General features: G+C 40.3%; 2 protein-coding genes, 1 long non-coding RNA gene, 1 other non-coding gene and 2 pseudogenes across 11 annotated transcripts; 3 read left to right on the top strand and 3 right to left on the bottom strand.

The window, feature by feature from the left end:
- Window positions 1-50,132: 50,132 nt before the first annotated feature.
- LOC103113430 (histone deacetylase complex subunit SAP18-like) lies at window positions 50,133-50,665 on the bottom strand (annotated as a pseudogene).
- A 44,187-nt stretch (window positions 50,666-94,852) lies between these two features.
- Window positions 94,853-213,057, bottom strand: SERPINI1 (serpin family I member 1). 4 transcript variants are annotated; one of them, XM_060171909.1, is made up of 11 exons: window positions 212,827-213,057; window positions 211,241-211,401; window positions 208,676-208,713; window positions 137,301-137,567; window positions 135,487-135,717; window positions 128,724-128,918; window positions 125,015-125,219; window positions 119,454-119,551; window positions 98,750-98,836; window positions 96,497-96,586; window positions 94,853-95,187 (listed from the first exon to the last, which is right to left on the bottom strand). In XM_060171909.1, the coding sequence occupies exons 4-11, from the start codon at window positions 137,548-137,550 to the stop codon at window positions 95,111-95,113; spliced, it is 1,233 nt and encodes a 410-aa protein (XP_060027892.1). In that variant the 5' UTR covers window positions 137,551-137,567; window positions 208,676-208,713; window positions 211,241-211,401; window positions 212,827-213,057; the 3' UTR covers window positions 94,853-95,110. The 4 variants fall into 4 exon arrangements, with proteins under 4 accessions (XP_060027892.1, XP_007523016.1, XP_060027891.1 ...); XM_007522954.3 differs by lacking the exons at window positions 208,676-208,713; window positions 211,241-211,401 and adding an exon at window positions 158,797-159,003; XM_060171908.1 differs by lacking the exons at window positions 208,676-208,713; window positions 211,241-211,401.
- Window positions 213,058-213,207: 150 nt separating this feature from the next.
- Window positions 213,208-266,875, top strand: PDCD10 (programmed cell death 10). 5 transcript variants are annotated; one of them, XM_060171913.1, is made up of 9 exons: window positions 213,564-213,689; window positions 221,144-221,220; window positions 236,128-236,234; window positions 250,884-250,937; window positions 253,444-253,561; window positions 254,771-254,897; window positions 261,780-261,858; window positions 262,083-262,165; window positions 266,393-266,875. In XM_060171913.1, the coding sequence occupies exons 3-9, from the start codon at window positions 236,139-236,141 to the stop codon at window positions 266,472-266,474; spliced, it is 639 nt and encodes a 212-aa protein (XP_060027896.1). In that variant the 5' UTR covers window positions 213,564-213,689; window positions 221,144-221,220; window positions 236,128-236,138; the 3' UTR covers window positions 266,475-266,875. The 5 variants fall into 5 exon arrangements, with proteins under 5 accessions (XP_060027894.1, XP_016043570.1, XP_007523017.1 ...); XM_060171910.1 differs by having other exon boundaries at window positions 213,566-213,689; window positions 236,025-236,234; XM_060171911.1 differs by lacking the exons at window positions 213,564-213,689; window positions 221,144-221,220 and adding an exon at window positions 213,208-213,337 and having other exon boundaries at window positions 236,025-236,234.
- Window positions 221,423-222,468, top strand: LOC132532666 (uncharacterized). Its single transcript, XR_009544570.1, has 2 exons — window positions 221,423-221,506; window positions 221,555-222,468. It is a non-coding gene; the product is annotated as an uncharacterized LOC132532666 (long non-coding RNA).
- LOC132532896 (U6 spliceosomal RNA) lies at window positions 260,249-260,353 on the top strand. Its single transcript, XR_009544817.1, has one exon. It is a non-coding gene; the product is annotated as a U6 spliceosomal RNA (small nuclear RNA).
- A 2,255-nt stretch (window positions 266,876-269,130) lies between the features above and the next one.
- LOC132532898 (U6 spliceosomal RNA) lies at window positions 269,131-269,227 on the bottom strand (annotated as a pseudogene).
- Window positions 269,228-270,707: the final 1,480 nt, after the last annotated feature.

Below are 270,707 nucleotides of genomic sequence, written 5' to 3'. Positions count from 1 at the left end.
GAAAAGTCCTTTTGTTAGGGTTTGCTGTACAGTACCCAGTATCTTGTATATAGCTGTGCTATTGGTTGCTTCTGATCTACTTGGTCTAGGCTTTTGAGAGAGTCCGCATATCAAATACACAGCCTATATATTAAAAAGACTCAGTCTGTGTTTTAAAAATTTCGAGACATACAATTAATTTTCCCCTTCTCATATTAATTAACTAGTGATTTATATGACTACACTTTACTAGGATTGTATATAAACACCATTCCCATCACCAAAGACTATGACCCATCCCTCCCACCCACTCCCACCTCCTACTGGCCCAGGAAGCTGCATGTCTACCTCTCACCACAGGGTCTTTGGTGCCCTACTTACAATTTACTCAGGTCCTGCTTTTAGTTTCCCTTTCAGATTTTCTTACTCAACTTCTGTTGATGAGTAGGATCATCCAATACTCATCTTTATCTTTCTGACTTAGTTCACTTAACATAATTCCTTCTAGCTCTAACCAAGATGGGTCAGAGAAGGTGGGTTCATTGTTCTTAATAGCTGCATAGTATTCCATTGTATATATATATACCACAGCTTTCTCATCCACTCCTCTGTTGTTGGGCACCTGGGTTGCTTCCAGGTTTTAACTATTATGAATTGTGCTGCTATGAACATAGGAGTACACACTTCTTTTTGGTTGGGTGTTATGGAGTCCTTGGGGTATAATCCCAGGAGAGGAATTACTGGGTTATATGGAAGGTCCATGTCTAGCCTCGTGAGAGTTCTCCAGACTGCTCTCCACAGAGGCTGTACCAATTTACATTCCCACCAGCAATGCAAAAGGGTTCATCTGTCCCCACATCCTCTCCAGCATTTGTTGCTGCTGTCCTTTTTGATGTATGCCATTCTTACAGGAGTGAGGTGGTATCTTAGTGTTGTCTTAATTTGCATTTCTCTGACAATCAGTGACCTAGAGAAGTTTTTCATATGTTTGTTAGCCTTTTGGATCTCCTCTGTAGTGAATGTTTTGTTCATATCCTCTGCCCATTTTTGCATGGGGTCATTTGCTTTTTTGGTGCTTAATTTGCTGAGCTCTTTATATATTTTGGTGATTAGTTTCTTGTCTGATGTATGGCATGTGAAGATCTTCTCCCATTCTGTGAGGAGTCTCTTTGTTTTTTTAATAGTTTCTTTGGATGTGCAGAAGCTTTTCAATTTGATGTAGTCCCATTGGTTTGTTTCTGCTTTAGTCTTCCTTGCAATTGGGTTTGATTCATCAAATATGTCCTAAAGGTGTAGGTGGGAAAGTGTTTTACCAATGTTTTCCTCTAAGTATTTGATTGTTTCTGGTCTCACATCCAGGTCTTTGATCCATTTGGAGTTTATGTTTGTTTCTGGTGAGATAAAGTGATTAAATTTCATTCTTCTGCATGTTACAATCCAGTTTTCCCAGCTCCATTAATTGAAGAGAGCCTCCTTCTTCCATTTAATACTTCGGGCCCCTTATCAAAGATTAGATGTCCATAGGTGTGGGGATTTATTTCTGGGCTTTCAATTCTGTTCCACTGGTCTGTGTGCCTATTTTTGTTCCAGTACCACGCTGTTTTGATGATGATGGCTTTATAATATAGTTTAATTTCTGGGAGTGTGATGCCTCCATTTCTGTTTCTTTTCCTCAAGATGGTTTTGGCAATTCTAGGTGTTTTCAGGTTCCAGATAAATGATTGCACTGTTTGTTCTATTCTCTTAAACAAGCTTGGTGGAACTTTGATGGGTATTGCATTAAATTTGAATATATTGGTGGGGTCTTCAGTCCAGGGAAGCCTGGCCGGCATCCTGATGACATCTGGAACCTGGTGACTGAAAAGAGAGTTAACATACAAAGCTAAACAAATTGTTGAGCAATCATGGATCCAAAGCTTGGAATAGTGGAGAGGAAGTGTTAGGGGGGTACTCACTGCAAACTCTAGTGTACTTCTCCTTTCAGGTATATATTTTGCAGTAGTTTATGGATATGTGTGAACATATGCTCTCTCTCACAGAACCTGGTCTATATCTAAGTTTTGGGACTTTGTTAGAAAGTGAACCACCTGAGATGGAATTAAAGTATACTATGAAAGGAAAGGTCTCACCCAAGTAATGAAGCTAAAGGGTTATCATTCCACACGTGAAGTCTCTGGACACAGTCTGAAGTGAAGCATGTTGAGGTGGCAATCATTGTGTTTATTAGGTTGCAATCGGCAGGTTCAATATTATTTGATATGGATTGGGAGAGGCATACGGGAAAGTGGGCCCTATCCTAAGGTTCCAGGACTGGGGGAAGTAGAGGCTCTATAGTGGAGATGTGAGGTTCCTGCTGTCTTAGGGTTCAAAAAAAAGACAATCGATAGTTAATGTTATCATCACATTATTTGGTAATTGGGTTAACTTTGAAAAGTCCTTTTGTTAGGGTTTGCTGTACAGTACCCGGTATCTTATATATAGCTGTGCTATTGGTTGCTTCTGATCTACTTGGTCTAGGCTTTTGAGAGAGTCTGCATATCAAATACACAGCCTATATATTAAAAAGACTCAGTCTGTGTTTTAAAAATTTCGAGACATACAATTAATTTTCCCCCTCTCATATTAATTAACTAGTGATTTATATGACTACATTTTACTAGGAGTGTACATAAATACCATTCCCACCACCTATTTGGGAGGCAGGAATTGTGTGGAGTTGTACCCCACCATCCTATGATTTTGTTAATGTCTCCTTTCTTTAATAAAAAAAAAACTTTGATATTTTGAATTTTAAAAAAATAAATAAAGGTAGGGATTTAAAAAAAAGAAGTTTTCCTATTCCTTATCCCTCTGGGAGTATGGACCAAAGATCTTTATGGAGAGTAGAAAGTGAAAGTTCTGGCTTCTATAATTACTTATACACTGGACATGGGAATTGGCAGGTGGATCATACCCTCATCCTATCTCTATCTTTCCCTAGTAGGGTAGGGCTCCAGGGAGGTGGGGATCCATGACACACTGGTGAGTGTGAACTAAATATTATTCCTTTGTCTCTATTCAGAGCCATTGATCTGGAACATCTTCAGCATCATCGATCTCTATTGAAAGCCCACCACAAAGACATAAACAAGTTATAATTTCTTCCACTTTAACACAAATCAAAGCACTATGCAGCCCAGTTCTCCCTCATTAGACTTTTCATTGTTTTATACCCACTACAGTATGTGTGTTCAACATTGTCTATGCTTGCTGCTTCTAATTTTCTCCCCAGAATCTCTGGAACTCACTTGAATAATGTTTTTGTGCTACTGAAACTACATATTGCAAGGTCACTAATGCCTTTCAAGTGAATAAATCCAACAGTCAATCTCTGGCCCTTGTGTCTTTGATACATTGTGTTTGGAGCATAGAGTTACTCTACCCACTGCCCACTGTGCTCTCTCTTCATTTGGCTTCTAAGACTTAATGCCTCATCAGTTTTCTCTTTATCTTATCATCTTGTTTGCAGTCCCTACTCATTTCTCCACTCTAGTCTTTTAATATCAGTATCCTAAGACTGCAATCTTTAGATTTCTTTCTTTCTAACTCACTCCATTAATGATCTTGTTTCGTGGCTTAGAAGACCATCTATATGCTAATAACTCTGAGATTCATAACTCTATCCTAGACCTCACTTCCCTCTGAATCTCAGACTCATATATATGCCTGCCTACTTGAAAGTCTCTTGAGATGATTTTGGTTCTCTCAACATTAACATTCTAAAATTAAATTTTGAAATCTCCTCCAAATCAATACCTTTCATACTCTTCATGTAGTCAAGCTGAAAATCATGGAATCATCCTTTACTACTTTTTTCTCTCAATCATTACATGAACTTTGTCTTCAAAATCTAGCCACTTCTCACCTAATCCATGGTTATTATTTCTTTTCTTGGATAAAATCTTACTTATTTATATTTTTTAACTATCTCAGCATATTCTTCAAGCGAACTGAAATATCTGTCTTCACAGTTTGGCCAGAGCAAGCACATAAGTGCACAAAATATATGGTTTACAATTTAAGTGCATAGCAGAACACACTGGATGTCTAGGCCTCATGCCCAAACATCAAAGAGTTGAATAATTTCTAATTTTGAGGTTACCTTGGTTTCCAAGAATACAAATGCTTTAGAATATGTATGTTCACACCTCTCTGAAACACGTGCTTATCCCACATTTACCACATAAGCATCAATGTCCCTCTAAAAAAGCTCAATGGAACCCCCTCCACCCTGGCAAGCCAATTCTACTCTCCCATTTATTCTCTTTGGTTAACTAGCTTATCTGGTAGAATCCAAAGACTGTTCTCTTTTTGACTTTGCTTGTATCCCTTGCTTTGTTTCTTTATTTTCCTTATATAGTGGTTTCATTCTATATTTCCATCTTATATATTCTTTTAATATTTCTTGTAGGGTTCATTTAGTAATGAATTCCCTAAACTGCTATTTATGTGGAAAGTTCTTTGTCACACCCTCAAGCCTGAGTGATCACCTAGGTAGAGAGAGTTTTCTGTCTTTTCTGACCTTTAGAATTTTTGTTGAGAAATCAACTTCATGTCTTACGTGGATTCCTTTATACTTGACTCCACTTTTTTTCTTGATATTTTTTAAAGTTTCTCTATCTCTTCTATCTTTGCCACTTTATTATGTACTTTGTTAGGTATAACGTTAATTTTATTTTGTTTGAAACTCTTGGAGTTTCCTGGATTTAGAGGATCTATCTCCTTTTCCACTGTGAGAGAATATCAGTTGATGTTATTCAAATAATGCTTCTGCTTCTGCGCTCTCTCTTCTCTTTGTGGCATTTCTATGCTGTGAGTATTATTCCTTGTGATGTTGTCTAGTACCCATAGTTCTTTTTTTCATTTTTTATTGATTTAATAATGATTGACAAGATTGTAGGATAGGATGGGTACAACTCCAAACAATTCCCACTACCAGAGTTCCACATCCCATCTTCTCCATGGGAAGTTTCCCTATTCTTTATCCTGAGAGTATCATCCCAACAGACACTATATTGATTTCCTGCTACTGGGCATTTTTCAAATAGAGAACCTAGACTGGATCTCATTAGAATACAGGTGACTTTTCTTGTCAAAACATATAAATGATAACTTGTCTCACACAGGAAAAATTAGCATCCTTATGTCTTTACAGTGTATTATAAAACACCAATGAATCTCATATAACTTTCTTAATTTAAAAAGCAATAAATCAACATCAAATGTATTTTAATTGTCCTCTACCTTTCCCTCCTTTCTTGATTTTTCTCTGTCCTATCCAACAACAACAGTAAGAACAAGGGCAACAAAATGGGAAAACCGGCCTCTAGAAGAGGTGAATTCATGGTGTGGGCACAAAGCCAAAGAAATAACACTGGAGGCAAAGAGAGAGAGAAAGAGAGAGAGAGAGACTTGCAGCATGAAACTTTCCTCCTGAAGATGTAGAGCAGGGGATAGGATCCTATCCAGGGTATTATTATTTTTAAGGGGAGAAGGTAATTTAAAATAGAAATATGGGCACACCAAAAGGAAAAAAGTTGCTCAATATTTTTTCCATCTTTAAACTTGCTCAATAATTTGTGACCTAGAGGGAATATGAAATCATAATGCTAGAATGACTCCCATACCCACGTCAAAGGCAGCACACAGTACTAATGAGGTGCCATGGAACCAGAGAAAGTTCTGATATTACATTGTTTCTTCTATTTCTATTTATCTATTTGAATTAAAAAGCAGTTCAAGAGTGGCAAAATCTTATGGTAATATAAAACATAGTGGTTGCAGTTTATTAGGAAGGGTTGGGGCAAGAAAGAAGTGGGTATGGGCATAAAGGGACAACAAGGAGTGTCTTTATGATAACAAGAATATTCTAGACTTGACTACATCAGTATCAATATCCTAATTATGACATTATAATTTTTCAAGATGGCACCATTTGGGGAAACATAGAAGTTTACACAGAATCTCACCATTCCATGCAACTCTATAATTATCTCAAAATAAGAATCTTAATGTTAAATCAACTCTACATGCACATATTTGTCTGCAATTTACTTTATCAGCAGATTTATACATGCTATATCCCCACACAGATGGAGATAAAGTACTACAAAATGTTAACAAGTGATGACTACAAATGTAGTAGTCTAAATTTTTCTGTAAGTTTAAAAGTTTTCAAAATAAAATGGTGAGAGAAAAAGGGAGGAAAAACTCCCTATTGGGTAGGAAGTACAAAATTGCTATTGTAGAGAAATTCAAGGAAGTTGAAAAAAGTTCAGAAAAGCAAGTCAAAGTTATTTGATAGAATCCAGGAGTGTTAAGGAGATACAACTTGACTAAGGCACACAAATGATTGAATACAGATGAAAAATAAGCAAAAGCCATAAACTGAAACTAAGAAAACAACAGAGACTCAAGATGTAAAGAACTCAGGAAATAGATCAAATCATAGGAAATATGGCCAGGGACTGTGGAGACAGTATAATGTGTTGGGCATTATGCCAGCTCCCCTCTGCTCCATGCTGCATTGCTTGATGCTGTGGTCTATTTACATAATCATTGTTTTGCCTGAGACCTGCCCTGCCTACAGGGCATTGGTTTAATCCCCACTGGTTAGATGGAAGCTTGCTACCTTCATGCTCTTTTTTTCTCTCCCCACCACCTATCCTAGCCATTTCCTTTTCTGAGCTTCCACTTCCATTTCAGAAGATATAGAGACAGCTTTCTTTGATCAATAAAGGCAGTATTGCATTGCGTTCCCACTCAGTCACAAGTTCCTGGTTCCTATCCCACATTTCTGAGTAAGCAGCAGCCCAGGTTGGCTCCGGTCGAGTTCTCTCCAACTCAGAGAACAAGTACCCAGGAAGAAACATCCTCACTCTAGCCCAGCAATAATGGGCCTGCCTGAGACTCTGAAGTCCCAGGTTCAACCTCTAGTACCACCTTCAGCTTGAGCTGAGCAGTTCTTTCCTTCTCTCTCTCTCTCTCTCCCTCTAATAAAATAAATAAAATATTACAAAAAGAAAACTATGGAACAAAATAGAATAAATGGAGTGACTCAGTGAATTTTTTATAGTAACTCAGGTGAGAAAGAAGAGACAAACAAGAGATTACAAAATAAAGAAACATCATAAGAACTATAAACTATATTGTGAAAGGCAACATAATATAATGGTACCCAAATGGGGAGAGAGAAAGAAAAGGAAAAAAGAGTTTATTTAAAGAGATAAAGGTGGAAAACTTCCCTAAACCAGGAAATAACTTAATATACGAGTCCATAAAGCTAACAGAAAACCTAGTTATCTAAATGCATTGTGAAGTCCACCAAGATCTGTAGTTGTGAAACTAGAAAGATTTCAATGTAAATAAATGACACTCAAGACAATGAGAGAGAAATAAAACAAACAACTTATAAAGGTGCTTCAAAGATCTCAAAAAGAGTGAAAGGTAAAACAGGAAGACCAAATGAAAAAAAGAACAGCTTATATTGCAAAATCTTTCATATACATAACAAAGAACAATCTTGTGCCTTTAAAATTTTTATTGATTTGTGAAAAAGAAACAAGAATGCAAAATATTGCAGACAGTCCAGCTATATGGAATATATATTTTCATATATACATGTATGTATATCAGTAATCACTTTGCAAGAGAAAATGTTTATTATTTTTAAATCAATGAGAGACATAACATTAGATATGAGATATATTGAGAGCTGTTGAGTTGTACCTAATGGGGACTTTATAACATGGAATATATGTATTAGAAAAGAGCAAAGTGATCTAAATATGCAAATTATAAGACAAAGATTATTAATGGATCAAACAAATCACAAGGTTCACTTACAAGAAACATAGTTTAGAGGTAAGCTGATAGAGAAAAAATTACATGCTTGCACTAATTGAAACAAAGTGGGAGTTGGGGATGGATGGTGGTTCACCTGGTTAAGCACGTGTGTGTGTGTGTGTGTGTGTGTGTGTGTGTGTGTGTGTGTGTAAAACAACTTTATTGAAGGGTCATAGTGAAATTGAGGGGGCTTGACAGAATAAAATGGCAGCAGTGCCTCTGCCTCTAGCCCTCAGCCTTTGCCTTCCTGCTGGAGGGTCTGGGAGCTGAGAACTTGGGGGGGCCTCCCTACCTCCTCAGAAGCACACATATTAACATGCTTTAGGGACCCAGGTTTGAGCCCCCACTCCCTATCTGCAGGAGGAAGCTTTAAGAGTAGTGAAACAGGTCTATAGGTGCCTATCATTCCCCCCTTTCCGTCTCCCCTCTTCTTTCAATTTCTCTCTGTCCTGTCAAATGAAAATAGAAACCAAAAAGAAGAGAAAGGAAAAGAGAAGAAAAAAGAAAAAGAAAAGGGAAGGGGAAGGGAGGGGAGGGGAGGGGAGGGGAGGGGAGGGGAGGGGAGGGGAGGAGAGGGGAGGGGAGGGGAGGGGAGGGGAGGGGAGGGGAGAGGAGAGGAGAGGAGAGGAGAGGAGAGGAGAGGAGAGGAGAGGAGAGGAGAGGAGAGGAGAGGAGAGGAGAGGAGGGGAGAGGAGGGGAGGGGAGAGGAAAGAAAAAATGGCCACTGAGTGGTGGATTCATAGTGCAGGCACTGAGCTCCAGTGATAACCCTGGTGGAAAAAAAAAATCATGGCTGCAGGTATCTCTCTTTCTCTCTCCCCGTCTGTCTTTTCTTCCACCCTAACCCTCTCATTATTCTATCAAATAATAACAACAATAATAGTAATAAGTATAAAAGAGGAATTTGTTGTGCAGGCAATGAGCCCTAGCAATAAACTGGTGGTGAAATGAAAAAGAAATAAATCAATAACAGAAAGATAACAGTAATATCTTAACATACTAAGAGATTAAACAACACACTTCAAATCAATACATGAAAGGAGAAATTGCAAGAAAAAATTATTAATATTTTTAAATCAATAAGAGATACAACCTTAGATGTGTGAGAAACATTGAGATCTGTTGAGCTGTGTCTAATGGGGGAATTTATAATATGGAATGCATGTATTAGAAAAGAACACAGGGGAGTTGGTCTGTAGCGCAGTGGGTTAAGCGCAGGTGGCACAAAGCACAAGGACTGGCATAAGGATCCTGGTTCAAACCCCGGCTCCCCACCTGCAGGGGAGTCGCTTCACAGGCGGTGAAGCAGGTCTGCAGGTGTCTTTCTCTCCTCCTCTCTGTCTTCCCCTCCTCTCTCCATTTCTCTCTGTCCTATCCAACAACAACAACAATAATAACTACAACAATAAAAAAACAAGGGCAACAAAAGGGAATAAATAAATAAAATAAATATTTTAAAAAATTAAAAAAAAAAAGAAAAGAACACAGACCTAAAATTAAATACCTGAGTTTTCACTTATGGAAAGTATAAGAAGAAACACAAAGTCTTTTATAGCAAGTATAAAATTATTTTTAAAAAATGCAGAAATCGATGAAATTTAAAACAGGAAATCAACAAAGTCATAAACTGGTTCTTTGAAAAGATAAATAAAAATAATAAATTTCTTCTCAGGATAGCTAAGAAAAAATAGAGGGGAAGCAAGGTACTAAGCTCAGAAACAAAAGAAGAGACATCGCTGTAGATCTTTTTTTTTTTTCTTTTTAACTTTAACACATAATATTTATTAAGCACAAACTTCTCTAGACAATTAAATCTCAAATTTTATATCACCTAACTCAAAAAGACTAAACATATTATTCCTCTTTACCCTGAAAAACAGTTGTTCTTATAGAAGTTTACTTGAATGGCTATTTTCAAGATTACATTGGTAGACAATATTCCTTCTGAAATACCTTAATTAGTACACAAAGAATGCTCTTCTATTTCAGAGTGCTTCTTAAGATAGCCCATCTCAAATAAGATACAGAACTTCAGAACTCAGTGTGGAAGAGTAAAGCCTTATTTCAAGGGCCTGGTGATTTAATGACACAAACCAACATGTGCCCCAAAAGCTCTTCTGAGATTAAGAAACCTTGAGAATTCCCAACTGTCATAGTCAATGCAAGAGGCTGATAAGAAAACAGGATTTTTTTTTTCCTAAGTCTGACAACTAATATGCAGGTGGATCCAATTTATTGTCTGGGGAGATGGTATCATGGCTAGAAAAAGGACCAGAAACCTGGATCAGGGAAGAGAGTAGCTCTGAAATATGGGAAAGATGTATATATATTGTTGACTGTAAACCTCATCGATTTGATCTTAAAAAATTAGTATAGTCATGGGCCTTTTGGAATATAACCAAAATAGGCCCACTAACTATCTACAAAACTGAGACCCCCAAATCTTCATCTGCAATATTCTAACCTTTAGGTTCATTAGTCAACAATTTGTTTGGTTTTATATGTTAACTCTTTTTTAGCCACCAGGTTCCAGATGCTAGCATGATGCCAACCAGACTGCCCTGAACAGAAAACACCACCAATGTGTCCTGGAGCCCCACTTCCCCAGAACCCCACCTTATTAGGGAAAGAGAGAGACAGGCTGGGAGTATGGATCAACCTGTCAATGTCCATGTTCAGCAGGGAAGCAATTGCAGAAGCCAGACCTTCCACCTTCTGCACCCCAGAATGTCTCTTGGTTCATACTCCCAAAGGGATAAAGAATAGGAAAGCTATCAGGGGAGGGGATGGGATACAGAGTTCTGGTGGTGGGAATTATGTGGAGTTGTACCCCTCTTATCCTATGTTTTTTGTCAGTGTTTCCTTTTTAGAAATAAAAATTTAAAAAAAGAAAACAAAACAGGATGAAGAAGTTTGTGCTCACAAATTCTATGACCTAGATGAAATAGACCAACTCCTTGAAAGACACACGACCAAAACTCATACAAGAAGAAAGAACATCTCAGTAGACCTAAACCTATTAAAGAAATTAACTAAATAGTTAATAACCTAGGACAGTAAATACCTGACCCACAGATTTACCAGTGGCTTTTTAGCAAATACTTACAGAAAAATTATACTAATTCTCCATCATGTTTTTTCATAATGTAAAAGCAGAGGATATATTGAATTGTGGGAAAAATCATGATGTGTTAGTCTATGCTTTTCTACATAAAAATGCATATCATGACCTTTCTGACAACTCAATATTTTCTGAGTAATTCCTTAGACTCACCAATGCCTCCCCAAACTAGACATGTTTAAAATTTTTACATAATTCTTGTCAGATATGAGCTATTTAATAAGTGTTCCTCAAAGTTAATAAATACTCATCAAAAGGAAATGGTAATTCTGAAGTTATACGCTTCAATGTAGAGTGATGTTTTATAATTACCCAGATAAACAAGTAAGGAAAACATATTTTCTTACATCTATTCTCATATATCTACGAATTTTCTACCTACCTTGTGTTTAAAAATCTACTTCCCAGATCTCTGAATTCATTTGTAATGAGAAAACTTTTTCATTAAATATGGGCACTTTGAATTACACACTGGATATACAAATTTACTCACCATATATCTACTGAGCACCTATTAAAACAGGGCTAGTTTTTTTGAAATGTAATGATTGCATTTGTCATACAGAGGGATTGTCTAAGTATTTGCCTCTAAAAAAATTATAATAATTGGATTCTGACAATTTCCATGCATGATTTGTGGGAGCAAGATGTCAAATATCAACAAAAGCATTGAACTGATATTTACATATTTATAAGCTATCAGTTATCTGTCAACAAAACATAATTTAAATTACATTTTCTGCCACCTGTGAGAGTATTACAATCACATGGAGTATTTTATATTTTATCTATGTACATTTTTGGTTGGGAAGAACAAATTTCCAGGTATGATGATAATAATGTCATTATGACTTAATTGTTAGAATCCAAAAACAAAGAGGAAGGAGGGTGTGGGTGTGACTAACAACAGACAGCATTGTAGATTGGCATATGATCTGAGGTGGGACAAAAAGAGGACTATAATTACCCAAGATTTGAAAAAAAAAATGTTTAAGCTGGTGTTTTGTGGAAACAGCTCTCTCTTCTTGGGATCTGGTTACTCGGGATGTGGGTGCTTGGAAGCTCATAGCTGGAGAATGACTTAGGAGAAAAACTAACTCATATCATTCATATTATTGTTAGGTCCTTTCCTCTCCCATCTATTCTCAGTGGCACTTAACTTTATTGATCAGCCTAAGACATGAAAGTCAAGCTGCTACACAGGCTTCCAGGAACATAATATGAGCCTAATAAATCCATAGTTTTTTTTACCTATCTCAACATGGTTGCTCATGTGTTTTCAATAAAAGTTCAGTGGTTACATGCTATTACCTAAGGAAGGAATAGGTGAGAGAAGATGAGGTGTTTACACTATCCAGAGTTAGTTGAGAAGAAGGCGCAGCCCGTGATACAGGTGTAAACCTTGGAGCAGACCAGGCTTCATGAGCAAAGCTGCCATGCCATAATGCTTGGGAATTCAGGTAAGCAAGTTACCCCAATATTGAAGCTGCTTCAGAGCTACAAGGTCACCATTTCTTCTTTTTCTTTTAATTTATTTATTATTCATAATAGGTTACAAGATTGTAAGATTATAGTGCATAGATCTATAACACACACACCACCAGAATTCTATGTCCCCACCCTCCCACCTCCCAAAGATAACCACTATAGTTCTCACAGCTTGCTTGCTTCTGTTTCCCCCCCCCAAGTTTATATGTTTCAATTTTCTAGATTCCACATATAAGTGAAAACATATGGTAGTTGTCTTTCATCTCTTTACTTGTTTTTCTAGGCATAATCATCTCCAGTTCCATCCATTTTGCCCCAAAGAGCACAGTATCATCTTTTTTTTATTGCATATTATTACTCCATAGAATATATATCCCATACTTCTTTGGTCATCTAGCTGCTTCCACTCCTTGTCTATTGTGACTGATGCAGTTATGAACATAGGGGTACATATGTCCCTTCTAATTAGTGTTTCAGTGTCCACTGGATCAATGCCCAAGGGTGGTATTGTTTGCTAATAAGGTCACTTAATTTTCATTTGTTTAAGGACTCCTCATACAGTCTTCCAGAATGGTTTCACCAGTTTTCATTCTGGCAGTGTGGAAGAGTTCCTTTTTCTCCACAACCTCACAAACATCTGTCATTTCCTGATCTATTGATGGAAGGAGATGTACCTGATGCTCTATCACTCTTCAGCAAGTGTCACACTGACTCAAACATTAGACAAAAGTATCATGTGTCCCATCCCACCCACCCATCCCCACCCTCCACTGGCCCAGGAAAATGCATGTCTAACCCTCACCACAGGGTTTTTACTTTGGTGCCCTACTTTCAATTTAGTCAGAGTCTTTTGGTGGTGGGAATGGTGTTTATGTACACTCCTAGTAAAGTGTAGTCATATAAATCACTAGATAATTAATATGAGACAGGGAAAATTAATTGTTGTCTCGAAGTTTTTAAAACACAGACTGAGGACTGCAGGAAGATGGCGGACTGAGAAGCCGCTAGCGGCTGAGCTCCGACCACATCTCCTGGAAACTGTAGGATTTTCTGCCTTTAGCAGGCCAGCCAATAAGGGGTCCTAGCGGTGACACCAAGGAGGTGACTATAACTTAATTTGGGTTAAGAATTAGAGTAAAGGTGGCACGGACTAGCGGGCGGCTGCTCCAGACTTCCCAGGCGGCGGGCAAGGCGGGTGCGCCAGCACTGTCCTCCGCTCCAGAAGGCGGCTCCTCCGCCGGTTGCAGAGCACTGCTGGGCAGCCAGCAGAGGACCGGGAGGGAGCACTGTAGCTTGGGGGCTTCCTCTTGGGAGTCTCCGGGGACCACCGCGATGCTGAGGGCGGATCCGAAGACTTCTTATAGCTCTCATTGGATCAAAGGACTTGGAGCTAGTATTCATTTTCGAAAATCCTTTAAAAAAAAGTCTGGAGGGGGGGGGGGGGCTTCCCGGAAGATGGCAGACTGAGAAGCTGCTAGCAGCTGAGCTCCGACCACATCTCCTGGAAACGGTAGGATTTTCTGCCTTTAGCAGGCCAGCCAATAAGGGGTCCTAGCAGTGACGCCAAGGAGGTGACTATAACTTAATTTGGGTTAAGAATTAGAGTAGGGAAAAAAGGAGAAAAAAAAAACTTTTCTTTCTTCCTTTTAATTTTCAAGCATACCTCCTTCCCGCTCCCCCCCCCAAGCAGTCCCTGGGGAACAGCTCCTAGCAGGATCCCCCACACCACCAAACAGGGTGCTTTTTTGAATTCACTGATACACATTTGGGAATTTCCTTTCACTGCTCTTTAATTACAACTCTTTTTCTTATCTTCTACCTTTTCTCTGTCTTGTCTCTCTCTCTCTCTTTTTTTTTTTAATCTTGTCATACACTTCTTCCTTCTTCTTTGCCTTTCTGAATTTGTGAATTATTTTGGGGAAGAAATCTGACTCAGAGTGGACTCTCTATGTGTGTATCTCTGCTCTAGCTCCCTTTTCACTCTTGTTACCCCTAGAATATACAGTGGATAGTAGATTTGCATAACTGTCTATTCTTGCTATCCTTTCTTTCTTTTCTCTTTCCTCACTGGGATTTGGTTACTATTTTTTCACAGATTGGAGAAATTGTTTGGCTAACTGGTAAGGATTAAACTACTTCAATACTTACTTCAGTTGCTACTGTAATTACTGAAGTTGGTGAGTGCAATTGTCATAAAGGTATTTAGTACAGTGTTATTTGTACTTAAGACACAACAACTGAGGAACAACAGAGCATAAAAAAAGAAACACATAAATAAAAAAATGGGTAGATCAAAAACAAATAAAACTGCTACTCCAATGAATGAAGACAAGAGCCCAGAAGAAACTACAAATCAGCCAGAGGTAACCATAGATAAGAAAAGTATGCAAGCAATAATAAACTTATTAATCACAGAAATGAAAACAACATTGGAGGAAAGGAATGGCAGTATTAGGGAAATAATAGTTGAGACCCCCAAGTAAAATACTGATTATCTTGAGGCAATTAGAGAACTGAAAGCTGAAATAGCTGTAATGAAGAAAGAAGCTGAGGCAAGGGAAAGCAGACTAACAGAAGCAGAAAACAGAATTAGTCAGACAGAGGATGAGTTAGAGAAAACAAAGAAAGAGGTGAAAGAGCTTAAAAAGAGATTGAGAGACACTGAAAACAACAACAGAGACATATGGGATGATCTCAAAAGAAGTAACATTCATATAATTGGCCTTCCAGAGGAAGAAAGAGAGGAAGGGGAAGCAAACATTCTAGAGGAAATAATAGAAGAAAACTTCCCAGACATGAATAACAGAAAGGATATCAAGATTCAAGAGGCCCAGAGAGTACCAAACAGAATCAACCCAGACCTGAAAACACCAAGATACATCATAGTCACAATGAGAAGAAGTAAGGATAAAGAAAGGATCCTAAAGGCTGCAAGAGAGAAACAAAAAGTCACATACAAGGGAAAACCCATAAGATTATCTGCAGACTTCTCCACTCAAACTCTAAAAGCCAGAAGGGAGTGGCAAGATATCTATCAAGCCTTGAATGAAAAAGGGTTTCAACCAAGAATAATATATCCTGCTAGACTTTCATTCAAACTAGATGGAGGGATCAAAACCTTCTTAGATAAACAACAGTTAAAGGAGGCAACCATCACCAAGCCGGCCCTGAAAGAGGTACTAAAAGACCTCTTATAAACAAGAACATCACTATAATACTTCCAATATATCAGAGCAAACAAATTTTTTTTTAGAACAATGGCACTACTGCTAGGAAATTGTGCCAATGCAGTCACATCTGCCATATTGTCCCCTCAGGCTACTGCTAGTTCCCTGGAGAGTTGGGACATTCTCGGAGTGCCTGTTCAGCCATGTTGTGCCCTCAGTACATTGTCTATATCCCCGCGATATCTGGAGTGCTCTGGTTATTCCTCCCCCCTCACATTCTCACGAGAGTTATCATCCTATCCTGGAGTGCTATGGTTACTCCTCCCCCTTCCCATTCTCGCGAAAGCTACTCCTATAAAAACCCTTCGTTTTCCGCACCTCGCTCTCTTGCCGGCGCTCCACTCTGGTGTTCAGATGCAGGAAAGGTTACTACATGAGGTGGCCATTTTCTCTACCTCCACGTAGCCCAATCTGCTTCTCTAACACCCAACTCTGAGGTGCCAGAATGAATAAAGATTTGTGTTTCCTCTTTGCTCCGGACCCTCTCTCTCTCTTCTCTGCGGCCCACGCACTACAACATCTGGCTCTACAACACACTACAATACATTAAATCCATAATATCAATAAATGGCAATGGCTTAAACTCACCCATCAAAAGGCACAGGGTGGGGGGATGGATCAGAAAACATAACCCAACCATATGCTGCTTGCAAGAATCCCATCTGTCACAACAAGATAAACACAGACTTAAAGTGAAAGGATGGAAAACTATCATACAGGCTAACGGATCACAAAAAAGGGCAGGAACAGCCATTCTCATCTCAGACATGATAGATATTAATTTAAATAAAGTAATAAAATATAGGCAAGGACATTACATAATGATTAGACGACCAATCAGTCAAGAAGACTTAACAATTATTAACATCTATGCACGCAATGAGGGACCATCTAAATACATTAAGCATCTACTGAAAGAATTTCAAAAATACATCAATAGTAATACAATAATAGTGGGAGACTTCAATACCCCATTCTCACACTTAGACAGATCAACAAAGCAGAGAACCAATAAAGATACAAGAGAATTGAATGAAGAGATCAACAGACTAGATCTCTTGGACATTTTCAGCACCTCCACCCCAAAAAACTGGAATACACCTTCTTTTCAAATCCACATAACACATACTCAAGGATAGACCACATGTTAGGCCACAAAGACAGCATCAATAAATTCAAGAGCATTAAAATCATCCCAAGTATCTTCTCAGACCACAGTGGAGTAAAACTAACATTTAACAACAAACAGAAAATTATTAAAAGACACAGAATTTGGAAACTAAACAACATGCTCCTTAAGAACCACTGGGTCAGAGACTCACTCAAGCAGGAAATTCAAATGTTCTTGGAAACTAATGAAAATGAAGACACAACCTATCAAAATATTTGGGATACAGCTAAAGCAGTACTGAGAGGGAAACTTATAGCCATACAATCACATATTAAACACCAAGAAGAAGCTCAAATGAATGACCTTACTGCACACCTCAAGGACTTAGAGGAAGAGGAACAAAGGATCCCTAAAACAACCAGAAGGACAGAAGTCACTAAAGTTCAAGCAGAAATAAACAACATCGAAAATAAAAGAATATACAAAAGATTAATGAATCCAAATGTTGGTTCTTTGAAAGATTAAACAAAATTGACAAACCCCTAGCCAGACTCACCAAACAAAAAAGAGAGAAGACTCAAATTAATAGAATTGTAAACGATGCAGGAGATATCACAACTGACACCACAGAAATCCAGAAGATCCTGCGAAACTTCTATAAAGAACTACATGCCACAAAGCTAGAGAATCTGGAAGAAATGGAACAATTCCTAGAAACCTATGCACTTCCAAAACTAACCAAGAAGAACTACGAAATCTAAATGCACCAATCATAGACAAAGATATTGAAACTGTTATTAAGAATCTCCCCAACAACAAAAGTCCTGGACCAGATGGCTTCACAAACGAATTCTACAAAACTTTCAGGAAACAGTTAATACCCATACTTCTTAAGCTATTCCATAAGATTGAAGAAACAGGAATACTCCCTTCCACCTTCTATGAAGCCAACATCACCCTGATACCAAAAGTTGATAGGGACAGAACAAAAAAGGAAAACTACAGACCAATATCTCTGATGAACATAGATGCCAAAATATTAAGCAAGATCTTGGCCAACCGGATACAGCAACATATCAAAAAGATTGTTCATCACGACCAAGTGGGATTCATCCCAGGAATGCAAGGCTGGTTCAACATCCATAAGTCAATCAATGTCATTCACCACATCAATAAAAGCAAAGCCAAAAACCACATGATTATCTCAATAGATGCAGAGAAAGCCTTTGACAAAACCCAACACCCATTCATGCTCAAAACTCTACAAAAAATGTGAATAGATGGGAAATTCCTCAAGATAGTGGAGTCTATATCTAGCAAACCTACAGCCAACATCATACTCAATGGACAGAAGCTGAAAGCATTCCCCCTCAGATCGGGGACTAGACAGGGTTGTCCACTGTCACAGTTACTCTTCAACATAGTATGGGAAGTTCTTGCCATAGCAATCAGGCAAGAGAAAGGAATCAAAGGAATACAGATTGGAAGGGAAGAAGTCAAGCTCTCACTATTTGCAGATGATATGATAGTATACATAGAAAGACCTAAAGAATCCAGTAGAAAATTACTGGAAGTTATTAGGCAATATAGCAAGGTATCAGGCTACAAAATCAATGTACAAAAATCAGTGGCATTTCTTTATGCAAACACTAAATCTGAAGAAGAAGACATCCAGAAATCACTCCCATTTACTGTTTCAGCAAAATCAGTCAAATACCTAGGAATAAAGTTGACCAAAGAAGTGAAAGGCTTGTATCCTGAAAACTATGAGTCACTACTCAAGGAAATAGAAACTGATACCAAGAAATGGAAAGATATCCCATGCTTATGAATTGTAAGAATAAATATCATCAAAATGAATATTCTCCCCAGAGCCATATACAAATTTAATGCAATACCCATCAAAGTTCCACCAAGCTTCTTTAAGAGAATAGAACAAAATATATACCTGAAAGCAGAAGTACACTAGAGTTTGCAGTGAGTACCTCCCTAACACTTCCTCTCCACTATTCCAAGCTTGGGATCCATGATTGCTCAACAATTTGTTTGGCTTCATATGTTGGCTCTCTTTTCAATCACCAGGTTCCAGATGCCACCAGGATGCTGGCCAGGCTTCCCTGGATTGAAGACCCCACCAATGTGTCCTGGCTCTCAGCTTCCCCAGAGACACACCTTACTGGGGAGAGAGAGAGGCAGACTGGGAGTGTTGACCCGCCAGTCGACGCCCATGTTCAGCGGGGAGGAAATTGCAGAGGCCAGATCTTCTACCTTCTGCAACCCTCAATGACCCTGGGTCCATGCTCCCAGAGGGCTAGAGAATGGGAAGGCTATCATGGAAGAGAGTGGGTTAGGGAGATTGGGTGGTGGGAATTGTGTGGAGTTGTACCCCTCCTAGCTTATGGTTTTGTTAATTAATCCTTTCTTAAATAAAAAAATTTTAAAAAAGATAATAGAACAAACACTACAATCATTTATCTGGAACCTGAAAACACCTAGAATTGCAAAAACCATCTTGAGGAAAAGAAACAGAAATGGAAGCATCACAGTCCCAGACCTTAAACTATATTATAAAGCCATCATCATCAAAACAGCATGGTACTGGAACAAAAATAGGCACACAGACCAGTGGAACAGAATTGAAAGCCCAGAAGTAAATCCCAGCACCTATGGGCATCTAATCTTTGATAAGGGGGCCCAAAGGATTAAATGGAAAAAGGAGGCTCTCTTCAATAAATGGTGCTGGGAAAACTGGGTTGAAACATGCAGAAGAATGAAATTGAACCACTTTATCGCACCAGAAACAAAAATCAACTCCAAATGGATCAAAGACCTAGATGTCAGACCAGAAACAATCAAATACTAAGAGGTAAACATTGGTAAAACACTTTCCCACCTACACCTCAAGGACATCTTTGATGAATCAAACCCAATTGCAAGGAAGACTAAAGCAGAAACAAACCAATGGGACTACATCAAATTGAAAAGCTTCTGCACATCCAAAGAAACTATTAAACAAACAGAGAGACCCCTCACAGAATGGGAGAAGATCTTCACATGCCATAGATCAGACAAGAAACTAATCACCAAAATATATAAAGAGCTCTGCAAACTTAGCACCAAAAAAGCAAATGACCCCATTCAAAAATGGGCAGAGGATATGAACAAAACATTCACCTAAGAGGAGATCCAAAAGGCTAACAAACATATGAAAAACTGCTCTAGGTCACTAATTGTCAGAGAAATGCAAATTAAGACAACACTAAGATACCACATCACTCCTGTAAGAATGGCATACATCAAAAAGGACAGCAGCAACAAATGCTGGAGAGGATGTGGGGACAGATGAACCCTTTTACATTGCTGGTGGGAATGTAAATTGGTAAAGCCTCTGTGGAGAGCAGTCTGGAAAACTCTCAGAAGGCTAGACATGGACCTTCCATATGATCCAGTAATTCCTCTCCTGGGGTTATACCCCAAAGACTCCATAACACCCAACCAAAAAGAGGTGTGTACTCCTATGTTCATAGCAGCACAATTCATAATAGTTAAAACCTGGAAGCAACCCAGATGCCCAACAACAGATGAGTGGCTGAGAAAGCTGTGGTATATATACACAATGGAATACTATGCAGCTATCAAGAACAATGAACCCACCTTCTCTGACCCATCTTGGACAGAGCTAGAAGGAATTATGTTAAGTGAACTAAGTCAGAAAGATAAAGATGAGTATGGGATGATCCCACTCATCAACAGAAGTTGACTAAGAAGATCTGAAAGGGAAACTAAAAGCAGGACCTGACCAAATTGTAAGTAGGGCACCAAAGTAAAAACCCTGTGGTGAGGGGTGGATATGCAGCTTCTTGGGACAGTAGGGGGTGGGAGTGGGTGGGAGGGATGGGTCACAGTCTTTTGGTGGTGGGAATGGTGTTTATGTACACTCCTAGAAAAATGTAGACATGTAAATCAGTAGTTAATTAATATGAGAGGGGGAAAATCAGTTGTATGTCTCAAAGTTTCTCAAAACACAAACTGAATCTTTTTAATATATAGGCTGTGTATTTGATATGCGGACTCTCTCAAAAGCCTAGACAAAGTAGATTAGAAGCATCCAATAGCACAGCTATATCCCATATACAAGATACTGGATACTGTACAGCAAACCATAACAAAAGGACTTTTCAAAGTTAACCCAATTACCAGATAATGTGATGATAACATTAACTACTGATTGTCTTTTTGAACCCTAAGACAGCAGGAACCTCACATCTCCACTATACAGCCTCTACTTCCCCCAGTCCTGGAACCCTTGGATAGGGCCCACTTTCCCGTATGCATCTCCCAATCCATACAAATAATATTGCATATTGTGATGATAACATTAACTACTGATTGTCTTTTTGAACCCTAAGACAGCAGGAACCTCACATCTCTACTATAGAGCCTCTACTTCCCCCAGTCCTGGAACCCTTGGATAGGGCCCACTTTCCCGTATGCGTCTCCCAATCCATACCAAATAATATTGCATCCACCGATCACAACCTAACCAACACAACGATTGCCACCTCAACATGCTTCACCTCAGACTGTGTCCAGAGACTTCAGGTGTGGAATGACAACCCTTCAGCTTCATTACTCGGGTGAGACCTTTCCTTTTATAGTACACTCTAATTCCATCTCAGGTGGTTCACTTTCTAACAAAGTCCCATAACCTAGATATACACCATTTTCTGTGAGAGAGAGCTTATGTTCACACGTATCCATAAACTACTGCAAAATATATACCTGAAAGCAAAAGTACACTAGAGTTTGCAGTGAGTACACCCCCCCCCAACACTTCCTCTCCACTATTCCAACCTTTGAGTCCATGATTGCTCAACAATTTGTTTGGCTTTGTATGTTAACTCTCTTTTCAGCCACCAGGTTCCAGATGCCATCAGGATGCCGGCCAGGCTTCCCTGGACTGAAGACCCCAACCAACAATGTGTCCTGGAGCTTGCTTCCCCAGAGACCCACCCTACTAGGGAAAAAGAGAGGCAGACTGGGAGTATGGATCGACCAGTCAATACCCATGTTCAGCAGGGAAGCAATTACAGAAACCAGACCTTCCACCTTCTGCAACCCACAACAACCCTGGGTCCATGCTCCTAGAGGGATAGGGAATGGGAAAGCTATCAGGGGAGGGGGTGGGTTATGGAGATTGGGTGGTGGGAATTGTGTGGAGTTGTACCCCTCCTACCCTATGGTTTTGTTAATTTATCCTTTCTTAAATAAAAAATAAAAACAAACAAAAAAAAGTATGTGAAAATAACAAAGTTATTATATATATATTACTCAGTTGTTAAAAATAAGGATGTCATCTCTTTTGCCTCATCATGGGTGGAACCTGAATTCATCTTGTTAAGTGAGATAAGCCAAAAAGAGATGGGCAAATACTAGATGACTTCATTTATAGGTGGAATTTAAAAAATGAGGACAGAAAAGAAAAAACACCAAGTGAAACTTTGCTGAGTGCAGTGTATTACACCAAAGAAAAGGACTCTGGGGAAGGAATGGAGTGAAATTAGTAGAGAGGAATTGGGGAGGAGAGGTAGATGATGGCACATCTGGTTAAGTACACGAATCACCATGTACAAGAACCTAGGTTCAAGCCACTGTTCCCCACCTTCATGGGTAAATCCTCACAAGCATTGAAACATCGCAGCATGTGTCTCTCTTTCTCTCTCACCCCTCCCTCTCAATTTCTCTCTGTCTCTACTCAATGAAATACAAATAAAAATAAATTCAAAAAGAGGGAGTGGAGGTCTTGATATTTAGTGACTGAATAAATTCTAAGTTGGAGATGAGAGTATTCTACAGATTCTATGCAGGGGAGATAAGAAACTGTACATGTGTGTCAAAAACTATACTAGACACTACTAGCCACATTCCTCCAAATCATATAAAATAAATACAATGGCAAACAGGACTGGGTGGTGGTGCACCCAGCAGAACACACACATTGCCATGCCTGAAAGCCAGATTTCAAGTCCCCAAGAGTGGAGCAGTTTCTGTGCCACCACCACATCCAGATAACCTCTAGAGTGCTCACAAAGTCTTAGAAATAGTTTAGCTGCTTTTCCTTTGGGGTGGTACAGGTGTGTGCGTGTGTGTGTGTGTGTGTGTGTGTGTGTGTGTGTGTACTTAAGTACAACTTTATGTGATTCAATTCTCTGTATCCCACATAGGAGTGAAAGCACCTGGTGGTTGCCTTTCACCTTCTTACTTCCTTCACTAAGCATTCTCAACTCTAGTTCCCATCCATTTTGTCCTGATGAACACAATATCACCTTTTTAAATTGCAGAATAGTATTCCTAGAGGATGTATCTCATAACTTCTACACTCAGTCATCTATTGATGGACATTTAGGCTGTTTACACTCTTTGCCTGTTCTGAATAATGTAGCTATGAACATATGGGATGCATATATCCTACAGGAGCCCCTTCTTGTCTTGTTGAAGTCTGAATTACATAGCTGGTCCTAACAGAATATGATGACTCAGAAGCTAAGTGAAGAAAGTGCTTCTAGAGAAAGCACAGGACCTGTTAGCTGTGCCTATGGAGCACTGCTGAGTTCTGAACTGATGACAGGAGATAGCTCACTGCCTAGGTCATGGACACTACTTAGTTCACATTAATTCTTCTGGGATGGATAATTAAATACATGTATAACAGTTTAACTCTAGTGAAAATAAGAAGGAAGTTACATAATTATTCTTTATCTATGATGTTTCCACTTAAATACATTAGTTTTATTTATTCTAAATGTGTTTGAAGTTAGAATAAATCCTCACTAGCTCAATGACAAAATATAATTAACCTCAGGCTGAAATAATTTGTCTGTGTCTTTTATTGTGACAAGTACACATTCTCTTTTCTTTTAATTTTCTGCCTCTGAAGATGCCCACAATAAAGGAGTTGGGTTATTTTTAGATAAAAGTCAGCACAAAAAATTTTTTACTAGATGAAAGTTTATGTCTCCTGCTTTCTAGGCAACACACATAAAAAGGTGGAAAAATTACAGTGACACGGCCAGATCATGGTACAACCGGTTAAGCACATGTAAACTAAGTGCGAGAACCTGCACAAGGATCCAGGTTCCAGTTCTCGTTCCCCACCTACAGGAGGGCACTCTTCACAAGCATCAAAGCAGGTCTGCTGGTGTTCATCTTTCTCTTTCCCTCTCTATCTCCTCCTCCTCTTAATTTCTCTCTGTCCTATACAATAAAATGGAAAACAAGGCCACCAGAAGCAGTGTATTTATAGTTGCCTGCACTAATAATCCTGGAGGAATGAATGAATGAATGGATGAATGAATGAATGAATTGTGATCCAGGAGGTGGCGCAGTGGATAAAGCATTGGATTCTCAAGCATGAGGTCTTGAGTTCAATCCCCAGCAGCACAGAGTGTATCTGCTTCTTTCTTCCTCTCCTTCTATCTTTCTCATTTATAAATAAAATCTCTTTAAAAGGGGGGAGGGAATGAATGAATGAATAAATAGAATTACAATGACTGAAACTTTGCCCTCCTCCATATTACTACTTACAAAAAAAAAATATGTTCTAGCTCTTCATATAATAGCCTAAGTCTGCCACTAGAGGGTAGATCTTACCTTAGTCAAGAATCCTTTCATGGAAGGAAACTGGTGATAAGATCATTTAGAATTATGAGCTGTGGAAACATAAAAATTTGATCAGTTTATCCTCTCCACCCTTCCTGCTTTTGAAGAATCCATCTGGTTGGGTTTGATTTCTCTGACAGTCCGTCTTGCATAGATGTGGAGGAGGAATTAAAGCATCTTCGTGAGAGATGGAAGATTCTGAAAGCAATTCTGGAATCTCATCAACTTAATAAAATACAAAATGGAATCACAGAACAAAGTCACAAATCACTCTAAATGACGATGGAGATGAATAAGCTGTGTTGCACCGAAATACTTCAGAGTCAAGGCCAGACTGGTAACCTCATTGTATCTGCTATCACACATGAAGCAAATGACAGAAACATCGCAAAGCCAAACTCACATATTTACTACTATTTCACAGTAGTTATTTCACATTTAATTGTTGGCTCTGACATTTGTTTATTTGATCACTCTTGGTGATTTATTACTGATACAGCACCTGTAATTGAGGAGTACACTGAAGAGAAACAGGAGCTGGGGGGGGCAGGTGGTGGCACACCTGGTTAAGTGCTCACACTACAGTGTGCAAGGACCCATGTTCAAGCCTCTGGTCCCCACCTGCAGGGGGGACACTTCACAAGGGGTGAAGCAGGGCTGCAGATGTCTCTTTGTCTCTGTCCCTTTCTATCTCCCCATTCCCTCTCAATTTCTCCCTGTCTTTAACCAATAATTTATGGAAAAGTGTTGAGGCCAAGTGATGAAAAATATTTTTCATATATATGAGAAAAAGGAGCTGGTAGAAAAGATTATACAACATTTACAAACCTTGTTCCCTAATTATTTTAAAACATTGAATTTCAGGGGCCAGGTAATAATAAATTTAGTAGATGTGCATGTTGCTATGCATACCCAGGTTCAAGTCTCCAGTCCCCACCTATAGGAAAGAAGTTTCAAAAGTGGTAGAGCAGAGCTGTGATTGTCTCTCCTTTTCTTTGTCTCCCTCTCCTTCTCTCTCTTATCCTCTATTTTAAAAAAAAAAGGCTTCCAGTAATGATGCAACTATGCAGACACCAAACTCCAGAAATCACCCTGATGAAAAAAAAGAAAGAAAGAAAGAAAGAAAGAAAGAAATAAAGAAATTTCAGATTTCAGAATCTGCTCAGAACTGTGATTCTAATTATTTTCTTTGGACTGAGTTGAGTTGCATATTGCTTCTACCTTCACCAATGAATTGAAATCTATTGAAACAGCAGAAGTTTATAGAGTGTTGACTATTGTAAGTGTACAACTGCCCTAAATGAACATGAATTTGTCCCTTTCACAGAGAAAAAAATTTTCACCTTTATAAGTCTATAAATACTTAATTTCATTACAATAGTTGTGGTTATCCTGTAGTACTTCATACCAGATATGTTCCTTGGGGAACAAAGGTTAGAGCAGAATTTGATTGATGTGTGAAACTTTGGAACTTTAAGATAAAATAAATCAGAGTCAGGAAACAAACTAACTCTGACACTCCTGAAATTTTCATTTCTTTGGCTCCATAACATACACTCTCCCTGTTCTTCTGCAGTCATAGCTCTGCCTGCCTTTTCTCAGTGTCTTCCCTGAAAATGATGTTTTGCCCACTTTTTAATTCTCTGGCTCTTGAGCCAGCAAAATAGCTCACTTAGATAGTGTCCTGCTTTGCCATGTGTGCAACCCAGGTTCAAGACTGGCTCCCACCTCACTGAAGGAAACTTCTGTGCTCTAGTTTCTTTCACTCTTTCTTCTCCTTGCTCTCAACCTTTCCCTAATCGCTCTTCATGATTCCTCTAGATATGCTGGAATGATTCAGTCATGACTCCACTATTTCAAATACAATAAAGTCATTGGCTTCTCTCCAAATCCCACGAGTTAGCATCCTATAAGGATTATACACAGGAGCTGGCATTAAGGCTGCCTATGTTCGAAGGCTGGTATCACCACTTCATGATTAGTTGAGCTGAGATGATAATTTTCCCAAATTCTTATTAGGTCAGAATAAAACAGTTCTGACTGTGTAGGTAAGCACAATATCTGGCAAAAAAAAAAACTAATAATAATCTACTTAAGCAACCCAGGTGTCCAACAACAGATGAATGGCTGTGGTATATATACCCAATGGAATACTACTCAGCTATTAAAAATGGCAAATTCACCTTCTTCACCCCACTTGGATGGAGCTTGAAGAAATCATGTGAAGTGAGATAAGTCAGAAACAAAAGAATGAATATGGGATGATCTCACTCATAGACAGAATTTGAAAAACAAGATCAGAAGGGAAAACTCTATGCAGAACTTGGAAATACACCACTTGCAGCTGGTGTATTTCACCAAAGTAAAAGATTCTGGGGTGGGGGAAGGGTTCAGGTCCTGGAACATTATGACAGAGGAGGACCTAAAGAGGGTTGAGTTGTTATATGGAAAACTGGGAAATGTTATGCATGCACAAACTATTGTATTTTACTGTCAACTGTAAACCATTAATCCCCCCAATAAAGAAATATACATTTTAATATGCTTAAGGCTTTATCTTAGAAACAGCCACTCATGTCTTACAGAAACCTTAATATTATATAGATAGGATTTACACATCATCCTTGCCTATTTCAAATCACTTCTCCTTCTTATATTCTCAAAGTAAATGGCAATAGGCAGTATCACTCACTTTGGTTCTTCCAATTTCTTAAATTTTTTCAAATCCCCCTTTCCTGTTAATTATAATTAGTAACAAAAGTCCCTCTGTTTAACACTGTTTTTTTAATTTATTTTTTATTTAAGAAAGGATAAATTAACAAAACCATAGGGTAGGAGGGGTACAACTCCACACAATTCCCACCACCCAATCTCCATATCCCACCCCTTCCCCTGATAGCTTTCCCATTCTCTATCCCTCTAGGAGCATGGACCCAGGGTCGTTGTAGGTTGCAGAAGGTGGAAGGTCTGGCTTCTGTAATTGCTTCCCTGCTGAACATGGGCATTGACTGGTCGATCCATACTCCCAGTCTGCCTCTCTCTTTCCCTAGTAGGGTGGGTCTCTGGGGAAGCAAGCTCCAGGACATATTGTTGGTTGGGGTCTTCAGTCCAGGGAAGCCTGGCCGGCATCCTGATGGCATCTGGGACCTGGTGGCTGAAAACAGAGTTAATACACAAAACCAAACAAATTGTTGAGCAATCATGGACCCAAAGGTTGGAATAGTGGAGAGGAAGTGTTGGGGGGGGGGTGTACTCACTGCAAACTCTAGTGTACTTTTGCTTTCAGGTATATATTTTGCAGTAGTTTATGGATACGTGTGAACATATGCTCTCTCTCACAGAACCTGGTCTATAGCTAGGTTTTGGGACTTTGTTAGAAAGTGATCCACCTGGGATGGAATTAGAGAATGCTATGAAGGGAAAGGTCTCACCCGAGTAATGAAGCTAAAGGGTTGTCATTCCACACCTGAAGTCTCTGGACACTGTCTGAGCTGAAGCATGTTGAGGTGGCAATCGTTGCGTTGATTAGGTTGCGATCGGCTGATGCAATATTATTTGATATGGATTGGGAGAGGCATGTAGGAAAGTGGGCCCTATCCTAAGGTTCCAGGACTGGGAGAAATATAGGCTCTATGGTGGAGATGTGAGGTTCCTGCTGTCTTAGGGTTCAAAAAGACAATGGATAGTTAATGTTATCATCACATTATTTGGTAATTGGGTTAAATTTGAAAAGTCCTTTTGTTAGGGTTTGCTGTATAGTACCTAGTATCTTATATAGCTATGCCACTGGTTGCTTCTGATCTACTTGGTCTAGGCTTTTGAGAGAGTCCCCATATCAAATATATTAAAAAGACTCAGTCTGTGTTTTAAAAACTTCGAGACATACAATTAATTTTCCCCCTCTCATATTAATTAACTAGTGATTTATATGACTACACTTTACTAGGAGTGTACATAAACACCATTCCCACCACCAAAAGACTATGTCCCATCCCACCCACCCACCCCCCACCAGTCCAGGAAGCCACATGTCCACCCTCCCCCTCACCACAGGGTTTTTACTTTGGTGCCCTACTTGTTTAACACTGTTTTTTAAAAAAATTACTTATCTTATTTACTATTGGACATAGAGAAATTGAGAGGGGAGGGAAAGAGATAGAGAGAAAGACAGAGAGATAGCTGCAGCCCTGCTTCAACATTCATGAAACTTCTCCCCATCCCCGCAAGTAGGGAACAAGGACTTGAACCTGGGTCCTAGAGCACTGCAATGTGTGCACTTAACCAGGTGTGCCACTGCCTGACCCTAACACTTTTTTCACTCATGTTTGAAATTATTTTATTCATTGAGAAGAAATGTTATCAGTTTAGGTGGAAGCTGGAGACATGACAATGGACATGACTATGTAAATGACTGGGGAAAATGGACATAAATCAGAGAAACTGCAAATAACTCCCATCTTAGTTTGTCTAATTGGTATTTCCCCACCTAGATAGTTGCCATGATTTTCCAGGACTGGTAAAAATAGCTCACCTGGAGAACATGCCTGTTTTGCTATGCACTTGACCCAGGCCCTGCTGTCTCCTCCATATTAGAGGAGGTTTCAGTGAAAGTATCTCTCTCTCTCTCTCCCTCTCTCTCTCTCAAAATGTCAGCCTGAAGTGATGAAACTCTGATGATGGTAAAATGCAACCAAGTGTGGAATTCTGTTCCCCAAATATAGAGGACACACACAAATGATCAATTCTAGTTATTAATATGAAAGAAAATCTCACTTGAGGACAAGATAAACTTAGGTATCAGTGGTATCTAACTTGTTTTATTCTTTTCAATGACTTTCTCAAGTTTGACTTTTCCAGTTGTTCCCACTTTATACTGGACACTTTTGGAAACCTCTCTAGGTTTCACTGCTATAGGAACTCCAGGGTTTGGAGTTTCTATTGCTTCGTGTTTTATCTTAAGCAGCAGGAATGGTACAAAAGCTGGGCTCATTTTCTAACTAAGCAATTTTTGCCACTGTACAAGAGCAACTTTGGCATTATTGCAGTTAGTATTCTCCATGTTTTCCTCTCACTGAATCTCAAGGTGGTGCGGGTAGCGGGGATGATGACATTTTTCTCTGTCCTTGTTCCTACAACTTCATGTTTCAAGAAGTGTTGAAACTTGTGTTGAAAGTGGTGGAAGTCCTTAGGGGTGAATGGTGACCCCTTTTATCTGTGTGCCCTCCAGCCTCCCCTGCCCTCCCCAATTCTGTTTTGCCTCTTAGAGTTCCTGTGCAAAATTTGGAAGTTGGTTGATGATCCTGCTTCTAATAAGTTCCCAAAGTTTGCTGACTACCTACTTGAAATTTCTTTTGAGAAAAACCTGCTCTTTTTTTTTTCTTAACCAAATTTTATTCTTAAAGTGGCTTTAGGGGATGGTGATGTAGTATACCAGGTAGAGTGCACATGTCACCATGCACAAGTACGTGGTTGAGCCCTCACCCTCGTCCCCACCTGTACAGGGTAAGCTTCACAAGCAGTGAAGCAGAACCTCAGATGTCTCTCTCTTTCTCTCTCTATTCTCCTTTTCTCTCTCAATGTCTCTGTATCTATTAAAAAAAAAGATTTAAAAATTATTTAGTTTTGACACTAGGTGGTAGTGTATCCAGCATAGCATATGTGCCATAGTGTGCAAATACCTGGGTTTAAGTCCCCATCCCCATGGGCAGGGGGAAGCTTCTCTAGCTGTGAAGCAGGTCAGCAGGTGCCTCATGTTCTCTCTTCCTTTTTATATTTCCCTTTCCTCTCAATTTCTCTGTCTCTATTTTAAATAAATAAATAAATATGTATTTCATGTTATACACCCTTTAAATTCTCATTTTGTTTCAGACACACTCTGAAATTTAAATTCACATTTTATTTATTTATTTGTTTATTTATTATTGGATATGGACAGAGAAATTGAGAAGGTAGGGTGATAGAGAGGAAAAGAGACAGATAAACACCTGCAGTCCTGCTTCACCATTCATGAAGCTTCCCCCTGCAGATGGGGATCAGGGACTTGAACCTGGGTCCATATGCACTGTAATGTTTGTGCTTAACCAGGTACACCACCATCTGGCCCCCAGTTTAGAGATAGAAATATGGTTCTCTATATAGAGGCAACTAAACAACAGCAGGCATACAATTCTCACTGAATTCTTGAAAAACACTGTTGATGCCTACCTAGTATATCAATCGCTACCATGGCACTAATGAGTATTTGATGAACATGTACTAGTTAATAGAAGGGATGCAGACAGCCTCTACTTACTGTATGTATGTATGTATGTATGTATGTATGTATGTATGTATGTATGTATGTATTTACTAGAGGGTTATCGCTGGTGCTTAGTTCCGGAACTAAGAATCCTGGCTGTATGTCTTGGCATGCAATAAGGAAAGGAAATAGATCACCCTTCATGTAGTTCGTGTCAAGGATGTATAAACATACACACTATGATTATATTAGATAAATGAATATGACAAGTAAGTGCTAATTAGACAACAAACATATTTTTGAGGAAAGATTGAACTCACAATATAACTCAGAAATTATTTTTTTCAAGGCATTTCATTGGATGATTGTGGTTTACTGTACAGGTGTTGATACATAGGCAATGTACCTCATTTGCCCTGTGACACATGTCTGAGGAACACTCTCATCCCCAACTTAGGTCCTTTCCCTCCATCATCACTGAGGGTGCAAAGTCCTTTCCATCACTTCCCATCCCTTCTTCCCCTATGAGTATTTTATTTTTCTGATACAAGTAATGGACAGCTGGTTTTTGGGGATGACCCTTCCCTAAAGAATATTGAAATATTTTGCTCAATGGATCTTATTGCTATGCTGGCCTCTGTTCAATACAGGCTGGTCTCCCTTTGTTCTAATCCTCTACAGGTTCCATTACCTCCCCTTCTGTGAATACTCCATTAACTCCTAGTACTCATACTAGGAGTAGCTGCAGACTTACTGGTGAGAAGGCCATAGAGTATTGCTTAGTATGCTTGACTTCACCTTCAATCTGCTTGGTTAAAAAATGCCTGGGACTAATATTTTCTACTAAAAGGGCCTGCCTTTGCTATGTTTTTTATGACACTACCATTCTTGCAGCCTCTCACTCCCGGTAATTCTTTGGATTTTTGTCCATTGGCTTTCTGTGCTGTCATCATGGATTACCTAGCTTAGTTTGCCTAAAATAGTAGTTCTCTTAATACAGGTTGAATTGAAAGCAGATGTTCCTTACTGAAGAAGAGTGAAGGCACCGTGACACTGCTGATGTAGCATTATTATCCTCTCCTCAGCTGACAAGCTTCAGGAAATTTGCAGCTCAACTGTTTCACACCCAGTATTATAACAGTAACATCAGTCTATGTAATAGCTAGTGCAAAGTGGGGTCAACAGGGCAGACCATAGAATCTATTATTGAAAACCTGATTCTTTGTTATACCAGCTGTTCTCAATTTGGAGGTGGATGATAATTTGTTTATGAAGTAATAGCCTATGATATTGGAATACTATCAAGCATGTGTCAATTAAAATGATAACCATCCACTAAAAACTGTATAAGTATTCTATAATCAAATATAGCTTCATAGTGAATTTTTTTATTTTATGTATAAAAAGGAAACACTGACAAAACCATAGGAGAAGAGGGGTATAACTCACAATTCCCACCTCCAGAACTCTGAATCCCATCCCCTCCCTTGATAGAATTCTTTAACACTCTGGGAGTATGGACCCAAGGTCACTTTGGGATGCAGAAAGTGGAAGGTCTGGCTTCTGTAATTGCTTCCCATCTGAACATGGGCATTTATAGGTGGATCCATACTCCCAGCCTGCCTCTCTCTTTCCCTAGTGGGGTGGGGTTTTGGGGAATTGGAACTCCAAGACACATTGGTGAGGTTTTCTGTCCAGGGAAGTCTGGTTGGCACCTTGGTAGCATCTAGAACCTGGTGGCTGAAAAGAGAGTTAACATATAAAGCCAAACAAATTGTTAACTAATCATGAACCTAAAGGCTGGAATAGTGCAGATGAAGAGTGGAGGGGGGGTATAGTGTATTTTTAACTGTACTGAAATGGAGAGAAATTGAGAGAAGAGGAGAGGTAGGGAAAGAGAAAGAGACACACCTGTAGCATTGCTATCCTACTTCTGAATCTTACCCCCCTGCCAGTGGGGATCAGGGGCTTGTACCCAGATACTTGAACAATGTGATATGTGTGCTTAAATAGGGATACCACCACTTGGCCACAATAAATGATAGTTTTTAAAATCTGAATTAGTAAAATTAGAAATAAACTAATACTTTCCCAATAAATAAATACTTAAATAAAATACTTAAATACTTAAATAAATAAATAATACTTTCCCAATTTATATGTCATCTGTATGGAAACATCTGGAAAGCAAAGGCAGCATTCAGTAATTTGCTATTTGGTCCATCCCTCTCAAGTGGAAATATTTTTAGAGTTTTCCCTTCAGTGCTGTTTTCAAAAGTAGAATTCTTATAGATGGTTTTTGTGGGTAAATTTTTTTTTCTTCTACCAAGGTTTTAGCAGGTGCTCAGTGCCTGTACAGCTGCACTGTTCTCGTTGATATGTTTTTTTTTCTTTTTTTCCTTCCTTCCTTCTTACCTTCCTTCCTTCCTTCCTTTCCCTCTCTCTCTTTCTTCCTTTCTCTTTCTTTCTCACTCTTTTTTCTTGATAAATAGTAAAAGGGACAGAGAAGAGAATTGGAAACACCTTCAGCATTGTTTCACCACTCATGAAGATTCCCTCTGAAGGTGAGAAGCAAGGATTTTAACTCAAGTCCTTGTTAACATATACTACATATGTGTTTTTGACTATCACATTTTTATAAAGACCACTACCTGTAATATTATGTGTCCTCGAGTCTCTGTCACCCGCCCGTGAAGCTAGCCCGGCCAGCTGGAGCCTCCGAATTTTTAACAACAAATGGCACCCACGTGGACCTGACCTGCGCATCTCTCAGATAAGTGAAGACAATTTGGCTACCTATGTACAATGGCCTTCTCTTCTGCTTGTGAAGAGATCTCCAAAGGCCTCTGCTCTTTCTTCACGAGACTGTTTTGCTGTTTCTGGAACATTTATCTCTGGACCACTCTGTGGTTTCCACTCGCTCGGGCACACTCAGAACAGCCAGCGGAGTCGGGAAGAGCCAGCGGGCAAGAGGCGAGGCGTGGAGTTGCCTTTTCCACCTGGTGGAGCAGCCAGCCAGCCGGCTGCGCCCAGACAACCCCATGCACCGCGCCCACAGCCCCTCAGCCCCGCAGCCCACAGGAGGCCGACGCCAGCACACAGGAGCCTGATGCCAACACGCTGGAGCCCAATGCCAACACGCAAGAGCCCGAGGCCAGCCCACAAGAGCTGGCTCTCCACCTCTTGGCGCAGGGCACTGGACGCATGATCCCTCCATGCTGCTCAGCCACTGCGAGCAAGGCAGCAGACATGACAGGACCATGGGGCAGGGCTGCGGCAGCCTATCATGGCCGCCACCCCTGGGCACCTCAGCCCGCGCCTTCTACAAGGCTGGCCTGCCCGCCCTCATACTATGAATTCTGGACAGATCCCGAACCTTCCGGGCTCCCTGCTGAAACTGGACACCCTGGCTGAGATCTCCAGCTGCCGGTCCAGTCTGAAGGCAGACAAGCTGAAGTACGCAGAGATTTGTACAGAGATCGCAACCTGCAATTCCTAGAAGTGGAGCTGTGCGGGAGGCCACCTCCGGATGGTGACCCCCCCCAACAACTAAGACAGTACATATCTAAATTCATGTTTAAAATGACATGTCTTCGTAACAAAGGTTTCTCTCCTTGTGTATTAATGACCATGTTTATGTGTGTGTTTAAAGTTTGGTAAACAGTAACTTTAAGGCTAAATTCTTACTAGACAAAGTTAAATGAAAAAGGTTTTCAACGTAATTCTCATAAAGATAAAATTAACTTACATTTAAAGTCTGAGATAAAAATTAGTTAACAATCAATATATTTTAACTATGTTGGTCTAAACAAAAGGTTAAATAGACTTGTTGATATGTAAAACTCTCCATTACCTTCTCTATTAGAAATGGTAGATCGCACAATGGCTATGCTAATTATTCTCATGCCTGAGGTTTTCTTTCCTGCGCACACCTAGGGTGTGTCTCCATCTTGACTGGGTGTAACAAAAGGTTAAAAAGACATTGTTGATATGTAAAAGTCTCAAATTCCTTCTCTATTAGAAACGTTAGATTGCTCTATGATTAGGCTAATGACAAGTTTTGTTTCATAGTAAGTAAATTGCAGCCAGCTGCCTTTGGGACTCTAGGCTATTCCCCGCCCCCATACAAATGCCTGTCGAGGCAAGTACACCCCCCAGAGGCAAGAAATGTTTTTTTCAAGCTGATAAACTTTTGCCCACAGAGGCAAAAAATGGCCCCCTCAGGCCTTCCCTTGGCAGCACACTGGTTCTTGTTACTTGCTTACATGTTTCTCCATGTTTGTGCCAGTTTCTTTTTTTAAAAAAAATGCCTGTACGATATAAGTTTCTGTTCACCCCACACCTTTGATACTGTGGTCATTTAGTTAAAAAGAAAAGGGGGAATTGTTGTATGCTTTACATTGGGCTGTTCTAGATCTCCCCCTGCCAAGAAAATTGGTTCAGTCCTGCTAGTTTCGTGGGCCCGCTTGTCCCCGCACCAAGGAACCCTGAGAGAGTTCCAGAGTTGCAGAGTTCCAGAGTTCGAGAGTGCTTGGCACCGCCGCGGGGGAAAGAGGCAAGAGAGTTCTGTTTGGTGATTAGTTTGGGTTAGTTTATGAATCGTTGTTCCTGAATAAAGAAATACAGCTTCCCTGCCCAGCCGTATGTCTCTGGTCGTCTCTGTTACCCGCCAGTGAAGCTAGCCCGGCCAGCTGGAGCCTCCGAATTTTAACAACAGACTATCACATTTTTATAAAGACCACTACCTGTAATATTACAGTACAGTAATCAAATGCTCAGTCATGGTTTTAAAGCAGGTAAAAGCATTTTTCAATTATTTTTCATAAGGTAATACAAATTGTGGCTCTAAATATAATTTAAAAATTTGTTAACATGTTTTGCTACACTCTGCTGTGTGTTAGCTTTATTTGATTCTTGACAAAGTAAAATGAATAAGGTAATATAATTTGTTAAGGCTTGAAGAGATTTCACCCATAAAATTATTTTTTTGTCCCTTCCAGAGCAGTACTGTGGTGGTATTAGGGATGAGAGCTTGGAGCCTCATATCTGAAAGTCTTTTGTATAACCACTAACCACTAATATAATTCTTAACCACTATGGATGGCTACCACTAGTATCCTGTATTTTTAAAAAGTTATTATTATTATTATTATATTTTTTGCCTCCAGGGTTATTTCTGGAGCTCAGTGCCTGTACCACAAATACCCCTTTTTGTTGACTTTGTTGTTTTATCGCAGTTGTGGCTATTATTATTGTTGTTATTGATATTGTTGTTGTTGGATAGGACAGAGAGAAATGGAGAGAGGAGGGAAAGACAGAGAGGGAAAGAGAAAGATAGGCACCTGAAGACCTCCTTCACCGCCTGTGAAGCGACCCCCCTGCAGGTGGGGAGCCAGGGGCTTGAACCTGGATCCTTATGCCGGTCCTTGCGCTTTGCACCATGTGCACTTAACCCACTGCACTACCACCCAAACCCCCATAGTTTGTAATTTTATATGGATAAAATTCAGGGTAAAAATATAATATGCAAATAAGAGCTTCTGTTATTATTATAAATATGCTCAATGACAAATAATTTAGTCCCAACTAGAGCCATTGAACTTTGTAAAGCCATAGTTTAATTCGTAAGACACCTGTCACTTGAATGAGAGAATGTTGTCATTGTTTGGTGTGTTAAGAATCAGCAATTGTAATGAAAATATCTTCATTGACAACCTCCATAGTCTGCTATAATGTATTCCTTTTCATTTTGGATGAGTTGTGCGAGTATAAGATATTTGTTCCACTTCAAGGCAGATGATGTATTATATAGTGCCTTGCCAGTATTGACAGGAAAGGAGTGTTTTGGCTCTGACTGACAAGTGAGAAACTATTGCCTGGCAGGAACAACAATAAGATGGAGATATCACAACACAGTTGGAACTTTTAAAATTATTTGTTTTGAACCAAATCTTAGTGATATCTTTATTTTGCATTAGGCATTCAATTCTTATGTTAGAATTATTGTTCTTTCCCTCTGTGACTCAAGTTACTTGTCCTAGCTGAAATAACAACAAAGAGATACTGAAATGCATGTCAGAAAGGCAAGGAAGCTTGGGAAGTTATGCACAGACATGTTTTTCAAAGAAAATAGTAACAGAATGTGGAAGAAAGATACTATAAATTTTATAATTAGTGTGTTTTTAACCCTGAATAAGTAATTGATAATTGATATTGATTTTTGTACTTTTTATTGACAATACTGCTTTATATCATCTATGTTTAAAGAATAAAGCATGTTAAACCAACCGTACATACTACAATGTGTTCTTCACAAAGTCTACACCATATTCGTCACTACAGTGGACCCCTCTTACCAAGTTTTTCATCTTCTGCCTCTATGGGTCTCAGATAAGCTACCACAACAAAGGGCAAAGGCTCAGCATCCAAGTGGCAAGGATATAGATAAACTTCCTCAACAAAGGTAAAGAGCCACTCCATGCTGCTTTATAATAATTAAAAAGGAACTTGAGGGAATCATGTTAAGTGAGATAAGTCATTAAGAGAATGAATATGGGATGATTACACTCATAGACAGAAGTTGAAAAACAAGAACAGAAGAGAAAATGCATAGCAGAACTTGGACTGGGTTTGGTGTACTGCACCAAAGTAAAAGATTCTGGGGCGGTGGGAGGCAGGGTTCAGGTCCTGGAACATGATGGCAGAGGAGTACCTAAAGGGGGTTGAGTTGTTATATTTAAAAAAAAAAACTGAGAAATAGCACACATGTACCAAGTACTATATTTTACTATCTACTGGAAACCATTAAACCCCCTCCAATAAAGAAAAAAAAAGAGAGAGCGAAAGAGAGAGAGAGAGAACAAGACCCATAACACACAGAGCTTCGTATGAGCAGTCAGGCTAAATTAAAATCCCAGCACCTCACGCTATGACAATTTTGGACCTATGAATTTACAATAACAGGAAATGAGAATTCAAACTATAGATATCACAGAGATTATAGCAGCAACCTTAACTATATCTGTTGCTGTTTGTCTAAAAGCAGCTTAGTTGATGTAGTTATTTTGGAATTTATTCTCCATAATAACAGTCCCTGATGGTAAATGCTAAGGAGGCCTCCACTGACAGTACACAGCTTACCAGGTTATCCACTTCCCCCACACCAATCTACAAATCACTTGCAATTTCAGATGCCTTATTCAGCACAAAACTTGGTGTAAGCTAGGCATTTCTAGGCATTTCTGACTGCACTTAGCTAGGCATTTCTGACTGCACTTGGTCACCACCCAGACTCAATCAAAACAGACCAGGGCCCTGGTCCTCACAGAATATCAAACTTTATAAAAAGACAGAGGCAACTTCCTCCTCTGGTGGACCAAGACAGTAGTCTGAATAAAACTCTACCCTTAACAATGTTGTATAAATTTCCTAAGAAGACGTCAAAACTATTTTATCATAAAATTGTCAACAAAAATGAAATCTTCAACAAGGCAGAGGAAGCATGAAAGACTCATAACAGGAATCTTAGAGATAAAGAATACAGTAAAAATAGCTCAGTTGGTTATTGTACTGCTTTGCTATGTATATGACCCAGGTTCAAGCCCAACTCCAACTACACTGAGTAAGCTTCAGTGATATGGGTTCTCTCTCTCTCTCTCTCTCTCTCTCTCTCTCTCTGTCTGTCTTTCAGTCTCTATATAGAAAAGAAAAAAAACAGCAACAAAGCTAAAAATACAGTAAAGGGGAACATAGACAAAAAGCAAAATCAACGGAAACAAAGATATTGTAAGAGTGTTATGAGATACCATCAAAAGAAATAACATTGCACCCAATGAAGACCCATTTAAATACATCAAACACTTACTGAAAGAGCTACAAAAATACATCAATAGTAATACAGTAATAGTAGAAGTCTTCAATACCCCACTCTCACACTTAGAAAGATCAACCAAGCAGAAAATCAACAAAGAAACAAGAGGTTTAATTGAAGAGATGGATAAACTAGACCTCCTGGACATTTTCAGAGTTCTTCACCCTAAGAAACTGAATACACTTTTTTTTTTTCAAATCCACACGGCACATCCACATGTTAGGCCACAAAGACAGTATCAACAAATTCCAGAGCATTGAAATCATCCCAAGCATCTTCTCAGACCACAGCGGAGTAAAACTAACACTCAACAACAAACAAAAAATTAGTAAAATTCACAAAATTTAGAAACTCAACAACATACTGCTTGATAACCACTGGATCAAAGAAGAACTCAAGCATGAAATTCAAGTGTTCCTAGAAACAAATGAAAATGAAAACATGAGCTATCAAAATATTTGGGAAACAGCTAAAGCACTACTGAGAGGGAAACTCATAGCCATACAAGCACACATTAGAGGGCAAGAAAAAACTCAAGTAGATGACATGACTGAATGCCTTATAAGAAGAGAAAAAAGGAACCCTAAAGCAACCAGAAGGACTGAAATCACTAAAATTAGAGTGGAAAAAAATAACATCAAGAATAAGAGAAACATACAAAGATCAATGAAGCCAAATGTTGGTTCTTTTAAAAATTGAACAAAATTGACAAACCCTTAGCCAGACTCACAAAAAAAAAAAAATTAAAAAGGGAGAAGACTCAAATAAATAGAATTGTAAACAATGGAGAAGATACCACAACAGACACCACTGAAATCCAAAAAATTGTGAAATTTCTATGAACAACTACATGCCACCAAGCTAGCAAATCTGGGAGAAATGGAAAAATTCCTAGAAACATATACTGTTCCAAAACTGGACCAGGAAGAACTATAAAACCTAAATTCACCAACTACATACAAAGAAATCGAAACAGTTATTAAGAATATTCCCAACAACAAAAGTCCAGGACCAGATGGCTTTACAAACAAATTCTACAAAACCCTCAGGAAACAGTTAATACCTATACTTTTAAAACTCTTCCAAAAGAATGAAGAAACAGGAACACTACCTTCCACCTTCTAGAATGCCAGCATCACCCTGATAACAAAAACAGATAGGGACACAACAAAAAAAAGGAAAACTACAGGCCAATATCTCTGATGAATATAGATGCTAAAATATTGAACAAGATCTTAGCCAACCGGATACAGCATTATATCAAAAAGACTGTCCATCAAAACCAAGGGGGATTTATTCCAAGAATGCAAGGCTGGTTCAGCATACATAAGTCAATCAATGTCATTCACCACATCAATAAAAGCAAAGCCAAAAACCACATGATTATCTCAAAGATACAAAGAAAGCCTTTGACAAAGTCCAACACCCATTCATGCTCAAAACACTACAAAAAATGGAAATGAAAATTCCTCGAGATAGTGGAGTTCTTATACAGCAAACCTACAGCCAACATCATACTCAATGGAAAGAAGTTGAAAGCATTTCCCCTCAGATCAGGGACTAGACAGGGCTGTCCATTATCACCATTACTCTTCAACATAGTATTGGAAGTTCTTGCCATAGCAATTAGGCAAGAGAAATAAATCAAAGGAATACAGGTTGGAAAGGAAGAAGTCAAGCTCTCACTATTTGCAGATGATATGATATTATACATAGAGAAACCTAAAGAATCCAGCAGAAAGCTACTGGAAATCATTAGGCAATATAGCAAGGTGTCAGGCTACAAAATCAATGTACAAAAATCAGTGGCATTTCTTTACACAAACACTAAGTCCAAAGAAGAGGTGTCTCTCTGTCTCTCTCACTCTCTGTCTCCCCTCCCCCTCTAAATTTCTCTATGCTTCTATCCAATATTAAATAAATAAAAATATTTTTAAAAACATACAAAAAAAGAAAGAAGAGTAAGGGACTTAAACCAACACTAAACTACCCTTAACAAAAAATACTAAAATAACCTATATACAAGGGAAACACTGAATGTTCTCTCTCACAAGGAGGAAATAAAGCATCAAAGCAAAGGATAAATCCAAGTCAAATGAAGACAAGTCTTTGAACTCAGAGTGAAGAGTTGAATTTTGCAAGTGGAATTAAAGAGAAATTCATTTATAAGGATGGAGGGGATACAGTGGACTTCGGTAAAGGGATTTTGGTGCCTTGGTGATGAATGTAATTTTATAACATACTTTGAAAGAGGTTTAGCTAATACTTTTGAATATTATTATTTACTTATATATTTAAAAAGTAAATATTAGCTATTCAATTAAAAACACTGTAATTCTAAAACATTTGTAATCTTGTAAATTAAGGTTACCTCAAAGCACATGAAATAAAACTCACACTTAAAAAAGAAATCAGAGGCTCGGGAGACTGCATAATGGTTATGCAAAAGGTTTTTATGATTGAGGCTACAAGATCCAACGTTCAACCCCCAGAACCATCATAAATTAGAGCTGTGTAGTGCTCTGGTATCTGTCTCTACCTCTATTTCTCTTTCTCTTATTAAAATAAAATAAATTTTAAAACATGAAATCACACAACTCAATAGCAATAATAGCACAAAGTTGTCCTATTAAAATGTACAAAGGATTTGAATAGACACTTCTCCAAATAGAGCAAACAGATGGCCAGTGGGTACATGAATACATGATCATTATCGCCTATTATTAGAAAAATGTGAATCAATGCTGAATAATGAGAAGTCACCTCACACCTGTGAGAATAATCATTCCCCAAATAAAAGAAGCAAGTGTTAAAGAGGACATAGAGATAAGGGAACCCTTATATAGTAGTTTTGGTAAAAATGTAAACTGGTGCAGCCATCATGGAGAATAAAATGGCACACACACACACACACACACACACACACACACACAAATTTCATATCTATACAAAACAATTATCTTTCTGGGTATTTACTCAGAGTATGGGAGTACTAACTTAAAGGGACAGGTGCACTCCCCTGTTAGTAGTAATTACTTTAAGAAATGTATTTATGTGTTAAATTCTTTATTCTATTTTTTAAATTTTTTTATAGAAACAGAGTGGGTTACATAGTGGCACACCTGGTTGAACACAGATACTACAATTTGTAAAGGACCCCAGTTCGATCCCCCAGCCCCCACATATGGGGGGGGATGCTTTGTAAGTGGTGACCCAGTGCTGGAGGTGTCTCTTTGTCTCTCTCCTGCTCTATCACCCCTTCCCCTCTTGCTTTCTGATTATCTCTATCCAATAAATAAAGATAATTAAATAACAATTAGGAAAAAAGAAAACAGAGAAAATGAGAGAGATGTGGGAGAAAGGAGGAGATGTTAAGAGAGACACCTGCAGCACTGCTTTACCACTCATGAAGCTTCCCCTTTGCACCTGGGGGCTGGGAGCATGAACATGGGTCCTCATGAAACTTTTTTTTTGATCTTCTTTTATTTGATAGACAGCCAGAAATCAAGAGGAAGGAGGATACAGGGAGGGAGAGCAACAGAAAGACAGTTGCAGCACTGCTTCTTCACTCGTGAAGCTTTTTTTGAAAGTTCATGTGTATTGGTTCTCTAGATTCCACAAATGAGTGAAACCATCTGGTAGCTGTCTTTCATCTCTTATTTTACTAAGAATAATCTTCAACTCTGAATATCCTTAATGCTGTGTGAGTGTTTCGTACTGTTTCTTGTTCTGTGGTCCAGTGAGGGGACCCAGGAATTCTTGTATACAAGCCATGGCTTCTCCTAGGGAACTTCCACTTCTGCCCCTTTCTCCCTTCAGCCCAATACACCATGTGTAGTGTGAACTTAGTCACAACACATTTAACATTATTTTTCTTTATTTGGAGGATTAGTGGTCTGTAGTGGACAGTAAAATACAGTAGCTGGTACATGTGTAACATTTCTCAGTTTTCCACATAACACTCTAACCCCACACCTAGGTCCTCCTCCACCATCATGTTCCAGGACCTGAACATTCTATCCCACACCCCAGAGTCTTTTACTTTGGTGCAATACACCAAACTGGAGATATTTATGGGCTTCAAGTTACTGTCCAATGTCTTCCTCATTGCAACCTAAAAAACCCAGCAGTATTTCTCGTAAGGCACAGACAGTGGCAGTAAATTCTTCAATTTTTATTTATCTGGAAATGTCTTAATTTATCCCTTTCTATTGTGTGGAGTTGTACCCCTCTTGTCCTATGGTTCTTGTCAGTGTTTCCTTTTTATAAATTAAAATTATAAAAAATTTAAAAATTTAAAAAAACAAACTCAGGACCTGGACAACATTAAGATGTTTGAGGAAGTGTCTTTGGTGATCTCCAGCTTATACATATAGTAAAATTTTATGATTTACTCTTAAAATTTCTGTATTTAGGAGTTCTTAGCAATTTTACTAGAATTAGGGCCGTTGTTTTGGATTTGCCTATATAGAAGGATGATTTTTCTGACACATATGACTCAGAGTAAAGCTCTAGAATTCAAAGTTGCATTAGATTAGGAATTTATTATTATTATTATTATTTTGATCAACCTGTCAACACCCATGTTCAGCAGAGAAACAATTACAGAAGCCAGACCTTCCACCTTCTGCATCCCACAATAACCTTGGGTCCATACTCCCAGAGGGTTAAAGACTAGGAAAGCTGTCAGGGGAGGGGGCGGGATACGGAGTTCTGGTGGTGAGAATTATGTGGAGTTGTACCCCTCTTATCCTATGGTTTTTTCAGTGTTTCCTTTTTATAAATAAAATTTTTAAAAATGTATCCCTTTCTGAAGGGTATTTTTCTTGTGGAGGTTCTGATGGATGCATAAAACAATAATGAGACCCTGCCTCATTTTGTCCTGTTAATCTATCTTGTGTTAATTTTCTCAAGTTCCACTGGAGACCCTAAGAGGGGAGAGGAGAACCTCCCTTATGACACTATCAGGATATCTAAAGGACTGTGTATACGCATCTTATAGGCAGTCCCTAAATTCACAGAGGAAAACCTGAATTAAGATTTGTATGCATTATACCAAAGGACATAATATCATCCTTTTTCACTGCTGTATAATATTGTGTCCTTTGGGATAAAGTGAATGTAATTGGAGCAGATGACGTTCAGTGAAGCAAGAAAGGAGGTGAAGGACAACTACAGAGTGGTTTCACTCTTACGAGGAACATAAACAATTAAACATACAAATGTAAAAAAAAAAAGTCAATCAATTTTCTTTTTTTTTGAAACCAAGCAAATATTTCATTTTTATTTATTTTGAATAGACAAATTGAGAGGGAAATAGGAAGAGAAACACCTGCAGCACAGTTTCACTGTTCATGAAGTTTAACTCCTACAAGTGGAGTCTGGAGGCTTGAACCTGAGTCCTTGGGCACTGTAATGTGTGCGCACAATCAGGTGTGCCACTGCCTGGCCTCTCCAAACAAATCATTTTAATTAGCATGTCATTGTCAAGTTCCCATCATATGAAGAATAGACACGAGGTCCAAGGAGGCAGACCAGCAGCAGAGCTTGCCCTGTATGATCGAGGCCCCAGGTATAAGCCACAGAACATCTTTGTTAAAAAAAAATGGTTACAGGTTCATTTATTTGCATCTTTTTTGATCTGTGTGATATATTTTTTAGCAGTCATCATTCATTATTACCCTTTTTTTTTGTTTGTTTTTCCCAGAGCACTGAGCGGCTCTGGTTTATGGTGTTGCTAGGGATTGAACCTAGGACTTTAGAGCCTCAGGCATGAGTCTCTTTGCATAACCATTATGCTATCAACCCCTGCCCTACTTTTTTGTTCTGTACAATCAGTTTCTTGCCCACAAATAGGGAGGTAATCATGGCTTCTCATCTAAAAAAAAAAAAAAAAGCCTTTAACATGAAATTTTCAAGTACACTTCAAATGAATGAATCTAAAGGTCAGATGAACTGGGGGAAGCCCTTATCTACTGACTAGACTTGAAACAGGGCAACAATGCTGTATGTAAGCTAATTAAATGTTAGGACTGCTTTCCAATGTACAAGGTGAAACTCCATTTTATTATGGAAATCATTTTGAAATGTCTGTTTTAGATGTGTCTGCTCCACTAGAACTGTACACTTTGTGTGTGAAGGGAGGAGATAGAGGGGGCTTCACCACCTCAGATCATTCGGATGACAAGTACCAAAGCTGCCTCCATTACACATGGCCCAAATTTTAGATTCTGTTATGACAAAAGTAGAGTCACTCCATAATGCCCTGCTGTTTATAAACTTCAGAATGAACATGGTGTGGCAGTTCCATGGAAGAAATGGTCCCAGTTTATGATTTTTTTTTTTTTTTTGCCAGAGTACTGCTCAACTTTGGCTCATGATGGTACAGGGGATTGAACCCGGGTCTTTGAAACCTCAGGCATGAGTCTCTTTGCATAACTATACTAACTACCCCTGCCCATGACTCTTTATTTTTATTTTTTTTTTTTTTTAAATTTTTTATTTAAGAAAGGATTAGTGAACAAAAGCATAAGGTAGGAGGGGTACAACTCCACACAATTCCCAACACCCAATCCCCATAACCCACCCCCTCCCCTGATAGCTTTCCCATTCTCTATCCCTCTGGGAGCATGGACTCAGGGTCGTTGAGGGATGCAGAAGGTAGAAGGTCTGGCTTCTGTAATTGCTTCCCCGCTGAACATGGGCGTTGACTGGTCGGTCCATACCCCCAGTCTGCCTCTCTCTTTCCCTAGTAGGGTGTGACTCTGGGGAAGCTGAGCTCCAGGACACATTGGTGGGGTCTTCAATCCAGGGAAGCCTAGCCAGCATCCTGGTGGCATCTGGAACCTGGTGATTGAAAAGAGAGTTAACATATGAAGCCAAACAATTTGTTGAGCAATCATGGATCCCAAGCTTGGAATAGTGGAGAGGAAGTGTTAGGGAGGTACTCACTGCAAACTCTAGTGTAGTCCTGCTTTCAGGTATATATTTTGCAGTAGTTTATGGATACGTGTGCACATAAGCTCTCTCTCACAGAAACTGGTGTATATCTAGGTTATGGGACTTTGTTGGAAAGTGAACTACCTGAGATGAAATTAGAGTGTACTATTAAAGGAAAGGTCTCACCCGAGTAATGAAGCTGAAGGGTTGTCATTCCACACGTGAAGTCTCTGGATACATTCTGAGGTGAAGCATGTTGAGGTAGCAATCGTTGCTTTGGTTAGGTTGTGATCGGCAGATGCAATGTTATTTGGTTTGGATTGGGAGATGCATACGGGAAAGTGGGCCCTATCCAAGGGTTCCAGGACTGGGGGAAGTAGGGGCTCTATAGTGAAGATGTGAGGTTCCTGCTGTCTTAGGGTTCAAAAAGACAATCGATAGTTAATATTATCATCACATTATTTGTTAATTGGGTTAACTTTGAAAAGTCCCTTTGTTATGGTTTGCTGGACAGTACCCAGTATCTTGTATATAGCTGTGCTATTGGAAGCTTCTAATCTACTTGGTCTAGGCTTTTGAGAGAGTCCGCATATCAAATACATAGCCTATATATTAAAAAGATTCAGTTTGTCTTTTGAGAAACTTTGAGACATACAATTGATTTCCCCCTCTCATATTAATTAGCTACTGATTTATATGTCTACATTTTGCTAGGAGTGTACATAAACACCATTCCCACAAACAAAGGACTGTGAGCCATCCCTCCCGCCCACTCCCACCCCCCACTGGCCCAGGAAGCTACATGCCTACCCCTCACCACTGGGTTTTTACTTTGGTGCCCTACTTACAATTTGATCAGGTCCTGCTTTTAGTTTCCCTTTCAGATCTTCTTAGTCAGCTTCTGTTGATGAGTGGGATCATCCCATACTCATCTTTATCTTTCTGACTTAATTCACTTAACATAATTCCTTCTAGCTCTGTCCAAGATGGGTCAGAGAAGGTGGGTTCATTGTTCTTGATAGCTGCATAGTATTCCATTGTGTATATATACCACAGCTTTCTCAGCCACTCATCTGTTGTTGGGCATCTGGGTTGCTTCCAGGTTTTAGCTATTATGAATTGTGCTGCTATGAACATAGGAGTACACACCTCTTTTTGGTTGGGTGTTATGGAGTCCTTGGGGTATAACCCCAGGAGAGGAATTATTGGGTCATATGGAAGGTCCATGTCTAGCCTTCTGAGAGTTTTCCAGACTGCTCTCCACAGAGGCTGTACCAATTTACATTCCCACCAGCAATGTAAAAGGGTTCCTCTGTCCCCACATCCTCTCCAGCATTTGTTGCTGCTGTCCTTTTTGATGTATGCCATTCTTACAGGAGTGAGGTGGTATCTTAGTGTTGTCTTGATTTGCATTTCTCTGATAATCAGTGACCTAGAGCAGTTTTTCATATGTTTGTTAGCCTTTTGGATCTCCTCTGTGGTGAATGTTTTGTTCATTTCCTCTGCCCATTTTTGGATGGGGTCATTTGCTTTTTTGCGGCTAAGTTTGCTGAGCTCTTTATATATTTTGGTGATTAGTTTCTTGTCTGATGTCTGGCATGTGAAGATCTTCTCCCATTCTGTGAGGGGTCTCTCTGTTTGTTTAATAGTTTCTTTGGATGTGCAGAAGCTTTTCAATTTGATGTAGTCCCATTGGTTTGTTTCTGCTTTGGTCTTCCTTGCAATTGGATTTGATTCATCAAAGATGTCCTTGAGGTGTATGTGGGAAAGTGTTTTACCAATGTTTTCCTCTAAGTATTTGATTGTTTCTGGTCTGACATCTAGGTCTTTGATCCATTTGGAGTTGATTTTTGTTTCTGGTGCGATAAAGTGGTTCAATTTCATTCTTCTGCATGTTTCAACCCAGTTTTCCCAGCACCATTTATTGAAGAGAGCCTCCTTTTTCCATTTAATCCTTTGGTCCCCCTTATAAAAGATTAGATGCCCATAGGTGTTGGGATTTACTTCTGGGCTTTCAATTCTGTTCCACTGGTCTGTATGCCTATTTTTGTTCCAGTACCATGCTGTTTTGATGATGATGGCTTTATAATATAGTTTAAGGTCTGGGAGTGTGATGCCTCCATTTCTGTTTCTTTTCCTTAAGATGGTTTTGGCAATTCTAGGTGTTTTCAGGTTCCAGATAAATGATTGTAGCGTTTGTTCTATTCTCTTAAAGAAGCCTGGTGGAACTTTGATGGGTATTGCATTAAATTTGTATATGGCTCTGGGGAGAATATTCATTTTGATGATATTTATTCTTCCAATCCATGAGCATGGGATATCTTTCCATTTCTTGGTATCAGTTTCTATCTCCTTGAGTAGCGACTCATAGTTTTCAGTATACAAGTCTTTCACTTCTTTGGTCAACTTTATTCCTAGGTATTTGATTGATTTTGCTGAAACAGTAAATGGGAGTGATTTCTGGATGTCTTCTTCTTCAGATTTAGTGTTTGCATAAAGAAATGCCACTGATTTTTGTACATTGATTTTGTAGCCTGATACCTTGCTATATTGCCTAACAACTTCCAGTAATTTTCTACTGGATTCTTTAGGTCTTTCTATGTATACTATCATATCATCTGCAAATAGTGAGAGCTTGACTTCTTCCCTTCCAATCTGTATCCCTTTGATTTCTTTCTCTTGCCTGATTGCTATGGCAAGAACTTCCCATACTATGTTGAAGAGTAATGGTGACAGTGGACAGCCCTGTCTAGTCCCCGATCTGAGGGGGAATGCTTTCAGCTTCTGTCCATTGAGTATGATGTTTGCTGTAGGTTTGCTGTATATAGACTCCACTATCTTGAGGAATTTCCCATCTATTCCCATTTTTTGTAGTGTTTTGAGCACGAATGGGTGTTGGATTTTGTCAAAGGCTTTCTCTGCATCTATTGAGATAATCATGTGGTTTTTGGCTTTGCTTTTATTGATGTGGTTAATGACATTGATTGACTTATGGATGTTGAACCAACCTTGCATTCCTGGGATGAATCACACTTGGTCGTGATGAACAATCTTTTTGATATGTTGCTGTATCTGGTTGGCCCATGACTCTTTATTTTTTAAATATTTCCTTTTGTTGTCCTTGTTTTATTGTTGTAGTTATTGTTATTGATGTTGTTGTTGTTGAATAGGACAGAGAAATGGAGAGAGGAGGGGAAGACAGAGAGGAGGAGAGGAAGATAGATACCTGCAGACCTGCTTCACCGCTTGTGAAGCAACTCCCCTGCAGGTGGAGAGCTGGGGGCTCAAACCAGGATCCTTATGCTGGTCCTTGCTCTTTGCGCCACCTGCACTTAACCCACTGTGCTACCGCCCAACTCCCACCTTGACTCTCTTCATTTTTTAATCTTTTTCTTTCATTATTTTTCTTTCTTTTTTTTCTATTTCTTTATTTCTTTATTGGGGAATTAATGTTTTACATTTAACAGTAAATACAATAGTTTGTACATGCATAATATTCCCTACTTTCCCATTTGACTCTCTTTAAGAGTCATCAGCTACTACTGGGCTGTCTGAAGAGACTAAACATATTTTCCCTCATGTTTTTCTCTGCAAAAATGTGTCATGACTTTTTGGACAACCCAATTGCATTTCACATGTCAGGTTATGCTAAGGCATTTGCAAATAGTCATCAACTTACATATTTAATTTTAAAAATCCTAAACACTTAATACCCAGCACTGTAGAGATGCTGGTACCAAAAAAAAAAAAACCAAAAACCTAGCCTAGTCTTTATGTCAACTCTCTGGATCCATGCCCCAGTAAAGGTTTCTTCTCAAGATGTGGGGAGGAGAGCATAATGGTTATGCAAAAAGACTAGTGTCCAAGACTCCATAAAGTCCCAGGTTCAATCCCCAGCACCACCACAAGCCAGAACTTAGCAGTGTTTTGGTCTCTCATTAAAGTAATTTTTTTTTCTAATGGGATATTCCCAACTTCAGCTTGGCCTCATCCCTGGCTCTTCTGTTTCCTCTTTCAAGCCTACCATCTTCAGTTCTCCAAAGCACCCCTTCTGACCATGACCTAAATCATAATCCCAGTTCCTGTCTTCAGGTGCACTTATTTCCACTTGAACTTTTCCTTTTGTAGTGACTTTTACATTTAAACAGGCAGGCCAAAATCTCTCTCAAACACAGCTTCTACTTTCCTCAGGTCATAATGACTGTTCCAAAATGCCTCTTCTTCTACACTGCAGTCTCATTCATGTGGATCTTTCTAGACAGACACACTCATAATCTAGGCCACAAATTCCTGCTCCATTTTAACATAACCTGTCTATTTTCTGATCCATTTAGGCTTAAACAGACATGCCTTTTATTGCTACTCAACATGGACCCCAAATGCTAAAATCCATTCCTATGCCTCCATGGACTTTCACACTCAGGCTGATAGCACACATGTATTTAACCATACAGTTTCCTGTAGACTGCTAAGAGCACTTTTCTTCATATTTTACAAAAGGGACTTGAAACTTAGGACTTTCTATTAACTGTCATACCACAACACAGCCAAATCTAACTCCCAAACAGATGCATTACAGTTTGTTTAAAGGCTTAATGGCAATGATGATGGGGGCAGGAGTTTATTTTATAGAACTGAATGCAAAATTCAAGACACAGTGAAAATTCAGTAGGGTCTCATGCGCCCTGAGGTAGGTGGTGCCCGGTTTGGAGGGGTGATTGCTATGTCCAGATAGTCCCCGATCTGGAATTTCTGCGACTGCAGGGTCATGGAATCATCAGTCCCCTTCCTCCCAGACATTGTGCTGCCAATCTCCTTCACTTGAGCCAGGTCTTTTAAGATCTGTGAAAACTATTGCAAAATTGAAATGCGTGCCCTTCTTTCTAGCTTCTAGGTAGACTTCTTTTACTAAACTCGTCAGCTCTTTCAAGGTTGCATCCATCCAGGTATGGATCTGCAGCTCGCTGGACAGCACGTTTCCGCGGGAGAACTCGTATATGCGGTGGTGGCGCCCATTGTTGGTGGTGAAGATGCGCAGCAGCAGCAGCAGGCAGGTCTTCTCCCAGTCGATCGGCTTCTCCGGCTCCTTCTTGATCTCCTCCTGGGTGATGCACGCCATCTTCCTCCTGTGGCCTGGGAGACGCTCCATCAATCAATTTTCAAAGTGATGGAAGAACTGTAGTGTTTGTCAGTAGAGGTGAGGGTTGGAGACACAGATCTTAGATGACAGGAGTGGTGAAATAAGTCAACCATAACAATAATGAAAAGAATAGTTTGCATTACTTTGAAACAAAGGACAAAGGACGAAAGAAGGGAAACATATACCTGACAGCAAGTTTTGTAGGAAAGCAAGCAATAGCCATCAAAGCAAGTGGGGATGTTTTGACGGGAAGGTAAACAAAATGTAGCATATACACAATGGGATATTTTTCTGTCTTAAAAAGAAAGAAGGGAGGAGGACCAGGAGGTAGTGCCTGTGTTACAGTGCACATGTCACCAAGTATAAGAATGCAGGTTCAAGCCCCTGGTTCCCACCTGCAGGAAGGAAGCTTCTTGAGAGATGGAGCAGGACTGCAGGTATCTCTCTGTCTCTCTTGCTAGCTTCACCTCCCCTTTCAATCTTCTCTCTGTCTTATCACAAAAGAAAGGAAAAAAATATTTTAAAGGCTGCCGCTAGCTGTGATTTTGTGATGTAGGCACCGAGCCCCAGTGATAATTCTGATAATGATAAAAAAATAATAGTGACAAATTAAATTTTTATTTTTAAAAAAGAATGGAATTCTGACATGTGTTTTAACATGGATAAACCTTAAGGATAAACTGAAATAAACCTAACACAACACATAAACTTCATATATATTTTGGGGAGGGGAGTCATATTCAAACCATAATGAAGTATTAATCACACAGGAAAAGACTAATATAGTTGATCACATTCAATAAAAATAATAATAATTAGCCTTTCTTTCCTCCATTTTCAGTAATCATGGTGCTATAATTGTACTACATAAGTGTTGGAACACAACTAGTGGTGTTCATAATAATAGGACTTTAGGACATGAAACTGATGTCAGCCTAGGAGCTGAGTTAAGAACTTACGCAAACCCACAAGGGATTGTGGGTACATGGAAGCTTATTTAAGCACCAACCTACTGGAAGTGGCCCTCTGTCCCTGTGAACTCAGCTGCAGCTCTCTTCTTCCTGTGCTCTCTGTGCCTGCTCTCATCCCCAAGGGCCACCATGGCACTTCTCTTGGGACCTGTATACGTGGAGCTCAGTTCTCTTAAAACTAACCTAAAAGACTCCTCTCCAGCCATAGTGACTAGTTGATATTTGCCCCTTTGCCTGTCTTGCTGTACCTAAATAATACTGTTCTGTACCACTGTGCTGTGATGTAATAAACCTATCATTTGTTTAAACTCCAATCCAAACCAGCTCTGAAGTTATTTATTTATTTACTTATTCATTTTTATTTTAATATTTTTATTTCTAATTATCTACTTATTGGATAGAGCCAGAAATTGAGAGAAAGAAGTGAGGAAGGGGAGACAGAGACAGACACCTACAGACCTGCTTCACCACTCACAAAGCTTTTGCCCTACAGGTGAGGACCAGGGCTCCTTGTGTATTGTAACATGTGCAATCAACCAGGTGTGCTACCACCTGGCCCCCAGTCTTTTATTTCTTCACTATCACACGTGAGTGTAAGTTATGTAATTTCATATGACATTTTTATTGAAAGAGTAATACATTTCATATTCTGGGAAAATAGATTGAAAACTAGTTCTCTCTTTTATATCTGAGTTAACATATTTTACAAAACAAAACAAAAACCAGGAGGACAAGTCAATCTACCAGAATATAAAACACTTGATTAGTGTTAAAGAAGACATATGGTCAAAAAGTTGTCCACTGCATGTTGTTAATTTAAATTTGGATGAAGTTTTTGGAGAAGACCCATTTCATAAGCACACATTTAGATGCATATTTGAGATTGCAATACAAGATTATGAATTAAAGATCACATTTAAAAGAATATTTGACCATTCAATCAAAAAAGAAAAACTGTGCATAGAGAGGCAATCAGACAATTATTCCAGTGGTCCGGGTGGTGGCGCAGTAGATAAAGCATCAGACTCTCAGGCATGGAGTCCTGAGTTCAATCCCTGGCAGCACATGTACCAGAGTGATGTCTGGTTCTTCCTCTCTCTCCTCCTATCTTTCTCATTAATAAATAAATAAAATCTTAAAAAAAAAAAAAAAAGACAGGGGAGTCGGGCTGTAGCACAGCGGGTTAAGCGCAGGTGGTGCAAAGCACAAGGACTGGCAAAAGGATCCCGGTTCGAACCCTGGCTCCCCACCTGTAGGGGAGTCGCTTCACAAGCAGTGAAGCAGGTCTGCAGGTGTCTATCTTTCTCTCCTCCTCTTTGTCTTCCCCTCCTCTCTCCATTTCTCTCTGTCCTATCCAACAACAACAACAATAATAACTACAACAGTAAAACAATAAGGGCAACAAAAGGGAATAAATAAATAAAATATTTTTAAAAAGACAGTTATTCCACATAATTTTTTTTCCTTCCCTTGGTTAGTTTAACTGGAGACATTAAATGTCTCATGATTTTGGAAGATGAAAGTACTTGCTGTACTTCCAGCAGGAGGCAAAGTCATGATGTGATCTTCAACAAGTTTGTACTGTGAATTGGCATTGATGCTGAGTGCAGCAAGAGGGCAGTGGAGTCAGGGGGAGCCCCGTTATTTTACTCTTTTCTTCTTGATGTTGTTAAAGGACACAACACTGAAGCTTCCTTCTCCCTTTAATGCCATGAGGGCCACACTTGAACCTGGGTTGTGCACATTGAACTATCTTGCTGGCCCTTGGATTTTTTTTTCCTTTTTAAGGACACTCTTTTGCTTTCTGATGAGCTATTCATTACAAAACCTTTTACCAAATATATCTTTGGTACCTTAGGCATCCTTGACTTTCCATATAAAGCACAAATCACTTAGAAATAAAGGGACATCCCTTGTTCACACATCAGAGCTTTTCTGGGTTTTTTTTTCTTCCTTTTATTTATCTTTAAGTGTTGTTAAAGTTCGGGGCTCCAGCAGGCCAGGCTAGCTTCATGGTGGTAGACAGAGACTCGAGGACACACGGCTGGACAGAGAACACAATTTAATCTTTATTCACAAGTGGGCAAATCACCACACCATGTGCTTCTCCATCTTTCTCCTCCCGGCTGCTGCTGCCAGGACCCTGGAAGTCCGTAGGGGTTCTGGGGGCGGGCACAAGGGGGAGCGCGAAACTAGCGGGGCTAAACCACAATCTCCCAGGGGTAGGGGGAAGGAGACCAAACCAATATAAAGCATACCAACAATTTCCCCTTTTCTTTTTAACTAAATGACCACAGTATCAGGGGTGTGGGGTGAACAGAAACCTATATCATACAGACATTTTCAAAAAAGAAACTGACACAAACATGGAGGAACATGTAAACGAGCAACAAGAACCAGTGTGCTGCCAAGGGAAGGCCTGAGGGGGCCATTTTTTGCCTCTGTGGGCAAAGCTTTATCAGCTAAAGAACCTTTGCTGCCTCTGTGGTCTTTTGCCTCGACGGGCATTTTTTTTTCCTGTGGGCATTACCTAGCATGGGGGGGTATGGCCTAGAGTCCCAAGGCAGCTGGCTTCAGTCAGTCTTTGTGTACCAGTAAGTCTAACGTTTTTAATTGAGAAGGAATTTGAGAGTTTACATATCAATAAGTCTATTTAACCTTTTGTTACACCCATTCAAGATGGAGACACACCCTAGGTGTGCACAGGTTTTTTTTTTAGACTAACTTAGTTAAAATATATTGATTTTTAACTAATTTTTAACTCAGACTTTGAATGTAAGTTAATTTTACCTTTATGAGAACTATGTTGAAAACCTTTTTCATTTAATTCTGTCTGGTAAGACTATAGCCTTAAAGTTACATTTTTAACCTTAAAGTTAATGTTTACCAAACTTTAAACACACACGTAAACATGGTCTTTAATACACAAGGAGAGAAACCTTTGTTACGAAGACATGTCATTTTAAACACGAATTTAGATCTATACTGTCTTAGTTGTTGGGGGGGGTCACCATCCGGAGGTGGCCTCCCACTCAGCTCCACTTCTAGGAATTGTAGGTAGCTATCTCTGGATGAATCTCTGCGTATTCTAGCTTGTCTGCCTTCAGACCCAAGTTTGGGATCTCTGCCAGGGGGCCCAGTTTCGGCAGGGAGCCCGCAGTCTCCAGGTGGTCTGGGATCTGTCCAGACTTCATAGCAGGAAGGCGGGTGGGCCAGCCATGCAGAAGGCGTGGACCAAGGTGCCCTGGGGTGGCGGCCATGATGGGCCTCCATGTCTGCTGCCCTGCTACCAGCGGCCGAGCAGCGTGGAGGGAGCCTGCGCCCAATGCCCCGCGCCACGTGGCGGAAAGCCGGCTCATGCGGGTTGGCGTTGGGCTCCTGCAGGCTGGCGTTGGGTGGAAACCACAGAGTGGTCCAGAGATAAATGTTCCAGAAACAGAGAAACAGTCTCATGAAGAAAGGGCAGAGGCCTTTGGAGATCTCTTCACAAGCAGAAGAGAAGGTCATAGTGCATAGGTAGCCAAATTGTCTTCACTTATCTGAGAGATGCGCAGGTCAGGTCCACGTGGGCGCCATTTGTCATTGCAGTTCGGGGTTCCAGCAGGCCAGGGGGTTTGTCATTACAGTTTGGGGCTCCAGCAGGCCAGGCTAGCTTCGTGGCGGTAGACAGAGACTCGTGGACACACGGCTGGACAGAGAACACAGTTTAATCTTTATCCACGAGTGGGCAAATCACCACACCATGTGCTTCTCCATCTTTCTCCTCCTGGCTGCTGTGGCCGGGACCCTGGAAGTCCGTAGGTGTTCTGGGGGCGGGGATAAGGGGGTGCGCGAAACTAGCAGGGCTAAACCACAATCTCCCAGAGGTGGGGGGGAAGGAGACCAAACCAATATGAAGCATACCAACATTTAAGTATTTTATCAGTGATTTGACAGCTTTACAAAATTGTAAGGCTTGGGGGGGCAGCCCATATTGCTTTTTTTTTTAACTTGCACAATTTTCTTTTTCTTATTTATTGAGGGGAATAATTGTTTCAGTAAATACAGTTGTTGGTACATGTGTAAAGTTTTTCAGTTGTTTGCAAAACACTCTCACCCCCAGTCTAGGTCCTCCTCCACCATTGTGTGCCAGGACACTGACTCCTCCTCCCCCATACTATTTGACATATGTGCTCAGAGTACATACATGAAAGAAGTTTCATTTTTAATATTTGTGTATTTTATTTACTTACTTATTTTATTAGAGAAGGAGTAAGGAATACCAGTGAATTGTTCACCACGTGCAATGACTGGGATTGAACTTGGGACTTCATGCATGCCAAACATGATCCCTTTCTGCTATAGTTCCTCCCCATCTTTCCTGTGAGGTTATGTTCTGTGAGCATGAAGGATCTATGGTATTATTAAAAGCTTTTCTTTTTCTCTAACCGGCAAGTTTGATAATAAATTGATCTGTCTATTATTTGGTATCTTCTTAATTATTAATCTCTTCTTGAGATTAAGAGTTTGTATTTATACAATAAGCTGAAAAAAAAGGGTTCATATTTGTCACCACTGTCTTAATTTATTAATAATCTTAGTAAAAGTAGAACTTAATGTTCCTCCCTGCATGAGAGTTTAGTTGAAATGAAGATATATGCTCAATGACTAATTTACACATGAATGACAAAGAACAAATGTGGCAGAGAATTGGGAAGAATACTGAAAGGTTTCCACTGAGTACTCTGCTGAACATATGATTGGGTATCTGTCTCTGTGTAACTATTTTGAGGATGATCCTCTATACTGTGAACTCCTTGGAGAGTCCTTGTGATTCCTTTTTTGTACCCTCTACAAGAAGAAAACACAGCTGGTCAAACAGAATTCTCTATTTCCTGCTTGGGTTGCACGGTGAGAAAGAAAGTAGAGTGCCCTTGAGAACCTGAGAATCACAGATTTGAAAAGACACTTTTCAAGTACTTTTAGAAAATGACTTCACAAAGTATGTGTACACACAAATAAGTATACAATGTGTAGTTCAGTAGCTTCATGATGAGAGAACTATTTATCCATCCAGAGGCACTTCTTTGTAAATGAACAATAATAAATTTGCACATTGTTGTGGAATTCATGTCATGGAGCTATAATGTCTCTCCATCGAGCACAGGAGCATAAGACAACAAATGGTTAGGGAGTCTGGTGGTAGTGCAGCAGGTTAAGCGCAAGTGGCTCAAAGCGCAAGGACTGGAGTAAGGATCCAGGTTCGAGCCCTGGGCTCCCCACCTGCAGGGGAGTCGCTTCACAGGTGGTGAAACAGATCTTCAGGTGTCTTTCTCTCCCCTTCTCTCTCCATTTCTCTCTGTCCTATCCAACAACAACAACAACAACAATAATAACTACAACAATAAAACAACAAGGGCAACAAAAGGGAAAATAAATTTAAAAATCAATCAATAAATAAATAAATATAAGAAAACAAATAGTTCCTTCTTATGCAGTTGGGCTGAATACTTACGTAGACCTTGGCTTTCTTGAAAAGGACAGTTTCTTTTGAAAGAAAGAATATCAACACATACTTCTGACAGGTTGTTGTCTAGTTGGAAACAAATTTAAGGAGAGTCAGGTGGTGTTTTCCATTAAGTGAAATATGACACCATGATATTTTGGAAGATGAACACTAAACTAATTGGAGAGTTCTGACAAGGAGGAACTCGGCAGAGCATGGAGGGGGCATTTCCACATTACCTTTGGAAGGACAGATGTGAGAATCTGCCTCTAGGATCTGGACCATAGTAAGGAATCGAGCATGTCCACAGCAAAGCTCAATCGTGCATACTAACCTAGTGTTAGACATTTTATTAAGAACTTAAATTAAGGAAAAGATAGAAACCTGGCCACAATAAAAAACTCAATAATCTTGGCCCTACAAAAATTCAGAGCTGGAAGTTGGTTCACCAGGTAGGAAGTGTGCTTTGCTATCTGTGTGGACCAAGGTGAAGACCTGATGCTACTTTTGAGTGTCACAGTGTGGGGGAAGAAATGTCAGATATGTGAGTTTTCTAGCTGAAATACAAAGTGTAAAACAGTAAAATATTGGAGCAGTGAAATGTATGAGCCAGACACCAGCCTTGTGTAATTATGCCATAGCTTTTCTTGGCTTAATTCTGACTTAATCAAAGTAAGTGGTATGGCAGTAAGGTGCTTCTCTCTCTCTCTTTCTCTCATTTTTTATTATTTTTTAATTAATTAGTTAATTATTGGATAGAGACAGAAATCAAAAGAGGAGGAGGAGATAGAGAGGGAAAGAGACAGAAAGATACCTGCATGTTGTTAATTTCGGAGCTCCAGCAGGCCGGGCTAGCGTCGCGACGGTAGACAGAGACTCGAGGACACACGGTTGGGCAGGGAAGCTGTATTTCTTTATTCAGGAACAACGATTCATAAACTAACCCAAACTAATCACCAAACAGAACTCTGCTGCCTCCTTCCCCCGCAGTGGTGCCAAGAACTCTCGAACTCTGTCACTCTGGAACTCTCAGGGTTCCTCAGGGCGGAGACAAGCAGGCCCGCCAAACTAGCAGGACCAAACCACAATCAACTAGAGATGGGGGGTAAGGGGACCAAGCCACTATGAAGAATACCAACACCTGCAGCCCTGCTTCACCACCTATGAAGCTTCTCCCTTGCAGGTAGGGACCAGGGGCTCAAACCTCGGTCTTTGTGCACTATAATGCATTTGCTTAACCAGGTGCACCCATCACCTCGCCTTTGGCATGCCTACCTGAGTTTGGAGGGTCTAATTTGAGTGTGTCCACTTGGGTTTGGAGGGTCCTTACTCCCAAGGAATGCCGCTACTCCTGGACTTCAGACCAAGTAACAACTTTTTTCAATCCTAGTGGCCAAGGATTGAATCTGTTGGGTTCCAAAGAGCTAGCAAAGCTTTGCCCTTTCTCAAATCTGCTGTACATACCCATGCAAAAGTGAAATGAGGCAGGGTGTGTGCAGTCCCTGGAGTACAGGGAAGCTACAAGTGTGTCCTGGCACAAGCTTGGACCACATGCCATGTATGTGATGCTCAGGTGGTGATAGGCCTTTGCCTCTTAAAGATGGAGTACTGGAATACCAAAGTACTGAGAAGTACAACTTGAACAATGAAGACCAGCTTCACACCTGCCCACACAACATCATGCCCTATACAGACTGCAGCCTCATTTCATGGGGAGGAAGGGAGAGTGTGGATGAGCACTATTTCCTTGTTCAATGACTTCTCAGCTTCCAACTTTCCAGAAGACACTGTACCATCTGCCTGAGGAAGGTTGAGTGTTGCTTTGGTTGGCCACTGCATCACATACATGGCTTCCCCAGCTACTCTCTGGGACCAGAAAGGTGGCAGAATCTGGCTATACTGAGTCTTTTCTTATTGTTTTATTAGGGAAATAATGATTTGCAAGACAGTTATTGCCACATGGGTACAACTTCCTATCATCTCTTGATAATTGTCAGTGTATCACTCCACCACCAACTTGAGTCCTCCACCATGGTGCCCTGAGTCTCCAACTCCCCTCAACCACGTTCCTCAGTTTTTTAACTTTTCTGTAACAGACCACACCTAGTCCATATTTCACCATTTCCCCATTATTTCCTTGTTTAAGTTCAACCTGTAAGTGAGATAATTTGAGATAAAGGCATTCATCCTTCTCCTCCTTGAATATCTCATACAGTTGGTTGACTTTTATTAGCACACCACTGCACCTTTCATGACATCAAGACACATTTGTGCCAAGTAGAAGTACATTCAAGTGTAGAGATATGGAGCTAACCAAGGCAAGACTTGATTGAAGGTTCTTCTTGTCCCAGTCACCTGGACCAGGTGCAACTTGCACCATCATGTCCACACCTTCTCTGCTGCTACCCTACAAACCCCAGTGGTGTCAATCTTCTGAGAACTACTTCTACCCCCAAATGTGCATACAACTAACTACAGGGCAAAAATTTTTGAAGTTACTCCAGTGTGACCTCATGCCCCAATCCCAGGATCAGCTGGCCCTTCTTAGCATATCTGGGGTTCCATTTTTAGGTTAAGGTTACTTCTCCTGGATCCCTACCTGGGCAAGAAAGGTTCTTGGGAAGTTCTGAGGAGAACTGGGACACAGGGAAGGAGGCTGAGGGGGTCTAGTCCTTTGGAAAAACCAACATGGAATTTTTGTAGGGTGATAAGATAGAATTATCTTCCCTATTGTGTCTGGTTGTTCCATAAGGAGTTGGAGAGATCATGGTCAGGCATTCTATACTTTCTTTAGGAACATGAAAACATGTTACTAGAGACACATGAGTCATTCTGGCAAAATGATGAACAGTTGACCAAGTCTTGTTCTTTTATAAACTTTCGAAGGACTCTACCTCCTTCTTCCTTTCTAAGCCACACCTACATCTATGACTACTTCCTTTGGTATTCTTCTTTTTTTTTTTTTTAGATAAAGGAAACAAAGGGCCTAACTTTATTGGGTGTTCTTCAAATCCTCTTCCCTCTCAGTGATAGCACCAAAGCAAAGGGTCCTATTTGTTGGGAAATTGTGCAGATGTGGTTGAGCTTGGCAGGGCTCACAAAGCACCCTACATTCCATTCTACTAATGGCCCTTCCCTTTATTATTTACATATCAATCTTCTGCCTTGTCTTGCAAATGACTGAAGGCCTCTTCCTGATTCCCCACAGGGTATTGCTAATTCCAGGGAGTTGAATCCCTAGCAGTGGTTGCTAGGGAGGTTCTACCTTTCCAGCCCCTCCCATTTATCTCCACCAGCCCCTCCCATTTTTCTCCTCCCCTCTCCTAAGTATGTGTGGATTGTGAAGCCACTTCCAGGGCAGGCTTGGCTCTTCCAGGTGGGGGGGTAGGGGAGGCTTGCAGGGGGAAGCGGATTCTGGCCATTGTGGTTTTTGGCTCCACATGGTTTTAACCAGGTGCCCACACCCTGACTTTGGGGCTCCTGCATGAATAAAGATTTATATTGCTACCACACGACCTTGGTTCCTGAGTCATATCTCTCTCTCCCGTGAAGCTAGCTCAACACCTGTTTACTCTGTTTCAGAGCCATGCAGTCTCAAGCTTCCTCTAGTATTCTGGTGTGAGCCAGACATAATGGGGTAGACACCTCAGTCTTATGCCCTTGCAACAAGATGGTGGTCTAAGAGTCCCCACACTGGAATGAGAACCCTCTTCTGCATTCTTGGCTGGGAATCAGCCCCGAGGTTCCCACAGGACCAGTGTGACCTGACTCAGGATCCTGCCTGAGACAGGAAGTTGTCAAAAATAGACCAGACCCTTGCCCAGCTTTCCTATGGTTTCTGCATATGACCTTAAAGATACCAGACAAGCCAGAGCCTAAAATAGCTCTACTCTTAAAATAATGCAACTTAGGCATTTTTTTCTTTAACTATTTTGAACTCTTTAAAAATTTATTAATGATTTAATAATGATTATCAAGATTGTAAGATAAAGGGTACAATTCCACACAGTTCCTACCACCAGAGTTCTGTGTCCCATCCCCCCAGTGGGAGTTTCCCTATTCTTTATCACTCTGGGAGTATGGACCAAAGATCTTAATGGAGTATAGAAGGTAGGAGTTCTGGCTTCTGTAATTGTTTCTAGGCTGGACATGGAGGTTGGCAGGTCGATCCATACCTCCAAGCTATTTCTATATTTCCCTAGTGGGGTAGTGCTCTGTAGAAGTGAGGTTCTAGGACATACTGGTGAGGTCATCTGCCCAGGGAAGTCAGGATGATGTCATGGTAGTGTCTGCAACTTGGTGGGTGAAAGGAAGTAAGATATAAAACAAGACAAATTGTTTAATAAACAGGAATCCAAAGGTAGGAATAGAGCAGATGAAACTAGGAGTCTTCGTGTGAGACAAAGGTAAGAAATTTAAGGTATGTTCTATGGGGGCTATGACTTTAATAATTTTTGCTTGAACCTAATAACTGACATGCAGGTGGACTAAAAATATTATCTGGGGGAAATGGTATCAAAGTTGAGAATAGGGCTAGAAAGCTGATTAGGGCAGAGAGTAACTCCCAAACATGAGGAAAATATATATAAACATGATTGACTGTTTACCCCATTGATCTGACCAAGGGCCCATATAAATTCCTATTTCACACAGAAGCCTGTGTAACCTCTGAGTCCCTGTTAACGTGAATTCTTAATTGTTTGATTTGGGGCTGTTGTTATTGATCTAAAAGGGATCAGGACCCTTATTCCATCAATTTGCAAGTATTTGTTCAATTAATTAATTCATCCTTAATAGTCATTTGGTGGGACTATTAAGAAGAATGGTTTTAGTTATGGACTCTGTGCTGTTGATTCCCGATTTGATTAGATTCAGTGGAGAGCATGGTCTCCATGGTTTCTGTGAGTCATGTAGTCTGTGACTCCCAGTTATGAATGCCCTGATCACATAAGAAAAGAATGCAGAGTTTCCTACAGCAGCAGACAAAACACTTTAAATATATATGTGTGCCTATAAATATTTGATGAGGAGTCTGCTGATTCTGTTTTTCATGCAGCCAGTTTCACTTGATCAAATTATCTCTGTCATTCCAAAGGGTTTTTGTTTTATGTATTTTTGATACTGGTTGTCTCATGAGTAATGATTTAAACTTTGAACTATGGCCTATACTATGGCTCCTCTGTCTCGCTAATGGTATCTGTAGTAGATTTTGATTTTATCTGGTATGTTGATATTGTCAAGGCCTCTCCTCTGCACTTGTTATTATAATTCTGTACATCTCTTTCCTCCCAATTCTTGTTACCCTCTTTCAAGTAGTTCCCTAGAGAAGGCAAGCATCTGTAATAAGTATCACATTTGTGGACCTCTATCAAGTTCAGCACATAGTTCCTAATGTTTAATGAGTGGAAATGCCCCCAACTTTTACCTTACTAGTCAAAGGATCATACTGTAATTGCTCTGTCTCTGTTAGCACATAAAAATTAATAAGCAACCAGTAGCAGCCAACTTTTTTTTAAACTAATCTACCACTCCTGTCTCTTGTCTCATCCTCTCCCCTCCCAGGATGTCTTTGAGGAAGAGATGTTTCCATTTGCCTCTGCGCCCCCATCTTGAGCAAACCCTCCACCCTATCAGGTAGTGACAGACTTTGCCAAACACATTTATGTCTTTATGTTTCATGTCTTGGATACATTTTCTGAGATAGCAGGGATATATTTTTATGTGTTTTGTTTAGGTATAAGTACTTAGAATTTAAGTTTATTCCAATCATGTCATCTTCTTTATTTCTTAGATTTTGATATTTCAAAATCCATGGCATTTTATGGTCTGACATCAAGAAGTCCATCACCATGATTTATTAAGTAAACAAAGGTAACGTTCCTATTGCTTTCACCTACTACTGGTTTAGTAATAGACTGTCACATTCATGATCCAGTTAAGGAAATAAGCAAGGTTTACTCACTAAGTTCCCCCACTCATTACTCTTTCAAATTAAGGGGAAAAAAAGAAAAGAAAATATTACATCCCTATTGAACAACAGTTAAACTCGACTATAAGATTTACAGAAGGAGGGACTAGGTGATGGGAGCTCATATGCTATCATGCATGAGGACCACGTTTGAGCCCCTACTCCCCATCTGCAGGGCATAAGGGGAAGCTTCACATGAGGTCAAATAGTTCTGTAGGTGTCTTTCTCTTTGTCTTCCACTCCCCTCTCTACTTTTCTCTGTCATATCTAATAAAAATAATAATTAAATTTTAAATATATATATTTTAAAAGGATTTATTTTTTGAGAGAGATGAGATATTTGGGTCCCATTTTCCACTAAAGTTACCTGAACAAATCCTACTTGGGAATTCAACAGACTGACTTATACTGCAACATGGCATCCAATAAGGTGTGGAGCCCTATGGTACATGTGTCCTAGACTTCCATGAATCTGACATTAAATACTTCACAAATACTACATCTTCTATTCCTATTCATACATTTTATTATTTTTTAAAATTTCATTGTGGGAAATTAATGTTTTACATTCAATAGCTAATACAATAGTTTGTACATGCATAACATTCCCCAGTTTTCCATATAACAATACAACCACCACTAGGTACTCTGCCATCCTTCTTGGATCTGTATTATGCCCACCCACCTACCCCAGAGTCTTTTACTTTGGTGCAATACGCCAACTCCAGTTCAGGTTCTACTTGTATTTTCTTTTCTGATCTTGTTTTTCAACTTCTGCCTGAGAGTGAGATCATCCCATATTCATCCTTCTGTTTCTGACTTATTTCACTTAACATGAATTTTTCAAGGTCCATCCAAGATCAGCTGAAAATGATGAAGTCACCATTTTTTTATAGTTGAGTAGTATCCCATTGTGTATATATACCACAAATTGCTCAGCCACTCATCTGTTGTAGGACACCTGGGTTGCTTCCAGGTTTTGGCTATTACAAATTGTGCTGCCAAGAACAGATGTGTACACAGATATTTTTGGATGGGTGTGTTGGGTTCCTTAGGATATATCCCCAGGAGAGGAATTGCAGGATCATTGGGTAAGGAATTCATACGTTTTAAATGTAGGATGATGATGTCTTTAAGAACTAGCTGGGGCCGGGTGGTGGCGCACCTGGTTGAGCACACATACTACAATGCTCAAGGACCCGGGTTTGAGCCCCCGGTCCCCACCTGCAGGGGGAAAGCTTTGTGAGTGGTGAAGCAGGGCTGCAGGTATCTCTCTGTCTCTCTCCCTCTCTATCACCTCCTTCCCTCTCGATTTCTGGCTGTCTCTATCCAATAAATAAAGACAATAAAAAAACAAAAACAAAACAAAAAAAAGAACTAGCTGAATCGTTATTGGCTCTCTCTTTCCTATTATAGTGGGGTGATAAAATAGCTTAAGGAACTCATTGAAAATAAATGTACTTTCATTGCATCCAATTACTTGGATTTGTCTAAATAACTCATGCAAAGACATGGGTAATTGTAAATTAAAACTGAAAATTTTATTCCCTACTGGGGGAGGGCTCTGGAGAAGTGAGGCTCCAGGACACATTGGTAAGCTTATCTGTCCAGGGAAGTCAGGGTGGCAACATGATAGTGTCTGTAGCTTGGTGGCTGAAAGGTGAGAATAAATAAAGCAGGACAAATTGTTTAATAAACAGGAACTCGAAGATAAGACTGGAACAGATGAAATTAGGGGTCTTCATGTGGGAGGAAACAAGGAAGTCTGTTTTAGGTATGTTTCAAGGGGCTCATGACTTTAGTAATTTTTGCCTGAGTCTGGTAATTAAAATTCAGGTGAAGATGGTGTCAGAATTGAGACTAGGGCTAGAAAGCTGTATTAGGACAGAGAATAGCTTTCAAACACAAGGAAAGTATATAAATACCATTAATTGCTAACCCCATCAATCTGACATAGAATCTATATAAATTCATATTTAGCAGAGGAATCTGTATAACCTTTGCATCCCTGTCAGTCTGAGTTCACTGTCCATGGTCACAGCTGGGAACATTCTAAGCTTTACTCATTTCAGGATCAGTTTTCTTCTGCTGGCAGAGTAGATTAACCCACCCTCCCTTCAGAGAGTGGAGCAGTCCTTACCATTGCTATTCTATAGTGAGGGCTTGGAGAAGGTCCTGGAGAAGCCCACAAGAGGGTTTATGAGGATATTCATGATGGAAGTGGCCAGTGATAGTGAAGAGAGGAGTCTGTTAGAGGTCTAGACCCATTATGTCTATAGGGGAATCCAAGGATTCACTAGCTAGGGCCCCAGAGGATAGGTTAGCCTGCTAGTGACTAAAAGGGGCATCATTAAAGTGTGCTGGTCTCCTGCCCTTATTCAGCTTTTGTAGTCCTACCATTTCCTTAGATAATATGGGAAGTTACCCTCTTTCATCAGTTATTCACTTACAATGCCTATACCACTCAATGTGAGGTCTGAAAAATGCTAGTGTTGAAAGTAGAGGTGATTCCTTGGAGCTCTTTGATTCAGTAAACAAAAGAAAATAGACAAGTCTGCAGGTGTCTCTCTTTCTCTCTTCCTTTCTCCCTCTTCTTTCTCAATTTCTATCCTATCTAATAAAAATTAGAAAGAAATAAAGGGGATAGGGAGAAAGCCACCAGGGTTTCATAGTGCTGGCACCTAGTCTCAGTGACAACCCTGGTGGCAAGAAAGAGGGAAAGAAAAAAAGGAAGGAAGGGAGGTAAGAAGGGAGAGAGAGCGAGAGAGAGGGAGAGGATGAGAGAGAGAGCCTAAATTTCATCAGGTGTCATGTAGAGTGAGTTAACAAGATGGTCCAGATACCATCTAGAGTTCAGGGACATTGAGGGTACCCACCTGCTCATCTGAAGTAGGCCTCCATACCTTTCTTTAGGAATAGTAAGAGTTGATTGGCACTTTGCAAGACAAAAAGACTTATTCAACTGGATTTTTTCAGAGACAGGGAACTTAGTATGTATTTATTCCACCTCAAACTTTTTTGTTAATGTAAATGAGAATGTTCTCCTTGTGCTTCACAGGAGAAGAGCAAGACATATGATTTAATTCCAGGTAAAAAAATATTGGCAGCAAGTTGCCCTATAAATTCACCTATTAATCTGTCCAGCCACTCATCTATTCCAAATGGCTCTACACCGGGAGCGGGCACAGTAGATGAACTTGGAAGTGTGTGGTAGAGAGTGGTTCCAAGAATTCTTCCTGTTTAATATTTATTGGGCATATTTATTGTGCTGATGTATAGAATACTGATTAGGTCACAGTTCTTACTCTCAAAAAATAAGACATAAAGACCTCATATAAGTCTCTGTGGAAACAACTTGCCACATCAAAAGAGGATATATATATATATATATATATATACAATGGCTGCCATTTTACTTGAGTCTTTCTTGCTTGGTCAGAAGGAATAAATCTAGGGGGCCAGGTGGTGTTGTATCCACCTGAGAGTTCACATTACCATGCAAAAGACCTGAATTTAAGCCTCCACTCCCCACTTGCAAGGGGAAGCTTCATAAGTGGTGAAACAAGTCTATAGGCATCTTTCTCTCTCCATCTCTATCTCCCCCATATCCTTAATTTCTGTCCTATCTAATTAAAAAAATAAAAAATGAAAAATAGCCACCAGGAGCAGTGAATGCATTGTACTGGCATTGAGCTCCAGTGATAACTCTGGTAGCAATAATAAAGAAGTAGAAGAAAGAGGAGAAGAAGGAGGAAGAGGAATACATTTGAGGAAGAACACATGGGGTATGTCAGCTTGTGTTCAGCTAACCAGACATTAAAACTAGACCTATCTTTCTACAAAGTTTGGTGTGGAGTAAATTTTGTTAAAGAAATGCTTGATGTGTGTTTTGAAAGATAATAAATTTCATCATTTCTGAAAACTCTGTAAGACAAAGTTTAAAGGAAAATCACACTAGCAAGTTACTCAAGTAAGGCAATAATCAAGTTAGGGAAAGTATTCCAAAACAACTGAGTTTCTAAATACTTGATTAGTAAGTAAGAATATATTAGTAAGTAAGAATATATTAAGAAAGCCCTTGTGAAAGGGTCTGGAGGTTTCTTAGAATATTAGAAATGGACCTATTCTATAACCCAAAATTCCTTCCCTGGGAATATATCCACAGACAGTAACACCTATCTGAAGTGATCTATTTCCAACTAAGTTCAAAGCAGCACAATTTATAATAATAGCCCCAACCTGGAAACAATCTATCTGCCCAATGACAGATGACTGGCTAAGAAGGTTTTGATATGGAATACTGACTGCTCAATGGAATACTATTCAGTTGTTAAAATAATAAAGTCATCTCCTTTGCCTCATGTTGGATGGAACTTGAGGGAATCACGTCAAATGTGATTCCATATATAAATGATATATGGAGATGAAGTTTACTATGCAATTAATTTCAGTTACTTCATTTCACCTTTTAAATGTAGCTAGTACAAAAACTGTGATGGTTTATGCAGTTGGTATTTCATTTCTATTGAAAACCACCTTTGAATGGTGAAGACTTTGCCAGTTGTTCTAAATTTGACATGTTTCCATTCCACTCACCTGAGAGTCAAAGCAAGTGGTGAGAATTAGAGGCTAGGAGTTGACAATAAGAGCCCAAGGACCCTTGCAATAAATGGAGCTATGCATCTTGCTTCCACCATTGGCCGGAAGCTTGACTAGTTGAACAATCTAGAGATTACACTGGGGGAGCACCAGAGTGCAGCTGAGGAGAGTTTGGGAAGAGGATCCTCTGGAAATAAGGTGAGTATCTTCTGCAGGTGACTTTTGAGTTGGACCATGGAGACTGGCCCCTCCTCCTTGTCCAGAACTGTCTGAAGGCTTACTGCAGTTCTCTGTGTACATAAAGGGACTATTATGTAATTTGTTTCTGGAGAAAAATCAGAGAAAGATCCCTGAGATTATGCCCCCCGGCCCCCTGAAAAAAGAAAACCCACTTGGATCACCATGGTTTCTCATTAAACAACTTGGCTTTTGGAGGAGCAGAATTTGAAAGGTTGTTCAGGCTTTCAGGCCAAGTGAGATGCTCCATCTCATTTACCATTCTATATGGCCTCTTCATTTTTTTTCCCCAGTGTTACTTGTGTGTGAGTGGTGGAGAGGAAGTTACTCAGGGAATGTCCAGGTAACACCTTTTGGCTGAATAACTGAATGTACATTTTATCATGTGTGGTACCTGGTCTTCACCTATGAACCTTATCCCGAGATTTGAAAAGCTCTATTCAGGGCCACATTACATACTCACCTGTATCACTGTCCTATGTAAATTGTAGTAGTGGTATCCTTTTGTTGTAAGGAAAAACCCCTAAGCACTTAGAAATCACAGTTATAGCATCTGTAATGTTTACCTTACTTTCTAACCTCTCACATCAGTTAACCCTGAATTTTCTGTGCCTGAAGTGAATATACTGTATGTTTCATACATTTGCCCAAAATAATACTTTCTTGTATATTCAACAAAAAAAAATAATGATTGCTTCTTATATATAGGCACTATTCCAAGCATTAAGGATATAGGATATAGTAGGGAAATCAGATGTTCTTTCCCCCTAGAATATCCTAACTAACACACACACACACACACACACACACACACACACACACACACACACACACACACGTCTCTGCTTCTTGAATATACTTCCTTCCCTCTTCCACTACATACAGAAGATCACCTCTACCATGGGGAACTTCCTAAAAAAAGAAAAACTTGGGCTGGGCTATGGTAAACCCGGTTAAGTGCACAAGTACTATGCACAAGGACCATCTGTAGAGTAGGGGGGTAGTATGAGCAGTGGAACATGTCTTTTTTTTCTTTCCTCCTTTTTATATACCCCTCCCTCTCTCAATTTTTCTTTGTTCTGTTGAATAAAATGGGAAAAAGGAAAAATGACAACTAAGATTGGTAGATTTGTAGTGCCGGCATCCCAGCAATAACCCTGGTTAAAAAAAAAAAAAAAGGACTGGGTCTGGTGTATTGCACCAAAGTAAAGGACTCTGTGGGTGGGGAGGCAAGGGCTTTCAGGTCCGGGTGCATGATGGTGGAGGAGGACCTAGGCTGGGGGTGAGAGTGTTTTTGCAGAAAATTGAAAAACTTCATATATGTACCAACATTAATCCTCCCCCCCATAAAAAAAAGTGAAAAAGGAAAGCTTAAATCAGGGGCTGGAGAGGTAGAATAATGGATAGTCAAAAAAACCTCTCATCCTGAGGCTCTGAGGTCTCAGCTTCTGTCTCCAGCACCAGCATAAACCAGAGCTGAGCAATGCTCTGGGCTCTCTCTCTCTCTCTCTCTCTCTCTTCCTGTCTCTCTCTCTATCTCTAGCTGTATCTCACTGATTTAAATTAAATGAATATATATATATATATATTATTTAAGAAAGGATTAATTAACAAAACCATAGAGTAGGAGGGGTACAACTCCACACAATTCCCACCACCCAATCTCCATATCCCACCCCCTCCCCTGATAGCTTTCCCATTCTCCATCCCTCTGGGAACATGGACCCAGGGTCATTGTGGGTTGCAGAAGGTAGAAGGTCTGGCTTCTGTAATTGCTTCCCCGCTGAACATGGGCGTTGACTGGTCGGTCCATACTCCCAGTCTGCCTCTCTCTTTCCCTAGTAGGGTGGGTCTCTGGGGAAGCTGAGCTCCAGGACACATTGGTGGGATGAATATATATATATATATATATATATATTTTGAAGTAATATTCTTTTTTTAAAATTTTTTATGAATATATTTTTTTAAAAAGGAAGAGAAAGAAAAACCAAAAGGTACCTGACTCTACTTTGTATTAATTGCCTGAACAAACTCTGCCTCTGTTATTGGAATGTCTTTCTGACTTGTCTGAGATCTGGTTGACAGGAGCTATTATGCTCTATCTTTGCATCTTCTGGTAAGATATCAGTGTTTTCAAATGCATGGTGAAACACCTCAATCTTATTGTCTTTTATTTAGTTCTTTTTTTTTGTTTTTCTACTGTTGTGGTTTCTCGGAGGTTATATAACATTTGGAGGCTTGGTAAGCCAAGTTTAGTTCAGAACAGTTACACAATCAAAGTTTGCTTTGAAGAATTCTATTCTGAGCAACATTGACGGAATGATTTCAGATATTTCCTTCTGTATCTAAACAGTGAAGTCATCCCTGTCTTTGGGTCCAAAGTAAAGTACATAGCACCCCCAAATTAGCCAGGGAATTAAGACTAAACAGCTGCTATCAGTTTTGAAAATATAAATCTATTTTGACCTTCAGCAGTTCATTTCAATGCATGAAAAGTAGTGCTATATATAGTTAACACAAACTTGCACGTTGCAAAGTTCTAATCACTGAGTCACTGATTAAGGAGTGGCTTACATCTGGGGTGTGTCTTGAAAACCAAAATTTTCACCTTTAAAAATGGTTACCTTCCTGTCCCCAGTATTGGGGAGGGAAAAAAAAAAAAGGAGTGCAAGATTTTGAATGCCAGTCTGGAGTAATTTCAGAACCGGCTGTTGGGCTTCATTGATCTTTACTATTAGCAAGACAAGCTTAAGTAGGTGTGTGTTGATTAGCCTTCTAGGGAGAAATTTACCATACACAGAAACAGCAGCGTGCTACCAAGTATCTGCAAGTGGCATCAAAAGACTGAGGCTCACACAGTGACAGCCTTTATATCATGAGGCAGGATAATAATGCAAGGGGTAAAAAAAGTGTGTGTGTGTGTGTGTGTGTGTGTGTGTGTGTGTGTGTGTGTGTTTTATGATAGCAATATCAACAGAAGTATAGCCAAGTTAGAAGCTGACAGCCGAGTCGTGTATGGACTATGACCAAAAGTCCAATGCAATGAACACATTCATAAACCCTGGTTCATTTCACACATGTACCAACAACTTTATATGCTGTAAACCATTAATTTCTCCTCCCCCAATAAAAAAAAGAAGAAAATGAAAAAATATTTCTTATACAGTAAAGTTCAAGAGTTATATACAAAATATTGTACTGTGTCCCTGTGCATTTGTGTGTGTTTCTAGAAATATAGCTTACAGTTCAAAATGGACCTATTTTTCAGTTTCTTCCATACTACAGAATTGCCCTCTGGAGTTATGCAACTATTTCTTTCTCTAGTAAAAATGCATAAGGATGTCTTCTGTCTGATGCCTTGACCAGTATTTTACCCATTGCTTCCAGAGATTTGCTGACCTAAAATGGTGCCTTTAATTTATCTCCACAGAAATATCTCCTTCGGCTTGCTTTCAGAAAGGCTCTCCAAAGGATGATTGTGCATAGCTCAATTCATTTCAAATCCAATGTCAATTCCTTTTGTCATTTATTCCTTTTAGGATGTGGACACATGGAACAGAGGTAGAGGACCAGAGCCTGACACTTCTTAGGAAGTTCTTCTGAAGTAGATACTTGACAGAGAGTATTTCTCATCCTAATCCCATGCAGCAACAGCTGGAACCCTTTTAGATATGCAGATCCTCTCCTGTCCTAGACTATTTGAATCTGAAACAGCAGAGAGCACCATATTCTATTTTCCCTTTTTTCTTTCTCTTTGCTTCTTTTCTTTTTGCCACCAGTGTTATCTTTCACTAGAGCTCAGTGCTTGCAGCAGTCCATTGCTCTTGGCAACCATTTTTCTTTTCTTGTTCTTTGAGAAAGGAAGAGGAGTACTGCTCCAATCTGCAGTACTGCTCCAGTCATGGACCCTGGAATTGCTCAATATCCATGACCATGGAAACCCATTCTTACAATAAATATCCTCTTCTAAATACATCTATGTGTATCCTATTGGCCCTATTTCTGTGGAGAACTCTGACTAATACAGTGTTTTTCTGTTCCTCCCACCTTTATTTTTATAGTTTAAAACAAAACAAGTCCAAGTTCCTCCATCTACAAATTTATCTCCAGATGGCTCTTTCTCATTTGGCCAAGGGCTGGTGTAAGTCAGAGTAGAGAAACAGTCAATCATGGTGATGAATTGGTAGACAATGTTAGTGATCTACTCAATAGCCCCTTCTCCCCTTGTTTTCTTGTTAACAGATCATTAATTTTGTTCAAAGATGGGGAAACTTTGTTCTGAAGGGAAGGAGTCCTTTTCATGGCCCAGAGGTATAAATCCTGATTGGTCTCAGCCCATCTTGGTCACTTTCATTTTTTCTTATGGAAGTAATCCTAAGAGGATCAAATTTATACAATCAACATATGCAGTAAGACCCCATTTAATGTCATTGATATGCTCTTGGAAAGTGTATAATTTTAAGTGAAACAGGATATAACTAAGGCATATTTTTTTTATTAAGGTTGCTTTATCTAATGTTCATGGGATTTTTTTTTTGCTTTTTAATGTTATAAAAAATAACACTGAGCAAACTAGTATTACTTGAGTTTCTGCTATATATATATATTTTTTTTTTCATAATGCTGTTCTTAGTGTAAGGATATATAGAAAAACAAGGGTAATGAACAGGACTAGGTGGAGGAAATCTACATTAACAAATAATGGCACAATAATTTCTTCCATGGACTAGAGCTGCTGCCCTCAGTAAGGCCATGTGATTGGAAAAAAAAAAAAGAAAAGAAAAGGAAATGTAACTGAGGAGGATTTTTAAATTATTATTTACTTATTTATTATTGTATAGAAACAAAAATGGAGGGGATGAGTGGTGGTGCACTTGGTTAAGCACACATGTTACAATGTGCAAGGACCCAAGTTGGAGTCTCTGGTCCCCACCTGCAGGGGGAACACTTTGCGGGTGGTGAAGCAGTGCTGCAGGTGTCTCTCTGTGTCTCCCTCTCGACTTCTGGCTGTCTCTATCCAATAAATAAATAAAGATTGAAAAAAAATTGAGGAGAGATAGAGATAGAAAGGGAAAGAGACAGAGAGACACCTACAGTCCTGCTCCACCACTCCTGAAGCTTTCACCCTGCAGGTGGGAACCAGGGGCTTGAACCCTGGTCCTTGCACACTGTGATATGTGCACTTAACCACATATGTCACTGCCTAGCCCTGAAGAATATTTGTGTAAGCAACATTTAAGCTAATCACTTCCAATTTTGATATTGAATTCAGTTATATATTGTATTAAATATAACTTAACATATATATGTATATATTTTACTTTTTTATTAATGTGGCTACTAGAAAATTTGGAACTATGTGTATGACTTGCATGTGTGGATTACATTATATTTCATTTGACAGGACTGCTCATTGTGTTGACAATGGAGATAGGAAGAAGACACATTCAGAGAGTGCTGAGGAGACTTAGAGATATTTTATTGTGGGAGAAAGGATTATCAAGAATAATACCTCTGTTTCTGGCATGAATCATTGAATGGATACATTACTTCCTGGCTTACTGAAATAAGGCTGAGCTGAGGAGAGTGTGACAGATAATGTGTTCACATTTTGACGTTTCTCAGAGAGATACTGGAGTATGACACATGAACAAAGAAGTTGATCAATAAAAAACTAGAGGGAGAAGAGGTCGGGCAGTAGTGCAGCGGGTTAAGCACACGTGGCTCAAAGCGCAAAGACCTGCTTAAGGATCCAGGTTAGAGCCTCAGGCTCCCCACCTACGGGGGAGTGGCTTCACAGGCAGTGAAGCAGGTCTGCAGGTGTCTATCTTTCTCTCCCCCTCTCTGTCTTCCCCTCTCCTCTCCATTTCTCTCTGTCCTTTCCAACAACGAACAACCTCAACAACAACAACAACAATAATAACCACAACAAGGCTACAACAACAAGGGCAGAGAAAAGGGGAAAAAATGGCCTTTAGGAGCAGTGGATTCATGGTTCAGGCACTGAGCCCTAGCAATAACCCTGGAGGCAAAAAAAAAAAAAAATTAGAGGAGAGATTGATTAAGGGAGTGATTGACATCAAGGGGAAACTGAGAGCTTACATAGCAGGGGAGACTTATGAAGGACCCACCAACTAGAAAATTATCAAGAGAAAAGGAAATAACATGCATAATACCATAAATTATCAAGACAAAGTTAACAGAATGTTGATAATTGTTGAAATCTGAAGATGGGTACATGGTAGTGTGCTGTTACTATCTTTATTTGTGCCTACTGAAATTTCTATAATACAAATTTGTATTTTTTATAGGAGACCTATAAAGAAAAGACCTAAATTGTTGTTGTTGTTTGTTTGTTTTGTTATTGCCACCAGGGTTATCGCAGGGTCCTGGTGTCTGCATGAAGCATCCACCACTCCTAGCAGTTATTCTCCCACCACTACCTTTTAATTTTTTTACTTTATTTAATAAGACTTGGTCTTATTAAATAAAAGGAGGAAGAAATAGAGAGGGAAAGAAAGAGAGAGACATTGCTTCACTGCTTGTGAAATTTCCCTACTGCAGGTGAAGACAAGGGGCTTGAACCTTGACCCTTGTGCATGGTAATGTATGCCCTCTACCGGGTGTGTCATTACTCAGCCCTTGAAAGAGGTTCTTTGGAAGGATTCCATAAAATCATTCTTAAGTATGGGCCCCAGAGCAAATCAAATTGACGGGGTTTAAAGTCAACAATATTTATATTCCTTTCCTATATTAGGGAGCTATTCTCTTCCCTGATCCAGCTTTCTGTCCCTTTTCCAGACATGACATCACCTCCCCAGGATAACTTGGATCCACCTGCATATCAGATTTCAGGCTCAGAGAAAAAAAAAAGACTAGTATAGCTACAGGCCCTTTGAAATATAACTAAAATATGCCTACTAGCTATGTACAAAATGGAGGATTCCCCCAACACTTCATATACACTATTCCAGCCTTTAGGTCCATGACTGGTCAACAATTTGTTTTGCTTTGTATGTTAACTCTCTTTTCAGTCACCAGGTTCCAGATGTTAGCATGATGCTGACCAGACTTCCCTGGACAGACAACCCCTCCAATATATCCTGGAGCTCCGCTTCCCCAGAGCCCCACCCTACTAGGGGAAGAGAGAGGCAGACTGGGAGTATGGATTGACCAGTCAATGCCCATGTTCAATAGGGAAGCAATTACAGAAGCCAGACCTTCTACCTTCTCCATCCCACAATAACCTTGGGTCAATACTCCCAGAGGGTTAAAGAATAGGAAAGCTATCAGGGGAGGGGATGGGATAAGGAGATCTGGTGGTGGGAATTGTGTGGAGTTATATCACTCTTATCCAATGGTTTTGTTAATGTCTCCTTTTTTAAATAAATAAAAAAATTAAAAAAATAAAAATTCATTCATAAGTTTCAGACAAAATTAAGGTGAACATATTTACAGCTCAGTTAATTTTAAAAATACAATAGATATGGGTCTTACATACAGAGAGACTTCTCTAATGAAGACATTTTTATGGATATTTTCTCTTCAAGGACAATAATAGTATGATTTTATTTCATACAGGAAATATATAGAGATGAAGATAGTTTGATGATATAAGGAGATAAAAATCAAGGAAGATGACAGCATTTGAGAGGGAGTAATGTAAGAAATGCAAGTACTCATTGAAAAGGATGAGAATTAGAATGTTCAAGGGCCAGGTAGTAGTGCACCTGGTTGAGTGCACATGTTACAGTACACAAGGACCTGGCTTCAAGTCCCCAGTCCCCCACTTGCAGGAAGAAAGCTTTGTAAGTGGTGAAGCAGTGTTGCAGATATCTCTCTGTCTCTCTCCCTCTCTACCACTCCCTTCTTTCTCAATTTCTGGCTGTCTCTATTTAATAAATAAATAAAGATAACAACAAAAAAAATTTCAAGAGAATTATAATGTTCAGATTATGACATCTGAATTTCATTCCTTTCCACTGACCCAAAGAAAGAATAAGCCTTGGAGATGTAAAAGTGAGATTTATTCACTTGGATAATAAGATATGATAGCTTAACTCAGACTTCCTATTACTAGCCCTTGGACAAACTAAGAGCATTATCCAAAACTGTGTGCTTAGTAATGTACTTATTTTTGTTTCTGAAGCTAAATCTTGGAATTTGGAGTATAATGATTCTAAATGTTAGGACTTAACAGTCTATTCCTTGATGAACTTTTGTCATCTCTTGACATGAATCAACCAGAATCCTAAGCACATTGAAAAGAAGACAAATCAGTGGTTGAAGCTACATTGACTACAATAACAATGTTGCACAGTGTGAATTGTAGAATAATTCCCCAAATTCTTTTTAAAATGTACTAGAAATAGCTTTGAATTTTATAATGCCAGATTTTTTTTTTTTTTTTTTTTTTTTTTTTTTTACCAGAACACTGATCAGCTCTAGCTTTTGGTGGTGCAGGGGATTGAACCTGGGACTTTTGGAACCTCAGCCATAAAAATCTCTTTGCATAACCATTATGCTATCTACCCCTGCCCCTTTTTTAAAACAAATATTTATTTCCTTTTTGTTGCCCTTGTTGTTTTTATTGTTGTTGTAGTTATTGTTGTTGATGTCGTCAATGCTGGATAGGACAGAGAGAAATAGAGAGAGAAGGGGAAGACAGAGAGGAGGAGAGAAAGATAGACACCTGCAGACCTGCTTCACCAACTGTGAAGTGACTCCCCTGCAGATGGGGAGCCGGGGGCTCAAACCAGGATCCTTATGCCTTAACCCACTGCGCTACCGCCCAACTCCCCCAGAATTTTTTAAATATTCTTGTCTTTCTTCCATAATTGACTTTTTGAAATTATAACAAATGTTTAAGCAGGCAGAAGAAAATATGATACACAAACATTTCAGAACTGAAAATTTAGTGTGCCTAATGTTGCAGATTAATTTTGACTTTAGGAGGAGGCTAAGAGGCTATAGTACAGTTATTAGTACATGACTCTCATCTCCCCATGATAGGTGTTTGCAGAACACTCACCCTCCACCTCCCAAACTTAGGTCCTTTTTCCCCTTTCCCCCATGCACCAAAGACCCTAACATCTTCTCCATGTGTTCATCTTCTTCCCCCAGAGTCCTTTGCTTCTTGTACCATATTACAACCACTCTATTAATTTCAGAGATTCTTTTCCTCATCTCTTCTTTTTGAAAATTTTCTTTTGTCACTTCTTTTTTCAGAATGAAGTAAGATTTATATTTGAATCCAGAAAGAAAGGAAGTCAGGAGTTACTTTCCTCCCTGAAACAACTTTAAACATGAAATGAGCCGACTTCTGACATTGGATGGAAGTCAGTCTGCAGTGAGACCCTCTAGGAAAGTCACCCCTGAGCTCATGAGCCCTGGAATCAGCCATGCAGATTCTTCCTGGAGTTTCTTGCTGCACTATTACACAGATTCACTCAAGTCTTCTTTTAGACTCCCTTCTTTGTGTTCCTTCCTGGTCTTTTTATCTTTGCTCTCCTGAATTTGTTGTTTATCAGTCTACACAGACTAACACTTTTACTACATATCTCTATTTATTGGTGTATGGTATTGTTTTGTGTGATTGAAACTTTAATGAAATGGTATATTGCATCAAAGTAAGGAACTCTGGGTGGTGGTGGGGAGTGTTAAGGTCCTGGGATATGATGGTGGAGGAGGACCTGAAGGGGGGGTTAGAGTGTTATGTGAAAAACTGAAAAATGTTGCACGTGTACCTACTACTGTATTTTACTGTCCACTGTAAACTATTATTCCCTCAAAAGAAAACAAAATATGGAAGTAGTATATTATATATTCTTTGTTCAACATTGAGATTAATTTTTCATGTTGATCTCTGAAACTCTAGTTTGCTCTCTCACTACCTCATCGCATTTTGCTTATGAATCTATGGTATGATTAAGTTTTTTCTAGTCCTGTTTTATTGGACATCTGCTTTGTTTCTATCGAGTCAGTACGTTGGTAAGTCCCAAGCTCTGTCTTTAGTAAGCATATCACTATCAACGTGGAGCGTGATTAGACAATTCCTTCTGTACACTGATGGCCAGTGAGATGGCTCATCTAGAAAGGTACTTGTTTCCTATGTTTATGTCCCAGTTTCAAGTCAGGCCCCCACCATGCCAGAAGAAACTTCGATGCTGTCCTATCTTTCTTTCTCTCCTCCATCTCCGGGTCTCTGAAAAAGTAACCTGGGGGGAAGGTTACTTTTAACTGGGAAGCCCCAGTAACAACCAAAAATAAGAAAGTTCCCTCTCAAGGCGTCCCTCCCACCCTGGCCCAGAACTTAATATTAGTTCCGTGCCAGTATACAACTATGTTAACTAATTGGTTTCTACATTAATCAGTATTGATAAAAATAGCAGGTAGTATTATTAAAAGAATAACAAGGGGGAAAGGCTGTGAATCTCAGTGGTCAGCACACAGATAATGTACAGAAAGTGTCAACATGATGGAGTTGGCGATGATTGTTAGGTTGAGCAAAACCCAGACCTCTTTGCATACCCACTTCTTCACCTAATTACTCTTTAAGTGTAAGTAAATGGCCAGATGGGTTACACTTATCCTTTTTCTAAAAATTTACTTGTTCCTTTATTTACATATTTGTTTGTTGGACTGGGACATAGAGAGAGAAATTGATAGGAACTGGGAGATAGAGAGAGGCAACCTCAGCACTGCTTCACCACTACAGATGGGAAATTGAACCTGTATCCTTATTTTTTTATTTTCTAACTTATCTTTATTTACTGGATAGAGACAACCAGTACACAAGAGAGTGGGGGAGACAGAGAGACACCTGCAGCCGTGCTTCACCACTTTAAAAGTTTTGCTATCAAGGGAGGGGATGGGATACAGAGTTCTGGTGGTAGGAATTGCGTGGAGTTGTACCCCTCTTTTTATTTTTATTTATTTTCCCTTTTGTTGCCCTTGTTGTTTTTCATTGTTGTTGTAGTCATTAGTGTCATTGTTGTTAGGACAGAGAGAAATGGAGAGAGGAGGGGAAGACAGAGAGGGGGAGAGAAAGATAGACACCTGCAGACCTGCCTCACTGGCTATGATGCGACTCCCCTGCAGGTCTGTACCCTTCTTATCCTATGGTTTTGTCAGTGTTTCCTTTTTACAAATAAAATAAAAATTAATTAATTAATTAATTTTAAAAAGTTTTCCTCCTTCAGGACTGGGGGCTCGAGTCCAGATTCTTGCTCATTGTAACATGTGCGCTCAACCAATTGTGCCACAATACAATTGTGTGGGGGTAAACAGTTAATGGTACTCAAAATGAGGAACAGGCCAAGGCCAAGGAGGGTGGGTGGGTCAAAAGGACCTTGAGTACTAGCTCAGACTGACAGGAACTTGAAGTTCACACAGGCTCCTGTGTGAAATAGTAATATATATGGACCCTTGGTCAGATTGATGGGGTAAACAGTTAATGGTATTTACATACTTTCCTAATGTTTGGGTTACTATCTGCCCTAATCCAGCTAATTTTTAACAATGCCATGAACCTCCATACAAAAAATAATGTGCAGAGGCCAGGTAGTGAGGCACCTAGTTAAGTGCACATAGTACAATACTCAAGGACCCAACTTCAAGCCCCTACTCGCTACCTGCGGGGGAAAGCTTCATGAGTGGTGAAGCAGGTCTACAAGTATCTCTTTGTCTCTCTCCCTCTCTATTTCCCCCTCCCCTCTAAATTTCTCTCTGTCTCTATATCCAATAATAAATAAATAAAAATATTTCAAAGGGGCCAGGCAGTGGCACACCTGGTTAAGTGCACACATTACAGTGCACAAGGACCTGGGCTCAAGCCTCTGGTCCCCACCTGCAGAGGGAAAGTTTTTCAAGTGGTGAAGCAGGGCTTCAGGTGTCTCTCTGTCTCTCTCCCTCTCTATCTCTTCCTCCCCTCTTAATTTTTTTCTGTCTGTATTCAATAATAAATAAAAATATTTTAAAATATTAATATGTAGGGGATGGGTGGTGGTGCAACAGGTTAAGTGCATATGTTACAGGATCCAGGTTCGAGCCCCCAGGCCCACTTGATGGGGAAGTGCTGGGCACTATGCCACCTACCCCTGCTCCATGTTGCATTGCTTGATGCTGTGGTCTATTTACATAATCATTGTTTTGCCTGAGACCTGCCCTGCCTGCAGGGTATTGTTTAATCCTACTGGTTAGAACCTTCACAACAGCTGCATAGAAGCTTTCTACCTTCTCGCTCTTTTCTCCACCCCCTCTCCTAGCCATTTCCTTTTCTGATTTGCCACCTCTGGTTTCTAAGATATAAAGGCATTGTCTCTGATCAATAAAGGCATTGAATTGCATTTCTGCTCAGCCAGGAGTTCCTGATTCCTCTCTCGTGTCACTGAGTAAGCAGCAGCCCAGGTTGGCTCTGGTCGAGTTCTCTCCAACCCAGAGAGCACGTGCCCAGGAAGAAAAACCCGCAAAGCTAACCCGGCAGGGAAGAGCTTCATGAGTGGTGAAGCAGTGCTGCAGGTGTCTCTCTGTCTCTTTGTCTCTCTCTGTTTCCCTCTTCTCTCTCCATTTCTGGCTGTCTACCCAATAAATAAGTGAATATAATAAAAACTATTTTAAAAAATTAATATGTAAATCAAGTTATTCTGGGAAAGACCATATTCACAGATTTTTTTTAAATTAGAGTTGATTGTTGTGGTTGCTGTATTTTGATTGTGAATCAGAAGACTTCAACAGGAAAATTAGTACGGATGGGAAATTTTTTTATAATTTGAGTCTTGAATATGTCACTATTTCTTCTTCTTCTTCTTCTTCTTCTTCTTCTTCTTCTTCTTCTTCTTCTTCTTCTTCTTCTTCTTCTTCTTCTCCACCTCCTCCTCCTCCTCCTCCTCCTCCTCCTCCTCCTCCTCCTCCTTCTTCCTTTCTTTTGATAGCCTAAGCCATGCTTTTCTCACTATTGTGTGTTCATCCTGTCAGGTGTGACATCTTTCAGAGACATCGTAGAATGGGCTACAGAGCTTTTACTGGCTGGCTTCCCCAGAGCAAGCATTTCCATTGTGTCAAAGGCATCATTCTACTTCAAGCTGAATGAGAACTAGGCTAGATGGAATTGTGTCATAGAAATGAAGATGAGCCTTTTGAAAGAACAAAAGATTCAAATTCTCTTTCCTGCCAATATCCATTGAATGCCAAAAGCTCTTTGTATAGGTAGAGACAGGTTTGGAAAGATAAGGCCATAACATCATCTACTGCCTTGTACCTACTGTGAGGACTGTCTGTCACCTTTTTTTTTTAATTTATTATTTATTTAAGAAAGGATAAATTAACAAATCCATAGGGTAGGAGGGGTACAACTCCACACAATTCCCACCACCCAATCTCCATATCCCATCCCCTCCCCTGATAGCTTTCCCACTCTCTATCCCTCTGGGAGCATGGACCCAGGGTCTTTGTGGGTTGCAGAAGGTGGAAGGTCTGGCTTCTGTAATTGCTTCCCCGCTGAACGTGGATGTTGACTGGTTGGTCCATACTCCCAGTCTGCCTCTCTCTTTCCCTAGTAGGGTAGGTCTCTGTCACCTTTCTAACTTCTTTAGGTGTTGAAATGAAAACACTGATTACTTTTATCTGTCTGTTAGGATTACAGTGACCTCTTGTGGTATGTCGTTTCCCCTCTGAAAATTTGCCTGGGTTAAAAAAAATAGATATCTGGGGTGAGGGGAGGGGGTTGGGGGTGGGTGGTAGTGCACCCTTAAGAGCTCTTAGTAGTAAATGCAAGGAGTAGTGCAAGGATCCCAGTTTGAGACCTTGGCTCCTGATCTGCAGGGGGGAGGCTTCACAAGTAGTGAAGCAGGTCTTCAGATGGTCTATCTTTGTGTCACCCATTTTATCCACCCCCCACCTCTCTCAATTTCTCTGTCCTATCCAATAAAATCGAAAACATGGTCATCAGGAGCAGTAGATTCATAGTGCTGGCATAGAGCCCAAGCAGCAATCCTCGAGACAAAAAAAGAAAAAAAAAAATCTAATCTAACATTTTGGTTGAAAGCAAAAACAAAAACAAGCAAATGAACAACAACAAAAAAAACTCTTAACTTTATGAATATAATATATATTGATTTAAAATGTCAGAAGTCACTATCTTAAGCTGAAGTCAACTAAACTAAATCCCTTCTGGTTTATTTAGTTCCAGAAAATAATACTGAAGTGTTTCAATTAATTTTTTTCTCCAGAAATAGCAAAATCTAACATTTATTTTATTTTTTAATTTATTTTTTATTTAAGAAAGGATAAATTAACAAAACCATAGGGTAGGAGGGGTACAACTCCACACAATTCCCACCACCTAATCTCCATATCCCATCCCCTCCCCTGATAGCTTTCCCATTCTCTATCTCTCTGGGAGCATGGACCCAGCGTCATTGTGGGTTGCAGAGGGTGGAAAGTCTGGCTTCTGTAATTGCTTCCCCGCTGAACATGGACGTTGACTGGTGGGTCCATATTCCCAGTCTGCCTTTCTTTCCCTAGTAGGGTGGGTCTCTGGGGAAGTGGAGCTCCAGGACACATTGGTGGGGTCTTCAGTCCAGGGAAGCCTGGCCAGCATCCTGATGGCATCTGGAACCTGGTGGCTGAAAAGAGAGTTAACATACAGAGCATATGTTCAAACGTATCCATAAACTAGTGCAAAATATATACCTGAAAGCAGAAGTACACTAGAGTTTGCTGTGAGTAACCCCCCAACACTTCCTCTCCACTATTCTAACATTTATTTTTATGTTATGTTCATGGCTAAGCATTCTTTCTACACTTCCATGGGCCCTTGTCTTGCCAAGTCAGATGCCATTATGAACATAACATAACTTTATTATCATTTAATTAACTAATGTCAAACTTTCTACTACACCTTGACCAAGAGTGGTTAATTAAAATTTTTAATGGATCTTTTTACAGAAATATCTCTGTCTTCATACAACACAGATTTTTTTTCATAAGCTATTTTTACAGGCATGAAAGAAGTTTTTTTCATTGTCTCAAAAATAACTTTGTTGGCAGACATGAAACAAAGTAGTTGTGATAAAAATTGTATCCTCGGGAGTTGGGCAGTACCGCAGGGGGTGAAGTGCATGTGACGCAAAGCGCAAGGACCAGCGTAAGGAACCTGGTTCGAGCCACCGGCTCCCCACCTGTAGGGGGGTCACTTCACAAGCAGTGAAGCAGATCTGTAGGTATCTTTCTCTCCCCCCTCTGTATTCCCCTCCTCTCTCCATTTCTCTCTGTCCTATCCAACAACAACAATCATACAACAATAAAACAAGGGCAACAAAAGAGAATAAATAAATATTAAAAAATTGTATCTTCTATGCTTTCACAGATCAAAGAAAAAAATGTAGCTCATCAATTTCTCTCTCTCTCTCTGTCTCTCTCCCTCTCTCTCTTCCCTTTGGAAACTTATGTATTTTTTATTAGTGATTTAAAATTAGTTTACGAGGGGCCGAGTGTGGTGCACCTGGTTGAGCACGCATGTTGCAGTGTGCAAGGACCCAGGTTCGAGTCCCTCATCCCCACCTGCAGGGGGAAAGCTTCATGAGTGATGAAGTAGGGCTACAGGTGTCTCTTTCTTTCTCTCTTCCTCTCTATTCAACCCTCCCCTCTCAATTTCTGGCTGTCTCTATCCAATAAATAAATAAAGATAATAATAAAAAACACATAAAATAAAATTAGTTTAAAAAATACAAGATAACAGGGGGAAGGTGGTGGTGCAGCTGGGTAAGCACACACATTACAGTGCATAAGGACACAGGTTCAAGCGCCTGGTCCCCACCTGCAGGGAGAAGCTTCGAGAATGGTGAACCAGGGCTGTAGGTATCTCTCTGTCTCCCTCTCAATTTCTGTCTCTATCCAATAATAAATAAATAAATAATATATTTAAAAATTACAAGATAACAGGAATAATTCCACACTATTTCCTCCAACAGAGTTCTGTGTCCCCATCTCCCCAAATGGAAACTGCAGTGTTTCTCCCATGGTAGTAGATATGAGATATTATTTCATTTTCTTTTTCTTAATTATCTTTAGTTATTTATTAGACAGAGACAGAAATCAAGAGGAAAGGGAGATATAGAAAGGAAGAGAGACAAAGAGACACTTGCAGCACTGCTTCATCACTCAAAGCTTTCACCATTGCAGATAGGGACTGGGAGCTCTAATCTGGGTCCATGTGCATTGTAACGTGTGCACTCAACCACGTGTGCCACTACCCAGTCAAAGGCTACTATTTCTTTTCTTTTCTTTTCTTTTCTTTTCTTTTCTTTTCTTTTCTTTTCTTTTCTTTTCTTTTCTTCTCTTCTCTTCTCCTCTCCTCTCCTCTCCTCTCCTCTCCTCTCCTCTCCTCTCCTCTCCTCTCCTCTCTTCTCTTCTCTTCTCTTCTCTTCTTTTTTTGTCTCCAGGGTTATTGCTGGGGCCCGTTGCCTGCATCATGCACTGCTCCTGAAGGCTCCCCCCCTTTTTTTGTTGCCCTTGTTGTTTTTTGTTAAATTGTTGTTGTGGTTATTATTATTGTTGTTATTGATGTGGTTGAGATATCAAAAGAGGATGGGAATACAGAAAGGATGAGAGAAAGACAGACAACTGCAGACCTGTTTCACCTCTTGTAAAGCGACCTCCTTGCAGGTGGGGAGCCAGGGGCTCAAACCGGGATCCTTACACCGGTTCTTGTGCTTTGCACCATGTGCACTTAACCCACTGCACTACCATCCAACCACCAAGGTTATTATTTCTATATCTATCTATCTATCTATCTATCTGTAATCTATCTATCTATCATCTATTTATCTATCTATATTTTTGCCCATTTTATCCCTATGGCCCTGCATTCTCTTCCTTTCGATTTTTCTCTTTTTTTCAAATAATGAAATTGTTTAGATTTTTGTAGTGTAAACATTTTTTTTAAATGTTTATAAAGATAAGGGGGAAAGCACAGAAAATCTGAAATTTGCCTTTGCTTGCCAAACATGTTCTTATCTACCAATGTCAGAATGGCTGTGTGGTTGAAAATAAAGATTTTTTTTTTTACCGAATGGGTGGTTATGAAGACTAAGTCCTAGAAATGCCTCCATTTTTCCATATTTACAGATTAATGCTATCTTAAGCAAAAGGACAAAAGATTGATAATTTTCATGATTTATCCTAAGAAGTCTTTCTATGATGGAATCTGTGATGATATAGAATGCATCCACAACAATCATAGCCATCTTGATAAGATTTAAAAAGGCAAAGGGTAGGGGCTAGGCAGTGGCACATCTGGTAGAGTGAACATGTCACCATTCACAAGGATCTGGAATCAAGGCCCCCTGTTCTCACCTGCAGGGGAAGAGCTTCAAGAGTGGTGAAGCAGTGCTGCAGATGTCTGTTTCTCCCCATCTCTACCTCCACTTCCCATTTCTATTTTTTTTCATAATTGGATAGTTTATTAGATTTTTTAAAATGAAGAAAACACAATGCTTATGCAAAAAAAAAAAAGACTTTTAAAATGCCTGATGAACCAAGGTCTCAAGTTCAATCCTCAGCACTACCATAAAAGAGAACTGAGCTGAGCAGTTCTCTGAATATATATATTGCTTTGTGGAGGCAATATTGCAAAGAACAAATCATTATTAAAAATTCATTAACAATTTGAGTCTACTATTAAAATTCTGATAGGGACCAGGTGGTGGTGCACCTGCTTGAGTGCACGTGTTACAATGCACAAGGATCTGGATTCGAGCCCCTGGTCCCCACCTGCAGGGGGAAAGCTTTGTGAGTGGTGAAGCAGTGCTGTAGGTGTTTCTCTGTCTCTCTCCTTCTCTATCACCCACTTCCTTCTTGATTTCTAGCTGTCTCTATCCAATAAATAAAGATTTAAAAATTTAAAAAAAGTTTAAAAAATAAAAAAATATTCAACCTGATTACCAATTTCAAGTCATAAGTACTTAGATTGAAGGAACACTGAAAAAACAAAATGTCAACCTGTATCTAAGAAAACTATAGTGGTTGTCTATGGGGGTGAGGGTGGGGACACAGACCTTTAGTGATGAGTTGTGAAAAAAATAAATAAATAACTTGAAAAATAAAAATATCTAGCATTTTGACCTAACTATTCTTATTTGCCTGTGACTGTAGGATAATTTAGTGGTGTCTCGTCTACAGACATGAAAAAGCTAGTTCCAAATGTGCAGACAGATATGTTCTATGTAAAGAAGAGGCAACTCAGAGGAAGAAGATTTTAAAAATTGTAAAAATGATATACACATGCATGTATAAAAGACAGAAAGCTTAGTCTTTGGTCAATATGGACAAATGGCATAAAGCATCATGTTAATGTTGTGTGTACCTTTACAGCAAGTAAAGTAAGAAAGGTTCATGATGATAACACACAATTATCAGAAAGGTTATTATAACTAGAATATCCTTTTAAGTGTATAAAAATGGGTATGACCTTTCTGAGAGTCTTCCATAATAAATGATCAAAGTGAAATATTTTTAAGCTTAAAAGTGAGGCCATAGGTAGAAATGTTCCTTTTTAATGTTCCTGGTTAATTCCTGGTTATACTAAATGTTAATGTTCCTGGTTAATTCCTGCTTATACTAAAAGGAAGTTAAGAAACACTGAACTTGTACTTTATAGATAGATATATGTTAAGAAAGAATGGTGAAGGAAGTCAGGTGGTAGAGCAGCGGGTTAAGCGCACATGGCGCGAAGTACAAGGACCTGCATAAGGATCCCGGTTTGAGCCCCTGGCTCCCCCATCTGCAGAGGTGGTCACTTCACAGGCAGTGATGAAGATCTGCAGGTGCCTGTCTTCCTCTCTCCATCTCTGTCTTCCCCTCCTCTCTCCATTTCTCTCTGTCCTATCCAACAATGACGACATCAATAACAACAATAAAAAAAGCAAGGGCAACAAAAGGGAAAATAAATAAATAAATAATAAAAATAAGTATATTTAAAAAGAAAAAAAGAAGGAATGGTGAGCTATTTTTAATCAAGTATGGAGAGTCTTTCTCTTCAAAGTGTGGTTCATAGACTAATAGCATTAGTATCATCCCCCTGGAAATCTTATTTATTAAGATTTATTGTTGTTATGTTGTTTTGATCCCAGACATATTAAATGAGAATCTGATTTTTATCAGGATATCCAGGTTACTCACTAAAGTTGGACAAATGCCAACTAAAAGAACTTCAAAACTCATTGTAAATAATTCAAGAAAATGGATGTCACAAAATTCAGTAGGAAGTGTTGGGTTGTTGTTGATTTCTTCATGAGTGGAAATGCTTTAAATAGAATGCCAAAGACTTTGACAAGCGAACTGTTGTGTAAAACAAGACCAAGACAGCAGACTCACCCCAGGGGATACACATACTGATTCAAATAACTTGCAGGAACTTCCTGAAGTTAACTGACAAGAAAACCAAAAACACAGAAAGAAGTTAAAACATGTACTCTAAGCTTGAATAGGTCAGATCCATCCTAAAGCAAAAAAATAAATTGGCAAGCTTCAGAACTTTTATACTGGTTACTCAATATATCTTAAATATAATCTCACTCTGGAGATAGTATAATTGTTATGCAAATAGATTTTCATGTCTGAGATTATCAAAGGTCCCAGGTTCAGTTCCCAGCACCACTATAAGCCAGAGCTGAGCAATGCTCTAGTATATCTCTCATGTGTACATTTCTCTGTCTCTCTCTTTAAAATAAACACATGAAATATTAAAAAAAATTAAAAAGACTAATAAACAAATTGACACACACATGTATTAAAAAAACTAGCCCTCAGCGTAAGGATCTCAGTTCAAGACCCCAGCTCCCCACCTGCAGGGGGGGGTCGCTTCATGGGCAGTGAAGCAGGTCTGCAGGTGTCTATGTTTCTCTTCCCCTCTCTGTCTTCACCTCCTCTCTCGATTTCTCTCTGTGCTATGTCCTATCCAGCAACAATGACAACAACAACAACAATTAAAAAAAAAAAAAACAAGGACAACAAAAGGTGCTAGCCCTGAGATTAAGTTTGAAATTTATCAAATTCCTAAAAATAGCTGTTATGACCACAATCAATGGAGTAAGGTAGAATACTCTTGAAATGTAAGTAAATTTGAAATACTAAATACAGAAATAGAATGCATTAAGAGTGAAATTTTGGGCACCAAAAAGTATGCCTGGTCATTCTGTTATTTGATCTTTGTGTCTATGAAGGCAATAACAATACTGTGGCTCAATAATTACAAACGATTTTTTAAAAAAGTGTGATCTTCCAATCTTGTTCTTTCTGTAACATTTTAACTTTTGGAAATGCATTTGCAGCTTTTCTAATTTATGATAGTATTTGAGGCGGTTGCAGTTGTATGAGTCAAAGTAGACTTCAAAATGAGAAGAAAAAAATTATGGGTAAAAAGTGATAAAAGGGGTGCAAGAGAGTTCACCTCCTCTCTTTGTCTCTCTCCCTCTCTCCACCTCACTCTTTCTCTATTAAATAGAAAGGATATTGAGAATGGTGGAATCATGAGTGAAAGCACAGAACATTAACCAACCAACAATAACTCTGCCAGCAAAAAAGGAGGAGGAGGAAGAGCAGAAGAAATATATAGTGAAAGGGTCATGCAGTTGAGTACACACCACTCATTTCCTTGCACAAGGACCCAGGTTTGAGGCCATACTACCCACTCCCCACCTTTAGGGTGGACACTTCACAGACTGTGAAGCAGGTCTGCAGGTGTCTATCTTTCTCTCTCCCTCTCTATGTCCTCCTCCCCTCTAAACTTCTCTCTGTCCTATCCAACAAAATCATAAAAAAAGGGAAAAAAATGGCCACCAGGAGCAGTGGATTCATAGTGCTGGCACTGAGCCCCAACAATAACCTTGGTGGCAATAAAAATAAAAAGTAATATATATTTTCTATGTATTATCAATGTAAGACTGGAATTCAACAGTCATTTTTTTATAAAGAATGTTATTGTTGAGAGAGAGACTAGAATACTACTCAGCTCTGGCAAATGGTGGTGCCAATAACTGAACCTGGAATTTCTGGGAGCTCGGGCATATAAATTCTGTTTGCCCTCTACCATGCTAAGCTATCTCCTGAAACCTCAAGAGTTATTGAACATACCATTTATCTAGAAAACAAAGTCTTTGGGAGCCAGGTAGTAGCACACCTGGTTGAGCAAACAATGCTCAAGGACCCTGGTTCAAGCCCTGGTCCCCACCCATAGGGAAACGCTTCACAATTGGTGAAGCAGGAATACAGGTGACTCTCTGTCTTGTCCCTATCTATCTATCTATCTATCTATCTATCTATCTATCTATCTATCTATCTATCTCCCCCTCCACTCTCAATTTATCTCTGTCTTTGTCTAATAAATAAACTGAAACAAAAGTATTTGTGTCTCTAAGTGTAGGCACAAGATATATTTATTATCCACACAAACACTAAAGGCCAGAAGAGAATGGCAAAATGTAAAGGCTTTCAACCAAGACCACTATCTCCTGGTAGACTGTGATTCAAACTAGGTGGAGGCATAAAAACCTTCTCAGACAAGCAACAGTTGAAGGAATCAACTATCACCAAGCCTGCCTTGCAAGAAGTTCTGAAAGAGCTCTTATAAACATTCCCATCATGATAAACATGCCATATATCAAAACATTCTAAAAGTCTACAATAACGACATTAAAGTATCTTCAATCTATAATATCAATAAATGTCAATGGCCTGAATTCACCTATTAAAAGTCAAAGAGAAGGAAGATAGATCGGAAAACACAACCTAGCCATATGCTGTCCACAGGAATCCCACATAACTCAACAAGACAAACTCAGATTCACAGTGAAAGGATGGAAAACTATCATACTAGCCAATGGACCACAAAAAAGGGCAGGCACAGTTACTCTCATATCTGATGCAATAGACCTTTTTTATCATTATTTCTTTATTGGGGAATTACTGTTTTACATTTGACAGTAAATATAACAGTTTGTACATGCATAACATTTCCCAGTTTTCCATATAACAATACAACCCCCCCCCCAGGTCCTCTGTCATCCTTTTTGGACCTGTATTCTCCCCCCCTACCCACCCCAGAGTCTTTTACTTTGGTGCAATATGCCAACTCCAGTTCAGGTTCTACTTGTGTTTTCTCTTCTGATTTTGTTTTTCAACGTCTGCCTGAGAGTGAGATCATCCCATATTCATCCTTCTGTTTCTGACTTATTTCACTTAACATGAATTTTTCAAGGTCCATCTTCAATAGATCTTAATATAAGTAAAAATACAAAAAGATAGGGATGGACATTACTTAAAACTCAGAGGATCAGTCAATCAAAAGGACTTAACAATTATTAGTGGGAGTCAGGAAGTAGCACAGCTGGTTAGGCACAGGTGGCGCTAAGCACAAGGACCAGCATAAGGATATCAGTTCAAGCCCCCGGCTCCCCACCTGCAGGGGAGTCACTTCACAAGCAGTGAAGCAGGTCTGTAGGTGTCTGTCTTTCTCTCTCCCTCTCTGTCTTCCCCTCCTCTCTCCATTTCTTTCTGTCCTATCCAATAACAACATCAATAATAACTACAACAATAAAACAACAAGGGCAACAAAAAGAAATAAAGAAAAAAAGAAAAATAAATAAATAAACCAATTATCATCTATGCACCCAATTAGAGGCCATCTAAATACATCAAAAATCTACTGAAGAGCTATAGCAATATATAATCAGCAACACAGTAATAGTAGGGATTTTCAATACCCCTTGGTTGTTAGACCAGGAACTATAAAATACTTAGAGGAAAATATTGGCAGATATCTTTTCCATCTACATTTTAAAGGCATATTCAATGAAACAAATCCTATTACAAAGAAGACTAAATAAAAAATAAACCAATGGGACTACATCAAATTTAAAAGCTTCTACACAGCAAAAGAAGTCACCGAACAAAGAGACCTCCCACATATTGGGAGAAGATCTTTAAATGCCATACATCAGACAAGAGACTAGTAACAAAAATATATGAAGAGCTCACTGATCTCAGCAATAAGAAAACAAATGACCCCATTCAAAAATGAATGATCTAACCTCTGTGGAGAACAGTCTGGAGAACTCTCAGAAGACTAGAAGTGGACCTACCCTATGATCCTGCAATTCCTCTCCCAGTTATATATCCTAAGAAACCACACATACCCATCCAAAAAAATTTGTGTATACCTATGTTCACAGCAACACAATTTGTAATAGCCAAAGCCTGGAAGCCACCCAGGTGTCCAACATCAGATGAGTGGCTGAGCAAGCTGTGGTATACATACACAATGAAATACTACTCAGCTATTAAAAATGGTGAATTCACCTTCTTCACCCCATCTTTGGATGAAGAAATCATGTTAAGTGAGATAAGTTAGAAACAAAGGAACACTCCTACACTGCTGGTGGGAATGTAAATTGGTCCAACATCTGTGGAGAACAGTCTTGAGAACTCACAGAAGACTAGAAGTGGACCTACCCTATGATCCTACAATTCCTCTCCTGGTACTTTGTAGAATTCCTGAAATCACTTACTGCCGGTCCCTGTTCAGGCACCAATTGCCGGGCTATCTTCTAGGGCAGGAGACAGACAACCAGGGACTCATGGCTGAGCTAGGACACAGTTCAATCTTTATTGATGAGCGAGGATGCAGTGCAATCAATCTAATCTCTCTTCATTAGAAAATCCTGTCCTTTACATATCCTGAAGCGGAAGTGTCAGGAAGAGGAAGTACGTAGGATAGGGGGTGGGGAGAAGGAAAAAAGTGCTCAAACCAGTGGGGATTAAATGGTGGAAAACAGGATGTGACTAGGAGAGGGGGCAGAGTGGAAAAAGAGCATGAACCAGTGGGGATTAAACCAGTGTGGGTCTCAAACAAAACAATGATTATGTAAATAGACCACAACGTTAAGCAATGCAAGCAAACCTAACTTGATGATCAAAACAGAAGGGGTCTTAGAAGCAGAATTAGAAGCAGACCAACAACTTACTGCAACCTCCCTTGGTACAGATACACAATCTGGAAAAATTCCATAGTAGGACCCCATCTTTGGAACAATTCTCTCAGAGAAATGTAAAGACAATTTCTGGGTTTGAGCCCCTTTGGGGCTATAATACTCAGATTTTCAGAGAAAGTGGGAGAGAGAGAGAGAAGAGAGACTGAGAGACCAAAGAACTGAAGCTTCCTCCAGAGAGATGGGGGGCTAGGCTTGAACATGGGTCATATACGTGACAAAACAGAACACTATCCATGTGAGCTATTTCACTCTTCCCAGTTTGATTCTTTTACATAAACTCACATAAACCTGATTTCATTCTGTTTTTCAGTTAGTAGTGTCATTTTTTTCTTTACAAACAGAAGAATTACAGGACTAACAACACATAAATTCCATCATTATGAACTATAAATTCCATCATTATAGAAGTTTATATCTGTTGTACTGTACCAAAGTAAAGTACCCTGGGATTTCAGGGAGGGTTCTGGTCCTGGAACATGATGGTGAAGGAGGATCTAGGTGTGTGTGTGGGGGGGGGTTAGAGTGTTATGTAGAAAACTGAGAAATGTTACACATGTACCAATTACTATATTCTTTAATATTCATTTATTCCCTTTTGTTGCCCTTGTTTTATTTTTGTAGTTATTATTGTTATTGATGTCGTCATTGTTGGATAGGACAAAAAGAAATGGAGAGAGGAGGGGAAGACAGAGAGGGGAAGAGAAAGATAGATACCTACAGACCTGCTTCACCGCCTGTGAAGTGACTCCCCTGCAGGTGGGGAGCCGGGGGCTCGAACCGGGATCCTTATGCCAGTCTTTGCATTTTATGCAACGTGCGCTTAATTGCTGTGCTACCGCCCAACTCCCCCAATTACTGTATTTTATTGTCAACTGTAAACCATTAATTCCCCCCAAATAAAGGGGGGAGCTGGCATCACAATCTGAATTTACAAATTCATGTTTGTCCTTTGTCATCAGCTCTTTTGTGTTCATTTATATTCTAGTAATCCACACTGTAGTAATTGTTTAATATAATTGTGCTGGCCAAAAAATTGTTTTTTGAATGTCAAAGCTACAAAAAAGCAAAAGCAGAGGTTGAAATCCTTTTAAACAAATATCTTGAGAGTTTATCTCATTGGTGGTATCTATAGTAAATAAATTCATGTGTGTATACATATGTATATGTGAGGAATATAATATTGATATATGGAATATTATATACCCACGAAAAGCACACAAGATATCAGTGTTTAACAAAATCACCAGAGAAATTTGTAGAAGATGATATTTTAAGGTTTTTCTCAGGGGCCAGGTGGTGGCACACTTTGTTTGAGCACACACGTTACAATGCTCAAGGCCCAAGTTCAAGCCCCTGCTAACCATCTGCAGTGAGGAAGCTATAAGTGAAGAAGTGCTACAGATCTCTCACTGTGTTTCTCTGAATCTCTCCCTATTCTCCCACCCTCTCAAATTCTCTCTAGCATATCAAAAATTAAAAAAATAACAAAAGAAATAAAACCTAAGTTTTTCCTCAGTGTTTAGAATTCAGTAGGACTGGAGTCAGCCCTGATTTCTCAAACCACTGCAGAGAATCAAAATCAATGATAATGTTCAACTTTTGTTTAACAGCTTCAAATCACATAAGGCCAAAATAACATATGCCAAAGGCTTCTGTTAAACTCTGAAGCATTGACAATATTTTCTGAAAACACTATTTTCTGGTTTTGACAGACTCAAAAACCTGCCATTCATGGACTATGAGAAGAACATGATTCTTTGTTCATCCACTTCAGGGATTTCTCATTCTTTCAGCCAAAGACAACAAGGTGATCTACAGAAGAACTTAAGAACACAACCCCTTGGAAACTGACTGCCTCCTAAGCTAGGAGCTAAGTCCAGTACGTTCTGCTGAGCACTAATAATGATTCTCCAGAGGTGTTTGTTTGTTTTAATTTTTATTTATAAAATGGAAACACTGACAATACCATAGGATAAGACAGGTACAATTCCCACCACCAGAACTCTGTATCCCATCCCCTCCTCTGATAGCTTTCCTATTCTTTAACCCTCTGGGAGTATGGACCCAGGGTCATTGTGGGGTGCAGAAGGTGGAAGGTCTGGCTTCTGTAATTGCTTCCCCACTGAACATGGGCATTGACAGGTCGATCCATACTCCCAGCCTGCCTCGCTCTTTCCCTAGTGGGGTGGGGCTCTAGGGAAGCAGGGCTCCAGGAAATGTTGGTGGGGTCATCTGCCCAGAGAAGTCCAGCTGGCATCATGGTAGCATCTGGAACCCGGTGACTGAAAAAGGAGTTAACATATAAAGCGAACAAATTGTTGACAATACAAACACATTTCAGCAGTTTTTGGGTATCTGTTGCCGGGTTGCTTTTTCTAGTGAAATCTCTGGTGGCACACCAAACGGTATGTCTTATTTTGAATTTGTTCCCCTGGTCCCTTGTAGACCTCCTATATGATTTGGATTTTACTCGGAGCAGCAGAAGAAGGTGATACACTAAGTCTGTAGTCTACAACAGGTTTATGGAGCCAATGGGATATACGTGTTGTTGTTGCTGAGGCATCAACATTCTGGCCTGGTATTCTCAGACAGAGACAGAGACAGTGAGAGAGAGATATCTTAGCACCAAAACTTCCTCCAGTGTAGAGTGGGCTGGGCTCAAACCTGGGTTGCACATGGCCAAGCAGGCACACTACTCAAAGTGGAGGAAAGAAGGAAGGAAAGAAGGAAGGAAGGAAGGAAGGAAGGAAGGAAGGAAGGAAGGAAGGAAGGAAGAAAGGAAGGAAGGAGAAAGGAAAAACTGGTCTCCAGAAGCAGTGGATTTGTAGTACAGGCACTGAGCCCCAGTAATAATACTGGTAGCAAAATAAATAAATGAAAACAAAGCTATTCACATGTTCAATACGTACTTTTATTTTAAATACTGGCACAACAAATACACAAACATGACAATACCATTACTTCAATAATACAGAAAACATTCCTTCACAAGTAGCTTATAATTTATACATGCTGAATTTTTTTTGTAACTAGAGCTATTTTAAATGTTTTCTTAATATATGCTGTGAAACACAAACCTTAAATATATACTGGTTGCAGACATAATGTGCTTGGATACTATTTTCTTTTTTGGCCAAATAAAAAGATTTAAAGCTCCTCAAAATCATGTCCACTTGTGTTCATAGCTTCTGGGTGCATGACCCGTCCCATGAAGAGGATAGTTCCTACAGTGGGTTGGAAGGAAACAAAAGAAGGGGTGAATGAAAGGATGGGATATTCATTTTCCTTCTTACCACTAACTAGGTGCTAAAAATCATAAATAAAATACAGCCATGAAAAATAGTTTTAAAATATTTATTGAGGGGCTGGGTGGTGGCACACCTGGCTGAACACATGTGTTACAGTGAGCAAGGAATTGGCCTTAAGCCCCTGGTCTCCACCTGCAGCGGGAAAGCTTTGCAGTGGTGAAGCAGAGCTGCAGGTATGTCTCTGTCCCTCTCCTTTTCTACCTACCCCTCCATTCTTGATTTCTGGCTGTCTCTATCCAATAAATAAATAAATATAATACAAAAATAAATATAAATAGACAAAATATTTATTGAAGGGTCCAGGTAAGTGGCACACCTAGTTGACAATGCATGTTCCCACCTGCTAGGACCTGGGTTCAAGACCCTAGTCACACCTGGAGGGGGTGGGGGAAGCTTCACAAGTGGCAAAGCAGTGCTGCAGGTATTTTCTCCCTCTCTGTCTCCCCCAGCCTATCAACTTCCCTCTGTCTCTATCCAACAATAACTAAGTAAAATATTAAAAAATAAAACTTAAAAATTATTTATTTACTTATAAAAAAGAGGAGGGGTGAAAGAAATCAGAGCATCACTCTGGCACATACAATGTCAGGGCTAGAACTTGGGACCTTATGCTTAAGAATCTAATGCATTATTCCACTGTCCCACCTTATGGGCCACTAGTAAATATCTTTTGAACATTAGGAATGACCATAACGTGGAAGAAATGTTCTCAGGGCTCAGTACTGGCACCTTTAATTGAGCACACATGTTATAGTGTGAAGGACCAGGGTTTGAGCCTCTGGTCCCTACCTGCAGGGGCAAAGTTTCATGAGTGGTGAATCAGGGCTGTAGGTTTCTCTATATCTATCTATCTATCTATCTATCTATCTATCTATCTATCTCCCTCTTCCCTCTCAATTTCTGGCTGTCTCTATCCAATAAACAAAGATAACAAATTTTTTTTTAATTCTCATCTAAAAAAAGAATTGGTGTGGGTGGGCAGGATAATAAATAAAAGTCTCTGGGGTGGGTAGGGAGGGAGAGAATACAGGTCCAAAAAAGATGACAGAGGACCTAGTGGGGGATATATTGTTACATGGAAAACAGGGAAATGTTATGCATGTACAAACTATTGTATTTATTGTTGAATGTAAAACATTAATTCCCCAATAAAGAAATTTAAAAAAATTAAATTAAAATTAAAAATACATAAATGAATAAAAGTCTTTCCTCCAAACATATTTACCTGTCTTCCTGTTCCTGATAAGAAAGAAAAATGGATGGTCGACAATCACTTGAGGATACAGCACAGCCATCCTGCTAATTGCAATCATTCCTACAGTGCAGAGAAAAAATATATATATATATCATAAGAGGTCTACAAAAGTGCAAGGACTAATGAGCTATTTCTCGAGGCTATCTGTGCTTAATGCAAAGGCAGTAATTTAAAGGAAATGAGGTTTTAATGTAACTGTAATAAGAAAAGCTGTAAATATGTGAATATTTCCTCTGATCTTTAAACAAACACATGCACACAGATCCCTTATACACACCATACAGTTCCCTCTCCCATCCACTGAAATAATAGTTTATTCTGTTTAGGACAATTTTTTTTTTTATTCTTGGTTTCAGACACTTTCAGACCCTGCTACAAAAAAAAAAAAAAATCTTTGAGCTAAGTGAAAATAAAACAAAGGAAACAACAAATGAGATGGTGTTCTTATCTCCTCAGGTTTTTATTCCTTCGGTTTGTGGTGGACATTTTCACATCACAGGCAAGTAGTCAGAATGGCAGTGATTAAAGGGAAACCAGAGCAGCGAGAGACGGGCTGGTATCTCCTACAGCTGAGAGACTGGATTCCTTTGAGACAGCCATTATGCAATGATTCTTTTATCCTTGATTCAGGGTGATTCATGGTCAGGAAAAGGTCAAGATTAAATGATGGGAGAGTTTAAGTTTTTTTTTTTTTTAATGACCCTGAAACAACTGTGTCTTCTTATCCTTCTTAAAAAAACAAAACAAAACAGTTTTAACTGGCGGTATCTTTTTAATGAACACATTGATGCCACCGTCGATGCGGACATGGGAAATAATGTGTACAAATCTAATGTGTTACATCTCATGAGGGGCCAGCAGCAATAACATGTGATAATAGCTGTGGAACATGAGATGGAAACTAATCCAAGCAAATAAAGGAGGGTGGGGGAGAGGCCACAGGAAAAGTCATTCTCATTTGGCTAGAAAACTCAAAACTATTAAAACAACCAAGGGCATTTTACAGCTTGATTTGGACACATACTTTGAGTCAGTTTTTTTAAAATAAAACTTATGATTACTTTATAAATATTATTTAGTGGGGGGGGGTGGGCAGTTGGCGCACCCAGTTAAGCACACAGTACTAAGTGCAAGGACCCTTGAAAGGACCCAGGTGCGAGTCCACACTCCCCACCTGCGGGGGGAGGGGGAGACACACTTCACAAGTAGTGAAGCAGGTCTGCAGGTGTTTATCTTTCTCTCCCCTCTGCCCTCTCAATTTCTCTCTGTCCTATCTAATTAAATGAAAAAAAGAGAAAAAAAAAAGGCTCCCAAAAGTGGTGGATTTGTAGCGCTGGCACGCATCATGCCCCAGTGATAACCCTGGAGGCAAAATAAATATTACTTAGTTAATATTATTTGTTGTGTGCTATAATCTACTCTTGTCTATGGATGGACTTTAATAACAAAAATTAAAACTTTTCACTGACACAGTTAAGAATTTACCGCCACAAATAATTATGCAGGAAAAAATGTTTAGTTAGCAGAAGGAGAATATTTAAAATATTTAGACAGACAGCCCACCAGGAAAAGCTCTTCTAAATAGCTGACAACATCCTTCCATTTCTCATTTGAACCCAGAAGGGGGAGACTATGTTAGAGCCACAGAGTGAATAATAACCTATCTAGGATATAATCACTGCTCAGCACTGGTAGTGACGTCTCGTCACCCAATCTGGTCCCCTACGCCTACACTGAACTTCTCTGATCCAGACTCTTGGAAACAGAGTTGGCAGTCAGCTGAGGTAAAGAACAAACACCTCATCACAGACCCCTGCAAGCATCAACCTGGCTTTGACCTAGCACGTTATGATTGGGCCCTCCTCAATCGCTATCGAACAGGCCATGGCCGGTGCGCCGCTATGTTCCATCGCTGGGGAGCCAGAGACGACCCAAACTGCCCCTGCGGCTACAGACAGACTATGACCCACATAGTCAACGACTGCCACCTCTCCAGATTCAAAGGAGGTCTCGAAACTTTACATCAGGCTCAACCTGACGCTGTTGACTGGCTACGGAAGAAGGGCAAATGCTAGAAGAAGAAGCACTGGTAGAGGCAGAATCAGTTCATCAGCTTGGGTCTGAAAGGACCCTCCCACCTCCGTCCCAGATTGAGCTAGAAATACAAATCTAGAAGAGGTGAAAAAATTCTGGGGGGGGGGGGTGACAAAAAGAAAAGAGCACCTGAGGTGGCAGCAGCTTCTGAGCCTTCTTCATTAACCTCTATGAAGGACTTGTGAATTGCTTTGGAAAGAAAAAGCTCCTTGTTATCTGCAAAAGAGAAAGATAATGGGAGCATTTCTTCAGTGCCATGAGATAAAGGGACATTTTAGCTCTCCTTAAACAGAATTTTAACAATACCAACAAGTTAAGATATTGATATAAAACATAAGACAGAGAGAACATTTTAAGATTACAGTTTTTAAACACAAGGTTTTTTAAAAAAATATTTTTTATTTCTTTATTATTGGATAATGACAGAGAAATTGAGAGGAAAGGGGGAGATAAGGAGGAAAAGAGACAGAGAAACACCTGCAGCCCTACTTCACTCGTGAAGCTTTTCCCCTCCAGGATGGGACTAGGGGCTTGAACCCAGGTCTTTGTGCACTGTAATGTGTGTGCTTAATCAGGTGTAGCCCCAAACAATTTTTTAAAAATTTGTGAGTATCAGAGAGGGTTCTAATCCAACACAACTGGTATTGTAATACCTTTGTGCAGCAAACTAAACAATAGCTTTCAAATTACCAACTTTGTTCTTCTTTTTCACATTATTTAGAGAATACTAGTTTTCTGTAATCAAACCTATGTAAGTATGTAATAATTACATATGTAACATAGTGTGTTACCCTTGTACAAATGGGGAAAAATATGTTTAATGATTCCAGACCAACATGGCTGTTAATCTCTGTACAGTGCCAACCCAACCTGACACAACTGGGGTATTTCTTACAAAGTTGACAGCACAGCTAAGGTTTTCAAGAAATATATATATATATATATATGATTATATATATGTATATTTATATATATAGTCATATATATATGACTATGCTATGCTTCAATAACAGTAACATAACAGCTTTTCCAGGTTCTGCAGTCATCTGAACAAAATTTGACATACAGCACACTCCATACACTCTATTAAAAAAAAGGCGGGGGGGGGGAGTGAAAAATGAAACCCTAGGAAACATCGAAGTTCTGTTACTGTTGTAGTACCTGGTACCATAATAATAACCACAACAAAGCTACAACAAGGGCAACAAAAGGGGGGAAAAATGGCCTCCAGGAGCGGTGGATTCATGGTGCAGGCACCGAGCCCAGCAATAACCCTGGAGGAGGAAAAAAAAAAAATGTTTCTCAATCAATCAGTTGGGAAAAAAAAATCTAGAATAACATCATTAAAAACAGTTGTGGAGGCTAGTCAGTAGCTCAGCGCGTTAAGCGCAAATGCTGCAAAATGCAAGGACTGGTGTAAGGATCCCGGTTGGAGCCCCCAGCTCCCCACCTGAAGGGGGGGTCATTTCACAAGCGGTGAAACAGGTCTGCAGTTGTCTTTTTCTCCCCCTTTCTATCTCCTCTCTTGATTTCTCTGTCTTATCCAATAACAATAACATAAATGGCAACAATAAGGACAACAAAAATGGGGAAAAAATGGCCCCCAAGAGCAGTGGATATGTGGTTTAGGCACCAAGCCCCAGAGATAACCCTGGAGGCATAAAACAAACAAACAAACAAACATTCTTTTTCATATATAATAAATAAATAACTCTGGAAGCAAATAAAAAAAAACCAGTTGTGATAGGGCCAAGAGGTAGCATGCCCAGTTAAACACACACATTACAGTGTGCAAGGACCCTGGTTCAAGCCCCAGGTCCCCACCTGCAGGGGGAAAGCTTCGTAAGTGGTGAAGCACGACTGTGGGTGTCTCTATCTCTCTTCCTCTCTATCACACTCTTGCCACTCGATTTTTCTCTGTCTCTCTACTATAATAAATAAATAAAAATATCTAAAAGAAAAACAGCTGTGAGGAGTCAGGCGGTAGCTCAGCAGGTTAAGCTCAGGTGGTACAAAGCACAAGGACCTGTGTAACGATCCTGGTTCAAGCCCCGGATCCCCACCTGCAGGGGAGTCGCTTCACAGGTGGTGAAGCAAGTCTGCAGGTGTCTGTCTTTCTCTCCCCCCCCCCCCGTCTTCTCCTCCTCTCTCCATTTCTCTCTGTCCTATCCAACAACGACGACATCAATAACAACAACAATAATTACAACCATAAAACAAGGGCAACAAAAGGGAATACATAAATAAATATTAAGTAAAAAGAGAAAGAGGGAGTCGGGTGGTAGCACAGCAGTTAAGCGCATGTGGAGCAAAGTGCAAGGACCCACGTCAGGATCCCAGTTCCAGCTCCTGGCTTCCCAAATGCAGGGGAGTTGCTTCACAGGTGGTGAAGCTGGTCTGCTGATAGAAAGAAAGAAAGAAAGAAAGAAAGAAAGAAAGAAAGAAAGAGTAAGGAAGGAAGGAAGGAAGGGAGGGAAAGGAAAGAGGGAGGAAGGAAGGGAGGAAGGAAGGAAAGAAAGAAAGAAAGAAAGAAAGAAAGAAAGAAAGAAAAAACAGCTGTGATAAAGTACTGTCACTACTATGTGCCAGAAAGCAGGTACAAGGTATTTTACATTCAGAAAGGTATGAGACAGCAAATGCCACAACTACAATACTGGAGGATACAATTCCAAAGGCATTAGTCCTCCTTTTCCAGGAGAGGTCCCAAAGATGGCATGACACACCTCTGTTGAATAAATGGCACCTTCTTGGAGAGGAGACTTCATTATTGGCTCAAAGTTCTCAAAGGTTTTCATGGACATTAGCTAAACCAACTTCTTTCTTTTCTTTTCTTTTCTTTTCTTTTCTTTTCTTTTCTTTTCTTTTCTTTTCTTTTCTTTTCTTTTCTTTTTTTGCCTCCAGGGTTATTGCTGGTGCTCAGTGCATGCACCATGAATCCACTGCTCCTGGAGGTCATTTTCCCTCCCTTTTGTTGCCCTTGTTGTTGTAGCCTTGTTGTGGTTATTATTATTGTTGTCGTTCTTTGTTGGATAGGACAGAGAGAAATGGAGAGAGGAGGGGAAGATAGAGAAGGGGAGAAAAAGAAACATGCAGACCTGCTTTACTGCCTGTGAAGTGACTCCCCTGCAGTGGGGAGCTGGGGGCTCTAACCCGGATCCTTGAGTGGGTCCTTGCACTTTGCGCTATGTGTGCTAACCCGCTGCACTACTGCCCGGCCCCCAACCAACTTCTTTCTAAGATGAAATAAAATACTCCAAACATATGAAAAGATGAACTGTACAAGGAAGCAAGTGGACAGATGACTCCATTCTATACCATCCTGCTGCTAGTTTTAGGAAGTTTAATCTCTCAGAAGAAATCTGGACAGGGGCCAGGCAGTGATGCACCAGGTTAAGTGCACACATCATGGTGTACAAAGACCCAGGTTCAAGCCCCTGGTCTCCACCTGCAGAGGGAAAGCTTCACTAGTGGTGAAGCAGGACTGTTGGTATCTATCGCCCCCTCCCTTCTCAATTTCTCTCTGTCTCTATCTAATAAATAAATAAAAATACCCTTCCACCTTCTATGAAGCCAACATCACCCTGATACCAAAAGCTGTTGAGGACAGAACAAAAAAGGAAAAATACAGACCAATATCTCTGATGAACATAGATGCCAAAATATTAAACAAGATCTTGGCCAACCAGATACAGCAACATATCAAAAAGATTGTTCAACACGACCAAGTGTGATTCATCCCAGGAATGCAAGGTTGGTTCAACATCCATAAGTCAATCAATGTCATTAACCACATCAATAAAAGCAAAGCCAAAAACCACATGATTATCTCAATAGATGCAGAGAAAGCCTTTGACAAAATCCAACACCCATTCGTGCTCAAAACACTACAAAAAATGGGAATAGATGAGAAATTCCTCAAGATAGTGGAGTCTATATACAGCAAACCTACAGCCAACATCATACTCAATGGACAGAAGCTGAAAGCATTCCCCCTCAGATCGGGGACTAGACAGGGCTGTCCACTGTCACCATTACTCTTCAACATAGTATGGGAAGTTCTTGCCATAGCAATCAGGCAAGAGAAAGTAATCAAAGGAATATAGATTGGAAGGGAAGAAGTCAAGCTCTCACTATTTGCAGATGATATGATAGTATACATAGAAAAACCTAAAGAATCCAGCAGAAAACTACTGGAAGTTATTAGCCAATATAGCAAGGTGTCAGGCTACAAAATCAATGTACAAAAATCAGTAGCATTTCTTTATGCAAACACTAAATCTGAAGAAGAAGACATCCAGAAATCACTCCCATTTACTGTTTCAGCAAAATCAATCAAATACCTAGGAATAAAGTTGACCAAAGAAGTGAAAGACTTATATACTGAAAACTATGAGTTGCTACTCAAGGAAATAGAAACTGATACCAAGAAATGGAAAGATATCCCATGCTCATGGATTGGAAGAATAAATATCATCAAAATGAATATTCTCCCCAGAGCCATATACAAATTTAATGCAATATCCATCAAAGTTCCACCAAGCTTCTTTAAGAGAATAGAACAAACACTACAATCATTTATCTGGAACCTGAAAACACCTAGAATTGCCAAAACCATCTTGAGGAAAAGAAACAGAAATGGAGGCATCACACTCCCAGACCTTAAACTATATTATAAAGCCATCATCATCAAAACAGCATGGTACTGGAACAAAAATAGGCACACAGACCAGTGGAACAGAAGTGAAAGCCCAGAAATAAATCCCCACACCTATGGACATCTAATCTTTGATAAGGGGGCCCAAAGGATTAAATGGAAAAAGGAGGCTCTCTTCAATAAATGGTGCTAGGAAATCTGGGTTGTAACATGCAGAAGAATGAAATTGAACCACTTTATCTCACCAGAAACAAAAATCAACTCCAAATGGATCAAAGACCTGGATGTCAGACCAGAAACAATCAAATACTTAGAGGAAAACATTGGTAAAACACTTTCCCACCTACACCTGAAGGACATCTTTGATGAATCAAACCCAATTGCAAGGAAGACTAAAGCAGAAATAAACCAATGGGACTACATCAAATTGAAAAGCTTCTGCACATCCAAAGAAACTATTAAACAAACAAAGAGACCCCTCACAGAATGGGAGAAGATCTTCACATGCCATAGATCAGACAAGAAACTAATCACCAAAATATATAAAGAACTCAGCAAACTTAGCACCAAAAAAGCAAATAACCCCATCCAAAAATGGGCAGAGGATATGAACAAAACATTCACTACAGAGGAGATACAAAAGGCTAACAAACATATGAAAAACTGCTCTAGGTCACTGATTGTCAGAGAAATGCAAACTAAGACAACACTAAGATACCACCTCACTCCTGTAAGAATGGCATACATCAAAAAGGACAGCAGCAACAAATGCTGGAGAGGATGTGGGGACAGAGGAACCCTTTTACATTGCTGGTGGGAATGTAAATTGGTACAGCCTCTGTGGAGAGTAGTCTGGAAAACTCTCAGAAGGCTAGACATGGACCTTCCATATGATCCAGTAATTCCTCTCCTGGGGTTATACCCCAAGGACTGTATAACACCCAACCAAAAAGAGGTGTGTACTCCTATGTTCATAGCGGCACAATTCATAATAGCTAAAACCTGGAAGCAACCCAGGTGCCCAACAACAGATGAGTGGCTGAGAAAGCTGTGGTATATATACACAATGGAATACTATGCAGCTATCAAGAACAATGAACCCACCTTCTCTGACCCATCTTGGACCCATCTATGTTAAGTGAGCTAAGTCAGAAAGATAAAGATGAGTATGGAATGATCCCACTCATCAACAGAAGTTGAGTAAGAAGATCTGAAAGGGAAACTAAAAGCAGGACCTGACCAAATTGTAAGTAGGGCACCAAAGTAAAAACCCTGTGGTGAGGGGTAGATATGCAGCTTCCTGGGACAGTGGGGGGTGGGAGTGGGTGGGAGGAATGGGTCACAGTCTTTTGGTGGTGAGAATAGTGTTTATGTACACTCCTAGTAAAATGTAGTCATATAAATCACTAATTAATACGAGAAGGGGAAAATTAATTGTATGTCTCGAAGTTTTTCAAAACACAAACTGAATCTTTTCAATATATAGGCTGTGTAATTGATATGCAGACTCTCTCAAAAGCCTAGACCAAGTAGATCAGAAGCATCCAATAGCACAGCTATATACAAGATACAGGGTACTGTACAGCAAACCCTAACAAAAGGACTTTTCAAAGTTAACCCAATTACCAAACAATGTGATGATAACATTAACTATTGATTATCTTTTTGAACCCTAAGACAGCAGGAACCTCACATCTCCACTATAGAGCCTCTACTTCCCCCAGTCCTGGAACCCTTGGTTAGGGCCCAGTTTCCCGTATGCCTCTACCAATCCATATCAAATAATACTGCATCTGCCAATCACAACCTAACCAATACAACGATGGCCACCTCAACATGCTTCACTTCAGACTGTGTCCAGAGACTTCACGTGTGGAATGACAACCCTTCAGCTTCATTACTCGGGTAAGACCTATCCTTTCATAGTATACTCTAATTCCATCTCAGGTGGTTCACTTTCTAACAAAGTCCCAAAACCTAGATATACACCAGTTTCTGTGAGAGAGAGCATATGTTCACACGTATCCATAAACTACTGCAAAATATATACCTGAAAGCAGGAGTACACTAGAGTTTGCAGTGAGTACCCCCCTAACACTTCCTCTCCACTATTCCAAGCTTTGGGTCCATGATTGCTCAACAACTTGTTTGGCTTCGTATGTTAACTTTCTTTTCAGTTACCAGGTTCCAGATGTCATCAGGATGCCGGCCAGGCTTCCCTGGACTGAAGACCCCAGCAATGTGTCCTGGAGCTCTGCTTCCCTAGAGACACACCCTACTAGGGAAAGAGAGAGGCAGACTGGGAGTATGGACTGACCAGTCAACGCCCATGTTCAGCAGGGAAGCAATTACAGAAGCCAGACCTTCTACCTTCTGCAACCCACAATGACCCTGGGTCCATGCTCCCAGAGGGATAGAGAATGGGAAAGCTATCGGGGGAGGGGGTGGGATATGGAGATTGGGTGGTGGGAATTGTGTGGAGTTGTACCCCTCCTACCCTATGGTTTTGTTAATTAATCCTTTCTTAAATAAAAATAAATAAATAAATTAATTAATTAAAATAAATTAAAAAAAGAAATATGGCCACAGATCGATACAAATGGTAGACCATGTATTAAAACCACACTTTACCATTTACAGGGTAAATGGTAAAAGAAGCTCAGTAAACACCTCATCCACTTTCAAGACTCAGTTGGAAGCCCTAATCTGCCACTTCATTTTACCTTCTCTGATTCTCAGAGCTCACTAAAATAGAAGTGGTCACTCTTTCCCACTGAACTCAGGATCCATTTTTTTTTTCTTCCTTTACTGGGGGGATTAATGGTTTACAGTTGAAACAAACTACAGTAAAATACAGTAGTTTGTACATGTATAACATTTCTCAGTTTTCCACATAACAGTTTAATCCCTCCCTAGGTCCTCCTCCTCCATTATGTTCCAGGACCTAAACATTACCCCCAGCCCCCCACCCCTGCATCCCAAAATCCTTTATTTTGGTGCAATATACCAAACAGGATCCAATGTTATTGCAGCCCCTAGGATAAGATTTGCATTCTTAACAGCTCCCTGTCTGGACTGTCAGTATCCTTAAGGCACACACTGGCTCACTACTCTCAGCATCCCTGCTGTCTGGCTCTTAGTGAGTGTTGTAAGTGGATTCACCTAAGTAATATACACTTTCCCAATATTTAACCCACTCCACAGTGTAAGTAGGAATGTAGCAGTGGCTGAATGAAAGATTAGTTGCTTCATTCTGTAAAACTGTGGAGACAGCCATTTTGTGGGTGGGCACTTGACGCACAAATCTGTTCGTGATTATGGCTATAAAGTTTGCTGTGATAATAAAATATATGGCACTAGTCCAAAGTGGGTGCTCGGCGAAAATCCATGAAGAACAGCAGGGTGAGGGAAAGATAGACCACACAGTTGGTGAAAATCTTAAAACTACAAAATAGAAGAACAAAAGGGACTAGGAACCAGCAGGCCAGTGATATATGTATTTCAAAGAGCACAATGCAAACTGAAGTCAACGTTCCAACTTCCAAAATGTGATGAACAGAACTACACAAGGGACAGCAAATATCTGCAAGTGTGAACAAGACCATACAACATTCAACCTGTAGATAAACACTACTGTTTGGGGTAGACAAATAGAACTGTAATGAATAAGAAACCACATGCCAGGGTTTCAGTTTCAAGCATAAACCAGGGCTGAAAGGTGCTCCTGTGAAAAGAAGAAAAATGAGGGGAAGGGAGAGAGGAGAGGGAAGAAGAGGGGAAGAAAGGGGGCCACTTGGTGGCACACTTGGTTGGGTGCACATGTTACAGTGCCCAAAGACCCTGGTTCAAGACCATGGTTCCTACCTGCAGGGGAAAAGCTTTGCAAGTGGTGAAGCAGGGCTGCAGGTGTCTCTCTCTCTCTCTCTCTCTCTCTCTCCCTCTACTTTCTTGATTTCTGGCTGTTTCTATCCAATGAATAAAGATAATAAAAAAATTTTAGAAAAAAGGAAAAGGGGAGGGGAGTGGAGGGGAGAGGAAAGGAGAAGAGAGAAGAGGAGAGGGAAAAAAAAAGAATCAGGGATAAACTCAAGACCTCTTGCATACCACTGAGCTGTCTCATAGACCCAACATTTTTGGGTTTTTTTTTTCCCCCCTCTTCCTCCATTCCTTCTTCTATCCTTCATTCTTTTCCTTGGCCAAAGAAGGTGTAAAAAGTGAGAGGGAAGGGAGAGTACAGATAGCACTGCACTGTCTCTCCAACTACTGTGTCCATCCATGGTGTTCTCTTGAAGTGATAGGGTTCAAACCTAGGTTAAGAAAAAAAAAAAAAAAGCAAATATTCCACTAGGTAAACAGTTGCTAGTGCCAGAGCCTGAGCCTCAGGCATGAAAGAAATTTGCATAAGCTTTGTGCTACCTCCCACACAAAGGCTCTGCATTTAAAAAAAAAAAATTGTGGGGGAGGGGAGAAGGGGCAAAGTATAAGACTTTATATCCTTTCAGATATTCTTCTGAAAGACAACTTAGATTGTTTAACTCATATGTGCAATATAAAGAATTTAATCATCATGTTTGAGGCTCTCAAATCTCAAGTTCAATCCCCAGCACCACCATAAGACAGAGCTGAGCAGGGCTCTGGTTAAAAAAAAAAAAAATCACATAAACTTGAAAAAAAAAAAGGAGAAAGAAGGAAAGAGAAAAGTAGCCAAGGTATAGCTAAAAAAATGTGTGAATACTACTGTGGCTGGGGGGAGGGTAGCGAAGGATAGGGGCATATACCTTTGCAAACCATTATACAATCATTAATAAAAACAAATTAAAAAATAAGCAAGAAGGAGGAGAAAGAAATCATATCCCAGACAACAAAATATGAAAAAAAAAAAAAAAAAAGAGAAAATGAAAATTTTCTTTTGGGGACAAACTTTGAGTCACTTTCAAATAAAATAGCAGCTTTAATGTGGTTTAAACAAAGATGTGTCAACTGTGAGAGATGGTTATGTCTTCTCTTCAAAAGAATATGAATGAACAACTGTTTAGTACAAATAAACCTTTTTGTAAACTGCTATCTATGACCACCTGTGGCCAGTAGTTCTGTATTCATTCTTTAGGTCAGCTCCTTGTAGTGCTTGCTAATTCTCTAGCAGAGACCCTCAGACTCTCTTCCTCCTTTCTTTATTTAGACAATGAGGAGATTGTGAGCTCTGAAGCCCAGCCCACAGGTGGAGGAGACAGTTCTGGGTCAGGTATAAAAGATGGGAGAGGGACCAGGTGGTGGTGCACCTGGTTAAGTGCACATATTACAGTGCACGAGGACCTGGGTTCAAGCCTCCTGCAGGGGGAAAGCTTCACAAGTGGTGTAGTAGGGCTGCAGGTTTCTCTTTGTCTCTCTCCCTCTCTATCTTCCCTTCCCTTCTCAATTTCTCTCTGTCTCTAATAAATAAATAAAACTGAAAAAAAAAAGATGGGAGAAGGGTGAAGGGGGCATGCTGCTGCCTAACAGCCACTGTTGGTGGCACGCCCTTTTGCAAAAGAATAAATGCCTTGCTTCAACACCTTATTTATGCTTTGATAAGTAATTTTAATTGGATGTCATTTACACAGTGATCATGTATTAGATGCAGATCAGATGATGTAGGAAGATAGGCAAAGTCATGGTTCCCTACACAAGACCTTCAAGATTGCTCAGTTTTGAGGAAGTAGAAGAGAAGAGAACACAAAAATAAAAGAGACAAATGGTAAAAAAACAAAACAAAGAAAAAAAAAAAAACTCCCACCCTGGTGCCCAACAGGCCTCTCCTCCTGTCCACATCAGCTGTGATTGGTCCCACCTCAGGCCAGGGAGCAAGGAGCCAGGCTAGGCCACAGCTTTCTCTGCATCTAGGTTCCAAAAAGCAGCCAGTGGAAATAGATTTCTGAGTCACCAGGGCACTGTTGAAAACAACAGGATGGAGACAGCTCCCCAACAGAACCCTGCAATACCAGAGGCAATGCTGAGCTCTAATTGCTAACTGATTTTTAGTTTCAGTTCATCCATGAACTCCACAGAGGTTTCTAGAATCTCGGCGCTTTTACGGTAGAAGCAGTGCTTGCTTGCTTCTCTGTGTGGGTTTGGTGACAGAACCACCAAGTATTCATTACTCTATTCACTTCTCTTGGGCTGAGCACCTCCAATGTGCTTAACCAATGTCTTTTCAATGTACGGAGAGTCCTCAAAACAAATAAAAATGGAAGTACCTATGATCCAGCAATACCACTCTTGGGCACTTATCCAGTAGACACTCAAGCACTAATTCGAAGGGACATATGCACCTCTATGTTCATAGCTACACTATTCACAATAGCCAAAGAGTGAAAACAGCCTAAATGCCCATCATCAGAGGACTGGCTAAAGAAGTTATGGAATATATATTCCATGGAATACTACTCTGAGAACAAAGTAGATGATATTATGTCCTTTGGGACAAAAATGGATGGAACTGAAGGTGATTATGCTTAGCTAGATAAATAAAGAGTTGAAAGACAACTACCAGGTGGTTTCACTCATATGTGGAATCTAGAGATTTGATACACGAGAGCTTTAAAGCTTGAAGCAAGCAACCTGTTTCTAAGACTTTGTGAGAATTCTGGTGGTGATCTTTGGGAGATGGGAGGGGTTAGGGACACAGAACTTGAGTGGTGGGTGTGGTATGGAATTGTAAACTTACAATCTTGTAAGCCACTAATACAATAAATAAATAAATAAATAAATAAATAAATAAATAAAACTCCTTCCTAATGGGAAGAAAGCAGGCCCGAAATATCAAAGGCCATAACTTAAACAAGTCAGTAATGATGCAATGACTTCCCTGGGTGTTGTTAAATTCGGGGGCTCCAGCAGGCCAGGCTAGCGTCGCGGCGGTAGAGAGAGACAGAGACTCGAGGACACACAGCTGAGGGGAGAAACTGCAGTTTAATCTTTATTCATGAATGGGCAAATCACCACACCATGTGCTTTCTCCATCATTCTCCCTCCCCGGAGCTGCTGGGACTCTGGACGTCTTTAGCATATGGGGCGGGGAGAAAGAGGGGTGCAAAACTAGCAAGGGCCAAACCATTTCTCTCAGAGGTAGGGGGAAGGGGGCCAAACCAACACGAAGAATACCAACACCTGGGTGTGTGTGTGTGTGGTAACTATGAAGAAGAGAGTGAGATGAGGCAGGGCAGGTGAAGCAGCTCGCTGGGATAGTGCTCTGCTTTGCCATGTGTGGGACCCAGGCTCAAGCCTGGCCTCCACTGCATTGGATGAAGCTTTGGTGCTGTGGTCTCTTTCTTATTCTGCAGGTGGGGGGGGATTCAGTTGGGGTGCAGAAAGAAGCTTAGTCTACTCATGTATCTGTAAGAAGACCGGGGGGAGGGAGGGGTAAAAGATTGGGAAATGTAGAGGGATTTGGGTTGTAAAGAAGCCCCCACAACTGTGACCTAGTGGGCACAGTGCCATTCTTCACAGTAGGCACATGCTCCCATCTACCCTACTCCCCACACCTGTGGGGCTCTAGGGACACAAAGACATCTGTGGGGGTCTTATGGTAGCACACAGGGTAGAATGCACATGTTACCATGTGCACAGACTAGGGTTCAAATCTTTAGTCCCCACCTATAGGGGGGGAACTTTCATGAGTGTGGAGCAGTGCTGTAAGTGTCTCTCCTTTTCTCTGCCACTGTCCCTCTCTAAATCTCTCAGCATTTATTAAAAAAGTGGCCACCAGAAATGGTGGAGTCTTTGTGCAGGTACTGAGCCCCAGCATTAACCCTGGTGTCAAAGGAAGGAAAGAAGGAAGAAAGGGAGGGAGGAAGGGAGGGAGAGAGAAAGGAGGAAGGAGGGAAAAAAAGAGAGAAGGAAAGAAGGGAAGGGAGGGAGGGAGGGAAGAAAGGAAAAAGGAAGGGAGGGAGGAGTCTGTGATACTTCCATGTTCCTAAGGAGCTCAGAGCTCAGGACAGAAGTGGCAACAGTCTTAGGAAAAAGAAAAACACATGATAACAGAAGTGGATACAAAGTGCTAAGAGAGTCCAGAGGCATTAAGGAAACTCCTGCGAAAGATTGTTAGGGGAAGCTTCTCTGAGGTGATGACATTTTGGCTGATTCTCGAAGAAACAGTAAAAAAGCAAAAGTCAAAGAGGGTGAGAAGACTCTAAGCAGAGAATTGGGTTTGCAAAGTGACAGACATAGTAGCAAAAACAGGGACATCCAATTGAAGCCTGGGCTACATGGAAGTGGAGAAGGAGAGGGCAGGGACTGGGCAAGCATCTGATTTTTTAAACACATCTGTTATTACAGGAACTTCACTGCTCTGAGTTAGTCAACTCAGACACAGAGAAGAAAAGACACCACAGCACTGAAGCTTCCTCCAGTGCGGTGGGGGCCAGGTTCTATCTTGGGTTGTGCATGCTGATTTTGAGGGCTGGGATCCTAATACTAGACAGCCTGTATTTTATTCAGAAGCTCCCTGTGGTGACACTTAAAGCATGGAGGTCAGGTCTGTTAGCTACTGCCAGGGAGAGCAATGCAGCCCTTGGGCTGGGCTTCCAGTTCAAGGAGAAAGAGTAAAAGTTACAGAAGTCATGGGCCCTTTGGAACATACCTAAAATAAACTCCCTAGCTTCTTCTCACTCGAAGACCCCTGCTTCCATCTGCTCAGTTCCTACCTTTGGATTCCTGTTTATTAAACAATTTGTCCTGTTTCATGCCTTACTGCCTTTCACCCACCAAGTTGCAGACACTACCATGATATCATCCTAACTTCCCTGGGCAGATGACCTCACCAGTGTGTCCTGCAACCCCATATCCCCAGAGTCCTACCCAACTAGGGAAAGATAGAAACAAGTTGGAGGTATGGATCCACCCTCCAATGTCCATGTCCAGTGAAGAAGCAATTACAGAAGCCAGAACTTCCACTTTCTGCACGCCATAAAGAATTTTGGGGGGCCAGGTGGTGGCCGCACCTGGTTGAGCACACATTAGTTACAATGTGCAAGGACCTGGGTTCAAGCCCCCAGTCCCCACCTGCAGGAGAAAAGCTTCACTACTGAAGAAGCAGTTCTGCAGGTGTATGTGTGTGTCTCTCTCTCTCTTCCTCGCTATATATCCCCCTTCCTTTTGATTTGTGGCTGTCTCTATCAAATCAATAAAGATAATTTAAAAAACCAGTTAAAAAAAGAATTTTGGTCCATACTATGAGAGAGATAAAGAATAGGGAAGATTCCAATGGAGAAGATAGGGACATGGAACTCTGGTGGAGGGAACTGTATGAAATTGTATCTCTGTTATCTTACAGTCTTGTTCATCATTAGTAGATCACTAAAAAGTAACCATGCTTGTATGTATAACTAAAATAAAATAAAATAATGTTATTAGCAGTTTTTCACAAGAAAAGCAGATAAACTAAAAAAAAAAAAAAAAGAGCTAGAACAAGGGCAGGGAGAATTGCTGTGTCTACCCAGCATGCTTTTCGACACTGGAGTCTGACCTGCATATGGCTTTTGGGGTGCCCACTTGATTCCTTTATTTCATCAGCTACTTTATTAGAATGTGTGCTTGAAAGGATTTAGCACTCTCTCCTTCCCCTTACACCTTCCAGGAGGATTATCTATTAATCCAAAAGCTGGCACGTCATTCATTTCCATTACAGAAATAACCCTGCCCTACAGGAGCATCCTGGACTAGGAGATGAATGCAACTTGAGAAGCATTCGCAACTGAGCCTCAGAGAAAATGACTTTCAATGTTCTCTGGATGTTGATGGCATGTGTGTCCACTGTGTTTTATGTTGACAAAATTTGGCACCAGAAGCAATGGGCACCCGATTCAAATGGAAAAAAAAAAAGCACCATAAATGTGAGGCACCGCATTTTCATTCAAGGAGTACTAAGCAGAAAGCATGGTACTAAATGTTTCCTACACACACAGAGAAGACTCCACGTTTGGGAGGTTTAAATTCTGGCAGGGACTAGTGGAATGCATACACAATGATGCAAGGAGGCCAGATGTGATATAGGTTGTGAAGCAGTATTGCAGAATTGCAAACGGAGTCATCACTCCTGGTTGGTGTAATCATAGTGACTTAAAAGAGCTGGTGACATTAGGGCTGAGCCTTATTCCAGAGCTATTAGGGATGTGGGCACTGGGAGGCTTCATAAAAATGGGGTAGCTGGGGGAGATGGGAGGCATCAAGAGACTGGTTCAGTTTTGATGGAACACAAGCTGTTTATAAAGATTCAGCTGGAGTTTTTTTGTTTGTTTTACCAGTGCTCTGCTCAGCTCTCCCTTATGGTGGTGCAAGGGATGGAACCTGGGATTTAGGAGCTTCAAGCATAAAAGTGTGTTTGCATAACCATTATGCTATATACCATGCCCCAGAGTAAAGTCTTAATGCTGGGACCATGGATGGTGCACAGCAGACTGAAGGAGCTACCATGATCTGGGAGCAAGAGTTAAGGCAATTAATCTTAGCAGCAGTAGATAAGATACACCAGATGGGAAGGAGATAGGAAACCATTTAGGAGTCTATCAAAATAGTACAGGGCAACTATAAAGAAAGTCTGAAGTGAAGGCAGAAGTCATGGGAAAGAAAAAGAGTAGATTCTAGCAGTGTTAGCACAGAACTTTCAAGCTATTCGCTTCTTTCAGAAACAGAAGTATGCTTTTTTTCCCCCCATAGATAAAAAGTATTTGCTTTTTTTGTTTTTGAGACAGATTAGAAAGGCAGTGATAGAGAGTGAATGAGATCACAGTACTGAAGCTCCCTTCAATATGGTGGAAGCCAGGCTCAAACCTGGGTAGTGTATGTGATAAATGCAGCACAACATCCAATGAGAGAGAGAGAAATGGAGAGAAAGGGAGGCAGGCTGGTAATGGTACAGCTAGTTAGGCACACACAGTACGAAGGACCCAGGTTCAAGCCCCTGCTCCCCACCTGCAGAGAGGACTCCTTATAAGTGGTGAGACAGGTCTGCACATGTCTATCTCTCTATCTCCCACCTCCTCTATCACTTTTTCTGTCCTATCCAATAAAATGGAAAAAATGGCTGCCAGGAGCAGTGGATTCATAGTGCCGGCAGTGAGCTCCAGTGATAACCCTGGAGGCAAAAAGAAAGAAAGGGAGGGAGGAAGGAAGGAAGGAAAGAAGGGAGGGAAGGAGGTAGGAGGGAGGGAGGGAAGAAGAGAGGAAAGAAAGAAAACAGAAAGGAGGAGGTGGAGTTCTGTGCATCATAAACCATAAGGATGGAGCTATATTTCTAATTTCTAAAGAGAGATGTTACGTTACAGTGGGCAAGGACCTGGGTTCAAGCCCCTGGCACCCACCTATGGGGGAGGGGAAAGTTTCACCAGTAGTGAATCAGTGTTACAGCTGTCTCTCTTCCTTTCTAGTCCCCTTCTCCTCTCAATTTTTCTGTCCTATTAAAAAGAAAAACATATAAAAAGAAAAACAAAAGTCCACTAGGAGGAATGTGGGTTTAATATACATTCAGTTAGCCTCAATGATAATCCTAGTGTTGAAATGAAAAAAATAATAATTATGATGATGATGATAATGAGGAGGAGGAGGATTCCTCCAAGAAAATATTTCCACTGTCCTCCTTTTAGTTGAATGCTGCTGTTGAAGTCTTTCTTTGCCCACAATCTGTCTGCCTCTGTGAGGCAGGTATGATTGCTTCATCTTTTCTTAATCTTTAATTCAGAGGATGTTGCTCACCTCACTGGCCTCACAGAGTCACGAGATGAAAGAAGTAGGCATGGTGAGGAAGCTAAGTGACACTATCTAGCTCAAACGCTATGACTTTCTCAATAAAGTGGAGCGTAATGACAAACATATGCTGATGTCTTTCCTGGGTTGCTGTGAGGCCACTGACAGGTCACAGGGCATGTTAATCACTAAGGTTTTCACTTCTGGAGAATCAGAAAACTAGACATATGAAATCTATATGAGCCATGTAAGGCAGATTTAAAAGAGAAAGAAACAAAAAGGCATATATATATATATATAATAGAGACAGCCTGAAATAAAGAGGGAGAGAAACAGAGAGACACCTGCAGTCCTGCTTTACCAGTCACAAAGCTTTCCCCCTTGCAGGTGGGGACCAGGGGCTTGAACCCAGGTCCTTGCACATTATAGCATGTGTGCTCAATCAAATGTGCCACCACCCAGCCCCTGAAAGGCAAATTTTACAGATTATTGATAACTTTTAAATCTATGACTCATAAGTTAATGACAGAGAGAGAGTGTGTGTAAAAACAGGAGGTGGGGTGGACGTGGTGATGGTAGTGTGGGACAAGGATGCACTGGGGTAACCGGTGAGCTGATGCTACCAAAATGCTAATGAAACTAAGAACTTACCATCAAAAAGTCCCTACTGAAAGCCTGAGAGGTTCTCTTCAGATCTTTCATGAATTGATCCTGACACCTGAACTAGGTAGTATTTCAGGAGGGCCAATCTCGGATTTCTCACGAATATTATTTGTTTACTTAATTTTTTCAAGATTATTAATGGGCTGGGTGATGACTCCCAGTAGAGCATACACATTACTACAAACAAGGACCCAGGTTCAAATCCCTAGTTTCCACCTGCAGGAGTGGGAAAGCTTCACAAGTGGCAGAACAGTGCTGCAGGTGTCTCTCCTTCTCTCTGACTCTCTTTGCCTCTCACCTTCTACCAAAAAAAAAATAGTCACCACAAACAGTGGAGTAGTACAGGCACTGAGTCCCAGTGATAACCCTGGTCACTCTCTCTATATATATATTATATATATATAATATATATATATATGAAAAGAAAACTGTTTATTAATGAGGAAGAGAGAGAATAAGAAAATCACTCTGGTATATGCAATGCCAGAGATCAAACTCAGGAACTAATTCTTTCATATCCAGCACTTGATCCACTATGCCACAACCCATCCACTCTTACTAATGCTTTAAGGATATAAACATGGCCAGAAATGTGATATATAAGGTAATCCAGAATAAGCCTTTTCTCTCTTTGCCTCCATCACTCTGTCCTTCAGCAGATAATGACAGCAGGCCTGCTATGTCCCAATCCTGACTGTGAGCAGGACATTAAGAAGCCTTCCATTCTACAGGACAGGTGCTGAAGCACCCAGTCAATCACACACATTACGATGTGCAAGGACCTGGGTTCAAGTCCTTGGTGCCCACCTGGAGGGGATAAGCTTCACAGGTAGTGAGGCAGTACTGGAGCTATCGATCTCTCTTCCATTCTCCCCTACCTATATCCCCTTCCCCTCTCAATTTCTCTCTTTGTCTATGAATGAAAGGAAGAAATGAAGAAAAAAATAAAAAGAAATGAAAAGAAAGCTAAAAAGAAAAAGGGGAGGGGAGGAGAGGAGAGGAGAGGAGAGGAGAGGAGAGGGGGGCCATGTGGTGATGCACCTGGTTGAGCACACATGTTACAATGCACAAGGACCCAGGTTCAAGAGCCCATCTCCACCTGCAGGAAGAAAGCTATGCAAGTGTTGAAGCAGTATTGCAGGTGACTCTCTTCCTCTCTGTCTCTCTTCCTCTCTGTCACTCTCTTTCTCTCTCTCTCTCTCTCTCTCTGTCTCTCCCTCTGTCAGAAACAGAAAGGAAAAAATGGCTACTAGTAACAGTAGAGCCATGCAGGCACTGAGCCCCAGCAATACACCTAGTAGCAAAAAACAAATAAACAAAAAGTAAACAAAACAACAACAACAAATAACCAGAAATCATACTCATGTGACATGTGACAACTATCCTGTAACTCAGTATTTCTTTGATAAAACTATATATTTATTTATATTTATATATCCAGTTGGAATTTGGCCAGTATGGTAGGACAGATTCCCTCTGTTCCTGTGGAAGGGAGCTGAAGAATCTTAAACTATGCTTGAGTTACAAAAAGATTTCTGACTCAGGTACAAAGACGCCTATTACCTTTTGAATCTCCACCAGTCCTATGTTCTTGACAATTTCACCAGAGAATTTAGACCCTCTAGAACCTTGAATATGAGCCTTGAAAACATTTGCTCAGGTGGAAAGCTCAGTTTCTGTGAGCAGGCAAGGTCATTTGTGCAGCAGGCTTTTAGAAAAACTCTTGTTAGTGCTTGGGCCTGTACACTCTCCAAATGAGGGTGAGAAGTTGTAGTATCGTACACATGACTATCAGTTCATTGCTAGAAGCTGAATGTTTCGTAGAATACAGTCTATCTGATCTAAAACATGAAAAGGCAAGGGCTATTTTCTTTTCTTTTCTTTTCTTTTTTTTTTTTTTTTGCCTGGAGGGTTATCACTGGGGCTGGGTGCCAGCACTATATATGAATCCACTGCTCCTGGTGGCCATTTTTTCCATTTCATTGACAGGACAGAGAAACTGAGAGGGGAGGGAGAGACAGAGAGGGAGAGAGACACCTGCAGATGTACTTTACACCTTGTGAGGCATACATCTCCCCCTGCAGGTGGGGAACAGGAGCTTGAAATTGAATTTTTGTGTGGTTCCTTGTGTTTCATACTGTGTGTGCTTAACCGGATATGCTACCACCAGGGCCTGGCAAGGGTTATTTTGATCAGAGGATTCTGAGAATTTCTTGAAAGCTGTGAACCCCCCTGGTCTTAGTCCCTCTCTCTCTCTCTCTCTCTCCCCTATGGTGATGTGGGAAGGCATCATCTTTTCTGACATTTCATTCAAAAGTCCTCATACTTCCAGTTCAGCAGACATTATTGATTTCCTACAAACTGCTACTTCAGAGCAGAATAATGAAATGGAACTGCTTAGTTTCACCCAGAACCTTGCCTCTCTTTGGTTGCAGAAGCTGGTTTAGCTGCAGAAGAAGGTTTATAGATTGCATGTCTGTTGTCTTTATGTATATCTCCATCTTGATCTCATTAGAGAGCATCTTATTTTCTTTTCCCTGCTCTCTATAAATAATAGAAAATATTTACTATGTAATTTAACTAACACGTAGACAGCTCTTACTATGGATGACAAATACGCTGGGTTAGCTGCTTAAAATATTTCCAAAAGGATTTTATATGATGTATATATATATTGCCTCCAGGGTTATTGCTGCGGCTCAGTGCCTGCATTATAAATCCACTGCTCCTGTGACCATTAAAAAAAATTTTTTTTCTGGATAGGACAGAGAGAAATTGAAAGAAGAGGGGGAGAAAGATAGACCTGCAGAGCTGCTTCACTGCTTCTGAAGCAACCTCCCTGCATGTGGAGAGTGGGGGCTCAAACCAGGATCTCCTTGCACAAGTTCTTGCGCTTTGTACTACGTGCATTTAACCTGGTGTACTACTGCCCAGCCCCCTGATCAAAATAATTTAATGTTAGTGACAGGTATAGCTTTTACCCTAGTGAATTAGGATGTTTGACTTAAATAATTCAACTGCAATCTCTTTCTGGAATTATTTAAAATGAATTACTTAACACTTAATATGCTAAACCTATTTTGAAGCTTTGCCTTTAAAAACCTGTCTTTAGCAATGACTTTAAAAAAAAATATATATATATATATATATATCAACTCATTGTGTATTCTTTTCAAAGTCTCTAGTCCTCAGAGCAGGCACTCATTTATCTTATCTCCCTTCTTTATTCCCTGTATGATGCATTGCAACTGGACATATTGAGATATTCAATTATGGCATTTATTGATTATCTACTCCCCAAGGCACTGTGTCAGATGGGATGGCAGAAATAAAAGATGTATAGGATGGATCTTCTGGAGAATATAATCTACTACCAAAAGGGAGCCAGACAATGGCACACCCAGCTGAATGCATATGTCAGCAGGAACATAAACCCTTGTTCAAATCCCTGGTCCCCACCTACAGGGAAGAAAGCTTTATAAGTAGTAAAGCAGTGCCGCAGGTGGCTTTCTTTCTCTCTCCCTCTCCTTTCTCAATTTCTCTGTCTCTATCCAGATATAAGTCAATAAATAACATTTTTTAAAATCTACTATCAAAGATAAGGCATGGCCCAGAATAAAATAAACCCAATATTATAACAGTATTTTTAGTTTTGCTTATGGAAATTATAATACTTTTTATATTTCCAGGCAAAGGAAAACTGTACTTCAAAATGCCATTATAAACAGAATCCAACAAGATAATTTTGAAACATTTTTACAGAGCAGTGCTTCTTTAACATTGGTGTATATCTCCTACCAGACAAGGCTGTCAGATTTGCTTTTTTGATGAAGATTTCAGTTATTCCAAGAGTCTTCAAAACATCTTTTAAATCAATTTCCTGTTCCATTGTGAACCTGAAGAATGTACAGAGGGGGAAAATATTTGATGAGTAAAATTTCACTGTAGCATGGTGTAACTTGTGAAGAAATCACGTTAGATAGACTTATTTTTTAAAATCTGTTTTATGTTAAAACTGACTTGACTCGAAGTTACATTTGATTGTGCTTGTAAAAAGAAGAGAAGAGGAAAACACTCCACAATAGTATTTCAGTTCATATACAGGAAGAACTTATGTTATCAATATAAAACTTCTGCATATTTAAGAATTCATGTATTTTGTGATCAAGTGTTATTACCATGGTACTACACAAAACTTACAAGTGAGTTGTTTCCTGAATCTTTTGTCCAAACAATATAATTTATAGTTATATTTGATTTATGTTTGATAAACTGGAAATTACTGATTATACATTTTCCCAAGATATGTCATCCTTTTCTAAATAATCTGATCAATGTATAATGTCACTATGTGGAAAGGGTTAAGTAATAACTTCTCTTATTTTTACTTGTTCTGCATAGATTATTGTATTTTGGGTAACAACACAATTCCTATTAAGCATTTGGTCCTTATAGGAGTTATCGACCTAAGGGAAAACTAAAAATAAAAAAAAAGCAAAAGTAACTATCCTTTCTGCCATTCCCCAAGACCCCAAATAGTCTGTGTTTAAAGTAAAGCTTTTATTTTATTTTATTTATTTATTTTTAAATAATTGTAATAATTTACTACCATACTTAACACAAATGAAGATCCATTTCTAGATGGTAAGCTTCATCTCTATAATATCATTTGCATCTGTTCATATATATGAAAGACAGAGAATGACCTCCGTATTAGTGAATTTCTGAATCCTAATTTGTTGAAAATTTCTACTACATTAGAAGAATAACAGGGGTCACATATACATAGAGAAACTTTGCTATTACTGATCTCTCTTTTAATTATTTTCCCCATCTCTGTAGTTATACTTCAAAATATAATTCTGAAGGTAGAGGGAAAATTGTATTTTGTTTTATTTTATTTTTTTATAAATATTATTTATTTATTCCCTTTTTGCTGCCCTTGTTTTATTGTTGTAGTTATTATTGTTGTCTGTCTTCGTTGTTGGATAGGACAGAGAGAAATAGAGAGGGGAAGGGAAGAAAGAGAAGGGGAGAGAAAGAGAGACACCTACAGACCTGCTTCACCGCTTGTGAAGTGACTCCCCTGCAGGTGGGGAGCAGGAGGGCTTGAACCGGGATCCTTATGCCAGTCCTTGCACTTTGTGCCCCGTGCGCTTAACCCACTGTGCTACTGCTCAGCTCCCTTTATTTTTTATTGTCCTGAGGGATTGCTGGGACTCAATGTCTACACATCAAATCCGCCATTTCTAGTATCCATTTTATCTGGCTATTTTTCTTTTATTTTGATAGGATAGCAAATATTTAAGAGAGCAGGGAAAGATCAAGATGGAGAAAGAGAGACATCTGCAGCACTGCTTCTTGACTTGTGAAGCTGCTCCAATGCAGGTGGAGACCAAGGACTTGAAATCAGGTCCTAGTGCATAGTTAATGTGTTTCCTCAACCCAGTACACCATACCTGTACAGCAGTTTTTTTTTTTTTCTGGACAGCATTAATTTAAAAAAATTTTTATTAGTGATTTAATAATGATTAACAAGATTGTAAGATAATAGGGGGTACAATTCCACATAGTTCCCACCATCAGAGTTCTGTGTCCCATCCCCTCCACTGGAAGCTTCCCTAGTCTTTATCTTTCTGGGAGTATGGACCAATATTCTGTATGTGGTGCAGAAGATGGGAAATCTGGCTTTTGTACTTGCTTCTCCACTGGACATGGTCATTGGCAGGTTGGTCCATACACCCAGCCTGGAAAACAGCAGTTCTAAAGTGTGTGTCTAGTGGACCAGCAATTAAAATACTTAAGTGGGACAAGAAAGTGTTCCAATCATAGGAATACAAAAGTGCATTTTCAGCTATCCAAACCATTTAAGAGAGTTGAGCAAATCTAGACACAACTATTAGAACAACTATACCTTTGCTAAAACAGGGTTATCAAAACCATGAACTCTACGGGTTCTAATAGCTAACATAATGAGGAGAGGTAGTTTCCTACTTGATACTACTGATGAGTGATTCTTTGAAAATAGTCTCAGGGACTGGGCAGTGGTGCACCTGCGTGAAGCACAATTACTGGGTACGAGGACTCAGGTTCAAGTCCTTGGTCCCTATCTCCAGTGAGGAAGATTCAAGAACAGTAAAGCAGTGCTATTGGTGTCTCTCTCTTTCCCTCCCCTCTCAATTTCTCTAACAAATAAATAATAATATAAAATATTATTATAATATTATGAAACCTTTCTTTTTTTAAAAAAGAAAACAGTCTCTTAAGCAGAGAGTCAGATTCATCTTATCTAGCAATCATTTAGCAGAGGAAAGGCTTATTGAGCTCCTGGAGAAAGGATTCATGGTAATTAGCTGTGCCTCAGTTAAAAAAAGGCATTAATACGAGCAAGCAAGCTAAACTCTTTCATAATTGAAGAGCATCTCCGAGAAAATGAAAATTTAATTTTCTTCTGCTGCCATATTCAATTTCTCAGTGGACAGAGCCTGGAGGCCAGTTTCTGGTGACTGTGGATGAATTAGAATAGATGATATTTATTAAGCACGCATCTCAAATTCTGTTAAAATATTCCAAACAACGTTGTGTTCTCCCAGAGTTGAAACACTTGGGAATGCTGCTCTTGACTGCTATAGTTGTCTAATGAAAACACTAACAATGCACTGAATTTCCCATATTATTAAAAGAAATTTCTCATAAAGTCATGAAAGATAACAAAATGAATGCTGAGGGCTTAGCTACGAATAAGACAGCTATTTACACTTAAATAGTAATAGTCAAATGTAAACTGTCCTTTAGAGTTAAGATAGTTGTTCATGTTAGGCATGAAAAAAATGCCAGCTAAAGCATTTTTTTGAAAATTAATTCAATTAAATGCCTTTTAAAATATTTTTATTAATTTATTTTTTGGATGGCGACAGAGAGAAATTGACAGAGAGAGAGACAGAGAGACAGAGAGAGAGAGACTTGCAGCACTGCTTTACCACTTGTAAAGCTTGTGAAGCAGATGGGGACTAGAGGGCTTGAACCTGGGTCCTTGTGTATTGTAATATGTGTGCTCAACCAGATGCATCACCACCCAGCCCTTAAATAAATGTCTTTACCAAAAAGAAAGTAAATGAACCATTTGGTTAGAATAATCTTAATTTTCATATGTAGATTAATAAATATATACCATGCATGATAATATATTGTGAATGCATAACATTAACATATGTATATACAAAAAATGTCTAGAATTCCAAATAGAGTTCCTTCATTAGCATGAACAAGCACAAGCAAAGTATTTGGGAAAATAAGCATTTACTTCAGGTGTAATGTTTAAATGATTATCCCCAAAGTTAGAATAAATTTGTGTGAGTTAACGAGGCTATAGTAATTTGCTTTTAAAAGCAGATTTACATATTTGTTCATTCATTCATTTGTTCATTTAATGAGACACAACACGGAGCACGTTGGATGTATAGAGCATACACTCGACCAGCAGAGCTACCTTCCCAATCATATAGTAATTCAGGGTTGATACTGATGTCTTATTCATCAACTGCACATGCTCAAACTTATCTAAATTCTTTTATAAATATGGAATGAGTTTAAGAATTGGATTTTCACATGTAGACACACATAGAGGTTGAACTATTTTTTATTTGTGTGGCTGATCGACTAGCCTAAAGCATATACATTGTATTTGTAAACCTGCTGTGTATCTTTTTAAAACCACACATTCATTTTAACTTTAAAAACACATTGTTTATTTACTAATGAGGGGAGAGAGAGAGGGAGAGAACCAGAGTATCAGTCTGAGGTAGCAGCAAAGACTGCATAATTGTTATGCAAAGAGACTCTCATGTTTGAAGTTCCAAAGTTCCTGGTTCAGTCCTCCACACCGCTATAAACCAGGGTTGAGCAGTGCTCTGGTTAAAAAAAAAAAAAAAAAGAGCAGTGGGCAGAGAGAACCTGCTGAAGAATGCTTTATCCCCTCACCACTGTCTAGACCATACATGCTATGTGTTGTGTTGTGCTGTGTTGTGTTGTTTGTTTACCTAAACACTACTCAGCTCTGATGGTGGTGGTGGGAATTGAACCTGGGATCTGGGAGCCTCAAGCATGAGAGTCTGTCTGCATAGCAATTATGCTATCTGCTCTGCCAATTATGCTATGTGTTTTTACTAGTCTAGTGCACTATTAGCTATTAAGGGATGCAAAGACAGAACAAATATTTTTACTTGGGTGTGGTTCTGCAAACACTAACTGTCTCTCTAACACAGGGGAGAGAAGTCTGATCCCACCAAGAACCCACAGAAGGAAAGCAGTGCCTACAAAAGGTCATTTATTTCTTTTCTTTTCTTTTGTATTTTGTTATCTTAATTTATTTGATAGAGACAGCCAGTTATAGAGAAGGAAGGAGGAGATAGAGTAGAGACACTTGCAGCCCTGCTTCACCACTTGTGAAGCTTTCCCCTGTAGGTGGGGACTGAGGGCTTGAACCTCGGTCACTGCACATGGTAACAAGTGCTCAACCAGGTGCGCCACCACCCGGGCTCCTTCTTTCTGGTTTTTTTTATGGTTGTATAGAGATACATCCAGCAAATAGTTGGGCTTCTATTTACTGAAACAATGTCAGAGCTTATTTTTCTCTCCAGCTATAGTCAACTTTAAATATTAATAAAATGCAGCAGACTATCAATGCAAATTATATTCGGAGGCAAGCCATCACAAATCTTCTCAGCTGAAGTTGAGAATATTGACTCCTGTCTGAAATTAGGTCTTGGTAAATAGGACTGAATAAAACAGCAAATGAGTATGTGTTTCCAGAGGGGCAGGGCTGCATGAGGCAACCACATGTTCATTCTTCTAGGTGGGGATTGAAGAAAGAAGGAAGGAAAGGGAAAACATTGGGTGACACTTAAACTAAGAGTGGTTTGATGCAGCACAGCCAAGGACTCCAGCAAAGGCGGGGGTAGGGGGAGTAGGGGGAGGAGAGTTGGGGGAGGGCTGATGGGGCCTTGGAGGACCCAGTGCATGATGGTGGAGGACTTAAGTGGGTAGTGGTAGTGGTGTGCAGATAGATACCTATCATAGGGAGATAAGAAATTGTAGTCATGTGACAACTGTCTTGTAAATCATTTCCCTAATTAAATATTTAAAAAATAACTTTCCAAGGGTAAAGAAAGCCTACAAAAGGAGGAGATGGAGGAGGAGGAAGATGTGAGAGAAGAAAAGAGAAGAGAGGTAGGCAAAAAGAAGAACAAAAAAGATTAGCAGCGAACCTAAAATTCCAAATCTGTGGCAAGAGTTTTTCTGAGTCAGACTGTTGATAGGCCTTGTATGCTACTAGAGGGTGTCACTTAGTAACCTCTCACCTGGGCAGGTACACTTCCACTTTCTGCTTCTTCACAGAGTTTGCCCACTCTTCAATCAACTGGGCTTTGATCAGGGGCTCCAGTGTGGCCAGTGGAACTTCCTGTCTGGACAACACCAGCATCATACTTATCTCATCTCCCTCATATGGTATCTCCAGGACTTGGTAAATACCACCTGCTTCATTGGAGCCATCACTAAATTCCCCTGAAGAAAAAAAGAAGGAAAGGTGGTGATGGGGATGTGGAGAGAATATCAGAATGTATGCAAAAGTGTTAGGGGTAGGTTAGAGTCAGAAAGAAGCTCTGGGGAAAGGGTTTATAGGTTATTTCCTCAACAGGAAGTCTGCACCCTGTTCAAGACCAAAAAAAAAAAAAATAATAATAATAATTAAAAGGATGAACTGTGACAGGCCTTGTGCAAGCAAGGCATCCTGGAATGACCAAACAAGGCATACCTTAGAGACAAATAGAGAGGCTGGCCTGCTCCAACTTGGGTCTACCAACAGCTTATTAAAGGGTCTTGGCCCTGGGAAGCTAGGGTCACTGCCTGTGGTATTCGGTATGTCTATGTGTGCATGTCTCTTGCTTTCCTCCTATAGAGTTCATCTTGCCTGATTCATTGAGTCCCTATGATTCTCCATGGTGATAATCTTAATGAACCTGCTGCCCAGAGGCCCATCAGGGCTTCCTAAAGAGAGCTGTAACATTGGGGACTGGGTAGTAGCAGAGCCAGTAGAGCACACATGTTACTATGTGCAAGAGCCTGGCTTTAAGTCCCCAATCCCCACCTGCAGGGGAAGCAGTGTTGCAGATCTCGCTCTCTTTTTCTCCTTCTCTCTCCCCCTCTCAATTTTCCTGTTTCTATCCAAAAATAAGCAAAATAAAAATGTTATAAAAAATATAAGAGAGCTGCAACATTCAACTGGAACTGAGAATCTGCTTCCCTGATAATGAAAGGTTTTAATTTGTTATAGAATCTTTTCTTTTTTCCAAAATAGTGGATAGGATATAAAAAATTACAGTGTCTGAGAAATCAAGGATCCATTCTCAATTAAGACTTGAAATTCAAGCAACTCCTTGGCCAGGCAGAATTAATTTTATTTTTAGAATCTCCAGAATCCTTTTGCATATTTTAAAAATTTTATTAGTGATTTAATAGTGATAGGCAAAATTGTAGGATGAGGGGTACAACTCCATACCATTCCCACTTCTACTGGAAGGCTCCCTAGTGTTATCCCTCTGGGAGTATGGACTAAAGACCTTTATGGGGTGCTAAATGTGAGAGGTCTGGCTTCTGTAATATTTTGCTTATTTTTGAACATGTTCTCTAATATTACTTATTTTTTATGGTACTTCACACGAGCAGATACTTAAAGGGCATCATTCCAAACAATGTAAAGTTCTGATGAGAAAAACAAAGTCCTGAGTGCACACTGTAAATAATCACACCTAAAAAGAGCCACATGATTTCTAAGAAGGGAAAAATTCACCATTCAGGCTCTTCTCTACTATCACAGGTGAGTTCTTGGAGTAGGGGTACACAGCTAAACTAAGGTCCCAGTATTCCACAATAATTATCCGATGTATTTTTTAATGTTTTATTTACTTTTACTTTAATGAGAGAGAGAGAGAGAGAAAGAGAGAGAGAGAAAAAGAGAGAGAGAGAAAGAGAGAGAAAGAAAGAGAGAGAGAGAAAGAGAGAGAAAGAGAGAGAGAGAGAGGAGGGAAGAACACACACTGCTCAGCTCTAGCTTATGGTGGTGCTAGGTGTTGAATCTGGGAGCTCAGAACTTGAGGGATCAAAGTCATTTGTATAACAATTATGCTACCTTCCCAGACTTCCAATGTATTTGTAATAATTAAGACTTCCAAATTGGGTAATTGCCCTTGTACTATATAAACAATGCTAAATTGTTGAGGTCTTCCTAAAGAAAATAAACAAGTCTTTAAAACAAATGGTCTTGGGGCTAGGTGGTAGTACACCCAGTAGAACACACATGTTACTAGATGTGAGGACCCAGGTTCAAGACCCTAGTTCATGCCTCCATCTGCAGGGGTGTGGGAGGGTGCTTCATGAGCAGTCACATAGTACTGTAGGTGTCTGTCTCTTCTCCTCTCTCGCTCTCATTTAGCCTCTATCTCTACCAGAAAAGAAGGAAAAGGACACAAAATGGCCTCACAGAGTCCCAGTGACAACTTTGGTGGCAAGAAAAAGAAACTGGCCCTGCATTGCTTTACTTTACAATATCCATTTTCAATAACAGATGTGATGAATATTTTCCTATAACTGATACAGGTTCTGTAGGCATCATATTTAAGTATTTTGGTTCTCCTATTAATGGGTATTTGTTTTTCTTTTTTATCTGTCAATTTGATTAGCAGGGATTATAATACTTTTAGTCTTCATTTATTTATATATTTTGTATTTTATGAGAAACCAGAGCTCATCTTCCTCATTTATGGCTGCTAGTATGTAACCCAGGGTCCCCCATAAAGAAGACATGCACTGTTCCACTAAGCCAACTCCCCAGTCCATAATATTTTGATTATCCTATATAAGTTTAAATAAAACAAGATATAAGTTCTAGCATGTACTTTGTTTAAAACTGTAATATTTTATTGAATTTGCATTGGTTTACAGTATTATAAGAGTTTAGGGGCAGGTATGTGTGTGTGTGTGTGTGTGTGTGTGTGTTTGCAGTTCACCACACTCACCACTGTTCTTGTACTATCACAACAACTGGGACTCTTCAGTTAAACTCCCCAGCCCTTCCTCTCACCTCCATTTTCTCTGACAACTACCAGAAAAATCATAGATTCCAAGAGCCAATTTGGTTACTACTGTTATACCTTAGCAAGTTGGTTTATTTCAGTTTCCTATATTTCATAGATGAATGAACACATTCAGTAACTGTCTTTCACATTTTTTTACTTATTTCACTTAGCATCATCACCTCCAGTTCCACCCATTTTTAAGTGTATGTTTCTAGGGTGGGTGAGATGGGAGGTAGAGTAAATAGCATAACAGTTATACCAGAGACTCTTATGCCTGAGGCTCCCAGGTTTAAACCTTTGTAGCACGATGAACCAGAGCTTATCAATGCTCTGGTAACATAAATACAAAAATAATAAATATAAATGTATATTTCTGTTTTGAGCTTATATCATTACAGTTCACTATAGTGTGCAGGGAGGTTTATTAGCACTCTATCTTATGAAATGTCCAACAAAAAGTCTTTGAAAAGAACACTAATGATATTGAGTCTCATTGTCAATGGTGGCCTTTCAACCACGTGTGGTTAAAAGCCAACCACATATTCAAGTCTGAAAGCAAAATTTAAAAGAAATTGCTGAGGAATCCAAATTAAGAGCTACCAGAATAGATGGTTCACTACCAGCCACCCACAGCCCAAGACATTTTTTTTTTTTTTAGTAACTCAGAATTTCTTTGTACAATGTCAGGGATTTTTATGAATGAAACCATTTTACTGGTCTGATTGACTCTATAACTCAAAGGAACATATTGGAAAATTTTCATATATATAATATCCATTTGGTCTCATTAGAGACCTTTCAGTGCTAAGCCAAGGAAAGTAAACTATAGACCAAACTAGATTAATAAGCAATTTAAGTAATGGATATTTCATGGTTTTCCTTAGAACTGTGTTGATGTACCAATGCAAGATAAAATAAAGTCCAAGTGTCTTACCATAGTAAAATTCTCCTTGTTGATACATCATAGGAATTTGGACCTCACTTTCATCATCTTTAGTGAAGGAAAAGGTTCGAGTATTTTCAGGTCTAAACTGTGATTTCCAGTTCCCCTTGAAATAGACAGCATTGATGAGAGCCAGATGAGTGGCCGCATCAAAATCCTTTGGGGATACCAAGTCTCTCAACAGGTCTGTGCAAAGAAACACAAACAGATAAAAACTAGAGAACTGAAGAGTTATCAGAATACCATCACAGAGAGAGATTGAGAAAAACTGTATACTACTTACAAACTTAAAATAAATAAAAGAGGTATCTTACTTGCATGAGAGAATACACACACACACACACACACACAGAGAGAGAGGAAGAAAAAGAGAGAGGGATTTTTTTTTTAAATTTATATTTTCCTTTACTGGGGGATTACTGGTTTGTAATAGACAGTAAAATACAGTAATTGGTGCATGTGGAACATTGCTCAGTTTCTCACATAACAATTCAACCCCTACTAGGTTCTCCTCTGCCATCATGTTTCAGGACCTGAACACCAGCCCCCAACACTCCCTTACTTTGGTGCAATACACCAAACCCAACCCAAGTTCTGTTTTGTGTTTTCCCTTCTTTCCTTTCCTTTTTTTATTTTTAAATCTCTTTTTTAATATTTATTTCTTGGATAGAGACAACCAGAAATCAAGAGGGAAAAACTTCATAGAGAGGGAGACAGACAGAGCCCTGCTTCATCATTCAAAAAGCTTACCCTCTGCAGGTAGGGACCAGGGACTCGAACCCAGGTCCTTGTGCACTGTAACATGTACTCAACCAGATGATCCACCAAAAGCACTGCTCAGACCTGGCTTGTGGTGCTGGGATTGAACCTGACTTCAGAGCCCAAGGCATGAATGTCACTTTGCATAACCAATATGTAGTTTCCCCTACATCTTAATAATTTCTATTTGCAGCCATGCATAGAAAACAACAGTACTCCCAACACCTATGGGCATCAATCTTTGATAAGGGGGCCCAAAGTATTAAATGGAGGAAGGAGGCTCTCTCCAATAAATGGTGCTGGGAAAACTGGGTTGATACATGCAGAAGAATGAAACTGAACCACCTTATCTCACCAGAAACAAAAATCAACTCCAAATGGATCAAAGACCTAGATGTCAGACCAGAAACTATCAAATACTTAGAAGAAAACATTGGTGAAACACTTTCCCACCTAAACCTCAAGGACATCATTGATGAAACAAACCCAACTGCAAGGAAGACTAAAGCAGAAACAAATTAGTGGGACTACATAAAATTGAAAAGCTTCTGCACAGCCAAAGAAACTATCACACATACAAAGAGACCCCTCACAGAATGGGAGAAGATCTTCACATGCCATACATCAGACAAGAAACTAATCACCAAAATATACAAAGAGCTCAGCAAACTTAGCAACAAAAAACAAATGAGTGCATTCAAAAATGGGCAGAGGATATGAACAAAACATTCACTACAGAGGAGACCCAAAAGGCTAACAAACATGAAAAACTGCTCTAGGTCGCTGATTGTCAGAGAAATGCAAATTAAGACAACATTGAGATACCACCTCACTTCTGTGAGAATAGCATACATCATAAAGGACAGCAGCAACAAATGCTGGAGAGGCAGTGGGGACAGAGGAACCCTTCTGCAATGCTGGTGGGAATGTAAATTGGTCCAGCCTCTGTGGAGAGCAGTCTGGAGAACTCTCACAAGACTAGACATGGACCTTCCATATGACCCAGTAATTCCTCTCCTGGGGATATACCCCAAGGATTCCATAATGCTCAATCAAAAAGATATGTGCACACCTATGTTCATAGCAGCACAATTCATAATAGCTAAAACCTGGAAGCAATCCAGGTGCCCAACAACAGATGAGTGGCTGAGAAAGCTGCGGTATATATACACAATGGAATACTACACAGCTATTAAGAACAATGAACCCACCTTCTCTGACCCACTGTGGATGTAGCTAGAAGAAATTATGTTAAGTGAGCTAAGTCAGAAAGATAAAGACGAGCATGGTATGATCCCACTCATAAACAGATATTGAGAAAGAAGAACAGAAAGGGAAATTCAAAGCAGGAGTTGACTGAATTTGGAGTAGGGCACCAAAGAAAAAACCCTGGGTGGAGGGTGAGGGTGAATGTTCAGCTTCATGGGTCGTTGGAGAGTGGTGGGGGGGACACAGTTTTTTTGTGGTGGAAATGGTGTTTATGTACACTCCTATTAATTTGCAGTCATATAAATCACTATTTAATTAATATGAGAGGGGATAAATTGATTGAATATCTCAAACTTTTTAAAGCACAGACTGAGTCTTTTTAATACATAGGCTGAGCCTTTAATATGTTGACTCTCTTAAAAGCTTAGTCCAGGGAGAACAAAAGCAACTGGTGGCATAGCTATATACAAACAATGTCAAAGGACATGAAATATGGTGAAGGTGTGTATGATGCAGCAAATCCTAACAAAGGGATTCTTCAAAGTTAACCCAATTACCAAACAATGTGATTATTGCAATAACTATTGTCTTCTTAAACCCTAAGACAACAGGAATCTCCCGCTTTGTCTATAGAGCCTATGTTTCTCCCAGTCCTGGAACCTCTGGGGTGGGGCTCACTGCCCTGCATGCTTCTCTCAAGTCAGGCCAAATGATATTGCATCCGCTGATTCCAACCTAATCAATGCAACAAATACCATCTCAGCATGCTTCACCTCAGTCTGTGTAAAGAGACATCAGGCATGGATTGCCAACCCTTCACCCTCACCACTCGGGTGAGACCTTTCCTTTCATGGTAGTCTCTAATTCCATTCCAGGTTCACTTCCTAACAAAGTCTCAAAACCTAGATATAGGCCAGGTCTCATAAGATAGAGCATATGTTCACATGTATCTATAAATTAGGGCAAAATATATACCTGAAAGCAAAAATACACAATAGTCTTTAGTGAGTCAGTATCAAGTTCATAATGAAATAGTGTCCACTTAGACTTAGATACCCTCCTCACCTACCTCCTATTACAATTCTCTCACTCACTCTAAAGCTAACTTTAGCAAAGCAAGGACTGCAAAAGCTGAATAAGGGCAAGAGACTGGCATACTTTAATGATGACTCTTTAGTCACTATCAGGCCATTCCACCAGCTGGGGCCCTAATCGGGAGTCCTGAGTCTCCCAAACAGACTTGATGGGCCTAGACTTCAAATAAATCCCTCTCTCCATTGTTACTGGTCATCTCTATCAGGAACAACAGAATAGACTCATTTGTGGGTCCCCATAGGACCTTGCCCTCAACCCGGATCAACAATGGTAGAGAATGTTCCATCCTCCAAAGGGAGGATGGACAACCTACTCTATGATACACCTGAGGAAGATGGGTTGATATTGGGGCAGCATGGAATGTTCCTACTCATGATCACAGAATGTGAGCCCAGATCTAGAGGGATGATGTAGAGGTCACACAGGCTCCTAAGCTAATTATGGGCCCCAGATCACATCAAATTAATGGGGTTTACAGTAATATTTATACCACTTTCCCATATTAGGGAACTACTCTCTTCCCTGATCTAGCTTTCTGTTCCTTCTGCTAGCCATGACATCATCTCCCCAGACAATAATTAGGATTCACCTGCATATTAGATTTCAGGATCAGGCAAAACAAACAAACAAACAAACAAACAAAACACTAGTATAGCTACAGGCCCTTTGAAATATAACTAAAATATGCCTACTAGTTATTTACTAAATGGAAGACCCCCTAATGCTTCACCTCCACTATTCCAGACTTTAGGTCCATAATTGTCCAACAGTTTGTTTGTCTTTGTATATTAACTCTCTTTTCAGCCACCAGGTTCCAGATGCTAGCAGGATGTGACCAAACTTCCCTAGACAGACAACCCCACCAAATGTCTTGGAGCTCCGCTTCCCCAGAGCCCTTCCCCACTAGGGAAAGAGAGACAGGATGGGAGCATGGATCAACTTGTCAATGCCCATGTTCAGTGGGGAAGCAATTACAGAAGCCAGACCTTCCACCTTCTGCATCCCACAATGATCTTGGGTCCATACTCCCAGAGAGTTAAAGAGTAGGAAAGCTATCAGGGGAGGGGTTGGTATACGGAGGTCTGGTGGTGGGAAATGTGTGAAGCTGTACCCCTCTTATCCTATGGTTTTTTCAATGTTTCCTTTTTATAAATAAAAAAATAATAATAATAAAAAGAAAACAACAGTACTTAAGAAGCAAGAACAGTAAGGGAAAACACAAAATAAAATTGGGATTGGTATGGTGTACTGCACCAAAGCAAAGGACTCTGGGGAAGGAGCACAGATAGTGAGGAAGGGGTGGGGAGCTTTGGGGTCCCGGTGCAGGATAATGGAAAAGGACCTAAGCTGGAAGTGAGAGTGTTCTTCAGATGCCTATCATGACAAGATGTGAAATTGTACCCATGTGCCAATAACTGAACTATAAGTCATTAACCTCCTGATAAGAAAAAAACAAAAATAAGTTCTTTCTTTTCATCATGAAAGAAAAGCCTCAACAACAAGCACTCAATAAGCATTTTCAAGTCTATTCTTGAACAATATACATGATGGACATGTCATCCAATGCAAAACCCTTCCATCACATCCCCAATATTTTTCTACCAAACAACTGCTTTTGATTTGGGGAAAACAGAGGAATGACAGTCAATTTAACGCAAAACATTTTGTTGTCTCTAATTTGAAATGTTCCCTTTTCTAATCTGAAAGAAATTTGGATCTTTGTTAAATAGTATGTAAAAATTTTGGAAACAATCTCTAAAAAATGTCAAGCTATTCTAGGTTGGTTATTATTCCTGACTTACTTTTTGAAAGCTTTCTTTTTGTTTTTAAGTTTATTATTATGTATTGTAATTTTTTGAGGAATTAAACCAATTTTGCTCTGTATTCTTTTTTTAAAGTTTTTTTTAGCATTATCTTTATTTATTTATTTATTGGATAGAGACAACCAGAATTCAAAAGGGAAGGGGTAGTAGAGAGGGAAACAGACAGAGAGATACCTGCAATACTGCTTCACCACTCACAAACCCAGGTCTTTGCTCACTGTAACATTTGCACTCAGTCAGGTGTGCCCCCACCTGGCCCCATAAATTTAATTATTTTTTATTTTATTTTTTTTTCTTTTTAACCAGAAAAGTGCTCAGCTCTGGCTTACCACGGGGAATTGAACTTAGGAATTCAGAGCCTCAGGCGTGAGAGCCTCTTTGCATAACAATAATGGTATCTATCCCTTTTGTATTCTCTTATTTTATTAATTACAGTATTCCTTTAAAGCTCAAGGAGGTTGTGAGGTTAAAAGACAAAGTATGTGATTACATTGTGGGATGCTAACTGTTTCAATAGAAGACATTTAAAATTAGCATTATTTGGGGGGATTTAAGACAATATGACTCAATCTATTGACTAGTTGTAGTCTACTTTCAATTTGATCTCATTTGTAGACTCCCATTTGTATTATTTTGATGACAACTTAGAAAGCAAAATGGTAAAATATGATATATTCAGGGCCCTTAAGTACATTTAAAATATGAGTTAAAAATTAAAGTAGAAATACAGACATTTCTTCCAAGTCCCTCTTCATTTATTTGGCTTTAAAATGGAATGCTCCATTTAAATGGAATCCTAGTCCAAATTTTGTATTAGCATCAAGTTCAGTGGTTTAAAAACCAACAAACACCTCTGAACGCTAATGCTGTATGCTGTATTCTTCTTGCTCTATTTTAATCATATTGTCAGCACAGCAAACAACTTGATTTCTAATTAGTATCAAACTATTAAGTAGTGAGTTCAAGCAAGATTCCACTGAGCAGTGAAGACCACTATTCAGGGGACTGGGGAGTGGTGTAGCTGGTAGAGTCACAAATTACTATGTGTTGAGGACCTGGGTTCAAACCTTTGGCCCCTACACACAGCAGGGCAAACTTCATGAGTGGTGGAGCAATGGCTCCAGTGCTACAGGTGTCTCTCCTTCTTTCTCCTTCTCTCCTCTATTTTTCTCTGTTCCTATCCAAAAAAAAAGTAAAATAAAAAAGAAAGGAAAAAGAAAGAAAGAAAGAAAGAAAGAAAGAAAGAAAGAAAGAAAGAAAAAAAGAAAGAAAGAAGAAAGGAAAAAAAAAGCCCCTGGAAATGGTGGAATCACCGTGTGGGTACTGAGCTCCAGCAATAAGCCTGGTGGCAATTAATTAATTAAGTTACTTATAGAAGAACCCCATCATTTGGAGAGTTTATATTTTCAGATTAACTTATGAGTGCTATGCTGATATATTTGCAGAAAGTTTAAGTCCTTTCACAAGTGTTTACCTATGAATAATACTTTCGGGAGCCAGGCAGTGGCACACCTGGTTACATATACATATTACAGTGCACAAGGGCCAGGGTTCAAGCCCCTGGTCCTCACTTGCAGGGGGAAAGCTTCATGAATGGTGAAGCAGGGCTGCAGGTGTGTTTCTGTCTCTCTCCCTCTCTACTTTCCCCTTCCTTATCAATTTCCCTCTCTGTCTTTATCCAATAATAAACAAATTAATTAATTAATTAAAAAACAACACTTTTAAAGCAATAAAAAATTTGTGACATGATTAGCTACTCAGTTAAAGGCCATCTTTCACAATGCAGAAAGAATGAGGGAGGGGACACACAATCTCAAAAATAAAGGAGCTAAAAGTAAGCTAATAGAGAAAGCCACCAGATGACATACTATTTGTGCTATTCTCCACCCACTGGTTGATGTAGTTGGCCACCACTATATTTTCACTGAAGTCCACATGATTCACTTCCCCATTAAAGTTCTTCTTCATCATCTGCAAAAACTCATCATTGACATGAAGTCCATTTTGCACAAAGAGGAAATTGGCAATTTTCACCACATACTGACTTTCTTCTGCGGTTACCATGTTGGAAAAATCCTTCAAGAAAGAAAATTCTTCACCTGCAAAATGAAACAAACAAACACACGGGATAGGCTTATTAGTGCAGCAAACATGGAGGTGGGGGCGAGTAGATGAAGCATGAAAGCACTGTAAGGTATATGACTAGAACAAAGACTTCAGTATTCCCCTACATCTTAATGTACAAATTAACTTTTGATATATATATATATATATATATATATATATATATATATATATCTCCAGCCTAACATCATGAACTGATACGGCTTTTTAATTTAATCAGTATCTTGGTAGAATGCATAGAGTGCTCTATTGTGTTCCCCGCCCCCAACGGCACTTTAATTAACTTTTTAAGTTAGGTTTATTTTATAATTATCAAGAAGAGTTAAATTTAGTTATCTAGTTTATAAAATGAAAAGCATTCTTTAAAGTTTATGTTCACTGGATATCTTAACTTCATAATTTGAAAACTCATTTTAAACACTTTCCAGTTCTTAACACTTTAATGAATGAATTCACATGTATACTATACACAATAAAGTAAAAAAAAAAAAATCACACATCATGTCAAAGTGATTACAAAATGCCAACTGATGGGAAAATTTCCCTATATATAGTTATAATAATTGTACATTTCAGTGGACAATCAGCTCACTGGATAGAGTGTCTCATGTACCCAGGTCTGAGACCTCAACCACCACTCAGGAGAACCTGAACAATGGAGGCTTCATGGAGGCTTCATGAGTAATGGAACAGTGTTATACCGGCTTTCTTTCTCTCTCCCTCTCTCTCTCTCTCTCTCTCTCCCTCTCTGCCACTTAGCCTTTAAAAAAAAAAAAGAATACTACTACTCAGCTGTTAAAAATGATGAGGCTGTCTCCTTTGCATCCTCTTAGATGAAACTCAAGGACATTATGTTGAATGAAATAAGCTAAAAGGAGAAGAATGAATACCAAATGATAACACTTATTAGCAGGACTTAATAAAATAGGAACAGGGAGGGAGAGCACAAAGTAAAAAAGCAAAAAGGACTTTGGGGAGATAGGAAGAGAGTGGATAGGAAGAAAATTCTAGGGGCCTATTATATAGTGAAACTGTGTGCATTTGTCAATGATTGCACTGTAAAGCATTAAACCCCTCAATAAAAAATTAAATTAAAGAGTCTTCCAGGAATAGTTGAATTAAAAAAAAACACGTTAGTAATAATAACAAATTTCAAAGAATATTCTTGGATGCTATTTAAATAATGATATTAAGCCAAAATTTCTGATCTTCTTGAGACCATGTCACTTTTTTGTAGTATTTATTAGAGTCATAACTTTTCACTTCCATATGTGATAACTGATAAAACATAAGCCTTTCTCTCTTGAATAGGAGGCAGACTAAAAGCCCACATTTTCTCTGTTGATCACAGTGTGTGTTATGCAAATAATAATGTTCATAAGAGATACGACTTCTTTATTCATCCAGTGAGAAGTGAGGCCATTTTGGTGTTTCCTAATACATCTCATAGTTGTGTGACTTCAGTGTGATCACTCTCTTATTCTCTGGCATCAACACCGGCATAACTCGGTGGCAAGCTAAGAGTCAGACTCTCGGGGGAAATCAAAGCTGGACATACCATTTTTCAGGCTGTCATAACCCATTGAGTGGCGGATCTCTTTCAGGGTTGAGCCTTGAGCCCCAAGTTCCATCATTCCCATCGCAAGGGTGATGCTCAGTGGAGAGCAAAGGATGTTTTCATCTTCCCCAGTAGCTCGGAGATGGTTATACAGAGTCACTGATAGCTCTGTGATGGCTTCCTCAGGCAAAGAGGCCCCTAAAGTCAGACTCGGCAGAACGAACAAAGAGAAGAGTCCAAGGATGGCCATGTTGAAGCAGCTTTACCCTGGAAGACAGCAATTGCATATTCATTTTTTTTACAGATGGGTTAAAAGACTAAAATATAAAAATAAAAAAACCCAATAATCATTTCATTACAAAGTGATTAACCTAACCAAAACTTTTGTCTCACACACAAAAGCCACACTAAAGAACACTGTGAGGAGAGTCTTATCTTTTAAAAGTCAATTAACTATGAAATTAACAATACATTGATATTCTCAGGAAAGAAAAGAACTCTCCACCTTCTTGGGGCTTAAAGTATGTGTAAGAACATACTTTTAATTACAGGTTATGTTAGATGAGGTTAGTTTATTAGTTTTTTTATAGTCCCACTGCATATATATTCTGATTTTGAGTCCTGATTTTGAGACAGAAGAAGGCCCAAGTAATTAATTATAGATCATGTCAGATGGTTAATTTATTTTTATAGCCTGACCATGTGTATCTCGGTCAAGATTTTCAAACTTTACTCTAGTTTACACAAACTTGTAATAGGTTCAGGTGGCTTACCGCGTAGAGCACACACAGAACCATGCTTAACAACTGAGTTTCATTCTTCCTGGTCCCCAGCTGCAAAGAGGTGGTGGTGGTGTTGTGTCTCCCTCTCACTATCAGAAACGGAAAGGAAAAAAAAATGGCAGCTGGGAGCAGTGGAACTGTGTAAGCAGCAAGCCCCAGCTATAACTCTGGATGGGAAGGAAGGAAAGAAGAAAGGAGGGAAGGAAGGAGGGAAGAAAGAAGGGAGGAAGGAAATAAGGAAGGAAGGAAGGAAGGAAGGAAGGAAGGAAAGAAGGAAGGAAGGAAAAAAGGAAGGAAGGAAAAAAGGAAGGAAGGAAGGAAAGAAGGAAGGAAGGAAAAAAGGAAGGAAGGAAGGAAGGAAGGAAGGAAGGAAGGAAGGAAGGAACAAAGTAACTCTGGGCCCCAAAACATGGGCGACAGGTGTAAGGTGAGCTAACATTTCCTGGTGCGACTTTTCTCCTCTACTCCCATCCATGCAGCTAAGGCGCCTTGCAGCTGTGTTCACAGCTGGTGGGCAGAGATCAGAAACACACCTGTCATCACCCCTAATGTATTGAGTCTAGGATTTGGAGACCACAGGAAGTGGTCACCCTGGAGAAGTAGCACATCTTTGTGTGATTTTTTTTCCCCCTGACCTGATAGTTTCTGCTTGAGTCTCTGCTCCTAGTGAAGACTTACAGTTTTGTAGACAAAAATAAACATTCCTAAATCACCAGTAAAAAGGGGGAAAAAAAGTGAAAAGAAAAAGTTGCAGAAAGACTGACATTTGGAGGTTAGAAATCTGAGTCCAGGGACTGGATGGTGGCATACTCAGTATAGAGTACACACAGTATCATACCCAACAACTAGGTTTCAGACCCCTGGTCCCCAGATGCAGGTGGAGGCTGGGGAGTTCCCTGTGCTGGCAGGTGTCTGCAGGAAGGGGCCTCCTATAGCATTGTCCCTTTATGTTCAAATTCCTCTGACCATTTCAGCTTCTACTAACAAGTGAGGGCTTCTATTGAAGAGTTCTATGCATCTTGCACATCTGGTATTTGAACTTTTACAAAGAGAGAGCAGTGATTGTCAGCAGTGATTATCAGCGTTCAGAAGTCTCTGAATAATATCTGTACTGCTTTGCACACCAGGATTCTAGAAGATTCCTGGGTGGCACAAGTGGAGCAGTACTCCTCCCTTCTACTCCACACTCTGCCAGTGTTGGCAGCCCAAACATAAACCACTCATTTATACTATTAAATAACTTACATTATCTCCTCCCCCCCATGTTGTTAAAATTCGTCGCTCTTGCCGGGCGGGTTGGCTTCACGGGCGGGTAACAGAGACACAGAGACAACGGCTGGGCAGGGCAGCTGTAATTCTTTATTCAGGAACAACGATTCATAAACTAAGACAAACTAATCACCAAACAGAACTCTGCTGTCTCTTTGCGGCGGCACAAGCACTCTCTCTTACTCTCGAACTCAGGAACCCCCTCCAACTCTGGAACTCTGGCGGGGTCCCTAGGGGCGGGGCCAAGCGGGCCGCGAAATTAACTGGACTGATCTAATTCTCTTGGCGGGGGAGAACTAGAACCCAATGTAAAGCATACAACACCCCCAGTTTCTCACCATCATTAAAAGAAATGTGATATTAAGCAAAAACATCTGGAAAACAGTGATTATTCAATGTAGGCCATTCACTGTTGCCATGACTATTATCAGAGTATAAGCATGTTACCTGGAAAAAAAGAGCTGAGCAGTTACAAAGACTTCATTTTTTTAAACACTTTATTTTAAAAAAACTATTTTAGTTATTGGATAAAGACAGAGATGGAAGGGGACATATGGAGGGAAAAGAGAAACACCTGCATCACTGCTTCACCATTTGTGAAGCTTCTTCCCTGCACCCCGACAGGTGGGGACCAAGGAGTTCATCCTAGTTCTTTGAGCATGGTAACATGTGTGCTCAACCAGGGACATCACCATCCATCCCCTTCACAGATTTTTGGGTCAGAATACCTTAGTCTCTCCCATAAGGTCAGATTCAAGCAGTAGTCCTGCACCCTGGAAGGCCTTCATATTTTGGAGTCCATTTTAGGTAACAGATTTTTTTTTTTCTTTTGGTCAAAATGTGTTCCAAGTTTCCTCACATCCCCACCTGTGCTTTAGTTTTGAGGTTCTGGTCATTCTCCTTTGTTGAACGAGGCAGTACTAAGCATGTGTGCAAGCTCTGCTGTGTGGAATTCAAAGATGGCTGCCCTTAGGAGGCCATGTGCATGGAGGCAGAACAGTGTTTGTCAAGCAAACAGTACTACAACAGTTGCCCTGAGCTTACTCCTTCACACACTAATGACAACTGAGCCCCAGGAAAATCCAAAGAAAGTTTCAAGAAGAATAAGATGGAGCCTTCTTTCTAGATGCAGATAATAATTTTACACACACCCTTCAAAGCTGAGAGAACTTCAGCTGTATCTAACATTATATATGTAGGATATATTGCTATATAAAGCATCCTTGAAATTCAAGTCAGACTCAAAACACCTTGCCCTTAATCACACGGCACTATTCTGTCACCACACTTGCCTTTGTCACTTTTCCCCTGTAACAAACCCACGCTGAGCTTCCTGACTTTCTTTTGATGTTACCTAGTATATGCTCAAAGAGTTAAAGCCACTTCATGAGAGTGTTTCTGTCTTCCAGTAACACAACTATCTAATAATACTACACTGGTCATGAATTTCAAATTTCAGATGAAGAAAAAGACATCACTGATACACATTAAGAACCAATCTAGGAAAACAAGTGAATGCTGACTCTATCATGTTGCCAGGCACTTTATTTACAATAGACATGCAAATTAAGGAAATAAGAGCCACAGCTTGAGAGGCGGGGCAGTGGGCAGGGTGCCACCCTTGCCTACATAAGGCCCCAGATTCAATCCCTGGAATTGCATATGACAGAGTGATACTTTGATTTTCATATCTCTTTCTCTGTCCTTCTCTAGATTGTGTTCACCAATAAATAAAATATTTTTAAAAGAAATAAAATGTGCAGAGGTAGATAGTGTAACGGTTATATAAAGAGACTCTCATACCTGAGGCTCCAGAGTCCCAGGTTCAATTTCCATAAGCCAGAGCTGAGCAGTGCTCTAGTAAAAATAAAATAAAAATAGTATTTTATATAAATAAAGGATACGATCGTAAAAAAAAAAAACCTGCTGCTCTGGTTTATGTATTTGCAAAGCCAATGAAAAGCTTATAAAGTCAAAGTAAGTATTGTATCATTTCTGATGGCCCATCTAATATGGCATCATTAGACATTCAGTCAGTGTTGTTTCTTTCAGCCAAGACTGATAAAGGTGACATGAAGACACCAATGCTCATAGGCTTTCCTCTTTTTTTAAAAAATATTTATTTATTTATTTTCTTTTGTTGACCTTGTTGTTTTATTGTTGTAGTTATTATTATTGTAGTTATTGATGTCATCATTGTTGTTGGATAGGACAGAGAGAAATGGAGAGAGGAGGGGAAGACAGAGAGGGGGAGAAAAAGACAGACACCTGCAGACCTGCTTCACTGCTTGTGAAGTGACTCCTCCCCTGCAGGTGGGGAGCCGAGGGCTCAAACCGGGATCCTCACGCTGGTCCTTGCACTAGAATTTCCTCTTTAAAGAACTTACCTCGTTATGTAAGTGTATGACCTACTACCAAGATTCTTATCTGTTTTAAGAAAAGAGATATTGAGCCTTTCATGTCTGAGGCTTTGAGGTCTCCGGTTCAATCCTCAGCACCAGCATAAGCCAGAGCTGAGTAGTGCTCTGTTGAAAAAATGAAAATCTGTTGGGAGCAGCGTTCAGGGTAAACCTCTTACAGGCCCCTTGTTAAGAGGATGGCTGGGAGGGGTGGCATGGTACCCCTTGCAGGCCCCTCGAGAAGAGGGTCAGCCAGGAGGGGTGACATGGACACACCATGGCCTTTGGCTGCGCTCCACTAACTTCCCTGTTCTTGTTTATGCCTTGGCTGGCTGATGTGGACTTGGTGGCATGTAACCACTCCCTTGTTTTTCTGTTATGCTTAGTTGATCATATTCCTGGAATTAGGTACCTATAGGACAACAGTAATGGGAACATAGCAACTTTAAAAGAATAAGTTTTGCAAGCAAATCATTAGAGGAGGAGAGCAAAGTCCAGTAACCGCTTGATCTTTACAATAACCGATTGATCTTTAACTAACTGCCAGTAAATCATGATACCTTGTGTAATCTTGTATTGTGTAAAACTGATTGCCTTCTGTATAAATCTTAGAGATTCAGAAATAAAGTTACCGTGTCTTTGGCACTGGTCCTCCCTACCCCAATCATCTCTCATTCCTTCTCTCAGGTTTATCGTTCGGCTTTACTCCATGCTGGATGTGGAGACAACAAAAATCAAAAGGGACCTGAGAAGTGGCTCACCCAGATCAGTGCACATAGTACTATGTGCAAGGATACACACCAGAAACCCAGGTTGAACTTTACCCCACCTGCAGGGGGACACTTCAAGAGTGGTAAAGCACGTCTGCAGGTATCTTTCTCTCTCCCTCTGCCCTCCTCAGTTTTTCTCTGTCCAATCAAATGAAAAAAAAAAAGGAGCAGTGGATTCCTAGTGCAGGCATCAAGCCCCTGTGATAAGCCTGAAGGAAGAAAAAAAAAAGATATGATAAGGCTCTCACATCTGGCAACTAAATAGGAGGTAACTGAATAGGACAGAAGTCTGCCCTGACACCAAAGTGGTTAGCTACATGTTTCTTTTCCTGCTCTCCCACAGGACCCAATTTCAGTTGAGAGGCATATTATTATTATTTTTAGTTTTTATTTATAAAATGGAAATAATGACAAGACCACAGGATAAGAGAGATAGAGGTCTATTATAACCAATACCCTCCTAGTGACAAGGTGGCTCTAGACCTTAGCTCTTAGCTGTCTCACCTGTGAGCAGCTGGCTCCTTTCTACTGTGCACCCTTCTCTTCTCTTGGTGACTATTTCTTAACTTGTTTATTCCAATAAAATTTCTTTTTTATCTTTTCCTTTTTAATTTTTTATTATCTTTATTGATTGGATAGACACAGCCAGAAATCAAGAGAGGAGGGAAGAGACAGAGAGAGAGAGAAAGAAACACCTGCAGACCCACTTGTAAAGCATTCCCCCTGCAGGTGGAGACTGGGGGCTTGAACCCAGGTCCTTATGCACTGTAACATGTGTGCTCAACCAAGTGTACCACCACCCAGTCCTCCAACAAATTTTCTGTCGCCTTTGCTATGTGCTGCCTTATTCTTTCCTGGATAACCCTGTGCATCCCCAGCCAGAAGAACGTCAAATATGTCTTTCTTATTATTTGCCACCAAAGTTATCACTGCACTTGGTGCCAACACTATAAATCCACCACATCCAGTGGCCATTTCTCTCTCTCTCTGTTTCTCTCCTTTTTTCCTTTCTATTTTTATTTGACAGGACAGAGATAAATTAAATGGGGAGGGGTGACAGAGAGGAAGAGAGACAGAGAGATACCTGCAGACCTGCATCACCATTCATGAAGCACCCTCCTCAGCAGCAGGAGGAGAGAGGGGACTCCAACCTGGGTCCTTGTGCATGGTAATATATGTGCTTAACCAGGTGTGCCCCTCTCAAATATTTCTTCAGTACTTGTGTGTCAACAACTGTACCATAAACTATTACCCCAAAAAACATATTTTTAAAAAATCAACATTCTGGTTGAGTGCATACATGACCATGTGCAAGGATCTGGGTTTAAGCTCCTGCTCCCCACCTGCAGGTGGGCATCATTTCATGAGTGCTGAAGCAAGTCTGCAGGTGTCTCTCTCTCTCCCTCTGTTTCCCCCTTCCCTCTTAGTTTCTTTCTATCCTATCTAATAAAAATAGAAAAGAGAAAGGAAGGAAGGAAGGAAGGAAGGAAGGAAGGAAGGAAGGAAGGAAGGAAAAAAGAAAGAAAGAAAGATAGATAGATAGAAAGGGAAAAAAATCAGCCACTGGGAGCAGTGGAATCATTGTGCTGACACCAACCCCAAAAGTATCCTTGGTAGCAATAAAAAAAAAAATTCCTCTAATGTCTTGGGATATTTCTTGCCTACCTTTGCACACCTACTACTGTCTCCTTCTTTATATCTAACTCCACACTGTTATCCTCTCTTTTCCTAAGCTTTCTGGAGGCACAAGTAAGTGTGCACGCACCTTAGAATGAAGAGTAAGCGCTTAATGCATGACACACAGGAGGTGCCAAATAAAGACATGCTGAACTGCTAAAGTGAGGTGTCAGGATGGAGAGCAAGAGCAGCCACTGCCTCTGAGCTACTATGACTGATAATCTCAGCCCACAGCTAGTGGCTCATTTCCATTTTTTATCTGTTTGATATGGAATCCGTGACCCTCTTTTCAGCCTGACAAAGCAGCATTGTCACGTACACCAGCATAATGCCATGGCTAGACTCAGGGCGCATTAGCAAACAGGTCCACTGCCTGGAAAAATTACAAATGGTCATCCCCCAACGTGACTGTATTTCACAGCAGTCTACAAAACAGCAGGGACCCACACACCATCACTCATCCTAATCGACATGCCAAAATGAACCGCTGGCAGGTGGAGCTTTGCAGGCTATGATTCTCCAACTATTGAAAATACCTTTCCACAAAGGGGGAAAAACAAACAAACAAACAAATAAAAACCTTGGCACCAGAATAGTTTGAGACAGTGCTGGGCGTGGAGAAGAAGCAATGGCGCAGTTGCACTCCTGCTATCTTGTAAATTTGTACATCGATATTAAATCAGTAATAGAAATTAAAAAACGAAGAAGTTCAGCTATGAATCAACTGCCATTGCTTCTGCATTTTCTGTCTTTGTAGCCAAGAATAGAGTAGCTTGTGGGCCTTTTGTGCATGTATATACGAGTTTAGGAAACACTTTACTGTGGTGTGGTGGATAAAGTGTTGAATCCTCAAGTGTGAGATCTGGAATTTGATCCCCAGCAACACATGTGCCAGTTATTTTCGCTCTTTTTCTTGTTCAATATGCAAGTAATTTTCAAACAGAAAGAAAAACAAATTTAAAAAACAACAACATCTGATTGAAGGTTTTGAGGGTAGCTAAATCTTGTTGCAGTCAAGGTATGAAGATTTACAAAATTAAAAACTAGTATTACAGGGGCCAGGCAGGGACACATCCAGTCAAGAGCACATAGAACAAAGTGCAAAGACGCTTGCAAAGATCCAGGTTTGAGCCCCCAGCTCCCCATCTACAGGGGGAATGTTTCACAAGTTTCACAAGTGGTGAAGCAGGTCTGCAGGCCTGTATTTTTCTCCCTCTTTCTACCTCCCCCTCTTCTTTCAATCCCTCTCTGTCCTATCCAATAAAATGGAAAAAATTGTCACCAGGAGTAGTGGATTCATAATGCATGCACCTAGGCCCAGCAATAACCCCAAAGACAAAATAAGCAAATAAATAATAAAAGCTAGTAGTATAAAAGGATAATCTTTTCTTTTTTTTAAGAAGGAACTTCCCTTTCCATTAATCTTGGTTATAGGATGATTAGAAGTGCATCTTGGGGGGGGGGTCTGGTGGTAGCGCAACGGGTTAAGCGTACATGGCACGAAGCACAAAGACCGGCTTAAGGATCCTGGTTTGAGCCCCCAGCTCACCACCTGCGGGGGAGTCGCTTCACAGGCGGTGAATCAGGTCTGCAGGTGTCTATCTTTCTCTTCTCCTCTCTGTCTTCCCCTCCTCTCTCTGTCCTATTCAACTACGACAGCAATAACAACAACAATAATAACCACAGAAAGGATAAAACAAGGGCAACAAAAGTGGGGAAGCCTCCAGGAGCAGTGGATTCATGGTGCAGACATGGAGCCCCAGCAATAACCCTGGAGTGAAAAAAAAAGAAGTGCATCTTGGGGGTAGATAGCATAACGGTTATGCAAAGAGACTCTCATGTCTGAGGCTCCTAAGTCCCAGGTTTAATCCCCTGAACCACCATAAACCAGAGCTGTGCAGTGCTCTGGTGTTTCTCTCTGTCTTTCTCTGCATCTCTCTCTCTCTCAAAAATAATAAATAAATAAAATACTTAAGAAAATAAAGATCTATTTGTAAAAAAAAAAAAGAATGCATCTTGACTTTTCTATAACATGATTATCTAAATTTTTTAAAATAGTTTCATAATCAGGGATCAGGTTGTAACACAGTGGGTTAAGCGCATGTGGCAAGTGCAAGGACTGGCATAAGGATCCCAGTTCAAGCCCCGAGCTCCCCATCTATAGGGGAGTCACTTCACAGGTGGTGAATCAGGTCTGCAGGTGTCTATCTTTCTCTTCCCCTCTCTGTCTTCCCCTCCTCTCTCCATTTCTCTCTGTCCTCTGTCCTATTCAACAACAATGGCATCAATAACAACAACAAAAATAAAAAACAAGGGCAACAAAAGGGAAAATAAATAAATATTTTTAAAAAGTTTCATAATCATCAACTGTGAAAAGATAAAGGAGGTGCTATTAAGGAGCAAGAAAAATGGCTAAAGAAAATACTTTTCCCAACAAGACAGCAAGGCACAGGAAAGGAGGAGAAAGTTGAAATCAGTCATTATGTCTATGAATTCAAAGGTTTACATGTAAAGGACTTACAGTTTTTCTACTAAGTTGACCACAATAAGCTTGCTAACAACTGAACAGGCGAACACATTGGAATGGGGAAATATAATAAAGATAATGCCTCTTACTATCTCATAAAAGAATGAACACATAAATCAAAATAATGGATACTTAGCATGAAGAAAAGACAGTTCTTAAAGTGGTTATAGCTGAATGCATGAAAATTTGCTACTTTTTCCCCTATGGGTAGGCAAGGGGTAGGGAGAGGTGGAGGAGGGAAGGGAGAGGAGGACGAAAGGGAGGGAGAAGGAGAGGGAGAGTTAGGGGGGGAAGAAGGGAGAGAGAGGAAGAGAGATAGGGAGAGAAAGAGATAGGGAGAGAGGGGGAAGAAAACGAGGGAGGGAGAGGAAAGGAGGAAAAAAGAGAAGTGAGTGAGAGTGAAAGAAAGAAAACCATTCTTTTAACTTTGATTACTTCAGTTGCAGAATCTATATCAAGTTAAAATTCCCGGGGCTTTGGATCTGCAAGCTCCAGCTAGAAAGAATTAATGCACATCTGTACCCCTAAAAGTGGGACATTTGTCCAAGTACCTACCACACATGAAACAAAGAGTTACCTTGCCTTTTAAAAACAGTTTGAGTCTGAGCCATCTGTGAGCTACCACATCCTCTCACTACAATCTGCACAGTGTTTCACTCTACTTCCATTTTGAACCCTTGAAATTGATGTCACTCTCCTAAAGAGTGTTGAGAGAAAGCCACAGTCCTCAAGGAAGAAAGACCTGACTTGGTCCTTTTGGTCGCAAGTGTCATAATTCTTTTCCTATATGCTGTTTTTCCCCCACCCCTTTAGATTACAGAGCTCTGTTGAACAATCCTGGATCCAAATGTCAGCAAAGGCACAATCACAGAGACCACCCAGGCTTGCTCTACAGAGCTCTGTAATCTGAAGGGGGGGGGGGATACTGCATATGGGAAAAGAACAGAAAGGAAGATCCAAATATTCATCACTTGAGAAATGAACTAACTAGTTTTCTTGAATATACAGATACAAGTTTTTGTCTGTTTGTTGTTTTGGTTTTTACTAGAGCACTGCCCTGCTCTGTCTTAGGGTGGTGATGGGGATTGAACTTAAACCTCAAAGCCGTAGGCACTAAAGTCATTTTGCAGAACCATTATGTTGTCTCTGCAGCCCTTCTACTGATTTGCTTATAAAACAGCAAAGGGATCAGAGGTAGGAAACACCTGCCAGCAGTTCATTTGTGCAAGTCAATTGGTCTTTTGCCATTATGAAGAGCTGCAGTACAGTCAGAGGCAGAAGATTATGCCAAATATCTTAGAATATAGTCATGTTTTTTTCCTTACAATAGGAAAGGGGAGTGACCCATGAGTGCTTTGTGACAACTACTTCTCAGGTGCTAAGCTGGCAAGAGCTGTCTGACTGCTTAAAAAGAAAAATACATAAATCTGTGAAGAGTAGGGTGTGTGTGTGCTAGTCTTCTCTGAGCTGTCTTGAGAGCATATTTTCAATCAATAAAAGCTGGAAAGTTTTGTGACCTGAAAACACATTATGATAAGTACCATGTCGGATCAGGGGGTGGCTCACCCAGTTGAGCACACACATTCTCATGCATGAGGACCCAGGTTGAAACCCCCAGGCCCCATCTGCAAGGGGAAAACTTCATAAGCTCTGAAGCAGTGCTGCAGGTTGGTCTCTCTCTCTCTCTCTCTCTCTCTCTCTCTGTCTCTCTCCTACCTCTATCTGTCTCTGTTTACAAAAGAAAGAAAATGGGAAAATATGACTGTCAAGAGCTGTGGATTCATCCTACAATCAAGCACCGGCGATAACCCTGGTGGCAAAAAAAAAAAGAAAGTAAAGTATAAATAAATATAAAAAACAAATTATAAAAAATGGGAGTAGGGCGGTGGCACAGCGGGTTAAGTGCACGTGGTGCAAAGCGCAAGGACCACATAAGGATCCCGATTTGAGCCCCCCCATCCCTACCTGCAGGGGAGTCGTTTCACAAGTGGTGAAGCAGGTCTGCAGGTGTCTTTGTCTCCCTCCTCTGTCTTCCCTTCCTCTCTCTAGCTCACTCTGTCCTATCCAACAACAAGGACATTGATAACCACAACAATGTTAAACAAGAAGGGCAACAAAAGGGGAAATAAATAAGTACAAAAATTTTTTTTTAAAAAAGGAAAGTACCATCTTATTTATGCATGAAAAAATGACGGACAAAAGTGATTCAGGAGAATTTTAAGAACCCTCAAACTCCTATTAGATTCTAGGGTACATGCACATATACTTGATGGTGCTATATTTTTAAAAAGAAGTGTACTTACTAAGCAGAACCTGGACTAGAGTCGGTGTATTGCACCAAAGTAAAAGACTCTGGAGGAAAGTACAGGTCCTGGAAAAGGATAACAGAGGACCTAGTGGGGGTTGTATTGTTATGTGGAAAACAGAGAAATGTTATACATGTATAAACTATTGTATTTACTGTCGAATGCAAAACATTAATCCCCCAATAAAGGGGAAAAAAAGAAGTGTACTTATTTTGTCCCTTTGCAAATTCTCTTTTCTTCACAAAGTCATTATTAAATTGAAGTCTATCTTTAAATCAAGGGGTCAAAAGTAGAGAAATAAGGATGACAAAGAGGTCTGCATCTGTAACTGCAATCTGTGTGATATGAAATAAATGACTTAGACCTTTCATCTTTTTCTGGTTATTTATTTATTTATTTATTTATTTACTTACTTACTTATTTATTTATGCTTCTTCCTCCAGCTATCTAACCCACTATGGCCTTTTTCCCTACTCTTTAGTTTTCAACATGATGCATCTTTAATGGTTTACAGTCAATAATAAAATATAGTAGTTGGCACATGTGTAGTATTTCTTAGTTTTCCACATAACACTCTAACCCCCACCCAGGTCCTCCTTCTGCCATCATATTCCAGGACCTAAACACCCCCCGCCCCAGCCCAGAGTCCTTTATTTTGGCGCAATACACCAAATCCAGCCCAAGTTCTGCTTTATGTTTTCCCTTCTGTTCTTATTTCTCAATTCCCACATGATACATCTTTATTCTCTTTCTTTTTTTCCTGGCTGCACTAAATCAAGCAAGGAAGAAAGCTCATCAGGAATCTCTTTATAATTAAGGAGGGAAACATCTAGATAAGAGTACTTTGGAAAATACAAAATGATATTTGGACTGGGTGTGGCGCACTGCACTAACGCAAAGGACTCTGGGGAAAGGTAACCATGAAGAGGCTTTGGGTCCTGGTGCAGGAAAGGACCAAAGTCAGAGGTAAGAGTGTTTTGTGGGAGTCCAGCGGTAGCACAGCAAGTTAAGTGCAGGTGGTGCAAAGCCCAAGGACAGGCGTAAGGATTCCGGTTCGAGCCCCTGGCTCCCCACCTGCTGGGGTGTCGCTTCACAAGTGGTGAAGCAGATCTGCAGGTGTTTGTCTTTCCCCCTCTCTTTCCTTTCTCTCTCCATTTCTCTCTGTCCTATCCAACAATAATGGCATCAATAACAACAATAATAACTACAACAATAAAACAACAAGGGCAACAAAAGGGAACAGGTAAATAAATATAAAAATATTTTTTTAAAAAGAGTGTTTTGTAGACACCTGTCATGGGAAGATGAAAAATCTTACCCATGTGTCAACACTGTATTGCAAGCCATAAGTTCCCGACAGAGAATGAAAAGTGTGTGTGTTGGGGGTGCTTTGGTCTTTGTTACTATGTGTTTGAACTACTCAGCTTCAAAAGGAGTAGAAGTAGTGGGCTGTCAGAAAAGTCATGACACTCCTTTGTATAGAAAAACATAGAAAATAGCGTCACAACTTCCTAACAACCCCATAGATAAAGAAGATGAACAGATGAACAATGTCTAAGGGGCTCCTTTCTCTTTGACAGTGCTGAGACTTCCAAGGGCTACTGAGTTTGTCCCGTGGCTTCCTGGGTCAGAAAATCATCTATCTTTTTCTGTTTCTTTTGCTTCCGCCTCCAGCTATCTAACCCACTGTGGCCTTTTCTCCTACTCTTTAGTTTTCTGCAAGATACACCTTTTTTTTGGGGGGGTGGATTAATGGTTTACAGTCGACAGTAAAACACAGTAGTTGGTACATGTGTAGCTTTTCTCAGTTTTCCGAACAACACACTAACCTTCCACCTAGGTCCTTCTCCACCATCATGTTCCAGGAAACACCCCCTCGTCCTCCACGCCACAGAGTCCTATACTTTGGTGAAACACACCAACTCCAGTCCAAGTTCTGCTTTGTGTTTTCCCCTTCTGTTCTTATTTCTTGATGTCAACATGATACATCTTTATGCTCTGGAGTCATTAGATCTTCAAGAATATTTTACAACAAGTTAATCTTTTGTTTTTTGTTTGTTTGTTTTTCTTGTTTGCTTTTGCACATTTAGTGAGTGGAGAGCTTCCAGGTAAGCAATTTTTCATTCTTTTTATTTCAGATAGAAAGAAGAGAGACACTGTACCACCAGAACTTCCCCTAGTACTGTGATATCTGCATGTGGTGCCAGGGTTCAAAGTGCAGTCACATGAATAGCAAGGCCCAACCAGGTGAGCTATCTTCTGATGCCCTTGAAACTGCAGTCACACCCAGCTAAGTATACACATTACCATGTGCAAGGACCTGGGTTCAGGCCCCTATCCCCCCACTTGCAAGGGGGAAGCATCACACGTGGTAAAGCAGTGCTGCAGGCATGTCTATTTCTCTCTCCCTATCTCCTCCTTTTTAATCTCTCTTTGTCTCCATTCAAAAAGGAAAGATTGAAAAAAAGGGGAGGGGATATAAAAAATACCTGCCAGGTGCAATGGATTTTCATAAGGCACCAAACTCCAGCAATAACACTGGTGGAAATTCAAAGAATAAACAAATTTGGGCTAGGGAGATAATATAAAAGTTATGCAAAGAGACTTTCATGCCTGAGGCATCAAATGTTGCAGGTTCAATCCTTAGCATGTCCGTAAGTTAGAGTTCAGTATTCTGGTAAAAGAAAATGATAGTAATAAAATGAATACATAAATGAATTTTTTAAAGTTGAAATGAGCTAGGAAGAGAAATTTTAAAAAAACCAACAAGATTTGTCCAATGGAATTTTCTGTAACAATGGAAACACTCCAGATATACCTATAATTACCAAGTAAGCCAGTCCTTTGGTCCTGGTGGCTACTGAGTGCTTATGATGTAGCCAGGGCAGCAGAGAAATGGGGATTTTAATTGTACTTGCTTTCAACTAATTGAACAGCTAGTATGGCTTGGTCTACAATGCCGGGCTAGACGTAGGCTGCATAGTAGCTCCCATAAGGGCTCCACAGAATGTGTCTCTTTACAGGGCATTTTATTTCACAGTATACACTCCCTTGGGGACAGGAAGTGGTGCACCTGGTTAAGTGCACACATTACAGTGCTCAAGGACTCAGGTTCAAGCCCTGGGTTCCCACCTGCAAGAGGGAAGCTTAAGGAGTGGTGAAGCAGGGTTGTAGGTGTCTCTCTGTCTCTATCCCCTTCTATCTCCCCTGTCCCTTCAATTTCTCTCTGTCTCTATCTAATAATAAATAAAAAACATAATTTAAAAAAAATTTATACTTATTTATTCCCTTGTGTTACCCTTGTTTTCTTTTGTTGTTGTAGTAGTAGTTATTGTTGTTGTTATTGATGTCATTGTTGTTGGATAGGACAGAAAGAAATTGAGAGAGGAGGGGAAGACAGAGAGGGGGAGAGAAAGACAGACACCTGCAGACCTGCTTCATCACCTGTGAAGCGACTCCCCTGCAGGTGGGGAGCCTCGGGCTCAAACACGGATCTTTACGCCGGTCCTTGCGCTTTGCGCCACGTGCGCTTAACCCGCTGTGCTACTACCTGACTCTTCCCGAAATATTTTTTAATTACACCATACCCCCTTTCTCCAGGAGATCTCAACAGAGAGATAATGATAGAGAGAGAAAGAGAGACTTACCCACCTGCAATTCAACAAAGCTAGAGGTGAAAGCATGGAAGGCAGTGGAAATGAAAGCCAATGTCAAACAAAGCCAGTCAGCTGGCAGGTTTCCAGGCCTGCTGGCAGTGTGGGGCTAGCCATAGAATCCCCTGAATAATTCCCTTTGGCACAGTGAGGAAAATGTGTGCTTGCCAGGGAATGATTCCCTTTGGAATCTGGTCAGGAGAGTTAAACAACTGCCACACATGAGGCAAAATCTAGGGAGCAGTTCCTGAGACAATAGTTAAAAAGTCACCATCAATCAAGACCATGTGTGGCCCAAGGCCATTTAGGAGGGAGGGAGCCATGCTGCATGATTGGGTTTACCCCTTCATGGTTTTTTGTCTGTTAGGTTTTTTTGTTGTTGTTGCTGTTTGTTTGTTTTGTTTTTTCTTACCAGAGCACTGCTCAACTCTGGTTTATGGTGGTATGGGGGATTGAACCTGAATCTTCCATGCTTCAGGCATGAGTCTCTTTGCATAACCATTATGCTATCTACCCCTGTGCTAGCCATTCATGTTTTGAAAAATACCTCCAAATGGCTCTTTTTCCTCTTACACTGTGAGCTTCACTGTTTACAAGATTCTAGAATATTCCTGATGGAAACATCTGATCCACCTCTGATTATGCAAGTAAAGAAATTGAGTTATTTGTATGGAACAACTTCTTGTACTAAAAATTAACTCTCTTTTCAGTCACCAGGTTCCAGATGCCATCAGGATGCCGGCCAGACTTCCCTGGATTGAAGACCCCACCAATGTGTCCTGGAGCTCAGCTTCCCCAGAGCCCCACCCTACTAGGGAAAGAGAGAGGCAGACTGGGAGTATGGACCGACCAGTCAACGCCCATGTTCAGCGGGGAAGCAATTACAGAAGCCAGACCTTCCACCTTCTGCAACCCTCAATGACCCTGGGTCCATGCTCCCAGAGGGATAGAGAATAGGAAAGCTATCAGGGGAGGGGGTGGGATATGGAGATTGGGTGGTGGGAATTGTGTGGAGTTGTACCCCTCCTACCCTATGGTTTTGTTAATTAATCCTTTCTTAAAAAAAAAAAAAAATTAAAAAAGGTGTTTCATGACCTAGTGTAGATGACAGAAAAACAAACAAAATACCTTTGGGCTGGGGAGAAAGCATAGTGGTTATGCAAAATCCTCTCATACCTAAGGCTCAGATGTTCCAAATTCAAACCCTAGCACCATAAACTTCATTAAGTTGAGCACTGTCCCAGAGGGATAAGAAAAAAAATCTTTTTAATCATTAATTAATTCATTCAAAAATTACTTATCCTTGCCAACCTCAGAGGCAATCCTGTGCTCATAACTCTAGATGCAGAGAACAGGGTAACACAACAGACAGAAACTCAAGGTCTTTTCCTTTATGTGTTAGGCGCACATTGTTCTTTTTATTATTATTATTATTTTAGTGAGACAGAGACACTCACAAATGAAAAATCGAGAGAAAGAAACTAGAACACCGCTCATTTCTGCTTGGTGCTGAAGACTGAGTCCAGAACCTTGAAGCCTTGGGCATAACCATTATGGTATTTCCCTGGCCCCAAGTCTATGTGTTTGTTCCTAGCTTTTAAGTAGAAGTAGCCATGTGTTTGTTCCTAGCTTTTAAGTATCAGCTGTTTTGATTTTCCAGCATTGAAATGTTGCTTGTGCAATACAGATTTTGAAAGCTGGCCATGCAAAAATGACTCAAGTCATGAGTCCCTGGGAACATACCTAAAATGGACTTCCTCACTTCTTTTTTTTAATATTCTTTTTTTTTTCAATTTTCCTTTTTTGCCCTTGTTGTTTTTATTGTTGCTGTAGTTATCATTGTTATTGTTACTGATATTGTCGCTTCTAGACAGGACAGAGAGAAATGGAGAGAAAAGGGAAAGACAGAGAGGGGGAGAAAAAGATAGACACCTGCAGACCTGCTTTACCACCTGTGAAGCGACTCCCCTGTAGGTGGGGAGCCGGGAGCTCAAACCTGGATGGTTACGTGGGTCCGCCATGTGACTTCCTCACTTCTTTCCATCTTCAGACCCATAGTTTCATCTGCTCTACTCCTACCTTTTGGTTCCTGTTCATTAATCATTAATTATTAATCATTAATTCATTAATTCATCATTCATTAATCATTAATTCATTAATCATTAATTTGTCCTGCTTTATGTCTTACCACCTTGCGGCCACCAAATTGCAGATGCTACTGTGATTCCATCCTGACTTCCCTGGACAAATGACCTTATCAATATATCCTATAACCTCCCCTCTCCAGAGCCCTCCCCAACTAGGGAAAGATATAAACAGGCTAGGGGTATGGATCCACCTACCAATGTCCATGTTTAATGGAGAAGCAATTACAGTAGCCAGACCTTACACCTTCTGCACTCCATAAAGAATTATGGTCCATACTCCAGGAGGAGGAGAAATGTTAAGGGAAGATGACCAGAGGGTTCTGAGTTCTGACTCCATCAGGACCCAAAAGAAAATAGGAAAACAGGAAGATATTCGAAAATAGGAATAGGTGTAGGTGTGACTTAGAAAGGAAGAAGAGACAGAACCATAGGAAAAAATGGGCAAAAATATATGGATAGACAGATAATTATAGAAATAACAGTCGGGGGTTGGGTGGTAGTACAGTGGGTTAGGCGCACGTGGCGCAAAGCACAAGGACCTACGTAAGGATCCCAGTTTGAGCTCCCAGCTCCCCACCTGCAGGGGAGTCGCTTCACAGGCGGTGAAGCAGGTCTGCAGGTGTCTATCTTTCTTTCCCCCTCTCTGTTTTACCCTCCTCTCTTCATTTCTCTCGGTCCTATCCAACAACGAACGACATCAACAACAATAAGAACCGCAACAAGGCTACAACAACAAGGGCAACAAAAGGAGAAAAAAAATGGCCTCCAAGAGCAGTGGATTCATGATGCAGGCACTGAAACCCAGCAATAACCCTGGAGGCAAAAAAAAAAAAAAAAAAGAAAAAGAAAAAACAGTCAACCTATATCTGTGACCTTAGGAGAACTACTGCAGTTTCCAATGGAGAGGATGGGAACAGAACTCTGGTGGTGGGAACAGTACAGAATTATACCCCCTATTATATCATAATTTTGTAAATCAATATTAAATCACTAATAACATTAAGAAATCATGAAGGGATATTCACACACACACACACACACACACCCCACTTGGCTGTGTTCCTGGGAATCTACAAACACCCCCAATGTGAGAAGGTTGTTTTACAGTGATTTTTGCAAAGGGAGAAGCTGTAGCCTGACTCACTCTTAGTTCATTCATTGTCATTAGAATACCTCCTTAGGGGTCAGGAGATGCAGTAAAAAAATAAATAAATAAATAACATAAAAGAGAGTAGTTATTTAGCACACAGACCTAAGGAAATTCTCACTATAAGACTTCTAGGGCATTTCAGGTGGTGATACACTCAGTTCAAGTCCCCCGGACCCCACTGGCAGGGGGTAAGCTTCATGAGGAGTGAAGAAGGGTTGCAGGATTCTCTCTCTTCCTCCCCTCTTGATTTCTGTCTCTATCTAATAATAAATAAATAAAATAAGCTTTATGGGGCATTCAACACTAGGTATCTATTCCTCTTGAGAGCACACAGTAATAACTATAACCATTGTTAATTGTGCTATCATGGTATCCTAACAGAGGACAGTTTAATGTAAGTCTATTGGTCTTATGCCCTAAAGTATCTCAGACTTAGTTGTCATTGGGTGATACGCACCACATTTCCACCTTTCTTTTCATTCAATAACTTTATTTGGGATTCTCTCCACTCACTAGATAGTCAACTCACAAAGCTGCTGTTATTTTGCTCCTCTAGCTTCCAACTTTTGTCTTCTTTCAGGAGGTGCCTTATGAGGATTGGAGGAGAGCCCTCCATCACCAGTGTCCTGGGGAGGTGTGTTTACTCTAGGCTCTGTGGAGACCACATACAATTCATTTCTGCTACTGGCTAATTATTACAATATGTCTGAGACCTGTTTGCTCTTTTGAATAAGATGATTCAAGCACTATGGGACACTGAGACAAAGGGGGAATAAGGAAGGACATGAATGCTGGGTTGAATCTTGTGCAGTTGCCATCTTTGCAAATTAAGAAGTCAAAAATGGGGGGTCGGGTGGTGAAGCACTGGTTTAAGTGCACATGTCCAAAGTGCAAGGATCAGTGCAGGGATCCAGATTCCAGCCTGGCTCCCCACCTCACAAGCAGTGAAGCAGGTCTGCAGGTGTCTTTCTCTCCACTCTCTATCTTCCTCTCCTCTCTCAATTTCTTTCTGTCCTATCCAGTAACAACAACAACAAAATGGAACAATGGCTGCCAGAAGCAGTGTTTTTTGAAATGCTGGCAGCGAGCCTGAACGATAACACTGCAGGCAAAAAAAAAAAAAAAAAGTCAAAGATGGCGACTTCATAGGCTTTGACCCACAACTTCAGAGAACTTACTTTGTAAGACTGGAGTTTAGAACTGCTATATCCTTACTGTGCTTCCACCTTGTGTTTGGACAATGGTGTTCAGGTTCTAAAGTCTCAGCAGCTCATATGTATTTTTTAATGCACAATAGTTTTGACATCTGAAAAAAATTATATCATGATTTCCTTTCATGGCCCTTGTCACATTGTGACAGAAATTGTAGAAAATGATAGAAGGAACTTAGACTCAAAACACCAACCTCAACTAAGTGGTTCTTTTTAAAAAAGAAATATTTTCTTTATTCATTTTTTGATAGAGGGTGACCAACAGAGAAATGCAGAGGGAGAGACAGATAGGAGAGACATGTACAGTACTATTTCACTGCTTGTGAAGTTTCTTCCCTGTAGGAGGTGACCAGGGGCTTGTACCTGGGTCCTTGTGCATGGTCAATGTTTGCTGTATTGGATGCACCACCACCAGGCCCCAATTAAGTATTTTCCTTTAAAAAGGTGAGGGAGAGAGAGAGAGAGAGAGGGAGAGAGAACACTGGTGGCTAGCTATACCAGTTTTACCTTGGGGAAATTAAGTTATAGTCTTGTGCCAGACTATATAGGCTGTAGAGAAAGTGAAAGTGAAAAGGAATGTGTAAGAAAATTTATGACTTTTATAATACCATTTATACACATAAGGCTGCTCTGATAGTACCCAACTTGTTCTCAGTACTACCTGTAAATACCCACCTATGAACCCAATTTACAAGCCTGTCACACACATGCCAGTAGGGGATTTCTAAAAGAAACCTTGGTTTCCTCTTCCTGTTTATCTCTGCGGAGGACAGAAAAAGCAGCTTGTGCTTTTTTATTGCAGAGTGTGGGCAAGGAAGTATGACATAAAAGTAACATAAAAGTCTTCTAGTTGCATTTCTCTGTTATTTTTCACAACAACATTTACAAGGAAGTAACAGCATTTAGAAGGGAGTTGCAGGATGAAAATAAAGGAAATCAGGCAACAAATGTAGTGCTGCAGAGAGAGAGAGAGACTGCCATTTCACATCAATACATGTAATGCCAAGTCATTAGGCTGTATACCCTCAACTCTGTTACAGCTCGATAAAGCTCAAGAAAGAAAAAGCTCTAGCTATTGAGCTCAGGCAAAAATTACTTGGAACAAACCTAAAACAGACTTCCTAGCTTCTTTCCACTTTCATTTGCTCTACTTCTACCTTAGGGTTCCTGTTTATTGAAAACTTTGCTTTATATCTGACTGCCTTTCAGCCATCAAGTTGCAGGTGCTACCATGATACCATTCTGACCTCCCTGGGCAGATGACCTCACCAGTATGTCCTGAACCTCACCTCTCCAGAGCTCTGCCCCAACAGGGAAAGACAGAAACAGGCAGGGGTATGTCCAGCAGCGAAGGAACTACAGAAGCCAGATCTCCCACATGCACCCCATAAAGACTTTTGGTCCATACTCCCAGAAAGATAAAAGAATAGGGAAATTTCCAATGGAGGGTGTGAGACACAGAATTTCAGTGGTGGGAACTGTGTGTAACTGTTTTGTTATCTTACAATCTTGTTAATCATTATTAAATCACTAATAAAAAAAGAAAGAAAGAAAAGCTAATGGAGATAGTGCATTTTTTTTCTCCACAAGTCAAAGTTAACTTACTCTAAATCGTAATCAATCACACTTATTTTCAGGGACTTGCAGATAGGGGACTTAACCTTTCTCTTCTGGATGTCTTCCAAGATTAGCAGTCCTCATGGGCTTTCCCTAGGTGGGATGGGCCAACTGGGAGCAAAGAGCCCCACTGTTACCGCCTGTGATGCATCTTCAAGGCACTTGTGTCTCCTCCCCAGTTAACCACTGTAGGATCTGATGGAATGCAGGTTAACCTTGTTAAAACTGTTTGTGTAGGGGCTGCTTCTATCAAAAGTTCAGGTCACTTGTATGAGAAAAAATTCAGTGGATACTTCTTAAAAATATTTACTGACATATCTATTTCTTTCCTTTTCTTTCTTTGTCTCTTTTCTGTCTGTTTTCATTTGATGGGACAGATAGGAATTGAGAGAGGAGGGGAGGATAGAAAGGGAGAGAGAAAGAGAGACACCTGCAAACCTGCTTCACTGCTCCTCAAGCTTTCCCCCTGCAGGTGGGGAGCAGGGGCTCAAACCTGGGTCCCTGAGCACGGTAATGTGTTTGTTTAATCAGGCGTGCTGCTACCTGGCTCCCTATTTTTTATTTATATAGGAGAGAGGGAGAGCCAGAGCATCACTCCTAATGTCTGAGAATCCAACGATTTATGGCACCAAGCTATATGTCAGTGAAGCTCATTATGGAAATGAGAAAGGTCTATATGCAAATTAGAGCAAAATGAAAGCATTCTCTATACTTAAAATATCATTTAAAAATACAGATAATTAGCTCCAGAAAAAAAAAATGAATGAAATTGCCATGAAGCTCATAGATTTTACATAGGAGCTGATCTACAGATGTGTATTTAAGGATTATTGCTGTATACTCCTTACAAGAAAAAAATTGCTTGAGTATCAAAACTGAACTTGAGATAATTGCAGGAGAGCCTATGACTTTAATAGCATGAGATGTGCTGGCCTCTTCCTCACTCTTACTATTACTAAGGGCTGCATGTGGGTGGTTATGAGCTTGGGTTGGGAAAATTGTCAGTGAACTCTAGAACTTTAAAGAAATATCAAGAACCTGAAAGAAATATCTAATTTTGAGTTTAAAAAAATTCTCATAAAATATAAATTTTTACCTTGAATTTTCCCCAGGGGCCAATTAATTCATAAAAATGTAGAGTTGAAATAAATAATGGACTAAACATCTTGTATTGGTCCTTTTAACAAAACCAGAAAGAAAGCCTGCTTTTGTAGATGAAATTAAATGTTAGTAAATTTAAGATGTTTTCTTATGTTTACAAAATTTACTAAGAAGTGGCAAAAAAGATGTACACTTTTGTCTGACACTTTCAAATTCCATTTTATTTCTTTATTCAAAATATTGAGGGAGAGGGAAAGAACCAGAACAGCAGTCTGGCACATGCAATGCTGGAAACAGACTCAAGATCTCATGCTTTAGAGTCCAATGTTTTATTCACTGTGTCACCTCCAAGTCATAACCCCTGCTACTTCTACAATGCTATGCTTACACAATTGGCTGGGCTTGCAGTTCATGCTTTGTATGAAATGCAGTGATTCCTTCTACAATACCCACTCTGCAAAATTAACTCTGCTTAAACTGTGTGTGTCTCCTCAAATTTACAGCCATCTTCACACACCTCAAGTGTGCACTTTGCCACTGAGTTACATCTCCCTGTCCATTTAAACTTTCAAATAAAAAAAAAAAAGGAAGGGGGCAGCTCTCGACAGGAGAGATAGTATGATGGTGATGCAAAAAGAGTCTCATGTCTGAGGTTCCTATAACTCAGGTTCAATCCCCTATTCTACTATAAGTCAGAGCTGAGCAGTGGTCTGGTGGAAAAAAGAAAGAAAGGGTAGGAGGGGGGCAGAGAGAGAGGAGAGAGAGAAAGGGAAAGAAAGGAAGGAAGGCAACCCCACCAATATGTCCTGGAGCTCTGCTTCCCCAGAGCCCCACCCTACTAGGGAAAGAGAGAGGCAGGCTGGGAGTATGGATTGACGCCCATGTTCATTGAGGCAGCAATTACAGAAGCCAGACCTTCCACCTTCTCCATCCCACAATGACCTTGGGTCCATACTCCCAGAGGGAAAAAGAATAGGAAAGCTATCAGGGGAGGGGATTAGGATACGGAGTTCTGGTGGTGGGTATTGTGTGGAGTTGTACCCCTCTTATCCAATGGTTTTGTTAATGTCTCCTATTTTTAATAAATAAAAAAATAAAAAAGAAAGGAAGGGAATAGGAAATGAGGGTTTCCGATAAAATATTAAAAGTAAAAAATTCAGAGCGTAAGAAAAGACATATATATATATATATATTTTCCTTTTCTTCCAGAAATAATAACACAATATGTATCCTGGCACACTGTTTTGCAATGTCATTTTTTTTTTCTCATTTGAAAACCTATCTTGGAATTCATTTGCTATATTACAAAAAGAGCTTCCTCATTGTTTTTTAAATCAGTTTTGCATTATGGTATGCTCCAATTTACTTAATTAACCTCCTATCAATGGAAATTTAGTTTATTGCAATCTTGTGCTATTACAAATAATGAGGCAATGAATACTTTTGGAAATACATCACTTCACAGGTGCTCAATTATCTCTGCAAGAATCAATTCCTCAGAGTCAAATCACTAGGTCAAAAGACTCAAGTATTTGGAATTCTGACAAATATTGCCAATTAAAAGTTCTACAGATATACTTAGGTATACTATAGAAGGAAAAAAGGGGATCTATAAATAAAAGGAAAATTGAAATTTTTCTGAGGTATAGACATCAAAAAAAAAGTTCATTTCCTATACAGTATTCCTTCTTCTTCCCCCCGCCCCACCCCCTCCATTTTATCGGGGGTTAATGGTTTACAGCACATTTCTTGACAAATGTATGCAATTTTGTATTTTTCCTTAGATAAGTTGTGCAAAACACTCTCATTCCCTTCCCCCCAATTTAGGTCCTTTCCCACCATCATGCACCAGGACCTAGCACATTCTCCACCTCCTCAGTCCCCACATCCCCTTCTTTCCTCAGAGCTCTTCGGTCTGGTCCAGTAAACCACTCTCTCTATTGAACTGAAAAAGGAGGAGCAAGACAGTGAAACCCACATGATGACTAAAAAAAAAAAAGCTGAGGATGTACATATACATATACATATATATATATATATGGATTATTTGTCTATAGTGAACAGCACATAATATAGTTGTTGGTATATGTATAACATTTCTCAGTTTTCTGCAAAATAGCCTCATCCCCAGCCGAGGTCCTCCTTCTCCATCATGCATCAAGCAGGTCTGACCTAAGTCCTTAACATCTAGGTGCCAGATAGTGGTGCACTTAGTTGAGTGCACACATCACAGTGCACAAGGACCCAAGTTCGAGCCCCTGGTCCCCACCTGCATGGGGGAAGCTTCACAAGTGGTGAAGCAGAGCTGCAGGTGTCTCTCTGTCTCCCTCCCTCTTTATCTCTCCCTCCTCAACTTCTCTCTATCTCTATCCAATAATAAATAAATTATTGCCCTTGAACTATCTGACAAAACATGAACATTGCTCAGACAGTATTAGAAGGGCACATGTGTATAACCTAGGTTAGATGAACTGACACAAACCACCCAAAAAGAAAATATTGGGGAATTTACCAGAATATACATCAGTTGTCCAGACAATTTTAATACAAACAAAGGCAAGTTGCTCTCTGGATGTAACTAACTTTTGTTGGGTAGTATGCCAGCTCCCCCTGGCTTCTGCTTAACTAAGTATCGGTATGCCTGTATGGGATTGGTTTGATCCCACTCAAAGCTGCGGTCTATTTACATAAATCACTAACTATGTACCACCCTCCCTCCAGGGCATTGGTGGTTCAGTGGTAGAATTCTCACCTGCTCCGCCCTCTCTCCTTGTCACACCCTGATTTTCACCAGTCACTTTTCTCTCCACCCTCTCTATGTCACATCCTGTTCACACCCTACATGGAAAGTATATATAAGGACAGCATTGTTCGTTTTAGTTTAGTTTTTAGTTTTAGCATAGCTTGGCTTAGATTGTGCTACGTCCTGCATGAATAAAGAGATACTGCGTACAGCTCAACCATGAGTCCTGGGTCGTCTGTCTCCCGTAAGTGAAGCTCAGCCTGACAACTTTGATATTACTGAAGTTAAAAAGACAAATAATAAGTTGCCATCAGTATTGTTTGTTTGTTTATGAGATAGAGCCTTGAACATGCCTGATTTCACCACTCTAAGGCACTTTTTCATTCCACTAGAGGGAGAAAGGGAGAAAGAGAGTGAAGGCCAGGTGGTGGCGCACTGGGTTGAGCACACACATTACAATGCACAAGGATCTGGGTTTGAGCCCCTGGTCTCTACCTGCGGGGGGGGGGGGGGGAAGCTTTGGAATTGGTGAAGCAGGTCTGCAGGTGTCTCTCTCTTTCCATTTTGCTCTTGATTTCTTGTTGCCTCTATTCAATAAATAAATAAGGATAATAAAAATAAAGAAGGAAAGAGAGAGAGAAAGGGAGGAAGAGAAAGAGAGAGGGGGAGGGAGTGAGAGAGAGAAAGAGAGAGAGAGAGAAACCAGAGCACCAGAGCTTCTTCCAGTGCTTAGTACTTTCACTAATAGTCCATGGCTCAAACTTGGGCAAGGCCTGCAGCCTACCCAGTGAGCTATTTCTCCTACTGTTGCTTTTGGGTTTAGCCCATCAGTATGATTTTATCCCCCAGTCTTCACTAATTCATTTTTTAAAAATTTATTTCTTTATTGGGGAATTAATGTTTTACATTCAACAGTAAATACAATAGTTTGTACATGCATAAGATTCCCCAGTTTCCCATTTAACAATACAACCCACACTATGTCATTTATCGTCCTTCATGGACCTGTATTCTCCCCACCCACCCACCCACCCCAGAGTCTTTTACTTGGGGGCAATATGCCAATTCCATTTCAGGTTCTACTTGTGTTTTCTTTTCTGATCTTGTTTTTTAACTTCTGCCTGAGAGTGAGATCATCCCATATTCATCCTTCTGTTTCTATCTTATTTCACTCAACATGATTTTTTCAAGGTCCACCCAAGATCGGCTGAAAACGGTGAAGTCACCATTTTTTACAGCTGAGTAGTATTCCATTGTGTATATATACAACTTGCTCAGTCACTCATCTGTTGTTGGACACCTGGGTTGCTTCCAGGTTTTGGCTATTACAAATTGTGCTGCGAAGAACATATGTGTACACAGATCTTTTTGGATGCATGTGTTGAGTTCCTTAGGATATATCCCCAGGAGAGGGATTGCAGGGTCATAGGGTAGGTCCATTTCTAGCCTTCTGAGAGTTCTCCAGACTGTTCTCCACAGAGGTTGGACCAACTGACATTCCCACCAGCAGTGCAGGAGGGTTCCTTTGACCCCACAACCTCTCCAACATTTGCTGCTGTTACCTTTTCTGATGTATGGCATTCTCACAGGAGTGAAGTGATATCTCATTGTTGTCTTTATTTGCATTTCTCTGACAATCAGAGACTTGGAGCATTTTTTCATGTGTTTCTCAGCCTTTTGGATCTCTTCTGTGGTGAATATTCTGTCCAAGTCTGTAGCTGAGGAGTTATTCTGATGCAGTCTCCGCCCCCCCCCCGGTTTTACTACACCCCGTGAAATCCTAGCAGTGCCCCCTTCAACCAATCCTGGCCCCACACGTCACCCCTGGTTGTCGCCCAATAAAAAGCCCCGTCACCCCCCCTCACTCTCTCTCTGGGCTCTCAGCCCCCGCTCTCTCTCAGATCGCCCCCTGCTCTCCCCCCGTGGTCAGGTAGTGGGAATGGCCATTGCTGGCTGGCCCCATGTGGTCTGAACCAAACCCCCACACCCATCCTATAATAAAGATTTGTGTACCCCTTTGCTGTGGACGTCCACTCTCTTCTCCGCGGTGCAGCCCGACACGAGACCGCCACAACAACACAAGTCCTCCCCCCATTTTTGGATGGGGTTATTTGCTGTCTTGTTGTTGAGTCTGGCAAGCTCTTTATATATGTTGGTTATTAAACTCTTATCTGATGTATGACATGTAAAGATTTTCTCCCATTCTGTGAGGGGTCTCTTGGTTTGGGTAGTGGTTTCTTTTGCTGTGAAGAAGCTTTTTAATTTGATGTAGTCCCATAGGTTTATACTTGCCTTAGTCTTCCTTGTAATTGGATTCGTTTAATTGAAAATGTCTTTAAAATTTATGCAGAAAAGAGTTCTGCCAATATTTTCCCCTAAGTATTTGATAGTTTGTGTCTAACATCCTAGTCCTTGATCCACTTGGAATTTAATTTTTGTATTTGGTGAAATACAGTGATTCAGTTTCATTCTTCTGCATGTTTCAACCCATTGTTTCCAACACCATTTGTTGAAGAGACTCTGCTTCCCCCATGTAATAGTCTGGGCCCCTTTGTCAAAGATTAGATGTCCATACGTGTGGGGCCTCATTTCTGGGCTCTTAATTCTATTCCACTGGTCAGTGTGTCTATTCATGTTCCAGTACCAAGCAGTTCTGATGACAATGGCCCTATAATACAGTTTGAGATCTGGGAGTATGATGCCTTCAGTTCTGTTCTTTTTTCTCAAGATTGTTTTGGCAATTCTAGGTCTTTTCTGGTTCCAGATAAACATTTGTAGCATTTGTTCTATTCTCCTAAAAAATGTGCTTGGGATCTTGATGGAGATAGCATTAAATTTGTAGATGGCTCTGGGTAATATATTCATTTTGATGATGTTAATTCTTCCAACCCATGAACATGGAATATCTTTCCACTTCTTTGTGTCTTTTTCAATTTCTTTGAGTAGTGACTCATAATTTTCAGTATATAAGTCTTTCACTTCTTTGGTTAGGTTTACTCCTAGATATTTTATTGTTTTTGTTGCTACAGTAAAAGGAATTGATTTCTGGATTTCAATTTCTTCTAACTTAGTGTTTGCATAGAGGAATGCCACTGACTTTTGAATGTTAACTTTGTAGCCTGACACCTTTCTGTATTTCCAAAAGCTTCTTGCTGGATTCCTTCGGTTTTTCCATGTATACTATCATGTCATCTGCAAATAAGGAGAGTTTGACTTCTTCTCTTCCAATCTGTATGCCTTTAATTCCTTGCTCCTGCTTGATTGCTATGGCAAGAACTTCTAACACTATGTTGAATAGTAATGGTGATAGTGGGCAGCCCTGTCTAGTACCTGATCTGAGTGGAAATGCTTCCAGCTTTTCACCATTGAGTATGATGTTGGGTGTAGGTTTGCTATATATAGACTCCACTATCTTGAGGAATTTTCCATCTATTCCCATTTTTTGTAGTGTTTTGATCATAAAGGGATGTTGTATTTTGTCAAAGGCTTTCTCTGCATCTATTGATATGACCATGTGGTTTTTGGTCTTGCTTTTGTTGATGTGGTGGATCACATTGATTGATTTACGTATATTAAACCAACCTTGCATGCCTGGGATAAACCCCACTTGGTCATGATGAACAATCTTTTTGATATACTGCTGTATCCGGTTGGCTGGAATTTTGTTCAATATTTTCGCATCTATGTTCATCAGAGATATTGGTCTGTAGTTTTTTTTTTTTTGGTTGTGTCCCTGTCTGCTTTTGGTATCAGGGTGATGTTGGCTTCATAGAAGCTGGCAGGGAGTATTCCAGTGTCTTCAATCTTCTGGAAGACTTTTAAAAATAGAGGTATTAGTTCTTCTTTGAAGATTTTGTAGAATTCATTTGTCAAACCATCTGGTTCAGGACTTTTATTTTTGGGGAGATTTTTGATAACTGTTTCAATTTCATTAGCTGTGATGGGCCTGTTCATGTTATCTACTTCCTCTTTACTTAGTTTTGTAAGTTGGTAGGTATCTAGGAAATCGTCCATTTCTTCCAGGTTCTCTAGCTTGGTGGCATATAGTTGTTCATAGAAGCCTCGCATGGTATGTTGAATTTCTGCGGTGTCTGTTGTGATATCTCCTCTTTCATTTACTATCCGATTTATTTGGGTCTTCTCCCTTTTTTGTTTTGTGAGTCTGGCTAAAGGTTTGTCGATTTTGTTTACTCTTTCGAAGAACCAACATTTACTTTCATTGATCTTTTGTATGGTTTTCTTATTCTCAATGTTATTGATTTCTGCCCTAACTTTAGTGATTTCTGTCCTTCTGGTTGCTTTAGGGTTCCATTGTTGTTCTTCTTCTAGGTCTTTAAGATGTGCAATCAGGCTGTTTATTTGTGCTTTTTCTTGTTTCCTAATGTGTGCTTGTATAGCTATGAACTTCCCTCTTAGGACAGCTTTAGCTGTGTCCCAAATATTTTGATAGCTTGTGTCTTCATTTTCATTGAACTCTCGAAACATTTTGATTTCTTCCTTGATTTCCTCTTTGACCCAGAAGTTGGTAAGAAGTGTACTGCTGAGCTTCCACATTTTGGGACTGTTACTAATCTTTTGTTGATTGTTAAGTTAGTTTAATTCCACTGTGGTCTGAGAAGATGCTTGGGATGATTTCAATGCTCTTGAATTGGCTGATGCTGTCTTTGTGGCCTAACATATGGTCTATCCTTGAGAATGATCCATGTGGATTTGAGTAAAATGTGTATTCCAGTTTCTTGGGATAAATGACTCTGAAAATATCCAATAGTTCTAGTTTATCTATCTCTTCATTTAGCTCCCTTATGTCTTTATTGATTTTCTGCCTGGATGATCTGTCAAGTTGAGAGAGTGGGGTGTTGAAGTCCCCTACTATGATTGTGTTACTGTTAATATATTGTTGTAGCTCTTTCAGTAGAAGTTTGATGTATTTAGATGGCTTCTCATTGGGTGCACAGATGTTAATAATTGTTAAGTCCTCTTGATTGACTGATTCTCTGAGCATTAAGTAGTGTCCATTCCTATCTTTTTTAATCTTATCTATTTTAAAGTCTATCATGTCAGATATGAGAATAGCTGTTCCTGCCCTTTTTTGTGGGCCATTGGCTTGTATGATAGCTTTCCATCCTTTCACTTTAAGTCTGTGTTTGTCTTGTTGAGTTAGGTGGGTTTCCTGTAGACAGCATATTATTGGGTTGTGTTTTCTGATCCATCTTCCTACTCTGTGTCTTTTAATAGGTCAATTCAGGCCATTGACATTTATTGATATCAAAGATTGAAGATATTTTAACGCCATTCTTGTAGAGATTTAGAGTGTTTTGATATATATCCTATTTGTGGTGGTCTGGTCGTTTATAGCAGACCTTTCAGAACTTCTTTCAGGGCAGGCTTGGTGATGGTTGCTTCCTTCAACTGTTGCTTGTCTGAGAAGGTTTTGATGCCTCCATCTAGTCTGAATGACAGTCTAGCAAGATATAGTATTCTTGGCTGAATACCTTTCACTCGATAGATATCTTGCCATTCTCTTCTGGCCTGTAGTGTTTGTATGGAGAAGTCTGCTGCTAATCTTATGGGTTTTCCTTTGTAGGTGACTCTTTGTTTTTCTCTTGCAGCCTTCAGGATACTTTCTTTATCCTTATTCCTTTCCATTCTAATTTTGATATGTCTTGGTGTCTTTAGGTCTGGGTTAATTCTGCTTGGGACCCTCTGTGCTTCTTGAATTTTTATATCTTTGATGTTGTCTAGACTAGAGAAGTTTTCAGCTACTATGGCCTGGAAAATGCTTTCTTCCTCTCCTTCTCTTTCTTCCTCTGGTATGCCAATAATGCGTATATTGTTTCTTTTGAAGTCATCCCATAGGACTCTGTTGTTGTTTTCAGCATCTCTTAATCTCTTTTTGAGATCTCTTACTTCTTTTTTAGTTGTCTCTAATTCATCCTCAATCTTGCCAATTCTGTCTTCAGCCTCATAGATTCTATTCCTTCTGCCCTCTACTATTTTCTGGAGTTCATCTATTTTGTTGCCCTGCTCTGATACTGTTTTAGCTTGTTCAGCTAGACGCATTCTTAGCTCAGCGATTTCAGGTTTCAGCTCTCTAATAACCATGAGATAATTAGTATTTTCTTCCATATTCTCATTTGTTGTTCCTGCATTTCTGATTACAATTTTTTCAAATTCTTTACTCATTCCTGTTATTATTTCCTTAGCTAATGTTTGGATGTTGAACTCGTTATTTTCGTTATTCACCCTCTGGAGTACTTTTAGCTGGACTCTTGTCCTGGTTCAATTCTCCAATATTTTTTCTTGTTGTTTTAACCATTTTATATATTATGTTATGAGTTCCCTTTATCAGTACTTTTCAAATTATTGATCACTATTGCCTGGATTGACTTGTGTCTAAGTAAGTTAATTAAAGGGTTCACAGTGGTGGAAGTTAACAGTTATTTCAATCCCTGAGCTGGAGCTCAGTGGTTTAAAAGCCTCTTTTTTTTTTTTTTTCATTCCCTGTAGGCTATGGGAGCCTGAGGGCTTTTAAAGTATCAATAGGCTTCTTAGCTTAATCACTGATTCCTGACCAAGAAATAAAGCAGGGTGTGGCAGAGATAATCCAGTGGTTATGCAAAGAGACTTTCACAGCCCCTCAGCTATGCCACCGAGGTATAGGTCTTCTGAGTTTCCTGGTTAGATCTCTGTCCCCTGGTGTCCCTTCCTGTTGCTGCTCCAGATTCTGAGGGTAGTAGCAATGGAGACTCAGAGTTGCACTTGGTGAGTCTCTGGGGAGTCCTCTCCTCCCTTAAGCTTTCCCCTTGTTGGTGGAACAGATTGGAGGTGGTGTCTCAACTGATAAACTGCTGAACTGTTAGCAGTCACTTAATCTCTCCTTAGGCCCCACTCTCCTCTCTGTCACCAGCCACAAGTGTTTGTACTCACCAGAGATTTACTGGGTTCCTGTGGTCATTCTAGTCCTGTCTTGTTTTGGTCCTGGGTGGTCTCCTTTGGTATTCCTAGTTGATCCAGGAGAGGAGAAGGGAGGAGAGAAAGCGATCTGCTGCTCCTAGCTCCCCCTCCGGAAATCCGGGAAGATTAGTCTTCACTAATTCTGAACCCAGTTATATTCTCACTTACTAAGAAATGACTTGCCAAGGAATAGCAATCGTTTTGTGGATTTGTGACCTTCTTTCAGAGTGAGGCCATGTGTCACACTTCAAAAATCACTGACCTCTGCATAACTCAGTGGACAGTGTGGGATTCTGTGCACGTTTTGGTTTGCTTGGTTTCCTCAAGTTTGCAATCAGCACTGTCTGCTGAGAGCTTCCAGAGCTGGGGTGAAAAGGCTCTCTGTGGTCAGGCTGCTTTTCAGTCGTGTTTCTCTGTATTTCCTCAGTGTTTAGCCACCAAAACAGATGGCTTTATTTTTCCACCAGGCAACACAAGGTGTCCTGAGGGAGGTGAGCTGTTTCAAGGCCAAAAGTCCAGTGCTATTGGATAGTGTGTATGTTGTCTGCAAGGATCATTAATACCCTTAATGGAAGGCAAATGTCCTCAATTAAATGGCTCCTGGAACAGCATCTGTTATTCTGCATGAGAGAATCTTAAGATGGTTGTATTACCTATTAGTAAAAAATATAGATGGTAAAACTTTTCTTTCTAAAAATAAAGAAAGAGAAAGAAAGAAAAAAAGGAAGGAAGGAAGAAGGAAAAAAAGAAAAAGAAAGAAAGAAAGGAAGGAAGGAAGGAAAAGAAAGAAAAAGAAAGAAAAACTCTGGGACACTCTTGGTGGGAGTGCAAGCGGGTGAAATTACTATAGAAAACAGTATGGAGAATCCTCAAATAAACAAAAAATGGGAATACCTTATGATCCAGCCATCTAAAGAACATGAAAATACTAATTAGAAGGGATATATGCACCCCTGTGTTCATGGTAGCATTATTCCCAGTTGCCAAGAAGTAGAGGCAATATTTCCATCTGGACAAAAAGATGGAACTGGAGGTGATTATGCATAGTGAAGCAAGTAAAGAGGTGAAAGATAAGTACCAGATAGTTTCACTCTTTTGTAGAATCTAGAGAACTGAAACACATGATTTATTTGTGTGTGTGTGTTATTTATTTTTTCTTTACTGAGGGATTAATGGTTTATAGTCAACAGTAAAATATAGTAGTTGGTGTGTGTAACATTTTTCAGTTTTCCACATAGCATTCTAACCCCCACATAGGTCCTCCTTTGCCATCACATTCCAGGATTGGAACACTCCCCTCTCACCCCACCCCAGAGTCCATTACTTTGGTGTATCACACGAAATCCACTCCAAATTCTTCTTTAAAAACACATGAACTTATAAAAGAAAACAAGAACAAAAGAAGTGTGAGAGGAATGAGGAAGGGAATAAGCAATAATTGAGAAATTTAAAAACCAGTTCATTTATTCCGTCACATACTAATGATAGAGGTTTTGACACCCATTTTCAGGATGATTGTTTAATATCTATCTCTACTCTTTGAATTGAAAGTTCCATAAAGATCAGAATCACATCTGTCTCCCTCAAGACTACAGGAGCCTGAAGGCCAGATGGTAGAGCACACAAGTTATCATGTGCCAGGATCTGGGGGTTTGAGACTCAAGTCCCTGCCTATAGGAGGGAAGCTTCAAGAGTGGTGGAGCAGTGCTGCAAGTGTCTCTCCTCTCTCACTCTCCCCTTCTCTCTTTCCCCTCCTCTTCCTCTTTTCTCTCCTTTTCTTTTTCTCGTTTACCCTCTATTGAAAAAAAAAAAAAAGGCTGCTGAGAGTATAGAGACATGCAGGCACTGAGCCCCAGTGAAAACCTGATGGAAGAAAAAAAGTCTGATGAAGGAGAGGACTAGCTTATACTCAGCCTGTCTGTCTTCAATATTTGCTGCTGGGTGGATGATTTAGGTATAGTATCTGTATTTATAGACGAGCAAGCTGTGATGTGGGAAGCTGGTAGATAACCAGTGAATCTCGTAGTTTCTAGTGATCAGAATTAGTTAGGAGTGGCTCCCAAGACCAGGGCCCTTCCCTACAAGAATCTCTCCTTGTGGTGCAGAAATTGATATATTTGTAGAGGAGACCTGTATCCATAGTAGAGTTTCCTTAGGAAATGGATTTATACAATATATATTTTAGAATATGATTAACACTCTAGAGAGATAAAATTAAAACAGAGAAAAGGTGATAAATGAGTGAGGGAATGAGAAGGAGCATGGCAATTCTGAGTGTGTGAATGCCGGGCTGGGCTGGCTTCATGGGCGGTAGAGAGACATCAGGGACTCATGGCTGAGCTGGGAAGCAATATCTCTTTGATTAATCAGATACATCGCCTTTTATGCATCTCTTCACTAGAAGTGGCAAGGAGGAAATGATTAGGAGAGGGGGCGGAACAAAAAAAAGAGCAGGAACAGAACACAGAAAGCTCCCATCTAGCCAGTGGGAATTAAACCAATACCCTGCAGGCAAGGCGGGACCCAGGTAAAACAGTGATTATGTAAATAGACCACATCATAAGTAATACAAGCGAACTTAATGTAATGATCAAAACAGAAGGTCTTATAAGCAGAATTTAGAAGCATACCAACATGTGAATATTGGGGAGAATTCACAGAACAGGTAATTTGTGAATAAAAACTCCCAGTATGCCACTGATAACTGGGGTCAGAGGTTACGGATCAATACGAGGTGATGTATAAGGAAGAAATATGTGTCTGCTCAGTCCAAAGATGGAATGGACATGGTGATGAGGAGAATGAATGAGAGTTAATTCTGGAAAGAGAGGGCTCAGGAACTTAGCAAAGACAACCCTTCTGAAAAACAGAGAAATTCAATGGCTAGAGGTAGGTAGGAATAGACCATAGAAGGCTATGCTTCCTTGTTTAATCAGAATAAGAAAAAAGACAGACAGGGGCCAGGTGATGGTGTACCCAGTTAAGCTACGTAGTTCTAAGTGCAAGGGCCCACACAAGGATTTGGGTTCGAGCCCCCACTTCCCACCTACAGGTGGGATACTTCACAAGCAGTGAAACAGGTCTGCAAGTGTCTCCTGTCTCCATCTCTCCCCTCCTCTCTCAATTTCTCTCTGTCTTTTCCAATAAAATGGAAAATGGCTGCAGGAGCAGTGGATTCATAGTGCCCCAACAATAACCCTAGAGGCAGGGGGAGAGAGAGAAAGAGAGAGAGAGATAAAGGAAAGACAGGCTTTTGTTTCTAGTAGTGACATAGTAGAGATAGGTGTGTATGTGTGTATGTGTGTGTATGTGTGTGTGTTGGTTACTGATGATTCCAGAGTGGTGGTGTGAGAAGAGAAGAAGTGAGAATGTTTCCAAAAGGAGGGCTTTGGCCTTTGATAGAAGCAGGAACAGTGCATTCTGCAGTAATAGAAGCAAAAGCAAAGGGTCTGGGTCACTGACAGGTTGAGGTGAGGTCTTTTGGTGATGGGAGATAGTGGACGATCTTTGACATGATCCACTTTCTCTGTGAAATAGGCTGCAGGGTCACCAGCTGAGAATGGTACTGGTGGCAGGTGACACCACTGCACCTGCAGTCTTCTCACTGCACTCCACTGGCATGCCATCACTGTACTCAGCATTTCAGCTAAGACATATGGAAATAGATTACACACACACGTTTGCCAAGGAAACATTACTCATCTTTGGATGGAATCATCTTGGAAAGGAAACCACCTAAGTAATGCATTTTGAAAAAAAGGAAATTAATACAGACTGTAAAACCCTCTTCCTCTGTTCCCATTTGTATCGTAATTTTTTATTTTACTTTAAAAAATTTATTATCTTCATTTATTTATTGGGTAGAGACAGCCAGAAATCAATAAGGAAGGGGGGATACAGAGGAAGAGAGACAGAGACACCAGCAGCACTGCTTCACCACTCACAAAGCTTTCTCCCTGCAGGTGGGGACCAGGGACTCGAACCTGGGTCCTTGCACATTGTAACATGTGCACTCAATCAGCTGCGCCACCACCCAGCCTTATTTTACTTTTTAAAGATTTCTTTTTAGGGGACAAGCAGTGGTGTACCCAGTTAAGTGCACATCGTACCATGTGCAAGGATCCGGGTTCAAGTCCCTGCTCCTTAACTGCAGGGGGAAGTTTCACAAGAGGTGAAGCAGGTCTTCAGGTATCTATCTTTGTCTCTTCCTTTCTATCTCTCCCTCCTCTCTCTGTCCTATCCAATAAAATGGAAAAAAAATGGCTGCCAGGAGCAATGGATTCATCATGCTGACACCAAGCCCCAGTAACTGGAAGCAAAAAAAAAAAAATTCTTATTTATTTATGTTTATTAATTTATTTGATAGAGGCAGCCAGAAACTGAGAAGGAAGGGGGTGATACACGGAGAGAGATAGAGAGATGCCTGCAGACATGCTTCACTCCTTGGGAAGCATCCCTCCTGCAGGTGGGGAGGGGGGGCTCAAACCCGAATTCTGGTAAGGGCCTTGAACTTCAAACTATGTACACTTGATCAGGCGTACCACTGCCCAGACCCTGCCTGTCTTTTTTTCAATTATAATTTTGATTAAACAAGCAAGCACACACTTCTATGGTCTATTCCTACCTCTATCCATCCTTCTGCAGGTTTCCTCTGTTCTTCAGAAGGGTAGTCTTTGCTCAGTTCCTGAACTCTCTCTTTCCAGAACTTTACCAGAATCAATACCCACTCTCCTCATCACCCATGTCCATCCCATCTCATGTCCATCCCACCTTCAGGTGGAAACCAGTGGCTCTAACCCAGGTCCATGAACACTGTATTGTATGCGCTTAACCAGGTGTACCACTGCCTGTCCCCTGCATTTTTTATTTTAGAATTATTTTGTGTCCTGAATGTCACTGAGCAATCCACTGGATCCCTCAGCTGCCCCTGCCCCAGAAATGAGTTGTAACTAACTTTTACCATATGGGGCTGCCATATCTAATCAATGCAGTGTACGTTTGAGGAAGACATTATTGAGTGTTGAAGCATATTGGATAAGCAGTGAGAGCTATCATTTCTGCAACAAAAATCCACACTCATGTCTGGTGAAATTAGAACATCAGTAGAATACCTAGATGTGGCAGTTTTAATGTAAAGTGATTCTGAATTGAATGATAACTCACCATCTGAAGATACACATAAATCAGAATAATGAAGATATTAATTGCACCTTTCCACTCTACCATGTCAATCAAATCTGTTGGGCTAACATGACTTCAAGTTTTTATACAACTACCATTTAGACAACTGACATAATTGGGAACTGGCAGTGGGTTCTTTATGTTGAAAACAGAAAATCTGATTTCATTCCTCAGTCCTAAGTTAATTAGTTTTTTATGTAATTTTCAATCTGAAGGCAAGAAGTGGTTTAACAAACTGGTATTCTCATCACTGGAGATTCATATGTGGACCTTCAGATCTCAAGATTTTGATTAGTCTTCCATCATATAAACTTGCAACAAAACCTGTGATTCCTCAAAGTTTATGACTAGAACGTCTGAAGGCAGACTTAGAACCAATGATCATATCAATGCAACAAGTGCCACCTCAACATGCTTCACCTCAGACTGTGTCCAGAGACTTCAGGTGTGGAATGACAACCTTTCAGCTTCATTACTTGGGTGAGACCTTTCCTTTCATAGTATACTCTAATTCCATCCCAGGTGGTTCACTTCCTAACAAAGTCCCAAAACCTAGATATATTCCAGGTCCCCTGAGATAGAGCATATGTTCACACATATCCATAAACTAGGGCAAAATATATACCTGAGTGAAGAAGTACACAAGCGTCTACAGTGAGTGCCCCCAACACTTCATCTGCACTATTCCAGCCTTTAGGTCCATAATTGTTCAACAATTTGTTTGGCTTTGTATGTTAACTCTTTTCAGCCACCAGGTTCCAGAGGCCAGCATGATGCCGACCAGACTTCCTTGGACAGACAACCCCACCAATGTGTTCTGGAGCTCCACTTCCCCAGAGACTCACCCTACTAGGGAAAGAGAAAGGCAGACTGGGAGTATGGACCGGCCAGTCAGTGCCCATGTTCAGCAAGGAAGCAATTACAGAAGCCAGACCTTCTGCAACCCACAATGACCTTGGGTCCATACTCCCAGAGGAATAAAGAATGGGAAAGCTATCAGGGGAGGGGATGGGATATGGAGATCTGGTGGTGGGAACTGTGTGGAATACCCCTCCTACCCTACGGTTTTGTTAATGTCTTTATCCAATAAATAAATAAAGCTAATTAAAAAAGTTTTTTTAATTAAAAGGTTGAAACAATGTAAAAGTTGTAACACTTTCTGATATATGAACTTCCCTTTTTACAAAAGAAGTCTAAACCTAAAAGTGGGGAATTGTATTGTCTATACACAAAAGTGGAAGTGACTCAACTTGGAGAAATTTGGAGGAGGGGGAGGACTAAACATGGTATATGTTAACAGTCCTATTAGTTAAGTTCACGTGGAGATGTTTAGCAGCAACTTGCTTACTAGAGACTAAATTCAAGAGATAAACACATGCAGAGATGAGCAACATATAGTATACCTGAAGTCACAAATTACACATCTGATTACACACCTCTGGTGATTTGACATTACTAAAGAAGTATGTGCTCCAAGACATGGATTCAAGCCCCTGGTCCCCACTTGCAGGGGGAAAGCTTCATGAGTGGTGAAGCAGGGCTGCAGGTGTCTTTCTGTCTCTTGCTCCTTCTCAATCTCCCCTCCCCTCTCAATTTTTCTGTCTCTATCCAATGATAAATAAAAATATATAAAAAAAAGAACAAAAAAATAAGTATGGAACTGACAGGGTAGATAGCATAATGGTTATGGAAAGAACTCTCATGCCCAAGGCTTCACAGTCCCAGCTGTAGTCCCACACAACACCTTAAGGCAGAGTTGAACAGTGCTCTGGTAAAAAAAAAAAAAAAAAAAGTATGGAACTTAAACAACAAGAACAGAAAGGGAAAACAGAGAGTAAAACTTGGACTGTGTGTGATGTACTATACCAAAGCAAAGGACTCTGGGGAAGGAGAGCAGGATAGATAAATCCCTAGATACACTCATTAAGAAAAAAAGAGGGGATGGGTAGTGGCGCACCTGGTTGAGTGCACGTTACAGTGCGAAAGGATCTGGGTCCAAGCCCCCAGTCGCCACCTGCAGGGGTGAAGCTTCATGAGTGGTGAAGCAGTGTTGCAGGTGTCTCTTTGTCTCTCTCCCTATCGCCCTTCCCTCTCAATTTCTTTTTTTTTTTTTTACTTTAAATTTAATTATTTATTTAAGAAAGGAGACATTCACTAAACCATAGGATAGGAGGGGTACAGCTCCACACAATTCCAACCACCAGATCTCCATATCCCATCCCCTCCCCTGATAGCTTTCCCATTCTCTATCCCTCTGGGAGTATGGACCGAGGGTCATTGTGGGTTGTAGAAGGTGGAAGGTCTGGCTTCTGTAATTGCTTCCCTGATGAACATGGGCGTTGACTGGTCGATCCATACTCCCAGTCTGCCTCTCTCTTTCCCTAGTAAGGTGGGTTTCTGGGGAAGTGGAGCTCCAGGACACATTGGTGGGGTCGGCAGTCCAGGGAAGTCTGGCAGATGGTTTTTTTCACTGATCTCTAGGTCTTTTTACTCAATTTACTCAATTGTCCTTTTTTGTTTTTTCTGGTGTGACTTCTATCCAGAAACCCCCACTGTATTTAGTCACTGAGGCTCAATACATTTTAAAAGTAGCTGGATCTAGTTATATTAAAACTATGTAAATATTTTATCTCTTACACCTTTGCTTCCAAATTTAGCACCTCTCAATGATCCTTATCTACTACAAACAGTTCAATATGGTATTTGCCAAATACTGATTATTTTACTTTTTACCATTCTTCCTACATCTATTAAGTGGAATAATACTATATGAAAGAAATATCCCTTTTCTCTCATTAATTTGTATGTTCTTGTTACTTATTTTTAAGTATGAATTCATAGCTATATATTTTTTTTTACTGACTAGCATGCATTGCTATCATTATTCATTTTATCCTGCAAAGTGTCTCAGATTTGCAGTGGCCTGTTTAGATAGTTCAACTCACATAAATCAATGTCTTGCTAAAAATCAATTCACCAGAAGAAATGTGGTCTTGGAGGCATGGCACAGGGGAGAATATTAAACTATAGCGGTAGAAAAGAAAAATTCAGGGACATTGGGTACCAGCAGCCCCAAGACTGGTAGCAAAAGAGCTACAAGGATACAACAGCTCTGGATACTGAATACCCACCCTTAGCCTTGTGCCCCAAATGGAGATTTGGCCATCTGGCAGCTGGCAAGAAGGTAACTGACATTTATATATTCCTGACTCATCTGGACATACAAAAGCTGGCAGGAAGTTCAATCATAAGTTCAATGACTACATTGCATGTCTGTGTAAGAGAAAGAGAAAGAGACATTAAGATGTTGCCAGTTTAGACTACTTTAATGAGAGAGAAGTTTTTATAAATGGACACAACCAACCCTAAGTGTATTGTATAACACAAATCTCTGTGCAACAGAAAGGTCATGATGTTTGTTGACAAAATCACTGATTCATCATGTAGTCTTGGACCTTGAATGATTAATATGTGCACACACCACTGGAAAGGAGTAACAATTAAATAATATCTTCCATGACCCTGTAGCTCAGTGGAACTGAGGTCCCTTCAAAAAGTATTACTTCAGATGGTCTTTTTTTTTTTTTCCTCCAGTGTTATTGCTGGGCTCAGTGCCTGCACCATGAATTCACCGCTCCTGGAGGCCATTTATTCCCCCTTTTGTTGCCCTTGTTGTTGTAGCCTCGTTGTGGTTATTATCATTATTACCATTGTTGATGTTGTTCGTTGTTGGATAGGACAGAGAGAGGAGGGGAAGACAGAGAGGGTGAGAGAAAGATAGACACCTGCAGACCTGCTTCACCACCTGTGAAGCGACTCCCCTGAAGGTGAGGGGCCGGGGGCTCAAATCAGAATCCTTCTGCTGGTCCTTGCACTTTGCGCCACGTGCGCTTAACCCACTGTGCCACCACCCGTCCCCCTCCAGATGGTCTTAAAATAAAATAACTCGGGGCCAGACTGTGGCACACCTGGTTAAGCGTTCACATTACAGTGCACAAGGATCCTGGTTCAAGCCTCTGGTCCCCACCTACAAGGGGAAAGCTTCTCGAGCAGCGAAGCAGTACTGCAAGTGTCTCTCTGTCTCCCTCTCAATCTTCTCCTCCCCTCTCGATTCCTCTCTGTCTCTATCCAATAATAAAATTGATTAATAATAATTGATTACTAATAATTGATTAATAAAATAAAATAACTCGCTAAGCGCATATAGTATGAAGTGCAAGGACCCTCACAAAGATCCTGGTTTGAGCCCTCAGTTCCCTACACACAGATGGGTGACTTCACAAGCTGTGAAGCAGGTCTTCAGGTGTCTATCTTTCTCTCTCCCTCTCTATCTTCCCTACCCCTCTCAATTTTGCTCTGTCCTATCCAATAAAAATTGGGATAAGAAGGTCCTACAGGAGCAGTGGCTTCGTAGTTCAGGAACCCAGCCTCAGCAATAACCCTGGAGGTAAAAAATAAAATAAAATAAAATAAAATATGGGGAAAGGACTTACTGTCTGGGAAGTCCAAGCCATTATTTGTCGGGGTCTCTGGCGGGGTGATCTCCAGGAGAGAGGTAAAGGACTGGTTCTTTCTCACTCATGCAAGGGATGACACGAAGTAAAGACACCGGGGAGAACTGCAGCATGCTCAGATCTCAGGTCTTGTTTATTAGCAGGTAGACATGAGTTAAATAGAAAATCAAACAAAGGGAATTATTGAAATATGTCAGAAATTATAGGTCAGCTTGCCCCTATGGTAGGGGGCTGCTTATGACAGGAATTTGATGAGATACATAAAGGTCAAGATAATTAGTCTCCTGATGCAGGCATTTAATTACCCAAAGGCATTTGAGGGGAGAATAGGGGTTGAACCAGTTAAGGCAAGATAGAGAGAAGATAAGCAAGGTTTGATGCAAATTGAGGACATCAAAGGGCAGTGTTAGAAGTGTGTGATAAGGTGTGTTCTCCTCTGTGATCAAAAGGTGAGGTGAACTTTGAATCTTAAAGTAGGCGGCCATGTGGCCTGCAGTTAATGGGGAGAAGTATTGAAGTTTCTGTGGGCTTGAGAGACTAACAAGGCAATCTTAGTCTGGGAGACATTTTCCCTCTTTGCTCACCTCGGGTGAGAGAGACTGACAAGAGGTATCTTCTCAGACCTCCATCCAAGGATGGGAGAGCTCCCCTATGCTCTACCAAGCTATCACATAGTCCCACATTATTTCCATGAGAGTCTGAGTGGCTTGACCCCGAGTTCCTCCCTTTCTTGGGAGGGGGTGTTAGGCAGGTCCTCCTGACCTCATGAACTTATGATGGATGGGCTTTTCCAGAGGGGACACCTTCCTATACTTGCTCCCCCATTACCTTTGAACAAAGGCCATGAATTACTGTGTGTGTCCAACATGAAACCCACCACAAATATCCTGGCTTTGCTCAGACTGCTCCTTTGCCCTTCCCACCCCAACCCATCCCCTGTCCTGAGGTGCCTGTAATGTACCCTTAGAGAAAAAAGCCTACCTAGGCATTGTGAGCTCATGACCAGACCTTATACGGTAATTTTCCAGTTGTGATCAAATACTTGGTAGGTCAAGATGTAACTATGCATTGTGTGTAGATTAATGATTAACACAGCATTCTCTGTACCTTGGGTATATCCACTTGCTCGTATCCTTTAATAAATGAGTCGTCCATGAGGCTTCTCTCAGAGCTAGTCATGTGCTTCCTTCCTCTCTGGGCACTTCACCCTCGTCACCAGAGCCCCCCTAGGACTTTCAGGGTCCACTGCTCCCCACCTGCAGTCGGGTCCACTTTACAAAACAGGTCTGCAGGTGTTTATCTTTCTCTCTCCCTCTCTAACTCCCCTTCCTCTCTCAATATCTCTCTGTCATATCCAATACAATGGAAAAATTGGCTGCCAGGAGCAGCCTCAGTGGTAAACCTGGTAGTAATAAAAATGAACTAATTGGGAGTCGGACGGTAGTGCAGTGGATTAAGCGCAAGGATCAGCGTTAAGGATCCAGGTTTGAGACACTGCAGAGGGGTCGCTTCAGAGGCAATGAAGCGGGTCTGCAGATGTCTATCTTTCTTTTCCCCTCTCTGTCTTACCCTCCTCTCTCCATTTCTCTCTGTCCTATCCAACAACAATGACATCAGTAACAACAATAATAACTACAACAATAAAACAACAAGGGCAACAAAAGGGAATAAATAAATAATTTTTAAATGAACTAATAATATAACTCAAAAGATATCAACTATGTGGCCAGTAATGAAAGAATATAGCAGTTAAAAATGAAGAAGTGGGCAGCCACGTTGTAGCGCACAGGGTTAAATGCACACAGTACAAAGTGTAATGACCCAGGTTCGAGTTTCCACTCTCCACCAGCAGTGGAGCCTGCTTCACAAACAGGTCTGCATGTGTCTAATCTCTCTCTCTTTCAATCTCTCTATCTCTATCTCCATCTGCCCTCTTTATTTCTCTCTGTCTTACCCAATATAGTGGCTGCCAGGAGCAGTGAATTCATAGAGCCCCAGTGGTAACCCTGTAGACAAAAAAAAAAAAAAAAAAAGACAAAGACGTCATCTTCTTTATCTTCTTTACCTCATCTTGAGGAGGCCTCAGAGGTATCATGTTGACTGAAATAAGCCAAAATGAGAAGCACAAATACTGAATCATCACTCATAAGTGGAAATGAAGAAACAAGGACAGAAAAGGAAAGCACAAGGTGGGGGACCTGGAGATAGTGCACCCCTGTTGAGTACACATAACACCATACCAGATCCCCATCTGCAGGGGAAGAGTTTCACAAGTGGTGAAGCAGGGCTGCAGGTGACTCTTTCTTTCACTCCCTATCTCCTCTTTCCCTCTCAATTTCTGTCTCTATCCAAAATAAATAAAGTGAAACTATGACTGAGTGTGGTATACTGCACCAAAGTGAAGATCACTGGAGAAGGAGGAAAAAGGATGGGATGAAGGGGTGCTGGGATCTCAGTGCAGGATGGTGGGAAAGCTAGGCTGGAGGAGAGAATGTCTTGTAGAAACCTATCATGGGGAGATGAAAAATTGTACCCATATGGTACAACTGCTACAATCCACTCATTCCCCCAATAAAGTGGGAAAAAATAGGGAAAGAGAATGTACTGGAGGGAATTCAAGATCCAAGCATTTACTTGGAGTGGAAGGGTAGTAACAAAAAAAAAATTAACCCCAAGTTTCATGGGTAGATACCCAGAGTAGCAAGGAGAGAGTGAGACATTCACAAGTAGAAGGAACCTAAGATATTAGTGGATCAATAGACCAGCAGATTGGAAATAATGGATGGTGCATGTGGTATATTGCACCAAAGCAAAGGTCTGGAGGCGGGGGTGGGGGGGGGATGGAATGAAGAGGGTGTTGCTATTCTGGTGCATGATGATGGAAAAGGACCTCAGATGGAGGTGAGATGTTCTATAGACACATACATTGCGGAGATGACTGACTGTACACATGGGCTAATAACTGCACTGTAAACCATCATCCTCTCAGTAAAAATAGATAAATAAAATAATCACAAGAGGGAACGTAGAAAGAAGGGTGTGTTCAGTTACTTCTCTTCTAAACACAAAGCAGAACTTGGACTGGAGTTGGTGTATTGCACCAAAGTGAAGGACTCTGGGATGGGTAGGCAGAGTGTTCAGGTCCTGGAACATGATGGTGGAAGAGGACCTAGGTAGGTGACTAGATTGTTATGTGGAAAACTGAGAAATGTTACCCATGTAGAGACTACTGTGTTTTACTGTAAAACCATTAACCTCCCAAAAATAAATGAAAAAATGACTTCTCTTCTTCAATACAGTTCTCCCAGAAAGACTTAAAGGTGTTTGTGTGTCCCAAAAATAAGTAAGTTCAGATTTTTTTCATGGTGGATGTCCTCAAAAACAGACCATGAACAATGCTATTCTATGTTGATGCTTAAGACATTAAAATGTAAACAGCCCTCACACACAACAGAAAGCATCACTCCCTACCAGAAACTGTAATGTGTAAAGAACACCTGCTGCATAGAAATAGTCAGGTTCTCTTGAGCGTTTCTATTGCACAAACAATCCATGTTTACAGCAAAGCTTTCTGGTTACAGACCAGCAGAGGGTCAGCTTTCATCTACTCTAATGGCTGAGATTCTGTCTCCAAATGTGGTTCTAATGGTTGATGGGTTCTCAAGGTAGGTGCCTATTCTTGCAATTTGTGCATTTGCAGTGGTTCCTCCACCGCTCAGCCCTCTTACCTTCCTGTATTTCCTGCCCAATTAACTGATATAAAAATGGCTGCGGGGGCCGGAAGGTAGCACAGTGGGTTAAGTGCACATGGTGCAAGGCGTAAGGATCCCGGTACGGGCCCCTGGTTCCCTACCTGCAGGGAGGGTCACTTCACAAGTGGTGAAGTAGGTCTGCAGGTGCCTATCTTTCTTGACCCCCTCTCTGTCTTCCCCTGCTATCTCCATTTCTCTCTGTCCGATCCAACAATGACAGCAATAACAATAACAATAATAACAACAATGATAAAACAGCAAAGGCAACAAAAGGGAAAAAATAGCCTTCAGGAACAGTGGACTTGTAGTGCAGGCACTGAGACCCAGCAATTACCCTGGAGGTAAAAAAAAAAAAGAAAAAGAAAAAAGGCTGCATACTCTCCAAAGGGAGATTGGGTCAACCTACTCTGTCAATTGAAGAAGACTGGTCCTGAGGGACCAGGTGGTGGCATACCTGGTTAAGCGCACACATAACAGTGTGCAAGGATGCAGGTACAAGCCCCTGGTCCCCACCTGTAGGGGGAAAGCTTCACAAGTAGTGCTCTGTAGGTATCTCATTGTCTGTCTCCTTCTCTATCTCCCCCTTCCCTTTCAACTTCTGTCTCTATCCAATAATAAATAAATAAATAAATAAATATTTTTTAAAAGAAGATTGCTCCTGAACTAAGTGCAGCCTAGAATGTTCCTAGCCGTGACCATGGAATGTGAGCCTAGACTTGGACTCAGAGGTTACACAGGCTCCTGTGCTAAATATGAATAGACATAGGTCCTAGATCAGATGGATGGGGTTAACAGTTAATGGTATTTATATACTCTTCTCACATTTGGGAGCTACTCTCTGCCCTAATCCAGCTTTCTAGTCCTATTCTCAACTCTAACACCATCTTCCCAGACAATACTTTTAGTCCAACTACATGCTAGCTATCTGGATCAAGCAAAAATTACTAAAGCCATGGGCCACATGGAACATACCTAAAAAAGACTTCCTCCCACATGATGACCCATAGTTTCATTTTCCCTATTCCCAACTTTGGATTCATGTTTGTTGGACAATTTGCTTTACATCATATCTCCTTTTAGCCACCAAGTTTCAGATGCTATCACGTTGCCATCCTGACCTCCTTGGACCAATGACCTCACCAATGTGTCCTGGAACCACAATTCTCCAGAGCCCTACCCCACTAGAAACAGGCTGGGGGTATGGACTGACCTGCCAACATCCATGTTCAGCAGAGAAGTAATTACAGAAGCCAGATTCCTACCTTCTGCACCCCATAAAGAATTTCAGTCCAGACTCCCAGAGAGGGATAATGAATAGGGAAGCTTCCAATAGAGGGCATGGGACACAGAACTCTGATGTTGAGAACTATGTGGAATTGTATCCCTGTTATCTTACAATCTTGTTAATCATTACCAAATCAATTATTAAAACTTTTTTAAAAGGCTGTAATATGGTCCCACAGGTCCTTAAAGGGAGACAAATAAAGATAAACAAGGCATAACTGGGTCTCTTCCAAATAGTTATAGGAAATATAAATATATTCCCTGAAATACAAGCTAGAAGTGGAGTTAAGAAAACTTTTGAGAGCAAGAAATCTCTTTCACCTTTTAGATGGTGGGGTAGCAACTGTCTTCTAACTAAATCCAAAATACTGTGTTGGGAAGAACATAATCAAGGACACACTCTGTTATGTCTTATCAGCAGCCAGTAGCATTAATATTTGTAATAATATGTATTTTTTAATTTTTCCATCAGGATTATTGCTGAGGCTTGGTACCTGAATGACTCTACTGTGCCTGGTGGCCATTTTATTCATTTTATTTTTGTTTTAACTAGACAGTAAAGACAGAAAGAGAAAGAGAGATACCACAGACTTAACTGTGTGTGACACTTTCCTACTACAGATACTTATACCTATGTGGTGGTTGGGGTACTTGAACCTGGTTCATTGTGCATGACAACCTGGGTGTTCTACCAGGTGGGCCACTGCCAGTCCCATAGCTGCCTAACTACATCAAGAGCTCTCTGATTAGTCTTCCTTTACCACCTAAAACCAATGACAGTGGCTCTAGAAAGATATGCACAAGCATTTCTCACAGTTTGCTTCAGCACACTGGAGGGACATGACATGTTACAAGAGATGATGAAACAAACTATACTCTTACTCAGTGGATAGAGAAGAGGTTCTGGGTTCTATTCCCAGTTCTATATATGCTAGAACATCTACTTTAGTTGATCTCTCTTTCAGTAAACAGACTGACAAATAGACAAATCCTACATGCCACTTATCAATTCCTTTTACCCTGAAAGTCAAGTTGACAACCTGGATAAGCCATTGATAACTTCTCCCTCTATTATGACAGCTGGTGATCCTAGTAATTTCATTCCATGAAAAACCCATAGTCTACAGGATAAGCATTTGCAGCTCCACACATCTTATATTTTCTTTCTGGTATAAGGAAAATCTCAGGTTGACAAATAACTTACTCGGATAGTGTTCTGCTTTGCCAAGTGCTCCACTCAGGTTCAAGTGTGGCTCCTGCCATATTGGGAGAAGCATTGGTAGCCTTCTCCCTCTCCCTCCCTCCTTCTCCTTTTCTCTACCTCCCCCTCCTTCTCTCTCCCTCCCCCCTCCCTCTCTCTCCCTTCTCCTCCCTCTCCCTCTCCCCTTTCCACCTCTTTCCCTCCTCCCTCCTCCCCTCTCTTTGTTTCTGTTTGAGAAAAAAAAACTCTACAAAGGGAGAAAACATTTCATGTAAATCAATAGACATGATTGACTGCCCTATCATTTCATTTTAGCCTATGACAAAGCTTTGAGAAACTATCCTGATACATTTTGAATTGCTCTGTATAGTTAACAGCCCTACCTCATTTAATCAAATAGACTTAAAAAAAAAAAAAAGAAAAGCATATTTGAAGCTGTGGGCATAGTATAGTAATAGCACACAGGCTTTGAATGCTAGAGACCTCAGGTTCAATCCCTAGCAACACCAACAGCCAGAGCTGAGAGGTGCTCTTTACTACTCTTTCAAAATGTATCTTTCAGTAAGTCAATCACATATTTAAAGCTTAACTGTTTATGATTTAAAGCCATAGTTACAAGCTCACAAGGGAGATATATGGATCGGGCCAGTGTATTAGACAAGTAAGTTCTGTGACAATGGAAGAAAGTGTCCCTAATCAAAAGAAAACTTCTTTTTTTGGAAGCTATGAAAGAAACTGCATGAAATAATTCAACTGGAATGTGGTGTAGTGGAGGGGGGAGGTGGATTTCAACCAGCAAAAATGACAGCGAAAGACTATTTGATCTAATGTGGCTTCTCCTCCTCCTCCTTCTCTAATAATTCTTCATTTTCCTTTTTTCTTTTCATCTGCCTCCTCACATTCTTCTACCTCTTCTCCTCCTCTCTTCTCCCCCCTCCTTTTTCTTCTTCTCCTTCACCTTCTTCTTCCTCTTCTCCTCCTCTATTTTTGTATTATCACCGTGCTTACTCTAATTTTGTCTGAAGCTAGAAACTGTAAAATACTGATTCCATTCTGTTTTAAAGGGTCAGACCTGGAATTTCAAGTGGTTCCAATTATTTTTAAGAGTGCAGAAACTGTCAAAGCCACAGACTGCCAGGTGCAATGCACTAATAGCTTGTAGTGACCTGGGGCCATTCTGCACAATGGGTTGCTGAATGTCACTGAGGTGTCAAGTATTGTGCACTTCAGATAGCTACAGTTTTAGTTCCAATCTTTCACCTTTCATGCTTATGGGCAGGGTTTATGCCATTAAGTTATTCTTTTTTTGTTATTATCTTTATTTGATAGAGACAGCCAGAAATCAAGAGGGAAGAGAGTGGTAGAGAGGGAGAGAGACAGAGAGACACCTGCAGCCCTGTTTCACCACTTGTAAAACTTTCCCCCTGCAGGTGGGGACCGGGGGCTCAAACCAAGGCCCTTGCTCATTTTAATGCATGTGCTCAACCAGGTGCACCACCACCTGGCCCCTATTAAGTTATTCTTAATTAATTTAAGTATACAAAATCAAATAGTATAAAACTGTACTTAAGCACATTACTACAAGTACCTTACTGTACTCTTGAGTACAGGCTGACAGGGCCAATGGGTGAATAAAGTGAAATTTCCAGCAAGAAATTTGGCTGCACTAAAAGCTCACTTCCTGAGTCCTAATGCATTTTGGTGGGTATTTCTGTTTAAGGTTTTTATTAACAAGTTATTCTAGAGAGGAGAAAGAGAACATGTTTGGTTGTTTGTTTTGTCTTAGTCTTTGCTGGGGCTCCACTAATCCAAGTAGACTTCTTTAAGTAAAGAGAGGAGGGAGGAAAGAACACCCCAGCTCTAAAGCTCCCTCCTGTGCAGTAGGGTGGGGCACCAATGTGTGTCAAGTGTATAAACAAGAAGATACACTACCCAGGTGAGCTATCTTGTCTCCCTAGAACCATACCTTTAAATACAAGTCGGTGCACTGCACCATTTAAAGTGCAATTGGGCTTACAGCTTTGTTAACACTGTCATCAAATGATGGTCTACTTGTGTAACAATAGCAATCCCTATGGTTTGTCATACATAGTTATTGCTTTTCAGTGATAGCTTATTTGTGTTAGCTGCTTAGCTAAACAATGGGGTAAAAAGCATCATTAATTCATGTTTTCACAGTTCAACTAGTGGGCGGGCGTCAAACCAAAACATGAGTCAGTCCATCAGTCCATCTCACTCTCCACCACTCACCATCTATTTCCCTACAAGGACTGAGGTCCCCAGACCGCCTCTTCTCCTGTCCCCATTGTGAGTCCCCAAGTCTGCTGTAATAGGCCCCAGTCCACTGAGGTTTCACAGAATCATGTTAAGCAAAATAAGCTAGGAGGTTTTTTAAAAAATATTTTTATTTGTTATTAATAGCTTGTTACAAGATTACAGATCAAAATGTATAGTTCCACACCAAACTTACCACCAAAGTTCTTTTTTTAAAATTTATTTTTAAAAAGGAAGCATTGACAAAGCCATAGGATAAGAGGAGTACAACTCTATATAATTGCCACCACCAGAACTCCATATCCCATCCCCTCCCCTGATAGCTTTCCTATTCTTTAACCCTCTGGGAGTATGGACCCAAGGTCATTGTGGGATGCAGAGTGTAAGGTCTAGCTTCTGTAACTGCTTCCCCACTGAATATGGGCATTGACTGGTAGATCCATATTCCTAGCCTGCCTCTCTCTTTCCCTAGTGGGGCAGGGATATGGGGAAGCGGAGCTCCAGGACACATTGGTGGGGTCTGTACAGGGAAATCTGGTCGGCATCTACCACCAAAATTCTATATCCCCATACTCCCATCTCCCAAAGGCAAATCACAAGTTTTACAGTTTGCTTGCTTATCTTTTTAGATTATTTATTTATTTATTATTTATTTTTTGGAAAGTTCAAGTAAACCAGATCTCTAGATTCTACCTATGAGTGACACCACCTTGTAATTGTCTTTCATCTCTTTACTTATTTTGGTTCCACAGGACAGTGTTTCAAAGTCTCTCTCTAATCTAAAAGCAAGCAGTAAATTCTTACATAATGTCTCAATAATCCATCGCTTTTTGGTAAATATTCTTATTGAGGGGATTAATGGTTTACAGTACATACAGTTGTTAATACCTGTGTCAAAGCATCATGATAGCTAATCTTTTTTGCATATTGTTTTATGCACTTTCATGCTATTTTCCTGGTACAAACAGGATTATAGCTGGTCATTACATGACCAGATAAGAATGGCTTTTCTTTTTTTTTTTTTTTAGTTTTTTAAACTTCTTTTTTTCTTTCTTTCTTTTCCCTTTTGTTGCCCTTGTTGTTTAACATAGTTGTGGTTATTATTATTATTGTTGTTATTGATGATGTCACAAGTGGTGAAGCAGGTCTGCAGGTGTCTTTCTCTCCCCCTGTCTTCCCTCTTCTCTCCATTTCTCTCTGTCCTATCCAACAACAATGACATCAAAAATGGCTTTTTGTCACCAAATTAAAACTTTACAGGGGGCCGGGTGGTGGTGGACCAGCTTAAGTGCACATAGTACCAAGCACGAGGACCTGAGTGTGGATCTCGTTTCGAGCCTCTGGCTCCCCACTTGCAGGAGGGTCGCTTCATAAGTGGTGAAGCAGATCTGCAGGTGTCTATGTTTCCCTCTCTCTCTATCTCCTCTCCCCTCTCAATTTCTGTCTTATCTGAAAAATGGGGGAGGGGAGCTACAAGGAGCTGTGGATTCATAGTGCAGGCATGGTGAGCCAGTGATAACCCAAACAAACAAACAAAAAAACTTTTCAGCTAGAATTCTATCTTATTTCACACATGTAGTTACCCTGTATTTAACTGTTCATTTTCATTTATTGTCGCTTGGCCATTGTCTTATCTTTAAATTGGTGCTTTTCATTTTATTTGTTTATCTCTTATTATCTTTGCTTATTTCAAGACAGCCAAGAATTAAGAGGGAAAGGGGTTGATAGAGAGGGAGAGAGACAGCAACACTGCTTCACCACTCGCAAATCTTTCCCCCTGCAGGTGGGGGCCGGGGGCTTGAGCCCAGGTCCTCATATATTGTGACATATGCACTCAACCAGGTGCACCACCACCCGGCCCTGGTGCTTTTTATTTTATTTATTTATTTATTTATTTATTTATTTATGATTAACAGTGGGTTACACGACTGAGAGATTGCCATGTTTACTCTCACTAAAATGGTGCTTTTTTGCTTACCTCTCTTACAGACTAGCTAGTTAAATTTTGTTTTCAATTCAGCAAGTCCATTTCTGCTTTTCACTCAGGGAGAGCTGACTGGTAAAAGTGCGTATGTTTAGTATTTTGTCATGCTTCTTAATTCTTTTTCCTTTTGACAGAGTCATTTGTTTTTCTGGGGCTGGGAAGTACTGTACCTGGTAGAGCATTTATTTGACCATCTGTAAGGTCTGGGTTCAAATTCTAGCTCCCCACCTGTAGGGGAGAAGCTTCATGAGTGTTGGGGCCAGTGCTGTGGGTCTCCCTCTCCCTCTCCCTTCATATCTGTCTCTATCAGAAAAAAAAAAGGTAGCCAGGCAGTAGCATACTTGGTTAAGCGCTCACATTACAGTGCTCAAGTGCCAGGCTGGGCTTCGTGGGCAGGAGACAGACGACCAGGGACACATGGCTGAGCTGGGAAGCAGTATCTCTTTATTCATGTGGAACGCAGCGCAATCTAAGCCATCTCTAATCACAATCCTGTCCTTATATATACTTGCCAAGTAGGGTGGAAACAGGATGTGACATTGTTGCTGAGGAATTATTCTGATGCAGTCTCCGCCCCCAGGTTTTACCACACCCCGCGAAATCCTAGCAGTGCCCCCTTCAACCAATCCTGGCCCCACACGTCACCCCTGGTTGTCGCCCAATAAAAAAAGCCCCGTCACCCCCCCCACTCTCTCTCTGGTCTCTCGGCTCCCCTCTCTCGCAGATCTCTCTCCCTTCTCTTGCCCCGTAGTAAGGTAGTGGGGACGGCCATTGTCGGCTGACTCCACGTGGCCTGAGCCACCCCCCCCATCCTATAATAAAGATTTGTGTACCCCCTTGCTCCGGACTTCCTCTCTCTTCTCTGCGGTGCAGCCCGACACCGGACCACAACATCTGGCGCCCATCGTGTTCCCCACCCACGCCCCGCTGGACGGCCCGGCCTGAGGTCGCCGAAAGCCGCCCAGACACACGGAAGTGGCATCCGCTCACCTCTGTCGCCCTGTTTCCCTCCACCATGGGAAATTTTTCATTTTATGATGAGGTGTCCCAGTCATTATCTCCTTCTGTCGTGGGACAAATTCACACTCTCAGACACAGTTTAATTTTCGCTACACCGTGCGTTCTCATAGCTATAATCGCGACTTACAAGATATGTATAACATGGTCTGCCTTGAGGATACGCGACCTTGAGGCTGAGATATGAGTTAAAGCACATGTGCTTAAGACTTAGACGCCCTAAGTGATCAGAGGCTAGACTCAAAAATTCCGTTCCCACAGACACATACACATGTTCAGATGCTCCTCCTCTGACCCCACCCCCTGCCGCCCCAGGTTCAGCTTCTCCTGAGGCTTCCTCTTCTCCGGCCCCACCCCCTGCCGCCCCATTTTCAGCTTCTCCTGAGGCTTCCAGTCCTCAGACCCTGCCCCCTGCCGCCCCAGTTTCAGCTTCTCCTGAGGCTCTGACCCTGCCCCCTGCTGATACCTCATCATTAAGGGGCCTTGTGGCTGAGATACGAGAGTTGAAGGATATATTTTCAGCATTTAAGGACCTTAAACTATGTGCAGTCTGCCCCGAGAGCTCCGTCCCTGTAGATACGTGTTCAGTTTCCCCTGAGGCCACTACAGCAGTTTCCACGGAACCTTCCACTTCTGTAGCTCCCTCTCCCGCACCAGCGGACCAAATCCACACCTTCCCGGTAAACGTGGCCCCTTCTAAACAAAACCCTCAGCAGTGGCAGCCATACACCTCTAAAAAACTCAGAAAACTTAGACAAGCAGTCAGGGAGGACGGAATGCATACTCCATGGACCAAGTCCGTTTAAGGAGTTTTTACCAACATCTTAACATGCCCCAGGTTTGGAAGGTCCTGGCTCGTGCTGCACTTCCAGACCCCCTCTACCTACAGTGGAAGGCATGCTTCCAGGATGAATGCTCTAGACAGTTGCAGGAAAATAGTAACAAATAGGTAGAATGGAATTCTGATGCTTTGTTTGGAGCAGGAGCTTACGAATCTGGAGCTCAGCAGGCAGAAGCCAGGTTTCCAACCGGTTATTTTGAACAGGTACACATCTGCGCAACACAAGCATGGGAAAGGGTGACCCCACCCAATGTAGATTCGTCAGTTCCCATTAACTCTCTTTGCCAGGGCACTGATGAATCATTAGCGAGCTTCATCTCAAGGGTGAAGACAAGCTTAGAGAGAAAGGTTTATAATCCTGACGTCCGCTCACTACTCCTGCGCTCTATTGTCTGGGAAGGCATGACACCACAATTCCGTCAGGCATGCCTTAATCTTAAACACCTACACCCAGATAATTGGATCCTTACACCGGTTTCTGAGCTTTTGTGCCACCTGCGCTTAACCTGCTGCACTACTGCCCGACTCCCAGAATATAGCTTTTATAATATACCTTCCCGTGTTTAATTTCTTTTTCTCAATTATTTTTATTATCTTTATTGGATAGCGACAGCCAAAAATTGATAGGGAAGGGGGAGAGAAAGAGGGAGACAGAGAGACACCTGCAACCCTGCTTCACCACTTACAAAGCTTTGCCCCTGTAGGTGGGGACCGGGAGCTTGAACCTGGGTCCTCGCCCATTGTAAACATGTGCACTTAACCAGGTACACAACCACTCAGCCCCCTCTACCCGTGTTTTCAAAATGGCATGGCTATCTGATCAAGAACAGCATTCTTTTGTTTGTTTCTAATACAAATGCCTCTCCTTCTGTAACAAGTATTTATTTATTGTAACCACCATTGAGGCTTCACTGCTCTGGGCCGACTTTTTCAGATGAGACAGAGACAAAGAACAAGACACCAAAGCACTGAAGCTTCTTCTCCCAATTCAGAGGGTGGAGGCTGGGCTCAAATCTGGCTCATGCACCTGTTAATGCAGCACACTGTCAAGATGAACTATTTTTGTTGTCCTGAAACAATTATTTTTACATCTGAAATTTTCTTTTGTCATCACAGTGGTTTCAATACTCCAGCAAAATGCCCTCCCTATCTCCTCACTTTCTCTCTGTCCTGTCAAATGAAAGATAGATGGATAGATAGATAGAGAGAGACCAATCACAGGGAGTGGTGGTGGATTCATAGTGCCAGCACTAAGCCCCAGCCATAACTCTCATGTTCATTAAAAAAAACTAAATAAATAAAACCAAAAAGATTTCTGGTGACAAATGCTCCATGTTCTGAAATAATAGGAATTCAGAGCCCTCTGGTCATCTTCCCTTAACATTTCTCCCTCTCTGGGAGTATGGACCAAAATTATTTTGGGGGTGCAGAAGGTGGGAGGTCTGGCTTCTGTAAATGCTTTTCTGTTAGACATAGGTATTGGCAGGTTGATCCATACCCCCAGCCAGATTTTATCTTTCCCTTGTAGGGTGGCAAAGCCTACCTTTTGTGTGTGTGTGTGATCTTAGTGGTGAGTGTGTGTGCCTAGCCTAGAATGATATAGTTTGTCATTTTTTGTTTATAGATACTCCCTCCCTTTCATTTTCAAATGAAGAAAAAACAAATTGCAAGGAAATGGAGCTAGATCTTTTAAAATTATCTTTGTTTATTGGACAGAGACAGCCAGAAATTGAGAGGGATGGAATGAGACAGAAAGAGACCTGTCACTTGCAGCAGTGGCAGGACACAGAAAAAGGTGGTTTGGAGCAGAAAGGGAACTCAATCCTTTATTTGCGCTGGCACCTCAGAGCTGGGTGAGAAAGAAGCAGTTTGGGCCACGGGGAGGTAGCAAAAATGGCCACCTTGCACAACAACCTTCCCTGCGTCTAATCACCGAGGTGAAAGGCGGGCAAGAGAGAAAGGGGTGGAAGAAGGAGGGCTTTTATGGGAATAGCTCTCGCAAGAATGGGAATGGGGAGGAGTAACCATAGCACTCCAGGGTAGGATAATAACTCTTGCAGGAATGGGAAGGGGGAGGAGTAACCAAAGCACTCCAACTATCTCGGGCACAACATGGCGGAACAGGCTCTCCGAGAATGTCCCAACTCTTGTGGGAACTAGCAATAGCCTGAGGGGGCAACATGGCAAATGTGACTGCATCTGCACAATTTCCCAGAAGGGACCTGCAACACTGTTTTACCTCTCACAAAACTTTCCCTCTGCAGGTGGGGACTGGGGGCTCCCACCTGGGTTCTTAATATTGTAACATATGCCCTCAGCCAGGTGCACCAATACCCAGCTCCTGGTATTAGATCTTCTAGCTCATTTCATGAATTTTAACTTGAGACCAAATGATTTAAGGTAAGATTATTTCTCTGCTAGTTTGCTTTTATTTGCCAATCTGAGCTACTTTATTTAATTCAAACTACTATAAGTCTTTCCTATTTTTAGCCATTTCATTTTTTAAAATAGATTTTATTTATTTATTAATGTGAAAGATAGGAGGAGAGAGAGAGAAAAAGCCAGACATCATTCTGCTACATGTGCTTCCAGGGATTGAACTTGGGACCTCCTGCTTGAGAGTCCAGTGCTTTATCCACTGCACCACCTCCTGGACCACAGCCATTTCATTTTATAGGCATTTATACTTTTACATGGACACTTCAAAGTTTTAGTTTTTTTATGACAGAGACAAGAACATTACTCTGTATTTCTACTGCCGAGTTAACTCCTCAACCTCGTATCTTTTGTTTTTTTAATCAAAATTAAAAAAAAATTTTATTCCTTTTTGTTACCCTTGTTTTATTGTTGTAGTTTTTATTATTGATGTTGTTGTTGTTGGATAAGACAGAGAGAAATGGAGAGAGGAGGGGAAGACAGATGGGGAGAGAAAGATAGACACCTGTAGACCTACTTCACCACTTGTGAAGCGACTCCCCTGCAGGTGGGGAGTCGGGGGATCAAACTGGGGTCCTTCCACTGGTCCTTATGCTTTGCACCACCTGCGCTTAACCTGCTGCGCTACTGCTTGACTCCTTTCATATCCTTTTTTTAAGGATGTTATTATTATTATTCTTTTAATTTTAGAGACAGAAATTTAGAGGGAAAGGGGAGATAGATAGCCTATGCAGCCCTGCTTCACTGCTCATAAAGTTTACCTCCTGCAGGTGTGTGTGTGTGTGTGTGGGTGTGTGTGTGTGTGTGTGTGAGAGAGAGGTGGGGGGAGAGGGAGAGGGAGAGATGGGGCTGGGGGGAGGGACTGGGGGCTTGAATTCAGGTACTAGCATATGATAATGTTTGGGCTCAACCAAGTATGTCACCAGTTGTCCCTCCTATTAAACTTTCTAATAGTTTAGTGTTTCTCTTTTCTTTTTACTCCTAATATGATCATAAAGCTGTGCAACTGCCACCACTAATTTTAGAACATTTGATCACCTCAGAAAGACACTTTATCACCATTAACAGTCTCCCCATCCCCTCCACCCATCTACCCTCAGTTCCACTGGGACCCAGATTATTTGTTACCAGGAATCTTTGTTTTTATAACATCACTGAAAAGGAAGTAAATCTGGAAAACACCAGAGGCTTATCTAAGAGAGAAGAGGAAAAAGGAAAGACATCCAAGTGTAGTAAGAGGTGTGACTTAGAAAGGAAGTGAAGGCAGGACTATAGAAAAAATATATATAGTCAACCCATATCTATGACCTTTAGGGTTCTGCTGGAGGGAAATGGGGACACAGAATACTGGTGGTAGAAACAATATGGAATTATACCCAGATTATCTTATAATTTTGTAAATCACTAATAAAATAATTTTTAAAAAGTTTTTATATATTAGTACTAACCTTAACTCACTAATAAATTTTAAAGGAAATATATATATATGTGTGTATATATATATATATATATATACATACATATATATATATATATAGTAATAACCTTCTTGCCATGATGGGTTTACTCTGGATGTTTTATATAAATGTGCCATTTTTTTTTTTTTTTTACTTCAGGGTTATCACTGGGGCTCAGTGCCAGTATAATGAATCCATGGCTCCTGCTGGCCATTTTTACTTTTTATTTATTTATTTTTTTCGTTTGATAGGTCAGAGAGAAACTGAGAGAGGAGGGGGCAATAGAGAGGGAGAGATAGAGAAACACCTGCAGACCTGCTTCACCACTCATGAAATGTTCCCCCTGCAAGTGGATAGTGGAGGCTCAAACCCAGGTCCTTGTGCATGGTGATATGTGCACTTAACCAGGTACATCACCACCTGCCCCCACCCCCGTGTGTGGCATTTGTTTAAAATGTTTTCAACAAGTCATCTATGTTATAGCAGTTATCCGAATTTCATTTCTTTTCACTTAATCTTAATCATAGCGCTACTCAGCTCTGGTTTACAATTGTGCCAGGAATAGGGCGAGGAACCTCCCAACCTCAGGCTTAATGTTTTTCACAGAACCACTATTCTCTCTTCCCAGTCCTCATTCTTTTTATGATCATATAATATTCTGCTGGATGTCTATGCAATATCCGGTGATAGAGACTAGGCTCCCCCCACCACACACGCCCCCCACTTCTTAACTACAAGAAGTACTGTTTAGACTTGTGTACATGCTTTCTGTTTCTTTCTTTTTTTTTCTTCTGAGCTGAATTTGGCATCTGTCTGGAGTTGACACGGTAGCTATCCATGCTAACCATATGGTTAGTGCTTTGAAGGAGTCTTTTTTTTTTCTTGTCTTTCAACGTAACAGGACTGTTATACAACACAATCAAGAATCTGAAGACTTGATTTTCTCTGCATGGTAATCAATGCTTTTTTTTTATTCTAGTGTTATTTTAAAAAAATTTTTATTTACTCCCTTTCATTGCCCTCATTTTATTATTGTAGTTATTGTTGTTGTCGTTGATGTCTTTGTTGTTGGATAGGACAGAGAGAAATGGAGAGAGGAGGGGAAGACAGAGAGGGGGAGAGAAAGACACCTGCAGACCTGATTCATCACTTGTGAAGTGACTCCCCTGCAGGTGGGGAGCCGGGGGCTCGAACTGGGATCCTTACACTGGTCCTTGCTTCACGCCACATGCACTTGACCCACTGCACGACTGCCCGACTCCCCTCATTCTAGTGTTCTAATGGGTGTGATGTATCACAGTGTGATCTTAAGTTGTATTTGCCTGGTGACTAACAATATTTTTATCTTTTTTATGTGCTTGCTGTGTTTGTGTACTTTGCCTCCATAAAGAAATGCCTAATCAAATTCCTTGCCTACTTTTAATTAAATTGTCTTCTTTAAAAGAAATGTTTTATTACTGATTGGATAGAGACAAAAGGAAAAGGGGAAGAGAGAAATACTGGCTGCACTGTTTTATCCATTTAGAGGCTTGTGAAGTCTCCACCAGTAAGTGGGGACTCGGGAGCTTGAACCCAAGGTCCCTGTGCACTGAACATGTGTTCAGCCAGATGTACCACATAAATTGTTTTATCTTTTTTTTTTTTCTTTGCATCCAGGTTTATTGCTGGGGCTTGATGTCTGCACTGTGAATCCACTGCTCCTGGAGGCGTTCTCCCTTTTATTGCCTTTATCACTGTTATTGTTATAACTATTGTTGCTATTGCTGTTGTTGTTATATAGTACAGAAAGAAATTGAGAGAGGGGAAGACAGAGAGGGAGAGAGAAAGACACCTGCTTCACCACTTGTGAAGCGACTCCCCTGCAGGTGGGGAGCCAGGGGCTTGAACCGGGATCTTCACGCTGGTCCTTGTGCTTCTTGCCATGTGCACTTAACCTGCTGCGCTACCTTTCAGCCCCTTCCTAACTTGTTTTCTTTGATGGTTTGTAAGGTTTTTTTTTTTTTTGCCATCAGGGTTATTGGTGGGGCTCAATGACTGCACTAAGCATCCAATGCTCCTGGAGGCCATTATTTTTTGAGAGAGAAGACAGACAGGATGAGAGAAATATAGACACCTGCAGACCTGCTTCACCGATTGTGAAGCGACCCCCCTGCAGGTGGGGAGCCTGGGTCTAGAACCGGGATCCTTATGCCAGACCTTGGCTTGGCGTGTGCTTAACCTGCTGCACTACCTCCGGGCCTCTGATTTGTAAGAGTTTTTTAATGCACCTGAGTACATAGGTGATTTGTGAATATTTCCTTCCATTCTGCAACTTCACTTTCTAATGTCCCTTGAAATTAAAATTTTAATCTGATGAAGTCCAATTTATTTACTTAATTTTTTTACTATATTTATTTATTGGATAGAGACAGCCAGAAGTCAAGAGGGAAGGGAGAGATAGAAAGAGGGAGAGGGAGAGAGGGAGAGGGAGGGAGAGAGACACAAGGGAGAGAGAGAAGGGAGGGTAAGATAGAGGGGGACAGAGACACCTGCAGCCCTGCTTCAGCACTTGTGAAGCTTTCTTTTTGCATGTGGGGACCAGGGACTTGAACCAGGGTCCTTGAACACCGTAATGTGTGCCTTAACCAGGTGCACTACCACCTACCTGGTCCCCACTCTTAATGTCTTAAGAATGTTTTGCACAGAATTAACTCTTGACATTTAGGCATGCTATTCACTTTATTTTTGTATATAGTGAGAAAGAACACACATTTTAGCTCTTCCGTGTGTCACAAACCAGTTTACTATATAAATGTGTAAATTCACTTTGGAACTTTTTATTTCAAATAGATGTGTGTTCAGGTCTTTGCAATTCATTGTTTTAAGAGAAGCCTGTTATTTTTTGCAAAAAAAAAAGAGGCAGCTTATATTTGGTACATTGAATCTGTAGCCTTGTGTTTTGAAATGTCATCATCCTAACAAAATTGTTTCCCTTCCCTCCCTTCTTCCCTTTCTTTCCAGAGTACTGCACAGCTCTGGGTTATGTTGGTGCAGGGGATTGAACCTGGGATCTTTGGTGCCTCAGGTAAAATCTTTTTGCATAACCATTATGTTATCTATCCCCCTCAGTCCCAAAGTAAGTCATTTGATCTATGAGCACAAGATACTTTCGATTTATTTAGGTCTTCCTTAACTTTACTGTCATATGTGTCAGGTGTGTGTGTATAAGGCTTACACTTTATTCTTTTTGATGCCACTGTAAATGGGCTATTCTTTGATTCTGGGTGCTCACTGCTAGTGTATATACATTTGTTTCCTTGGTATTGATCTTAATGCTTGCAACATTGCTGAACTGTTTTATGAGGACTAGTAGTTGTGTGAGTATGTTCCTTAGGGTTCCGTATTTCCAAGGTATTGGATTTGTGAATACAGAGAGATTTACTTCTTCCTTGCAAATCTTGATGCTTCTATTTCTGTTTCCTGCCTGACTTTTCTGGCTAAGTCATCCAATACAATCCTGACATAGCTAGGTGGATGGAGACATTTCTTCTCTTATTCCTGATGGTGAGAGTAAATATTTAGTCTTTCACCATACAAAATGAGGGCATATTGAATAGCTCCTGCTTTTTTATATACTTGTCCTTTATCAGTTTGAGAATCTTTGTCTCTATAGCTCTCCCAGTGTCTTCACTATAAAAAAAAAAGTTCAGCCTAAGATAAACTGTCTGGTATAGCAGAAGCTCAATAAAATTTTTTAAAATATATTTTTCTGCTCTTGTTGAGATGTGTCTTTAATTTTATAGACCTGGAATATTATTTACATTGATTTTCATGTTAAACCAAACTTATATTTCTGGAATAAATCTTACTTGATGATGGCCTATCACTTGTGTTTATTGTCAGCACTTGTCTGCTAACATTTCCATGAGGGTTTTTAAGTCTGTATGTAGGTTTCCTCTTCTTTCTCTCGACTTTCTTTCAAATAGACAATCAACACTTTTTTATATTATCTTTATTTATTTATTGGATAGAGACAGCCAGAAATCGAAAGTCAAGGGTATGACAGAGAGGAAGAAAGCAGAGACACCTGCAGCCCTGCTTCACCACTCACAAAACTCTCCCCCTGCAGGTGGGGAGTTGGGGCTGGAACCCGGCTTTTGCTCACTGTACACGTATGCTCAACCAGGTGCACCACCACAGGGCCCCACGATTTTCTATTTCTTTTTAAGACGCTTTGCGTCTTTGTAGCAATCTAGTCTAGTCATTTCACCTAGACTATCTAATTTGCTGCTACACACTTGTTTGTGATGTTCACTGACAATCTCTTCTACTTCTGTAAGACTTACAGTGATGCTCCTTCTCAATGCATATACTCTGAAATATCCTTTTCTTCTAAGTGCTAATGCAATAACTTCCTTTTTAACTGTCATGGTTTCCCACGATGTTCAAACATTCTATTCAGTATTAGGTCATTGCACTTTGATGTCTGTGTTTTACTTTTTCATACACTTGCATTGTTAGGTATCCCCCCCCCCCCCCCGAGCCCTGCTCAGCTCTGGCTTATGGTGCTGGTGAAGACTGAACCTGGAATCTCAGAGCCTCAGGTATAAAGGGCTTTTTGTATACATATTATGCTGTCTCCCTAGACCCACTGTTAGATCAGTCTCAGTATCCTTACATAATATACTGTGCAATTCTTGAAAATTTCTTACAGTTTGATGACATATTTCCTCATCTCTTAAACATTTACTTTAGAGGGAAGGTGTATGTAAATTTAGAATTTCACCTCACATGAATTAAATTATTCACTTAAAATGAGAAGTCACATACAAAAAATAAAAAAACATTTCAGTAAAGTATCATTTCATGAGTATCTGCCACATGCTGGCTATTGAGCAATGCACTTCATGTAAAATGTCATTATGTCAACAGGAATAGCCTTTGGTTCAAGTTAACAGATTAAAATTTGTCTACTTCAGGGCCCACACCTTTTAATGAGTAGCTAATTAACATATTTGAAAAGGATATTTAAGACTTGGGGCCATGTGACTTTTGTACCAATGCCTCATCTCTATGGTTTAACCAAGAAGTTTATTTATTTATTTATTTATTTATTTTTCGGGTTTATTTATTTGCCAGGCTCAGTGCAGGCATTACAAATCCAGTGCTCCTGGCAGCCAGGTTTCCATTATATTGGACAGGACAGAGAAAAATTGAGAGGGAAGTGGGAGATAGGGAGAAAGACAAGATATGTTGACCTGTTTCACTGTTTGTGACGTGTCCTCACTGCAGGTGGGGAGTGGGGGCTCAAACCTGGATCCTTGCGCAGGTTCTTGTGCTTAGTACTATGTGTGCTAAACCACTTGGCTTGCCCAAGAAAACAAATTTTAATAATAACATGTTAATGAATGAATATAGCTGTCTTACAATAGCTTTTGATTTACAAAATAAACTAATACAAATACTACAGGCTGATCTCTTGCTTTTAGTCAATAGGCCACATACACCTGTACATTGCTCTACTTCTTCCTCAAAGATTTCTCTCATTATCATAGATATCAGTGTCATTTCTCAGCTTCTACCGCCAACTGTTGTGATATCACTGTAACATCAGTTTATACCAGTGTCAACTTACAATAACTTCAATTGTTAAGTTACATTGGCAAGATGTTAGAAGAAGTGATTTTATTTATTTGTATTACTCTATAGTAGCCATTCTCATGCTACAAGTAGAAATAGTTTTGAAACTTACACGTGATGGTATCTACAGAGTTTTATCTCAATAAAACCCCTCAGAGGAAGCAACATGAATGAAATGTCAACTATGGGCAATGATAATGTTGATATAGAGATCCACAGAACTGCAACAGGTAAGGTTTTATGGTGAATACCTTGGACTGAGACTCTTTTGTAGGAAAAAAAAATGCACTTGTTTCTTTCTTTCATTCTTTGAAATTTTAGGTAGTGGAAGAGAGAAGGGCTAGGGAGGGTGAAGGAGGGCATAAGAACACTGCACCAAAGCTTTCTTTAGAGCAGTGTGGGACAGGTTCAAATCTGAGTTTGTACACATGGCAAAGTATTGTACTATCTAGGCTATCTAGGTAAGGTATTTCACCAGCTCTTGTTTCTGTTTCCTGCTCAGATTCTCCTATTACAAGAAATCATAATTTAGTATAACTGTAAACCCATGATTTATCATTATAAGAGTGAATCACAATTTAGGTAACAGTCACTGTGTAGATGTTGATGTTTTTCACATTTTAGAAATGGATAAGCACACCATTTTCCAAGAATTACAATTCAATGTGAGGTTCTTTTTAATTTTTTTTTTTTTTGGTAGAAAACAATGGCTTGTTTTGCCTCTTTTCAGACAGAGAGATCCTAAAAAGAATCTTAACACTTGCTTCTTCTTTGATTTGCATTAGGCACATTTTTTTAAATGCAGATTACATGGTAATTCTTTGAGGTTTTTAAAAAAATATTTATTATCCCTTTTGTTGCTCTTGTTGTTTTACTATTGTAGTTATTATTGTTGTTGTTATTGATGTCATCATTAGATAGGACAGAGAGAAGCCAAGAGAGGAGGGGAAGACAGGCACCTGCAGAGAAAGATAGGCACCTGCAGACCTGCTTCACCACCTGTGAAGCGACTCCCCTGCAGGTGGGGAGCCGGGGGCTTGAACAGGGATACTTAGTGCCAGTCCTTGTACTTTGCGCCACCTGCAAGGTACTTTCTTTCTAATTCTCTAATTATCTTTATTTATTTATTGGAGACAGACAGAACTACAGAGGCAAGGGGCTGATAGAGGAGACAGAGAGACACCTGCAACATTGCTTCACCACTCACATCACAAAGCTTCCCTCCTATAGGTGGGAACAGGGGCTTGAACCTGGGTCTTTGCACATTGTAACATGCACTCAACCAGGTGCGCCACCACCCAGCCCTATACTTTGGCATTTAAAGCAGATTTGTAACAAAAACACTTGAGAGTGTCACTCAGTATGTCTGTCACGAAAAGTATAATAAACACAGTACGCATTAGGTGGTCTTTTTAGCAGACATATTACCAATTATGAATGTGATAACTTGATATAATGTTATTCAAGTTTTCTAACTTAGGAAGTTTTTGTTTTTAATATATAGAAAGATCAGAGCACTGTTCATCTCTGGCTTATGGTGGTGCAGGAGATTAAACCTGGGAACTCTGGGGCCTCAAGCATGACAGTCGTTTTGCATAATGATGATGCTATTTTGCTAGCGCTAGAAACAGACTACCATTGCTTTAATCATTAGACTTTCATGTAACTAATGATGGTTCATTCCTAAGTCATTTTTAACACTCGTTCCCATTTCATCTAGCAGTGGTCAAACATCCTTCCTAGTTCATAACATTAGAGGCAACTATCTGCTTGGGCCAGTAAGTCCACAGGGGTGTTACAGGTAGTTAAGCAATTGCTTATTTACTGATAAAAGACTTGCTAGGCATAGCCAATGCTCATTCTTCCTACCTTAGACTGGATATGTGATCACTGGATCAGCAGGAATCTTCATCTTGCAGCAAGTATAAGACAAATTATAAGGGGGCCAGGCAGTGGTGTACAAGGTAGAGAGCACTTATCACTTGGGTTCCAGCCCACAGTCTTCACCTGCAGGAGGAAAGTCTCAAGAGTGATAGAACAGTGCTCCAACTGTCTCTCTCTCTCTCTCTCCCCTTCCTATTTTTGTCTCGATCTCTCCCCCACCACCACCCTCCACCCCCTGAAAAACTGTACAACAGAATGCTGGGACAACATTGAGTCTCTTGACAGAAATTAAATAACTACCTTCTTCTAGACTTCTTGCTCTGGTAAAAACAAAAACAAAAACAAACAAAAAAGGACCCACACTTTTTTAATGCATAACATGCAGCTGACAGCACTCCTGGTTATTACCGTATCTACTTTAAAATTACTTTAGTGACTTTGGGTTACAATCTAAGAGTTTAGTTATAAGATAAGCTTGGATACTGAACTGCCTTTCTCTTTCAAAATGTTTAATTCTGTATTACTATTAACATATGCTGTTTCACTAGAAACATGGTTATTCAGATTTCTTAATTGTAAGATATTGCCATTTTTTAAAAAGAATATGTAAGTAACTTTGAAACAAAGACAAAAAACTCAACAGAAGACTCACTAAATGTTTGTTTATTTAGTTGAGAGAAGGAAAGAAAGTGAGAGAGTACCAGAGTATCACTCTGGCACATGTGATTTGGGGATCAAACTTGGGATCTCATACTTGAGTGTCCAATGTTTAATTCAAGGCACTAACTCCTGTGAAATTATCTCATAAAGAAGCAAGGGCATCACACTGGAACATGTAATGTCAGGGATCGAACCAGGAGCATTGGGTATACAAATCCCACAATCTACCAACTGAACTATTTTTCCAGTCACTAAAAAGTTATTATTCTGACTTAGATCTAAGTAACATATCTTGTGCTCAAGACATTACAGTTTGTAAATGGTCCTTTAGCTAAGCAAACATAGTAATGTTATGTGGTTGTTTTTGTTTGTTTATATTATGAGAGCACTGCTCAGCTCTGGCATGTGGTGGGACTGAACCTGAAGCCTTTCAATCCTCAGGTCCTCAGGCATGAAAGTCTTTTTGCATAGCCATGATGCTACCTCCCCCACCCTTGTTATATAGTTGTAAGAACACGGGTAGTATGTGAATTTCATCCAGAACAATATGTCAAATAACCTACAAATTACAATTTGATCGGCCTTAGACAGAAAATGTGATTTAATATTTACTTACAATTTAGGAAACTTCCTTAGGGTTTCTGAACTGGGACGGCTGAATGGATTCCCCCAAATACCTACTGCTTCAATGGCTGGAAATTACTTTGTGAAGTACAAAGCAGTTAAATGTCCCAGTGACTGATTTAATTCAAGTGAATGGCAAAACGGTCTGCCTACTATAGTCATCTATGAATCCTCCTGCCCACCTGCAGGCGGAAGGCTTCACAAGTGGTGAAGCAGTGCTACAGGTGTCTCTCTGTCTCTTTCTCTCTTTATATCCCCATTCCTCTCCATTTCTGGCTGTCTCTATACAATAAATAAAGATAATAAAAAAATGAAAAAAAAATATGAGTCCTCCTAAAAGGTGGACAATCTGCCAAGTCAACTAACTCTTCCAATTACACTGGGTGAAAAGGCCTCAGAGCAAAACAGAGTTTTTCACAACAAAAGCGAGGTTACTGAGAACATGACAGGCTGAGGAGGTAGCATAGTGGTTATGCAAAAAGACTTTCCTGGCCGAAGCTGAGGTTCCAGGTTCAGTCTCTAATACCACCACAAGTCAAAGCTCAGCAGTGCTCTGGGAAAACAAACAGAATAAGAACAATGAGACAAAACAACAGAAGCAACCAATATGGGCAAAAGTACCAAAATTATTCAATGAGCTCTTCTTGATTCAAAATAAATCACAAAGTTAAGGAGAGAAGGCAGGGTCCTGTGTGTGAGTGTGTGTGTCTATGCACAAGCACTGCTGCTAGGTATTCGGTGTTACAGATTCATTTTGTCACACTGGAGTTACTGTTACTGGTAACTCTGATATGAGCTGTATCTGGGAAAAATCATGCACTTAGGGAAATGAGGTTATTAAATCAAAGGGACTGCTGTCTGCCTTTCTTTTGCACTCAATCACAGTACTAGCTAGGAGGTGCTCAGAAGACAGGCTCCCCAGACTGAGCCACACGGGGGTCTCACAACAGAAATGATGTTGGATAGGTGAACACCAAGCCCTGCTAGTGAACAGCTCCAAATTCACCCTCTTTTCCTAAAGCAGTCTCAAGAGACATAAGAATCTGTAATTCTGCTTTTAAAACCTGAATAAGGCCTCCTAGTTCAACCATTTCACTGATAACAGATCATCCAAGACTAGCTAAATTTGACTGAAGATAAAATCTAATTCTATGTATTGGCTTTTCTGTATAAATATATATATATTTTTTATTTTGAGAGAGCCAAGAAAAAGTTACGGGAAGTCTGAGTATGTATGCAGGAAGTGTTACCTCTACATACATTTTTAAATCATTAAAGTTCTAGAGGCAAGAGGCTACACAAATTCTAAACAGTATACACAATAAATTGTTACCTAAAGTACACATATGCATTCAAGGTTGTCGTTGACAGCAATATTTACTATCCTATAACCAGGTGCTGTGTGCAGACAGTTAAATTTTCTGTTGAAACAGACATCTAAGTGAGCCCTCTTGTATTTGTTCATGAAACATGTAAAAAGATGCTTCAGTCTAGGTTGTAAAATACATTTCTTTATTCGGGGGACCAACGGTTTACAGCTGACAGTAAAATACAGTAGCTGGTACATGTGTAAGATTTCTCAAGTTTTCTGCTTAACACTCTAAACCTCCATCTAGGTCCTCCTCCACTATCATGTTCTAGAACCTGAACACTCCCCCCACCCCCACTCTGTCCCAGAGTCCTTTACTTTGGTCCAATAGACCAAACCAAGTCCATGACCTGCTTTGTGGTTTCCTTTCTGTTCTTATAACAACTTATTATAAGTTGTGTTCAACTTTTGTTTATGAGAGTTCATCCCATATTCATCTTTCTTTCTGGCTTATCTCACTTCACATAATTCCTTCAAATTTCATCCAAGATGAGGTGAAGAAGGTGAATTCACCATGTAAAAATATTTTTTAAATTTATTTATTAGATAAAGAGGGAAATTGAGACAGAAGGGGTGATAGAGAGGGATAGAGATGAGAGACACCTGTACCCCTGCTTCACCAGTCGTGAAGCTTCCCCTCTGTAGGTGGGGACCAAGGGATTGAACCTGGGTCCTTGCCTACTGTGATGTGTGCATTTAAGCAGGTGGGAAGAGGCTATGTGTAGGACTCTCATAGTAAATACCAAGTCTGCATTCTGAAGATACGAACCATTTGGTGAGGAAGACAGCTGTGTACCCTGTTAATTCTACACAAGGTATAATGTTTACCATGAAGAGTGATACCAAAGGGATATGGAACAAAAAGAGATTGTTCAATTATTAGTTCTATGCCCACTTCTTTTTTTAATTATTATTATCTAGCAGATTGCTAGTAAAAGCATGTCAAAAGATAGCAATATTTATGTATTTATTTTGCCTCCAAAGTTACTGCTGGGGCTTGGTGCCTACACCACAAATCCACTTCTCTAGGAGGCTATTTTTTCCCTTTTTGTTGCCCTTGTTGTTTTATTGTTGTTGTGGTTATTATTATTGTTGTTATTCCTGTCGTTGTTGTTGGATAGAACAGAGAAATCAAGAGAGGAAGGGAAGCCAGAGAGGGGAAGAGACAGACACCTGCAAACCTGTTTCACCACTTGTGAAGCAACTCCCCCCGCAGGTGGGGAGCCGGGGACTTGAACCAGGATCCTTAAGCTTGTCCTTGCGCTTTGTGCCATATGTGCTTAACCTACCACCCGACCTTTCAAATATTTATTATTAAAGACTATTTATCCTTTTTTTAAAAAAAATTCTCCTGGTCTTAAAATAATGAAAGAAAAAAGAACATATCTGACTTCTTAATTCTAACACTGATCAGACTGATTTGTTTCTGGAAGGTCAAATGCACACAGTAAATGTCCAATTCTACATGTATGTCAACTGTGTTCCAATAAGCCTGAACGCTTTTTTTTCCTGGGGGGGAGGGGAAAGGGTGGATGATCAGGAAAATGGAAGAGCAAATTCACTTTCCAAGGAATGAAATGTTTTTTTTATAAAGTTTCATTTTCAGTAAAATGATGGTGAGTCATGGGCTTCCCTAGTGGCTAAATGCCAGGGAATGAACAGGTGGGTTGCCTTCCTCTCCATCCACCTCTCACTCTTTCTTTTGTTAAAAAAAAAAAAAAAAAACCCAGATAGCTTTATTCATTGTTTCTTTTTGATAGAGACAGAAACTGAAACGGGGGGGGGGGGGGGAATAGACACCTGCAGCATTGCTCCATTTTTTAAATTATTTATTTATTTATTATTGGACAGACAGAGAAATTGAGAGGGGAAGGGAATATAGGGAGGGAAAGACACCGAGAGAGATACCTGCAGCCCTGCTTTACCACTCATGAAGCTTTCCCCCTGCAGGTGGGGACCAGGGGCTTGAACCTATAATGTGTGCACTTAACCAGGTGGGCCACTGTGTGGCCCCTTGCTCTACTGCTCTTGAAGCTTCTTCCTCTCTACAAGTGGAGATGGGGGGGTGGGGGTGTGAACCTGAGTCCCTGTGCATAGAAATGTGTCACTGTCTAACCCCATAAAAAGACTGATTTATTAATGAAAGAGAGAGAACCGGAGCATCACTCTGGCACATGTGGTATCCTGGAATGAACTATGCTTGGTTTCTACGCCACCTTCAGGACCACTCATCCTGATTTCATCTCTCTAGGAGAAATAGGAATGCTGGCATGCAAAATGGTAGTAGATTTGATTTTTTGCAGTCCAGAAAAGACTGAATCAAATGGGGCCGGCCTGCCGCTACTGTCTGATACAACACCAAGTTCACAAGGCTCAATGAAGATATTAATTACCATGTCCAAGGACCTGCGGTGAAGCCACCACTCTCCACCTGCAGAGAGGACACTTCAAGAGCACTGAAGCAGATCTGCAGGTGTTTCTCTGTCAATCTCTCTATCACTCATTCCCCTCTCAATTTCTCTTTGTCCTGTCATATAAAACTGGAAGGAAAAAAAATAAAAGAAAGAAATGAATGTCCAGGTAAACTAACTCTTCTTGGTCAAAGTGCAAAGTAGCTACCCATGAGGTAGAGCAGCAGTAAGGTGTTGAGTTCTCAAGTTCAATCCCTGGCCAGAGTGATGCTCTGATTCATTTTCTCCTCCTCATTAATAAATCTTAAAAAAAAAAAAAAGTGTAAGGCATTTCAACATGGAGAGTATGAAGTATCCACTGGTAGTTAAAGTTCACTAAGCAATCATAAGGCAATTTCTTTATGCTCAGCATGATACAAAGTGCTTACAGTTAACAAGAGATAGAAGTGTAAGATCTCCAGGGGCTAATCACCCAGTTACTTGAAACAAAGTCAGCTTTCAGGACCACACCTTGAAAACAGGACAGGTGAAACTGAAAACAAAACCAAAATGAATCCTTACCTTTGTCTAATATTCTTGATCCCCAAAGCAGGGTTAAACTTAGGATTTGTGAAGAAAAAAAAAGAAAAGGTGAGGAGTTTCTTCATGATCATGAACAAGTATCTCTGTTATTACACTGAGACAACAACGTGGACTCCTTTTATAATACTATCTCCAAACAATGCTGAATTTCATTTTGAAGTGATGTCGTTCACCTTTCTGAAGTAAATACACACCATATCTTTTTGAAATTACTCTTATTTAATTTTTAATTAATTTATTTATTAGCAAGTAGGGTCATTGCTGGGGCTCAGCCTCAAGACTCCACTATAGCCAGTGGCCATTTATTTAGAGAGGGAGAGAGTGCGAGAAGGCAAGAGCATGGAGGGTAAACAACATAATAGTTATACAGACTCCTTATGTCTGAGGCTTTGAAGTCCAAGGTTCAATCCCCCACACCACCACAAGCCAGAGAGAGCTGAACAGTGCTCTTGTAAAAAAAAAAAAAAGAAAAGAAAAAAGAAAGTAGATGATTCCATGAGGTTGGTGACCAGGGGCTGAAGCCTGGCTCCTTCCTAGTGTTAACTTGCGCATTCTGGCAGGTGAGCCACCAGGTAGAATGCAGTCTTTTTCCTGAAGCCCTTGATACCTCAAAATCATATGTGAATATTAATCCGAGATTCCAATTTAAGAGAAAACAACATAGGATGGGTAAGATAGCTCACTTGGGTAGTGCACTGTTTAGCCATGTGAGCAACCTGAGTTGGAGCTTGGCCCTGTACCGTACTAAAGGAAGCTTCCATGCTATAGTATCCTTCCCTCACCTTTCTCTATTTATATTCAGTAATAATAATAATAATAATATAGGGGAGAGGTCATGAAATTGATTACCTGTACTTAATAACAACAACACATTTAAACTTTTCTCTCATGATAAGGGCTTCTTTTCTTTTTCTTTCTTTTTTTTTTTTTTATGTTTAGCTTCACAAAGTTTAGAGCACCAACTTCCTCTGGAGTAATACAACATATACCTTTTATTCCCACAGTGCAGTACTAGTTTTCATTTGAAATACTTCTTGAATCAGTGAAACAATATATACTATACATACCTATATATGCATAGCACAGCTATACCTACACATGCATAATACAGTTTTTAATCACTTTATGGGGGTGGGGTAGGTGGGTCATGGTTTACAGTACAGTTGTTGACACAAGGATAACACTTCTCATATCTCTGTGATAGGTGCCTGCAAAGGGGGTATGTTTCTTAAGTTGTATTCTTCTTACCAACCCATGCCCATTAAACATCTAATTAATTAATTAATTAATTAATTAACTGAGATGGAGGCCAGAAGACTGCTCTGGCATTTGTGGTCCTTAGTGTCTGAGCTGCTTCAACCTGCCGAGCTGCCTCTCGCTCCTTATAATTTCAATCTCCCTCTCCCTCTCTTGGGTACCACAGTCATCTGATGTTGAACCTTCAAGTCTTGCTCTTTGGGACTACATTGATCACCGAACCTCCTCTCAGAAAGAACAAGAGAAACCCATGCTGTTCGATTATTTCAGTCTCCAAAGGCTGAAAGTCTGCACTAAACTGAAAATCCAAAATAGACCATAATTTGAAATTACCCTCATCTTTCGACTCCAGGACATTAAGCCCCAGAGTTTAATGTCTCATCTTTCATTCAAGGGAGAAAGTCTGCAATTTGTTGGTTTTTCTTTCTCATCCCACAATACAGTGACAGCCTTCTAAAGCTAATAAAAATCAAGAGCGGAATAAATATGCGCTTAGCACAGGGAAATAAAATTATAAACTGTCTCATAATGAGCCTTCTCAACACCTATAATATACGATCAAGAAGTCATCATATTAGCTGAGATTCAATGTGAAACGTTAATTGAAAAATATGTCCAGAGTTCAAGGTAGCAAATTGCCAAGTACGATATATTGCTACTAACTCTTTCCTTTATAAGAACATGATTTACTTCCACCCAAATGATACAGAAATTCAAGTATCAATCTCCTATTGCTACAACAAAAAAGGATCATATTCTGAAAAGTGTTTTAACTCAATGTTTTAATGCCATGGACTCATTTGTTCTCTGGAAGGGTTGATGCTTTATGGTACCTCAGAGCAAATGACCTATATATAGTTGAGATTTAAAGAAATGCATCTAAATTTCAACTGTTTTGATATTCATTTTCTATCCACTTGCTCGATCCTTATCCAATCCACAGACTCTTTCCAAAAGCTCTATTAGTAAAGGCTTTGGAAGGACTTCATTGCTATTGTTATTGTTAATTGTGATTATCACATGTGGAGAAATAAGCCACTGGTATGAAATGTTCAAATTCACAAAATGAATCAGTGGCAGAGCCTGAGATAGATGCTGAAAACTGATTCAGGGCAATCCATTTAATCACAAACAACAATGGCCAACACAATCTTTTCCAAGTAGTACGACACTCTTGTACCTATATTCCCCCTAAGATTATTTTCACAGGGTCATATCATCTAAGTGGATTAATATTCCACCCTGATGGTGATGTAGCTAAGATAAAAAAAAAAATCAGATCCCTACCTTGGCTAAGTTTAGTGGCTTCTGTTGTCATTTCGTTCTGCTCAGCTCTTTCCTGCTATGAATACTTCATCTCATCTGTTTGGGGGAATCATAACAAAGCAGCTGTTTTTCTAAGATCTGTCCATCTATATTTATATATTTCTGGTGTGTGGGAGGGGATGCTGGAGGGGAGAAAACACACACATCACATAACTGTATCAGTAGGATTGTACTCTTACGATAGGAGATAGTTTTTCCAGTTATTTTTTAAAAATATTTTTGTGGGCATAACAGAAATAAAATGCCTCCATCATAAGTGGAAAGCAACAAAGAAACAAGAAAGTCAAATGTTTTATTTTACTGACCCATACTAACAAAAAAAAAAAAAAGAAAGGAAGGAAGAAAGGAAGGAAGGAAGGAAGGAAGGAAGGAAGGAAGGAAGGAAGGAAAGACTAAGTAGTATTTATACAGACCTGAACTGTCAGTGAAAGCATTTGGCTGCAAAACCATAAGCTGTGGGGGGGGGGGGATCTAAACGGGAAAGGAAAACCAACTACGCAAATAGCTTTCCGCAGGCTTTTACAAAAGGACAAGACTAATTCCAAGGCAGGTGAGATGTGCATCTTTACCTGATATCAAAAGCCTATTTTTATCCCTAGATTCATCTTTAATCAAATTCCAAGAACACACACAGCAGTGAGAATAAACTGTAATTTTATGACACTGTTATGTGTGCTTTTTTACATCTGAACTTATAATTGCACATCCTATGAGTTATCATTTAGCACGTCCTCTCTAAAAAGAGAAAAAATCCTCCACACAGCTTTCCTTCCACTTTTTTTTTTTTAATGTACAAGTATTAGCGGACACAAGTAGGAGAACAAGAGCAGCAATGAAGCACACAACATAGGTCCTTACTGTAGGTTGAGTCCATGTCTTTGTTTCAACATTCTATAGTCGCTGGAAGGAAAACAAATTACCCATCTATCAAAACACATTTTTATATTCTTGCCAGCAAAACTTGCGCTTCTGATAGATGCAGTCACCTTCATAATCCCTGTCTGCATTTGTTTCTTGCATATGGATCTCTCTTCTAATTCTATCAATCTAAGGCACAACCACTTTTTTTTCAGAAAGAAAAACAAAAATAAAAATAGGTCGGAGGCAGGGACAACGGGATCAAATAACGACAAAAGTCAACACTAAAGAAGGAAGAAATGCAAAGTTATTTTTTTCCAGGGAGGGGAGGGAGTTCTGGAGTCATTCCTTATTGATGGCAACATTTTGGTCCTTCTGTCAGCTACACAGACATCACCCAGTTTGTCCCCAATGAGCAGGGGTCCCCTGGCTTTTCATAGTTCCTATCAGTTTTCATAGTACAACTCGAACCTTAACCACCAACCACGCCCTTCGTATACCTGAGTCCAGCCACCATTTGCATTTATCCCCTCTACCCCCCCCCCCCCCCCCGTCCTTTAAGTCTTGGAATGTTCTTCTATCACCGAAAAAGGGTCTGCACCGCCGGTCCCCTTCCCCAACAGGAGACTGTCCAGCGTGTCTGGGTACCCCAGCCCGCAGACTGCATTTCCCGGGGGCGACCGACTTACCTCTGGGCACCTGCAGCGCCCGCGGGACGCGGGGTGCGAGGTGCGGGATGCAAGGTGCAAGGTGCAGGCTCCCACGCCGGAGACCGCCCGCCCGCCAGCTCCTCTCTCCAGGGAAAGTCCTGAGCAAGCTGCGCCCTCCGCAGCTCCGGGCCCCAGGCCCCGCCTCCGGGGGCGGCCCCAGCGGCCAGGCTCCTCCCCACTCCTCGAGCTTCCCGGGAGCCGCTGCCGCCTCCAATCCTTGCCGGGACCCCGTGCACTTGGAGCCGCCGCCGAGCAGCAAGCCTGAGCACCGTAGGAGGAGCCCCGGCTCGGCCAGACTTCCTGGCCTGGGATGACTACTGGCCGCCCGGTGAGCTTGCGGCTCTGCCGACCTGCCTGCTGCCCCGCTCAGCGCCCCGGCTCCAGGGCGACTTTCCCGGGGTGTTTGACCCGCTGGCGCCCAGCCCAGCTCTTCCGCGCCCGCCGCCGCGCGGAGCTCCCCCAGGACCGCCCTGCACGCTGATTGGCGCAGGTGAGAGCGCACCCCACCCTTCCTCTTCTCTCTTGCACGCTCTCTCAGCTGCTCACCTCCACCCTCAAAGGCAGGGAGCTCTGCTCCCATTGGCTGCCGGAGTCCCCACCTATCGCCTTAGGTTCCACCACACGGTTTGCTGGGAAATGTAGTCTCTTCTTGCACCGGAATGGCCGCCCGGGTCAGCTAGTGGGACTACGAATCCCCATAGGCCCTTGCGCGACTCAGGCAGGGCAGGATTCCGGAAAACGCTTGGTTCCTCTCGGGTCCTTCCGGCGTCGCCGGAGTGAATTGATCCGGGAGTTGGAGAGAGCTCCAAAGGTGGCTAGTGAAGTCTGCGGTTTAGTTGCCGGTAAGGCGTGTCCGTCCCGGCCCGGCCCCCGTCGGGCCTCGCCGAATGGAGGGAGTCTGGGGACTCCCCGGGACCGGGGCTCGAGCGCCGGGCTGGGTACTCACGGCGGCGCGGACGCGTCTGGGGACGGGGCCCTCGGGGCGGCGCGCGGCGGTTTGTAAAAGCCGCGGCCGGGCCCCGCCGCCAGGAAGTGTCGGCGGCCGCGGCGGGGGGGGGGGGGGGGGAGGGGCGCGGGGGGCGGATGTGCCGGGCGGGGGCGCCGAGGTGCGGCTCGGCCGGGAGGGGCGCGCTGCTACCCGGCTGAGGCAGGGGGAGCGGCAGGGAGCGGCTCCAGGTGACCCCGCCTGACCTCGGGGGACGGGAGCACCCCGCCTGCCCTTTGGGGGCAGGAGCACGTTGGAAGGGGAGTTAGGTGCTGAGGGAAAGACCCCCCAGCCTCCAGGGGTCCCCTGCAGCTGCACCCCAGGCAGGTGACCCCGGGACGAGTCTCCCTCTCCCTGTCCTCCCCGGGCAGGTCCAGGGGATGCTGCTGAGCAGACCCAGGGGCAAATGACACAGCCAAGGTCACACAGTTGGGGGGGGGGGGGCAGGCATCTCCTCATTGGAAATCTACGGGGTCAGGGAGGCCTGGAGAGTTTGGTGGATGAAGGTGGAAGAAGTTGCAGAGTAATGCAGTTTATTTTTCTTTTTCTAATATTTATTCCCTTTTGTTGCCCTTGTTGTTTTATTATCGTAGTTATGATTGATGCTGTTGGATAGGACAGAGACAAATGGAGAGAGATGGGGAAGACAGAGAGGGGGAGAGAAAGACAGACACCTGCAGACCTGCGTCACCGCCTGTGAATTGACTCCCCTGCAGGTGGGGAGCAGGGGCTCCAACCGGGATCCTTCTGCTGGTCCTTGCGCTTTGTACCACCTGCGCTTAACCTGCTGCGCTATCGCCCGAGTCCCAGTTTATTTATTTTTCTAAGAAGGCACTAATGAAGTGTAGTTTATTATTATTATCATCATCATTATTTGTCCTTCTAACAGAACAGGGAAGACATTTCCCAATGAAAGGACGTGCTCCAACCACTGTTAAGAAGGTTGCAAGAATCAATTTCAACTTATATCTCGAACCCCCCCCCCCCCCCATTTATTTGGTCACTATTCAATGATAGGGTGTGGTGCCTTAAGGGTACATACCAGGTGGGGGAGATTGCATAGTTGTTATGCAAAAGACTTTGATCCCTGAGGCCCTGAAGATGGCAAGTTTCAATCTCCAACACCACTATAAGCCAGAACTGAGCAGTGCTCTGGTTAATAGTAATAATAACGATAATTAATAATCATGGTAAAAACAAAACAGAGGGTATGGGTCTAAAGAGAATGTCAGTTAAACAATACAATTTTTTTTAGAGTTAAACTATTCGTTTCCCCTCCTGCCTGACCACTGTTACTACTCTCATCTCGTAAATCTGGAAGCCTTGGAGTTGGGATTTTTCACTATCCTTACTTTCTTTATTTTTTCTTTTCAAGTCACAACAGCAAGATAATTTAGTGTGCTTATTACTATATTGATAAGATATGTCTCGTTCTTGGAGGTAGCAGACATTTTTGTTTATTTTTCTTTTTACCTTTTCCCTTTGTTGATGTGTGTGTGTGTGTGTGTAACTTGCATCAAGCTCTTGTATATTGTTCTGTTTTTCTTAGCATTACGTATAATCTCAATTCATCCATATTTCCCCTTAAAGGATGGAAATGTGGACATTATTTTATATTGAGTGTTATCAAGTCACTGCAACACCATCCATGGATTCCCCCCCACATACATACATACATATACACACACACATATGCACCATGGTGTTCATATGTGGTGTCTGGGCTGGAAGCCAGCACACACTCGACTGAGCTGTCTTCTGGCCCTAGGAATTACTAATATTCACAACAGTGAAGTTGACTGTCAGACTTACTGCATTCCCCTGTGATTGAGGCTAAGAGGGTGTAGGAGGTGTCTCTCTAAAGTAGAAGAGTGGTCTTTTAATACAGAATGAAGTCAAGTTGGGAATAATGTAGCAGCATGGTAAATGTAGCACACGGGCAAGGAAGAACAGCTAAACCAATAGAAAATTAGGTTGGGATAACTGGCTTTCTATATTGCATGGGTGCAGTCCTCCAAGTAGACCATAAACTGAGCATGGGTATGATGTGTAACAAGTGTTAATGTCCTTTCTAGATGGCAACATAGGCATTTACTGTGAGTTATAGGAAGTGTAGAAGGAGTGTTAAGTTCTGACACACAAACTAAAAGGAAAATTTGGCAGTAAGTCCATGTGATACCCTTGCTCAGTATGTGTTCATTTCTGCCCTCGATTCAATTCTGTTGCTAACTAACTTCTTTCGGGCCTTTTGAATTTTGGCACATTGGTTAATGCAGGGTTCTCATAGTGATGTGTGCAGTTGTATTTTTATTGTGCTATTCAGCACACCAGCATCCCCATTGGTTCTCACTTTGGGTATTGTGGGAGCCTCCTGATGGCTTTTGGACAACATCTCTTGTCGTAGTTTAGAGTGTTTGCCATCCACATAGGCATCCCTTTTCCAAGCCATACAGTCTACTCAAACAGGACTATGTATTGTAATATTTTTTGTAGGTGAAATAAGCAGGCACCTATGTACACAGAGAATGATGAACTTCAGATCAGTAAGGTGCAGGGTTGTGTTGCTAGGAACTGATGGGCCAGAGAACTACCTAAGCTTCCGACTGCAGCCCTTCCATAAAGACTTAAAATGACTTAGATAGTAAATGTTGTGACCTTTTACTTTTGTAATGTTACTTTTTTTCCCCCCTTGCCCAGTTCATTTTCTTAGCTGCCAGCCTTTTTGTTTTCTTTCTTTTTTTGGTAATCACTGGAACTTCACCACTCCAGGCTGACCTAAGATCCAAAGAGAGAGACAGAGACACCACAGAACCAAAGCCCCCCTCAGCACCATGGGGTCCAGACTTAACCCCTTGTCATGCCCGTAACAGAGCACGTGCACTAGGCCAGGGAGATCTGTTGCTGACCCAGTTCCAGCCTCAGCCTCAGCCTCAGCCTCAGCCTCAGCCTCAGCCTCAGCCTCAGCCTCAGCCTTTCTGAGACGCGGTGCATCAGTTAGTTACTACAGGCTTGGGTCCCCTCCTGACTTTGGTACTTGTGTGTTTCCTTGCCTTGACTCTTCCACCACCCCTTTCAAAGTCAGGCTCCTACCTACTCAGTCTTCACCTCTGACTTAAGTGCCATTCTCAGCTAGCGATGGGGTGGGTGACAAAGAAACTTCATGCCTGAGGCTCCAAGGTCCTAGGTTCCATCCCCAGCACCCCCATAAGCCAGAGCTGAGCAGTGCTCTGGTCTCTCTCTCTCTCTCTGGCTCTTCCTTACTTAGTGTCTTTCTCTCTCTAACCATAAATAAGTAAATAAATAAAATATTAACAAAATAAATAAGGCAGGGGGTAGGTGGCTTAAAAGTTATGCAAAGAGACTTACATACTTGAGGCTTCAAAATCCCAGGTTCAGTCCTCCTGCACCACCATATGCCAGAGCTGAGCAGTGCTCTGGTTAAAAACGAAGAAAACAGAAATAAACATTGTTCTTGGGCTGGGCCAAGAAGATAGTACAGTGGTTTATGCAACTCGTTTCAGAGGAACTAGCCCAGGTTCAATCCCTGGCGCCACTATAAGCCAGAGTTGAGCAGTGTCTTGTCTAGTTTAAAAAAAAGGATGAGGGAACAAAGCTTGGGGCTCAGCCACTAGAGCCTCCATTTCTCCCATGCCTGAGGACCCTAGTTCGAGCCCCACCAGCACCTGGGAACACAGGCACGGTGAGCAAAGTCACTCTTACGGGAACATTTCTTGCCATCCTCAGACCCCCTCCAGCCCACTATGTTCCCCTGTGTAATTATAGCAATAGGAGCATATTATTCCGGTGTTTCTTTGATAAATGTCTTCTCCCTTGGTAAACTTAAAACTATCCAAATAGCGCCCTCTCTTTGTCTCTCTCTCTCTCTCTTTTTTTTTTAAATTAGGGTCCTGCTCAGCTCTGGCTTGTGGTGCTGGAGATTGAACCATGGACCTTAGAGCCTCAGGCATGGAAGCTTTTGCATCACCACTGGGCTGTCTCCCTAGCCCTCTCCTGTCTTAGCTCATTCCTTCCTGTGTCTGTCACAGACTTAGTGACTTGAGTAAAATACTGGCTGAATGAATGAAGGTATGATTAAATGAGTGGGTGCATTCATCAAAAGTGCCTCTGACACTCTGTGAAGGTCAAAATGGCAAAATAAGCCAGTGACATGCTGCTTGGGCCAGCAGGATTGCTCAGTGGGTAGGTAGCCCACCTGCCTCGCTGTGTGTGACTCAAGTTTGAGGCCTCAGCTCACACCCCAGTCCTTCCTATCTGTCTTGAGTGAGCAAGTTGCCTGAAGCAGTGAAGCCAAGCACCTGTGCAGCCTGGGAGTTCCTAAAAAAATTTAAATGAATAAATGAATGAAAGCACATACTTCTTATCTTTAGATAGAAGGCAGTTTCTGATAGTTTAATATAAATTACAGAAAGATCATGTTCTTCCAGGGGCCTGGCAATGATGCACTCAGTTAAACATACACATTACAGTGTGCAAGGACCCAAGTTCAAGTCCCAGGGCCCCACCTGCTTTCAGGGAGAAAGCTTCATGAGTGGGGAAGCAGGCCTGCAGGTGTCTCTCTCCATCTCTCAGTCTCTCCCTTCTCAGTTTCTCTCTGTCTCTACCCAGTAAATGAAATATTGAAATAAACCATTAAAGAAGAGAATATTACAAAGGAAAGATTAAAACCAGTATAGTTTTTGATATGGAAATGACAGAAGTCATTCTGTATTTTATTAAAATTCCTATGTAATAGAGTAACTTGGAAACTTGACCACTATTCTGTTTTATTTTTTCTTTTGTCAAGTAGCCATTATTACAACAAAATGCAGACATGAAAAGGCTAGCATTTAGTGGACTTTTTTTTTTTTAAGGTAGAGGCAGAAAGGCAGAGAGAGGAGAAGGGAGAGAGAGAGAGAGAGAGAGAGAGATTCACAGCACCAGAGCTTCCTTCAGTGAGGGCTGGGCTCAAACCTGGGTCCTGTACATGCAGAAGCAGTGTACTACCCAAGTGAGCGATTTCACTGCCTGGATTTTTTTCTTACTGTTGTTTAGTTTTGTCCTCATTTATTTTACTAACACAGTATCATAGTTGAAGCCATCAGGGCTCACAGAAATTGTATTAAATTGGTAAAGTTTATGGAAAATAGATTTTGGAGTCAAGGTTTAAATCTGAATCAGTCTTCAAAATCCTTGCTTCTCTCTCTGTCTCTGTGTGTGTGCGTGTGTGTGTGTGTGTGTGTTGTTTTGTTTTCCTCCCACCAGGGTTAATGCTGGGATCTGTGCCTGCATGAGGAATCCACCACTTCTGGTGATTTTTTTTTTCTTTTTTTTTTTTTTTTGATAGAGACAGAAACTGAGAAAGGGAAGAGGGAAAAAAGAGACACCTGCAGCACTACTCCATTTGGGAAGCTTGTCCCCTGCAGGTGGGGCGATTTGAACCTGGGCTCTTCTGCATGGTAATGTGGGTGCTCTACTAGGTGCTCAGCTGCCTAGCTACTAGTTTTTGTTTGTTTGTTTTTGTTTTTGACCATGGCATTTTCCTTTTGATTTTATCTTTACTATCACCTGTTTTAGACAAAGTGCCTTTGTAAAATTGAGTCATGCTTATTTCAAAGGAGCTTATAGTTTGGACAGTTTGAAAGCTTTTAGGTTCTACCAATAGGTCTTAGGTACTATTTTATTATATATTTTAAACCTAGATGCTTTTGATAGTAAAACGATTATTATCTTACAAACATGCAGACTGGGTTTCAGAGGTAAGGTGGGTTAATTTTTGGTCCTAAAGCAAAATCCTTTTCTAGTACTGTAGTATGAACTTCGTAATAGTGATGACGAGTATGTTTAACATTCCTGTCAGCCTTCCATGCCTCCCCTAGCTTCCCAGTTTATTTTCCCACAAGATGTAATCAAAAAGTAATTTCTTATATTTGACTTGATCTGCTAATGCATTCTATTTCTACTAAATGCCAGTCTTTGGTAACTCAAAAACTCAGGCTTTAACAAGTCAGTCCTGATGTTATATGACTCTTGACTCTGGGAAAAATATTTTCCTTTTTTTAATATTTTATTTATATATTTATTGCATGGAGGGAGAAATTGAGAGGGAAGGGGAGTAACAGAGAGAGAGAGAGAGCGCAAGACAGAGGGATGCCTGCAACACTGCTTCACCACTTGTAAAGCTTCCTCCTGCAGGTGGGAACCAGGGGGTTTGAACCCGAGTCCTTGTGTATTATGTCTGTATATCTGCTCTATCAAGTATGTTCCGCCTGGCCCTGGAAGGTTTTTTTTTTTTTTCCTTTTCTTTCTTTTTTCTTTTTTCACCTGCTATAACCAATATGTGGGCCATGAAACTGAAGCAGCAGGGCCTGAGAAGGAATTCACCCCATAAAGTGTGCACCTTACCATGTGCAAGCCCTGGGAACACCTGCAACGGGGAAGCTTCAGGAGCAGGGGTTCGGTGCTGCAGTGTCTCTCCTCTGTCTCTTCCTCTCGACTTCTCTTTGTCTCTCCTCCTATTGTCTAAAAACAAGTAAAGGAGTGCTGCTTTTCTCCTGTGGCTTATTAAGGTTATTGTGACAGGTAATGTTTCTCAGAATTGTAAGCTAGTTCTTAAGTCTGTGATTTTTTTTTTTTTTCCCCCTCCATAATACAAACTGAAAGTGGTCAAGACATTAGTATGGTTGAGTGTATATAGTTTTGTATCTGGAATACTCTAGAGGCTGCAGCCTTCCAGAGACTTGAGCTTTAGGAACACAAATACATATGTACCATGTAAAACACGAAGGTGCATTTAGTGCTATAATTATAAATGATTTATTTACAGAAAGGTGACAGTTGCTGGTGGTAAAATTAGGTGAAGAGTTCTCTTTTATCTGTAAAGTTAACTACATCTTGGATTTAGTATGATATAAATTACAGGTTTAGACTTTTTTTTTTCTTTTCTGATCTTGTTTTTCAACTTCTGCCTGAGAGTGAGATCATTAGACATTTTTTTTTACTTATTGTGTATTCATTTATTGTATAGAGACAGAAACTAAGTGCAAAGGGGGTGGTAGGGAGAGAGAAAGAGAGACACCTGTAGCACTGCTTCACTGCACATGAAGCTTTCTCCCTGCAGGTGGGGACCAGGGTCCTTGTGCATTGTACCATGTGTGCTCAACCAGGCGTGCCACCACTCTGCCCCTTCAATTACAGTTTTATTTTCAAGGTCATCCTTATATTTTTGGTGTGAGTAGTCACACAAAAGTGACTTGAATGTATTCAGTCTCACTCTTGCACAATTCTGTGTAACCAAGCATTACTTTGGTTTAGAAAAAAATAAGAAGAAAGGAAAAGGATTTTACCAGCATGGCTGTAAATTACTGTGTAACAGCAGTGGACCATACACAGTAAGTAGTAACCAGTATTGTTTACTCCAAAGTGGGTCCCTGTAGGGTACTAGTGTTTGGGTTTCTTTGTCGAATATTTAATGAGTATATGTTATTGATGAAATTGCTTTAAGTCTTATTTGGAATCACCTAGGATATAATATGATTGCCTGTGAATTACTGTCATTACTAAGTAGCTCACCATTTTACATGACAAACCTGCCCACCCCCTCAGCAGCACTCTCAGCTCTGGTTTATAGAGGTGTCTAGAATTGAACTGGGAACCTTGGAGCCTCAGGAATGAAAAGTCTTTTGCAGAACCATTATGCTAACTTCCTTGGCCTAGTGCTACTAGATCTTATATAACCCTTGCAGTAGTTTATGGTAATGATCATGCTGTAGCACGCGCAGATTTAAGGATGTACTGCATGTCACCCGATGATAATGCAGGATTGAATCCAAGATTCCTGGTTTAGGGGACTCTAAAAAGGCTCTTAGTAGTAGCAGTCCATGGGAGGGTAGTTCGATACAGTTACAGAGAAGTCCTATCTGAAATGGAAAAGTCAGAGTGGTAGGCAAAACTTACCGCTCTTCAAATTTATTTAAAAAAGAAAATATTTTGGGACTGGGCAATGGCCCATGTGGTAAGAGTGTACATATTACCATGTGCAAGGACCTGGAGTTCAGGCTTCAGCCCCTGAGCAGAGGAGCAGTACTGCAGGAGCCTCGTTCGCTCACTGTTAGGAGGAGGAGGAAGATATGGCGCTGCTAGTGAGGGAGTGTCATCCAAGCACCAAGGCCCCAGGCAGCAACTCTGTTGGCAAAAAGTAAATATCTCACTTAATACTATTTTCACAGATTAAAATATTAAAAAGAAATCAAAAGTAAAGTGTACTCTAAAAATCCGTTTTTATAAATAAATATTTTTTAAAAGAATGTACATGAAATGTTAGCTTAAACTTCTAGTCATAAAATAAGCATCTTCCAAATTTACACTTAAAAAAAAATCCCTTAAGAAGTTGCCACTTTAGTGAGTAACAGTACACAGCCCATACTTCCTCTTAGTGTTGAAATAGATTTGCCTTTCGATCAAATGCTAGATGAAGTGTTTGATCCATTCTTCAGAGACCATGTGGGAAAAGAAGTGTGTATATACACCTGGTTGAGTGCACATGTTGCAGTGCAGCAGGTGTCTCTCTGTTCTTCTCTATCTCCCCCTTCCCTCTCGATTTCTGGCTGTCTCTATCCAATAAATAAATACAAATCTTTTTAAAAAGTGTATATATGACAGTATAAGAGTCAGCATGGAGAGATACTTAGAAGCATTCTGGTTCTTAAACAGCTGGTGTGGGGGGGGAGGGGGGGGGTAGCAAGAGTGCTTCCCTCATTCTTTGGTTTGTGTGCATGGAATGGATTTATGATCACTTATTCAAAAAATGACAGGAAGTTTGTCCGTTTGTTGAGGATGAGTGTCCATGTAATAAGAAGAGGTGCAGGTTTATTCCTTGGAGTTCTGCAGAGTGGTGTGTTGTCTGTCTCCACTGTGACACTGCACACCTTCAAGGGTATGGCCTTTATCTGACTTGTCACCATCATGCCACCAAGTAATAAACTGCTGGCTCAGAATTACTGCTCAGTGCGCTGCATTGGGTCCTGGGGATTAGAGAAGCAAATGTTTCTTTTCATGAGGACATTTGTGACTTAGTGAACAGAAGACATGCAGCCTTTTTAATGCATTAAGTACTTTCACGGAGGAAAATTTGGGGTCACAGATGATGGGGGGTACAGGTAATTGTTTCTCTAACTTATGAATTGGTTCAGTGCTGAGGATGCCTTTCTGATTTATTTAACCATCCTTTGTTCAGGATGAATTGGAAGCTTTATGGCAGTTGGAGTTAAAGAATGACAAAATCCTAAAGTGTCACACTCCTCAGTCTTCCTAAACATATATAAGGCGGCGACCACAAAAGGCCTTTAGTAAATGAATCAGATCCGACCTCTAGGCTATAACTGTTTTCTATACTGGGCTGAGGCTAGACTTTAATTGGATTTCAAGGGGCTTTGAATAATGCTAATCTCCAGTTCAGAAAACACAGCTTTTGGGGAAGCCTTTGTCTAGAGTATGGTTAGTATCATGGTGATAATTGTCTAAACCCAGGACATTTCAAATTCTGTCCTATCACAATTGTGGTGTGCTTTCTTCTTGTAAGTGGAATGGCCAATTTTGTGAATGATGGTTACAAAGGAACTGTGTAGACAACATAAGCAAATAGTCATCCTTATATTTTTGGTGTACCCCCATTTCTTCTTTTTGGCCAAATGAAGATGTCTTTCAGATCCTCTAGGAACTAGAGGAACAGTAAATGACTTCATCAGTATGGGACCTTGGCCAGAGCGAGGGGTGGGGGGAGAGGGAGATGGGAGGGAGGGAATAATATGTGAAAGAAAATAGCCACCCAGAGCAGTGGATTTGTAGTGCCAGCACTGAGCCCCAGCAGTAACCATGGAGGGAGGGAGGGAGGGAGGGAGGGAGGGAGGGAGGGAGGGAGGGAGGGAGGGAGGGAGGGATTGTTTATCTGGACACATGCTTTGCTGTCTGCAGCCCAGGTTCAAACCACAGAACCACATGGGAGTGCCATGGAGAGACCATTATTTTTACTTCTCTCTCTGTCCCTACCTGAACAAAAAAGTTTACTCTGGAAACAATAAAAAATAAACACACACATGACATATATATATATATATATATATATATATATATATATATATATATATGCATATGGCGCATATATATACCTTATCCCCTTTTGTGAAGCAGCCAGGGAGCAAGTTCTTTGAGACTAATAGAAATTTTAGCACTATGTGAATGCCTTTTGGTATGGAGTTTTGATGAAAAGTTAAATAAGCAAGGCCAGGCAGTGGCACACCTGGTTAAGTGCACACATTACAGTGTGCAAGACCCAGGTTCAAGGTCCTTACCTGCAGGGTGAAAGGTTCATGAGCAGTGAAGCAGGGCTGCGGGTGTCTCTCTATCTCCCCCTCCCTTCTCAGTTTCTTTCTGTCTCTAATAAGAAAGAGGGAAAGAGCAAAATAAGCTAACGGAAAGACATAATGCATACTTTCCATGGCCTTTGACAGCTTTGTTGAGTTGTTGGATAGTAGGGGTTTAAGATGATGTGTCACAGAGCTTTGTAGACCTGAGCCAGCTCTCCTTAAATTGTTACTTGTAAGCACAGAGAACACAGCTGCAGTATGAGGGCATAAGTTTTATAACATTTCTAAGGGATTTTTTTTTGGGGGGGGACTTTACCATTACATTGGAGAAACTATAATGAGATTACAAATACTAATAAAAAGAAAAAATGTATCTCAAAGCTTAAACTACTCTCTGGCTTATGGTCCTGTGTTGGGGCAGGGGGGGAGGCAGTTGAACCTGGGACTTTTGAAGCCTCGGGCATGAGAGTCTCTTCACATAACCATTAATGGCTATCTATCCCTGGCCTTCACATTGTTTATTTTTCCAGACCAGGACTTAATTTAAAAAAAAAAAAAAAAGAATTAGACATTGGAATAGGAGAAAATAATTCTGGGTTGTCACAGGTCTCAATTGAGGATGGAGAAATGTCTTAGAAGCCAGTGGCTGTTCCTTCTGTTTCTGTTTCACATCAGTTAATTCAGAAGCAAAGGGCTCTGAGTCTAGTCTCAGGTTTTTTTTAATTTTTAATTTTTTCTCTTTTGAAAAATCATATTAGTGATTTAATAATGATCAACAAGATTGTAAGACAACAGGGGTACAGTTCCATACATTTCCCACCACACATTTCCCACCACCAGTGCCTCATTCCCTCCATTGGAAACTATTCTAAGATCTTTTTTGGGTGCAGAAGGTGGGAGTTCTGGCTTCTGTAATTGCTTCTCCACTGGACATGGACGTTGACAGGTTGATCCATACTCCCAGACTGTTACTATCTTTCCATAGTTCGGCAGGGGTCTGGGGAGGTGAGGTTCCAGGACACATTGGTGAGATTGTCTGCCCAGGGAAATCAAGATGGCATCTTTCATGGTAGCATTTGCAATCTGGTGGCTGGAGGCAGCAAGATATAAAGCAGAACAAAATTGTTTTACAAACAGGTAGAAATAGAGCAGATGGAATTGGGGTCTTCCAATGTGGGAAGAAGCTAGAAAGTATTTGAGGTGTGATCGAAGGGGCCCATGACGTTAGTAATTTTCGTCTGAGCCTAATGGCTAAAATGCAGGTGGGCTACAAGTGTTGTCTGAGAAGAAGGTGTAGAGTTGAGAATAGAGCTAGAAAGCTGGATTAGGGCGGAAAGTGCTGCCAAACATGAGGAAGATCTGTAAGTACCATTGACTGTTTACCTCATCGATCTGACGTAGGACCCTCAAGTTTTTATGAATCTCTATAGTTTACCCCCTATATAAATTATCTTGAACAGGTCTTTGCTGCATCTTGCTTTCACTTTGTTACACACATTGATTCTGGGTCATCACTGTCTTTCTCTCTTTTTTTCTTTTTAACATTTTTTTTTTATTATCTTTATTTATTGGATAGAGACCGTCAGAAATCAAGAGGGAAGGGGGAGATAGAGAGACACCTGCAGACCTGCTTCACCACTCGCAAAGCTTTCCCCCTGTAGGTGGGGACTGGGGCCTTGAACCCGGGTTTTTGTGCATTGTAACGTGTGCTCAACCAGATGCACAACTGCCCGGCTTCGTTCATCACTTTATTTATTAAGTTGATCTGTACCCTTGAAGAGACTAAAAAGTAATTTTAACATAAACGTGCTAAGCACTTTTTAAATTCATTTGATGCCCAGATGACCAGTTTCTTCTTCTAAGTACTCCAGAAATGCAGTTACTTGCTTTGTATGATAGCTGCAACTTTCCCCCCCTGGTGACTTAAGGAATTTATGCTTTGGCGAATGTCAGAGGAGAGTCTGTAAGAACATGCTGTGTAAGTGATCTTTATCATGCTGTGCCAGCTGGAATTGGCTATCATTTTGTGTGCCCTATGCAGCGGTAGGGTCAGAGTTCTGAAGTAAGAGGGGCCTAGGGAGTAACTTTTGAGGTGCTCATTCTGTCTTGTGCCAGTTAGAGTGAACATTTTTGCTTTCAAGTCCTGAGACCATGTCAAGGTCATAGAATTTTGGATAAATACCAGTAACTATTGAATTGAATGCTTATGGTGTGTCAGGCACTGTGTTAAGTGCTAGGGACGCATAAGCTTTCTTAAGAACCCCATCAGGTAAATACTTGAATCATTTCCATTAATGTCTCGCTTAGTTTCAAAAGACTTAATTTAAATGATATCTTTGAACTGAGTAAAAATTCAAACTCAAGCCTTGGTTTCAATTATGAGTATTAACCATCTCCTCGATGCTGCCCATTTCTGTGGAGGGAAACTGAATTTCTTCTTGTCCTTATTGTGATTTCTGTATAATAAAAACAGTTGCACCCAAAATACGCAAGTGTTTGCACTGGTATAATGCAATGAATTTTGACTTTACCTTCCTTTTTTATTTTTTTTTAAATTTTATTTATTTATTTACTTATTTGGATAGAGAACCAGAAATTGAGAGTAAGAGAAACAGGAGACACCTCTAGCACTGCTTCATTATGTGCAAAGTTTTCCCCCTGCAGATGGGAACTGGGGACATGAACCTGGGACCTTGCGCACTGACGGGTGCTCAACCAGGTGCACCACCACCCTGCTCTTGACTTCACCATTCTGAACTGACCTTTTTTTTTGGAAGATTTCTTTAACTTCATTTAACTTGATAGCACAGAGTGAAATTGAGAGGGGAGGGGAGTAGAGAGGGAGAGACATCTGCAGCACTGCTTTACCTCTACAAGTGGGGCCCCGGGACTCGAACCTAGGTCATTGTGCATGGTGACATGTGCACTTAACCAAGTGCACCACCACGTGGCCCCCGAACTGACCTTTTTCAGATAGAGAGGGAAATGACAGCACAGCTTCCTGTGGTGTGGTCGGGGACAGGCTTGCCTCATGTGGCAAAGTAGACACACACTCCTGGTGAGAGCTGTCATGCCCGACAGATGCAGAGAATGGTATGAGTCAGAGCTTTCAGCATCACCAAATTGAAGGTCCATAAACTTGTACTGCTGAGTCCTTTAGAGAGATCTTAAGTCAGAGCCTCATTCTCCATCGCCTCAGCCCTCACTTCTACAGTTTGGAGATCTTGACAAAGGACAGAGCAGCTTAGTATGGACATAGTTCAGTATGTCAAACTTACATGACCTGCATATAAGTTGTGATGGTTTTAGTAGTGTATAAACTCCTTTTCACTATTCAGTTTTGTTTCTTAATGCAACTTTGTGTGAACTTTTATTCACAAGTTATAAAATTTGGAGATTGGACTCGATAATGTATAATGAGTGTTTCTATATAAAAATTTTAGGATCTTTAAGTTTCTTCAAGGCATTAGCACCTGGAAAAAGTGAAGAGTCGATTTGCTGGTGAGAAACTGAGATTGGTGCTGAACTGTGAAGAAATCTGGAGTTAGATAACTTCTGCAGCTTCTTAAAGCCCTTACTGGGTAGGAGAGGTAACATAAGGGTTATACAGATGTCTGAATCCCCAAAGCTCCGGGTTCAGTCCTTTATGCCACCTCAAGCCAGAGCTGAGCAGTATTCTATAAAAAAAAAAAAAAAAGAATAAGTAAATAAACCAGTAAAGCCCTTATTGTTATGACTGTCACGCTTGTCCCTCATTACTTAGTTCATGATTCTTGTGTTGTGACTGTCCTACAGCAGTGATTTTTAAATTATGGGAGGAGAGGTGTGTAAGAACTCCTGTGGGGAGCATGGTAAACTGTAGTTAATACACTTACTGGAGGGATTCGGCCAGTAGTGCAGCAGGTTAAGCGCACATGGCGCAAAGCAAAAGGACCGGCATAAGGATCCTGGTTTGAGCCCTGGCTCCCCACCTCCAGGGGAGTCACTTCACAGGCGGTGAAGCAGGTCTGCAGGTGTCTGTCTTTCTCTTCCCCTCTCTGTCTTCCCCATCTCTCTCCATTTCTCTGTCCTACCCAACAACAACAATAGCAATAATAACTACAATAAAAAACAACAAGGACAACAAAAAGGAATAAATAAATATTTTTTAGAAATACACTTACTGGATGGGTGAACAATTTTATGTGTTTTCATCTCTTAGATAGGGTTTGATAGATTCTACTTGAAAAGTAGAGGCAGCAGAGTTCTGTTTGGAAGAAGTTAAAATCGCCTGCCTTTTTCTGTTCATCTGGTTTCGAAGAGTCCTTCATTCTCTGAACTCCTTGGTTGTGCAGACCTGGCTTCTAGGAAGAGGCCTGATCTTGACATCCACAATTAAAATGTACTTCATCGTAAAAGCTAACATATGAATAATTGCTGTGAGCCTCACCCTGTTCTAAACACTTCACCTGTTTAACCATCCCAACAACTTCCACAGATAGATACTATTATTATTTCCATTTTGTGAATGAGAAAAGTGCAGCACAGAGAAGTTAGATAAGTTGTCCAAGTCGTGCAAGTAGCAGATCTAGAACCGAATGCAGACAAATCTGGCTCCAGAATCACTAAGCTAGTTTCTCGCCTTTTTGTTAATATGTTACTGTTATCGGCTGAGCATACTTAACCAGAACCATCCCTGTTTTTGCCCAGGTAGCATTGCGGATTCTTAGTCTTGCTTTTTTAGAACCCTTACTGTAGCCTTCTGTAGGGAAATGACTGTGTGAGTTAGGTTGCTCATTTACAAGATACGTTCAAAATCGAGTGTGGCTTTTTAAAAAAAAAAAAAATTATTACCTGTATTATTGGATAGAGACAGCTAGAAATTGAGAGGGAAGAGGGAGAAAGACACCTGCAGCACTGCTTCACCACTTGCAAAGTTTTCCCCCTGCAGGTAAGGTCTAGAGGCTCGAACCCAAGTCCTTGAGCTTGAGCAAGGTCAACCAGATGCATTGCCCCTCAGCCCCATAAATCAAGAGTATGAGAATACCTATCTGTGACAGATATGTGGAGATTAATAGAGAATGAAGCTCCATTCAGAGCCCTTAATTTTTTTTTTTCCTTCATTGGGTCATCATGTTCTGATTTCTCAATTTTTAGAGACGTTGTAATAAATATGTTTTAGTTAGAAGCAGTGCTCAATTAATAGCAGAGCTTGTTTGGTCAGGCATATTTACAGAGGCATTGAAGCTTGTATTTATTTTTTCCCCTTTTTTTTTTTTTTTTTTTTTTTAAGAATTAGATGAACTACTCAGTAGTATGAGGCATCCAGGAATTGTGGTATGGCAGAGAGGTTCCTCTACATATTTGATTGAGTTGGTTAAACCATTCAGTGAAGTGAAAGTTCACTGTGGAGAGTGTTCTTTCTTGGGCACAGGTATTTAAAGGTGCAAAAATTACAGTGCTTAGTGAAGTTAAGTCATATATAAAGAAGTTTTATGACTGACTCAGTTCAGAAAGTACTTCATTTCTGACTGTATTAATAACTGCATCTCTTTCAAGTATACAGCTCAGTTCAGGTGATGTGACTTATTCAGACTGTTTGTTTTGTAGTATTAGGATTTGAGTCCATTTTCTGAGACCATGACCCTTCACTCTTTTCTTGTATCTCTGAACAAATGGTTCATCTGATATTTTGAAGAAGCCCAGAAAAATTTAATATATTTGTAAGGAAAAGAAAGTGGCAAAGTGTTGTATTATACTAACATTAACAAGGAAGTGTTACTAGATGTCTCTCCATCTGCAAATGCAATAAACACAAAATTGACAGTTTGTCCATACTCATGGAGGTTGATTTCCACATGACCTTGCTAAAGAAAAGAAAACCGTAGAAGACCATAAATGACAGAAAATGTAATTTGCAGAAGCAGAGAGATAATAGGTGTTGAGGACGTCAGTCTCAGTTTGGTTTAAGGATCTTCTCTTTACCTCACTCCCACCCCCTTTTTCTTAGCTTCTTCCTCTAAACCTTTTGCCTCTTACTTTGAAGTAGTAAAACATTTTCAGATGAGTGGGCCAACAAGTCAAGGCATCAAGTCCCTAGCATTTCAGTTACCCGGACAGATGTGCCCAACCTTGGAGTACATACTTCTGATCCTAGTGCTTGAGAGAAAGCATGGGACTATTTGAAACCCTGAATCAGCTATTAGAGAATATCTTTGTTTTTGTTTTGCCTCCAGGGGTATGATCCAGGTGAGCTATCTGGTTTGCCCAACTTACATTTTCTTGAAGTATACTGCCACAGGAAAGCCTCATGATAGTTAAAACAGGGAAAACTGACCAGTTTAACTGTGTGCATCCTTTGGTAACTGAATTAGATTTCTGAGTATTTTTGTTTTTCTTTTGCTAGGCTTAATATTAAAAAAAAAAAACTAGCAAGACTGACAAGACTTTAATGTTTCATTAGACAAATAATAGCTTACAAGGCAGTTGTCACAAGGAGATAGTTGCTCTATTTTTTGCCTCCAGGGTTTTCACTGAGGCTGGGTGTTACCACTATGAATCCACTGCTCCTGGGTGCTTTTTTTTTTTCTCCCTTTCTACTTTATTTTTACTTGACAGGACAAAGAAATAGAAAGACAGACACCTGCAGACCTGCTTCACTGCTCATGAAGCGTCCTCCCTGCAGGTGGGGAGTGGGGGCTCAAACCCAGATCTTTGCACATGGTGATCGCTTAACCGAGTATGAGTGTCCTCCTGCCAAGCCCCCCATCGATACAGTTTCTCATCCTTCAATGGTGGGTGTCTGCACACCAGTCCCACCACCAGCTTGGTTCCTTCTCCACCATTGTGAGTTGGGTCACCAGTAGACTGATAACAGCTTTGTCCATCTGCTCTACTGGTGGGGCTGAGCCACAGATTGTGCTCACTACAAAAATGAATGAACTTTATTAAGCTGAAGGGGTTGGTATAAGATCCAGTCAAAGCAAATAAATCAATGTCCCTGTTTAGGAGAGGAAATTAAAGGAACTACAGAAAGTTGGGAACTTCAGTAAGAGCGCCAAATACTGGATATGACTATGGAAAAAAGCAAGCTGTCAGTACACCTGCCTCTGAGTGTTTCAGTAAGAGTTTACTTAGGAAGCTTCTTTTTCTACCCAGCAGCTACTCCATGCATTAGTACCAAGGACTTCCCTTGTTCCCTTTATTTGTAAATGGCTTGGCTTTAAAGTTATCTCTGGCCCCAGATGGAGGAAATGCTGATTGTGAACCACAAGTGTAATTCTCTCAGTGACAAGAGTTCTATTTCTTGGGCACAGCAAGGCAGAAAGTCCTACACTTGAGTTTTACAGTAGGGTCACCAAGAAACTGTTTTTAGTGCTCCCTCACTCTAAACCACTAACAGTTGCTTCCGGTCTAGTAGAATATTTAAAACTGACTCATGTGGGGCTTGAGGGGCTTGAAATTAACAGTGTTATTTCAGGCTTTCAGGGAAATGCAGTGAAAGTGTTCAGGAGAATTTTTGTGTTGCTATCCCCATGTCCTAAAGATAAATCTGATGAAAAATTTTTGCAAAGTACACCTCAAAGTAGACCTTGCAGTTTCTTTTTCTGTATTCAGTTCCGAACATTAATTGCATAAAATAACTTGATAGGGAGCTGTTTTTCCTAGAGCAGCTCATTCAAAAGGGGAAAACAAGTCATTCTTGTCTCTCTAACCACATTCAAATGATGAGCTAATAATTGAAGTAGTTTTCTGTTTTTGACAGAAGCGCTGCTCACCCTTTGCTAGTGATGGTGCTGGAGATAACCTTGAACCTCTTAACACCCAAGTCCGTAATTTCGCCTTTTAGTAATCTCGCCAATACCAACCAATAATTGAACCTTTTTTTTTTTTTTTAATTTTTTTGAGTCTGGTGTCTACTGTACCTGGAGGGTGGCTGAGATGGCTTTGCCAACCCTGAATTTGGGGTCAGTGATGCATATTGTTGCCTAAGTATGTGTGATCACTCCCAGAAACCCAGATTCTTAGAGGGCTGAAACTTTGTAAACATGATGCCCTCCTGACCTGGACACACCCCTTTTGAAAGGAAGGCATCTTGTCACAGGGCTGGTCCCCAGTCCTGGCCTTAGCTCATCTGACCCTTGCTCTTCAGGTAGTAAACACTTGGTTGCTTCTAAACCATTTCAGGGGGACATAAACACAAAAGGAACGAAAAGGCATTTGAATTTAAATTTGAAATTGAAGGAGAACGTCAGAATACTTCAGTATGTAAGCAGTCTTTTAGGGGCCAAATGGTGGCACACCTAGTTAAATGCACAGGTTACAATGCACAAGGACATGTGTTCAAGCCCCTGGTTCCCACCTGCAGGGGGGAAGCTTCATGAGTGGTGAAGCAGTGTTGCAGGTGTCTCCTTGTCTCTCTCCCTCTCTACCACCCCTTTCCCTCTCAATTTCTGGCTGTCTCTATTCAATAGATAAAGATAATTTTTTAAATATAGAATATTTTAGGGATTGTGAATGTTTACTTGTATAGCTGCCCGCCAGGGCCTTCTCTATACACAGTCCTGGTGGCACACCTTGGCCACTTTTTCATTCAAATAGAAAGAGAAATGCCACAGCACTGTTACTTCTTCCTGTGCCATGGGACCCTCCTTGTGGTGCTTACCTGGCAAGACACATCCTGTGTCTAGTGAGCTCTCTCTCCAGCGCCCCCATTTTTAAAAAAGATTTATTTATTATGTAAAGTTTAATCTTAGAGGGAGAGAAGTGAAAAGAGCACCACACAGGGATTGAACCTGGAGCCTCAGACGTGCCAGTACAGTGCTCTGCACGCTCAGCTATTTTCTGGGCCACATGCAAGTGTCACTTTTTAATCTCATCAAGGCATAAGTGAAACTGAGTGGCTCCAGTTTCAGAATATGTTCTGAAATGTCCAGTTGCAAATGGCCTCTTCCTTTGGAGGGTTTTTTCTGCCACAGGATGTTAGAAGGTAACTAGCTGAACCACCTGCCTGGCCCTTCATGTTTCTGTAATATTCTTGTTTTGATTGCAAACAGTAGCCAATAAAGTTAGTTTTAGATAAGAAATATATGCCTGTTAATAGTTTTAATCAAATCATCTGACCAGGCAAAATGCTAGTTAAATGTTTGTTTATTTTTAATTCAGTGACAGTATTTCTAAAAGGTAAAGAAGACTTGAGCAGGTTTATTGGAGTAGATAGACAGACGTCAGCAGGAATTCTGAGAGTGAGTCTATTTTATCAAGTCTTTGTTCTTGGTCTGCCTTTCTATGTGTAGGGTTAGCCAGACAACCAGAAGTATAAAAACCAAAAAAGGGCTCATTGAGACTACTTTTTAATATTTGACTTAGTTTTAAGTTGGATTCTTGAACTTGCACTCAGCCCACCAACTCAACTCTCTGAGTTGGTATGACAGTGACTTCATTGAGAAAACAAACAAAAAAATTCTTTTTGATTGCTAATAAGGTTATTGTTGGGGGATCAGTGCCTACATGGCTAAGCCATTGCATTTATCTAGCTACCTCCTTTTTCTTTTTTCCTTCTCTTTCAGTTTTCTTTTTTAACTTGATAGGACAGAGAGAAATTGAGAGAGACAGACCTGCAGCACTATCTCACCACTAGTGAAGCCTCTCCGCTGTAGGTAGGAGTGAAGGGGAGAGCTTGAATCCTGGGTCCTAGTACATGAGAACGTGTGTACTCTACTGGGTGCACCACCATTTGCCCCAAAATCAGTTAAACATTTTTTTTTCCTCTTTGTCATGTAGAACAACATTTAAGAGTTTGCTGTTTCCCCATCCCAGTCATGCCAGGGAGTGGCTTTCGGCTCAAAGACAGGAGCACTTGGCCCTGTTAAGAGCTACTGGTTGTGGGACTGAACTGTTGAGCTGCCACACCCAGCTTCACTGGCAGGAGGGGTATGGGAGGTTAGAGGAAGCAGTTCCCAAACAGGACAGGTTACTAGAAACTTGTGGTGTGGTGAACTTTCCATGCTTTTGAGTCTGAGATTGTCTTTTATTTTTAAACTGTGTTAAGTGCCTTACAACCTGGCTAAGGTGCCTGTTGCCTGACTAGGACCACAGCTCACTCCGCAGCTTGCTTCATTGGCCCAGTGAGGGAGTGACTTTCTAGGTATCAGTAGAGGTAGATGAGCTGATGTTCTTTGCTTTCCCTTCATCCTTAATTTTATGATGTGATAGTAGCAGGTCTGAATCCACAACACTGCTGTGCATGTGTGATCCTGAATATGTGTATCATCTCTTCTTGGTTGTTAACTATTTTGACTTGTATGAGGTTTTGGTGTTTTGATATTAACTTTATTAGTTTTATATATAACATTTTGTTTATTTTTTTTTTTCAGTTTTGTATTGCTTTATTTAGTCAGTTTTGAAAAGGATTAACTTATGGGAGAGAGGAGGAAAAGAGGGAGCCAGGGTGTCACTCTGGCACATGCAGTGCCAATGGTTAAACTTGGGCTCTTGAGTTTGAGAGTCCCAGAACCTTACCTAACCGCTGTCTGAGTTTATTCTTTCTGAGCTTATTTTTTTCCATCTATAAATCAGAACAAAGGTTACTGTAAAGTAAGTTGAAAATAAGTTATTGTGAAAACTAAATGCATATGAAAATGTTCTTATAGCATGAAAATTCTGTACAAATGGTAACGATTACTTAAAAGGGATAACCTGTTAGTCTTTCATTTTGCATTAGTTTCATTTACCAGAATAAAGGAAATGAAGGAAGTTGCCTTCTCTTGTAACTTAACATATTTTCTCAACTCCTCAGGGGAAAATATTGCTCATATTGTTGAATCCTTGATGTTTCAGTTCCCAACTACCATTTTGTGTGTGTGATTTAGACAAACATTCACAAACTATCTCTGGCAAAACTAAATACCTTTTCTTTTTTAAAATATTATTTATTATTGGATAGAAGTAGAGAGAGGGGAAGGGGAGATAGAGAGGGAAAGAGACAGAGAAATACCTGCGGCACTGCTTCCCCCTGCAGGTGGGACCAAGGGCTTGAACCTGAGTCTTTGCACACTGTAATGTGGGCACTTAACCAGGTGCGCCACCGCCTGGCCCCTAAATAACTTTTAAAAAAATGTTTAAATTTATTTTTATATTACAGAATTACATGTCAACAGGAGTTTGAATCCACACCATTCCCACCACCAGAGTTCTGAATATTCACTCTCCCCACTGCAATCCACCACAGTTCCCCTATGGTTGTAGACACAGGCCAACCATCTCTGCAACTATCCGTCCACACTAAATAACTTTTTCTTCCCCCCATAACTGATAGAATTTTCCCACTTTTAAGATTTGCCTTAAATCTTCAGTGCTTGCTTTGCTTTTTTTTTTTTTTCTTTGACTAGGTCAGTGAACATATACTAAGAGGTTTTAATAAAAATGTTAAATTCTTAATCCTTCCATTTGGATCTCTGTACACATTTCTCAGCATATGCTTAAGTGACATGCATGGTGATTTTATACCACATGTAAATGCTGAATTAGACATGATATATTTTTTTCCTTAGATATTTTGGAGTTAAATGCATTTTTATTTCATGGTGCTTCATAGAGTTCTCTCTGAGTTCCAGATGAGTGTGCTTACTAGTCAAAGTGTTGTGTGTTGTTTACTGAAGAGATTACCTGTAAGAAAGGGCAATTCTTGAGTGTGAGGAGAAAGAGACCAGAGTTGCTCTCTTAAGTAAACTATATTAACACATCAGCTTTTCATATGATGGGAACTCTTCAGTTTTGAAAAGGAAACTCACCTGTGTTTGCCATTTCCTCTTCATATAGTAAATCTGTATTCTTTCTTTCTCTTTCACCAGGCCATTGTATCTTTTGTGCCCTACTATTGTGTCACAAGAAAGAGAAGCAATACTGCAGTGAATGAAGATTCACCCAATTTTAGCACTACTTTTTCTTCTGTAGTTGGCCTTTGAATGAGGATGACAATGGAAGAGATGAAGAATGAAGCTGAGACCACTTCCATGGTTTCTATGCCCCTCTATGCAGTCATGTATCCCGTGTTTAATGAGGTAAGCAGGTAGACACCGCCTTATCTGATCTCTGCAATGCCTTAATCCCAGTCTCATTGATTGATTTGTTTGTTTCCCCATGTAATAAACGCTCATACAGGAACTCCATCTGTGTGTTAGGCTTTGTGCCAGGACTTGGCATAGAACAGTGAGGAGTGAAAAAATTTATCACTTCCCTTCTGGAAGTTTCACTAGAGTGGGAGAGGTAGATACTGAACAAAAAGAATAGAAGTCATTACATAAATGCATACTGCGAGTTATGTAAGTAGTGTAATAAATGGTCTTTAGAGGTTAGGGTAGGTCTTGTGAAGGAGGGGAGACAGATGTTTGGATCTGAAAAAGGGGAATAAGACAGACACTTGAAGAGCACATTCTTGGTAGCCAAGAGAGCAGACATAAAAATATTCTACTTATAGTCAGCAGGATAAATTCCATTTTTACTGATATAGAAGGTGCCATTATTTTGTTTCTGGAAGAAGAAACTAGTGGCTTTTTTATGTAGAATTTTTCTAAAGCATCATAATTTATCAGTATGTGACAACTATACTGTAAACCATCAATCCCCCAATAAAGTATAAAAAGTAATTTGTCAGTATGTCTTTATTTTTTTTTTCTTTTTAAGGATTAGTATAGTAAGATAGATAAGGGGCCGGTGACCGGTAGCTCACCTAGTTGTGTGTACATGTTACAATGAGAAAGGACCAAGGTTCGAGCCCTTGGTCCCCACCTGTAGGGGGAAAAGCTTTGCAAGTAGTGAAGCAGGGGCTGCAGGTGTCTCTCTCCATCACCTTCTTCACTCTCGACTTCTGGCTGTCTTTATCCAATAAAGATAATCAAAAAATTATAAAAAGGAAAAAAATAATATAGAAAAGTTAGAGCCAGAAGTCCTTATGATTAGACATAATCATTCCCCGTCTTTTAATGATGAACTTAGGTTTTGAATGTGAAGTTTTTTTCCTGAATTTATCTAGGCGTTAATATCTAGGACTTCAAATTTAATAACTTTATTCTTTTTGTCTATTCAGTGTTCTTTTTTTCCTTTTATTAATTATAAGGCTATTGATGTCATCAACCTCGCCGCTGCTACTATAGCCACTAAAAGCTATTTCTAGCGATTTTCATTCCTATTTGAGTAATATTTTGGATTTTAATATCTTAATATGAAAACCACAGACTTAGTTGCTTTGCCAGATATATATTTTAGAATTTCAGACTTTTCCTCATCAAATAACATTGGGTTGTCTGCCTGTATGGAAAATTCAAAACAGTGACTTGGGTAAATATTTTTCTTATTAATAGTGTGCACTGGGTTAAGTGCAGTGCAGGACCACCTTAAGTATCCTGGTTGAAGCCCCTGCCTCCTCACCTGCAGGTCACTTCACAAATGGTGTCTTCCCCTCTTCTCTCAATTTCTGTCTGTCCTATCTGATAGCAATGACAACAAGAACAATAATGATAAACAATAAGGGCAACAAAAGGGAAAAATTAGCCTTAAAAATACATATTTCTCTTATCCAAAGATATTGGAAGTAAGTGGTTCCACTGCTGTTGTGTCTCAGTATCTATCTCCAGGATCTACCCTCTGTTTCAGCATATGGCACTTTCTATCCATTATCAAGGTCAGCATGCCAGGTAGCTTTTGAATTTCAACTCCATTCTTCTTGTTTATCTGCCAGAGGAAGGCACCACTTTGGGATGGGACTGTGTCAGCTTCCTTAAAGTAACCTTTTTAAAGACCTCCATTTACATGTCTTTGTCAGGAGCTCAGTCACCTGACCAAACCTCATAGCAGAGCAGGTTGGGAAATTTAGAAGGTTTGTTACTTAAAGAGGAAGCATATGGAGGCTTATTCAGAAAAGACTATCACTGTTTTGTTCCTGTTACAGTAACCTTGGAGGCATTCTTGTTAGGGCTGACTATATCCATCCTTGCAGGGATAGCCTGCTTATGGGGAACTAATTTTATGACTTTGTTCTAATGCCTTACCCATTCATCGCAGGACTGACTACAGTTATTATTAGTAGCAAGAACTTCAGTTATATTTAGGAAATATTTACTAAATGCCAACCATTAGTTGCTGAGTACTGCTAGGTTCTGGAGATTGGGGGTAGAGACACACTACCTTACTCCAGGAATAGTAGGGAACACAGATGTTTAAATACATTATTTAGTTATTCCTGTGCCTTGTATCAGGTATGGAGGCAATCACTAAAAGTTTGGGAGTAAGCTATCTTGATTCAGAGTGTTTACATTTCTCAAGCACTTCAAGAATCAGTATGACAGTTCTACCCAACAGGGCTCCCTTTTCTCATATGTTGGTACCTATTAGGACAAATTGTTGGGTCACTATTGTCTGTATGTATCTACTACAATGAGTCCTTATTAAGGGGAAGACAGGTTACATAGTAGAACTTGAGCTTGATTTTTTTCTAATTAATGAGAAGGAATGAGAAAAGAGCTTTTGTTGTAGCAATTCAAGGCTCTTTTCTTCCTGCATATGGGAAAAAAAAATGCATTTTACTTGAAACTTGACTTTGGAAGACCATTACATAAGATGGATAAAATGAACTGTTGAAATTAATACTGTGTCTTTCTTATTGTATTCAGCCGTCAGGGACATTAATTTAAAAGAAAAGAGTGGCTTATCAGTGGACTAGTAATTCTCTGCCAGAAATAGTGGCAGTGATTCTCCGCAGATGAGACCTGAAAACATAACATGGATTAGTGGGGCCCATAATGAGGACTTACTACCAAGGATTTATAGGTGGTTCAAGAATTAATTGTTAGAAGTAAAATTTGAAAATGAAATGACTGCACGTGGCAAGCTGAGAGACAGTGTGTTAAATTGTCAGGGTGTAATTCTCAGACTTTATTTATTAATCTACCAAAGTATTAAGGTTTAAGACAAATTCTTTCTCGCATGTGTTTTAAAATGAATGTTTGGAAAAAGCAAAGTTTGACAAATGGTGGTAGGTTTTCTTTTGGTTATAAATAAAATCTAGGGCTTGGTTTAGGAATGGTGTAGAATAATTATTGTGCCTTCAAATTGAAGTGTTCTAACCTCCTGGTGTGTTAATAATGTATCTTAATAAGTAAGATACATGTTTAAGATCAGTTAAATATTATGTATTTTTCAAGCATGGATCCTGTTATAAATCATCTAATGAAGAAATTAGTTTCACTTGGCTCTTTGCACCCCCCTTACTATGGAGATTTAAAGGAAACACGATTGCCAAATTTGTCTTGAGAGTAACACCATAACAGTAATGAGTGTATTTCTGTGAAGCTAAATGATTCACTAAACTTTGTCCATCCAGTATTATGAGTTCAAAATTGTATGCACTCAGAATGATACATATGAGTAATAATGGAAGTCTAAAAGTTATCTTATAGAACAGATTTTTTTTTTTTTTTTAAATCAGAGAACATCCTTACACCTGAGGAAATGTCAATAGACTTACTCAGGAGGCAAGTTATTTGTAGCATTCTGGGACTTGACGCTTGCTAATCTAAACTCCATGAAGCTGTGCCAAGAGAGCTGAGAAGGTGCAGGCTTCCTGCTTAATCAGCTACTGTGGAGTTCAGAGTGCACTTCTGTTGCGTCTGTTGCAAATGTACTGTGAAGTAGGTCTCCTGGTTGTATTATGGAATAATGACTTTACAGAAACTTCAAGCCATGTCTTAGATGAGTTCCTCCTTGTTGTGTTGTTACTGTGGAGTTTGTTGTGTAATTTTTCTGACAGTGTTGTGGTCCTACTGATACAGTTTTGCGTACATGTTGGCAAATGTTTTGCTGCTCTGTCTTTTAGTACATAAATGATTCTGTTTACCTTGTCTGCTAGACAACTTGGCTGATTCTTGTAAAAAGCATTCATTGAAGTTGAAGAATACATACACTTGCCCTTTCTGTGGCAGAATAAGACACATTTGACTTGTGTATTTTTTGACATAATTCACCCCATTATCATATGAGTCCTGGAATTTTAGTTTGTTTTATTTATTAATGGGAGAGAACTAGAGCATCAGTCTTGCATGTTGTGATACCAGGGATCAGACGCAGTTCCTCAGGAAGTTGTAAAGGTTTTTGGTTTTATTTTTAGTACTTTATTATTTTTTTATGTGAAAAACACAGAGAAAGACCAAAGCACTGCTTAGCTCTGGTTATGGTGGTTATGGCTGGCAGTTGGTCCTGGGACCTTAGAGCTTCAGGCATGAAACCATTATGATGTGTCCCCAATCCATAGGTTTTTAATTCTTGTGACTTTCCTCTGGTTAATTTATGTTTAAAAATTTGATCAATATCCTTTTTGGAGGAGTGGGAGATGGCACATGATAGGGATGGTAACATGGGAAAATTATGGTGAATTTTGAGGTAGCAAAATTGTTGATTTTTATGGAGCCAACTAATTATTTTGATCCTGAAAACACATGTTTGAAAGATTTTTTTTCAATATCCCCTCCCCACCCCTCAACCCCATTGCTAAGGCTTCACTTCTTTGGACTGCTTCTTTCAGATAGAAAGAGAGAAACAAGGAAATGCAGCAGGACCCTGAAACATTTTTTCATTGCAGTGGGACTGGGCTTGAAACATGGTAAAGTAGAAACACTCTTCGGGGTGCTATATTGCCAGATATCTTTTTTTTTTTCAAAGAATATTCTTTAATGGGGCCGGACAGTAGTGCACCAGGTTAAGTGCACATAGTACAAAGTGCAAGGACCCACCCTTGCAAGGATCCTGGTTGAGCCCCCACCTGCAGGGGGAGGTAGTGAAGCAAGTCTGCAGGTGTCTTATCTTTTTCTCCCCCTCATATTTCTCTCCTCTCTCAATTTCTCTCTGTCCTGTCCAAAAAAAAATGGCCACAGGACCAGTGGAGTCTTAGTTCAGGCACCTAGCCCCAGTGATAACCATAGAGGCAAAAAAAAAAAAGAATGTTCTGTAAGGAGCTGGGGAAACAGCATAATGGTTATGCAAAAACCTTTTCATGCCTGAGGCTCCTAATTCCCAGGTTCAATCCCCAGCACCACCATAAACTAGAGCTGAGCGATGCTCTGGTGCCCTCTCAATTTCTTTAAAATATTTTATTTATGTGTTTATTTTGGTAGAGACAGAACTCGAGAGTGGTGTGAGGAGATTGAGAGGGAGAGAGACAGAAAGACTCGTGCATCCCTGCTTCATCACTCGTAAAGCTTTCCCCCTGCAGGTGGGGTTTGGGGGCTTGAACCCAGGACTTTGTGCATTGTAGTATTTGCACTCAACCAGCTGTCCCACCACTTGGCCCCCTCTCTCTGTCTCTTTCTCTCTCTCTCTCCCCCTCTCCCTCCCTCCCTCTCCCTCTCCCTCTCCCCTCCTCCTAAAAATAAAATAAAAACTGATATATATCCTTTAAAAGTTGAACTCCTAAAAGACCAAGTGGATTTTTTTAAGATAGGAGTTTAAGAAACAGTCTCAATCTTGGGAAATGGGCATGTACTGTGATTTGAGATGACAGTGAGGTCCATTATGACTGAGGCCTGAGCACTCAAAGTGCTTCTACTTGTCCTGGTGACTATTAATGCCATGTGTGACTGGTGTTGACTCATCCTTTGAATTAAATACTGTGTGTGTGTGTGTGTGTGTGTGTGTGTGTGTGTACGTACACACTGTCCATAACTATTAATGATTGCTTTAGCTCTGGAGTCAAAGACTCTTTAAGCTTAAAAAATGGACTCATTAGTATAAGTAGTGGCAACAACATGGAAATTTTCCCAATTTTAAACTTCCTGAAATCATTAAATTTTATTGTGCTAACCTTGAGGAAACTGTAAGTGAGAAAACTGCCAAGAAAGATGATTTTAAGAGGCTGTACTGTCCGTTCAAATCTTCTCTTAAGCCTTCCATTCTGTTGCAGCAGAAACTGATCCCATGAATTTCCATGTAACTTCTTAAATTGATGCTATTTGTTAAGAGAACTTTGGTCAATTTCTTCCTGTCACACTGACTTCCTTACACATGGTAGAAACTCAGAAGTGTCATGGTCCTGAAGTAGTTGAAGGGATGCTATTGTTGGGGTAGACTCCAGTTTGGCAAGAGTATGTGTAGGGATGCAACAATAGTGTATTGCTTTTAGAACCACACAAATACAGTGTGAAACTTTTCTCTGTACTCACTGTTCAACATTGGGAAAATTGGTGCAAACCAAATTTCTTGCTCTGTGAAATAGAGGTGATGATAGTTATAAGTTGGTGGTAAGGGTTTGACATACATCTGTATAGTAAAGCCTATAATGGTTGCTTCATAAATGGTAGCTCTGAGACAACATAATGGTTCTGCAAAAGACTTTCATGCCTAAGGCTCTGAGCTCCTAGGTTCAGTTCCCAGCACCACCATAAACCAGAGCTAATAGTTCTCTCGTCTCTCTGTCTTTCTCTCTGTAGCTCTCTTTCATTAAGATAAATCAATACTGTAAGAAACAAGTAAGTGGTGGCTAGTACTAGGCTCTCACCGGAACATGGTCCTGTCAGGTTCAGCATGGTTTTATATCAAATTATCTATCACATGTGAGATGCCTAAAGAGATACTCCTTTTAAAAGCATTAGCAATCACTACTTGTATATTCATTCAGTAATGTGATTTAATAATGGTTTGCAAAGTTACAAGATTACAGGAGTAGTTATAGTTAGTTCCACATTGTGCCTACCATGAAAGTTCTGAGCTGCTTTCCCTTAGCCCTCCCTCCCTAAAGAACCTCCATACTTTAGGGCAGGGGTAGATAGCCTGATGGTTATACAAAGAGGCCTGAGGCTCCAAAGTCCCAGGTTCAGTCTCCCACACTACCATAAAATCAGAGCTGAGCAGTGCCCTGTTAAAAAATAAAGAAGAAGGAGATGGGGGGGAGGAGAAGAAGGGGAAGAAAAAGAAGGAGAAACAACTCTGTAGTTTGCATAAGGTTTTAGGGACAGATTGGCTACTCCCCCCCCCTTCATTTCTTCATTTTTTTTAATTGCATAGTATTATTCCGTTGACTTTATATCCTGTAACTTTATTCGGTCGTCTGCCAGTGGGTGTTTGCCTGGCTCACACTCTTTGGCTGTTGTATTGCACCTATGAAAAGGAGGTGCATATGTCTCTTTGATTTAATAGTTTCATGTTCTTTGGATATATACCCAAGAGTGTGTGTGTGACTGCTGGATTATAAATCATTTTCATTTTTTATTTGTCTCCATACTGATTTCTACAAGGACTACACCAGCTTGCATTCCCACTAGCAGTTAAGAGTTTTTTTTTGTTTTATTTTGTTTTGCACAATCTCACTAACACTTGTCATTTTGGTTTTGTTAATGTAGTCCATTCTCACCAATGTGAGGTGGTAACTCATTGTGGCTTAATTTGCATTTTCCTAATGATAAGTGAAGCATGTCACTTTTTTTTCATGTGTCTGTGGGCCATCTGTGTTTCTTTATTGAGAGGACTATTCAGATCTTATGCCCACTTTTTATTGGCTTCCTTGTGGTTTGGGGAAGTGTTTACTTGAGTCTGGCACCTTAGACCACTCAGCCATCCTGACACACTCCTTGTATTTTTGTTGAGCTTTAAGATTCCTTTGTATATGTTTGAAATCAATGCTTGTCAGAAATGTGATATTTAAGTATCTTCTCCCAGTTGCTGAGCTGACTTGTAATCCTTATGAAGTTTTCCTTCCTTCTTTCCTATTTTCATTTATTTATTATTGGGTAGAGACAGGGAGAAATTGAGAGGGGAGGAGATAGGGAGAGGACAACTGCAGCCTTGCTTCACCACTCATAAAACTTTCCTCCTGCAGGTAGGAGACCAGGGGTTTGAACCTGGATCCTTACACACTGTAATGTGTGTGCTCAACCAGGTGTGCCATCACCTGAACCCTGAAATTTTTCAATGTATAGAAACTTCAATTTAATGTAGTCCCATTTACTTACATGCTCTTCCCACAGATTGAGTCTTTGACTTTTCTTGAATGCTATGGTCCTGAACTTGTGTCTTCTGTGTATCTGATGGTTTCAGGTCCAATGTCTGATGTCTGTTTGAATTAACCTGAGTGTATCGTGTTAAGTGGTGGTATAATTGCATCTTTGTTCATATAAGTGCCCAGTCTTCCCTTGACCATATATTAGAAACACCCTCTTTTTTCCTCATTGAAAGGCTTTGGTTCCTCTGTCATAGTTAAGAAACCCATATATGTGTGGTTTTATTTCCTGGTTCTCTATTCTGTTTCATTGATCTGAGTGCCTTTTTTTTGTTCAGTACCACAGTTTTACTTACTACTCTTTTGTCTTAGAAATTGAAATCCCACCCCCACCCCCACCCCATGGTCTTTTACTTTGGTACAATACACCAACTCCAGTCCAAATTCTGCTTAGAGTTTTCCCTTCTGATCTTGTTTTTCAACTTCTGTCTGAGTGAGATCATCCTATAGTCATCCTTCTGTTTCTGACTTATCTCACTTAACATATCTTCGAGCTCCATCCAAGATGGGGTAAAGAAGGTGAATTCATCATGAACCTGAGACTGGAGCCTCAGGAATAAAAGTCTCTGATAGCAAAGCCATATACCCCTATTCACATTTTTCCACATAACAATTCAGTGCCCCTCTAGGTTCTCCTCTGCCATCATGTTCCAGGGCCTAAACCCTCCCCGCCTACTCTAGAGTCCTTTGCGTTGGTGCAATATATCAGACCCAGTTAAGTTTTGCTTTGTGTTTACTGTTCAGCTTTTTTTTTTCTTTTTTTTTTTTGGTAACAGGATTTGTTTCACTGAAAGTGCCTTTAAAATTTAGATGGAAGAGTTCTCCCAGTATTTTCCTCGAAGTATTTGATAGTTTCTGGTCTAACATCCAAGGGGTGTTGAAGTCGTCCCCTATTATTACTGTGTTGCTGTTAATATATTGCTATAGCCCTTTTAGTAGATGTTTGATGTATTTTTAGATGGCCTCTCATTGGGAGCATAGATGTTAATAATCATTAAGACATGTTGATTGACTGATCCTCTGTGCCTTCAGTAATGTCTATTCCTATCTTTTTAAAATTTTACTTGTTTTAAGGTCTGTCATGTCAGATTGAGAATAGCTGTTCCTGCCCTTTCTTGTGGTCTATTAGCTTGTATGGTAGTTTTCTTTATCTTTTTTATTTTTTTAAATATATTTTTATTTATTACTGGATAGAGACAGAGAAATTGAGAAGGGAGGGAGAGTTAGAGAGGGATTGAGAGAGACATCTGCAGCCCTGCTCCACCACTTGTGAAGCTTTCCCCCTGCAGGTGGGGACCAGGGGCTTGAACCTGATCCTTGCACACTGTAATGTGAGCACTTAGCCAGGTGCGCCACTACCTGGCCCCCATATGGTAGATTTCCATCCTTTCACCTTAAGTCTGTGTTTGTCTTGTTGAGTTAGGTACGATTCCTGCAGAGAACATATGGTTGAGTTGTGTTTTCTGATCCATCTTCCTACTCTATGCCTTTTAATAGGTGGATTCAGGCCATTCACATTTATTGATATTAAAAAATGAGGATATTTTAATGTCATTGTAGGTTTTTAGAATGTTCTGATATATGGCATGTTTATTATGATGTGATTGTTTATGAGAGACCTTCCAGAACTTCTTGTAGGGCAGGCTTGGTGATAGTTGATTTCTTTAACTGTTGCTTGTCTGAGAAGGTTTTTATGCCTCCATGTAGTTTAAATGATAGTCTAACAGGATACAGTAGTGTTGGTTGAAAGTCTTGATCATTGATCACTGGATCTTGCCATTTTCTTCTGGCCTTTAGTGTTTGTGTGAAGAATTCTGCTTCTAGTCTTATGGGTTTTCCTCTGTAGGTGACTTTGTTTTTCTCTTGCAGCCTTCAAGATCCTTTCTCTATCCTTATTCTTTTTCATTCTAAATATGATGTGTCTTAATGTCTTTAAGTCTAGGTTAATTGTGTTTGGGACCCTATGAGCTTCTTGAACCTTTATGTCTTTGAAGTTGTCTAGAGTAGAGAAGTTCTCAGCTATTATGTCCTGTAGAATGATTCCTTCCCCTCCCTCTCTTTCTTCCTCTGGCAAGCCAATAATGAGTATATATGTATTACTTCTTTTGAAGTCATCCCATATGTCTCTGTTGTTGTTTTCAGTATATCTTAATCTCTTTTTTGAGCTCTCTTCTTTCTTAGTTTTCTCTAATTCATCTTCAGTCTTGCTGCTTCTGTTTTCTGCCTCAGTCTATTCTCTCTCCCTTCTGGTGTTTTCTGTAGTTCACCTATTTTATTACACTGTTCCAATACTGTGTTAGCTTGCTCAGCTAGTTGTGCTCTTAGCTCAGCTATTACAGCTTTCAGCTCTCTATTACCTGGAGATAGTGTTTTCTTTTGGAGTCTCATTTGCTGTTTCCCTATTTCTGATGATCTTACTTTCAAACTCTTTCCTCACTCCTGTGACTAATACTTCAATTAGTGTTTGGATCTTGTTTTCAAAACCTTTGGTGGGGGTTATCTGGGTTTTTGGCCTGGTTCATTTGTCCAGTGTTTCGTTTTGTTTTAACCATTGTATATGGTGTGTTACGAGGTAACTTCTCTCAGTACTATTCAGTTCTCTGATCACTCTTGCCTGAATTGACTTGTGTCTAAGCTTATAAGGTACTTGAAGGTTCACAGTATGGAATCTTGTCCTGTTGTGTTCTCAGGTGACCTTCTCTGTTGTTCTTAGTTGACCTGGCATAATAGAGAGACACAGCTGCTGGTACTCTGTGCTGGTTATTGATGGCCAGTGCTATTCTGATCTCAAGGTTTCTCTTGTTTGTATGATCTGTGGTAGATGGATTAGGGTAGGGAGGTGGTTGCTTTGGGTTGTCTTGTGGTCACAAGTGCTCTGTTTTATGTTGTGTCCTTACCTTAAATTCAGAATATTAAAACCCTCTTGAATCAAAGATTGTGAAGTTTAATCCTCTTTCCCTTTTCTTCCGGCACCACCTTCATTTCCAGAACAACCTTCACTGCTTGCTGCGCTTAAAGTAAAATCACTAAAATGGCGCAGCTCAGCGCAGAGCCAGCCATAGCTCTGGTCTGACTTTGCTGTTCTTCAACCCGTGCCCCCTTTTACCCCAATTGCATGTGAGCACTTACCTGAGGCTTCAGATCTTTCAGCTGTAGATTATGACCTTTTTTAAATTAATATTTATTTATTTATTTATTCCCTTTTGTTGCCCTTGTTGTTTTCTATTATGACTTCTTTTGGGTCTCTTGTTGTATTTATTTGTTGTTTTGGAAGGAGAGATGATTCCCTCCTCCATTCCTGAAGCTTTTCCCCTGCAGATGAGGGAGAAGGCTTGAATTCAGGTCTCTGTGTGTGGTGATGTGTGCCTTCTATCAGGTGTGTCCTAACCAGCTGTTTCCCCCCATATTTATTTTGTGGTTACCATGTTTATTGAGTTATAATCAACTTGTTACATCTAGAAGAATCTTTTTAAACTGACACTGCATTCTTGACATTTGCTTTAACTGTTTCTAGCCATTTCTTGTTCATAGTTGCCTTTCCCACTTCATAGTTGTCTTGTATTTTTATGGTTTGTGTTTCTAAGTCTGTTTTACTGTGCAGAGTTAAGTGTTCCTAGTTTCTTCTTGTTCTGTAGCACTCCTTTAGCTTTTGTATACCTGGTTTGGTTTTCATTACTTACTCTGTCATACCTCATATTTACATCTCTCAGGGCACAGTATTCATGGCTGGCTGTTACTATTTTTTAACACCTTGAATATGCCGGGATAGCCTGAGGGTGCTTCTTCCCGAGCTAATGCTCTCTGGGTTGGAGAGAACTCAACTGGAGTCGATCTAGGCTGCTGCGTGGGAGAGGGATCAGGAATTCCTGCCGCACTAACTTCGCAGGAGATACACTCTGGAACTCTCGGAGCCGGAAAGCAATTTCCAAGTGTGTTTAATCAGAAGAGCAGCTGTTTTTATACTCTCCAAGTAGGGTGGAAACAGGATGTGACATAGAGAGGGTGGAGCGAAAAGTGACTGGTGGAAGATCAGGGTATGACAAGGAGAGGATCAGGGTGTGACAAGGAGAGGGGGGCGGAGCAGGTGAGAATTTTACCACTAAACCACTAATGCCCTGGAGGGAGTGTGGTACTTTATGTAAATGTAAAAGTGATTTATGTAAATAGACTGCTTTGAATGGGATCAAACCAATCCCTATATAGGCATACCGGTGCTTGGTTAAGCAGAAGCCAGGGGGAGCTGGCATACTATCCAACATTCCTAGTTTCTTCTTTTTCTGTAGCACTCCTTTAGCTTTTGTATACCTGGTTTGTTTTTCATTACTTACTCTGTCATACCTCATATTTACATCTCTCAGGGCACAGTATTCATGGCTGGCTGTTATTATTTTTTAACACCTTGAATATGCCATCTCACCCTCCCCTGGCCTCCAGGGAGGTGCTTCTGGAAAGTGAATGAGATTTGTAAGGGTTAAGTTCTATAATATAATAATAAAAGTAGATGTCAGTATAAATGGCTTTAAGAACAGCTAGGACCAGTTTATTGACAAGAAATTGGGAATATGCCTCTCTGTGCTTGGGTCTGCCTAAGTGTTAAGGGGATCATACGAGTCATAAAGCCTAGTGTGGTTGCAGGACTCGTCGGTACATAAAAGGATATCATTAGGATGCCCAGCTGAGTTTTGGTGAGAAGCTTCATCATTGTATTTAACTAACTAGATTACCTCTTACCAGCCCTTTCTTTTTAAAAGCACATATGTATAGACTTAATCTAGAAATCTAAAGATGTTGTCTGCTTTGACTAATTTTATGAGTTCTTCACTGACTTCCCTGGGCCTCATAGTTGCAGTCAGGACAGCAGAGAATGAGTTACCACTGACACAGAAGATACATATTTGACTCAGACCTTTGATTTGCTGAAAGAGGTCAGAGGGTGATGTAAGACCTGCGGAGGAAGTGGAATCCTATCTGGGTGGAGAAATTCATGTCTGTCTGCTTCTTCTTTGTATCACAAGAACTCTGGATCCCAAAAGTGGTAGTGTTATTTAATCTTACATACTAGTCCCTATAACAAAGTTAATTATGAGAAGGAAATATTTCATTGTGGGGAACATAGTTTTGATAATTTTACAGACTCTTGATGTAGTTACTTTTTACCCACGTAGGCCCCGTGTTTAAATACTACAATGTTAGGCTTTTATTAGGTTTGTGGAAGCCAGCATAACTCCTAAGTTACATGGTTCCCTACTTATATTTAAAGATATTGTTTTGGCAGATTTTATTGCTTTTGTCATGCTTAAAATAGAATAACTCTTAAGGTAGTAAGTTATTTTTTGGAATTCCTTGGGAGTGTGTATGTGTTATATTAAAAAAAAAAAAAAGAAAGAAAGAAAGGGAAAAAACCTATCTTCATTGACTCAAGAAATTGGCAAGGAGTATTATTATACATATAAAGCATTGTAAATATTTTTCTAGAAATGTTCAGTCTATATAACAAGATATAATGATTCTATGGTTTTTGAACACTTTTAATATTGTCCCAAGTAAAAATGCATGCAGTTGAATTTGAGTTAACTAACTTTAGAAGAATTTCTAAATTCACTGTATTTTATTTTAAATCTGGCAGTTAATTCTTCAACAAATAGGCTTACTTTTTAAAAAATCACATGCCTTCATTCTTGACTGATCAATGAATTACAAAATTTTATATTAATTTTTTTTCTTTAAAAAAGTTTTTTTTTTAATTATCTTTATTTGTTGGATAGAGACAGCCAGAAATCGAGAGGGAAGGGGGTGATAGAGAGGGAGAGAGACACCTGCAGGCCTGCTTCACCATTCGTGAAGCTTTCCCCTGCAGGTGGGGACCAGGGATTTGAACCTGTGTTGTTGTGCACAGTAATATTTGCGCTCAGCCAGGTGTGCCACCACCCAGCCCCTATACTAATTTCTTTCTTTCAAAAATGTAACCCCCACATATTTGATATAGAAATGAAAAGCATTTGAATTGAACAGTTGAGTCAGTATTTTATGTAACCATTTCTGAATCCTGGAGACATAGAAGATGGATGCAAACATCTCTGAAACCGGAGGATCCCTGGTCTTCAATTTGAGTATCAAACAAACTTTTTAACCAGTGCTGTTGGCTAATCAGTATACACTAATCTCAGCTAAATTCCTGGCTGAGGGATTGATAAGCACTAGAAAAGAGTGAGGGCATAAATTATAAAGACTCTTAAGTAACCAATATTCTCTTGGTCTTGGTCATTTTATATTCAACATATAAACCTTTGGCTATATATTTTCAATGAAGCATTTATGCTTGAACCCCTTGTTTGTAACAGTTCCAGTAAATGCGATTTTTTCTGTGAGTACTATAGTGTTTTGTATTTTATATTGACTTAATTTAAGTATATCTAGCTTTCAAGTGGGGTGTTATTTTCTTGTAAAAGGAAGAAAGAACTAATATACATATTTTAATTTTTCATGCTTTCTAATAAAAAACTTCAGTAGCCAGTCTGTTTGAAGAATGTGCTGATTTATAATGATTAGCAAGTATTTTTGTTACTTGAATGATATCTGTAACAGTGTAGTTACTGTGGAGTTCAATATCAGATATGTGCTTTGTCCAGGAAAGATTAATATTAATAAGGATTTGACGTTTTTATTGCAGCTAGAACGAGTAAATCTGTCAGCAGCTCAGACACTGAGAGCAGCTTTCATTAAGGTAAGGCACAAATAATTAGTGATTAAGATGTATGTCACATGTAAATAGATTCCCCGTGATATTCACTAGTATAGTGCCTGTTACCGAAAACCTTTCAGCCACCTTGGTGCATGTTTTGGTGTACTCTGTAGAGTTCAAAACACTTCCAAAAAGTAAGCTGGAGCAAAAAAGTCATTTGTCATTCATCTCTTGTCATTTCTAAGGGAAGCTTCTTTGAAGTGTTTTCTTTTAGTTTTAGGCTGTTTTGAATTCTTACTCTGTTATTTGACTTCCAGGACCCGTTGAATAGCTCTCCTGGGTAGTGGACCTGCTTTGCCATGAGTGTAGGGCAGATTCAAGCCAGCTCTCTACCACATTGGAAGAAGCTTCAATGCTGTGGTGTCTTTTCTTTTTCTTTCTTGCTTTTTTTTTTTTTTTTTTAGTCATTAAAAAACCCTTAACTTGTCATCTATCTGCCTGTCTGCCAATCTTATCTTCTTCTGTATTTGTAATTATGCTTTGCAATAGTAGTGATATTTACCATGCTTTAATACTTGGAAAAAGAAAAATATCTCAAGATCATACTAATGAATTTTATTTATTTATTAATTATTGGATACAGACAGAAATTGAGAGGGGAGGGGAGTTAGAGGGAGAGAGACAGAGAGATACCTGCAGCCCTGCTCCACCACTCGTGAAGTTTTCCCCCTGCAGGTGGAGACCAGGGATGTGAACCTGAGTCCTTGTGCACTGTAATGTGAGTGCTTAACCAGGTGTGCCACCACCTGTTCCCCAAGACTAATGTTTATTATCATTATCACTTTAATCCCATTTCCCCTTGGGTGTTTCTGACAAGTGGTGCTGTTGAGAACCACTGATCACTGTAGATATGCTGATGGGTTTAGTGCTACTTATAGAAAGACAGGGAACTACTGTTAAATCAACTCCTCAGTTTAGTGCATTGTATGAAAATTTCTAGCAGTTCATCAAATTAATAATGTTGATCACATTTTAACTCATTTATATAACCTTTAAAGCCAACTCTTGTTTTTAGAATAGGTTCTGTCTTAAATCTATTCCTGAGAGAAATAGTAGAAACAGACCTGTAATTCAGTAGGACACATTTTATTTATTATTCATCTATCAAAATGATTTCCTGAATAGCCTTTGACAGCAGTTAAAGTGACCCAGGACTAAGGCGAATGCATCTATTCCCTTTTTCTGTTCCATTCCACAGGCTTTCAGTTTTTGATACTTAACATCCAATGAGAAACAAGGTGCTGTAATGGAAAGAGCAAAAGAAATACCAGGGAGTTGGCTCTGCAGTGACACCAGAATGGAGCTGAGGAGACAGAAGCTAAATGTGCTTGACACATAAGGAAGCAAATAGATTGCGCTCTGATTAGTATCACAAGTTGTCTTTCTGTTTGCTGTTTGATCCCAGGGCAAAATTGACTGGGTGTCGTAATGCTTAGTTGGCAGGTGAAATTTACAGTGTGGATTGCAAAACCTAAAAAAATTTTAAAAACAGATAAAATCAGACAAAATGGTCGGAAAAAGCCAACATCCTGCAAATTAACTTTGGTGAACTTAAAATTCCTCATGCTCAGTTTTGAATTGGCAAGATGATTAGACTGCCCTAGGGAATTTGTAAGTAACCAAGTCAATGCAAGCTCATTAGCGAAATAAGATAAGGAGGTTATCCAGGGATTAATGATGTTCTGAAAACTAGGGAAGGAAATATTCTTGCTACAAAAATAAAACCCAGAATGAAAATCATTGTGTAGTAAAGTAGCTTCAGTAAAACTTGTCAAAGAGCTCCTGTTTGGGGGGACTAGAGAGATACTCACCGGAGATGGCGTATGCCTGACCCTGCCTATGGCCCAGGTTAAGCCCTCACATTACGTGAGAGGTGTCATAGCACTGAAGCTCCAGTGTTGTTACTTCTCTCCCTCTCTGTCTTTTTATCTGGGTGAAAAAGCTGCCTGAAGTCATACATCCACAAGGCCATGCCACCTTTACAGACACACCACACACACCAGGATTTTTTTTCTTGACACTGTTTACATAATTGCAAAGAATCTGTAAAATGGTGGTAAGATGAGTTGCAGCTTGATCCTAATGTTGAATTACTAGCTGAGCTAGAAATCCCTGGTATATTAAACTGTGTAACAGTAATTGCTAGATTGCCCGTGTGGTGTGTATACACACACACACACACACACACACACACACAGAGTCATTATTTCTATCTTTGTTAACACATTCATTTCAAGAGACTACAAAGAGAAGTGGGTAAATACTTGATGTTCAAATGGAAAATGGGACCACGGCAGTGATAAAATGTTGGTGATATAAAGGCTAACACCAGTGAATGCTGCCAGGGTATTGGTTGTGCAGAGATTTCTGGTGCCCTAACTAGTCGATATGTCTAAGAAGCTGTCACTAGGTTCTAAGCAGTTATATCTTGGCTTTAAAATGCTGATTCAATTTCCATGTCTCAAAACTTGCTTTCTCTTCCATATAGGCTGAAAAGGAAAATCCAGGACTCACACAAGACATCATTATGAAAATTTTAGAGAAAAAAAGTGTAGAAGTTAATTTCACAGAGTCCCTCCTCCGAATGGCAGCTGATGATGTAGAAGGTAACTGAAATGATCTTGCTTATTAGTTTTCTCACAATTGTTGACTTCTCCTCCAAATCTGTATTTTTCTTCCCTATGGGTTGCTTAAATATTGTGAAATAATCTATGTAAAATAGAAAAGTAACTTTTGCTTATGTTTGAAAGGTCTTTTTTATTTTTATTTATTTCCCTTTTTGTTACCCTTTTTTTAAAATTGTTGTTGTAGTTATTGTTGTCATCGTTGTTAGGCAGGATAGAGGAATGGAGAGAGGAATGGGAGACAGGGGGAAAGAAAGACACCTGCAGACTTGCTTCACCGCTTGTGAAGCGACTCCCCTGTAGGTGGGGAGCTGGGGGCTTGAACTGGGATCCTAACGCCGGTCCTGAGGGCTCAAACCGGGATCCTTACGCCGGTCTTTGCACTTTGCGCCATGTGCACTTAACTCGCTGCCTGCACTACCGCCCAGCTCCCAGGTCTTTTTTTTTTTTTTAACTTGAGCAGATTTTTTTCAAGCACAGATGTAAGTGAACAGTAACGCTATTTTTTTGTTTGTTTGTTTTGTTTTTATCTTTTTTTTTTTTTGTCTCTTCTGTTGTCTGTTCTTTAAAGTAATAAGGAATATGTTTCACTGAAATAGAGCAGCCACGAGGGCCAGTGAGCTAGTTTAGCTGGGAGAGTGCTGGCTTTGCCATGTGCACACCGCCTGTTGAGTCTGCCTCCCACTGCACTGGGAGATGCCTATCTGAGAAAGTCAGCCTAGAACATTGGAGTTCAGGTAATGCCAAAAAAATATACATGTTTGTGTAGAGAGATAACATCCCTTATAATAGCTATGTTCGCACTGAGTCAAACAGCTATCGTTCTTTGGGGAGAACAGGTAGTTTTTAGTGATTCTCTGACTTAAAAATAAGTCCTCATCATGGGTTCTAGACTTGAGTGTTTATAGCCTATTAGATGAAGTCTTACTGACAAACTCCCAGAAATCTTTCTCTCTCTTTAACCTGACTTGAAAATGTCTGGCCTTCCATTTTCTGATCGTTTGTTTGGAGGGATTCTAATGTTACTACTGATGGAATTGAATTCCAGTTAATACTGCTTTGTAGTCGTGTCTTTCCTAATTACCTGACCATTTTGTTCAATACTCTAACCCTTTGTTCTACATTTGGGGGTTCTCCTACTTGATTTGGGAGTTGCGTAATGCTTTCTATGATGCATTTATTTTTTTTCAGAGTATATGATTGAACGACCAGAGCCAGAATTCCAAGACCTAAATGAAAAAGCACGAGCACTTAAACAGATTCTCAGTAAAATCCCTGATGAGATTAATGACAGAGTGAGGTTTCTTCAGACAATCAAGTAAGCACCTTGTATTTTACATTTTCTTGTCTTAAAAGCACTTCTAGAGAGCCACTATACTCTCTTTTATTAGTCAGTGCAGTATTAGTACCGAATAGGAGTACTTGTATAAACGTTACGTGTTTGTTGACGTCTAGACTATCGTTTAGTTCAGAATATAAAACTTTTTACAAGGTTTTAAAAAAGCACACAGCGGCAACAGATTGGGGAATGAGGGAGCTCCAAATGCATTTTTTTTTTATAGGACAGAGAGAAATTGAGAGGTGAAGGAGAGATAGCAAGGGAGACAGATACTTGCAGCAGTGCTTCACCACTCGTGAAGCTTTCCTCTTGCAGATGGGGACCAGGGACATGAACGCAGGACCTTGGCTTGGTAACGTGTGCTCTCAGCTGGGTGCACTACCACCTACCCACCTACCCCACTCCCCTTTCAATATAATTTCTAGATGAGCAGTTAATCTGGTAATTTTCTTCAGCTTCAATGATAAATGAAACGAGAATATTCAGAATAATTATAATAGCATTGGCAATACAACCTTCTGTAATAAACCACAAATGGGAATCGTTTAAATGGATAGGCTCAACTCAGGTCTCTTTCTGCACAGGTCTTTTCATTGCCCATTGTATCTTCAGGGAACCCAAGGACACTTGGCATGGAATAAATATTCAATTATCTCTCAGAAATCACATTCTCTGTAATTCACATTGGAAACTCTTGTACTAGGTGGTTGGGCAACTTTTCTAAAGGGCATTTGGAGAGGAGTTATGTCCCATTGTCAAAAATAATGGTTTTTCTGACATCAGCTTCCACATGGGGGTGACCATCTTTACTGTAATGGCCCACATGCTTCTTTGTTGTGTGCCTTTTTATTTTCCTGATTAAAAGTTTAAAATGTCAGAAGGGAAAAAATATATATATATCCCTATGAGAAATAGAGGGGACGGGCGGTCATGGGGAATGGCCTTTAACAGTGCAATAAAAATCACTCGTTTGAGTCTTAGAAGTCATGACATATTTTTCTATGTTCTATGCAGAAATGCATCTTGCTTATCATCTTTTTTATTAGCAATATTCTCATGTCTGTAAAATTTTTGTGCTGTGCACCTAGTTTATTAAACTGTCATATATTAGTAACAGATGAGAAGATTGAAGCATTAAGAAAAAATTAACTTCCCCAGTGTCCTGGGGCTTTTAATTGATAGAGTGGGTCTTAATGCTGAACAGTTTGATTCCAGAGACTTTTCCTGCTTCTTAGAAGTTGTGAGATAAAGGACATAGTGTCAGTCTGGAAAGAGGGCACAGTGTTGGGTTGAAGCTGGAATAGAAATGGTAGGCACAGAGCCCTGAGGCTTCTCTGCTATAGTGTTGAGAGAGAATTTTAGAACCACTTTATTAATAGCCACATTTTAATCATAAGGAAGTTGAGGTCAAGAGTCTAAAAGTCTTGTCCATTGTCATCGATAGAGATTGAATTAGCATCTTTTATCACTTCTGGAACAGTAATAAAATTCCTGTTCTGTTTCATGGAGTGGTCTCAGCACAAATGAATCAAGAGAATGACAGTGAAAATTTACTTTTTAACTATTTTAAGAGAACTAACTTGCCACAGATAATTTTTCACCAATGTATATTATTTTCTGTTAATTCAAAGACCAGTGGCTAAAAGACATGTGGGCACAGCTGGTTGAGTACAAATGCTACAGTGCACAAGGACCCAGGTTCAAGCTCCCAGCCCCCACCTGCAAGGGGAAAGCTTTACAAGTGTTGAAGCAGGTCTTCAGGTATTTCTGTCTCCTTCTCTCTCCCACCTTCCTCTCAATTTCTGTCTCTATCACAAACAAACAAAACAAACAAACAAAAAAAAAAAAGTGACATAACTTCAGGACTATTGTGGTTTCTGATTTTCTTTAAAATATTTTACTTTGTGGTCCGAGATGTGGCGGAGTGTTAAAGTGATAAAAGTGTTGGACTGTCAAGCATGACAGTCCTTTCTTGTTAATTAATAAATAAAATCTTTAAAATATATACATATATATTTTACTTTATCAATTTGTTCATTTTAGCAATGCTTTTTAATGGACATGTATCAAATTATTTTTATTGACTACTGTATGTTACATGAAAGTAGAAAAAAGTATTCTTGTCAGCTACCAAATCTGTAGACACTTTTTTTTTTTTAATATATAAGCAGACCTAGGTTTGAATCTCCTCTCTAACATTCTGCTCCACGACCTTTTGTATACGTTGCCTCACCTCTGTGGCTCTTAATTGCAGCCTGTGATGATGAGCTTAATGGGGAAAAAATTATACACTGTAATCTTACAATCTTGTTACCTGCTGTCGATCACAAATGAAGAAAAAAAATGAAAGAAGAAAGACATGAAGTAGAGCAAGTCTCTTCCACAGAGCTTGACACGTAGTAATTAAAAACTTGAATACTTCAGGTGCAGGTTTAGTCAGCTCAGGGTTTAAACAAATGGGTAGGTTTATTACATGGCAGTTACTTAGGTACAGCAAGGTAGGCAATGTGGCAAATATCAGCTAGTCATGGCCATAGAGGCTCGAGTCTTTCAGGCTAGTTTTACCAGAGCTGAGCTTTACCACTTGTACAGGCCCTGGGAGAAGCAGTCTTGGTGGTCCTTGGGGACGAGAGCAGGTGCAGGAAGGAGAGAACTGCAGCTGAGTTCACAGGAACAGAAGGGGCTATAATTTTTTTTTGTACCATATTCATACTCCTTGCCCCTTATCATAGAGTTCAATAGCTCTAAACTGTGCCTAATAATAGTCATTTTACCCTCAACTCTTCCCTGGTCTTAACTGTTTATCAGTGTGTATGTTTGTAGATTAGTATTTTCTCTTGTAAGAAATAAACTTTCAAGCCAGTGAAATAGCTCACATGGATGGATAGTGTACTGCTTTGCCATGTGCATGACCTAGATTTAAGCTAGGCACATAGCATTGAAGAAAATTTCAGTGCTTTGGTCTCTTGTCACTCTCTCCCTCTCTGTTGGAAGGAAGGAAGCAAGGGGAAAAGAGAAACCTCCACATCATTGCTATGATTCAGCTTCATGCTACAACCTTTAATGTTATACAGAAACGCTTTTTTTGTGAACATACATACAGATGATAGAACCTTTGACATAAATGTCTTTAGAAAAGACTGACCATAACTCACAAGCAGATATGGTTCATAGATTGCTTTATAAATTCTGTGGTTCAGTAATAACAAAAACCTTGCTTTAGGTACTAGGATCCCAAGCAGGTTCTAAACCTGCCTTAGCCATGGGGGAGAGATGGCAGCTGAAAATTTTCTTGTAAAGTACAGGCATTTTCTAGTATTCATTAGTTGGCCAAGAGAATACCAATCAGCAAACCTTCCCTTCTTGTTCTCTCCCCCGCTCCTATCTTTTTTTTTTCTTTCTCTTCCTCCATTTTTTTATGTCACTGTCTTGATTATTCTCATATTTTAATGGTAGCCTTGCATGGTAAAATATTTATGGCTAGCAGTTGTTGTCTTTTAAAACATTGAATATACTACTCCATTATATCCTGGCCTCCTTGCAGAAAAATCTAATGCAAGACGGACTACAATACCTTTACAAGTCATATTCTTCTTTTCCCTTGCAGTTTGTAAGATTTTCTTTTTCTTGATGAGATATTTTCACAGTGATGGGTCTTGTTGTAAGTTTATTTGGATTTAGAAGTTGGAGAGTTCTCTGTTTCCTGAGCATCTGTATTCTAACCATATCTCAGATTTGAAAATTTTTCTGCTGTTATGTCTTTGAAATATAGTTTGTGTTTCCTTCTTTCTCTCCTCTTCTGCAGAGACCCCTATAATTTTGATATTTGCTTTTCTGATGGAGTTTTTCTCTTGAAGAGATGCCTTTTTTTTTAACACCTTTTTTCTTCTACTTTGAAGGCAATGAGTATGGTCATTTTGTCTTGTATTTCTGATAGAATTCAGACCTCATTCTCCACTCAGACTGATTCTGAAAGTGGAATCTCTCTGCTGTCGCAGAGAGAGACCTTGGTGAATGGGATCATGCTGGCCTGCAGGTGGGAAAGTGACTTTGAGCTTACAGCAGCGTGAAGTGGGGAGGGCAACAACTTTCAGGCACCCCAATTGCCACAGAGAACCTGGTAAAAGGGATCAGGCTTCCCTGTAAGTGGGAAAAGTACTGCCACAAGAGTACAGCGTTCATTTTCCTTATGGCCCCACATAGACCCTTGGAGTTCACTCAGGAGCTTGTGACTCCTGTAGCTCTAAACAGCAGTCCTCAGCTCGCTTTCTTTGTCTTTCTTTCCTCCTCTCTTTCTTTCTTTTCTTTTCTCTTTCTTTCTTTCTTCTTTCTTTCTTTCCTTCCTTCCTCCTTCCCTTCCTTCCTTCCTTTCTTTTTAATTTAATTTTTTAAATTTATTTTCCCTTTTGTTGCCCTTGTTGTCTTTTTATTGTTGCTGTAGTTGTTGTTACTGATGTTGTCATTGTTGGATAGAACAGAGAGAAATGGAGGAGGGGAAGACAGAGGGGGAGAGAAAGATAGACACCTACAGGCCTGCTTCACCGCCTGTGAAGCCACTTCCCTGCAGGTGGGGAGCCGGGAGCTCGAATCATGATCCTTGTGCCAGTCCTTGCACTTTGCACCACGTGCTCTTAACCTGCTGCACTACCGCCCGACTCCCCCAGCTCTGTTTCTTAAGGTACTTGGTTCCTGAGTGGTTTGAGTGAGCCCTTTAAATCCAATGTATGAATTTCAAGCAACTGCAATGTGGTGCCTCTCAGCAACACAGTGGTTTCTGCTAGAACCTCTTTCCTTCCCCTCCTCCTCCCACCATCCGCAGGCAATCACCAACCTTCCGACAGTGATATTTCTTTCTTTACTAGAAATCCCAGCTGTACTCCAGTGAAATTCCTTGAGATGTTTTGTTACAGTATTTTTCAAAGGGAGAGCCAACTACTTGAGACTAGGTCATGCTCATTATAATGTTTTTATTTTATTTTTTAAAGCTTTTATTATTTTTTTATATTTTATAATTTGATCTTATTGAAAGAGACACAAAGAGAAAGACAGAGATACCAGGGCTCTGCTCAGCTCTGGCTTAAAAGTCTTTTGTATAATCATTATGCTGTCTCCCCAGCCCCTGTTAATATTGTTTTTAATAGGTTCAGGTGTTTAATAAAATAATATTACAATCTTAAAAATAGCATAGGACTCATTTGTAAGCAAAATGAGACCTATGCTATTTTTAAGGCTGTAATAGTATGTACTTATAATTATTGGAATTTCTACCTATTTATTTACTAGAAATATATTATGCAGTATGCTACATGTTCACAGAAATTGGGGTTTTTTTGTTCTTTGCATAATAAAAAGTGACATGCTGGAACCATACTGAGAAGATTAGTGTGGCCCTGCACAAGGATAACACACAAATTCATGAAGCTTTCCATATTTACTACAATAGAAAAAATGTTCTAGATGTAAAATTTTGTGACTTAAGTAATCACTAATAGAAGATTATGTTTGGAATGGTCTATATCTGCTTGTCATATTAATTCATATCTCTCTATTTGCATTGCATCTGAACAGTATAAATTTTATGGTAACTAACAGATAAGGCTAGTAGGGAAAAGAATGGGAGCATAAAGAATGATAAGGAAAGTCAGTTTGATAAGGAAAAAATGCTATGAAGTTAGAATGTGAAAATTGAAAAGGGCATAGATGTAAAAGACAAAGTTCTGGAGAAAAAAGGATGCATGCATACAGTATTCAACTACCAAGAGAATTACTGATTTCTTTGTCTTTTTTAGAAGAGGAAGGTATTGATTTATTTTTAGTCAAAGATGGTATCTGGAAAGGTCAAGGTAGAAGAATATTAGCTCTCCCTCAGATTTGAAAACATTTTCCTAAGGAAATGATGAAAATAAAAATTTGAAAGACTGGGAGTCGGGTGGTAGCGTAGCGGGTTAAGCACACATGGCGTGAAGTACAAGGACCACCTTAAGGATCCTGGTTTGAGCCCCTGGCTCCCCATCTGCAGGGGTGTCCCTTTACAGGCAGTGAAGCATGTCTGCAGGTTTCTGTCTTTCTCTTCCTCTCTCTGTCTTCCCCTCCTCTCTCAATTTCTCTCTGTCCTATCCAACAACAACGATATCAATAACACAACAATAATAACTACAACAATAAAACAAGGGCAACAAAAGGAAATAAATATTTAAAAAAACATTTGAAAGACTATATGCAGTTAGTTGCTAGACAGAAGGTACATATATGTCTTTATAGAGGAGTTGTGCCTGAGGGTAAAATAGTTGAAATATCAGAACTAGCAGGTGTGTAACTAAAATTGTTAAATGCAGAAATGAATCACATGTATTAGCAAAACTTCATGTGTTTGTTAATGAGGTGCTGGAAAAAAAAAAAGTATTGCAGAGCAGACATTAGCCAGAAAAAGGAAACAAATCATAACTGGAAAAGGCAAGAGGCAGAGATATATTTTTATGTTCTTTTTATTTTTTTATTGGGGGTTGTTTTACTGTCAACAGTAAACACAACAGTTTGTACATGCATAACATTTCCCAGTTTTCCACATAACAGTAGAACTCCCATTAGGTCCTCTGCCTATTCATGTTCTTATGTTCTTAAGAATGTAATATTGAATGAAATGTTATCTACTTGGGAAACTTGGTGAGAGTTCTAGATTGTTTTGTCAGAACCCTCCTGTTAATTAGCTGGTTAAGTTTTGCCTTTGACACAGTATTCATATGGTATTTAACAGTATGCTTTGTAATTCTTAAAGTGTGTGCGTGCACATGTGTGCACGTGTGTCTTAAACTCCTTCCAAATACACATAATCTTATAAAGATGTTTATCCTTATCCCACAGGGATATAGCTAGTGCAATAAAAGAACTTCTTGATACAGTGAACAATGTCTTCAAGAAATACCAATACCAGAACCGTAGGGTAAGTTCTGTAGCAGCCAACCACCCACCGTCCTCCGTGGTTGGTCTATACCTTGTTTCTATCAAATCACATTCTAACATGGTTAGACTCTTTGAACTATTTTTCTTTCATTAACCACAGAGTGAATGTCCTTTAATTTGAATATACTATTAAATGTTTAAGGGAATACTCAAAAAATGCTGTGTCTTTTATTATTTAGTGGTTTCATACTTTTTATTTTGTAGGCACTTGAACACCAAAAGAAAGAATTTGTAAAGTACTCCAAAAGTTTCAGTGATACTCTGAAAACCTACTTTAAAGATGGCAAGTAAGTACTGTCATTTCTTATCCCTTTTAAAATCAATTATATGGGCTTGTTTTCTTGCTTGTTTTAAAATGTTTCATTTCTTCATCACGGAGAGTACCAGATTACCACCATGGCATATGGGACATCAGGGATCAAACTCAGGACCACTCACCCCCCCCCCCCCCAGTCCCCTCCACTGGCCCCCCTGCACTGCTGCTGCCACCACTGCATTCCATTCAAATGCCTGGGAGCCCAAGCCCAAGCTGCAACAGGTGCTGCTGTAGCGCCGAGGCCCACTGCAGTCTAGGCCATAACATTCTAACCATTGCACCACCTCCAAGGCCTCTAATTATGGTGTTTTGTTTTTTTGGTTTTTTTAATTTTTTATTTATAAAAAGGAAACATTGGCAAAACCATAGGATAAGAGGGGTGCAACTCCACACAATTCCCACCGTCAGAATGCTATATCCCATTCCGTCCCCTGATTGCTTTCCTATTCTTTAACCCTCTGGGAGTATGGATCCAAGGTCATTGTGAAATGCAGGTTAAAGGTCTGGCTTCTGTAATTGCTTCCCTGCTGAACATGGACATTGACAGGTTGATCCATACTCCCAGTCTGTCTCTCTCTCTTTCCCTAGTGGGGCAGGACTCTGGGGAAGCAGAGCTCTAGGAAATATTGGTGGGGTTGTCTGTCTAGGGAAGTCTGGTTGCCATTATGCTAGCATCTGGAACCTGGTGGTTGAAAAGAGAGATAATATACAAAGCTAAACAAATTGTTGACCAGTCATGGACCTAAAGGCTAGAATAGTGCAGATGAAGTGTTGGGGGGGGGGGTCTTCCATTTTGTCGATAGCTAGTAGGCATATTTTAGTTATATTCCAAAGGGCCTATGGCTATACTAGTTTTTTTTTTTCACCTGAGGCTGAAATCTGATATGCACGTGGATCCAGGTTATTGTCTGGGGAGATGATGTTATGGCTGGAAAAAGGACCAGAAAGCTGGATCAGGGAAGAAAGTAGCTCCCTAATATGGGAAAGGGGTATAAATATTGTTGACTGTAAATCCCATCGATTTGATGTGATCTGGGACCCATATTCAACTTAGGAGCCTATGTAACCTCTGCATCCCTCTAGATCTGAGCTCACATTCTGTGGTCATTCCAAGCTGCCCCAATATCGACCCATCTTAGGCTTTTGTTTTTTAATGGTTCTATAGCCACATAAATCCATTGTCCATAGTTGATGCTCACTCAAGCTTAGGGTGATTATCAAAAGTAGAACATGAATAGTTGAGACTCCATCCCTACCACTCAGCTAAGAGAGATGCTGGCAGACTTTTCTGAGAAGGACTATCTGGCAAATGTTTTGCATATGTGAGCTGTGGCCACTACCCACTTTTCCTCTGCTGTTGTGGAATAGCCGGCACACACAATGTGGAAATAAGTGGGCCTGGCTGCATTCTAGTACAATCGTTGATAAACTCTTAAGGTGTGTCTTTAGTATGTCACTTCTTTTCTGTCTCATGTGCTAACTTTTGATTTTTGGAGTGAGGGTAAGGGGGAGTATTTTTACCATTTAAAAATGTAAGACTGATTGATTTACTGGTTAATTCCATTAACCTGTAGCTGTGGTTCTCACTATTAAGTAGCATTAGAATCCCTTCCATGAGGTTCACTTCCTAACAAAGTCCCAAAACCTAGATATAGGCCAGGTCCCGTTAGAGCATATGTTCACATGTATCCATAAATTAGGGTAAAATACATACCTGGAAGCAAAAATACACAATAGTCTGCAGTGAGTCAGTATCAAGTTCATAATGAAATAGCGTCCACTTAGACATAGATACCCTCCTCACCTACCTCCTATTACAGTTCTCTAACTCACTCCAAAGCTAACCTTAGCAAAGCAAGGACTGCAAAAGCTGAGTAAGGGCAAGAGACTGGCATACTTTAACGATGATTCTTTCATCACTATCAGGCCATTCCACCAGCTGGGGCCCTAATCGGGGAGTCCTGAGATTTCCCAACAGACTTGATGTCTAGACATGGAATAAACCCCTCTCTCCATTGATACCGGTCATTTCTATTAGGAACAATAAAACAGACCCCTTTGTGGGCCCCCATAGGACCTTGCCCTCCACTTGGATCAACAACAGTAGAGAATGTTCCATCCTCTAAAGGGAGGATGGACAACATACTCTGTGCTACACTTGAGGAAGATGGGTCGATATTGGGGCAGCTTGGAATGTTCCGTCTCATGACCCCAGAATGTGAACTCAGATCTACAGGGATGCAGAGGTCACACAGGCTCCTAACCTAATCACATCAAATCGATGTGGTTTACAGTCAACAATATTTATACCCCTTTCCCATATTAGGGAGCTACTTTCTTACCTGATCCAGCTTTCTGGTCCTTTTCCCAGCCTTGACATCGTCTCCCCAGACAATAACGTGGATCCACCTGCATATCAGACTTCAGGCTCAGGCAAAAAAACACTAGTACAGCTACAAGCCCTTTGAAATATAACTAAAATATGCCTACTAACTATCGACAAAATGGAGAACCCCCCCCCCAAGACCTCATCTGCACTATTACAGCCTTTAGGTCCATGATTGTCCAACAGTTTGTTTGGCTTTGTATATTAAGTCTCTTTTCAGCCACTAGGTTCCAGATGCTAGCAGGATGTGACCAGACTTCCCTGGACAGACAACCCCACCAATGTGCCTTGAAGCTCTGCTTCCCCAGAGCCCTTCCCCACTAAGGAGAGAGAGAGATAGGCTGGGAGTATGGATTAACCTTCAATGCCCATGTTCAGCAGGGAAGCAATTACAGAAGCCAGACCTTCCACCTTCTGCATCCCACAATGACCTTGGATTCATACTCCCAGAGGGTTAAAGAATAGGAAAGCTATCAAGGGAGAGGATGGCATATGGAGGTCTGGTGGTGGGAATTGTTTGGAGTTGCACCCCCTTATCCTATGGTTTTGTCAGTTTCCTTTTTATAAATAAAAAAATTAAATATTATGCATGCAGTATATAAATTCCAAATTAAAAAAAATGAGTCCCTTCCATGGAATTAATTCATGGAGCCAAGAATATGGATTTCTAAGAAGTCTCTAGATGAGAAAAAGAATAAGAGGGACCCATGCCATAACTCGAGGCTCTACCATTGAGCCATCTTTTGGGACTGTTGTAGTTGAAGTTTCTAGAACCCTCTCTCCATGTCAAAACCATTATAATATTACCTTCATAGTGCAAATCAAGGGATCCATTAGGATGGTCTGTTAATTTTCAAAGTTGTTTTTAACAGTTTAAATAGGCTGAAGTATTTGCACAGTACATTGAAGTCTCTATTAATGGTTTATTGATCCATACTATTTTTAGAAATGCTACTTGATTTATTAGTAAACTAGGAGGTGTGTTGTCAGAAGAAGCTTCCATCTCTTTCTCCCTCTCCTCCCAGTTTCTGCATCAAAACTAAATAAAGTAAAAGAAGGATTTATGTGCTGGGTTTGTTATTTTTAACTCTAAATAAAGACTATCATGAGATAAACACATTGAATGGTGGAAATACACTTAGTAGTTATCTGAAGGTATCTATTCTGTATATGGAATGTTCAGACCCCTGCTAGTAATACCATGAGTTTTGGATCCTTTAAATTGAGAAATTAACAACCTTGTTAAGCAATTTTTCTTTAGGGTTTTGAATTTTCATTGATTTAGTGAGTACATACTCTCAGTTTCCCAATACTGAAACCACTTGGCAATTTTGCTTTAAAAGTCAACAACTCAAAAATTAGTTGAAAATTCTCTTTTTAAGTATGTATTTTGCCCACTAGTGTAGAGATTTTGAGACTGAACATAGTATCTTTGAAGGCTTTGTTCTGGCAACTTCTGTGAGGCCAGGGCTGGAGAGCACTGGGCCCTCTGGTTGGCACCTCTAGTCAATTAGCTGTTGGACCTATAAATAAAGGAGCCCTGGTTGTTGAGGGTGACAAAGTCCCACTCATTAGCAGTCCAATGACTTAATAGCCTGGCAGCACCACTAGGGGTCACTAATTCCTAGATAGTTTAAAAGGACACAGGACCCTTCAATTCTATGCTAGAATTTAAAAAAAAAAAAAGTTAAGATACTACTAACTTGGACTCTTCTTCCTAAATGTATTTTATCTCTTCTGTAAGTAGATGATATTAAGTACAAATGTCTTTAAAGGGTTAAATTAATGCTGCTTCTTTTTTCTTCCAAACAGGGCAATAAATGTGTTCATAAGTGCCAACCGACTAATCCATCAAACCAACTTGATACTTCAGACCTTCAAAACTGTGGCCTGAACGTTGTATATGTTAAGATATGACTTCTCAGTGGCAGTACTGCACTGCCTTTATCTGTAAATTTTAAAGTTTGACTGTATAAATTATCAGTCCCTCCTGAAGGGATCTAATCCAGGATGTCGAATGGGATTATTGCCATCTTACACCATATTTTTGTAAAATGTAGCTTAATCATAATCTCACACTGAAGATTTTGCATCACTTTTGCTATTATCATTCTTTTAAGAATTATAAGCCAAAAGAATTTACGCCTTAATGTGTCATTATATAACATTCCTTAAAAGAATTGTAAATATTGGTGTTTGTTTCTGACATTTTAACTTGAAAGCGATATGCTGCAAGATAATGTATTTAACAATATTTGGTGGCAAATATTCAATAAATAGTTTACATCTGTTAAACATTTCTTTACTTGAAAAAAATACATATATATATATATGTATATGAATATATATATATATGATCAGAAGACCAAGGCAACTTGGTGTAATGTCTAAAGAACTTCTAACAGGAGCTTATTTGCAGTTTATCAGGTAATAAAGCAACAGAAATTCCTATACTTTTGTCCTTAATCACTCTGGGCAAAAAGTATTTAATGAAAATATCTTTCTTTGTTCTTACACATGAGGTACTGAGTATTTTTTTTTTTCCACTTTCAGCCTGTTTTAAGAGATTTATGAAGAATAGATGGCAATTTATAGTGTCTTCTCACTATAATGTCACTTTTTTGAACTCTCTTGATAATGTCAACATTTTTCTGGTACGCTACGCCCTACTAAGCTTTGCACCTTTTCCTTCCCAATAGCTAATAGTAATTGGAAGCTATAACAATCTCACTTGGTTTTAAGTTGTCATGAGTGTGAAGATTATATACACTCTTTAAATATGTACAGTTTTTGTTCACTATAGAGTTTTAAGGAAATTATGTTATGAAGTATTCATGTTAAGTAATTTTGTTTTTCAATTATAAAATAAAGAAAATAAGTAGAATTTGTTTATCTTCTAAAAGTTTTAAATATTAAACACTTTGTTGGCAGAACAATTTTTTGCTATAACGCGATTTAGTTACTTTTTTTCAAACCTTCCCTTTTAAACATAGATTTTTAAGCAATGACTGTCATTAACAACATAAGAGGAAATTGTTTTGGTTGATACAAACAGGAAATACATAGAACGAAACAAGAAAAAAAAGTGGACATTTGGGTGAAATTTCCTAAGTTATGATTATTTTACTGAGTGAATGTTTTTCAGACATGTGTGGCCAGTAATTTGATAGGCATTATTGTGCACTCACAGGAGGGAAATGGATGATCATTTTCAATGTAGACTTGTGAATGTATGAAGCAGAGTGCCTGATTTTCTTTCTGAGTGCTAGGCTTCTCTAACAAAGCAAGACCACCTTCCCTCCTGTTTTCCCTCTTTATCAGAACCCACCCATGTCAAGCATGCCCCAACTCTTCTGTTTTTACAAGCTATTTTTTAATCTCATTATCCAATATCTTTTTTTAAAATTTTATTAGTGATTTAATTTTGATTTACAAAATTGCAAGATAACAGGGGTACCACTCCACACTATTCCTACCACAAGAGTTCAGAATCCCCAGTCTCTCCATTGGAAGCTACAGCAGTTTTCTTAAGGTTGTAGATACAGGTTAACTTATTTCTACAGCTATGTCTATATTTGTATATATTTGCCCATTTTTTTCTGTGGTCCCATCTTCCCTTTCAATGCCACACATATACCTATTACTACTATATCCAAATATCCCTCCCTTTTTCCTTTTCTCTCTCCAGGTCCTGATGGAATTGGCGTTCCAAGGGTCATCTCTCTCTGTCATTTCTCCCCCTCTGGGAGTGTGGACCAAAATTCTTTATGGGGTGCAGAAGGTAGAAGGTCTGGCTTCTGTAATTGCTTCTCTGTGGGATGTGGATGTTGACAGGTCGATCCATACTCCCAGCCTGTTTCTCTTTCTCCAGTGGGGTAGGGCTGTGGAGAGGTGAGGTTCTAGGACACATTGTTGATATCATCTGCCCAGAAAAGTCAGATGGAATCCCGGTAGCATCTTCAACTTGGTGGCTGAAAGGTGGTAAGATATAAGGCTGGTCAAAATGATTAGTGAACAAGGAACCCAAAGGTAGGAATAAAGCTGATGAAAATAGGGATCTTAGGGTGGAAAGAAGTGGGAAAGTCTATTTTAGGTATGTTCCTAGAGGCCTCTGACTCCAGGGTTTTGCTTGAGTTTGATAGCTAACATGGAGGTGGACAGAAATATTGTCTGAGAAGATGGTGCCATTGTAGAGAAATGGGCTAGAAAGTTGGATTAGAACAGAGAGTAACTCCCAAATTGGAAGAAAATCTGAAGAAAATTCGCTGCTTTTACCCTTTCCACCTGACCAATGGCCCGTGTCTATTCATATTTAGCACAAGGGCCTGTGCAACTTCTGTGTCCTTGTCAGTCTGAGTCCTCAGTTCATGGTCACAGTTGGGAACATTCTAGGCTGCACTCATTTCAGGATCAGTCTTCCTCAAGTGCCAGAGTAGGATGACCCAACCTCCCTTTGGAGAGTGGGACAGTCCCTATCAGTAGTGCTTTATTTTTATTTATTTTTTACAGATGCTTATTATTTTATTTATGATGTCAAAAATGCAGACTTCAAAAATATGGAACGCTTCAGGAATTTGCGAGTCATTCTTGGCGGGTGCCTTCTCTGTATCTTTCCAATTTTAGTATATGTGCTGCCAAAGTGAGCACTCATTGCTACTTTATATAGTGAAGGCAAGGTCCTGGAGGAGGCCCACAAGAGGGCTTAGGATGACGTTCCTGATACGATCCAATATCTCATACGTTTGTTTTCATGAAATTCATCACCAGAAAGGAGGTTCATTCTCAGGATGACTAAATTTCATACATGACTTTAGTGGAGCTGAGTTTGTGTCAGCAAGGCCTCCCTTAGACATAGAGGCCTCCCTCAGACTTTCCTCCAGGAAATAAAAAGGTGACTTACGGAAGAGGAGCGGAAACATTTGCTGAGCCCTTTCTCAGTGTCAGATGCTGTGCTAGAGTCACTAATACAGTTAACAAGTATTTTTTCTTTATTGTGGAATGAATGGTTTACAGTTGACAGTAAAATGTAGGTGGTACAGCTGTAACATTTCTCAGCTTTCCACATAACACTTAAAAAATTTTTTTTTACATTTATTTGTTTTCCCTTTTGTTGCCCTTGTTTAACACTGCTATGGTTATTAATGTTGTTGGATAGGACAGAGAGAAATGGAGAGAGGAGGGGAAGACATAGAGTGAGAGAGAAAGACACCTGCAGACCTGCTTCACCGCCTGTGAAGCGACTCCCCGGGGCTCATACCAGGATCCTTAAGCCGGTCCTTGTACCCGCTGTACTACCACCTGACTCCCTCCACATAACACTCTTGACACCCCACTTAAGTCCTCCTCCACTGTCATATTTCAGGATCTGAACACCCCACCCCATATTCCAGAGTATTTTACTTTGGTGCAATACACCAACAGTCCCAAGTTCTGCTTTGTGTAGTTAATAGTCTTTTTCAAATAAAATCTCAGTCTTGTAATGAAGAAATTGGCTAGGAACTTCAACTACAAAACCAGTAACTGCTAACAAAATTTGAATGTAGTGTGCTTCTGCAGTTCAGTTTCCTCCATTACCGAAACACCTGATCTAGAATGCTAATTGCCTGACAGAAGCATTACAAGCATTACGGAGCTCTGCCTGGGACATCAAGTTAGAAAAATCTGAGACTGAGAATTTTTCCCCGTAAGTTCTAAACATGCATTTTAAAGGACCATTCTTTTAGTTGGAGGTCTTCACAATGTTGTTTAAAATCATCCCTCTTTATTTTTATAAAGCAATATAGTAATAGATGCCAGACTTTGACAGTTGTATTTAAAAAATAAAAAACCATACTAGATAAAACAGGTAGGTCACCCACTATCAGTCTTTTTTTTTTTAACCGTATATTAGGGGCTGAGTGAACACAGCATGTTACAGTGCTCAAGGACCTGCGTTCAAGCTCCTGGTCACCTGCAGGGAGGAAGCTTCACAAGCAGGGCTGCAGGTGTCCCACACTCTTCCCCCATTTCCTTCAATTTCTGTCTCCAAAATAAATAATATATTTTTAAAAATTAAACTATGCTAAACCTCAAATGCATAGGAAACTCGAGTAGTAAAAGCCCAAATCACACCAGCATCTGTAAATCA

Source organism: Erinaceus europaeus, chromosome 14 (assembly GCF_950295315.1).
Source record: "Erinaceus europaeus chromosome 14, mEriEur2.1, whole genome shotgun sequence".
Lineage (NCBI taxonomy): Eukaryota > Metazoa > Chordata > Mammalia > Eulipotyphla > Erinaceidae > Erinaceus > Erinaceus europaeus.
The sequence above is the reverse complement of the archived record's forward strand: the minus strand, read 5'-3'. Positions and strand labels throughout refer to the sequence as shown.

What these genes read in the sequence shown, in the direction of transcription:
- PDCD10 (XM_060171911.1), top strand. Translation starts at nt 236,139, where the DNA reads ATGAGGATGACAATGGAAGAGATGAAGAATGAAGCTGAGACCACTTCC. An exon ending in TGAGAGCAGCTTTCATTAAG is followed by an intron (nt 250,938 to 253,443) that starts GTAAGGCACAAA and finishes TCTTCCATATAG; the next exon opens with GCTGAAAAGGAAAATCCAGG. An exon ending in AGGTTTCTTCAGACAATCAA is followed by an intron (nt 254,898 to 261,779) that starts GTAAGCACCTTG and finishes CTTATCCCACAG; the next exon opens with GGATATAGCTAGTGCAATAA.
- SERPINI1 (XM_060171909.1), bottom strand. Translation starts at nt 137,550, where the DNA reads ATGGCCATCCTTGGACTCTTCTCTTTGTTCGTTCTGCCGAGTCTGACT. An exon ending in TTATGACAGCCTGAAAAATG is followed by an intron (nt 135,718 to 137,300) that starts GTATGTCCAGCT and finishes TTCATTTTGCAG; the next exon opens with GTGAAGAATTTTCTTTCTTG. An exon ending in TATCAGGAACAGGAAGACAG is followed by an intron (nt 95,188 to 96,496) that starts GTAAATATGTTT and finishes AACCCACTGTAG; the next exon opens with GAACTATCCTCTTCATGGGA.